Source organism: Tinamus guttatus, unplaced genomic scaffold (genome assembly GCF_059628265.1).
Source record: "Tinamus guttatus ecotype Peru unplaced genomic scaffold, ASM5962826v1 Tinamus_guttatus_pri_ptg000330l, whole genome shotgun sequence".
Classification (NCBI taxonomy): Eukaryota; Metazoa; Chordata; class Aves; order Tinamiformes; family Tinamidae; genus Tinamus; species Tinamus guttatus.
In genome coordinates, this window is record NW_028288864.1 from 2,187,873 (window position 1) to 2,450,000 (window position 262,128).

The 262,128-nt window shown below is 43.8% G+C and overlaps 10 protein-coding genes across 14 annotated transcripts; 5 read left to right on the top strand and 5 right to left on the bottom strand.

Moving 5' to 3' along the window:
• Positions 1–3,149: 3,149 nt before the first annotated feature.
• ADAP1 (ArfGAP with dual PH domains 1) lies at positions 3,150–57,984 on the bottom strand. Of its 2 annotated transcripts, XM_088529451.1 has the most exons (12): positions 57,756–57,984; positions 48,709–48,839; positions 46,016–46,107; positions 37,488–37,570; positions 12,996–13,108; positions 9,935–10,081; positions 6,477–6,560; positions 4,908–4,970; positions 4,023–4,094; positions 3,880–3,933; positions 3,705–3,805; positions 3,150–3,364 (listed from the first exon to the last, which is right to left on the bottom strand). In XM_088529451.1, exons 1-12 carry the CDS (start codon positions 57,838–57,840, stop codon positions 3,343–3,345), a joined length of 1,047 nt encoding a protein of 348 aa, XP_088385577.1. In that variant the 5' UTR covers positions 57,841–57,984; the 3' UTR covers positions 3,150–3,342. The 2 variants fall into 2 exon arrangements, with proteins under 2 accessions (XP_088385577.1, XP_088385576.1); XM_088529450.1 differs by having other exon boundaries at positions 3,705–3,933.
• A 12,856-nt stretch (positions 57,985–70,840) lies between these two features.
• On the bottom strand, positions 70,841–72,025 carry COX19 (cytochrome c oxidase assembly factor COX19). The gene is made up of 3 exons (XM_088529452.1): positions 71,889–72,025; positions 71,659–71,770; positions 70,841–71,020 (listed from the first exon to the last, which is right to left on the bottom strand). The coding sequence occupies exons 1-3, from the start codon at positions 71,968–71,970 to the stop codon at positions 70,933–70,935; spliced, it is 282 nt and encodes a 93-aa protein (XP_088385578.1). The 5' UTR covers positions 71,971–72,025; the 3' UTR covers positions 70,841–70,932.
• Positions 72,026–77,314: 5,289 nt separating this feature from the next.
• Positions 77,315–83,927, top strand: LOC104578052 (cytochrome P450 2K4). Its single transcript, XM_010225584.2, has 9 exons — positions 77,315–77,512; positions 79,677–79,839; positions 80,035–80,184; positions 80,581–80,741; positions 80,924–81,097; positions 81,641–81,782; positions 82,358–82,545; positions 83,060–83,201; positions 83,631–83,927. Exons 1-9 carry the CDS (start codon positions 77,315–77,317, stop codon positions 83,816–83,818), a joined length of 1,506 nt encoding a protein of 501 aa, XP_010223886.2. The 3' UTR covers positions 83,819–83,927.
• A 4,604-nt stretch (positions 83,928–88,531) lies between these two features.
• Positions 88,532–97,023, top strand: LOC104578049 (cytochrome P450 2W1). Its single transcript, XM_010225582.2, has 9 exons — positions 88,532–88,744; positions 90,356–90,518; positions 92,320–92,469; positions 92,553–92,710; positions 93,246–93,419; positions 94,255–94,396; positions 94,782–94,966; positions 95,616–95,757; positions 96,833–97,023. Exons 1-9 carry the CDS (start codon positions 88,547–88,549, stop codon positions 97,021–97,023), a joined length of 1,503 nt encoding a protein of 500 aa, XP_010223884.2. The 5' UTR covers positions 88,532–88,546.
• Positions 97,024–100,671: 3,648 nt separating this feature from the next.
• On the bottom strand, positions 100,672–110,893 carry LOC104578051 (cytochrome P450 2W1). The gene is made up of 9 exons (XM_088529453.1): positions 110,674–110,893; positions 107,745–107,907; positions 106,322–106,471; positions 106,045–106,202; positions 104,064–104,237; positions 103,057–103,198; positions 102,650–102,834; positions 101,879–102,020; positions 100,672–100,898 (listed from the first exon to the last, which is right to left on the bottom strand). The coding sequence occupies exons 1-9, from the start codon at positions 110,854–110,856 to the stop codon at positions 100,711–100,713; spliced, it is 1,485 nt and encodes a 494-aa protein (XP_088385579.1). The 5' UTR covers positions 110,857–110,893; the 3' UTR covers positions 100,672–100,710.
• A 17,773-nt stretch (positions 110,894–128,666) lies between these two features.
• CHLSN (cholesin) lies at positions 128,667–239,649 on the bottom strand. 3 transcript variants are annotated; one of them, XM_088529455.1, is made up of 5 exons: positions 239,489–239,649; positions 238,427–238,575; positions 150,671–150,833; positions 133,362–133,443; positions 128,667–128,950 (listed from the first exon to the last, which is right to left on the bottom strand). In XM_088529455.1, exons 1-5 carry the CDS (start codon positions 239,512–239,514, stop codon positions 128,768–128,770), a joined length of 603 nt encoding a protein of 200 aa, XP_088385581.1. In that variant the 5' UTR covers positions 239,515–239,649; the 3' UTR covers positions 128,667–128,767. The 3 variants fall into 3 exon arrangements, with proteins under 3 accessions (XP_088385581.1, XP_088385580.1, XP_088385582.1); XM_088529454.1 differs by having other exon boundaries at positions 150,671–150,864; positions 238,440–238,575; positions 239,489–239,648; XM_088529456.1 differs by having other exon boundaries at positions 150,671–150,864; positions 238,440–238,586; positions 239,489–239,641.
• GPR146 (G protein-coupled receptor 146) lies at positions 158,403–198,055 on the top strand. Its single transcript, XM_010217202.2, has 3 exons — positions 158,403–158,421; positions 177,188–177,229; positions 196,741–198,055. Exon 3 carries the CDS (start codon positions 196,784–196,786, stop codon positions 197,783–197,785), a length of 1,002 nt encoding a protein of 333 aa, XP_010215504.1. The 5' UTR covers positions 158,403–158,421; positions 177,188–177,229; positions 196,741–196,783; the 3' UTR covers positions 197,786–198,055.
• LOC148593819 (uncharacterized) lies at positions 213,031–214,528 on the top strand. The gene has a single exon (XM_088529402.1). The coding sequence runs from the start codon at positions 213,059–213,061 to the stop codon at positions 214,064–214,066; it is 1,008 nt and encodes a 335-aa protein (XP_088385528.1). The 5' UTR covers positions 213,031–213,058; the 3' UTR covers positions 214,067–214,528.
• Positions 220,843–224,721, top strand: GPER1 (G protein-coupled estrogen receptor 1). Its single transcript, XM_010217201.2, has 3 exons — positions 220,843–221,048; positions 221,588–221,734; positions 223,056–224,721. The coding sequence occupies exon 3, from the start codon at positions 223,417–223,419 to the stop codon at positions 224,488–224,490; it is 1,074 nt and encodes a 357-aa protein (XP_010215503.1). The 5' UTR covers positions 220,843–221,048; positions 221,588–221,734; positions 223,056–223,416; the 3' UTR covers positions 224,491–224,721.
• Positions 239,650–242,557: 2,908 nt separating the features above from the next.
• On the bottom strand, positions 242,558–245,174 carry ZFAND2A (zinc finger AN1-type containing 2A). Of its 2 annotated transcripts, XM_010217200.2 has the most exons (5): positions 245,094–245,174; positions 244,504–244,598; positions 243,757–243,885; positions 243,398–243,549; positions 242,558–242,838 (listed from the first exon to the last, which is right to left on the bottom strand). In XM_010217200.2, exons 1-5 carry the CDS (start codon positions 245,146–245,148, stop codon positions 242,691–242,693), a joined length of 579 nt encoding a protein of 192 aa, XP_010215502.2. In that variant the 5' UTR covers positions 245,149–245,174; the 3' UTR covers positions 242,558–242,690. The 2 variants fall into 2 exon arrangements, with proteins under 2 accessions (XP_010215502.2, XP_088385529.1); XM_088529403.1 differs by lacking the exon at positions 242,558–242,838 and having other exon boundaries at positions 243,394–243,549.
• Between the last annotated feature and the right edge of the window lie 16,954 nt (positions 245,175–262,128).

Genomic DNA, 262,128 nt, shown 5'->3' on the forward strand with positions numbered 1-262,128 from the left:
ATGAGATGCTAATTACTGTTGCTGTCCTGGGTGCAATGTGCAGCCGATACAAAGCGAGCGGAAAGCAGCCCTGTCCCGTGTCACCAGAGCGGCCGCTGGGTTTGTGCCAGGCTGCAGCCTGCCCCACACGGACCCTCCCTGAGCCCCTTCCAACCCCAGAAACCCCCTCGTGCTCCCCGGACTCAGTCTTACACTTCCACGGCTCGGATGTAATAATTTATTTGATCGAATGACATTTAGTACCACGGTTTTCTTACCAGTGACAGAACAAATGTACACAGCTGATACGGTGGCTTTCATTTACAAACACCAACTTAAGAAATGCAGCGGACAGGTCAGTGTCTTGTTCTCTTGTTACCTACTGGACACAGTATTTTTTTCAGGTAAAAATTCAGCACGTTCAGTACAGTTCTTGGACTGATGGACTAAGAACTTCCTTTGACTGCAGGAATTACAGCGGTCAAAACATGGTTGAAATGTCACTTTAAGCAGCTTTTTTTTTTTTTTTTCTTTGCAAAAAAAAAATAACAAGAAAAAAAAATTAAGAGAATTATTTAAAAAGTGCAACAACCTCTTTTTGTAGAAGCAATATAGCATTGGCCAGAGGGGAAGGAGATGTGACACGGGAGGGGCTTGGAGGTGGCTGTATGGGGGGGCCTGTTGGCAGAAGCCACCCCCAAACCCCGCCAGCCAGGCCGGGCTTTGCTCTCCCCAACCAGTCCCACTTTCCAGCCGATGCGACGAAGCAAAACGGCTACAAAAGCCCCCGCGGTGCTCCCGGCCCTCGGGCTGGGGTAACGACACTGTCATGCCGGGTAAGCTGGCAGCATCATCGTTATCATCACCATCATCATCATCACGGGCAGCACTTGGCCTTCAAGCCCTGTCCCCTCTGTGCCCAGGGACACCCGCGGTGGCTGCGCCACGACGGTGACGGCAGCGCCGCAGCCAGGGCCCTCCCCGGCCCCCGTGAGCACCCGAGGGCCAGGGGGCTCTCCCGTCCCTGCAGGCGACCGCCACTTCATACCGGCCTCGCACCTGGGAGCAGGAACCATCACGTTAACCCACCTTGGTGCCGCAGCCTCTTCCCAGGGCGCCTGGGCTGCGCGGAGCTCCCGGCTCGGCCCTTCCCGCAGCCGCTGCCCCAGCTCTGCCGGGGAGGCCGGAGCCGCCCGTCCCATTGCGCTGGGCCCGGCTCTGCTCCCCGACCGCTGCACGGGCACCGCGGCTGCCCCCCGTGGGCTGTCGAGCTCGTCTCGCTCCTCCAGGCAGAGCAAGTGTCTCCTCAGGCTCCAGGATGCTCCTCCCAGGGTCCAGCGCAGGACGCCAAGCCCAGCACCACTGCCCATGTAGCAGCACCCGGCATCGCGCTGGGGCCAGCAGCAGCGGCCACCGCCAGTGTGGGGAATCAGCAGCTCAACGGGTACACGAAAGGGCAAAACCACCTGCCCCGAGGCCTGCAGGTCCCTCCACAACAACTCCGGCTGCACAAGACACCCCGACGCCGCAGCAAAGCCCTGCTCCTCCCGGCTCAGCCGCTCCGGCTTCCCCGCGGGGACACCCGTCGGTGACGGCCACAGGCCCCCGCGCAAGGTGGTCGGGTACCCGCCAGCAGGTTCCTTTCCATGCTCGGGAGTCACTTCTGCCCAAGTGCTGGATCCTCCCCTTCCCCTCGGCGCAGGGGAGGGCGGCCAAGCGCCGGGGTCGCCCTGCTCAGCAGCCAGGCCGGCTTCCCGCTCCGCTTGAATCCGCGCGCGAAGCCGGGGATTCCTCGGAGGCGCCGTCTCGCTTGGGCACCACTTGGATGTGCACTTCGGTAAGCAGATAATGAGGCCAACGACACAAGTTTCTGTTACTTTTAAATCTTGTTTGAAACTAGCCTATATATAGCATTACCATCACTTACGAGGTATGACGTTCACCCACATTAATTTATTTATAATTTATCTCTAGGACATCTGGAGGGTTTAGCAACATTTACACATCATGAGACCATGTAAGCCGAACTGCCCCGGCTTGCCGGCGCGACGCTCCTGCCATGCGCACCGCGCGAGCCCTGGCCGCCCGCAGCGACCCCGACACGCGGGGGCTGCTCGTGCGCGAGGCCCCGCTGCCCCCAGCCCCTCCACGCCGCGCGGGAGGCACCAGCGACGCAGCCCGTCTGCCCCAGCACCGCACACAGGCCAGCAGGGACCCCTGTGAAAGCTCCTGCGCAACCGCGACCGCCGCGAGGCCGGGCAGCCCCAGCCAGCAGAGCCAGCAGCACCGCCATGCGCCCCTGCCGCAAGGCAGAACACGTCACCTGGCCACCAACTGGGACGAGAGGACAGAAGCGCCTGTGGTGGCACAGAAAATGCTGTCCACAAACTTCCCATCAGGCTCCCTGTCTGAAGCTACACTTCTTCCTTGCTTTTCGAGGAGTCTGAACCACGTGGGCCACCAGAGCACATAGCGCTGCCTTCTGACACCTCTCGCTCCGCCTCACAGCTGGGACTCCCTGGGTTTAGGGACAATATTTATTTCCTTGGGGGTTTTAGGGTCGCGCTCTGCACCCCGCTAGGATGTCGCCATCCCGAGCAACGGGTCTCCCATGAGAAGACGCTAGTGGAGCGCTGAACCAGCCTGACCTAGCGGAAGAGCCGGGGGCACCGGCCCAGGTCCGGGCTGGCGTCGCCTCCTCACGCTGCCCCCAGCCCCGTGGCTCGGAGCTCTGGGGAGCTCAGGGGCGAAGCCTGAACCAGATCACAGCCATCCCTGACCCAAAGCAACCGAAGACTGCAGAGAAGGCAAAGCAGGCTACCAAACCCGCTCACCATCCAACTAACCGGCTGCTCAAATGTTCTGCAAAGGGTGTTCACACGGAACAGAGGGCGAGTTCTCCTTCCCTCCAGAAGTTCCCGCTTTCCACAGGAAACCCTTGAGGTTTGCAGCAGCCAAGGAGCCTTCGCGCGGGCTCGGAGCCGTCCTCCCCGCGGCACCGCGGCGCTGCGGGAGGGCAGCGCGGCCCGCGGGCCGGGCCGGGGCGACGCCGCGACGAGCCGGGCTCTCTGCGGGGGCACCTGGAGCGCTGGGACACACAAACCGGCTGCGCGTGGAAACGAGGCCTCCGGAGGAGCCTGGGCACCGCCGGGAACAGCGCAGCACAGGAAGGGGGGTGATCAGCATCTTCTCTGGCCTGTCGCGGTTGTCTTGGCTTCCAACACGATCAAGTCAATGATGAGGGGAAAGGGGACTATTATTGTTATTATTATTATTATTAATTTTTTTTAGCATTTCAAATAAAACCATGTTGTGTTGTAAACAGAAGCTCGTTCCTCCGGTGTGCCCAGTCCCTTCTAAGGTTTATGCTTGAAGTGGGCTTCCACTGCAACACAGACCAGAAAGAGCAGAGTTAGAACAGGCACCACGACAACGCAGCTGGCATCGATCACCCTCATCCCAGCGCTGTGGACATCACCCCACGTGCAGGAAGGCTTCACATTAAGGAGGCAACTGTGAGACACCGTCCTCCTCTTCCAAATATGAACCCATCTGTAGGGACGGGCTTGGCCTCATCCCAAGGCAGGGAAAGAACTTCCTCACTCAGAGTGAACTGAAGGGAGAAAGAGGAGTTTTTCCACCCCCATCCCCCTTCCCATCCATCCTGCTCTCTGATGGGAAGTAAAATGGGACGAGTTTGTACTCCAGGCCCAGGGAGAACCCACCTGCATATTCCTGAGGCAGCATCGGCCGGCTTATCACCTTCTGAAAGGTCGTGATCCACTCCAGCTGGTCGTCCTCCGTCTCGCAGGCAAAGAGGAATTTCCTGTCGGGGGTGACGATGGTTATCCCGTGCTGCCAGTGATTCCCCTGCGTGGACGGCGGGAGCCCTTCCAGGACCTTGTAGCTGTTCTCCTTGCTCCCGATGAAGACCTCCCCCCTGGCGAAGGCGTCCTGGAGCAGAGCACAGCGAGGGGCAGCGCGCGCGGGCGCTCTCGGCACGGGGCCGCCCTCCTGCCCGGCCCCTGGCCCTTCTCCCTTACCAGGGGGTCTTTGAAGTACATGAGCCTCCGGTCGTCCATGGTGAACCACCGCTTCTTGAATCCCTCTGTTTGCTGCGGAGCCAACAAGCGAGACGTCACGCGCCGCAGCACGGCGGCTCCTTTCTCTCTAGACCCCACGCAGGAGTCCCGGGGTGCTGGGCTTGTTTCAGGGCCACGTGGAGACCCTGCTGGGCTGGGGGCGGTCACTGAAGGTGATTTTGGGTCTCCCTGCGGGGCTGGGATGGCTGGACAAACCTGTGGGAGCCGCCAGTGCCCTGGGGAACGGGGAGGTCTGTCTGCAGGATGTGTTAAGGTCACTTAGACACCCTAAATATTGGCTTGTGCCTCATCCCCACTCACTGCTGCTCCGCAGCTTGGCCTCAGCAACATCCTCGATTCCGGAGCTCTATATACAGAGTTTGCCTTATTTTTGTGTGTGCAAAGAATACCAAGAGAACAGCAACACCTCTTTCTTACAAACGTGGAGGTGCAAAAACCCCATGGTGAGTAATTGCAAACACTTGTATCTGGCCAGGACTTCCTAAATGAGCCTCTTCTAACCATGACCATTCTCTCTTCCTTCCCCCTTTCCCTTTTAAAAGGAGGAAAGAACTAAGAGGTCAATTTAGACACTGGCTCTGGCATTGGTAGAAACATTTACTCGAGTCTGAAGTGATGGCTTCAGCTATAAAGAAAAACAGAGAGAAGGAAAATCCCCAGACTGGGCCCTTATTAGGAGCTGCTCCATGAATCGGAAGCCAGGAGGTAACACGGAGCAGCTGGGAGCGGAGCGGCTGCCAGGGAACCCGGACTCACAGATGGGAATCACGTAAGAGTTGCACCATGTACAGGGAAACAGGGACTGCAGAAGGTCTCGTGTCCTACCTTTGGCCCCGTCTTCTCCATGTACCCTTCCTTCAGGTAGTTTCTGGAAAGCTTTGGCACCAGCTGGAGCAACCGCAGAGGAAAGAAGAGCACAGAGTGAGCGGGACGGAGCTGCGGGGCAGGCAGCAAAGAGCAGGTGGGAGCAATGGGAAGGGCCCCAGAGCAGCCCTCTCTAAACGCTCTTCTCAGCAGCAGCCGGGCAGCAAAGCCAAGAGCCCTGCGGGATCAAATCCCGCTTCGCTGATCTGTTCTGGTGACAAACCTGCCCCAAATCCCCTGGGAAAGAGCTGTGATCACCTGGCGAGGCTGTGATTTGCCTCAGGTAGGGCTGGAAAAAATGGAGCCCTTTCTGCAGGATCCTGCCGAGAGGGTTTCAGACCTGCTCCCACCACGTCCTGGCTCTGGTTCTTCTCCCAGTCCTTCAAACAGGACCCCTTCCACCAGCCCCAATGCATCTTTTGCTTTGAAACTTTATTAACACATGATGCCTGTGAACTCCCCCTTCCTGGAGATATTCCCGAGAATAATTACCAGTGCCTGGGATATTTTTAACGCTGCTGAGGGAAGATGAACCAGGAGCTGTGAGATCTTTGCAGATGCCTTTGAAAGTCTCTTGAAAAGAGACGAGGAGCTTCATGGACAAGCGGAGCTGACGGGGCTGCTGCAACACTCCTCTGCCTCCCCCGCCCGGGCCGCCTGCCTTTTACTTAAACAAGTTTTTAATGGCTCAGCTTTCGAAATCGAGCTCCTGCAACATGTATCGCTGTCCAAGAGAAGGCTCTGATCAGGCAGATATGTGCTTGAACAGAGAAGAAAAAAGCCCCAGAATACAAGGGAGAATCACAGAGCTGCTTTGTACCACGCCGGAGGATCCGCGTCTCCGGCTGGCAGGCAGCGCGCGGGGAGGCCCCTTGGCTCTATTTCCCCCATCTAACAACCAAAGAGATGGGGAAGATAAAAATATCAACAGCTCATCTCCCACCAGCGCAAGCGGGTGAACCAACCTACCTTCTCATTAACTGCTGGACAAAACAGGGTATTTTAAGTGGGTTTTCCTGGTGATTCTGTGCAGATGAGCCAACCCGTCCTCACAACATTAGAGGCTACGGAAACGGGGGGAAATGGTTCAAGGAAGGAGCGCATGGCCAGGGACTGCTGCAACAGGGGCTGCCGAGGCTCTTGTTGTGGTTTCTAGTGTTTACCTGCTTGCACAAAACGGTCTGCATCCTTCACGGGGCTGCCAGGCTGTGGGACCCTGCTCCTCCTCCCCTCGCTCTTGCCTTGGGCAAGGGCAAAACTTGCAATATTGCAATTTTGCACAGACACGGGTGGCTTCTGTCACCATTGCTCACACGCACGTGTCTTATTTTGAGCATGCAGGGCCGTGCACGGGGGAGCACACACGTTGCTGGCAGCTGCTGCACGCGGGCTCCACGTCCCATCGCAGCCCCTGCAGCCCTGCAGTTACAGATGCTGAAGAGCAGAGCCCTCTGCGAGCTTTCCAGCTTGTCAGATGGGTGCTAAAAATGAGTGTGTGTGTGTGGGGGGAAATAATGAAGGAAAACTCACGTCGGCATCGCTGGCTCCCGGGAATGCCACTTGTAAGTAATGAAACCGCGCTGCGCGAATGGCATTGAACCAATCCACGATCTCCTAGGAACGGGAAAGAAAAACCAGAGTGAGGACCGCGGAGCTGGCGCCCGCAAAACGAGGCGACGCCGCCGCGTTTCATCTCGCCCAGGGAGAACCAAACCGCAGGAGGCTCCGGCTGGACAACACGAGTTGTGGGAAGGGGAAGGTGCCCGGGAAGAGCATCCGAAAGCTCCACATCCTGCTCCACTCACCCAGCAGCTCCTGGCCACGCACAGGAGGCAAGATAGATGTTTCAGCACCTGATTCCCATTCAAACGCTGAGGCCTTTCCAACATATTCCAGTGTTTTCCTAAAACAGGCACCAATCCTTTCTTTCTGGTGCTTTATACCATACATCTGAGAGCATTCTGTGCAAAACTGATAACAATATTGAAGTCCTCACTGAATTTTGCAGATGTTCTGGCACTTCTTCCTTTTCTTGGCAAGAATTTCTTAGGCTGTGACTTTTTTTTTGCCCCCAGAATAGTGGGGATTTACTTGTTTGTTAGAAACTCATCCACTGATTCAGCTCTGGTGAGAATCGCAGAGCGCAACATCTTTTTGAGGGTTTCGCTAGGAAACGTCGTATTAACTTTGAGTAAGTGATCTGCACAGGGAGCTTTCAAATGCTGCGCTACGTTGAAGAGGAATGGGCAAATTCAACATACTTTGGCAGGAAGATGTTCCAGCTGCAGCTGGATGCTCAGCTGCTCCTTGGGCTGTTCTTAGCACACGTGAAGCACCTACTCCTCACACTAGGGACACCTCCAGCGAGCCAGGCTTGGTCTAAAATCAACACTCACATCCCTTTCAGGTGAGGCTGCTGCAGCACAGGAAAGGCCATATCAAAGCAGAAGTCAGGCTCCAGTAAGATTCACATTTTTACCTGGTTTAAAATGGTTGGAAAATAAAATTGGAGATCTCGGTTTTACAGAGTCGAATTTGAAATTCCTCAAAAATGGTCCGATGGGGCAAACACCCCTCAATTAAAGGATCAGGTGCTTTGCTTTGGTTTGTTAATGTAGGTCACTGACTTACCCTGTGCTCTGGGTGTCCCTGCTGGAGCAGGGGGGTTGGACTAGACGATCTCTAGAGGTCCCTTCCAATCTCAGCCCTTCTGTGATTCTGCGACTTCAAGTTGTGGGGGGGAAAAAAGCTATAAACAAGGACCTGTTTCAGCAAACGCTGACCCGCGTGTCGGAGGTTTGATCACCACTTGCTTCTCTACCTGAGCAGCTGAGCAGAGCCCGGAGAGCAGCAGGAGGAACAGGGCTCTAAAATTAACACCACTGCTTAAGGGAAGGGGCACTTTGCAACTTTCTTTCCACAAACCTGTGCTTGCGGACGTATTCCCAGAAGGCTCACTTGCTAAAAATGTCCCAAATTTCCTGTGCGCGTAACTATGAGCCATACTGCAGTGAGGAGACTGCAGCTGATGTATTAAACAGCAGAGAACTGCTCAGTGGTTTTAGACAGGCCGATAACTTCTCATTAGCAGATTCCTTTCACTGCTCAATGTCTCAGAGCGAGCAGAGGGAAAGAATGACTGGAAGCAGCTTCACAAGGGCTCTTCTAGGCTCCCAACCTCTTCTTAATGCAAGTGCTGGCTCCCTGCCCACCCAGTCCCTGCCCTGGTCGGAAGCCTCTCACATTGCAAAGAGCAGATGAACAACCCTGCACCAATACGCAGCTTCTCGCTGTACCTGCTGCCTCCAACTGCTCCAGATCCCGGGAGCTGCAGCCCTGGACCCCACGACAGCAGGAAACGCAGGCAGGGATGGAGGGCAGGGTCCCACTGCAGCTCTCCACGCGGCTCCGGAGGCGGCTGGAGACCGGAGTCCTGTAGAGGGAGCTTCAGCCTCGGACAGGATCTCGGCGCGGTGGCTGCGAGGGCTTCCCGACTGCACATCCCGCAGCCCGTTCACGCATCCAGGCGGTTTGGCCGCACAGCCCCTAGGACACATCCCTTTCCAGCCTCACGGCTCTCCTCGCCTCCCAGCCATGCTCTGGTCATCTTGCAAACAGCTCAACTCCGTTACTTCTGCATTTGGGGTAATTTCTATAGCCATTTTCAATGTAAAAAGGGTCGTGATTGTGCATCACCATCTCCCAGTGTCTAGATGGAGACCTGGGGGCAGGTGCAGGAACTCCGTCTCCAAAGGCTTTTGGTGACACACAGCCCCCAGCTCCCCCCGGCTGCGGGAACCTCCCTGCCCCACGCTTGGCCACGGCCCCATGGCCGTTTCAGCGAGGGTTATGGCTCCACTCACAGGTTCCTGGTGGCAACAGGGGTCTTCCTGCCGCTGCTGCCAACACGAGGCCAGAGCAACTCCGCTGGGGCCCGCGGGGTTTGAGCGGGAGTTCAGACCAGCGAGTCCTCCCTGGGCTGGACTTCGCAGACCACAGGGGCTGCTGGCAGAGAGGTCATTGTCCTAAATCCAAACGTAAATGACAGCGAACTGCTGATCCCACTGCTGGCCCGGCCTTCCTGCACGCACCTCTCGGCACCGGGGCCAAGGACGTCTCTCTTCTGGGCCGGGCGGCTTCTCAGAGGGACGTGTCCTGCACGGGAACCAGCGCCTCCTCCTCCTCTTTAATTTAAATTGTGTCCAAGGAGGGAGCTGATGGCAAATCGAGCTATTGCTGTGTTACACCAGCACCTGGCAACGGGGGCTGCCTGCTCCACGGGACCTGCACACCTCCTCGCTCAGAGAGCAGGGAGGGAGAGCAAATCCAAGATGGGAATAAAGCCAGGTGATGTAGGTCAGTACAAACATGTATATTTGCCTTTTGGAAAGCACAAGATGAGCACAGAAACAGCCAATCCCTCACTTCTCTTTCAATCCAAGTTGTTCCCCGTTTGCAAGCCCTTAGATCAAACCTGCTCAGCTCTCCTTCCTCCGTTCACCCTGTCTCTGCTGGATGCAGAGGGGCTTGTCTCAGAAAAGCCTCTTTCCCCTAAGTCTTGCAGCGAGCGGAGAAACAGCAATTCCTTTTCCAGGGGGAGAAGAAGGGAGCACCTGCCCCTCCTTCCAAAGGGGCAGTGCCAAAAGCCACTCAAATCCCTGCCTCCTGCTGTCTGCTGCCAAGCAGCACCCACGACCCAGCTCCACCTTGGCCAGGTTTCCGAACAGAACCAAATCCCCTGCTCTGCTCAAACCCTCCCAGAAAGTTGTTTCTCTTCCTTTCCACTTGCTTCCTATTATTTTGAAGACCAAGTCTGCAGCCTTTGTGCTTGGAAGCCCAGAGGCCAGGGCATGACAGCTATGGGTGAAGCTGGTTGTGCAGCCCTGCGCGGCTGGAGCAAAGTTTGGTGCGACGTGGCCAGGGGCTCTGCGGAGCATCAATCCCGCAGGACCTCACCCAAACCCTCCTCATTACCTCCACACTCTCACCTTGCCATCTTCATGATAGACAAAGATGTTCCTTGTGCTGTTGTCTTTCAAGTAAGTGATCTGCAGTCCATGCGGGTTCCCTATTTTTGCAGGCTGGAAAGTCGCATTTAAGTGTTCAATCTTCATAATCGCTTTGGGTTCTTTTGCCTGGAAAACACAGTTCAGTGAGCAAACACCTGAAAATCAGCTTTCAAACAAGTAAGCAGTTCACTCTGGCAAAAAAAGGAAAAAAAAAGATTGAGGCCATTAGTTAAAAAATGACCAGCCCCCTAACCTGCCTGATGTTAGCATAACAGATTTTTTCAGAGCCAATGACAACTGGTTTCTGACAGCCTAGGAAACACTTTTTCCATTTTGGAAATTCAGCAGAGTTGATATAATGTTCAGAAAAGGGAGAACAATTCCAGCCTAGAAGCAGGATGGATGGACGTGTTCTTAAAGGCAGCATTTTGTGCTGTACACACAGTTATTTCCGCAAGCCTCCTCTTTTCAATTGTCTCCCAACTCCTACATCTCCTCCAGCCTTTTTGTCTCATGCTAAATGGCAATATTTACACCTGGATGACCCCCATTAAAGGAGAACTAAAAATGCTCAGCCAGACAAAAAGATAGCAGATTTCTAACTAACAGGCCAGGACACTCTGCATCTCAAGCACCCGCTGTCATTTTGTCCTTGTCTTAGAAGGGCCAAACATTTTGCTGCCATTCTGGGTGTTAGGCTGGACACCCCATGCCCATTTCCACGCCAGCCCCATCCTCTCACACCAGCTATTGGCCTCGGACCTGGCTCTGCAGTTTGCATCCAGGCTGGGTACTCTCCTGAGAGAGAAACCACATGCACCCTGCAGGGAGGCTGAGCCCATCCGTGAGTCTGGATCGAGCCCTTGAGAGCACCAGTCCCACCTGCAGCTCTCAAACTTCTGCAGTGCACTTTGCCTCCCTACAAAATACGTCTAAAAATTTAGTACCCTTCTAAGACTGCACAGAGAAGTGAAGTGCCAAACGTGAGTAAAACGTCTCGAGCAATAAAGATTATGCTCTTGACAACACCAGTTTTAGGCCACCCTGAGCCTCCTGATTTATTCCTGAAATTAAGGAGATGAAGCCATCCCTGAAAACCAATTCCTGCCCGCTGAGAGGCCATGAATCAACCCGGACACGAAGGCAGCAGTCCCCAGACAGCAGCACTTGAGGTATGAGTGGGAAAGGCTCTAACTTCCTGCAAGCCAGGTGGCATCTGGACATGTTTATAACTCTTTATTCTACTTTAATAGAGACACAACCTTATGGATCTTTTTAAAGGGACTTAACCAGCTTTATGGTTTTGGGATCTGACTAGGTTCGAAGCTCTGCTCCTTGGGTGCTTGGGCAGTTGGTCCTTCTTGGCTGGAGGAGGCCAGGACCAGCGCAGGGAGCCGCTCCGAGCGGGCAGTTGTCCCAGCAGGGCTGGTTATCGCAGTCAAGGCTGCAGCTGGAAAGCTGCGTTACCCGCAGCCTGACGTGGCACCTGCAGCATCAAGAAACACGACCACGAGCACCAAGAAGCAGAAGATGACTCCTAACTAGAACCACTTGTGCCGCTGCACGAGCTCCTGCACCGCTGGGGAAGGCTGGTGGCAGAGGGGACCAGGGCCCCCCACGGATGGATCCCCCGTGGCACAGTCCCACGATGGCCCCTGCATCCCGCAAGGCAAGGCAGCGACAGCAGCTGTCTTTCTGGGTGACTGTTCTCGAGCTTTTGCTGTGATTGGGGTGCTACACAAACACCTCTCACTGTCACTGCCATGAGCCTGACCCGCACCATGGCCCGAGGTCTTGCAGCAAAGATGGTCACACGGACAGACTGCGGCACCGAGCGCCCAGCAGAAGTCCCTGCCCTAGAGAAGATGCAAGAGCAACTTCAGGAACCTGGGGACTTGACGTGGGATGAAAGCTGCCGTGGGTGACCAGGGTGGGGAAATCCCAGAAAAGAGGATGTGTCCGGACAGTGCAGTTCCCATTGCGGCTCTGGCTGACAACAAGGTAGAGCAGCTTCAAACTGCTCAAGCAGTTAATAGCAACTGGATCAGGGCTGCTGGGACTTTCACTTCTCCCTCGGTAATGACTGTCTCTCCTGCCCACAACACACAACGGCACCACACACACGAAACGGGACAGGATGACAGTGCTGTCCGTTTAGGCTGGTGGCTGGGACTGCAGAAGTGTGGTGGATATTTCCCGCCTGGTGTGGCCAAAGACTCCCCGAAACAACGCAATGATTGTGCAAAGTACTTTAGAACACTTGCGGGTGGTTTGGTCTGGGCCACTGCCACTGTTTTATTGGAGCCTGTGGCTTGTCACAGGAAGCTTCTACCCCTAACATGGCCCTTGCACAAAATGGTGTCAAATCTGGAAAATGGCACAAGAGATTTAGCAGAAGACAGTGGATGGAGGGAGGGAGGACAGACAACAGTCCTGGTACTGATGGTCCATCCTGACTCACCTTCTGTCCCAGCAGGGCCTCCACACCCCACTGCTGACACCACAAACCAAGAGGGCCAACAGTCCAGTGTACCTACACCGTGCAGAGCTGCACTTCTACCACCCCACACAGGCCTGGGGAGCCAGCAAGGCTGGGGTTGATCAACTTTCTACCTTAAGAAAAAGCTTGTCAGAAAAAGGGCAAGTGCAATTTTCATATCTCACTTACAATAGATGAAATCTGCTCTGGGAAAAAGGCAAAATGCTTCCATAGCTGACCCTGGAATGGAAGAACTCAGAGCCAGCGCTGGGAAAAACCCCTTCACCAATGTTTTAAAAAAACTGCCTTTTTCACTTTAAAAGGTAACAGAGCAGGAATGTGTAAAGTGGTCACTGAGGGTGTCTCACCACGATTGCAGAGCAAGAGCAGCTGCAGGGCCACATCCTATTAAAGAGACTGGCCCCTCACCCTAGAGCAAGCAGCGACCTGGCCATTAGGAAATCTCTGTGACTCTGTATAATGGTGGCCTGGAATGGTCTGTTCAAAAATGCCCATTCAGGTGTGATCCCCTGAACCCATACAGCAACCCCAGGAACTCACGTCGTTTTTGTTGAAGTACTTCAGGGCACCTTCCCTCTCCGATAACACGAATTTTCGGCTCAAGAACTGTCCGTTGTCACGTCCTCTCTTCCACAGAAATCCTTCTCGGTATCCTGCAGCAGAAAGGAATTGCTGAGAATCAGGAATAAAATATCACAGAGCTGCCTTCAGTGTCCTTTGGCTGGGGAATGGGCTGAGTCCAGCTCAGAGCTCCCATTGGAGCCATCCCAAGGACCCGCTCCATTTCCCTGGATATCGGTGCTGCAGAGGGACTGGCTGCTCCTGAGGAATGCTATTTAGAGTAAGCGTGCCTTCCTTAAAAGTCAAAACAGCCAGAGGAAGAGAAGGAAAAGGAAAGAACCTAAGCTCTAAGATGTGAACCCTTCAAAGAAGAAACTCAGTTACAACTTGTTACTGCCGGCATCTACAACACGCAACAGGCAGAACGCACAAAGTATCTTGCAACAAGCTTAACTGACATCCCTGTTTTAATATGCTCCAAAAATAAAGACATCCCAGGAACTCTCCACTACAAGCTTTGCGATTAACACAGTGATTAACACAGCACAGCACTTCCACTTTCTTCCATCTATTTAAAACATAATTATATATAAACCCCACTGAAAAAGCGTAGCCTTTCTCTCAGTTTCACTCGTTTTAGGCTTTTGTTATTGGTTCTGAGAACTAGGATTTGAAAGTTTTATAATGTCTTGCAGCTAAGTAACTAAACCCTTCTTAACACCAAAAGCGGCTCTGGAATCAGCACCTCTGTGTGCACGTGCAGGATGCACCAAGGAGGTACAGAAATTCCTTGTTCAACCCATTTTCCAGACAGTTGTCCATCCTCATGCAGGATTTATTTAAACCACAGGAAAAAAAAAAAAGAAAAAAAGAAAAAGAGATGTGCAAAACCCCCTCAACACTGACTCTGTTGGTACGGGCTGCATAAAATATTTCCATGTGACAAAAACCTAAAGCCAAATATAAAAATAAAATAATAAAAAGCACAAACGCACATGCATTTAAAAATTAGAAAAGACAGAAAGGAGTGACACAGACAACTGCTGCAACTGCTAACGAAACCAAAGGTGCCCATCTAGCTAAACGTGTCTTTGCTGATTGACAAAATACCTGCTGCTTCTGCCTATGGTGAGGAAGCCCAACGTTTTCTGCAGATCCCCCAAGAGGCCTTTCCTGGCCATTAGACAAAGCTGCTAGTGTCTGGCATAAATAAACACCCTGCTAAAGGCTGTTGCTAATGGTGGCTGCTGACTGGAGGACATCGTACATCCAAGGCGCACACGAGGCTGCTGGAAGGCAGCGCTGCTCTTAACATGCTGCAGATGTGAGCGGCGGGAGGGCTTGAAGCTGCTGGCAGCTTCTCCCTTGCTGTTTTCTTCTGCGTGGGCCCTGTGTTGCAGCAGAGCTTTGTTATAAACGTGGGGCCGCCCCGCTCTGCTCCCTCCTGCCCCATAACCCTGCAAACGCCACCACAAACGTCAGCTCGGGGTGCTCCGCTCCCACCGGCTTCAGGGAGACTTCACCAGAACTTAGAGCAGAACTTACCGATCCAGTCAACTGAATGATGAATTCAAGTCCATACAAACCCAAGCTACAGGTTTGTTATATAGTTTTCTTTCTGCTGAGAAGACACAACTCACTTGCAGGAGACACTTGTAATATTAGGAAGAGGAGTCCACAGCAAGAATTATCCAAATTACCCCACTCCAAAATTCAAGCAAGGGGAAGCAGCCATTCGAGCAGCCAGGAAAGCCACTAACCCAAACCAAGGGGCAGCAGCATTTCACAAGGGAGCCCAAAAGGCACCAAGTGATGCCCCAGGACCATCATCACCTCCACGGTGTGAATTAATGCTCTTTCTGGGGATGTGAAGCCCTGGGAGATCCGCACCCCTCTCCTTGTGGCCGCAGACCTGCGGGCCGGACGCGATGCCTGGCCCAGACGTTTACGAAACACGAGTTTTGCTTAACATGAGGCAGCCGCTTCCTGGCTCCCGAGGGCCGCTCTGCCGAGGGGCAGAACGTGAAGCAGCTCATGCCCAAAGCCGCGCTGTGCGGTGCAGAAAGCAGGGGTGATTCCTGCAGGGCGCCAGTCCCCAGCGCGCAGCCCCGCGGAGCAGAGCGCTCCAGCAGCCCCTTCCATTCGCTGCGGCACGCCGGAGAGGCGGCTTCGGAGCTGTCGGCAGCCGCGTGCGGAGACTCCAGCACCGCCGGGAGACCGGGCCAGGCTGGGCTTGGAGCCGAGTAAGAGACCCGCACGTAGGACAGCGACAGCTCCAAATGTGAGGTGAAATGGAGGGAAAGCCCGTGGTTTTCCTTCCAAAATCCCCACCTAGGGCCCATCCAGTTGGGCAGTGAGTGTCCCCGCAGGGGCTCAGCACCACCCGCTCGGGCTGTTGGTCTCATTCACTCGTGGGTCTCGAGTGTTTCATCACAGACATCTCACTGGCATCAGGTCTACCAGGTGGATGCTTCAGTCACTTGATATTAATTTGCCCCCTTCTCCACTCCCTCTTTGGTGATTTTTCTTAATATTAAGGGTTAAAGAGTGAAACCATTCCGCATTTTCCCAAACAAGATCTTGAATAATGTCAAATTTGCAAATTTCACCTAGCTTCTCCCACTGGCAGGTGGGTTTCACACGAAGCTCAGGGAGGCTGGTGACCTGCCCAGGACAAAACCATGCACCAGTGTCAAAGTCAGATTGCAAACCTCAGCTTCCCTGCCCTCCCATATAGGGACATTTTTATCATTTTCACCTCCTCTCTCCAACTCCTTGTGGCAAAACACAGGATGTGAATTCCATTCCCCAGGAGAAACAGAGGAGAAAACCCTAAGTGCTATCCCTTTCCTTAGTTCACACACCAGCTCTCTCCAGAACATCTCTGCAAAAGAGCTCCTGGCTGCTCTGACGAAGCCAGCTGCTAATTTTGCCCTACTTGGCTATGGATCTTCATGAACCTTTGCTTGCTTCTTTTCTTCCTTCCTTCCTTCAGGGCTGTGTACTCAGGAGCTGCTCTGCTCTGCCCAAGTCTGCTGTCTGCACTCCTGTCAACACTGCTGGCCCTAACCGTGATGGATTGGACTTGAACTGAACGTGAACTCACCCAGGCTCCCCAGGCAAAGAGCTTGTCGGCAAGACACGTCCTCAACGTCTGGACCTAAAAAACTTGAAAATAGCTAGAGAAGAGTTGCAGAGATGATCCCCAGTGTCTACCTAAACCAGCTCTCCTCATCCCTGTGGGCTGCGCTGCCTTAGCTTTGTATTCAGAGACATTTGGACAAATTCTGACCTTGCCTTGACGACGGCTGCTCTGCTTCACGGTCCCCAGCTCAGTCCTGCCCACCTGTCCCCAGGTGCAGGGCTTGACCACGAGCACCCTCCGATGCAGAGCTGCGGGTCCCGGCCCACGGGCTCTCCTTAAAGGAATTGCTCCTGGGTTAAGGCAATGGCTCTGCAGGCACTGAGTTTTCTTCAGCCCTTAAGCTGTCTGCTAAGGAGAAAAATTGATCGCTTGCTCTTGTGGGTAGCTCTGGCACAAACCTGTGACATTTATATATATATAAAAAAACACTGCATAGTTGTGACGAAGTTGGCCAATAAAAGGCATGTAGCATCACCTGAAACCATCCAGCCAGAATGGGTATTTTTGAGCCATTACTTAGTTTCCAAGGTCAAATAGCAGATAAAATTCTACTGGGGAAAGAAAACTGGGTCACTAAACTGCTTCACCAAAAAGAAGCTGCGAGAGAGCCCTGGGTTAGCTCAGGATTGTTATGTCTGAACCCCAGGTAGGGATTTTTGAAGGAATAAAGGGCTTTTCCTCCATTGTGCCCGACTTCTCCAAGCCAAATGCCTACGAACAGCAGCAGCCAAGGGGAGCTCCCCTCCGCGCCGGCCGTCCCACCGTGCAGGAGCCACGAGGAAGCCCCGTCAAGGACGGTCGGGCCAGCGCAGACACCTTCCCATCCGACTTCCCCAGAGCTTTGCTCAGATTCCCTCTCTAAAACCTTGGGCATTGCTACCTCCCCACCTCAGAAAGCCACTATGGTGTTCAGTTAATGATGCCTTCCCTTTTTCTTTTTCTGGGAATTTGGAACACAAGAAGGACAAGTATTTTGTTTCAAGCTTTTGTTCTTGGAGAAAAAAAAAGTTGTGAGAGAGGGACAACCAGATTCAGTGGCTTGAAAGAACATTTATGCATGGACTTTTCTTTCTCTCATGTGTAGGAAAGCATTATAAACCTGGGATTAAACTGCATCTGCTCAGTCCCTTTGGCACATTTGTTCTGCAAACAGGTATCAGAACTGCTTGTTCCCATGAAGTTCCAGCCTCAGCAGTAAAACCAAGCCTGATGCAAGGCTTTTAGGAGCAGCACATTAATACACGCAATATACATAGAGCACAGCACAAAGCCAGAGAGCACTCTGATTCTTTCCTTCTGGTTTCACTGCAAGACAACACACTGAAGGCTGAAATAGAGGAAAAAAGAAGGTATTGGTACATGTAATCACATATTTATGGGGTTTGAGCTGGCCACCTCCACCTACAGAAATAGATTTGCTTTCCTCAGAGCAGTCAGGCAAAGTGCGGTGACCCCAATCCACAGCTTTGGAGATGAACAGGAAGATTTAAGCGCAACAACATCACTTCACTGCTAAAATTACAGAGTATATATTGCTGCTTCTGCTGTGTGTCAGAAGCCTAGCAGTCTGCTAATATTATCATAAGATGTTAATTAAACTAGAGCAGTAGGTAGGTAGTGACTGCAGATGATGTGTCTGCTTTTTCTGTGAGGTTGAGGAATTGCATAATTATGTGAAGCAGTTGACTGGAGAATCCCTGACATATCAGACTACAAGTGACACTGAACGTCGCATCCTCGTTTTAGCAGAAAGGGACTGCAGAATAATTCCATCAGGAAAAGCCATGCTGCCCACAAAGCAGTATGCTGGACCAAGAGGAAGGCACATGCTAAGTGCAGATGCTGTTGCAAAAAGCTGTAAATTTCCTGTCCTGCTGCATCAGTTTAAATCATTGGGTTTAATTGCTCTATGCTGTAAATGTAATTTCTTTCCACAGCATTGAGCCACCAGCAACACAAAATATTTCAGTGGCTTCAATTTGATTTTTTTTAAAGTGTTTGCATTCCAATCAAAAACTAAAACATTTAATGAGAAATCTTCTTATCGAGTGAGAATGCCACCGTTTGTCCAGAGACAAAGTCATCCACCCAACAAACAGGGACAGTCCTCTGAAGGAGCAAGGCTCTCAGTCAACTGAGTCTGCAGGGTCAGCTGGACCACTGCTCTCCTGCATGATACCAACTTATTCTTCCCTGGCTGTAGCTCATAATGTCCCTGCAAATACTGTATACTCACCTCTGGGTAAACATACACACCGTTTACTCCAAGTTCCCCAGTGCACATATTGTGCGTATCTGCATCCAAGTGTACCAGAGATGTCAGCATTCACGAGGAGAGAAGAGGGCACCTCAGAGGTTTGCTAGCAAGATACGAATCTTTTCCTGCTAGTCAAGCTGCACGGTCCAGGCGAGAAGCAACCAGGAACTGCCACTGCTCTCGCGCGGCTCAGGGCTTTGCAAACTGAAGTCTCCGCACGGCACCGATGAGCGATGCCGAGTGATGCTGCAGCCAGCTGGTCTCTTTGCCCGGGAAGCAGAGGTGGGAGCAGCTGGAGACGCACCGGAGCCCGGGGGGTGCCTGGTGGCTCTCGCACTCTCCATCCGCCGGCTGCCGCCCGGGCAGGCTCTGCAGCCCTCGCGTCGCTCCAGGCTCAGCGAACGCAGCCCAGGGCTGCCCGTTTGCCCAGGCACCGGCACCAGCCATTTTCTTACGCACGCACCATTTTCAAGAAGTGAATTTCCCAGCTCTTAATCAATCGGTCCTCTCCTAATGAGCATTTAACATGCAAATTACCTTTCCTAAAGGCCATTTTGCAGAAAAGGGTTTCCTGTTGCCATGCAGTCTGCCTCCGCCGCCTTCCAGGAGCTCATAAAACAATTACTGTCCTGCTGCATTGCAGCTATGGATGCAAGCAGCTGATTAGATTGATAGCTTCCACGATACCCGATTAACCCACTCCCTCCACAAATGATTGACTTAATCAAAGGCAATTAGTGCTTGAAGAGCTACATCACACCAAGAGCCAGGCTCCCGAACATGGTAGAAATACCACATTACAGACTTCTCCTCGGCCTTCTGGGGGAAGGCATCGTTATTAATGTTCAGTTCAGTGCTGGAAATACCTGAAACCTCACAATGGTGGTTTTAGATGGCAGAAAAACCACAACGGAGTAGCCTTTCCCTTTACTAATAAAGAGAACAAAGCCACATGCTGCTTCTAATAGGAACTTGAAAAATGCCTACGTTCCTCTTTTCCCTGCCATCTACCTACTGCTGCAGGACAGGGAGCACCAAGCATTGGCACCAGCCTCATCCAGCAAATGTGAGGAAACGGTGACTTCTCTGATTGGGAAATTTAGCTCGAGCCGACCGGGAGCTGAGGAACGAGCTTGTCTCCCATCACCAATCCTCACTGCAAAAGCCAGACGCATTTTACAAAGCCCTCCTCATCGCTGCCGTCACAGTGATGGTCGTGGACAGCAACGCGAACCCCGGGGAGTTCCATAGAGAAACCCAACACCTCAAAAAGGAAGGGCAGAGCCATTTCAGATCACACTTTGGATAACTTTGAGGTTGAAGCCAAGCGTGAAAAACAAACCAACCAACTTGACAGACCACTGCAAGAGTGTGTTATCATTTTGCTTCATCTGGAGCAACAACAACAGGTTTGAAATGGAAAATATCTGTTCAGCTACTCATCTGCAGGGGATCGATGTGTAAAACAGAGCTGTACACCCTGTCTCTGTGGAAAAGACATGGAGCAGAGCCCAACACCACATCTGGGTTTGGAGTTTGGTGTGAAGACGACTAGCTCTGTCCCCATACATAGGCATGCGGCATTTAAATGCAAGGTCAGTCCCTGGGATTCCAGTTGCTTTTAATGTCATCGCGAACACACTTGCATTGCTGGCTCACAGCTGAAAATCCAAATTGCTTCGAAGTAAAGCTCCAATAATAAAGCTGAAATCCATTAAGCCTGTGATGTTTGCCACCATTTAAATCTGATTAACATCGTTCATGACACCACTAAGCCTAACAGTCAGAAAACACTCCTGTCAATTCTGATGTTTCCTGGTGTAATCCGGACCCCCCTTCTTTCACCGAGTTGTCAGCTATAAGGAAACATAATAAGAGATCATGTATCTAATCCAGCTTCCTAAGCTGTTTTTAACTGGTTTCTTTAATCACATGTTAAGATTCCCTGCAGAGAAGCTCTCAGGTGACAAAGAAATTAATATAGCCATTAGCTCTCCCAGAAGGTAGGATGGGAGGTGTCACATCATGCTGCTGCTGGGCAGCGCAGAGGGGACAACACGCACAAGGAGCCACCGCGCGGGGGACAGGGGCTCCCGGGAGCAGGAAGGGGACGTCTCCGGACGCGGGGCCACAAGTAAGGGGGTGCAAATGCCAGATGCCACCACCGCGGCATATTTGAATTCTCAAAACTGCCTTTTAAAAGCGACTCCTGGAAAAGCTGGTCACCTCCCCTGGAAACGCCACGTGAGACCGAGTGTTGGAAGCTCCCGACATGAAGTTCCCGGGTCTCGGACCGTCGCAGACATTGTCAGGTTGGGTTTGCAGGGAAGCGAGCAGAGCCAGAGCCACATCCTCCCTTTTATCAGCTCATCTTGTAATGGATCATTGATACACTGCAATTTCCACAATAACTTAATTACTGAGCACGTGTTTACATACGAGAGATGAGACAACAGTTAGCGGCTGCAGTGCTATTAGATTGTATCTGCTGGGAGGATGTTCAAATCTTCTGCCAAAGAAAATGTCTTTACTGGAAGACTCACGCTTGCATTACTGAAAATTGAACATGGGATCTAATTTTACGTAGAAATCAAATACTTCCTCTTGGAGTGGCAGCTGTATGTGCCCATTAGGGAGATCCTGGCTGCTCCGAGAAAAATCCCAGTTGCAGGTAGAGGCCTTCAGGTTTTGATCTTTTGATTCCAATCTTTTGTTAGAAAAATGAAAGCTGATGGAGCCTGAGAGGTTCACAACATGAAGCTTTTCCCATTCACCGGCAATGAATGCACTCGATACAGCTGGGAAGCCAGGAGAGAAGGGGCGGAACGCTCGGCACTAACAGCACCCGCACAACCGCAGCGCTCCGCACTTTACCTCAGGAAAGAGGCAACCGAAAACGAAGCGGCCTGAGAGAAAACAAAGCGATTTCCCCCGTTGTCCCTACAGAAGGTTTCTGTGTGGAAACTTAGACCCCGGAAGCCCTGAGGAGCCTCCGAGGCAGGCGGATCCTCCCCGGGCGGCAGGTAAAGGGGAGCTCACGCTCGCGGTATCGCAGCGCTTGCGCCGCGTTCCCTGCAGTTCCCCTCCCTGCTGCTCTAGGCCGATGCACCCGGCAGCACCGCCGGCTCCCGGCGCCGGGGCAGACACGGGGACGGAGCGGCTCGAGCGCTGCCGAGCGGTGAGCGCTGCGCGCGGACGGCAGCGCCTCGGCCTCCTGCCACGGAGCCCCGGGCACTCGCTCCCCTGTAGGTGCCTCCAGCATCAGCCTCATCTTCCCTCTCTTTTCCCCCTTAGCTTGTCTGTACACCAAGATGGGGCCTCTGGGGTGTGAAGACAAATCCACGCCCAGCCTCATGCACAACGATGTTGGCTTTTATGCAGAAGGCACCAAAAAGCTCAACAGATGCACGGAAGCCTTGATCGTTGAATCATTATGGTTGGAAAAGACCTTCAAGATCATCAAGTCCAACCGCAAGCCCTTCAACACCATTCCTGCTAAACTGTGTCCCCACGCGCCTCATCTACACGTTTCTTGAGCACTGCTAAGGGACATTTCTTGGACACTTCAGCATCCATATGTACCGCGGATGGGCTAAGCCAACCTATACGGTACCGCGGTCTCACTCAAACCGACTGCAAGGCTCTGGGGAGCCTGGGTTCAAAGCCCAGCCCACTGAAACACAATATCCAAACAGCCCAGAATACCCTCGCAGCCACAAATAGTTTGGGATGGATTGTCTCGTACCCATACTAGCAAATAAAACCTCAGCCTGGACAGCTGCTCACACAGATCAATCCTAGAAAGGATTAGAAGGATTTAATCACCGAGCACAGCTTTTCTGAATTCAGCAGAGAAGTTCACGACTGACTTCAAATGGGCTCAGGGCCCTCCCTCCAGGACATGCTGGAGTAAAGCATTCCCCCCACGTAAGCAGCACTAGAGCCCCATAATAAATCACAGAACTGCATCTCCACGGCGGCCGCAAGCACACAGCATTCCTCTGCGTTGGCTTTGAAGAGGAATCCAAGGGGCTCGGAGCACATCTGCTGCGGTGCTAATGGCTCCCAACCATCCATTATGGAGCGCCTGACGCATTTGCAGGCAGAGCCATAACTTTATGAAGGGAACAGACACTTTTTAAATTTAGGACTCATTCCTCTCCCGGCTGCCAGCTCTGCAGCTGTCCCAGAAATCGGCTCACGCTGGATGCTCCTCTGGCTGCGGCGTGGACAGAGGCAGGTCCAGGGCTCAGCAGCAACAGCCTCCAGGCTGCAGGAGGAGTTCACCCACCTGCCTTTTTTTCGAAGCTACTGTCCCCTGTAGCACTGAAATCCTGCCTTATAAACTCTTACAATTGTACAAATTAAGGCTAAGTTCTGGCCTGGATAAATCAATGAACAAAACTCCCACTAACTTTGCTGAAGCTAAAATTTCATCTTCCAGCCTCTGCAATGTGTGGAAGTTTGAAATTCTCTCCCTGCTGAGCAGCTTTCTGGCCTTTCAGATATTTTGGGGATATCCTGTTTGCTACCGATGTGTCACATAATCACTTCCTTCAAGGGCTGCTCTCGCAGAGCTGGTTATGAAAATGAATCTAGCTCATCTAGGTTACTGCTGTGCATGCTCCTCGACTGCAGCAACATTTTTTAAAACAGTCATATTTAGATTGCTGATGAGGCACCTTCCAACCCAGTGCTGACCAGGACTTCTTAAATAATGCAAATACTTCTCTACAAGCACGCAAAAGGCCAGGGGTGGCGGATGGATAACAGACTTATCTGCTGCATCAGAGGTTTCAAGGTGAAAGCGCAGAGAACGCGCTTGCTACACAGGGAGAGGGCAGCGCACACCGCTCCCTCTACCAAGAAGTGACAGGGTTTGAGCTCCGCTCAACAGTTTGCTTGGCAAACTCCAGAAAAACGCACAACCACATTCAGAAAAATGTTCGTTATCTACCAAGGGACAGAAACTGCTGGCCCTGCACTAGTCTCCAATATAGAAATGGATCTTTACATAACGGAGACTTAATTAAGCTGGGAAGAGTTGCCATGAAATCAGCTTTTTTGCCACCATGGATGTTGCTACAGTTTTGCTCCCTCATCGCTCCCTTCTCATTATCAGAGGGCTCTTTGGCACCAACCAGTTGACCCAGTGACACTGCACAGGGACCACGGACATGCCTGGCCTATAAACACTGAGCAACACGGAGGAGATCCTGCAAGAGGGCTGCTTCCCCTGCTCTTTTTCAAGATGTTTATTAGCCAAAACATGTGGCACCAGTCTTGCTTTTATTTTTATTTTATTTCATTTTTTTTAAAGCTCTCTCCCTTTGGAAATAGATTCATTTACTGACTACAGGTTTACAGGAACAGGCAGTCTGGGCAACATCTAAGTCTATATTTTCAAGCTGAGCAATAAGCTTGAATAAACAGAGAAGGCACAAGGACAGCAAGTTATAATTGGGGTATTTTGTGCACCTATTGATTCTATAGAGTACTTATGCTGGCAACCCAGGCCATGAACTCGGCCCTTCGGGGAAGACGGGGCTGCAGGGTCTCACGCCAGCTCTCCCACGAGAGAGTCTGTGCAGCAAACGCAACCGGCGCCGACGTGACCACAAATGAATCAGGCTTAATTTGAGTCGACAAATGTAAATATTTCTCCTAAAGATGATGCAGAATGAAACAAGACTTCTTGTTTGCGCTGTTTTGGGGAAAAGAAAAAATAACCGAAAGTTTTGCACAAAGCAGTGCTTCGGTGGAAAAAAAAAAAGCACCCAAACCCCGACCACCTGCAAGGTTATTGGCCAGCCACTGCCTCTTCGGGCCCAGCTCGCTCCCCTCAGCTCCACTTCCCCTGCAGCAAACCAGCAGCTTCAGTTCTGCAAGCAAGCAGCTGCTGCTTGGCTAATTACAGGAGCCTTGGACTGGAGCTATAGCAAAGGCAGCTTGACGGAAACAGCTGTTTAAATCACAGCTGGATCCTAGGCCAGCTGTGAAAATCCAGCCTCGGCTCCCCGCTGCGCTCCCCGGAACGGCGCTGCCAGCGGCCGGCTCGGCGGCTGCTCCTCCGCCTGCTCCTGCGCCGACCCGGGCGCCCTCCGGCTGGCGAAACGCTCCCAAGCTTCGGGTTACCTGAGACACCAGCCCCTCTCTCTTTCCTGCGTGACCCTCCCTGTGTGTCTTTCTGTGCAGTATCGATTTGTCTGCACTCACATGCACCATCACTGCGTTAACTGGGACACCTGTGAATTTCCTGGAGAGCCAGCGTTGCTAGAGCAGGCTCTGTCCTTTTAACCACTGCTCAGACAATGTAAAAGTGAACCTGAGGTGTTTTTTTTTTTAAAAAAAATGCATTTAGAGCCTATTCTTTGGTCTTCTGGTGATTAGCTGGTGCAGTATCTCTTTAGGCAAGGCAAATCACCTACCTTTGATTTTACTGTCTCCCCTTTAGGTGGCATTTCGAGGGACTGCATTGCATGTGGCCACAGCAACTGAATCAGCACTTCCACATGTCACTGGGAGGCACCGCAAGGCCGGGCTGGTCCCTAGGCCGTGCACTACCTGCCCCGTTGAGGCACCAAGCCCCATGCTCACAGGCAGCGAGACGCCGGCGCGGGCCCCAGCGCGGGCTCCTCTCCTCGCGGGGACGCAGGCAAAGCGCTGCGATGTCGCCCCGCGCCCATCTCCCTGGCTTGCTTTGCTGCACAGCTGGGCCAGGAACCCCTCGTTAACGCAGTAAGGTCACTGCCTGATGTTCAAATCACTCACACTGCAATACAGGGAGCTGCTCCTCTGTTTGCTTGAGCCTTTCCGAGGACCTGTTGCTGCCCGTTACCTTGTCTGGAACACTTGATGCAGCGAGTGTGTTAGTTTGGCTGGGCTACACAGGCTATTTTCTTTAGAGCATTTTCTTAACGGATACCTTTCCTTTTTCCCTCTCTCTGCCTTTCAGAAAGGATTCAGCTTATTTGGCTACTCACTCCCCAGGTCTTCTCAGGACAGGCTGTTTCATGGGTTTGTTCTGCTCTGGAGGCAGTTGGAGAGAGCAGCAGAAGTAACTCCCACCGCAGCACACCCTAATTCTGCTTCTAGTGGGAGCATTAACAGAGGACAGTGAGGAAGAAGAAGTCATTTGTTTCGAAGTAATGACTATGTTTTCCTCAAACCTCCAGGGAAAGGCTGAGGGAAGGTAACTTGCAGAAAGTCCTGGCAGGGAGTTGTGCAGTGTTACAGTTTATGTGCAGGATTAAACTGGGAAGGCATAAAAAGCAGACAGAGCACCAGCAAATGGAAGAACTGCCTGTTCCACCTGTCCCCACTTCACTGTGGAGTTTCTCCTGCCTCCTCCAATTCGATTTTCCCTGAGCCTTCTGGTTTCAATTATACTCCCTCATTAAATAAAGATCTAGGAAGCGGGATGACTCCAACCCTTACCCTCCGCTCTCCAGCCTCGCTCAGCCTCACGTGGCTCCCGGCACCCGCCAGCCCAGGGCTGTGAACCCCGAGCTGCCGCGGGTGCTGGGTGGCCCCCGCGCTCAGCCCCACGGCCCCCGCGCTCAGCCCCACGGCCCTGGTGCTCAGCCCCACGGCCCTGGTGCTCAGCCCCACGGCTCAGCCCCACACGGAGCACAGGACGGACGTCGGTCTCACCCTTGCGGCTGCATCCCAGCCGTCAGCGGGATGCTCCCTGCATCAGCACGCGAGCAGGACGGCTGCTACCTTTGCCTGTTCTGCTGGAGAGAGAAGGCTCCCGAAGCACGTGCTTTTCCTGCAAGCTACAGAACGCTGCCTTTGGGACCAGCCCCTGCAAAATCAGATAACTGCCCACTGGGCTGGAGCCTTTCCAGGCCAACCGGACAAGCTGCACAGCAGAGGGACACTAAATCTGTGTGCCAACGTCCTCGCGTCCACACACCACAAGGCAGAGGGGCTTCGAGCGCGACGAAGCCGCCCGAGTGCCGGGAGCAGCCGCGGAGCTGCGCGTCCCCGCGCTCCGGCTCATGGCAATCCCGCGGGAAGCACCGGCGCAGGCAGCCACACCAGGGCACGAGTCACATCCCCTGCTCGGCCAGGTGACACAGCCGCCTGCACAACCCCAGGACAGGGCCCACTTGGTGGCTGGGAGCGAGGGAGGCTGCTGTGCGGGCAGCAAGCGCGGCACCGGAGAGGTGCTGGAGCTTCCCCTGGCGCTCCCGACCTCGGCACGCCGGCATTGCCCTCTCAGGGCAATAAATAGCTCATGGTTTCAGCTGGTGCTAGTGAAAAGGTACCCAAATTCCAGGGCTGGGTAGCCAAAAATCTGAGAGACAAAAGCAAGATGGAGCAAATTTGGCTGAAATCATTTTAGAGTTGAACCTGCTGCTTCGGTTCAGCCAGACATGGGAGGCAGCTGGCCAATTTTTACTGGAAACCGTGATTTAGCAGCAGTGATGCAATGTCAGCATGCACATGAAGCCCCGACAAACACTGCAGGGAACTAGGGCCACGACTTCCTACCACAGGACATCTCTTTTTCACAGCCAGATCCCAGCAGTGCAGAAGCCTACACGAGGTCTCAAAACAGTGTCACAGCACCACGACTCTACTGCTCTCTAGCAGTACTGGCCGTTTTATTTCTATCTCTGGGACTACGAGGGATCTATTTATAAGGAGGGGAGAGAGGAGACCGCACATCGCGGTCCTGTCTGGGGCTGTGTTGCAGAAACAAGGACTTCCCATCGCACGAGGGCACCCGCACAAAACTCAGAGCACAGCGATAATTCTGGAGCCTTTCACGCATCAGAAGAGAATTTAATCCATTCTACAGCTAACATCAGGTAAGAGTGACATTAAAAAGCAGTCCGAGCAAAGCAGACACTCCTCTTTGTGGCTAATAAGTAGAAATAAATTAACTGTTTTCTTTGTATCAAAAATTCTCCTCTATGGACTAAGATCAAGGCCTGCAAAAGCTTTTGATGGCTCTATTTGCCCCTCAGTCATATGTGCATTGAGGTTCAATAGAGACTTGCATTCAGAGAAACTCCCAAAAAATTCAGATCTTTGAATCAAGATTAAGGATATAGTGAGTATTTTCTGAAGTTGACCTCCAAAAAATAAAGGGGGAAAAAAAAAAATCAGAAGAGCCAGTTCTAACTAGGCTATTTCTAATTTCTACATCTGGCATAAATCAAGAATCAATTCACTGCCCCAAAGGGAAACTAGCCAACGTAAAACCCAGAATGAGGTGGAAAGAAACCTTTACCTGTCTTGTACTTCTCAGTTTTCAGAGAAACAAGAACAAGGTTGTCCTTGGGGCAGAGAACCAGAGCAGATGGGGTCAGCTCTTCCCGGGGAGGAGACACGCCGAGGGATTCACCAGGCCACACACGAGAGGCTCCGCACGGGAGCTGAAGCGGCTCATTTCAGACAGAGGCAGAGCAGAACAGCAGCAACCAAACCTGACAGCGACCGCCCGTCCCCGACGAGGGCGGCCAGGCCCCTCCTGCCCCGCTGCGTGCCCAGGCGCTCGCTGTGCCCCACGGCCTGCGCCCGCTCCTCTCCAACCCCGGCAAGACATTAGGAAGGGACTTCGGAGCCGTTCCTTTTCTTGGGTGGTTTCTCTTATCTTTCTCAGAAGTTTGGTTTCCTACAGAGCCAACACTTCGGCAAGCGTTATCGATCTGCACATCTTTACCTCTTGCAAAATAACCCCAATCTTTGTGCTGCTCTGCGTGCCAGAGTCTGAGATTGCGCTCGTGCAAGGACAAGCGTCTCGGAGCACCCGGCATCTGGCACCCTCAACACAGAGCCACGTCCTATGGGGGACAAGTCCCCCCACACCAAGACCTACAGAGAGCAAGAATGAGCCTGAGCTGCAGAGCAAGGCAGGTTCATCCTGTCCAAGAACTCAGCCCTCACCTCATCTGATTTTGGGCAGCGCTGAAAAGAAAAAAAAAGGAAACAAAAAGAAAAACAAGGCCTGTTTGCACAGAGCACCCGCCTCCTCCTGATATTGAAAACACTTGCATGAAAAAGCTCTATTTGTCATTAAAATGTTCATTTTCCAAAGCACATTGCTTAGATTAGGCAGGAGGAAAAGGGGAAGGAGGAGGAGGGAAATCTTCAACTAAAGAGCAGAAGCCAGAGCGTATATTCCCACAACACCTGGAGAATCATTTCCTTCAATTTAATGTTATTTTTTTCCCTGAATAGCTTCCCGCAAGCTGGCCATCACACAACACCATCCGCAAGGCCTTGCCCTTCTCTGGTGTCTCACAAAGCCACAGTATTTTGCAAATCTATTCCATGTGCTCAGAGCCCTGCAAGGAGAACTCTTATTTTCCAGAGGTCTAAAGCGACTCCCGGCAGGGCAGTGTCCTCCTCAAGGCCACCCTCTGGATGGTGCATGTAGAAGCAGGGGTGGCAGTCCTCAGCACCAGACCCCAGGCCGAGCTCCTCGTCGTTTAAAGCACATTTCCCCAGCACTGTGGCTTCACAACGGCTGCATCCGACGGGCTCGTGGTGGTGCCTTTCCCCCAGGGCTGGAGCGAGTTACTAGAAATCAGGGAGAGACAACTCGCCTCCCTCGCACCTCTCTCAGAAACCGGAGCCTCTTGGCAAACTGCTTCCTGACCCTGATGCTGCTCCAGGGCCCTGGACGAGGACTTTGCTGCTGGTTCACGTGCCTTTTTGTGAGCACCCATCTCTGGCGACGGCTCCGGGAACTAATCTTTAGGGTGCTCCATGCAGCTATACAACCCTGTCCTCCCCAGGATTCAGCCCTCCTTCTCTGCAAAAACTCCTTCTGCATTTGATGCACAGCAAGACCTGCATCTTTTTCAGTTATCGCTGGACCAGTTTGCTCCCTGGGTGCTGCTCAGCCCCGCAATTCAGCGGGGTGCAGCTGGAAAAGCCAGCGGGAAAGGGCAGCTTTGCATCTGAGCTTACGCAAAAGCAGCGGGCTGAAGCGCGGCGGCGGCTCCGTCACGCTGACACTCACAGCCCCAGCCAGCTGAAGCCAGGCGAGAGACACCGGAGCACCGAGTCCGCCGGCTGAAAGAACCAGGCGCAGCCACGACGCTGCTTTGTCTGAGCAGGCCCAAAATAACCTGCATTACATCATCGCAGGTCGCTCTGCACTAAGATCTTCTGCACAGTGAGAAGGAAAATATTTACGCCCTGTGCATCCTCTCTGGTCCTTTGCAGACAGAGCTCCTTCCAAATTTGCAAGCGCAGGGGAAAAAAATCAGTTCAGACTGTTTCCCAAATTACGTGAGCCACATGGAATAGAAAGTGCATATTAGCAGATTTTACTATTTTATGGCGTTCTTTCACATCTCATGATTTATTTTCCTTCGATATTTGTAGACAAATACAAAATGATGTATAAACAAGCAGTCTTTAGGGCGTTCAGAGACACAGCACAAGGGAACAGACACAGATCCCTCCCTTTGTCACTGCCTTTGTAAATGGCCTCAGCCCACCCTTCTCAGAGCTGCATGCTGAATACTGAAACTAAAATGCAGTCCATACTATAAATATCCATGCATAATCCCACAGAGGCTAAAGCCCTGATGCTCTCTGACTTGCTAACACATCTCTCTGCTCTGCAAATGCTAGCCACCTTTTTTGTAAAGTTTCCTGAATGATTAACACAACCAAAGCAAACTCTTTCCAACCTCAGCTGTTGGGTTTCCAACATGCAGGAAGCCTTGCATGCCCTGACCCTTGCCTACTCCTTCCAGTTTTCCAGTTTTTTTCCTCTTTGGCCATGTAAGGCTGCAGCTACAGCCACTTTTTGCATAACCTGCAGTGCAACAGGCTGCCCCCAGCAGCTATGTAACTGCTGATCAAATAATCGTCTCCAAATTGCATCCCAAAGAGAGGGCTTAAATCTTTAGCTGAGGCAAAACTGGATTCTCCCATTGTTTTTATGGGAGCTCCAGCATTTGACATCAGCTGAGGGGCTCCAGCGAAAGAACAAGGGCAACGATGCTTGATAGTGTTTGCATCCTGCTCCCTTACGCATGAGGCATTCCCACGCAGACTTCCTTTGGGAACCAGATGTCTCCACGTGAAAAATGTGGAGCAGCATCTGCTGCGAGGAAGGAAAACCTGCTGTTCTCCCGCTCTCCTGAAATGGGAATCCCTGAGCCCATGCGGCAGCTGCAGCCCTGCAGCCCTCTCATCCACTGCGCCCTGCAGGGCCCCTGTCCGTATATCGAGAGCTCTGCTGCGGTCTGAGGAAGGGTTCAAGGAAGTTAACGGCAAGGGGTTTCACAGGCTAGTTTTGGGGAATGCAGGGAAGCAGTATGACACCCAATTCCCCTGCAAGGGTGCAGAAAGCTGCAGTTCTCCCTTGGTGGAGGTGCTGTTTGCACAGAGCTGACCCTGGGCCTCCCTGTCACTTTGCACCGCATTGGAAAGCGCCTACACCCTGGTCTAAGAGCCTGTCAGTCATTCTTGAACTATCTTGAGGACCTTATTAACCAACAATATGTGACATAATGAACCTCTTAGGGGCGCATGCTGCTCATGTCTGTGGCTCAGCAGTGGGACCCTGCTTGCCTGCACTCAGACTCTTTAAGAACAAGTCAGAACCTCTCTGGCACAGTGAGATTACTCTGCATCTCCATTAGCATAAATCACATCGAGTATTTAGTCCAAAGATTTTTTTAGGACCTTGGCTACTACTATAGTTAGTAGCATTCAAAGCGGCGCCTTTCTCTTGTTGTCCCTTGTATCCATGGCACTCATCTGGTTCCCATCGCAGCACCTCAGTCGCTGCAGGATAATGAGTTTCACAGGACACTCTGGGGGTGCTAAGAGCACCCTTGCTGCAGAGAAGGCATGTGATGGGCAGCCTGGAACAGCAGCCGCCCTCGGGATGTTTCCATCCAGCCAACGCTTGTTGTTTTTTTAATTTTGAGGAAACAGAGGGTGGCTGTACGCCAGCACACGCAGCCCAACAGCACAGCCGCTCCTCCCGGGCCTGCAGCGCTCTGCTCTCACACGCGTGGCTCCAGGAGGATCAGGAGAAGGTCCAGGGCAGGTTGCTGGCCAGGACTTGCTGCAGCCTGGTGCTAGAAAGCAGAATTCCTTCCCGCATGCTCTGGGCTCCCTGCCTGAGGGGTGCTCTGCGAGCTCGCTTGCTCCCTGCAGCTTCAAGGATCCCTGCAGCAACACGCTGGGGAGCGGCGCTATCCCCACGTGCAGCGACGGCAAGGAGCCCCAGCCCCACAGCAAAGCTCTCTCTGAACCAAATCGTTGCCTCATGCGAGGCAGGTTCTGCCTCGCCATCCAGCTCCGGGTTATCTTAAACCTCCTCAAACCACCGCAGAGCTCTTGATTGCCGGTTCCCACCTGCCCCGCAGCAGAACATCCCTGCGGCAGATACTGCAGAGGGGAGCAGGAGCGCCCAATTCCTGCACAGAAAGCCCAGAGGGAGAGAGGGTGCAGGAAGCAAAGAAGGAAGTAAAGAGCTTCTCCCAAAAGACAAGGAATGTTATAATCTGCTAAGCGGTCTGAATACAGTCACCTGGCCTTACCTGGACACCTCAACTACACCACATTTGAGACCAAAACAGCTATAACAAGAAAACGAAACAGCTCCTGTTTCCGAGCTGCTGGGCCTTGGCCTCTTCTGGGCAACAGAGATTTGCCACTCTGGGCCTGTAATGAGACACTGCTCACGGAACGAGGCTGATGCTGCTTGCCCAAAGCAAGCCAAAAGTCCATAAAAGGCCAAAGGTCCATAAAAGCATCAGGAAATGAGTCTGCAGTGATCATCCTCCTTCTGCATCTCCTGCCATCCCCACTGAGCATCGTCCGGAGCAGAGCCCGGAGGCAGCAAGGGCAAGGACGGGCAGGAACTCATTTCACACTGCATTGGGGAAGATGTTTTAAATGTATCCTATTTGCCTCTCATCACTTGTGCAGATACTAAGCAAAAATGGTTGGACTGCTGCTGTTTGTAGGGCTGGCAAAGCCCCTGGATCCAGTGAACATCCCTGCTTACCCACAATTAATACCTAGTAACTTGCAGGCACGGGCAGCACTTCAGGGAAAGGTGACCAGCTGTTTCCCAGACGGCCACCTCCATCCATTCCTGCAGGCACCGGGTAGCCCTCCTCTCCAACAGCAGCTTTATCCATGTTCAGTCTGCGGACAGACACTTCCAAGACCATAACTACACAGTTAAGCCATTTTTCCTGACAAGCATTAAGAGATTTAGCACCCAGTATAAAGCAGCTCATCAGCTCTTCATTTGCTAATGTCAAATCAAAGCCCAAAGATGCACGTGATGCCGATGGTGCTCTCAGCTCACCTGAGGGCTTGGTGCACATGGAACTAACACCGATTTCTCCTGGCATCCCAACAGCAACCAGAAGGTCCGTGACAAGACAAAGATGTGTTTTTAGGAGAATAATGAGCCCCTTTTGCATTTTCTTGGCTACATACACATCGCCTTCTTTCGTTTGTGACTGAGATGCATTGCAGCAGCTGCACCTTTACCAATTCCAAATACCATGTTTCATGAAGTGTTCTGCTTTGCTTCCTCCACAACTCCCTTCGCTAGCATAAATTCATGCGATTAAAAGAGGACTCAAAGGTACCCAAACAAACTAACTCTCAGCAGGACTTACGGAAAGCATTAGCGTAACTGCTGCCTATCAACAGCAGGACAAAATGTTCACACTTTTTCAAAATGATCACACACACCTTTCATTTGCCTGAAGTTCCAGATTTGGACTTTAACTGCAATTCCTGCTATTCTTCATTTCCAGGAGAATTCAGTACTTGTGCCCCATTAAACTCTGTTAAAGGGGATAATTAGCTGGAGACTGACAGTAATTTAAGCAGTTCATTTATCAGAAGGGATAAAGCCAGCCCGAAACATGTTAATATGAGGTTCTTAAAATTGGTATTATTCTACACCACTGTGCAACTAATGTTATCGATAGTGTGAGGAACGCAGACCGTGGTGTTAAGCAGAATTACTGGGGTCTAAATAATGTTTTGCCTTATAAAGTCTGGCTAGGGCAAACAAATTAGTTGGCTCTAATACTTCAGCTGATTTAACAGCCCGAATGTATAAAAGGGTGTATCTAAGAATTGATAGTGGATCACCGAAGCATTTAATCACTGTTTTACTAATCTTCTGCACTATCTGAACTCAAACCGACTCCTCACACTAAAAATCAATGGGGCTAATATACTCATTAATGATGGCTCTTTTGGAGGAGTGGAATCATCAGAGTTTGAAAAACTAATTCAGGGTATAAGAGCTAAAAGCTGTGGCTGTGAATAGGGCATGGGCTTGTGCTCAAAGGCTTCTTGTAGAAACAAGCAGCTCTGGAAAAGTTCCCTTGAAATCTTCCACTGAGGGCAAACACTGTGACTTCCGAGTACAACCATGTGTCTGATTGGGGACATTGGAGCAGGGACTGAAGCAGGACCATTTTCCCAAGCAGGATTTTCTTGACTGCTGCCTCACAGGAGATCTGTCCCCAGCGCTGGCTGCAGCCTGGCTCTCAAGCCACTTGCACATGATCCTTATGGAGAGCTCGGCTTCAGATACCCGGGAGGGCACGAGGTTGTTCCTTGTTCAGACGAGGCTAGGGAATAAAGTGATAAACACAGGGAAACTCCAATTCCATGTCACTTCCCTACTGGCACATTCATCCTACAGAGGGGTTGCCTGAATACGCTACACACATGGATTTTAGAGATGACAGAGAAGCCTCTTCCTTACTGGAAAAAGACATGGGGAAAAGGACATGGGAGGAGCGAAGTGTCAGACTACACTGAGGCAGGAGATGGGAGCTGCAAAACGAGTGCCCAGGATACTCTGTGGTCAAAAAACACTGCCCCAAACTGAGCACATCCTGGTTCTGGAAAGACACAAGGTCAGTCCTGTCCTAGCTCTGTTTCCACCCTCTTGCATGCGCTCTACACCTGGACAGAAGTTTCCAGCTCTTTCAAGTGCTCTACAAAGCCTTTTGGAGGAGCAGAGCCAGGGCTGCTCCTTCCCTACTCCTGCCACACTTCTTTTGCTTAATTAAACACTTTGCTAGCAGTTGAGCAGTTTGCTGCATCCTCCCGCCAGGCTTCTCCACATGACTCTGTATCTCAGCTCTCACTTGCACATCTGACACTTGTCCCAAGACTCATTTCTCCAAGGTCTGTCAGTTCAGCTGCGAGAGCTTCTGTTTGGCATCTGCAGGCTCCAGACAGTCTCTCCCCAAAGGCTTTTCCGAAAGTGAAGACACCGGATTTCTGACCAGGGTTGGAAAAGGATATTGCTCAAAAATATTCAGAGAGCGTTTTTCTAGTTTTATGCATTTTTTGAACAAATATCAGAGTGCAAAACTGCCTCTGGGATTGGAAAATGGAATTAAATCTTCCAACAAATACCAGAAAATGGATCCTGACATCTCTATTAGCAATAAATGTTTCATGCTTCGAAACTGGTAATCTAACATTCCTCCAGGGAATTCAGAATAGTGAGAAAAATGGTCCAACACAACAATAAAAGGAAAGAAAAATATCTACATACATTCAAATGAGATACAAATTGGTGGGCAAGGGAAAAGCCTCTGGGCTGGTCCCACCTCAGCATGTTTACGTGCAGTTCAGGAGGTCATTAGACGAAAAGCAGTGGCCCAGATCCAGTGCCTGTATCCTCCTGTGCCCAGCAGCGCTAAGCCCGGTAAAACCAGGGGCAAAAGGATGACCCCTTGCAGAGTAGATCCTCCAAAACACTGTTGTGCCTGGAAACAGTCTAAACCCCTGCGAGCAGCGAGAAGGGCATAGCTGGGACACGTAACGTGGCTCCGTTTCCCCTGCATGTGCCAACTCCAGCTGGTCTTGGAGGGGTCGCAGACAACGCGCCTCAGAGCAGCTCTCTGGTTCACACCAGCTAGCCAAGCTGCTCTTCCTGGACCACATACGTCATGGAGTGACCAGGCATCCTCATTTGACCTGAGCAATACAAAGACTGTCCCAGCACACAGGTGAAAACCTCCAGGTGCTACTTTTTGCAGGACAAGGGATTTTCCCTCAGCTCCCATGTCCCAGCGCCCAGCTCAGCCTCACAGCAGAAGAGGTGAAAATGCAGCTCCCAACGGAGCCGTGCCACATTGCTCAGAGCAAGGAACGGGCCTTGGCGCAGGGTGAGGTAGGGCCACGTACCCATACCTGGCTGTTTGTGTCAGCACATGGGAAGAGTCCACAGGGCAAGTTTGGTGTCCCCTCCCCAGCTGTGTTTGACTGTAACACAAATGTGGACACCCCAAGGAACAGTTACCAGATCTGCCTTGAAGCTGCATTAGGCATTTGCTGGCCCAAAGAATGAGCAAACGAAGACCTGGCCGGTATTTCACAGGTAATTTACCCAACTCCTATGTTGTTTTTCAATGACAATATAATTCTCAAGGAAAATATACAACCTGAAAGCATTAATACACAACCTAGAAGATGCCCACCAGTTTGCCTCCCTTTCCCCTTCTCCTTTTAAGAGTGCTGTTCTTTAAAATGGCTTAAAACCATCTATTTTATTCTGTCTTTAAAGGTTTTAGAACTTCAAAGAGAAGAGAAAAAACCTACCACTTCACCATGAAGTTAAACATTATGCGGTGACATTATATAGAAAGTCATCAAAAATATGTTGCTAAAATAAACTCCTGCTTGAACTCTGCCTATAATATTTTTCAGAAAGCTCAGCACACACTGCCCTTCTCACACAGCACTGAAGCACATACTTAACTTTAAGCAGGTACACGCTCTTCTTGGAGTCAACAGATCTAATCACATCCTTAAAATTATTCATTTGTCTGAAGTACCTCATTGAACCAAGGGTTTTACACCTAGAAGTTGCACAGTGTAAATTGGAAACATTATTTCTGAGCGAGCATTATACACATGTTGGCAGATATATTCCAAAGCTATCTAAGAAATTCAACTATTTTTAAGAGCACATGCTGCGTTCCAGCACCCTACTTTGAAAAACTAAAATTAACTTGCACACAGTACACTGCATATGGATACTGCACACACACTCATGCACGTTTCATATACACAAAATAGCACAGAAAAATTGCTCTAAGCATAAATTGAAGCCATATGATACCAGATTTTAACTGCAGTTTTAACAGCAGCAAACTGCTGACACTACCTGCTTATTATCAACCTCAAAAAGCATCATAACCATATTTTAACCTTTCATCTGTAACATGCTCTTTGCTAATAAAATCATCCCAGAGCCATCCATGCACACAGCTATAGTGTTGACTACTTAAAATGCAAAATAAATGCCACTTCCACACAGCAAAGGAACACCCAGCTAATCTCATACAGTCTTTAATGCCAGTTATTTTGCTGGTGCAGCCTCACAACAAACCTAGCTGGACCCTGTGCTTCCTCTTCACATTCTGCCCTTCCAAAAAGAGGTCACCTGATCCACCTGCTCTTCGTACAATCCCAGTAAAAGGACCTCCATCCTGCTGGTTGTTGTGCTGTGAGTGCTGAAATGCCACAAGCACTTTGTCTCTACAACTGCAAAACACCACGTGCATTTACTATACCACACGGAGACCATGTTCCAGCGAAGAAAGACACTGCAATTCCGTGGAAAGACAGCTGTGAAATAGAAATTTGGGAAGGGCAGGGCACCTTGCACACTTACCTACCATTAACCAGTGTTAATAATCCTACTTACCTTTCTAAAGGAAGAGTCACCTTGATGGGATAAACACCCTTATCTCCATTTTAATTTGCATTTGTGCCTCCTGCCACCAGGAAGCAGCTCGCTGACTTTACTTTAGCTGACTTACTGTTGGGGCACATCCCACTGAAGTCAATAGAAGCACTCGTGAATTACTTAATTTTTGTATCAGGCATTGATTTTTTTTCCAGTCAAATACAGAGAGTGCCAGGAGACATCTTTCCCAAAGAATCATACTTTCCCCTCCCATTTTACAAAGTATAAGCATTGATCAACATAAAGCTAGTTTATCAGAAAAAAAGAAAAAAACAAGGAAGATGCTGGACATTGAAACACTTTTCTGACAAAACTTTCTGTCACTACCTGCAGAATAGGGTTCTTGCTTCTCACTGTGAATGAATTCTTTTCTTTCATATTTGGCTCTGATCCACTGTTCCCGCAGCAGTCTGCAAAGAAACAAACAACAACAATAAAGTAGGAAAAAAAACACAGGAAAGATGCTGTCCAAGATATGAATTCTTCCTTGGCTTATCATTATCTCTTCAATAGAGAATACAAGGGTGACCTGAAAGTCTTTCAAAAATTAAATTCTGCAGTCTGGAGTTGTGGGTCTCCTCCCGTTTGCTCTAAGACAACAATAAATTGTTTCCTTGTACATCCAATTTAGTGGAAACTTCTACAATAAAATTTCCAGCATTAGCAGAATATAATAAAATTTCCAGCATTAGCAGAATATCCCATTCACATCCACCAACCTCTGTGCAAAATTCTTTTAACATAGGAGTTATTCTAAATATAAGCTTCCTCACATTGGACAGGGCATGACAGGGTAACAAGTAGCCTTATGGAAAATACTGCCCAAACAAAACAAATGAACAGAAAAACCACCACAGAGCAAAGATTTCAAGTACTTCTGTATTATTTTATTTCAGCACAACTCCTAGAATTAATGAAGGGCATAAGCAGTTTTGATCTGGAATATGTTAGGAACTGTTCCAAGCAATTTTTAATTGTACTAAGTTATCTTAAATAGCCCATAAACAGGTAAAGAACATACTCAGACAGGAAGCTGTTTGTCTTTCCACCTTCATGTTTAGAAGTGGCCTTTTTAGAAGTGGCCTACATGAGGACAGTTAAAGATTCCCCAGCAGTTGGCCATGCTCTGTAAAACCCACCACACTTGAATATACCAATTTCTGCACTAAGGAAAACTCTTGATATGATTGAAAAATCTTTTTTTTTTTTTTTTGAGCTCACAATACAAATTAAGCACTATTACTTCAGCAGAAGTGTTCCAGAAATGTTCAAAGATGACAAGTGTTCTACTATTACTTATGAAAATTCTTCTGGCAGGACAGCTAACAACTTCATCGAATTTGCAAGATGCTCTTCAAACAGAACCACGGGTGATATCAATTTCCTGGTGGTAAAACAGCAGATAATTACACATATTTTCTCCCACCCGTTGTTCCATCTCCTCAATTGGGGCACCAGCCTTCTCCTGCAACGCACACGAAACACCACAGTGTCACTGTGCCCAAAACTCAAACATGAGCCACCTGCACACCTGTAATAGAAATAATCTGCTGAATCTGCCTTTCCCGCTTCTGTTCATGCTCTCACAACTTTCTTCGGCTGTCACACACAGACATATCATGTCTGATACTTAGAGTTGTTCGTTGTTTCCAGCCTGGCTGCTGCACACAGCTTGCAATCACCAGAGCCAAGCTTGGACCTTTTCAACAAGGACTCAACTGTAAGAGAGACAATTCACGCTGCCCTCGGTGCCAGCTGAACGCTCCCCATAACCTCGGCCAGCTTTTGGCTGGATCTTGAGGAGCTCCGATGGCAATTCCAAAGGACCACAAGACTCCAGCCATGCAACTTGCCCAGCCCCTACCACCTTCTGACAGCTCGGACCTTCCTCCACACTCCCCATCATCGCATCTCCAGCATCCTTCAGCAGTAGCTCCTCCAAAACCGAGAGCCAACAGAGGAGCCCATCATTATGGCACTTCAGTGCAAGGCCAGGGGCTGCTGTCTCTGCTCCGAAGATTATTTAGATAAAGTAGAAATGCAGTAGAAGAAATGGAAAGAGAGACCCAAGCTGCACAGCCAGGAGTCTGCATCTCTGTGTGGTGGCTCTACTTCAGACCTGATCTCCATTTCACTTTAAGTATGTTTTCAGGGGTCTTTTAGGCATTGCTGCTGACAGAATGCTGTGCTTTGTGTGAAGTGCACGTTTCTGCAGGTGAACGTGCACACGGGCACCCAGGGCAAGCATCACACACCTGGATCCCCTCTGCGCAGAACCACCAGCGATTTCCACAGCGTTCTGTGAACAGAAGTGACTCTAGCAATAGCCTTATGGTATTTTATTGAATTTCTGGTGAAGGGACATGTAGCAAATACACAGTTCACATTTGCTAGAAAAAAATATAACTGTATAATTCCTAAACTGAGGAGAAGCACAGCTTTTGGGATCTAATCCAAAAGCTTTAACAGCCCACCTAAAATCTGGCGGGTTGCTGGTTGCAGGGAATATGTCATTTTTTGGCAATTAGAACAGAGAGGTCTTTGTAATTAACAAGATGAAAACCTGGGAGCAGGGAACAAACTAAAAAATTAATGAAAGACCACACTTCCCGCAGAATAAGCAAGAAGTCATCCTCAGAGCACCACAGGAGCCGGCTGCTCCGGGGCAAGAGCAGAACGAGAGGCTGACGAAGCTCTGCCAGCACCAACCCCAAACCTCACTTAAAAATACTTGTTTGCTTGGCTGGCCACCCACACGAAATGCAGGGCTCTGTCAGAGGCGCAGTGCAGCGCTGCGATCCCGGACCCCACAAACAGCGACGTGGGATCAGGAGACGCTCAGGAGAAATCACGCTGGGAAAACTGTTCTCACACCCAAGCAGCTGAATATGACATTGCTGCTGAGGGGCTTCCTTGTGTTGCATGTAGGAAATGTGGTCAGCAAAATTAATAGCCTGCAGTTTGTTGTTGCACAAGACCCTGCAGCTGGGTTATTTTTCCCGGGATGCCAAATGGTTTCCCTGTTCCTAACCTACCTCGTGCAGCACGTGGCTGCAGCGGCTCCTTGACACGGAGCCCAGGCAAGAAGCCCCAGCCAGGAGTGAAAGGGGCCCCATCACCACCAAACGTCATGGCCCTCTGCATTTCATCCTTGCGAGCCAAGAAAAGGCAGAACAGAAGCATGTGATCCAGAAATGCCTTTTCCAAAAAAAAAAAAAAAAAAAAAAAAGATTTTTTTTTTAAATAAATAAATAATACACACAGAGCTTGCCATGGGCAGCTTCAGCTTGCAGATACAGCTTTGCCAAGTTGCTGTCAAGCAACACTTCTAATGAAATATTAAGTCCGAGTCCAAATTCTTCCTCAGACAGTATGAGAAAAAACACTGCAACTTAAAGTGCATCTAGCTTCCACACCCTTTCCTCTCTGTTCTGTGCTTGCTGAGTCTTTGCTAGCAGGACTCGCTTTCAAGTGGCTTTGTGGAGAGCTGGGATGGCCCAGGGGCTTGATCCAGGCACTGCCGAACCCTGGGAATGACATGTCACCTGTCCCCAAAGCCCTGGCCATCAGCAAACACCTGGAGGGGAGCACAGGGATGGAATTTTTGGCTATCCAAGCATAAAGCCTCCAATTGTGGATGTCAGGAAGCTAAAGCTGAATATGAGTAGGAAGAATTATAATATGCCTAAATAAAAATAAAATGCATGGTCCAGGTTACCACAAAACTTATTTTTCAGAATGGTGGAACATTTAGATTAAGAACACATATGAAACTTGGTACCATTTTAACCTAGTAGCAATTCCCTTTGGAAGCTAAAGGGATCCATATGAATTAAGAGGCCTTCGAGCTGGTGACAAAGAGAAAATAAACCACAAGTGGGGAGGACACTGCCAGCCAGGACCGAGCCGGGGGACCAGGCAGGTTACAGGCACTCATGATCGCAGAGCCACGCGCAGGCAGAGGCTCTGGGAGGCTGAGTGTGCAATTTGGGCTGTCACAAAGTGATTTATTGCTCAGGAACTGACAAGCAGCCTCTCTTGGGGAGGCTCAAGCTGCAGCTCGAGCTTTACACCCAGGACGGAGGCACTTGCGAGAGCCTCCGAGGCAAAATCTGACAACGACCCTTCCTAATGAATGGGAGCCAGAGCCTTGTGCTCAACCCCAAGGTTCAATGGCCAGAGGCCTGAGGATGTCCCTCAGGACCAGTGTCAGCACCAGGCGTTGCTACCATCAATGTTGCACCTATTCCCCGCACTCATCTTTCCTAGCTCAGCCCTGGGACATGACTGATGGGATCTACAGCTTGGGAAGGGCATCGTCCCCCTTCAATATCCACGGTAGCCTGCAGGGAACGGGGCTGCAGAGACAAAGGCGGACACCAATTCTGGGATCTTGTTAAAATGCTGCTTCTGCTCCAAATCAAGCAAGGAGGATGCAACAGCCTAAGAAGACCTGTCCCAAGGAAGATGGACCATCCCTGTCAATAACCATGTGAACCTCCCAATGCTGCTCTGCCCAGATGTGCTGTTCTGTGCACGCTCCCCTGCTTCCAGACGTGCAGGGCCTCAGTCCCGAGCAGCGGCAGGTTGATGCAGGTAGCAAATGCGTGGCCTGAATTTCCACAGACAGCCAAATACAGAGTCCCTCATCCCAACCCATCTCTGCCTTTTGCAGGACAATCACTGCGTCACCTGCAATTCAGCCTCTTGTCACTAGCAGGCTGTACCTGCCCCAGAACAGGCTGCCCAACGCTCCCAACCTGCTGCCACGGGACAGAGCTGGGACCCGGCCACACACGATCATCCCAAGAGGGCTTTTGTGGTTTAGGGTCCTCACCCAACAGTCTCTGTGCCAATGACGTGGCGCGGTAGGAGCAGAGTCTGATGCTAATTTCAGCCTCAGGGACTCCCCTGTGGCACAAAAGTTGGTTGTTCTGCTCACTGCTCCTCGGGAATGGGCTAAGTTGTTGGAGACAGGAAAGAAGAGGAGATAAAGGGATAGCTGTTGTTGATTTAGGTTTTGGGTTTTTTTGTTTGTTTTTGCCTATTCACAACCGCAGATTTTCCCTGGGCAATTCCAGAGCACTCCAACTTCTCTAACCTTTGCCAAGTTTCTGACAGAGCCAGAAAGCCACAGTGGGGCTTCTGGAGGAGGCAGAAACCAGATGCAGCAGGCAAACAGCACGTATTTTCTAGGGAATCCAACATAATGCTGTAGGCAAGACAACGAAAGGACAAGCTGGCTCTGGAGCACTTCTTCCATCTTATTGCATGAATTTAGCAAATCTGCAAGAAACCAAGACAAGCGGATGCCAGAGGAAGCATTATACAGCCAAGGAGCTTAAAGACGTGGGCATCCTGCAGGGATGGCAGTTCTCACAAAGGGTGCCCAGCACTTCCAACACGAGTCGTCGTAAATACAAGTGTCAAAAGCCCCAGGTGCTGCAGAACACGGGTCGGCACAAGGCAGCACAGAGCTGGAGGCACCTTCCTGACTGGCTGTTGGCAGTGCCATACGGAGCTGTGACCTGAGCACTAGCAATGCTGCTACAGTGATGGGACTCAGCATGAAGCAAGGGGAAAGCTAAAGAGATACCAAACCTCTTTAAAAAGCAGCGATCCCCTGCTCTTGCTGAGCACACATCCATCTCCTGGCACAGAAGTGTAAGGAAAGAAAAACTCCACCAGCACATCAGCCTGAAACACTCCCAGCCAGGACTGACCGTGGCTGCTTGTAGCGCAGCACGTGTCAGCACGAGGGGTCACTGCACATGCACTGCACGACACGCGGCAGCGCGAGCACCCGCGTAGACAGCTCTACGTGAGCTCCAGGCAGCCTCTGCAGCTCAGGAATCAGGGCAGCCCGGCTGAAACACGGCCCACTGCAAAACACCCGCACACCAGGGAGCACGAAACAGCCAGGGCTTGGCCCAGGAGCAGCGGCTTGCAGGAGGGTCAGCCTGGCCTCCTCTTCCTTGCTGAGCAAAAAAGGCGGCCGGACAAGCAAGCAAAGGAAGCCTAAGCACCCGCTGCCTCTTGTGAGCTAAGAGCGGCCGCATGTGTCTCCACCAGGCATCAAAGGGCTGTGGAGAGGGGCGGCCGCCCGCCCGGGCCCAGCACGGCCTGCCCGCGTGTGGGGAGAGCGGGCTGGGAGGCAGCCGCGGCGGCGCAGCGGGACACAGGCCGCGCTGCATCACCAAAGGAAGCCCGAGTGAAGCAGATATTTCCTGCCAGCCCCAAAGCAGAAGGAGCAGAAGCGGCTGAGGCCACGAAGCTGCCTGAGCAGCAAGGGGAGAGCTGGCTGCCTGTCAGTCTGACCTGTGCAAGGAGATGAGTGGGGTTTGTACCCGGATCCCCCGAGCTCCAGAGGGCCCTTCCAAGCAGACAGCCGTGCCTGAGCTCAGCACCCCGTCAGGCAGCGCTGGAGCATCGAGAGGCGACAGGACGGTGCTCCCGGCAAAGATACAAACAACCCAGACACCAAGAGGGCCCTGTCCTGCAATAGCAAAAACAGCAGCTCAGGCTGGAGTGCAATGGCTAATTAAGCCTAACTGAGACTTAAGACAAAACAACCTGAGCAAAAAGCCTTCAGTATGATGTGCATGTGGATTTTACTCCCATTACACTGAACTACAGCAGTTTCCCTTTAGTTCAGAGGAAAGATATTAAAATCACGCCACTGAATGTAGGGCAAGGAATTACAGTTAGCTAGATCTGTATGAGCCTCCTCCCTTTCTGACTCTTGACTGCTTAGTAGCTGTCCTCTGATGTGGGAATGTCAAGGTTGCCTCGGACATGCACTAAAATCTGCTGATCCACAACTTCCAGGGGAGCAATCAGGATGCATCTCTGTCCAAACACAGAGCTTGCAAATTGTTTTGAGAGCCTCAGAGACAAAAACTCACCTAGAACTTTGTTTCTCCTAGCAAAGACTACAGCAGCAACACTGCTGGAGCTAGGTCAAAATCTTCCTTTTCCATCCACAAATCTTCAAACAGCACGGCTGACTGTTGGGATTTTGGGTCCCAGCAATATAAATATGGCACTGGATCCTCTCAGGACCAAACAGTTCAAGAGAGCTGCCTGTCTATCACAAAACAGCATTCACCTTGGAGTTGCTGTTGGCACAACTACCACCTCTCTCTGCAATCTGGGCCTTATGAGTATTTTGCAGCTCACTTTCTTCCTGGTATCAAAGAGACTCCAAGGAGAAGGTAAGGGAAAAAAAAAGCATGAATAACTCTCTGCCAATAGACTTCCAAAAACCTGTAGATTTTTGGTCTCAACCCAAAGCCAGGGAGAAGCAGGGGAGAAATTAGCAGCAATTTCTTTTAGTAGATGCACCATTTTAGGAAGTGGAATCTTCCTACACAGCAAGATGCAAGAAGCACTTGATGCACAAGGATGAAAAAGGATGCTAGAGCTAACACTTTAGGACCACAAAACACACATCCCACCTGGATAAACACGATGCACTCAAAGTGCGTACACAGCAGCTTTGCCAATCCTCAAATAATTTCTCTAATTGTAGGAACTGTGGAGGCTGCTGCCAGAAGCCATTTTAGATCAAACCCAAGATCTGCTAAAGTTGTGAGAATGAGTGACTTATCATCAGGCCAGGCAGTGCTGTTCACACCTGGGCTTTCCCAAATTTAACATTTTAGCATTATCAAATAGCAGGTAATGGATGAATCACAGAGATGTTTCATAGGGATGACAGACGCCCTCTTTTTTCTTCTCTGTAAAAGGCTTTTTGCATGACATATTCAGGAGAATTACTGCCTTCCTAGCTATTACAACAGAGTGAAAGTGCAGATAAAATCACCTTGAGGATGAGTGTAGGCACTCATGAGTGGAGCCCTTTAACTACCTTCAGTCTGATTTCAGATTTGGTGCATAAAGCAGAGCCTGGTGCATAAGCACCCTAGTTATGGGCTTCTCATACAAGGAATCCTACAATTCCTTCAGTACTTCTGCTCTGGGCAGCTCTTGTGATGTTTGAACACATCAAAAGGCTGCTCAGAGACTCACAACTGGACTGGGCATTTTCATACCCACTGCCACACTGCCCAACCTCTCTTTTCAACCAGTGACACCCATTTAAATGATATCGGGTTGAACATCAGGTACTTCTACACTCGTGGACTGGCTAATACTAAAACACTGGCTCTGGAAATTATGTCTGCAGACACCAAATCCTGTGAAGCACTGATTTTACAAGGATGCACCCACAGCATTCTGCAAGATTGGACTCTAGGACAGAATCTTGCTGAACAAACAATTTCAGTTTATCTCCTTGCTCCCTAAGCAGCACAAGTTCTGGCTGCTCAACCATTCTGGTCCACAAAAGCTGGGCTCCTGGTTTACTCTACACTGGATAGGATAAAACGTCCTTTCACCTGTCCTAGCTTAGGATGTTCTTTCTCACTTAGGAAAAAAAATATCCCCCACGACTATTTGGCACTAATAGAAACAATATTTTGGCAGTACAAGCAACCTAGCACCTCGTCCATCAGATAAGCAAGTTACATCTTAATACAAAAGGGCTATTTGAGAAGGAAGAGGAAATCAATGGGTAGAAATTGACTTTTTTCATAGCCTCAGAAACTTGGAAGGGTCTAGGGAATAGACAAACTATTGGCTTCCCTGCATCACGCAATTATGTTTATTAAATAAGATCCCATGCGTAGTATAAACTCTATCATATGCATTCAAAAGAACAAACATTTTTCAGGGACTTCTGTAATGCAATCCCCACTGTGATAAAAAAAACAGGTATCACACTAAAACAAAAATAATACAGAGGCTTCAGCTGCACAAATAAATGTGGTTTAGCAGCAAAGGTATTTACTTACTGACAGTCAAGAAATGTTGGCTTGTAATAAAACGGTGGCATCTTGGACTCATATTTTGCTTTTGCTACATTGTTTCCATTTGCAGCCATAAACTGTAAAAAGGGGAGAAAAACAGACAGAATTAAGAAATGTTAATGGCCCTTATCCTCCCCTCATTCTACATAGCAATAAAATACCTGGGACAAGGCCTTTCTGCAAAGCTTCCCTGGGACTGTGCACAGGAGCAGTGCTGCAAGGGCTATTCCTGGGGGCCAGGGCTCAGGAATTAACCTTGGCACTTCCCAGAGATTGCATCCAGGCTGCATCATTTTGGAGACAAGGCACAGAGAACTCCTGCTGTTCAGTGCCCCAGAGCAGTTTGCTTAAAACACATAGAGCAAATGCTATCAAATCATTTCGAGTTGGCTGCCAGTCACTGGAGCCACTGTCCCTTCCAGGGGCTGTGTCATCCACCAGGCAGGGACCGTAGGGCTACCAGAGCCATGAGAATCAACATCATCCCCTAGACCAGACCCTTCACCTGCTTAATATCCCTAGGGACAGGTCCTGGCCCGGTCCCACGCGTGCAGTTCCCACAGGAGCAGAAGGCAGTGACAGGTCACAGTTTGGTCTCACACATTTCCACTTCCAGGCTGGGGAATGCACTGGCTCCCAGGGCACAGGAATTAGGCAAACCCGAGGGCAGAACCTGACACTAACTTTAAGTCTCCATATGTTAAGACTCCAGCAAGGTAACAGTCTCTGACAATAAGCCCCCATGCTATTTGCTTTGATGAGGATCACATCTAATCCTTCAAAATGATTCAGTTTTTTCAAGTGCTGGTTTCCTTCATGCTGTAGTTCCTTGGTGATGATTCACTCCTGTTCCCATGCACATCAACCATCCACTTGGGTTTTACCACCAGCTACCAATGAAGTGGCCTACGGCACTCGCCATCTTTTATAAAGTAATCCAACAGTGCAGTCACCAAAGGTTTTATGGCAGGATAAACCTCACTTATTCTATTTTACCTTGAAATAAGAAGGGACTTTGATTACTTCCCAAATTTAACTTTGTTTAAGTTAAACAATTAAAAGGTGCTATAACAGTGTTTCATGTCACAGTGGAGATATTAAAAGAAGAAATCTTTTCTAAAAGGAGAACAAGGGACAGAAAAAAAAAGTCTATATTAGCTACTGGTGTAGCATAAAGCAGCATGAAGCACTTTCCTAACTTTTTATTCTCAGGCAAAGCTTTGAGACAAAGACTGGGTCTAGAGTGAGCCCAGAGACCTCCGGATTTAAGCCTGGATTCTTAGCAGTGTAACAACAATCTGCATCCAGCAGCCCAAGCGCTATCACGAGTCCTGCTGCACACTCCGGAATGGGGATGTTCATGGGGATTAACTCAGAGGGGAAACAGCCTAGCCCAGAGTTTTCCTCTGATAGAGGTCAATGCCCGCTTAGAAAACTTGTACTTGAACACTTTTCTGCAAGGCCACCTCCAACTCACTCCTGCAGATCACCTCCTAAGGCAGAAGCTGACACCTGGCACTTGAGATCTGCAGCTAAAGGGTCTCAAGCCAATATATTATAGTTTCAATGGCAGTAACACTTATTTTGGACGTTTGCCATCTTCAGACACAACTAAAATAGGTAGGAACCCTACCTGCTGTGACAGCCCACCTTTCCTTTTGATGTCTCATGCAAATGGCTAGCTGAAAAGAGTGCAAACATGCCACGTATTTCCTTATTCATAAATTTTGTTCAAATTTAATGAAAGGGACTTCATAGCTGTAAGAAAAACACCCTTTTCCAGGCAGCCCATGCTCTTTTTTTCATTTTATATTGCATGCCAAGTATGCAAGCAAAATGAGTGGTTAAATGTTGTTGTTTTGAAACGAGGGGGTTTGTTATTTTCCTGTTTTTGAGCTTCTTGAGTTTACAAATTCAATTTATGTTCAACAATCAAGGAAGAGAAGAAAGGGAGAGGAAAAAAAAAAAGAGAGAGAGAGAGACATGTAAACAAAGGCCCTTTTTCTTCCTAAGTCACATGATTCCATGAACTGCAGCTTTCAGAAAACCAGAAAACCCCCAAAGCTACAACATACGAGATAAAAATCAATGACTGGTAGCATTCTTCATGGCTTTAAAGAAAACAATAGTCAAAGCCTATGGATTTCCTGGTACATTTGCTAATATCATGCAGATCCTGGCAGGTGTGTGCATAAATTGAGAGAAGTTGTATAGCAGTTCAGTTCTTCAAGATGTGATGCAAGTTTAAAAGTTTTTAGTGCCAAGTAGAAAAAGCCATAAGCACCCAGGCTGGGGAGGGGTGATGGAGAAGAGCTGGGGGAAGATGTCAGTAACAGCAGAGATGATGATTTTGCAACTAATTATTAATAAATGGACTCTGTTCAAAAATTGTTCCCACTTTGTGGTGGTGGTGGTGGGGTACGTATGCAGCTTCTTTGTGACAGTGTTCCTCCATTTTTTCAAGCGGATTTAGCAAGTAGAGACAGCTGGACCTTGTTCCCACACTCGACATTTATTTAGGCATGTTTTCCGAGATCACGCTTGCTGTGACATCTTTAGAAAGGACTGTGTTTTACAGCTTTTCTGGTAAGAAAGCAGAGCGTGGGTGGCATTTGTGCCAGTGATGTGAAACACCATGACCCCAGCTAGCTGGTATTTCAAGTCCCAGACACACATACCTCAACTTGAGCATCATCCCAGTCATCTAAACGGACCGACTTCACTTTGCTGACTTGGGGAATATTGCGATGGATTCCTGAACAGTTTAAACAGATGAAGATTCCCAGGCTGTGGGAGGCCCAGTCTGGATCTGAAAGAAAAAGGAAAGAAAACGGCACTTGGGGAGGGTATCAAATTTAGCACAGGAAGAGGAAGGAAAAATGGGTCAGGAGCTGAATTCGGAAGTCACCTGAGTCCAAGTGCTGTGACTCTAAAGGCATCAGATATACACACAAGCGTAGGCAGGTGTTCATTTATATTAATAATTACACTAACTGTTATATAGAGATTCTTATAAGTGCACACAAAATAAATTAAAAAAAAATCAAATTTGCCACCTTAGAAGCAGCAGTTATTTGGAGAAAGCCAACACGAGGACAACTGCAAGGTGGATGCAAAACCCGGCACTTCCACCTCTCGCCCACGGCCATCTCCACATATCCCGTCCTTCCCCAAAATCCGAGAGGCCCCGCAGCTCCCTGGTCAGCAAGGACAGCTCTGCTCTTCTCGCAAACTGCTGTAATTTGTTTATTCCCCCGCAGTAATTATGCCAAACGCTCTACGCAGCAATTATTTATCAAAAGGGAACGGCGGCGCTTCCTGCTCCTTGTGTGCGTCCAGCGGCGCGGGCGGAGAGCGAGGACGCGGCCGGGCTCCTCGTCCGGACCTGCCACCCACCTCCCTCCCTCTGCAGGGGACTGGGGCTCCCCACAGGCGTCGTTATCCGGGTATCAACCCCCACGTACAACCCACCCGCAGGCCTGGCAAACCCAATTCCACCCGAGTCCGTCTCAGCATCTCATGCGGCAACCAGACACCCCATTTCTTCCATTGCAAGCATTGCTGCCAGTTATTGGTTTACTGTACACCCAGCTGGCAACAAGGAGGAAGAATTTTACATATTCATGCACATTTCCTTGCTTTAATCCCTCGCACTTTCCTCTCCCACCTCAGAAAGCTCCCGCCATGCTGGTGGCGGCAAGCTTTCCTCTGTGGGACCTGCCAAACTCAGGTGCTTCAAGCAGCAGAAACCCCCGGGAGTGCAAAACTCCTGCGGCAGCTGGACTGGGGCACATGAAAGCATCATCCTCCCCTTCTGGACACCTTCTGCCACCTCCACCAGTGACCTGCAGCATAGAGGACCTGCTGGTTGCTCCCACCACTGCCCAGGGGACCTGTGACACCCCGGAGAGGGGTAAAGTGGTCGTGTGTCTGGCAGACAGGGCAGCAGCAGCAGAGGGAGGCAGAGGAGGCAGCCGCAGCAGGATTTGCTTCCAGGAAGGTCAGGAGCCATGGGCTGAGCGTGCTCGATGGCACCACGTCCTCGGTGAAGCTGTTCCGACAACAGCCATTCCCAATGCCACCAATATTGTCTTTAAACCAGACTCTTAAATGTGCATCTCCCCGACTCCACACAGAGCCAGGCAGTGCCTAAGGAGCCAAAAACTGGGCTACATGCAGGAGCGTAACTGCACGTTCTGCAGGAGATGACAGCACATACGTGCTTCAGAAAAGCAATACAGCATCAGTGGGGTCAAGACTCAGCCTTTGGAAAGGCTGCTCTCAGCTTGGCCTCAGCTACCTGCCACCTCTTGCAGGTCCCCTTTCCTTCATTGCATCCTCTCCCACCGAGGTCCCAGCTCCACTTCCATCAGGCAACAGCATCAAACACAGCAAACCTAGTGGAGCACCCTGAAGGACTGCACTTTTTGTCCTACTTACCAGGCACTTGGATACCGGGCAGCTACACATCATGTGGCCGCTACACATCAATAACAGCTTCCTGTTCATTGCTGTTCTGGTTTTAAAAATACGGATCTCGGACCCCAGAATCACGTGGCAAGGGGGGATGCGAGCCGCACACGTTGGCTCTTTGTGCACTGCTCTGCCGTGACAGCTGCAGCCCAGAACCGCACAATTTGGCGATTGTTCAAGATGCCAAAGGGAACACGAGGAAGAAGAAGAGTTCAAGATGTCTTGGGGCTTGAATCTGTGTCCTCCAAACTAGAGGGGATAAAAATCACTAAGCAGCGAAACCCTTCAGCACTGCCTGGCCAGGGGGACTCTCTTTGCAATGTCACTGTTAAAATAATTGATCAGCGATTTCTCAGTGTTCTCACTATCCTGGCTGAGGACATCTGACCAGGAAAGTAAGCGAGACCTTGCCTTCCCCAGACTCATAGAAAGCCAGGAGGGATTTCTCAGCACCACGTGACCGGGTTGGAGGGATATGGGCACACACCAGTCCGGCCCTGCGAGCCGGTGGCACCACACACCAAGGAGCAGTGCAATCCTCCATCTCCGGAGTCTCAGCCCATCCGACTGGCCCTTCCCGGGCTCTGTGCAGCCTCATGACACCGTCTCCAGAGGAACCTTCCTACGAAGCCCCAATGCCCACAGAGTTTCTAGCAGAGCTGCCCACAGGCACCAAGCAGGTGGCTGCAGACTTGGCTTCCTACCCAGCTCCGCAGAGAAGCTTTTTGAAGCCTGTTGTGACACTTACCGTGTCAGCAGCTACAGCCGTCCCAAAGCCAACGGCAGTCCTGGTCTTCACTTGTGCTCCTCAACATGAGGCACATGAATGAGCCTCAGCTCATGGATGTGGCAGATAAGGACAGACATCTCTGACCTTGGCACATTCGGATTCAAACCCTTCAAAAACCGCCTAGCCCAGGCTTCAAGATAAGACAACACTTTATCAAGCACGTGATTAAATTCACGAAAGTGTCTTTACACAACCAGACAAGGAAGCTCTGGGGCACTCCCACTGACACCTTTTAGGTTAGTGAACTAGTTTCCCTGGGCTCTGCAGCCAGTGCAGAAGGAGGGTTCTCCAGAGCTCATGTCTCTGCACTGGCCACGGATGGTTTAGCCAGAACGCCGGCAGCCACAGCAACCTGGACGGTGCAAAGGCCTCTCTGCCGCGAGCTCGAGTTCACCTTGTTGCTAAATGCTTAAACTGCCAGCACGGATTCTCCATCCTGAACATCTGGGGATTTCAGTAGTTTTATTTAAGCTGTTTTATCTGTTTTGATCCAGCAAACGCAGTCACTAGCATGCATTCCTCTAAACTATGCTACGTTGCCATTTGGGGCACTGCTCACTACTTGGGCCCTGCTCAGAATAGATCTTTTTTCTTCTAAGCCTCCAAAGTTTTAAGTGTTTTTGCAAACAGCAGTAAAGCCTAATGAAAACTCTCTGGCATTCCTAAGTTCCAAGCAAATGACTTTATTCCATTATACCAAGCCAAAAAGAATAAAGACTACCAGGGAGCAGGGAAAATATTAAACAGAACACACTGTCACGAGTGCAGAAAGTCACTAATCCTCAGGCATCGCCGCCCCAGAACAACGGCACAGGGCGGAGAGCGTCTTCGCTGCAGAACGCGGTAGAGACTTCTGTTGAGCACAATTATAATGACTTTCAGAATAAAAACCTGATGCAATTTCGTTTAAAAGCAAATATCAAAGCTAAACTAGACTCAGAAAAAGGACATTGGGGGTTCTATTTTTACATCTGGTTCATCTGAGAAGGAAGACACAGACGGAGATTAGAGAACCATCCAAACCAAAACTGAAACACTTGAGCAACTCGAAATTGAATTTGGAAACTAAGTTCCCCAGCCCTTTGCTAACACAGGCCCAAGGACAATCCAGCACACAGAACGATCGACCCGGCAGCTTGAATCCAGCATTACTGAGCACGGCCCGTAGAGGGGGGAACAGCCCATAGAGGGGGGGAAAAAAGTCTAAAAACAGAACAATAATAAATGAGAAGAACCTACACTAAAGTATACAAAACAAAAGGTGAGTAGAAAAGACCTGGAGGTGGGATGGTGCTGGAATACAGCGCTTTACAACTCTTTCCAGCACTCAAACGCAGGGTTCCCATCCCCAGAAGTCATTACCCAAGTAAAATCACACAGAATAGAGCAATATCAGAACCAGAGCACCTACAAGACAAGACACAGAGTCACTCAACTTACTCACATGCCCCTGTCCACCTCTGTGGTAAGCAGAGGGGAGAGGAGGCCCTGCCCAAGCAGGCAAAGCCTCTTTTACCCTGTGCTAGGAAGGTAATACACGTCCTACACGCACTTAGACATGAGAATTTCTGCACAGCAACATTATTAAACCAACAGCAGCTGAGTTGAAGAAAAGGATTTACTTAATGCCACAGTCAGGAGATCCTCATGCTCAGCACTAAACTTCTGCCACCACTTCTCTGGGGGAGTGATTAGGAGGTTAACGAACAGGCCCTGGTCATGCACGTTCAAAAATAACAGCAAAAGACATTAAAACTAAAGCCAAACACTCCCACCAACACTTCACTAAGTAGGAAAATTTCTCAGTGAAGGCACCAGCCAAGCCAAGGTCTTTGTATCGAGCTGCCAGGCCTCAGCAGCCCCCTCTGCTTGTGCCTGCAGCCCGCAGCAGTGCAGGGAGCCCGGACGGAGCATCCTGGAGAGCAGGGCCCGCTCAGCGCTGCTTTCGGAACGACCTTTTTCCTGCAGGACCTGGAACCAAGAGCAATACAACTTTTATAGGAATTTTTCCCCTCTCTCCCTTGTGTACGCCAAGGAGCAGAGCTGGTAAATTCCAGGGAACTATTTAAGTTAGAGGACAATGGAGGTGTGGGAACAAGTTTCCACATTTAGCTTGAGAATGAGAAGAGTGTTTCACGCCATTAGAGCAGCGAAGCTCTGGAACAGCTTTCCAGTAGGAGGTAGTGGGGGCAAAAGAGAGAAGGAGCCACAAGACAGAGCCCATCACTTCGGGGGGGGGATTAGAAGATGTCATTGCACATGACAGCGAGAGAAGGACCCGGTGACTCAGTCGGTTCTCTTCCAAATCTGTGTTTTTTGGACTAGTGATTAGATAGCGGATGGAGAGGTTTAAGGTCAAATCCTTTCAATGTTCTTCTTAATCCAGAGCAAACCAGGCAATCCCCTGCCTACATGTATTTTTCTCTAATCGCCACCCCTGTTTCATGAAGTTGCCAGGGTGAAACAGTTTCACCTCCTTTAAAAATAAGATGCTGCTGGGCCTGTAGGAAAGGTGTTGGGAACGATCTCAGCTGTGCACCTCCTCACAGGCTTTTATATATACAGTGTTCAACCACTCTCCTTGGAGGGTCTGTGCCCCAGAAATCCCCACAAATAAAGACAAAAGCGATAAAAACAACACGCAATGTACAATGATTCCCACTCAATGGAAACACAACCCTAAGTCATGGAAAAAAGGAGCAGAGAAAAAGGCAAGGTCTCGTTCTGCCCCGAGATAACCATCTGTTTCATGATGCGAGAAAAGACTGCCTAGGATACAGAATTGTTAAATAAAAATAAATAAAAAATTAAAAAGGACTGTCACATTAGTCTTGAAAAAAAAAAGAGTTATTAAATACATTGAGAGCCATTACACACCAGCAATTCAGAGGGATTGCTCAGTTTGCAGTTAGAACTGCATTTAACATGCTGCCTTCCTCAGTGAAGGCACATCTTTAACCCGCCAAACAAGGACACTGCAAACCAAAAGGTAGGTCCTGGATCCAGCACAGAAATGTGTAATGATAGAGTGCCGGATGCCCCAAATAACGACTTTATTGTATGGCTTCTACCTCATAATTCAGGCTCAAAGGTGCAGCTAATGCAGTCTCATTATGCATCACAGAAGGATAGCGTTTTTGCAACTATTTTTAATTTAAAAACAGCCTTCCACTGCAAAATAAAGTTTAGTAATGACACAGTTAATAAAAAATAACTAGAAGCTCTTTCAAAAAAACAACAAACCCTGCAAATGAGAAACTTATCCTCTTAGATCTTTTTCCCCATTTTGATTTTCAGTCTCTATTTCCACGTCATTCTGCATTCCCAGGTATCCTGGTCAGGTCTCCTGCAAGTCTTTTTGTTATTCCCAAAATATGCCCTCAAAATCTATGGGATTTTTGCCATATTCCTTGCAGATACGAGCACATATATCCTGCGGACAAACCAAGGCAAAGGAAATCTCAAATATGGTAGCCCTAGTCATGGGACTTGTCAGGGCTTGTAGCCCTCAGTTAGGATTATTTAGATTCTGGTCCCATCCAGACAACAAATAAATTTTGCTTAAAATCTCAGCAGGGACCCAGCTATATGATGTTTTCCACAATCTTGGGAGAAACAAAGTAACCCACATAGTCTGAGAGCAGAAGCACTCGCTCTCCCACTGCTCCCCCTCCACCCTGGGCCCCGTTTTTTGCATGGTCACAGCTCAGTCACAGCAATGCCAACCTGTGGGTCTTTTTGAAGCAAAATCCTACGTTTTTCTTACATGACCGTGCAACACCCAAGAAATTCATTCTTTGAGGGCTGTGGCTACTGAGCTACTACAGCAATTCCCTCATTATATTTCTGACCCATCCTATTCTTTGTTATCAGTATCCTTCAGCTAGATGCCTATCTCTTACCACTGCTCCTCAATTGGGTGTGGGATTTCTAGCAAAACAACACACCCATTTCCGAAGCAATAACAGTAAATCAAGGCTCCTGACCCCAGCCTTAGCCCAGCAAGGACACACACACACAGGAGAGGACGAGCGGCACCTGCTTCCCAGCCTCTGCTCGTTATTCTGCCACCCTGCTCTTTCCTCAGTCTCACTTTGTTTTCTCTGCCTCGGCACTTTCCCTGTTTCTAGCCGTCCAGCCAGTTCCAGCTCTCAGTCGAAACTTTACATCCCATTTCTTCACTAAGGGCAGATTTACGCCCCATTCCGGAGCTCTCAGGACAGCAGTGAGCACGGGGCTGAGGTCCCCATGGCCAGGCCTGCCCATGCCATGGGAAGGAGCCCGGGCACCCCTCATCTCCATGGACATAAGGACGTTTGCAGAAGGAAGATAGAGCAGCCAAGGGCCATGCTGCTATTCCCACCCTCTATTCTGCGCCCACGCCAGAAGCAGCTGCAACAACCGCTGTTCTTGCTCGCACCGGGATGAATAACAGAATCCAGAAGGAATATTTTATGCATCACCAACAGGCACAAGGTACGTGTCTGTTTTTCAGCTGGGTATCAAGTAACCCAGGGAATAAAGCTGGGGGAGGCATTTCAGGGCTCTTGTCACTCCCAGGCAGACGAGCACATCACAGCACCACGAGCAGCATCCGCCAAAGGAACCGATCGCTAAGGAAATGCCCTTTAAGAACAGAGCTCCAGTGCCAGGGAAATGGCCCTGTGACAGTTCAGAAGAGAGGCTGCATGACATTAACAAAGCACATCTTGTGTTGCAAAAGACACTGGACCAAATTCTCCTCTTCGAGTCCCAAATTTACCGAGGACATTCGCATGCAAGCGTCACCAAAAGCAGAACACGGTGTTTTTTTGCTTTACAACTCATCCTGTGTCTCTAATAACAACCATCTTTCCCCAGCACGTGCTACGTCACCGACATGCAGCTCCATCCTGGTCCTGCCGATGCTGAGAAACTTCCCGGTTTGCAGAGGGGCTTTCCATTGCAAACAGGGTCTTATTTGGAGCACTGGGATAACTCCCCCTTGGGCTATGGGAGGTCTCCCCCCAGCAGGAGCAATTTAAGGGACCCCTATTGAGCAGGGCGAGGGCTGGTGCAGCCGCGCGGCGGCAGCGCGGGGCTGGGCGCAGGCAGGGCCGCGCTGCAAACGCTGCCCTGCGGAAAGCGCTTTGTCCTCCCCGCACGGTGCCGGGGGACACGGCGCATCCCAGGAGCGGCAGCGCTTCCCTGAAATGCAGAACAACGGGATAAACCCCTTGGTAATCACGCAGGATGCATGGTGGCAGCTGACAAACACTGAAATCCTGAAGAAATCCATGCCACAAACAGAAATGTTATAGGGCTCTGCTAGAGTCTTTTAAAAAAAAAAAAAAAAAAAAAAAAACTATAGAACAAGATGGAAAAGGACATCCCTTCTCCGCACCTCTTTCAGAACCATTCTGCTCACGCAAATACAAATTTTTAGTGTCTTTAGTACAATGATTAAAGAAAAAAAAAAGGTAGGGGAAGGTTACTTGCTCTGCAAATGTGCTTTTCTGGAAGGTAAGTCCACTAACACTACACAGGCCTGAGACCTTGCCCTGCAAGACGCAGGATTTCCCCCAGTCACACCCGGCCCCCACAGCTCCCCCACACAAAGGGCAAGGGGGATGCGTCCCGCTCGGATTTCCCTCTCCCTCCAAACTCTGCACACGAGCAGCTCTATGCACATTTTAGCCCCATCATCTCTGCTGCATGGAAGCGCAGGTGGCCGGGCAGGAAGCGCCGCTGCCCTCCCCGTGTTTGCTAGGGAGGGCAGGAGCGGCGACAGGGGCCAGGCTCGCGGCCGCGGCGAGGAGCGGCGCCTGGGCCGCCCTGCGAGGCGGCGACGCGCCGGTGTCACCCGCGCGGAGGGCTCGGGCTGCAGCGCAGAGCGCAGGAGCCGCCGGAGTCGCCGGGGATGACATCAGCGCTGCCACAGCTGGGAGCGGGGCTGGGCTGCGGCGGGGATGCCCTCCCCGCGCCTGCCGGGGGCTCAGCCCGCCGGCCCCGGCGTCGCCAACTGCCCGCTGTGCCCTCCCCTGCCCCGCGGCACCCTCCGCACTGCCCCCCTTCCTTGCAACCTGTCCCCGGGCACTCTCCCCACTGCATCCTCCCCACTGCACCCTTTCCTTGCCTCCCTTCCAACTGCAATCCCACCCCACTGCAACCCTGCATTGCCTCCTGCCCCGGTGCATCCTCCCCATTGCACCCGCTGCCCCTGGGCGTCCCACCCCGTCGCACCCCTTCCTTGCATCCCTTCCCATTGCATCCCCCTCGCCGCCCCAGTGCACCCCCGAGCGCCGCTCCAGCCCCGCGATACCGCCCGCGGGAGGCAGCGCAGCCTCCCCTCGCCCTCCCGGGAGCAGCCGCCCTCGACACCCCCAGCCCGTGCGGCGGCTCCCCCGGCCCGGGCAGCCCCGGCCGGGCGGGCGCAGGACGGGCCGGGCCGGCAGGTGCAGCCGCCGCCCGCGCAGCCCTTACCCGGGGCGGCGCAGTCGGCGCACGCCGCGTTGCCCGCCCGCTGCAGCAGCTCCACGAGCGCCTTCCTGCTCCTCTCCTTCGCCATGAGGGCAGCGCACAGCTCCCCGCGTCCTCGCTCGCCTCCGCCGCGCCTAAATGCGCCTCATGGCGGGGGGCGCTGGCGAGGCGGCTCCATGCGGCCCGCGGCTCGCCCCGCGCAAGGTGAACGCCTCCGGCGGGCCGCGCCGCCGCCGCCGAGCGGGGACGCGCCGGGGCGGTTTCTCCGCAGGGCGCCTCCTCGCCGCGGAACCGGCCACGGCGCCGGTTCCGCCTTCCGCCGGGCCAGCGCCGCCGGGCCCCGGCGGCTCCGTGCGCCGCTCGCCCGCGACGCCCAGCGGCCGCCGGGGGCTGCCCCGGGGCTCCCTCACACGCGCCCGGCCCCGCGGGGGCGCTGCGGCGGCGCGGGAGCCGCCCCGGCGCTGAGGCGAGGGGAGGCGACGCCCGCGGGCGCCTCGGAGCTTGGAGACTCTCCGGCACCTCGGTGCCCTTTGGGGGCCTCCGGAGCGTTGGCTGCCAGCCACGCACCTCCTCACGGTGCCACCTTGGCCCCTCGGAGCGCACCCGGCCACCGCCGTCCCCTCATCACCCTTGTGGGGACGCGGTGGGTGCACCGGTGCCACAGGGAAATGGCCACTGTCCCTGCTCATCGGCCTGTGGCGTCAGGCTCAGGGCTGCACCTTGAGGCCTTCTTCTTCTGTGCAGGTCCTGGCCACTCGCGACGCTATCATGACTGAGTTGTTCCCACGTGGTCACAGAAGCATCTGGGGTTTCCTCGGGCCAGCGTCCCCTTCGAGTAGTCCATTTCCGTTTCCTCACACAACGCCCTCCGGCAGAGCCTTAATGCTCCTCATCAGGGTCTGGGCTCACACCAGCTTTGGTGGGAGGAAGATCCACCGCATTCCTGGGGAGCTTCCCATGGCCATATCACAGCTGGGATCCTGCAGCGTACACCAGTGTGACCAGTGGTCCCAGGGGGGCATTTTATGCGATGAAATGAAAATGCTGTTCATTATAAAATGGATATAGAATCATGGCCTGATACGGTTTAAATCCTGTCCTCATCTGGAAGATGTTTTCCTAAATGACCTTGCCATTTGTCCTGCCAGGCCATCAACTTTAACTGAATACATTTCTCATTGGTTTCGAGTGACACTAGACCCTGCCTTGCCAAACTGCTGTGAATCGCAGCGTTAGGCAGTGCTTTGGGAGTTCTGGTTTTCTGCTTTTCCACGCCTAGGCTAAGGGCAGCTGGAAACGTGTTCCCATGCTAACCAAAGGCTGAAAGCTGGAGCCTCAGTTCCTCCCGGTTACTCTGAATTTCTGCACCCAGGCCCTCGGCTTTTGTGTTGAAAAGGTGACTTTAGCTGCTTAAGTCTCCAAATCGCTAGTACTAACCCGAGGCAAAGCTACTCAGACTCCTGCTGAGGGAATGCTTAGACTCAAGCACGCGAGTAAAACTGGCTCCTGCACAGAGTCTTAGCCGTGACCCTCCTAAAACACTTTACATTCAAGCTCGTCGGTGGAAAGCTTGGAGGATCAGAGCTTTACCTAAGTCCAAATTAGGAGGTTCAGTCACCTCACGGCCCTGGTCCTTTGGCTTTTCCAGCTCCTGTGTGTGCACTTGCCGACTCCTCCAGGCAATAGCAGTGATGCTGCAAGTCACTGTGAACTTCCCAGGGGCAGAGGGAGGGAGGGAGATTGGCTTTAAAGTCTCTGTTTAGCTTTCCATTAAGTCTTATTGATTCTCTTTAATTTTTTTGTCCTCCTGGTTGCTAGGCAATCCCTCTCTCCTCTCCGCATGCTGGAAACCAGGGCTGCAGACGGAAATTTATATCTTATAATAAAATCAAATCTAACAGAGCCTGTTGCCAATGATGAGAAGGGAGCATTTCATAAAGGACAGGCTGAGCAGGAGGGGTGGAAAACGGGCCAGAAAGGATCAATCAACAGCAATCCTCATCATTTAAGTCCCATCACAATTACGGAGTTCCCCACAACACCAATACAGCCGTGCACATCCTACTCCAACTTCAAATCAGGAAACACAGAGCACATGTGAGGACAGGGGCATGAAGAGCAAGAAAGAAAGATTAAGGCAAGACCAAATCAGCCACAATTGAAAATAATTTCTTGTTTAGTTGAGAATCAAAGGCTCATTTCAGTCTTAGGAATGCAGCAAGGGTATCACCACAGACTTATTCCTGGTTTAACACATTGGGTGGTAACACAGGTTTCTGAGGATTTCAATTCCCGACATTTGTGCAAGGAAGAGGAAGGGCATCTTCAAAATCAACTGTCCTGAGTCACATAGAGGAGGAAAGTTGACCTGAGAGGGCTTGTGGAGGCTCCTGAAAGGCTTGGGAGACTCTTTTAGTCTAACACAATTCTTTTTACATACGTATATAAACACGTTTATATGTATGTGCAAAATATTTGCATGTAAACACACACATTTTTTCACTCAGCCTTTTCTAAATCTTGTTGTCTTAGAAACGGACATTATTAATGCAGTCTCCCAAAGTGCTGAGCACGGTGGTAGCCAAGATTGGCTGATGCCTTGGGAAGGCAGGTCTGTGAGGTCAGGGCAAAGAATGCTTAAAAACTCCCAGAAATCTTTACATCATCTTTGTGGTGACCCCAGGAAAACATGCAGAGAACTGTCCCTCAGGTTACCCTCTCCTTGGCTCTCCATCTTGTCTGTTTTCAGTCTGGGTCTGTTTTGTTAGGAAAGAGCTGTTTCCTCTGTCATTTAGTTAAATTTGCAGCCCCGATCCTGAAATAGTTAAGTCAGTGTCACAATCACACAAGTAAAAAGGTGTTAAGCTCAGCCCCATATGTGACCCCAGAGCGCGTTCACAGTACAACACGGAGAAACATTGCAAATTCCTGTGTGTGCAGCAAACCCTAACAGAAATATCAATAATTCATGGCACTGTGACCGCACACGAGCAAAGCTCCCTGCAGGAGGAGAGGCACCAGATCGGATCCCTCACGCTTTGCTCTGCGCTATAGGGAAGGCAGCTCTACAGTGGGAGGGTTGTGCGAAAAGCTGTAGCACTAACCACCCGCACCCGTGTGAATGCAGCTAATTTCAGTCGCAGTGTGGTTTTCTGTTCAAAGGAAAGGAAAATAAATTGAAGTGATGGAGGTTTTTCTTTTAAAAATGTATACGTGTATGTATACATATATATATATATTTTGTCCAGTTAAATCCAGACACTGCGTACATGTAGGAGAGGAATGCCAAGGAGCAGAGGCAGATCAGACCATGGTGGTCATAAATGAACCAAAAATTTGCCATTGACACTAATTTTCCCTGTGGTTTTAAGCAAGTTGTTTTACAGTCCCTGTGTGAGTTTCTCCTTCTCCGGAGCAGGGAAGAGCACGCCTGGTTATCATGTGCTGAGTGCCATCAAATTGAAGAGAATGATGCAAAGGAAAATGAGGCAAGGGGGCCAAAATAACAGGCTCAAGCCCTGCACGTGCCGAGCTGCTCTGCACCTGCACCAGACCCCAAAGAGCAAAGGCTCTGTGCAGCTCTGGACGTGCAGCACTGCAGAGCAATCTGCACGTCAGGGTGTCACTGCGTTGGCACAGCGGCTGCTCCAAAGCCCAATCTCAGCTGCATTGAAGAAGGGTTTGCTGCTCCCATCATCTAACAGTCTTGCATGGGGCACAACAGACCCCCAGATTCCTCCTCGTGGGAGAGAAACAGGGAGAGCAAGGGTAGGAAGGAGGTGTGTTGGGATTTCCCAGCAATGCTGCCTGCTGGGGCTGAGGCGACTGCGGCCAGGGAATGGAAAGTGGCCCCAGCCACTCTTTGGAGTCTGCCTGTCCCATACTCAGCAGATCCTCTCTGTTCTTCTCCCAGCCTGAGAGTGCTCTGCCCACTGCCTGTGCTCTGGACGATCCCACTGCAGAAACCGATGGATTTGGGAAACAGTCCAGGGAAGGGCAAGACCTTCTGCATAGATCACACAGGCTGCTTGGTCGCTCTGGCAGAGTAGCTGGAGCCAAGAGACATTGCAAAGAGCATCCAGGTAATTGAGAGCTTCGGGATGTTGGGTATTTGCATTTGCCAGCTTCACAGCACACAGGGAAATCTCAACACACAAAAAGACTCACTGGGACTGTCCTGTTGCTGTTCTCCTGAACCATCTCATAAGCTGTAGATACAACACAGAAGAGGCAGCCGGGGAACTCGTGTGTCCCCACAGTGGTTCCCATCCACAAGACTGGTGCTGCGTTGTTTGACACTGCCTGAAAAAACATCCTAATAATGGGCCCTTTTCTGATGTCAGAAAAAAATGACAAAATTAGACAAATGAAGTCAGTAATTGACGTACATCAGGGTTATGCCACTGCTTTTAGCATAATTTCTGATTTATGATAATGAAAAGAGTCAGGGTGTGGAAGCTCCATATGGAGAAAGCCAACACAGGTGTGAAAAGATCCACACGTCAGAGGGTGTCAGCTTGTCCGAGGAGAGTCAGAGCGATTATTCAGAGGTGACTGTCGTGAATCCGGTCTGAGTCAGAGACAGCACCAGGACAGGTTCGACGTGCGAGCCACAGGACAAGCACTTATCAGGAAAATTGCTTTTGCTCAGCTCCAATAACGCAATCTCTTCGTGTTCGAATGCCTCATTCTTCCAGGAACAGCTTGGAGACACTTGGAGGCTGCGCTGCAAATGTCCCAGGGCAGAGACTGAGCACCTTCAGCAGGACCTGTTCCAGCCAGGGACCTGCTGCAAAGAGGATGGGTGACAGAGGAGGCTGCTGGCAAGACTGGGGGGCAGAGAGAAAGGAGCTAAAGCCCAACAGATCATTCTGGGTCTGGAAACCTCTGCAGAATTGCTGAAGCTCCTCGGAAAGACAGAGCCTTTTAAAGGGGCACGGCGGAAAAAGGAAAACTTGCTGCGACTCTAGGGCCAGTCCGGTATCCCAGACTGCTGCCTTCAGCTCCCTGTCCAGTCCAGACGTTGGAGACCACATCACTTTCTGTAATGTCGCTCAGCTGTGATTTCAGTAACACTCTGAGAGGAACCAAAACTGTGGTTTTACTCTAGAAAGAGATTAGAAATGATGGTCTGAAGGCTGAAGGCAAATGGTCTGAAGGCTGAAGGCTGGAAATGGCAATTCAGCCTTCCCCCAACTAATTTTGTCCATAGAGAGTTGAGGACCGTGCCTTGCCCTTTCTCTGCTGCAGATGTGTTTGCTGAGAGGTCACCACAGACCTCGTAAAAGCTCCCACAACCCTGGGATACAGAGCAGATCGTTCACTTATTTGCTTATTTCCATATGCTTTGCCAAAGAAAGATCAGCAAAGAATTAATTAACGACAATTATTTCTCACAACAACAGAGCAGCCCTGCTCCAGAAACCATGAAAACAGCATCACGAGACCCCTGTGGCCAAAAAGCCTTTACAAACAGGTGCACAAATGAACAATTTTATTGCAGGCTATAAAAACAGCCCAAGCCAGGCTGGGAGCGGCAGGGGAGAGACAAGAGCCATCTCGATGGCTGTCTGAGTCGAAGCAGCAGCCCAGCGATGCTGGCAAAGAGCTTTAATAAACTAACCAGCCCTGAGCAGGGGCTCCAACCCCATTCAAAGAACCAGCAGAGCCCAGTTATTGCTGTAACAGCAGGTTTACTACACCAGTCACTCCGTGCTATTAGTGCTGCTAAAGTGATTTACAGTCTCAGGCAGTCCAACCTACCTGGGCTGTGATCTAAAGTACTAACCAGCTCCAGTTTCAATGATAAACATCAGCCCCCTGCTTATTATTTGCTAAAATAAGCCTAGATGAAGCCCTCAATTGAGACATCTCTGTGCTGCGGTGAGTCCTCCTGGCTGGCGCCCACGTGCGGCTCTCCTGGTCTCCAAGTGCTGGAAGGCCCTGGTGGATGTGCCCAGCACACGCTCGTGTTTCACCCGGTTCTTCCCGGGAGACAGTGGTGAACTCAGCGATTCCCTCCCTTCCGCTTGTGCATCTCGTAGCCACCTAACTCTGGTCCTCTCTGTGCTCCACACGCGCACGCTGATCTCCTCCCCGTGCGAGGAGGCCAGAAGAGGCGTCTTCCCAGAGACCGCAGCTCCATCTCCTTGCTGGGTCATAGCGAGTGGCCTTGGACACTCACTGGGCTCTGCAGCACAGGCAGGAGGAGGAGACCGAACAAACCCGCTCATCACCTACATTCATGCTCATGTGCACACAGGCTGTTAACACTGCCCTCACTTGTGCCATCCCAGCTTCGTCCCGGGACCCAGTGTGTGTTTAGCTGCAAATTGCACACGAATCACGGGAGGAGAGGGAGCAGGACGGAGCGGCGCTGCCGGCGCACGGATGCTGCCTTAGCAACCACGGCGGCACACGCAGGAGAAGCCGGAGCGGACGGGCTGCGAGAGGGCCAATTATTTATGTTGTTTTTTCCTTGTTTGGCCCAGCATCCCCAGTTACTAACAATTTTTTCAGCACTGACCTGATCTGCACCTTCTGCATCATTCCTAGAGTATAAAGGCAAAAAAAAAAAAAAAAATCACCATCTGGAAATGCCTGCCTGTGAACTGAGTGACATCCTGGGCTTCCTGTGACTCTCCGGCAAGCTCCATGTTATGGAGTTGTGCAAGGAACCCAGAGGGAAAAGCCATCTGAACATTGACAGCAGGATGTTCCCTCAAGCTCAAGAGCGTTTGCTGTTGGCCCCACATCTGCACCATCCTCTGGCAACAAAGGATTTGGAAACACAGACTGGACCAAAGGGGATAATCCAGGCAGGAGCCTGAATAGCTCTGCAGCTTCTGTAATAAACCCGGCTCTTCTCGAGTAAGCTGGGATTCGATGTTAGATGCTGCTGAGCGCAAGATCATTATGTCAAATCCTCAGGGCTGCCCTGGCATCCCAAATTCCGTAGGGCTTGTGTTTTCCTGCCTCGTCCGCTAAGAAGGGAGTCAGTGCCTGCAAAGAAACCCAGGATGGAGTTTGACGACAGAAAAATGCAGAAGGAGCAATCAAAGCTGGACCTGGTGTCCTTCCAGGGCAGCTCCTCTCCCGTGGCTGCCTTCCCCAGGCCACCCTTGATCAGCAGCTTGGCAAGGAGACCAGATCCAGGTGTATGAGCAGGTTCCTGGCATTGGGGAAACCACAAGTCCATCAGGAATTGGAGCTGCCAACTCCAAGAATGTTACTAGAACAAAAGCCTCAGGTGCCCAAAGGGGCTGCAGAGGCAGCCCCCACTGCTGGTTTTAAAAGAATCAAGATAAAATTAAAGGCCTGACTCACTCCAAGTGGTTTCCTTAGTTATTTCAGCATCACCCTGCTCTCTTCTTGCAAGGCTGATTTCCACCCCTGCTGCAACTGGAGCTTGTTGCAAGGTGCAACCCCAGGGGAGCATCTGCAAGAGCCCGGGGTTTACGTGACCGGCCACTGCCCGCCCGCAGGACACGCAGATGGGGCCTGTCCCTCCCCTGCACTGGGAACTGCCCTGCCGGGCCTGGAAACACAAACCTGCCACCGGAGCCAGGGAACAGCAAGGCCCAGAGTCAGCCCGCACTGAAGGCATCTGAACTATTTTACACCCACAGAGCTGGCTGTGGCCTCTGCTAGGGTGTTTGGTGAATGCCAGGCTTGTCTGGGGTGTCCCTTTTCCCAGCCAGGGAAACCAGGCAGGAATCAGCAAGGGCAAGAGATTGAAACACGTGATAATAAAAGTCCCCAAATCTCCCAGAGTGGTATAAAGAACCCTGTAGTGAATCAGCACCATGTTACAGAGAGCACGAGCATCAGCATCCCTAGAAAGAGAAATAAAAACCTTTCCTTTTGTCAGTACTGCTCTCAGGAAATGAAAATGCACCGAGATTAACCAAGACCTCTGCAAACACGTATTGTAGTTGTAGGTGACTTTGTATGGAACTGTTTTTTCCAGCAGTGATCAGTTGTGCGTTTGAGGCCATATGGCATCATCTTTCCAGAAGGAAAGCATTTTGTCTTGAAATCTGCAAACTAGAAAATCTGTTGCATCCTGATGGAAATGCAGCCCTGCCAGTTATTCACAGAAGCAGAATCATTAAAAGAAAGAAACAAAATAAATCTGGGAGAAGCTTAATCAGACATCAAATTTCTACTGAGACGCTGGAAGGGAAATTGCACCTCACAGGTGCACATTGCTTTCCAAAGAATCTTTCATTTTGTAATCCAAGCTAAAGAGCTATGATTTTTGTGGGAAACCTGGCTCGAAATACCCTACTCCCACTTTAGCAGTAGATACTTTGGAAGGGATGTTCCCCAGGCAGAAAAGCACCTGAAATCTGCTGAGGTCACCAGACATGGTAGCAGAGGTGACAGTGCTCTTTTGTCTCAGCAAGAGCATCATTCCCTTCCCCGGGATCGCAGGTGAGAAACACAGGACCTCCTGCTCTCCTCACGGCCAGGACACCCCTCAGAGCACATTCAGAGCCAGAAGTGATGCCACAGCTGCTTTCCTGGGGGAGGGCAGGCTGCTCCTTTCCTCGCAGCCTGCCTACAGCATTGCCTCATCCACAGCTGTTCCAGGTTTAGTTCCAGCAGCTGAGACAAGAACAGCCGTTTGCTGGAAGCAGCAGCACCTTGCAGTGCTCTCTGGGTCCACCCAGAGCAGGGTGAGATGAGAAATGGGTGATACTGCAAGCACTGCCCTAGCTGGCCTGGTTTCCTGCCACTTTTAGCACTGATTGAGCTAGAGCTACAAAAGCAGCAGTAAATGAGAGGATATTTTGATTGCTGCCACAAAGGGCAATGAATCCTCAATGGGCAACTCTGCAGCATCCACGTGAAACCAGGTGGGTTTCACTCAGCACCAGTGTTATACCCATTTGCAAGGACTTTTGTGGCCCTGAAACAGGTGGACAAAGGGGAGAGAAAACTTTATATGTAATCTGCTAAGAGGCAAAGCAGCTTAGTACATTTAGACTCATTTTAAGACATTTCTTTTAAACACATAATGAAGTGTGTGCTGAGGAATTATAAGCATACCAGAGCTAAAGGCATGAGACAGCAAGGTCTGCACAATCTTAACTGGCTTTTCCGGGGGATCCTTCTACAGGCACTGCTTTGGCCAAGTGAAGGATGCAGCCCAAATGCGTTTTAAAATAATTTTCACTAGGAAATTGTTTCCAAGAAGCTGAAGTTGTGACACAAAGTTCTTAAAACAACAGCAAAAAAGGAACAAAAAATATCCCTGCAATTTATCTTCTTGTTGCTTTTTTCTTTGGAATAGAACTGCAATTTTTATGTCAGAAATAAAAATAAGTCATTATGCTTACTAGCCTACATACCTTCTCTGGACAGAAAGGCATAAATGCAAAGCTATTTGTAGTTTTTCTTGTCCTTCAGATTTCCAGGAAATCTCTTTTTTCGTTCAAGAACATCATTTGTTTTCTCTCTCAATAGTTCTTTATTGTTAAAAACATGAGTTCTGGCCATCATCATCAATAATCCTCTATGTACACTAGCTACCAATTGCTTAAATTGCAGTCCTGGTGAGGCCGAACCTCGAACACTGTGTTCAGTTCTGGGCCCCTCGCCCCAAGAAGGACATTGAGACGCTGGAACGTGTCCTGAGAAGGGCAACGGAGCTGGAGCAGGGGCTGGAGCACAGAGCTGAGGAGGAGCAGCGGAGCGAGATGGGGTTATTTAGTCTGGAGGAGGCTCGGGGGGACCTTATTGCTCTCTACACCTACCTGAAAGGAGCTTGTACTGAGGCAGGGGTTGGTCTCCAAAGTAATTACCAATAGGACAAGAGGAAATGACCTCAAATGGCACCAGGAAGGGTTCAGGGTGGATATTAGGAAAAATTTCTACACGGAAAGAGCAGTCAAGCGTTGGAGCAGGCTGCCCAGGGAAGTGGTGGAGTCACCGTCCCTGGCAGTGCTCCAGAAACACAGACGAGGCGCTTGGGGACGTGGCTTCGCAGGCATGGCGGGGATGGGTTTGCAGTTGGACATGAAGGTCTTTTCCAACCATAATGATTCTGTGATTCTACCAGACACAACGAGTGCTGGCTTGCAGCAATGTTCCTTCTGTAAATAGCTGCAAGGATCAAGGTTACGTTCTCTAGTTAACTCTAATGGGAATAAAGGGGGCACGCGTGAGCACGGCGCTCCGAGGGCCACCACGCGAGGTGACACTGACCTCGGGGGACTCTCTGGGGCAGGAGCCCAAGCAGCAGAGCACCGACACTACCCCAGGAACGACGCCGGGCTGAAACAAGGTTGCAGGAGAGATTACAGCCCCTTCCCTTACTGATTTCTACTACTGCGTTAACAGCCTGCACAGCCCCTCATTCCAACAGGCAGCGCTTCGTCCTGCTTCGCGCGCTCCCTTGCACAGCCGCGCGGTGACGCCGGGCCGAGCGCGGCCATCGCTGCGGCTGCACCGCGGCTGCACCCGCTCCCGTCCCTCCCGCTCCCGAGCCTGTCGGCAGGTGGTGCTTCACGGCAGCCTTTGGAGCGGGATTCCCACACGGAGCTTCGTGGCAGCCTTTGGAGCGGGATTCCCACACGGAGCTCCGTGGCAGCCTTTGGAAAGGGATTCCCACACGGAGCTCCGTGGCAGCCTTTGGAGCGGGATTCCCACACGGAGCTCCGTGGCAGCCTTTGGAAAGGGATTCCCACACGGAGCTTCGTGGCAGCCTTTGGAGCGGGATTCCCACACAGAGCTTCGTGGCAGCTTTTGGAGCGGGATTCCCACATGGAGCTTCGCGCACTCAGGTGGGATCCGCGGTGCTCCCGGTGCCGCATGCAGCGGAGCAGCTCATCAAGCCCAAACAGCTACATGAAGGAATCGGTAACCGTGACAAGGCGCCTGTCCCCGCACTGCGCGTGCCCCAAGCCTCAGCTTGGCTTTTCCAGAGCTCACGCTTATTCCAAGATCCTGGAGATCTTCCTCCTCGCTAAGGGAATGGGGAAGAGCAGCTATGAATTAGAAGTTTCCTTTGGCTTATACACTGCTCTTATTGTACAGAAGCACAAACATGAATAAAAATATGCTTTTTTCACTGAAATAAAAGTTCTATATGCTAAAGTAAAATCATTTTAAATTGAAAGGTTTTAAATAATGGACTCTATTTCCACAGAGATAAAATTGAGAGCATTCCAGGACCTTGTTCTTCCGAATGACTCCAGCATTGCAGGGGCTTGTCCCAGAGGGCAAGTCAGGAAGCCCAGGCTCTTGTACGGACTCATGGCCTGTTTTCCCACCACTTCTCAGCTGCATTAGCAGCTTTCATTCAAGATCAACTGATGGCCCCCACCAGCTTTGAGCTCATCTTACAGCTCCTCTGAAAACACCATCTTCTCCAGCCAGTACCTTCCAGGCAGGAAAGTGGAGCCTCTGCCAAGCCCCCTGTCTCCAACTATGGACTCAGCCTGTGGTCCTGTCTCGACATGAAAGGGATGGCGCTGCTGAGGTGGGAGGAAAGGTCCGTGTGGATCCCAGGCGGGATGATGAACTGGCTTCCACGGTTAGTGCAACATTCCCAGCGCAGCATCCCTGTTTGGGCAGTGCTTCTTACTGCTGCAGGCAGCGGGATGAGGAGCTCTGTCCCCTTCGGTGCTCCCGCAGCCCTGCTGCTCTGTGCTGCGCAGGTGCCGCTGGCTCCGTCAGCAGAAATCCTACGGGAGGGCTCCAGGCCTACGTGGAGCAGAGCACTGGATTGGGAGCACAGCACCAAGGTTCTGGGGCTGATTTTGTGCCCACTGTCCCTCCTGCAACCAGTCCAGAATTGGAGCTCAGCCCTGTGAGCAGAGTCGCTGGTGTCTAGCTCAGCAGCCACAGTGCGACCACCTCAGACTCCAAAAATGTTATTTCTTTTGCTTTAGAATAACCTGGATGACATAGGTGGCATCAATTGTGTTAAGAAAAACATGCCCCTAAAACACGAAGCCTCTGGTCTAATTACCAAGATCCGAGAGGCATAACTATTACTGAGAACGGCCTGGATTATTCCACCACCACCACCACTGGTGGCTTCTTTTATAAGGTGAAGTGAATCCCATGTGGCCATAATATTCAGGGAGCATGGAAGCATGAAATTTGATTTCTTTCTTCTGAAGATATAGGAGATGATTTTAATAATTCTTATTCAGTAATACCAAAAAATAAGATCTTGTTCATTGGTTTAATATAAAGTCTTTTAATATCTGTTTCAGCAATAAAATCTCTGCTTTCTTTTCTATAAATGTATTAATCTCGCCTAAGGATTTAATTTAAGCAGTAAAATGAAGTGGAATAAAAATATGCAGTGGCAAGTGAACACTCTTTTCAAACAGAAACTCGCTCAGAACTATCTGCAGTCTGTTCAATCAGATTAGACCTGAGCAACAATTTAAGTTCCAATTTTACCCATCACCATTAAGAGTGGAAAACTCTTATACCCACTCCTGGATCTGTGTATGAACAGAGCAATTCATATGGGAAGGGAGCAAACAAAAGCAGTAGCAGATAGCACTATTAAAGAGAGAACACTAATTAAAGAGAAGACTGGCATACTGGTTGGTAAAAACAAATTTATCCACATCTGCAGGCCTGGCTGCACGAAGCTTGCAGTTTAAGAGACAGATACAGAGAAATGATCCAACATAATAAATAAACAATTAAAAGGGAATGGGGGAAGAGGGAAAAGATACAGTGAAAAACACAAGTAGAAGATCTTCAGATTGCCTATTCAAAATGTATTTCCAGAGGGCTATCTAAGAGGCAAATTAATTAATACCAAGTTCAGGCCAAAATAAAGAAAAAGCTTCATTTGCATGAGAAGGGAACACTGCTGCCTCTGCTTGTTCACAGTAAATTTTACAAACACCTGTCACAGATCTTAAAGACACGCGTTATTTTGTTGAAGAACACTGCAAGCAGTAACAGTTTTCTTATGTGCAAATTAATCTTCTTAATCTTTAAGGCCAGCATACAGAAATTAAGAAAAGTGTGGAATACTTCAATTTCAGCAGTTTTGCTTATTTCAAAAATCTTATTTTTTGAAAGAGAATTGTGGAAAAATAGTTCATTTGGGAAACACTTTCTATTCCCTAATGCACAGAGTGTACAATATGTACTACATAACAGTTATGCTTTCCACAAAAGAGAAGTTTTCTGGTCTTCTTTATAGCTTTTCAGGTTTTGCTTCTGCTTTCTCATCTATCAGGTCTTTAAATCCCAGTTTTTCCAGTGGTTCGTTAGCCATAAGTTGCCTGAGATAGAAACAACAAAAAATGCATTTAACAGATCACAGTCCATGACAAAGAGCACAGAACCCTTTTCCAATTCACCTCTTACTGTGAAGAAATCATAGAATCATAGAATGCTTAGGGTTGGAAGGGACCTCTAGAGATCATCTAGTCCAACCCCCCTGCATACGCAGGGACACCTAGAGCACGTGGCACAGACTGCAAGACTGTCAAATGAAGTACCTGCTACTTAGCAAAGCTCAAAAACTTTGACTTTGCAAAAGCTCCATTTGGGGATTTTCTTCCCTTACCAAGTGGCTTGGCAGCCAAGTGTGTTATATCCTAGTTTTAATATTTATCAACAATTTTCTCAAGGAAAACTGATCGTTTTGATTAATTACTGGAGGATGCAGGAGCTTCCCAAAAGCTGGTGTGCAAGGTGTGCACATGTGCAAGGTAACAGGCCTGACACCACCAGGCACCCGGCTTTACTTCCCTAAGCGACTTCCAAACCCCTTAGGATCTACCCATCCATCACAGACTGCTCCTGTACTTGCACCCCCAGCATTTCCCTACGGAATTCCCAGAGGGCCTGCGGGACGGCAGCGGGATCAGCCCTGGGGAGGCGGCGCTCGGTGCCCGCGGCGGCCCCGCACACTCGCCTCTCCATGCGGCACTGCAGGTAGGCCATGGCGCGGGGCCGGCACGCGCTGCTCTCGGAGCCGCTCTGGCGCAGACACTCCAGGAACTGCTCCTTGAAGGCGGCGCATTCCCCTGCGGGGAGACACGGGAGCTCAACGGCCGGGCCGCGCCGCCATGACGGCCCCGGAGGGGGGACGGGGGCGGAGGGAGAGGGCCCGGGCGGCGGCGGGGGCCGCCGTTACAGCCGCACCGAAGTGATCCAGCGGGAAGGCGCCCTTGTCCGGCGGCCGCGCCTTGAAGCTCTTGGCGCTGAAGTTCATGGCCGTGGACATGATGGCGGCGCCTCCTCCTCGCGGCTGCGCGCGCGCGCCGAGCGCCACCGCGGCCCCGCCCGCCGCGCGGCCACGTGACCGCCGACGCCCCGAGAGAGGCGGGGCCCGTAGAAACGGCGTCGCCGTTGCCACGGCAACCGGCGGCGCGGAGCGGCCGCTAGGGGGCGTGGCGTCTCCACGGCAACCCGCCGGGGCCGGGGGCAAGAGTGACGTCACTGCCCGCGCGGTCACCCCGGCGACGCGGGGTCGCCATGGAAACCCCCACCTGGGCCGCCATGTTGGCGCTCCCCGCAGACGCCCCGTGGGGTCTTTCCAAGCTCCTGGGAAGACCAAATCCCGCCGGGAAGAGCGGGGTGCGCTGGGCACTGCCCTGGGCCGTGCCCCCTGCGTCCCCTGCTTCCCTAGCTGCAACTAATCCCCGCGAAATAAAACATCCTCTGCTCACAGAACCGGTTATTTCCCTGGCTGGCCTCTGGAGTCTCCTACAACAGGTCCAGGGGATGCAGGCAATTTTCAAGGATAATCTGCTTTGAGAAGGGAAAGAAAACGGAAATTGGCCTTTCCTCACATAGTTGACTGCTGAAATATATTTGCTTGGGTGTCTTGCAAAAATGAGAGACCAGTGTCAGCAAATCAATTTATATAGCAACCAACGTCATCCAAATTCTCCTGTTTCTTCCGAAACTGCCACCTCCATTAGGAGACCTTGGTGGGACCAGAGCTCCTTGTTTCCCAAAGGCTTTAAGAAGTCATTTCGCACTCCCCACTGCTCAGGACAGGGGCCCTACTTACAAATATATATATATATTTTGGACCTAGTATCACTGATGGTGTGATGGGGTACAAGGGGGTTCATTTAACCCACTCCAGTTTTCACTATGTATCACACCGCTACTGTCTTTCTCCTTTGCCTCAAGCTGCAATTGGCTTAAGGAGGTTTTTCATCTCTTTTAAGTTGATTTAATTTTAATGAAATAAGTATAAAGAATGCCAGGCTAGGGAAGAATAAAAATAAAAATCTGCAGTTGTTGAGGACAGCCGTTATAGAAATATTACCTGAAGCCCCACTTAAAGCGCTTTATTTTCTGTGTGTGCTTCAATTGCTTTCTTACTACTGTATTTAAAATTGTAAATGGAAAATTACCCCATTTCCTATTACATAAGGTTTACACAGCCTGAAATACGAGATTTTATTATTATTATTAATTTGTTTTCGGAGCTCTGAACAATAGGTGTTTTTAGTAGATGGTAAATAGCGCTTTTCCACTTGACTTAATTATAACACTGGGCAGTAAAAGGGAGACCATCCTCTTTCGTAAGTGTAGGAAACAGACCGTCTGCCAGGTCTCCAAGGAGTCGGCAGCGCAAAAGCTGCTTGGTTTGTCTGAAAAGCTTTAGCCGAAGTATCAAAACAACCGATTTTAGCGCTTTTCCTGAATTATGCCTCAGTTTCTGGTGCCAGGGTTGACCTGCTAGCTCCCTGCGTGCTGCAGGGAGATATTCAGGGATCCCAGGACAGGATTATTCCCAAACAGGCCAACTCGGTCCTATGCAAGGACTGTATCGACTTGCTGTCTTTTATTACATCCAAATGTTTTGATTATCTACTGATTAGCTCAGCATCTTTCACTGGAATCTTAAGTTTTGTGGTTGCCCGAATTCACCTCAGGTAGAGTAGCAGGTATTTCGTTATGTTTATTTAACGTTCTTACTGCAAGTATCAGTTGTATCTTCTAGGGTTTCCTGTAAAGGCAGAGTTTGTCGTAAAAGCTAGTACATGTGCTTTAGCAGTTTAGTATGTATTTTTCCCAAGGAGATCAAATGAAATCTCTATTAGATAATCAGTGCTAAGAAGAATCTCATTTGCAGATTAAGCCAACTAGTTCCAAAAGAATTCAGCAAAAACAGTGCCACAAAGAACGGTGTCACTCACAAAGAAATTAATGCTTTTCACTTATTTTCTTCTAAAGACGTGAGACTCTCACTGCATAACAAAAATCTGAATTGTACAAGATACAAATGTGCTGTCAGATGGGTTTTTAACCTGCTTAGCATTGCTTTTAAAAGTGCCAAAATGAAGTACAACATCACACCAGGAACCAGAATCCATTTCCCTTGCAGTGAGCCAGGTAGAGTCCGGGGCTCTCATTATTTCTCTCTCTCACTACACCACGTCTTTAAGAGCCTCCAGATGCAAATTATTAAGTAGGTAATTTGAAAATAATTTATCGACAAGCTGTGAAAGGCTTTGACTGAGTACAGTTCTTGGGGATTTTGCAGCCTGGCTCGGGATAGCTGTAAGAAATGAATCAGCTGAACAAGACCAAGCACATTCAAACGCTGGAATTTGTGCCCTTGAGACTGCTGTTCCCAGGTAAGGTGCAGAACACACCTCAGAGAAACATCCCTCCGGGATCACTCACTCAGCCTCACCCTTGCGCTGCGAGCACCCAGGCAGCTCTTACATAAGGTGTCTTGCTCCATCACTGCCCGGGGCTCTTGTAAACCATTTTTCTCCCCTTTAATTCAGGTTCCTAGACAAGCAAAAATGCAGAATATTGCCAGAAGAGTCTGGGGAATGGGGATTTCTGCTACGGATGATTAATTAAATTTTACTGTTTTGCACTTAGAGGGAAACCATAGTTTCATGCCAGTGAGGTCAGGGCCTTAATATGCTATGTGCGCTACAAAGCTGTACAGAATGGTAGTTAATTTCTGATATGATTCAACCAAAGCCTCATCAGGATAAAGAGGAGCACAGTAAAAATAGTCACACTGTGCTGCAAGTCAAAGCCATCTCTTTTATTACCTCGCTAGCTGCAGCTCTGGTGTAACTAAATCCACCTCTTACCTGCACCACCAAGGCAGGGGCTCGAAAGGAAGACGCTGGGACTCTGGTACCTACCAGCCAAGCTCTGTCCATAATGCTCTGAGTTTCTCTTGGCTCAGTATCATTTCTGCTATACCATGGCGAGGTGAACTGAAGCTAGAGACCCAGAGGAGAAAGATCTTCAGAGCTGTGTTGAGGCTGTTGATCTGTTCAGCCCCATATTGAAAATAAACTCTTGATAAGCTGAGTTCCTCAATACTAATCTCCCAGGTTGGGCTGCTTTGGCTTCTTGACATTAGGTCTGAAAACCCATATATTCGCATTAAAAATGATTTTGAAAAGTATTTGCAAAAAAAACCCCTTTTCATTCCACAGCAGTTGTACACCACAGACTGATTTCACAGATAAATGAATAAGAAACCCTGTATTTGTACAAGTTATTTGTATCAAAATTAACACAGACAACACCCAAGATATTGATCACTATCCTGTGGTAGATCCTATGAAAACACTGAGCTGCAGGACTGCGGAAGAAGTAGGTGGAATCCCATAAAACACCGCAATAATCATGAAAGATGTGGAGAGGTCAAAGTCTGAGAGCTATTGATTTCCTTTTGTACCAGCATTTGTCAAGGTGAGGAAAATCCATTGGCAAAGAGCAGCCCGAGTTTTAACACATGAGAGTCTTTCAAAAATGTTAATGTTTAATAGGGTGTTCTCATGCTGTATATATCCCTGATAACAATGCTCGGGCTGATAGGCATCTCCGGAGGTTGTAATTCAGGTATACAGGCACTTGGTGTTCACTCGTGTGGTTTATTATGTTATCAGAACTCATTGACTGAATTATGGCCTTATAATAGCTCTCTCTGTCTGCATTACCCGCTGTAACCATAGCATTATTAACCTGCCTCCCATTAGAAGATTATGTGTCCTTCTCCAGATGAGCACGCAGAAGGTAAATAACTCTGTCTCTTCAATGCACAGGCTCATTTTCTAGCAGAAACTGATTATTTCCCCCGAGTTATGTCCACAAAGTGAAGTCTGGCTGCCTGAAGATGATTTTGATTCTGGCTCGTGGTAGCAGAAAGAGGAAGATAGTGTGAGCAGGGAGCAAAGTTCACTGCCCAGTCCTGCGTGGGGGCCTCACCTGCAAGGCAGCACCGTGGACGGGCAGCACCTCCAGTGCTGCGTTCGGGATCGCACACGGGAAGCCAAGGCTTGCGAGGAAGAAATCGAGGTGATGAAATAGCATTCGTGGTATTTTAAACCTGCAGCGATTCCTCACTGGAGCTCTCATCCATCATTTCCCACAATGAATGCATCAGCCTAGCAGGCCGGCACGTCCACGGGCTCATTGCCCGAGAACAAACTTCACTCAGTCTTATCCCCAGGTACAACTTGCCTTTAAACAGGCTGGAAATCCTCGAGAAGGGAGAAGGCTCCTGCTTTCTGGGGCAGCAGCACAGAGGTAGCCCTGTGCAGCCAGTGAACTCTCTCCATGGGTACCCACGATGCTCATGGAGGGTTTTTTCCTCCCTCTTCCTACTGCTGCATATAAGCTCTCAGGAGCACAAGGATCACATCTTTAGCTCAGTGAGGAGTCTGGCAGAACAGGATGTTCTTGGAAATGCCTGGGAGAGGAGGATTCAGCCCAAAACTTGCAGTTTCCAGCAGATCTTGAGGATGACGTGCCCATGCACAGACCTCCTTTCTTTGCCCACTCTGCCTAGTCCTCTTCTGCCCAGGCCAATTCATCCTTATAATAAAATCCCTTCTATCCCAATAACAAACCTTGAAGAAGAGGCAAACACTTTTTTTTTTTTAATGGCAATCTTGTCAGAGTTTATTGCTCCTCCCTGCCTTCAGCTAATGCACTTTTATTATTATTAATAAATAATAATTTTTCTATCAGTGGAGCTCACACCCAGGAGAGGATTTTATTGGGGTGGCAGAAAAGCAGTGATAAGGTTTGCTGCTGCCTGTAAATGGACAAACTCCCGTCTGCAAGCCCCAGTCAGCACAAATTTGTGCCTTTGCTCCAGGTCCTCCCTGGTCAGTCTTGTCTGCCCTGGGCCCAACCTGCCCGCCACCCCAGGCTAAGCAATACTGAGGGCTTTCCCTCCTGCTTCCAGCTTTTTTCATTGCATTCTCAGTGTCCTATGGCCTTATGCTATGGGCAGCTATGGGGGGAAACCTAACACAGGCTCTGGTCCTTAATTCTGCCCTTGAGATCGCTGAGACCACAACACATCCACAGCAAAGGTTTTCACCAGAAAGCAAACACCTTGTCCCAGTGTTGTGGATGAAACAAGAGCTCCAGATTAAGATAATCTGTCTTCTGGATTTCTGGTTTCTGAAAAAAACAAAGAAAAAAGGTGTAAATGTGAGTAAACAAGACCTGGGAGCCCTTTTCTCTCTGCAAAGCTGCTTCCCCAGAAGGTGGGTTCAAGCATGGAAAGAAGGGCTATAAAGGAGGCTCCAAGGTGTTCGTGCCTCCATTTTGATGCAGCCATGGCCATAAGGAGCCTGCTGCAATATATGGGCTTTAGCTCGCTGCTCTATTTGGCAGCAGGGCTGGTAGCTCTCGTCTACTTTCTTACCAGCAGGAAGAAATCAGTTTGCAATTTGCCTCCTGGGCCACGACCTCTTCCTCTGATCGGGAACTTGAACGTGGTGGACCTGAAAAAGCCATTCCAGTCGCTGACAGAGGTAGGGTCTTGAGTGAGCAGGCAGGAAAACCGGCTGTGTGCAGTGCCTGATGAGAGAAATGCAGCGGGGTGAGGGAGATGGGATAGTGTTTGCATGGGGTGCGAGGTAGAAATGAGCTATTTGCGTTAAGGGCAAACTGGCAGACACCTTCCTAGATATATATGTCTATATGTACTGATATGTACCTGCTTGGTTTCTACACATGCAAGCAGAAGCCCCCTTGCAGCCAGGTCCACACCGGGGGTACCTCGAGCCCTAGTTGTGGCCCCAGACTCTGCAGCTAGAAGGCCCGAGCTGGACCAGTCTGCTGAAGGGTGGGGACCATTCGCTATCAACAACCCTGTCCTGACAACCACCTCGCACAGGAGCAGGGAAGGAGGGCAGGGAAGAAAGTTATTGTTCCCCCAGCAGAGGAAACTGCCTCATGTGTACATTTATTTCCAAAGTTAGTTACGTCCTCGTGATGCAAAGCTCAACTCTGCCTCCTCTCTCTCCCCTTGCACACATGCTGGCTAGGGTTATTTAAGACTTGGTGCATGGGTACTAGGGTAGCTTTTGTGCCTCTAGGTAAACAAATTCCTTTTTCTTATGCAGCTCCATGGATACCTTTATTTCTCAAGGGGGAAAAAAAAAGACTTAAATATTTTAAAGGCAGCTGTGATGTTTGTTTCAGAAGGCAGCTGCGATGTTCCCATAGGGAGGTGAGGACAATTCAACATGAATTTGGGTTTCTTCAGGTGGCTGTAGAGACCTCCGAGGGACTGTGGCTGGTCGGCCACGTTCCCCAAGCCCGTGCTTGCCAGGCACGGCAGCAGCAGGGTCCCCAGTGACCCCCAGCAGGATGGCAGTGCAGACGCTGCAATTCTCCCGTTAGTCATAGAAGAGGCACATCCTGGGCCGCAAGAGTTCAGATTTCCTATAGCAGCCACACAGCATCCATCTGTCTGGACTTTGGGAGCCGCTAGGCTTGGGCAGAGCACAACTTTCATGGTCCTGCAGTCCTGAGCTCCCACTTGATCAGATGTGTGTTTGAGGAGGGTTGAAGGAAGGGCAACTATTTTGGGGGATTTTATGATACATATGTCATTTGCAGGCACCAGATTCATTTCCTATAAGATGCCAAGCAACTTTTTTGGGGCTTTCAGGCCTGCCACATCCAAAATTCATATTGCTGAGAAAAGCCAGGACTGATGCCAAGATGTACTAATGCAAAGAAATGACCAAACAAAGAGTGAGACTCAGATGTGTGTAACTATCCCTGGATCTGCCTGGCACCCTGTGATCTGCCAGAGAGGAAGAAACCAGTGTTAATGTTATCTCCCAAGCTGTCAAACCACCATTTGATGAAAACAAATTCAATTTGTCTGCTGTAATAACAGGAGCTGCTTCTAATCTGAAATTCAATTTTCTGTATGTATCTAATGCATAGCAAATGGTAACCCAGGCACATCGGAAACAAGACATTTGGAGCGGATGGCTCACAGTATGTTTAAATGAAGTCTAAACTACTGAGTGAATGATTAGATTGTCAAAGCCACCCTTCTCTGTAACAGATGATTCATACTTAATTTGCTGTAAAAGCCTTGAGCTCCTGTGACATTATCTACAAGAATATGCTTCCTGATTGGATTCAAATTTCTGGTGGCCAGCAAATAACTTTGCTATGACTGCAGCACTACCCACCTTGCAATAACTTGAGACAAGTGCTGTCCTGAAAGAAAGAGTTATTGTAGCTTTGTTCTTGCAGTGTTTGTGGCTTCAGCCCCGAAGGTGTGTGCACACCCCCTTGCCTCAGGTCAATGGTATTAAAATAAACAGGCCCTCACACTGGGCCTGCCTGCTACGGCATTTTTCTAATGAGCTCCCAAATGGGAGTTTCGCTGTTTTGGCCTGTTACTGCAAAGAACTGTAGGAATGCAGTGACATTTTATCAGCTGCTCATCTCATAGGAGCAATGATAGCAGACACCTTGTTGTGCAAACAGGGTGCAAGCAGAGATGATGGCTGGTGATAGCTGAACTTTATTATTTGCACTACAGCAGCTCCTGGAAATTTCAGGCAGGGCTGGGAAGGTCCTTTCATGCTAGAAACCAACTAGGGTAGCTAATGTTACCCTATGGCTCCCGATCAGCTTTTGAATGACCATATTTATTTACCTTTGAAGCTCTCCAAGATATATGGCAACATCTTCACTGTGCATTTTGGACCCAGGAAAGCTGTGGTACTGGCGGGATATGAAACTGTCAAGGATGCCCTTTTAAATCATTCTGAAGAATTTGGAGAAAGAGCAGAAATACCTATATTTATGAAAATAGCACAAGGAAATGGTAAGCTTTTTGTTAGTTACTTTTCTTTTTCAGTTTGTCTGTACCGATTTCATTCCTTTGGCAGAAAATATTGTCCTCCTTCGGTTTGCTTTTTGTCTTTTTAACAGTACACTGAGTAGCTTTTGTATCAGTGTTTAAGTAAGCCTTAAAATTATTAATTGCAAGTAACACAAGGATCTTGTACCTTTATTTTAGGCCTAGGATTCAGCCATGGAGAGATATGGAAAACTATGAGAAGATTCACCTTGACCACACTGCGAGATTTTGGAATGGGAAAAAGAACAATTGAGAATCGAATTCTTGAGGAAGTAACTTCCCTCATTAAGTATTTTGCATCTTATCAGGGTGAGTGTCAAGAATTTCATCCAGAGACAGATCACATTTCTAGCTGAACCACAAAGATAAATGAGCAGGTAACTTCAAGCAAATGGTATCTTGTGCTTAAAGTTTAGTACATATTTAAGTGGGTTATTGAACTGAGGCCTTAAAACAGTGAAACTGAGTTCCCTGTGGTGCAGTCTGTGTAGTGAATGAGGCATTTTCCAAAGGAAATGTAATGTAGTCAATATATCTTTTCTCATTTATTGAATGTGGCCTTTTCCACAGTGTTACTCCACCATGTTCAAAGTCAGTCAGTGACCCCAGAGAAAACCAAATCTAGCCATACTCACCCCAGCAGGACACTTCCTTGTTGCAGGGCAGAATCACATCACCGTTTGTTTTCTCTGCTTGGATTAACAGGGAAGCCTTTTGATACAAAGATGATACTCAACAGTGCTGTATCCAATGTCATCTGCTCCATACTGTTTGGAGAGAGGTTTGAATATGACGATCCTGCATTTCTAACTTTACTGAAGCTGTTAAATGAAAATACCAAGCTGTTGGGTTCCCCTATGGTACTGGTAAGGTTTTAGGTTTTAGCTTTTTCTGGGATATCTAGTTGCCTATGTTTGTTTTCCTGACCTCCCACATTTGCTTATCAAGGTGAGGTTGAGGAGAACATTACCCAGTACAGACCAGCTGTCTGTTATGTCTGGGATTCTGTGTCTGATTCCAAGATTAACAGCATGTTATTGCTCCACAGCTTTATAATTTCTACCCATCTCTTGGATTTCTCTTTGGCGCTCCCAAGACTGTGCAACAAAATGTCGATGAGCTGTCTGCTTTTCTCCAGAAGCTCTTTCAGGAGCACAAAGATGAGCTTGATGAAAATAACTTGACAGGCTTTGTTGATGCCTTTCTTATGAAGCAACAACAGGTACTTTAAAGCTAAATCTCAGAGTCTTTCTGTTCTCTTAGCTCTGACATATTGTGAAGAGTGATCATCTGTCAGGGACTGGAAGTGAATGAAAACACAAAAACTACAGTTTTTAGAATATATTAAAGCTAATGCTCACAGTGAGCAGTGCTGTCCTTGCTCCATAGTTCCCCTGAAACTGCTGATTAAAGGGATCTAGTTGTCAGGACATCCCCTGTGGGTGACGTCTGCTCAGCACATAAAGGGGGTGTCATCCCAAACCTTCCTGCAAGAATTGTACAGTGATCAACTTCATTGCAGTAACTGAATTCCTACTTACATAATACTTGGATTTAGGCACTGTATGCACACTGAAGATTGGACAAATTCTATATATTCCATGCACTATAGGTTCAGATCCTAAAATGTTGAGATCCCTTTAGCTTATGAAGTCACAAAAAGCTAAAATGCAGATAAAAAACACACAATGGCAACACATTCATTTATTTGTATCATTTGCTATAAAGCTAATGACATAAAGAACATTATTTTTACATTTTGAAGGAGACAAAGAAATCCAACACTTACTTCCACAATGGCAATCTGCTGTTTTCAACCTTGGACCTCTTTGCTGCTGGGACTGAGACTACTTCTACAACTATGCGCTGGGGTCTTCTTCTTATGATGAAATACCCAGAAATTCAGAGTAAGGCTAAGAAGTCTTCTTGTACAATACTCTGTTGCATACTCAAGGCTTTGATTAGAGAAGGGAGGGAAGGGACTCATTCAGTGTTGTCTAGAGTAATTACTTTAAGGACTGTGAGACAGTAACAACCACGGACTTACAGAGATATTTTATTTAGCTGTTTGCAAAGAAACAGCACAGCCAAGTGGGAGAGGCTACAGGCCAGCCTTGGGCAGCTGCAGTAAAGCTCCCCCATCGCTGTTCTCCTGCAGGCTGTCAGCCTACCCCACTGCAACGAGCCCTCTTCGCTCTCCCGTCTTCTCAAGGACTGATTTTGATCTGGTTGCTTTCGAAGGCCGTGGCATGAGATCAGAATCGGGCATGGCGTGTCCTGTAGCAATGCCATTCACGCTCCCTTGCCCCTACGGAAAGGGGAAAGATGTGGAAAGAACCATATCACACATTGACTTACCTGCCTCTATTTCTGCTCTTGCCAAATACCTCTCACTATTTTCCCAGTTATTGACCTTGCCTAAGTCATTTTGGTTGCAAGATAAGAGGGGATTACAATTTCTTCATCCTTTCTTCCTCACAAGGAAAAATTCAGGAAGAAATGAATCACGTCATTGAACCAGGACAGCTGCCCAAGTTGGAGGACCGGAAAAAAATGCCGTATACAGATGCAGTGATACATGAAATACAAAGATTTGCCAATATACTCCCAATGAGTGTATCACGATCAACTCCTACCGATGTGGATTTCCAAGGTTATGTGATTCCTAAGGTGAGTTTTGAGGTTGTCAGCTTACATTTCACAGAATTCTTAGTTTCTTTTAAAGCAGGCAAAAAAAGTCAGAAAACCTATAGATGCCCCAATATTTGGTTTAATCTATTATGTGATTTTTGGTCTTGGATCCAGGACGGCTGTTACAACTAAGGGCTGGATTGAGCTCGTAGTTACAGCTTTTTGAACCCAGACTAACCACAGACTTTAATTAAATCACACTGGTTTGAATCTCTTTTGCCAAATGTGAAACCTCTAATTGAGCTTCTTGCTTGAAAGGTATTTCTGAATATGTAAGAAGGGAATGCCCCAAAAGAGAGCAGCAACTACTGCTAAGAGGTGAGGCATGGCAGGGAAGCATCTGCTAGTTCTGTTTGCCATGGTTCAGTCTTACTGACCTCTTCACACTGGAAAGAAAACAAAACAAGCAAAAAACTCAGCCAAAATAGCCTAACTGGACTGTGGAAGTGATCTGTTCCTACCAACTACCACGAGTTTCTTTGATTCCTTTCAGGGGACAGAGGTTATTCCGTTGCTGACTTCTGTTCTGAATGATGAGCTGCACTGGAAAACCCCTGATCAGTTCAATCCTTCTCACTTCCTGGATGCTGCTGGGAACTTCATTAGAAGAGAGGCATTTATTCCATTTTCCATAGGTGAGAGGAGTATTTTGTGCACCACCTGCACTTAGGCTAATTGCTTAGACTAATTTCACAGCACCCAGTGAATCCAGAAGTAGTTTTGGATGTTGGAAATTATGAAAGTCAGAAACACAGAACATAGGATAAAGGAATTCTGGTCATTCATCCAGTTCACTGTGCTGTAAATTTCCATCTCTTACCTGGGAGAGCTGGGCTGGAATGTGGGAGGCACTGATTTACTCACAGGCACTGAATGATCTCACACATGTACAGGCCTCTGCATGGTCTGAGACCCTTTCAGCACCTCTTGTAAACAGAGAGAGGGAAGGAAACTTTTCCTGTCTCAACAGCCAGTTGTTACAGGCTGTATGTGCAGTTTAGAAGGCCTCCAACTCCAACCATATTACGGTGCTGATCTTTTACTTCTCTTCTGGTTATTTTTAGGACGAAGGGCTTGCATTGGAGAAGGCCTGGCCAAAATGGAGCTGTTCCTCTTCTTCGCAGGCTTGCTCCGCAAATTTGTTTTCCAGACCCCTCCAGGAGTAGACAAGTCAGATCTAGATCTCACTGCTGATGTTGGCTTTACCTTGAACCCCATGCCTCACCTGGTCTGTGCGGTGCCCTGCGAATGATCCAGCCACATGCCGTAAACGTAGTGAGCACTTTAGGCTTGAAATTAAGTCCGCTTACAGGGGTTACAAAAGCTGTCTATTCCTGAGCTTTAGGAGAAGGAAGACAATGAGCACTGCTGTTTTTCTCTCTTTCATATCATCCTTTTTAAGAGCTCTCCTGATGCTAGTATAACACAAATCCTTCAGACACCCTAAGTGCAGCACTGAGACACAGTGCAATCCATTCCTGGAACAGCACGTCAGAAAAGCAGCTTTCAGGGCTGCTGAAGGAAGGAAATGGTTTCTGGCCTCCCCTATGGATATAACCCATCAGAGGCTCTAGCCTCTGCCCTAAGAGCCTCCCTCCACTGGGTATTTCCCAGCCCAAAGTGCAAGCAGTGTAGCAGACCCGACTGATGGCCCAGCTGGAGCCAGCAGACACAGAGTGTAAATACTTAATGGGTCTAGAAACCTCCCAGGGACAGTTGTTCGGCTAAGCCTCATTCTGAGTTTCCATTGCACAATGCAACCTGTCTTATCTTCCTCACAGAGCCCCAGACACTGGGGTGTAACATGGGTCTATGCCAGGAGACAGACGTAGGGGCAGATATCAGAAAACATCTATGTGGTTTGGGAAGTAGGTTCATTCCGACTCCCACCAGGAACTTTGTGCTAAAGAGCCTATTTATGACAGGGCCAAACCAGCAGTTTTCTGCTTCGGCTCAGAAGGGCATTTTCTGCTCTTCCCTGACTCTCCTGACTTCAACTCCTGTTAAATCCTTGGCTAGGCCAATTCAGATCCTTAAGCTAGCTGAAAATAACCATCCCCAGAAAGTGAATAGCTTCTGAGTCAGCTCACTAAAGACTGGGCCCATTCCAGAAGCAGTTCCAGGAACATGCAGTTTGGAGCCAGGGTGCACAACTCCCAGTCTCCCAGCTCCTCTCGACTTCTTTAGCTGCAGCTCAGAGCCTAGTTAATCTCAGGATCTCCTTTATCATCCACAGACAGAAAGAGGCTGTGGGTGATTCAACTGCCATAAGGTCTGAATTCTGAATTGCTCCCTCTTTTCATTGACTGCAGAGTGAGCCACTACCCCCAGGCTTCTAATTAAAATTTCTCAATCATCTGATATGTGAAGTTTGGTGGGATGAGTAGGGCAATACTTTATTTTCATCTTGACTGAAAATAGGACTTCAACACTTTAGAAATGTTATCCTCTGTCCATAGCATTATGGGAGATGCACAGCCCCTGGCATTTTAACCTGCCTCCCTCTCCAGACATTCCTGGTGTCAGGAATAAACAGCAAGGTCTCCAGGCAGACTAACAGACTCAGCCTGAAGCCCCAAGCAGTGATGAGCAAATGACACTGTCATGGGTGCCCACAAAAGTGATATGTGCTCAGAGCACAGCAAGACCAGGGTCAGAGTATGAATTGCAAGGCAAATTTTCATCCATGTCAAAAGTGCTTTGGCTGCTTACAGAAGAACCTACATAATGTTACAAATGCAGAGCTGATAATACATTGCCTACCTGAGACCCTGCATCACTGCCAAAGTTTAATAGGCTTTTGTATCTCGTGACTGTGAAAACAGATATTGTAAAACTGGTAATAGAGCCTGCAAGGAGTAGGTTGGACCTTGCACTTTGTCACCAAGCCTCTCACCTATACCATTAATGTGCGATATGGGGTCTCTGCAGAAAGCTGCATTGTACTTTTACTGGAATTGCACTTTTACTTGCACTGTACCTTGGAGCCTGCCCCAGCTGCTGGATCCGCCTCGGGAGAACTGCCTAACAAATTAAGGAACAAGAAAGCCTTCGCTGTGGAGCTTGTGCACGTGTTTGCTGCTGCTCCGCTCGCGGGCTAGCTACCACAAGCCTGACCTTAGCTCCTACTGAGTATGTAAATATTTCCCTCTCTTGCTGTAGATCTATCTGGGGTTGCTGGAAAAGGTGGGTTTAGGGTCAAGCTGATAAAGTTGGGCCGCGCCACCTTTAATAAACCCATGCTGGAGTGGTATGGCCAGGGATCTGCAGGGAACATGCAGCAGGGGCATGTTTAACAGTGCAAAAGGTGAGGAATACTCGTAGCTGGGAACAGCACAGAGAAAATCATTGAAATCAGCGCCACAAAATCACAGCTGAAAAGGCAATGTGACAGAAATGTGGAATAGTTTAATGATTTTCCCCTCCAAATGTATCTCCTATCAAAAGCAGGCGCACAGCCCACAGGTAGGATGCACAGATGGAGAAGGGACATGGGAAGGAGAGGCCACAGAGTGTCCCACTGCAGGCAGGATGCGTCCCCTGCTTCCTCAACCCTTTCTCATTACAGAGGCAAAATGGAAAATTAAAGTGAATGGCAGCAAATATAAACCAGTAGAAGAAAACAGACTTTCTTGTGCACAGTTAGGCTGCAGTTTACTGTTACAGACTTAACACTGGGACAAAGGATGCCACTCCATCCACTTAAAAGCAAAAGATAGGCTTTTAAGCCAAATAAGGTTACGATGAAATATTTTCTTATCTTACAGTACCTCTAGGGAGTTTCTGTAGTACTTGGGTCTGGCTTGTGTCTGACAGGATATTGCTCTAGCCGGCTCTCTGATGTGGCCTCTTACGGTGATTCCCACGTTCCTGTGGCTCCTGCACTTGCTCAAAAGGAACTTGCTACGATAAAGCCAAGAGCATCTGAGGCTGCCGTCTTGCCAGGCTGCAGTGCCAGCCAAGAAGTAGGCTGGCAAAGGAGGCACAGGCATCGCAGGGGATTTAGGTTAATTTAAGGGCCGCAGGGGTGGAGGTATCTCCCGGGGGTCGGTGCCGGTGATGCTGAGCGGTGCTCTCAGGGCTCGGTCTCACCAGTGCCACCCGTGCTGCTCCCCGAGGCTGGAGATCACCACGGGGACATACGGGACTGAAGAGAACCCAGCTGGGAGCACCCCGAGGGGCCCGGCTGCCCCAGGAATGCACCCGGAGCGGTGTCAGCGTCGGGCAGTTGTTTCGTGCTCGGCTCCATGCGTGCGGTAGGGGAGCACGTAGCAACGCGGCTCCCCAACGAGACACGCAGCAGGAGCGTTACCGAGACAGGAATTTCTTGTCATCGCAAGACAAGATTGTCATTTTTGTCATTGTCATTTTAATGCATTGCACTTGGAGCCTGGCTTAGAAAAACGCAGCAACCTCCCCTCCGCCGCCCCCAGCTTTTTGGACATAATTTAAGTCTGTTTCTGAAAGGCTTTTTTATGATTTCAGCAGCTCCCAAGGCAAGGCTGAAATACCAAGATAGAGGCAGCCGCACGTAACTCTTGCAGCGCAGGGTGCTGCAGTCACAGTTGCCATCGCAGCGCCCTGGGTTTGCACCCTGTGTCAGCCCTGACCCTTCGTGCTGCCTCCTCACTCCCTTCAGCAAGGAGTGAGTCATTTCTTGGGGAAACTATTGTCTCCAGCCCATTTCTTGGAAACTAATAAAAAAAAAAAGCCACAATGCACTTGTCTGTTTCGCTTCTGAGCGACACTTACCCTGTAACATCTCCCCGCCTCTCAGACAGCCCCGACCTGCAGCCATTTGTTTGGGGACCATGTGGGACTAGTTTTAATCACAGCCATGGCAGCCTTTACATGAGGCCCACCCCATCCCTCCCCTCTGCATTTGCAAAGCTGAGGACATTTATCTGCTAAGTAACAGCTTTTATATGATCTAAACTGCCAACTCTGGGTAAATCTACCCTTAGCCTTGTGCTTCCTGAGCATGTAAGACATCTTTTTTTCCTAAACTTCTATATTCACTTTGCCAGCTGTTTATTCCCTTTATCCCTCTGAAAACCAAGATTCAGCCACACAGATCTCAATTCTGTCTCTATGAGATTTGAACCTGTATGAAGGATGTGAGCACTAGGTGTTATATATCTTAATAGTAATTCCATACTCAAGTTTTGCTCAAGGTCTGAAGCCCACCAGTCCAGCTAACTTCATAGTTTCTTCCCTCTGTCTCTTAAAAGCTACTCCTTCAAAATGAGGAATCTTCACTGAAATTTCAAGTCCAGTTTTGTCTTCCCATTTAATTGCAACTGAATCCACTCATGATCACTCCATTTTTCCATGGCTAGCTGTTACATGTCCTCTACTTCAGACACAAAGTCTGCAATCACATCCCTTCTGGGCAGATCAGAGCCTATTTTATGAGGAAGTTTATGACCTATAACACCCAGAGATACACAGGCTTTACCATTATTATGCTTTCGATTTCTACCTGATATCAAGCAAGCTGAATTTGTCCCCAAAATACTATTTTTCTGACCAGTAACATGAAGGGGATCTCAGATCCTGTCCAAATCTGATTCTGGAGGTTTCTAATAGGATTCAAGAAACCTATTTAGTTCCCCGTGTCAGTTGAGTGTTTGGAAGGTCATGGTATTGCTGATAAAGGACTTGGAGGTCTCTGGGAGGAGGAGGCTATAGAGGAATGCCAGGCACCTTTTCCCATGTATATGTTCTTGCACACACATGCATGGGTTTGTAATTTGAAACTCTCTTTTCTTCTGGACAGGCTTTGCAAACTGCTTAGACCACATTCTCTGAGGTGTTTAAAGAGGGTGGAGTATGCAGTATTTATTTAGGTACTCTACAAACCTTAGTAAGAATCGAGTGCTTGTAGCAATCGCAGAGAACAAACAGAAAGCTGGCAGAAACGGAACAGTGCCACTGCACTTCTATTGCTTCAACCTCTCTAACCAGATTATTACTAAAAATGGCTTTTTTAATTTCATTCATCTCTGATCCTGCATTAATTTGTCTGCTGTGTGCAGCAGTATTATTAGCTGTACTCTATTTTTCAACTGGCTCTAAAAAATCTGCTTTTAAATTGCCTCCTGGTCCAACTCCTCTTCCGATCATTGGTAACCTGCATTTGGTGGATATTAGAAGGCAAGATAAATCACTAATGAAGGTAGGACAAGAAACCTCCCCCAAACCCAGATTCTAATGCATTGAGTTGTATCTAATCTAGTTGAGATTCTAATACTGAGTTGTATCAGCTAAACTTTTTTGTCTTTTTTTTTTTTCTTTGAACTGTAAAGGTGTGAAAATTGCATTATAATATTTTTCTGAGCTTCTTCTAGCAATGCCTGTGTTGATGCACTGTCATTTATGAGTGAACAAGCGTTTAAAAAAAGACCACTGTGTAATATGGCATTTCTTCATTTGAATGTCATGAGGAACATGAAGTATATAATGCTTGTGGAATTCTAATTATTAATCTGACAGCTCTGGTAGTCAGGAATCATTAAAGCATCAGGAAATAACTAACACGAAATGCAATTTCTTTCTTCCCTGCCACCCTGGCGAACTGGCAAGAGGAATTCCTCTCTGTAGTGTCCCCATAGCTGCTTTGGAGAGGGTCAAATCCAGGTGCCTCTCTGCAAATTTTACTTCCCTCCTAACGAATCGGATTCACGTGACAATCTAGATGGCAGTGCAGGAGCAGGATGGAAAATTTGCACTAAGGAAACCAAACAAATAGCCTGCAAAGCCTTCTCTTACCTGCTAATTAAAACGGCTTACCCTGTTTATGGAGATAAACGACTCCCGCGGCCAAGGCAGGGCTGGCACCCGGCCCGCGGCGCTGGCGTCAGCCCTCGGCACCCTCCAGGCTCGACCTGCGTGGGGACAGAGAGCCTGAGCAAACAGAGCGGAGCCGTTCGCCAGCAGCGTTCACGGGGCTCCCATAATCCCGGCGCTAAGCAAACACCGGCGGCTCCCCGGGAGGGAGAAGCCGTGGCCCGCGGGAGGCTCCCGGCCCCGGTGTCGTGCCGCGGGCAATGCTGGGGTTAGGGTCAGTTTACCCAGCAGGGCTGGGCGCACATTGCTCCTGTGTCACCGCATTCTTCTCTCCCTTCCGTCTGCGTGCTCTCCTCACCTGATAGATATGCGGTATTGCCTATGTTTGCCTTTGATTTGGGATCCATCCAGAGCGGTTATCTCCCCATCTCCCCTCATGGGTAGCAGGAATTACTGCACTGAGCGACATGCAACAGCACTTGCAATACGGGAAACCCAACAGGGAATTTGCAGGGCAAGCGGGGATGGATCCCTCCCTTTGGGATCAGCGTGATACCGCTGCTGGAGCAGCGGGCGAGGACTGAGGCTGCCTGTGTCCCATGTCCTCGCTGTGGCAGTGGCTCCTGACTGCCTGGCCCTGTCTCCAGGCCCCTCCGGAGTCATACCTGCCTCCATCATGATCCCCCGGGCCATAACGAACGCCTCATGCAGGCTCAAGGCCGCTCCTTGGATCGTGTGGCACGGACACAGGAGCGCTGAGGTACCGCAGGGCTGTGGGGAGCGCATGCTTCCCTCGGCGACCGCGTCACCACTGCTGTTCTCAGCAGGTGAACCAGACTAGTAACGTACTGACTTGGGCACGGGGCGGTTCTTGTGGCAATCAGTTTAAAGACCCAGACGAGCATCCTCCTCCGTGCGTTGGTTTTGGTGGCCATCAGCTCGCGGGAGCTGCCCGCGCACTCCTGGCCTCGCTAACCATCACAGCTTGCCTCTCTTTCAGCTCGCAGAAGAATACGGCCCGGTCTTCACCCTCCATTTCGGGTTCCAGAAAGTTGTGGTCCTGACTGGGTACGAAGTTGTGCGGGAGGCGCTTGTGAACTACACAGAGGAGTTTGTAGACAGACCATCCATCCCAATATTTGACCAAATTCAGAACGGAAACGGTACTAGAGAAAGGAGGGGGGGGCGGGCGGGATGACACCGGCGCTTAGCGTCAGCCTCACTGTGCTTCCCCCAAACCCTGCACAGGGCTCCTAAAACCCGCTCTGGCCCTCCTGCAGCCAAGCATCTGGCTTTCCTACTTTTCCAACAAACCTCATGGCACCCTTGCTACTGTATTTGCGACCAGGATGAGGAGGGGGGTTTCTAGCAGCCCTGCAGAAATTTGGGGGTTCACTTCTGCAAAGACGGGCAATGGGAACAGAGCAGCTCACTGCCACCAACGCGTCTTCCAGTCGCCCCTGGGGTCTCACAGGAGCTCGGGCTGAGGCATTCGGCTGTTGCGAGCCGTCGGGTTTTCCCTTTCTCCCGCTGCCAGGTGCCACACGTTTGGACATAATCTTTCCACAGAATCTCGGCTCCACACTCGCTCTGGGGTTGGAACGATGTGAAACAGGTTTGGGCAAAGGCAAGGGGCCGAAGCTGTAAATTCTTCCCACAAACAGTCCCAAACAGTTTTTCCAAGGCAACCCTCCATCCTCATGACCTCCTTCAAAGAACATTTTATCTTGTTTTTTGACCTTTTGCTTGAGCCGAGGCTTTAGCTTTGGGCGTCTCAAGAAAGAGCTTTACATGATAGTCACAGGGGATGTTGAGATTGCAAACAGTAATTAAATTACCCAGCCATCATGACAATAAATGAATTTATCGTTATGTAAAAACAAGGAATTGATGGGGAGCATTTTTGGAGTCAATTTATATGTAGCATATCCCTGTGGGAGACTGTCAGTATTTCAGGATAAGTCCTTTCACACTTACCTTATCAGTCCAAGTGTAAGCCATCTAGAGGTCACACAATTTCTGACAAAAAAATTTTTCTTCGGAAAATGCCGATTTGTTGATTCCAACATGTTTGCAGAAAGGACTGTTCCAAATGAAATTACCTGAATTAAAGCAGATAAAAAAAAAAGAATGAAAGAAATTGCTTTGACATATTTAAAACAGAAAGTTTTGCTTTCCAAATTAAAACTATGCTGCATAAAAATTGTGTTCAGTCAAGGATGTTCAAAAATCCTGCAGCTGAATGTGATGGAATGCAAAATAACATAATCCATCTTTTCAGTTAACACAATCTGGAATATTCTTTGCATTACTGACACACATTTTCATTTCACTGCATCCAGCACCATGACAGGATGAACTATCCATCTCTGCTTGGTGTCATTATTAATCATCATGACATGAGCTCAAGGACTCCATAAAAGGACAGTCTTTTTCATCACTGCTGAGAAAAACGGTGCTGTTAGGAATTTCAGCAAATCCCAGCATGGATAGGGTTGTGTGGAGCAGATATATCCCATGCCACTTAGAGAGAAGCCTTTATGATTGAAACATGATAAAGGCGGAAGCTGCCAAAGTGGCTGCTTGGGGCCCTAGACTTGCAAACAGAGACAGAAAGGTTGTGTGATTGGCTTAGACAACCTCTCTGCCCTCTCCAAAGCCACATGGGGCTGGTCTGAAAAGCCTGACCTACTTACCTTGTACAGAAGAGAGGGCTGGGTCAGACTGGGGTGCGTGAGAGCTGCTCTTTCACCAACTAGAGACCCAGTGAGACTGCGGAGAACTGAGCAGAGAGGAACCAGGGATGGGCACACAAAAATGGGAGACTTATTCTCCAAATCCATGGGAAACCGGGCAACAGAAGGACTATTGGAGATCCCAGGGAGTCCAGTCCCCTATCTTGCTTTGTGTGGTGGAGCTCCTCCATGTATGTTCCCAGTGGCGATATCTTAATGGCCTCCTCAGGTATCTTCTTTTCTATTGGGGAGCTCTGGAGAACAACTCGAAGGTTCACTGTATCCAGCATGCGCAACCTTGGCATGGGGAAAAAAATGATGGAAATGAAAGTTTTCGAAGAGCTTCACTTCCTTATAGAGATGATCAAATCCTTCAAAGGTGAGCTCGGGACCATCATAGTGCCACCCAGCCCATTGCTGCTGCAACATCCCATTGACGTTTCCAACCTCCTTTCATTGCAGGGGAACCTTTTAGCCTGAGGTCCTTCAACAATGCTCCAACCAACATCACCTTCCTCATGCTGTTTGGGGACAGGTTTGACTACAAGGACCCAACCTTTCTCACACTCCTAAGACTCATAGATGAAGTTATGACTCTTCTGGGATCTCCATATTTGAATGTATGTAACCTATCCCCTAGATTAACTTTTTGTTTTTTTTCAACTGTATATTGACAAATTATGGTGAGCCGCACAAATCGCAGGATTTAGTTCAACAGTTCTCAAATATTCAGAACCAGCCATTACACTTAAAATGCGATGGTTGTCCACATGTCATCCTGTCACCCCAAATATCCAGCAGAATTCGAAGCAGCCCCTGAAGTGGGTGTCAACAGCAGTGGTGCAGGGAATGTGGGAACTGGGTAATACCAGGAGCCCTCTTCCGAGTCTGACCACTCTGCAGCTGGTAGGGGAGCTAAGCCCACATAGTATTTCAAATGCTAGAAATCAGGCAGTACTAATTCAAAGCTGAAAAGCTTTGCAAAGCCCTCCTTCTTCATGCAAAAAATCTATCTGTGACCCATCTAAGAGTTCCTAGGATGTTACTGCTATACTGGACTCACCTGATACGTTATCCCTTAGGAAGAAGTTATTTCAGCTTGTTGATACTATAGCAGACTAAATGCCTTTTTTTTTTTTTTTAATTCCTCACTAGTATTTCAATTTCTACCCATTCCTTGGATTTCTTTTCAAAACCCACAAGATTTTGCTTGAGAAAATAGAAGATGTACGGGTCATCTTGAGGCAATACATGAAGACAAGCAGGGAAGACATCAATGAGAACAGTGTGAGGAGCTACATTGATGCACTGATATTCAAGCAACAAGAGGTATTTGACTGCTTAGCCTTGCTGACTGCACTCTTTTTGGGGGGTTTTCTAGCTAAATTTCTAGCTTCTAGCTAGATTTTCTACCTAAAATGACTATTCAAGTCAATGCTGTTATCCCAGTAGCACTGAAAATGCATGAACTCACATGACAGCTTTTTTTTCTTATGGCAGTGAAATCAATCAATCACTAATACTGTTTCTCCAAGATCAAAAATAAGCTCAAAGTATTAAATGATAGTTCATAACTACCACTCCTGTCTTTGCCTTGCATCTCACCTTAGTAAAAATCCAGTGCAGTCTCTCATGTCTGTTGATTTCAATGAACACAAAATATTTCTGAATTTCTTCTATTCAACTGGACATGGGCCAGCCATCAGCATTACATCTTCTACCCACCTATATGGAGGAAGATTCAGTAGAGTCTTAAAGCCCAGTGGAAAAGATTTGAAAAGCAATTTTGAACATCCTAGAGCAATCCAGCCCTCCCTCCCATCCTGGGCAGGAGGCATTTCTTGAAGCTGGAATTAGTTCAACGTCCTTCTGTGCAGAGGAGAGACTGGGCTCCTTCCAGACCTGCCAGGTGGAGTCAGTAAACAACATCTGGCAGTGGGGCTCAGCCTGCTTCTGGCTGGAGATGGATACCAAACCTAAATCTCCCTCCAAATTTCCCATCTTTGATGCTGTGCCTGCAAAATCAGGCCTATTTTATCACTCATTTCACAAACGCTGTTCACACCCAACCGTGTGTCGCGTTATGGGGTATTTCCCAAGTTCCCTGAATATTAACACAGGTTCAAGAGCTTTCTTACGAGTCAGTATGCTTGTGTGTTTCAAGGAGAAAAACAAAAAAGACAGTCTCTTCCACGATGACAACTTAATGGCATCCATCCTTGACCTTGTGATGGCGGGAACAGAGACCACAGCCACGACCCTACAATGGGCCATTCTGCTGATGATGAAGTACCCAGAGATTCAAAGTGAGCTGCCTTTACTTACACTCCATCTGCGATATGGTTGATGAGGAGGGGAGAGGCCTGGCCTACACAGAAGCTCTTTTTCCCCCAAGAGCTGAACCCTGTCTCTGTCATTATGAACTCCCGATGCAATTAGGAGCTAAACGAAGTCACAGCAAATAGTCTTTGTGCCTTACAGGGGGACAGTATGAGCAGGATGCAAAGTACGATGCGAGGGGAGCTATCCATGCACATGCTTGAACTAAAAATAGAGGTGGGAAACTCATGACCCGTGTTTTAGAAACCATTTCCCTCCAGAACCTGGGAAAAAAAAATGTTTTTATCAAAACAAAATCCAAAGAAGCTGGTGTCTTTGCCAGGATATGTTCACTTTGTTTGTTCCTTCCAGAAAAGGTGCAGGAGGAGATCGGGAGGACTGTCAAAGCTGGAAGCTGGGCCACATACGAGGACCGAAAGAGCATGCCGTTTACAAACGCGGTGATACACGAGGTGCAGAGGTTCATCACGCTCCTGCCCCATGTTCCCCGCTGCACTGCTGTTGACACCCACTTCAGGGGCTACTTCCTTCCCAAGGTACATAATTGCTCAAACACACCATCCTTCCTGTTTTTTTTTTTTTTTTTTTTTTCCCCTCCATTGGCACTAGTTAGCTCTTAGATTCAGGCTTCTAAAGAGAGTTACAGGACAGAAGTCCAAAGCAAGTGAGGCTTGGGAGAGTTTCTTCTTCCTCTCCAAAGACCACACTGAGCCCAGAGAGACTGGTACCTTAGGACTCAATCCCATCCCTGTCATGCTCACTCCTTCCTCACTCCAAAAGTGATCCAGTTTTACTGCCTTGATGCCATCTGCAGAGGCAGGTGTCTTCCAGGGGCCTTATAGGATCTGACCCTTTGGTCTGGCGTTCCCACAGCACCATGTGCTGCTTGGCTTTGATTCTTGGCACTGCTGGGAGAATTTAAAGGGACTTACCTCTCAGCTGGCTAATAGAATAAAACCCTCAGCATCTTCACCTATCCCAGGTAGAGCAAAACTGCTGGAGACAGAGTGAGACATTTGGTACCTTCACTCTGGACAGCACTCATTTCTGGAGTTCCTTCTGGTCCCTGGCGCATTCCCCACATCACAGCAACTTCACTGCTGCCTTAAGTCTTCGTGTATGACAAGTCCAGGTAAAACTTGACTCTTGCTAAATTCTGTACCTTAATGTACGCTTTTCCTTCAGGGTATAATTGTAATCCCATCGCTCACTTCAGTATTGCTGGATAAGACACAATGGGAGACACCATATCAGTTCAACCCCAACCACTTCCTCGATGCTGAAGGGAACTTTGTAAAGAGAGAGGCTTTCCTGCCCTTCTCCACAGGTAACTAATGGCCTGACCTGCACAGAACTGAAGGGATGGCAGGGCCATTTTATTACAATAAACACAAACAAGGTCTTGATGACAAAGGCCCCACTCTCAGTCAATAAGCAACCAGGCAACTGAGCAGAGCCGATTATCTGTGCCCAGGCAGACTGCTCTCATAAACCCAAACTAGGGATTCAAACAGCTAATGGCAAGAACACTTGCTAGGTAACAGAAAGTCTTCCCTCAGAAAGGAGGATCACCTATACAGTGTCTTCATGACAGCCATAAATGCTTCCAAAGGTTACGGATTTCCAGAAACACCTGCTGCCAGCCTGTACACTCTATTACTCCAGCAATGTGCCTCAGGAGAGGGCCCAGCAGCATGGAGGGGTCTTGCTGGGAGTTTAAAAAATCCCAGGGCTGCAGGAGCCTGTAAGTACTGTAAAGGGAGATCTGCAGAATGCTACAAATCCTCCAGTAACCTTATACTTTCCTACTGTTCCTCTTAAATGATGACTTTCATGGATTCCAGCATGTGTTACAACAACAGAGTTTCACCAGTGATTTCTGATATGGGGAAGTCATTTCTCACTGTCCAAGCGTTTCATTCCTATAGATACTTATACAAGGGCACGGAATCTAGCACAAAAAGGAGGAAGGAAAGAATAAACAATCTTTTCTAAAAGTGAAGCAGATTAGGATAAAATTCCACAAGAAAAGTGAGCTGTCAAACCATCCCCACCATAGGAGTCAACAAGATTTTTCTATCAGCCTGATTTTTAAAGAGGAAGGGTTTAGCTAAAGATGCTGAGAGGTTTGGAAGATTCATAAGTCCACATGAATCGGGTAAAGGGAAGGATCTGTTCTCAATAATGTAATGCATGCAAAAACTGTAACCCCAATCCACAACCCTGTTGTGCTAAACACCAATATATGCAGCATGAGCCCATCTGCAGCAGACAGCTGACGAGCTGAACGGGCAGTCTTGGAAGGAATGGGTCCTTGGGCGGAAAGAAATCAGAGGGCCAGAGCAGAAAGTGATTTTAGCTTGATATTTTCATCACGTAAACACAATTCTTCCTATCTGCAGGGCGAAGGAACTGCATCGGAGAAAGCCTTGCCAAGATGGAGCTGTTCATCTTCTTCGTAGGGCTGCTGCAGACATTTACCTTTCAACCCCAGCCAGGAGTTTCAGAGGCCGACTTGGACCTTACCGTCCCCCAGACGACCTTCACATTAAGGCCTCAGCCTCAGGCCACCTGTGCTGTCCTGCGTGAATAACCACAAGCTTGGTAAAGAGCGACTCAGGTGAGCGGGGAAGCCACTCGGACCCAACGTAGCTCAGCTAGGACTCAGCACCCCCAACCCTGCCACGTCATTCGCTTTCATATCCCACTGTCTCCATCCACTTCCACTCAGCCGCTCTCCACCTCCACATCTCCCCATAGGTTGTTGACCCCTCTTTGCTCCTGAGCTGTGAGAGGGTATATGTGAGCAATTACAATCCTTCTGGCTGGTCGATAAATATCCTGTGAATGGTGGCCTGGCCAGTGTGCCAGAAGGCAGTGACGTGCACATACGTCTTCTCAAGAGAAGGATGCTGTGCATGGAGCAACTGGAAGGCCCACGAAAGTTGTCTGGTGAAGGGCAAGCAGCACATGAGCCACATAGATCTGACATGCAGGCTCCTATGGCAAAGCAGGGAGGCTCTGAGTGTTGCAAAAATCTCCTCAAAACCACTGTGAAGAGAGATACACTGCCACTTACTGGGACTCCTGCATGGAGTTGTTTCTTCCTTGGAACAGTGTCCTGAGAGATACAGCAAAGTGTGCAAACCTATTTAGATAGGCAAGTAGCCACCAGGTTCGACGCTGCCTCACAGTCTGAACAAAGAGAGTCTACATTTCTAATTTTGCAGTCTAAATCATAATGCTACACAAGAATTGTATCAGAAACTGATCATAAAATGCTAATGACATGAAAAATAAAGCAGACTCATTTTTATAGATCTCTACCTTTTCTGACTTTGTTAAATACAACTCTCCATCTCTTAGGAACGCATGGGTAATCAGTCTGGTATTTGGGATAGCCTGGCCATTGGAACCAAACGTGTGATTTTTCCTTGCAAATAGAGTGTAATTTCATGCTGCTTGTATTACACATATACAGATACGCACCGAATTATGGATCAGAAGAAATCAGATTGTGTTGTTTCCTCCACTCCTTAGCTTTGTCTGGCTGTCTCCGTGTCTGTAGCGCTTTTATTTGCCACCATATTCCTCAGCCTTATTCCAGTTCACACCTCAGGCATTTTTCCATTCTCATATCTGCCTGTGAGTTGCTGTTTCTCCATATTCATTACCTTATCATGTGCAATATCACAATGTTTATGTTTCCTTCTTCACGGAAGCCCAATAAAGTTTTAAGTCGCCAGTGTCTTCACTATACCTCAATGTGCCTGCCACCCAACCGGGCATTACACAGAAATGCAAATGCCCTGAGATGCTGATTCTGAGCCCAGAGTGACAATGAATATTATCAGCTTGACCGGTAATTGATGGGCAAAAGCTCTACTAAAAACAGTTCAGTTGGAGACCCTTCACATCTGGAGAGTGGTGTCTCCTTCTCTATATGAACTTAAAAGGCAGATGTGACAACAACCTGCTGGGAATGGGAGGAACAGAACCAGAAAGCAAGGGGCTGGGTTCAAATCTGAACTAATTCCCTTGGGCAGCTTCAGACCTCACTCATTGTCACCAGCTTCTGGGGGTTTGGGCTTCAGAGGAGAGAAATGACTTTCCTACCCTGCAGAGCACCCTCCAGCACCTGCACTTTCCACGCTTCTCTTTCCACACTGGTGCTCTGGCAGCCAGGCCAAAGCCTGCAGTGTCACTGGGCCCATACAGAAATCTAGCAAGACTGAGCAATACGAATGCGTCAGGGAACATCAACAAGAGATAGCAACTACCAGATGCAAATGGGCACAAGCAACCAGTTCCTTGATTCCTTTAAAAATATATCATATTTGTGCTTGCATTAGCAGACAGATAGAAGTGATCACTCCCAAGCTCACAGACAGCTGAGTGTATCTCTGCAAGGGAAAGAGCCTCCTCCCATTTACTTGTTCAGCCAAATGATGGCAGAACATTGATTATGACTCAGCTACAGATTTATCTCGCAGAAAACATTGGCTCTTGGGGCTTAAAAATGGGTGGAAATATCATCTCACATTCCTTAGTGGCCCTGAGGGTCTTCTTTCTAGCTGCAAAACATGTTTGTGCCCTGCAACACATCGGCCTGAGGAGAAGGCAGAGGTCCCGGGGCAGAACAGGTGGGTTGGTTTCTGCAGATGTGAACTACCCCGTCCCACAGCGTTGCCAGCACAGCTGGGCCGTGTGCCCTGGGATCAGCACCCTTCTGCAGGCCAGCCTGGCACCCGAGGGCTGCACAACCAGCAGCTGGGGCTCTCAGAGGGGCAGTGCTCGACTGCAAGGATTGCAGCAGCTGTAGAGATCCATAAATTGAGGGCTATCTTATATTTGAAACCCCTCTGCACGTTAACCATCATGCAGAATTATTGCTTCTATTTTCCTTTTGCCACGAGATGGCACCACAGCCCCTTTGAGCACCAGACAGCCCAGCCCTGCAGTCCTTACTGGGGTAAAACGCCCTGCCACCCAGGCTGAGGAGAGCAGAGTTAAGCCTTGAGGCTCTATGCACCCCTCACTCAAACAGGGTCACCTGTGAGCGAGGCTGGGCACTCACATATACATTATAATTTACCATATGCATACACATTTATCATATATCATTTACAGACATTTAACATTAACCTGGAAGAGTCGGGTGATGTGCTGGGAACAGGAAAAGTCTTCTCTTTCCCATTCTGGAGCATATGGGAATTTCTTTCCACCTCGTTCTCTCCCATGGATTTACAAGATCAAATAACGTGGGACAACAGTTCAACTCAGCTCTCATTGCAGACTTAGGAGATCCTTGTGGCCTCCAGTCAGCGTTTCAGACCAAGCTGCTGTGAAGAAGTGTCCTATTGCCTGCATTGATGAGAGGATGAGGTGAAGTTCCAGCTCTAGTACTTCCAGGAGAAGAGATAACAACGTAAGGGAGGATCCCAACAAATTTCACAGAGGAAAAGAAAGGGGAGATGAGTTTTCTGTTACTTTGCCTGGATTTGCCCCTTAAGGAAAGAGCATTTTAGAAGCATCTTTGCAATGTTTGCACACCTGTTTGTCCAAACCTAGTAGTTTGAAAAGCGGTTGTGCTTATGTATCTGGAAAGAGGTAGAAAACGGGGCTTTGGACATCTCAGAGATTTGTTAAGTCCTATTATCAGTGCCAGAGTAGCAGAACCAGCGCTCAGAAAGCACCAGAGAGTCCCAAAAAACTTTGTTGAGATCCCTCAGAGCAAGAGGGGCCTAAAAAGTGCAATATTCAGTACCTGGAAGCCTGCAAGGTAGTAGAGGAACATCCACAGCACATAGAAAGAAGAGGAATCTGGAAAGAGTCTGTCAGCTGGGAATCCCCATCAGGCAATGGGAAAAGAGCTAGGATATGCGGTTAAGATACATACAGATATTTGAGAAAAGATGTATCTCATACTGCTCCCCAAATGCAGAAGTAACACACTGCCGAGAAACATTCTCTCCCAGACACTCAGACCTGGCGTAAGTTCTTACGTCATGTATTTAATCTGTAAAAGGAAGCAGTGACTGTCCTGCTATTTTCAGTCACATATGGCTGAAATTTTCCAGGTAATTTTACGCACTGGCTCTCCTCAGTTTCTTAGAAAAATATTTGTTCAACAAATATTTTAAGCATTTGCAAGTCTCTGAGTAAGAAGACACTAATTGTTTCTACTGCATAGAGATCTGGTTTCTGCTTTGTGCATCTGTTGGACTCTGTGCTTTGCATGGATTAATTACATGGATTTTTCTTGGTTTAGAGCCTTGGTTTATTCTCGAAGCACAGCACAAGCACACTGTGGATGAGGTCTCATGGTGAATCCAGCCTCTGCAGTTGTGTCCAGCTCAGATTCTTTGACTCCAGGTGGGGGTTTAAAAGTAAATTTCTGCATCAAGCCTGTGAAGAAGATGAAGAGCTCCACCGTGGCAAGACTTTCTCCAATGCAGTTTCTCCTCCCTGCAATGCCAAAAGTATGGCCATTTGTAGTGTGAAATGCTGGCTCAGCCTAACAGCTCTGCTCTGCTACTTGGAAAGAGTAGGCTCTGCCTATCTGGGAAGTGAACCTGGAAATTTGCCTTCCCAAGGAAAAGCAGACTCTTGCTTGAAGGCATTAAGAAGAGCATCTCTAGCAGGTCGAGGGAGGTGATCCTGCCCCTCTACTCAGCCCTGGTGAGGCCGCATCTGGAGTACTGTGTCCAGTTCTGGGCTCCACAGTACAAGAGGGATGTGGAGCTGCTGGAGAGAGTCCAGCGCAGGGCTACAAGGATGATCAGGGGCCTGGAACATCTGCCCTATGAGGAGAGGCTGAGTGAGCTGGGCCTGTTCAGCCTGGAGAAGAGAAGGCTGAGAGGGGACCTGATCAGTGTATATAAATACCTCAAGGGAGGGAGTGCAGAGGACGGGGATGGTCTCTTTTCAGTGGTGGCCACTGATAGGACTAGAGGAAATGGCCAGAAACTGAAACATCAAAAATTCCATAGGAACTTAAGGAAAAATTTCTTAACAGTGAGGGTGACAGAGCACTGGAACAGGCTGCCCAGAGAGGTTGTGGAGTCTCCTTCTCTGGAGATCTTCAAAACCCGCTTGGATGCAGTCCTGTGCCACGTGCTTTAGGTGTCCCTGCGTATTCCGGGGGTTTGGACTAGATGATCTCTAGAGGTCCCTTCCAACCCTAAGCATTCTATGATTCTATGATTGAATCTTTTGTAGTTCCCAGTGGTGTCTTTAAACAATAGCCCAGGGCCCAGCGTGCCTCTGAGTGTGGGCTGAGAGGCTGTTTGCAACTCTCCAGAACCCAGGGCAGATATTTCTGAGATATCACCACAACTAGCCTGGGTGCTGTTCCTAGCAGAGACTCTTATCCTGTCCCTTGACTACTGTCTTCTGAGTGGCACTGATGATGCTGAACTCTGTGCAGGATCAAACACCATCATTACCTGTGGAGAAGGGCAGGAAAGCTTTCTTCTTCACAAAGTTCCCATCCACATCAAGGAAATGGTTAGGGTTGAATTCATCTGGTGTCTCCCATTGCGTTTTATCCAGCAGCACCGAGGTGAGCAGAGGAATCACTGTTGTTCCCTGCAGCAAAACCACTTTCAGCTTTAGCCAGTAGATGCATCAAACATCTGGCTTTGCCCATTCAACCTCATAAATCTCACCTCTCTTTCAGCTATGGCTGCAAGAAAACCTCTACCACTGAAAAACTAATTTCTAAACTTCTGTGTGACCAGAAGACTGTTAATAGGGATACCCAGTGCGCTAGATTTACTACCTAGTATGCAATTAATAACAATGCTTATCAGCGTGCCCAAGTTATGAAGCAAAAGGGAAAGGCGAGCTAGGCTTCCTTCCTGGTCGAGTTCTCTGCTAGCCTCAATCAATGAGACAATGCTGAGATACTCCAAAGTCAACGTGATTTTATAGGGCCATGAATACCAAGGGAGGGAATTAAAAGAATAAGGAAGATTCCAAGTTATGAGCACTGGACGAGAAAAGAAACGTTACAGGAAATGGGAAGCTGGGTGTATAACCATGAGGTGATCTTGCCTGGACAAGAGCAGATGGGGAAGTCGGGCTCTGCTGCCTTCCCATCAAGAGCCCTGCAACTCAGCTCCTCCTCTTGCGGGGACATTTCCTGCTGTAGGTCACCATATGCTGCATGGGAACCACCCCACTCTGAGTCCTTAGAGCAGCACCTAAGCACATACCTTAGGGATGAAGTAGCCTTTAAAGTAAGTGTCAGCAGAGGTGCACCGTGGAACATGTGGCAGGAGGGTGACAAATCTCTGCACTTCATGGATCACTGCGTTGGTAAATGGCATGTTTTTCCGGTCCTCAAAGGTAGGCAGGCAACCAGGGCCAAGAACTTGCTCAATCTCTGCATGCACCTTTCCTACACGGAAAAAACACAATCTGAGTTCTCCTCGGTGGCAAAGCACCTTCCAAACCCCAACCCATGCTGACTAGGGCAATGACGAGTGGCAGGGCAGGAGGTTGCACAGTCCCTGGAAGGAGAGATGAGAATAACCCAGTGGATCCTTTGATCCTCAATGGCAGCATAAATTGCTCAGACTGCACTCTCTATATGAAAAGCGAGGCCATAAAGGTGTCTTACTTTGAATCTCAGGGTACTTCATCATCAGCAGGATGGCCCATTGCAACGTTGTGGATGTTGTCTCAGTGCCAGCCATGAGCAGATCAAGTGCAGAGGCCAGTACATTTGCATCATAAAATGAGGTATTGCTTTTATCTTTCTCCTTTTGAGAAATAAAAGAAAAAAGGTAGAACTATAATAAGGTTTCTGTGATGCTCCAAAAAACCCAGAGTTATACGATGTAGAAGAGTGCTGGAAATCCATATTTTCTCTGGGAAACCCCTTCAACATTCATTCTTATACATGTAAATACTTCTGCAAACAGTCCAAGACACATCTACTTATTACTTTTTGATGCTTATTTTTAGTGATGATTGTTATAATAAAATGCCTCTCATCCATAAGGGATGCACCCTGCAAAGCATCATAGGAAATACCATCCAAGGGGGTAACTTAGCCTTCAGAGGTGCTGGAGTGAGAAGAAAGTGAATTACACATTGCACTGCATTAATATTTCAGCATATAAATACTTCAGTTTTCAGTAGAGATATTTTGACACTCAAGAGTTTGCCAAAAAAAAAAAAAAGATAAACTCTTTGCCCTAATACACTCAGCATTTCCAGTCTGTGTCTGTGGACCCTGAGAAGCTTGACAAGACATGAGGTGTTCCTCACTTGGTGCCACAGGGGCAGTGTCATGCGAGGGAGGCAGAGGGCAGAGAACGATTCACGCGACACCGACGTGGTGTTTGTGAGTGTGATGCCTTCCCCAGTAAGAAAGGGAACATAGCTGACACCTGAGGAAATGCCTCACATTTCCATGCTGTATGATCTAGTGAGTTCTTTCCTGTCTTTCCTGCAGTACCCAGTATTTAACAAGGATTAAAAATCTGTGTTACGATAACAGAATGTTTACCCCAAACATAAACATCTCCATGCAGACCTTAGCAGAGCATGGTCATTAGGCAAGCGACCTTGAGCGTCTCTGCATATGATATCACACTAGGAGTCAATATATTGTTGAAATACCTCTTGCTGTTTGAATACTAATGCATCGATGTAGCTCGTCAAGTTGTTTCCATTCATGTTTTTTTTGCTCTCCTTGATGTGTTTGTTTAAGATCACACACACCTCTTCCACTTTTTTCAGTATCATCTTGTGAGGCTTGAAGAGAAATCCAAGGAATGGGTAGAAATTAAATAACTGAAAAGAAAAAAAAACCAGCATAACAAGATTAAACCAAAAATAAACACTCATTATGTTGTAAAACTTAAGTATCATAATGGAGAAACTATTTATGTGCATAACCAAATGACATGTTATTGGAGTCTCTCGTTTTTTGGTAACTAAAAAAATTTAGTGTATAAATGTCTCCTTTTATTAAAAAATCTCTACAGAAATAAATGAGCCTATCAGACTTGTCTAGACATAGCCTATAAACACGAATTAAAAAATACAATTAAGGGAAAGTGATAGTAAACTGGTGAAACAATGAAATTACATTTTTAAAGAGGTAATAAAGCAAAAAGATAAAGCATTACACTTTATCCTCAAAATCCCAAACATTCAGTAAGCCAAAATACTTATGTTTTAAAGTTGTTAGATCATCATTTTTAACATTCACATGAATTATAAATCAATTACACTCAGTTCTCAGCACCATTAAATTTCACAGCACAATAAACAGTTTCGCTTTATGTGCAGGGGGGTTACCTACACCATTTCTCAGTGTTATAAATAAACCAGCTGCAGAATCAAAATGACAAGTCTCATGCTTTACCTTGCACTAATTGTTTATATTTTTTGCCATTTGCTGCAAAATCTAAGCCTGCTTAAAAAAAAAAAAAAAAAAAAAGGATGTTATGCATTTTTTTTGTTGTAAGTAATTCTCATACTGGTACTAAATTCACCAGCATCTTTAAAAAAATGATTTTTTTGAAATTATCTTAAGGAACTAATAGTCTAGTCCTTGTGATGAAGGATTAAGCTTAAGAGCTGTTTGCTCAGGTTGGGATACATTTCTTGTGCCGCTCTGTTTAGCGAGTATGGCCTCACTTTGCAGTTGATTTAATGCCATGGTGACAGCCACCAGTGCCATCATGTCTACAGTCCTTCCTCTATAACGTCACTAGCTTCTTGAAAAGGATCAAGAGACCAAAATATCAAACCTTTCTAACTCCTAAATACACATAGACTTGTCCCAACAACAAGCAGTGCAGTTAATTTTGGGGCAGTCACGCAGCATTCAGCAGATATTAGGCCAGGTTATTTCCAGCGGTATGTGCACACAGAAAGACAATATTTCGATAGTCTTATCACTAGGGTGCTTTCAAAGAAAGAAACCCTGCTCATTCTCTCCAAGAGATGACCCTGTCCTTTCCATCTGAAAGCTTTTGGACTGCAAATATTAGGGAGTGGGAGTTGCTGTGTTTTGGGTGGTTGTTCTGTGTACCAGCAGTACTTTGTCAACAGCAGGAAAAACATTGATCCCAACAATGATAAAACATAAGCAGAATTCCTCTAAATTCTCTGGAAAAATGTGACAAATGTTTTTGAGACACACACCAGGATTTTTTTCCTGCAGTTACTGTGAAATGTTGAAGAAGGAAGGTCGCCCAAATTCCAGAGCTGTCCTGCATTAGGGTCTGTTAAGTTACCTTAAACTGCGAAGTTTGTTAGATAATGTCACTGAAAATGGATCTATAGAGGTCAGAGTCTATAGTGTGGAATTTTGCTGATGCTCTTGGGCTTTCTCCCGCCCTGCACAGCACCTGCTTTCTGCTGGCAAGGTCATATTCATACGTTCATTCTAGCGCTACCGTGTCATGCTGGACTTTCTTTGCCACTGTAGTTTATGCAACGGGATCTCATAAAGGAGGAAAAACACAGAGCAAAGGACCTTAAGTTTCAATGCCCTCAAGATTCTCAAAAACTGTCCAGCAATAGAAATCTGCTTGATCAACGAACTCAGACAAGATACTGGAGCATTTCAGCACAGAGGGCAACTTACATGCAAGAACGGAGAGCCAAGAAGGAGCATGACTTCATCTATGAGTCTCAAGAGAGTGACAAATGTTGGATCTTTATAATCAAACCTTCTCCCAAAGAGTATAGCAAAAGTGATGTTGGTGGGGGCTGTATTCAAAAATCGTAACCTGAAAGGTTCACCTAAAATTGAACAAAATCTTAGCTGTATTTGTTATTTCTGGAGCAACCAGAGGTCTTTATGGTGGCTCTGTAAAGCAACATAAAAGAACCGATGCTTCATCTCCCAATCTCCAGCTCACCTTTGAAGGACTGGATCAGGTCGACGAGAAAGTGAAGCTCTTCCCGAATCCTTTCCTCTGCCAGTCGTTTTCCCATGCCAAGATCCCGCATGGTTGCCATGGTGAACCTGCGTGTTGTTTTCCAAAGCTCTTGAGAAGAAAAGAACACACCTAGGGAGGAATCGCATGTTGCGTTTGCCAAGGCCGCATGGGATTTTCAAAGAAACACTGAAAACACAGCTGGGAAGTGCAGATATTTTCCAGACAATTCTCCCTGGAAAAGCCTGCTTGGGAGAGGACTGGAGCGCTCGCTGCAGGGCTGAGTGAGGCAGGTACATCCCCAGGTAGGCTCAAAAGCCGACTGTTTTAAAGATCAATCACTGCTCACACCAAAGCTCTGTTTTGCATGTTTCTAGATAAGCCTTCTCACAGCCATACACAGTGAAATGCACTTTAGATGGTATTTGTCCCAGAGTTGCTTTTTCCCCTAAAAAACAACAACCCAGCTGTTTCAGAGGCTGGAAGCAGATGATACTGTTTTGTCTATATCACAAACATAAGGTACTTCACTTAACAGCTGGTCTTTTAGAGGATGAACTTTTTGCTGTGCAGGAAGACAAGGATTAGGCCATGGGGAGGCACCTTTCCTCCCACAGAGGAGCTATGAGAAGCTGAAAGGTGGTGAGGACTTTCAAATATTACTTTTTAGTGCTATACTACGCTGGTTCCCAATAGCACAGTTGGAAACGCTCAGCCAGGAGGACACAGAGTTGTTTGGGTTTAATTCAGAAGTCCTCCTTTCCCAGGAAGGCTTCAAGGACTGAACATAGGCCATGTCTTCATACACTACTTAGAAAAGTGACTCACTATTATAAAATGAGAAGAAAAAGACCAACGTGCTGTACACATTCTATACGTATTAGGTCATCAGATCTCTTCTTTTCAGCCTTGGATTAGTCCCCTCATTGTTTTTCAATGTCTAGTCTTGGGCAATATATTACTTTTAACATGGAGTTCAGAATCATGCCAAAAATCTGTTTACAGAAGTAATTGTTTGAGGTATGAACAGCCCATGCTATTGCACTCTTGCCAGTTCTTGCAGTCTTTATCATGACTCATGCATGATCCTGTCTTTGTCTGAACTCCCAGTTACTGCAGCAAAGAGATTGCATAAGAATCACAGCTTTCATGTGAAAAAAATAACTTTCATCGTCTGCATTGCAAAAAATCCTCAGAATGTGACCTCTAAAACAACAACAACAACAACAACGACAAAACGCCAGGGCCTTTCTCTTAAAAACAATCAACCCCCTCCCATGCTTCCCGAAATGCAGGTCTTGACTGTAAGGGCCTGGCTCAAGACCTGCAAGTACTGTTGCAATTCCAAGAAAGCACTTGAGAACAGCATAGTAAACACGTCCTCATCTTCCCAAACTGCTCATACCGTTTCCATGCTGGATGTGATAGAATATGGGTATAGCTGGTCTGTCTGAAAACACATCAGCAGTGTTTAGAAGAGCTTCTTTTACTGCTTCATAGCCAGTCAGCACCACGGTCCGCTGGAACCCCAAATGCACAGTGAACACAGGGCCATATTTTTCTGAAATCTGGGGAGAAATAAAAAGCACAACAAGGAATTCCTCAGTGGAAGCAGTGCATCCTGCTGCGGCGGTTAAAGAATTGCCTTCACTCCTTGTTCTGCGGTCAGGAGGGCTGGAGGGCTGCCAAAGTTTAAGCCTCGAGCCACTCGAAACAGAAATCAGAGCAGTGAACTCTGGTCTACTTAGCCCAATAGTTTCAATACTCACACTCCTAGGCCGAGTCGTTGTACTCGCAGAGTTTGGTCCAGGAGATTAAAACAGACAGAACATAACATGACCCTTACGATACTAATGATTGCACAAAAGCATCAAGAAGAGCAACCAGACAGCAGTGGATCAAGTGCTGACCTGTCAGGTTGCAATGCTACAGAGGACCACAAGAGGATGAAAGAACCGAGGCATCATTACTTATTACAGCAATTAATGCAAAGATGTATAATGTGACTCACCTAGAATAGATATGTCAAAGCAGAGAAAAACCTTATGAAGTTCCAAAAAGGCAAGTGCAAAGTCCCGCATCTTGCGAGGAATAACCCCATGCACCAGCACAGGCTGGGGACTGACCTGCTGGAAAGCAGCTCTGTGGAGAACGACCCGTGTGTCCGAGTGGATGGCAAGTTGAACATGAGCCTGGAAAGGGGCATGGGTCTTACAGATGCATATAAATATATGAAGGGAGAGCATAAAAGAGACAGAGCCTGTTTCTTTTTAGAGGTGCCCAGTGACGGGATGAGAGGCAACACGCACAAACTGAAACACTGAAAGTTCCACCTGAACAGAAAGAAAAACATTTTTACTGCAAGGGTGACTGAGCACTGACCCAGATTGCCTAGAAAGATTGTGGAGTCTCCTTCTTTGGAGATATTCAAAAGCCCTCTGAACACAATCCTGCTCTGGGAAGCCTGCTCTAGGTGACCTGCTTGAGCAGGGAGGTTGGACTAGGTCAGCTCTAAAGTTCCCTTCCAACCTCAACCATTCTCTGCTTCTGTAACTATGTCTTCAGTCATGTGCTCAAAATAATGTTTCAGTTGCTGCAACAAGTACTATGCAACTTTCATAATGAAATCCTTTAAGGATTCTCCTTTTAGGGAGGATTTCCTATTTCATGTCATTCATTCGCTAATACCTTAAAAGCCTTCTGGCAAGTCAGCTGTCAAGTCATTACCACAATTGCACAAGGCCAATACAAAATGTATTACATGGACCTGCCTGCAAGGGGAATGCCTGCCCGTGAGCACGGGAAGGGCAGGTACAGCACAGCACTGGGACAGCAATGGAAGAACAGGAGCTAACAAAGCACCCAGCAACGCAACCATTCCCCAAGGAACAGCCCTTGGCCCAGGAGCTGCGCACGTTTCCAGGGTGCTGCTTGTACAAGGTCAGCAACTGCTGAAGACTTTGCTTTACCAACTCAGAAATTGCTTTCCTCCGCAGACAACCCCAGTGCTACCAGCTTGTCTGTCATGTTCTTAGCCTCTGTCATCACCTCAGTTGCTCCTCTACCCCGGCTGCAATGTCCTGTTACACATCTCTGCTTGCCCATTCCAGCATCTTCACATCAAACTTGTCCTCATCCTGCCCATCGCTGCAGCCCAGGTGAGCCCTGTCCTCTGCCCCTTGCAGTTGTTTGTCAGTACCAGTCGGGGCAGAGCAGTCATGACCATGTCTGCTTGGCAGCAGGCTCCTTTCCCAGTTGGCTGATTCGCTGGGAAAGCCTTGCACAGGCGATGCCCAATCATTCTGCCTAATACCTCCACCTTTCCCTATGTCCGTATTCCTCTAGGCTGCCACTGCCACGCTCCTGGGTCCTCATATCCCCTCCTTTCCAACCTCTCTTTGCTCACTCTTCCCAGCTCTTCCATGCACCAACTCAATCCCGATTCTATCCTCCTCTGCAGGAGATTACCTGGACTCAGCTGAAAGGAGCCATAGTCCAGCCACTGCTTCCCTGTTCCCAAGGGCTGGATGGCGGAACAAGACCTGGGAGGAGGACACATCCACATAGACATTCTGGATGCCTCTCACATGCCATGTGATGACAACAGGACAGGAAGCCAACTCCTTTTACAAGAAATAGTGTCAAGAGGTTGGAAGTCTGCTGCCAACCTGGAATATGATAGTATCGAGGCTTGGAGTTAGGTGATCAATCCTGATCAATCACACCCTGTTGTCCTGACATGTGGAACACCCACTGTCCCATGTTTCAGCTCTGAAAGAATAAATTGTTGAAATTTTACCCTTTTTCTGGATTGCAGACACAAGATACTTGTAATTCCTATGTAGAAACTTGTCTTACATAACTTCAAACCATTTGCCATTTCAAATGATTTGTCTTGCCTCTCGTCTGAAGTGTGCTACATTAAAGAGTGTTCTCATGAAAAAAATGGCACATGAACAACAAATATGAGATTTTTTGGCAAGCATAATTAAGCATCCATCTTTCAATTCAGTTACATAGACACGTAAATATATTCAAGTATTTCACAACACAAGAGATGACAGATTTTAGGTTCACAGGGCTGAAGTAATGCGAACAAATAGTTTTCAATGTGCACACAGCTCTTCTCACACAAGGACTACTTATGCTTAATATCAATCTTTCCAAAGTTGGGACTTAGCAGTTTCCTTAGACAGTTTAAACCTTTAAACCTTACTGCATTTTTTTTCAAGTGCATTTGGCACTGAACAATTAGAACAGCTCCTGGTGACAGAGTTTTAAACTGCAAGTGCTAATCCTGAACACACTGATAACACGGGATACTTGTTCCTTACCTTCATCAATGACTTATCTTGCCTTCGGATATCCAGCAAATGCAGATTACCAATCACTGGAAGAGGAAATGGTCCAGGAGGCAAATTCAAAGATGATTGTTTCAAACCCTTTGAAACATAGAGTGCAGCTAATAAAAGCAATATGCACAACCCACAAATAAAGAGGGACAGGAAGGCAGACATATTTTGGTAGAGCCTGCCTTTCAGTCAAACTACTGAGACGTGTTTTGGAAAACTCATGCTATATTTACTCAGAGTAACTGATATGAGGGCTTTTGCTCAGCTTTGCACAATCCTTCCCTCCTCCCCCAGCTCTCCAGAAAATTTGGACATTACATGTGCAGAAGGCAAAGTCCAAACATTGCTAGTGGTGGTAGAGTCTCGCCAGCTCCCCCCATCGTGGGACAAGACAGATTTCCCATATTCCCAAAGCTGAGCTCAGATTCTTCTGTCTGCAGTAATTTACTCAGCACCTCTGAATCCCATATCTGCTTTGTTATTAGACACTGATCATGAAATCTCTCTTAACATTTCTTCTTCATCCCTCACGTCCATTCATTTCTGTCTAACTATTCATTTTACCCTGAATTTACAAATACCAACCCCAAAACAACCCTTCACGCATTAGTCATCCCTTGTTTAGCATGGAAGCAGCAGGTCTGGCCAATGCAGATCGCTGCAGGTCAATCTGAGAAGACAGCCTCTTCCACACTCTTGAGTCCCTGCATGCTCTCTCAGTGAAAGGCCACAGAGCTGTTCAATTTCACAAACAAAATGATTGAGGACACATATGTTGCCTCTGCAACAGTGCCCTGTTGTTACCTCTATGCTCTTCCAATGTATTGACTATTACTATCAGAAATGCAAACTCCTTGAGCGGCCAGGCTTGAATGATTTGCCAGTCTGGTGGAAAACATCTAAGAGGAAACTTTTACACTTCTTACTCTTCCTTACTGCTGGCTACATTACGGGCAGCTTGTATAAATGCAGACTTGCTGATATCCCTGTGTTTTTTCCCCATCAGAGGTGGGTAAAAAGCTAATTCTCTGCTGCAGACTCCAGAGCCACAATTCAGTTTTGTGCCTTACTTTTTTTTTTTTATCATTGAGTCTTACAGTGAGGTGTAGTTCCTCCTGCTTGCAGCATTGTGCTAGCTGGTTCCACTTTCGCTCTTCACATGACAGAAGCAATAAGAAATATTGTGCCTTAGAGATGTATACTATTAAATCAATATATATGTGGAAGGCCTTGTAAAACACCTGCTGTCCAACTGCTTACTGGCAGCTTCTAACAGAGTGAGACCTGTCAGAACTATTACAAGAAACACACATTACGTTTGTAAAACTACTCCAATCTCACAAGCTGTGCAACAGTCCTGTAGGTGGGAGAAGAGCATATAACGTGTCTTTTAAGCCCTTCTATATCACAAGGATTTTGAAGTCCTTGTTGCAATATAAGATAGGCCTTCAGGACGCTTTGGGACTGTTCTAAGGCACAGCAAGCTCTGTGTTTACAAGAGCTGCAACTTGCATTCAAATCAGGAGCCTCTCCCACACAGCAGGCAGGACGGTGACTGGGCACAACAGCATCTCAGTTCACACCCATTCCTGCTTCAAACCTTGGAGAAACTGCCATGGAACACTCTCTCTGATACAAACCCCCTTGTGTTGCAAACAGCATTTTCTTGTGGTGAGGGCAGGAGCCTGGCAGTCTGGCTATCTGCGCTGCTGTCCTTGCTGGGACAATGACTTTCTATGTGGCTTTGAGCAATCATCTCAAGGACCCTGCGGAGCACCGCTCTGCCCGGCATGGGCAGCGCTGTGAATGTGGCCCTTGTTGGCGCGTTCAGGGGCTGTCCCACACCGAGGGAGCCAGCCTGGCTCCTGCCCTTTCCCTGCAGTCATTTCAGAAAGGTGTTTTAGGCCGCAGGCAGAAAGGAGGCCCAGCAGGAAACTGCTAGATCTGCATCTTTTCACACTTAAAACCACCCGGATACAAACCCTCTCCCTGCACTCTGTGTAGGGGGAAAAGTTACTTATTACCTGCTGGGTGAAGCAACTTGTGAAAGAGGTCAATCTGAGCAAAGATCAGAGCATCTCCCTAGACGGTGCGAAAAAAAAAAAACATTTTCACATAATGATTTAAGTTAAATATTAAAATGAAAATTAATCTTTATCCAGGAATCAATGATCCTCTTGAAAAATGAAACCTTTTCAGTCACTTGATGGCAGGGTGATTCCCCAAATCTCAGGAGAATTACAGAAAGAGAAGCACAGACAGAGATGCTCTTAAACAGTATGTTGGCCCCAAAACAGTCACAGATTTTGTAGCTGAGAAAGAAAGTCCCTGTCACTTGCAGCTGCACCCTAGTCTCTCCTGCAGGTATGAAGCTTTGCTTCATTAAGGTCTTTTCTGACCCTTTGATGGTTTTGAGCAATAATTAACACAGGATTTAATTTTTGCTCTCAGTTTTTTTTTGTTCGTTCTTCAGGCTTCAGGAGTCCCTCAAGGACAGAGCTGAGCTCCTCCTTTTCCCCCATCCAAACACAGCTGCAGGGTATTTTGAAGCAGGATTTGCTGTGCTGCTTAAATTCTCGTTTCCTGGCATTCTCATCCCATCTACCAGGCCTTTAGTCCACAGAGCTTCAATCCCATGTTTTAGGTGGTGCTTATATCTGCACAAACACTACATAGTTAAAATAAATACCTTTGTTTTTTTTTTCCTTCTCTGTTTCTCAATAAAGATTTCAGCTTCTACTCTTCCTTTTTTCCCCTCTTGGTAAAAAAAAAAAAAAAAAAAGAAACTTTGCTTTCCCTCTATGTCTGCTCTCTGGGGCATCCGTGGCCAACTCTGTCCTGATGCAGGGCCTGTCCCTCCGCAGAGGCCGCACTGCCACCCCCAGACCTGCAGGAACGGCCTCACTCACAGCCCACATCACCCCGGCCTCTTGGTGGCATCTCCAGCACCACTGCCATCTTGCTGGCATCAAGGGAGAGGTTGAGCCTGACCATTCTTCCAAAGTAAACCTGGATCACAGGCAAAGTCCTACCTCCGAATGCTGTGTTGCTCCATGGCGAACAAAAGCCAACCTTGCTAGATTAAAAAAAAAAAAAAAAACGTATTCCAGGCTGGGTTCTTCAAGGTGCAATCTGGAAACACCATTTTATCCCTTCTGGCTGCCGGGCTCGTGCGAGGGGAGAGCAGTGAGGAAGGAGCTGGCAGGACCCGCGGTGCCTGGGTGGTCTCGGCCGTGCGCTTGGCTCTGCGCTGCTGAGGCTGGGCAGCCCCGGGAAGCAACCACAGGCTTCCAGAGGAAAAAGTCCTTTTCCATTTATTTTTCTTTCAAACTGTGTTTCAAATGTTACTCGGCACAGATCTTTGAGGCAGCACGAGCTCCCTTGGACCTTTATCTTCAGTTCATTAACACGCAGTGACAGCTGTGAGGCAAGTTCTAGCAGCCAAAGTGCAGCCACACTGTTGCTGACTGTGAAACCAGCCTTTAAGACATGAGTCTTTAGGAAAGCCTGTCCTCTACAACAGAGCTTCCCACCACAAACTCATATACCTCCCCTGTGAAAGAATTTTAGGGATTTGCAAATTGTGGAGTTTGGCAACTGCCAGTGAAGCACTTCACTGCATCATTGTCTTGAATGGCCAAACCACATGGCAAAGGATCACACCCAATCATCAAAAGGAGCATGATGCTCCTTTTTAGGTCATAGACTAATTTTTAATGAGACAAGTAACTTGAAGTTAAAATGTAGCAGTTTTATCTGATTTTGTTATCAGCATGGATAGTTACCGGTTTGGAGCAAGTGAATGAGCTGCTTGCCTGTTTCAAAATAAGGATTATAGCACTGGCCAACTTTATTGATCTGCTATTGTGATTCTTCAGGAACCAGGCAATAAATCTTTAGAGATTTGCTCTGTAAGTCATTAGCCAGTAAAAATCTAATCAGGTCACAGACAGAAGGTCTTGAACCAGCAAAAAAAGAAAACCAACATCAGTAGCTACAGTGTTACTAACCTCACAAAATCTGGACATGTTTCAGAAGCTGCCAGCTGAATACTGAAAACCACATCACCTCCTGCCTTCACCAGTGAATCTCTTGCCCTGCTATGCCAGCAATAAAGGGAAAAGGCAAAAATTTTGCTAGAGAAAAACTAGCATAATTTCAAGTATGAACATTGTACAATGAAGATTGCAAAATCTTTACAAAAGATTTTCCTAAACAGGTTTTCCCAGTCATTGGAAGAATCTGAGAGCACCAAAGCCTTAGTAAAACAGAAGATGCTAGCAGGCAGAGACAGAAATAGTCAGTATACGTTATGTGTCGCAATTTTATGGCTATGAGAACGTAAATTGAGTTGTTAGAATAAAATATTTGAAACCACAGTGTAAATATTAATAAGTATTCTCCTTTCTATAAAGGAAAGCCCATTATAAACTCAAAATATATTCTAGAAAGAAATTCCTGGGTCCCTCTTCTCCCATCACTCTTTGATGAGCTTCATTCATGACCAAAGCTGCATCTGTGCAGATGAGCCTGGGTACTACCCAGATCTGTGAACCACCAGGTGTCACTCCCACATCACCGTCACAGCATTGCTCTGAAGCCAGGTAAGTGACCTGCAAAAAGCACAACCTCCTCTGAGATCTCATCAGATCAACGAGCTTCCTAACGCTTGAGAACAGGGCATCTCCTTATCTTCCTACCACAGTTCACAAGTCCATCTCCTCTCATTTCATTTACCTAAGCTCTGGCTGAATGAGAAGGATTCAGCAGGAGCTGAACTCTGAGAAGATTTAGCGAAGATGCATCAGCTCCAAGCTTAGCACTCCTCCCCTCTGACATCAGCTGGGTTTTCCCATTAGTTTATGTAAGAGCCTGAAATTAACTTCAGCAGGAATTAACTTCAACAGGAGCCATCATCCTTTCTTTTCAGCTAAGGACTTGGCCAGGCAAGGAAACACCATCCTCTCCATTCTAGTGAGAACATCATTGCAGAGATCCATACATCACCTTCAGGTTGCTAAGAAACCTCTCTCCTTCCAGCCTGAAGAAAACCTGGCCACAGGAACCCACATAGGATCACCTCAGGGATAATAATAAATACATAAATACATAAATAAATCCAGGGCCAAAGGGATGTCAAGACAACATGTCTGGTTCAGCAGTACAGCTGCCCACCTTCTCCCTGGCTCAGAAACCTCCCTAACCTCAGCATCCTTAACTTAAGAATTCTTAAATGTCTCTATCATTTCCAGCATCAGCTGTTACTGCCTTAAGTCAAAATGTTTAAACTATTCCCTGGCAGATACCTCCTTTGATAGGCTGGAATAACTGAGATTAAACAGATCATGAGGCCTAGGATCAAAGGGTGTGAAAGGTGGATGCCAAAAGTGTTCAGAGACGGCATTGAGCAGGAGGACCTCCTCATTGTTTACTACTGTCTGAATTTGCTGAACCAGAGCTATTTTAGAGGATCCTGTTCTGTCTAAAAACCGGGGAAAAATGGGGGGAGTAGCTCTGAGACCGAACAGGGCGAGTAGGCCTGAGGAATAGGCCCAAGGGCAAACAGGGCGAGCAGGGCTGAGGACTAGGCCTGAGGCTAAACAGGGGGAGTAGGCCCAAGGGTAAACAAGGGTAGTAGGCCTGAAGATAAATGGAGGTTAAAAAGGCAGGTTAGAAGTGATGAAATTAACAGAATTTCATAGATTTTTGAAAGTCTTAGACTTTACAAAGAAATGCTATTAATTTGCTTTTCATTTTCCCAAGGCTTTTTCAATATTTTTCTGAAATATTTTTGAAAGGAGGTATTGCTACTGTGACTTACGGAATCGATAGGAACACATGGTCCTCGTTTTGGACATCTCCAGTATTTGAGAGCTGTTGCTGTCCGTACTTTGTAGCAAGGTCATTTCTGTCAATACCATGCAGACGTCTGTCCTCAGGGTCTGCCTAAACATGCTTTTCCCTGCGAGCAGGGCCCTACCCTGGTGCCTTCAACTCGCTATTTATTCCCTCTTGTTCTCCTCCCACTGCTCTTCAGCGTTCCTCCCCCTGATTCAACTCTGTCATTCCATCAGTTTATGGAATTCCATCAGTTTATCTCAGTAAGGAAACAAAGTGTACGGGCCCACTCCAAAGTACTACTGTTTGATTTTTCTTGTTTTCATTGTTTGATTTTTTTTAGGAATTCGTAGTATTTCTCTTAAGCAGTATTTTGATATGTAGAAGGCACACAAACTCTAAGTGACCTTACTGTGTATTCCCCTGGATATCTACTGAGCTGGAGTAGGGTGAGGGTGATCTTCCAAATTTGGTGATCTTCCAAACCTGCCTGGATACGACCCTGTGCCATGTGCTCCAGGCGCCCCCAGCTTGAGCAGGGGGGTTGGATAGATGATCTCTACAGGTCCCTTCCAACCTCAAAGATTTTGGGGTGCTGTAATTTGGGACACACCACAGGGGCTCAATCCCTTCACAGGCTGCAGTAATGTTGCCTTTCATTTTCAGAGGTCCAGATGACAATGTGTTGATCCCTCTGTTTCTGGATGCAGTGCTGAATTATGTACTGATGTCACCAGCTCCGCAGGGGTTTCTGAGCAAGTACAGTGACATCTCAAACCCTATTCATATGAAGACATATGCAGCAGAGATTTTGCCAAGATTTAGCCCTAATTCACAGCATTATGGTCCTGTAATGATCACACTGAAGATGATTAGCTGTCTTGCCCTTAAAAGGAGACTGCTTTCTAATTGATTCTTTAAAAAGTGTTAAACATGGACTCTATTTGGCATAACTCATTGCATCACTTCCAAATTCAGTTTTGCTTGTGAAGTTTATTCTGGCTGCTTGGCTGGGGTGCATCCACACGCTATTTTTATTTCCTGATCATCAAGCCTGTTTACAGAGCAAAAGAACAATATGGGAACAGAAATAAAGCTGGGACAAACCCAAAGGAATGCGACCATTAATGGCATTGCCAGCATCTCTGGCTTGAAAGACCAAGAGGCCCTGCAGCTCTGCAGTTCCTTTGTGAAAGTCATCCTGGTTAAGCATTTCAAACTTCAGTTGTGTTCGATTTACCCATCATCTGCACATTTAATACCAAACAACTAAGTGCCAGCATGTTCTTAAACTGCCAACTTCATATCTGTGGCACATTAAAAGAGAAATATTTTCTAGAATATAAAGGTTGACTTGCTGACTATCACAACAGTATCACTTTTGGCTTCCTTAAATACAGTAATCAAAATATTTTGTACAGTAGCCTGAAGCTACTGAATACTTTTCTGTCTCAAAATAGAGACACAAACCTCCTCCCACCTTCTGCCATGGACTTTCTGGTCACTGTGAGGCTTTGGTGGTTCTTCCCTGCTTCCTTCCCTCCACTCAGTAAGTACAGCCCATCTGGTTACTGAGCCTTTGATTCGAGTGCCAGGCTACCAGCTTATTCTGTGAGGCAAAGAGTTAAAAGGATAATATATTAGTGGGGAAGGTTTGAGAAGGACTTATTTTCTATATTTGCATTTACATTTTCAATATAGTAGTGTTGTCCAGAGGCCAGATTTGGGAAATGGAAACCAGGAGCCTGGTTTCTATTTTCAGCACAGCCACTGATTGTTCTATGTTGCTGGCAAATCTTTTAATCTCTTTCCCTCTGTTTTTCCCTTCTGTAATAAAGGGATGATCAGGCCTTCCCATTTTGTGGCAGGATCCTCGGATGAAACATGTCAAGGACAAAGTATTAATAATCGTTCTATATGGAAAAGCCAGGGAAGCACAGGTATTTAACTACAATTTAGCTATTCAGTGCTCCTTTATGCATGCACCATGCCTTGATGTTAACAGAGTTACATATTAATATATAATGGAAAAGAAAGCCCTTCAGGGTACAGAACTAACCATATCCAGAGCATCATTCAATAAATACAATATGAGGATGAAATCACTCCACATACTGAACAAATTGAAAGGCATGGATATATTAAAAAGGAAAGTCATCAAGCCCTCTTTGCACTAGGCATTCTGTCTTCAGCAGAAAGATACGGATGAAGAGCAGTATCGGGTATCAAGAGGGGGCATTCAAAGTGTCACATAAAAGGGTTAAATATAACCTATCATTCATTACTTCCCCTGCCTGGCATCCTCCTGAGGACAAGTTAAGAAACTAGGTAAAGAAATGGCTCCCTCGGTGCAACATGGCAACATTCGTACTGAACCTCACCTGCAATCCCTCCCATCCGTCCATGCATCTCTGGCACCTGGAGGTTCTGCTCCATGTCCTTTCCTCCCACAATACCACACACTTTTTGTGTGCTCCCTTGCATGGGGCCCTCCTGCACTACCAGGCATCAAAACCCCTATTGATGGCCTATTCCTTGAATGGGCCATGGCCCTGCAGCGCCTGCAGGACAGACCTTCTCAGCCCAACACCTGCCCATGCCAGCTGCCCATCTCCTGCAGGAAAGCTCTCTAGCCTGAATCAGGAGATGAGCAAAGTTCTGCTGGTTACATCGCTCAAACCACCTTTGCTCATGCTAGTTACACAAGCCTCGGCACAGACACATCTCGGGGAGGATTTTGGAAACCTTGGTGATAGACTATCTGCAGCAGAGATCTCTCCACAGGAACACTGCATGTTCAAAGCCTTTTGCAAACTGCCTATCCCTTCAATCTAGTTATTAAAATATTTTAAAAATAAAACTCTGTTGCATCATGTTGTGTGAGAGTCAAGCTGCTTGCATGTCCTCTGATATCATACTGAAACAAAGTGCATAGGGTTCAGGGACAAAAAAAAACAGTATTTTTTAAAGAGATACTTTAGGATTAAAACAGTCACCATGAGCACTTCACATTTATGGTTCAGGATTATTTGAAGCAAGTGACCTTTCAGATTCTTAAGACTTAGATTACGAAGGGCTTTATACACTAAGCCTAATGACTTGAATTATAGCCTTAGCATCCTGACAATCAGAACATGACTACAAGCATTTTACTTTCTTGGATCCATAAAAAGGACTGAGCTGGATTTTGAATCCATTTCAAGGGAAGTAGATGCCCTTTATAATGATCTAGTTGGCTTGCAAGAAAGATAAGATGACCTAGGTAAAGGTCATGTCTGAGAAAAATGGCAGGATTTTCTAGATAAAACATTTGACATATATGTCCTCCTTTGAGAGCCTTATTTTATCATTTTCAAATATTCAGAAAAATCACCTGGAAATGTTACAACACATTTTCATTCATAGGGCAGCAGGTGCAGAACTTGGTAACTTATTTTTGAGTCTTTGCAGCAGGAAGTTCCATGGGCAAATGAGTGACTTGGAAATAGTTCCAGTGCTCTGAGAAAAAAAAAATAGTACAAGCATTAGCATTTACTTGACTTCAGATATAAAGGAATGAATATTGCAGTTGCTATTTTCAATCATCATTCACGCAGTTCAACATCATAGTGAAATTTCCTTTGTGCGTAAAACATCTGAAGTACAAGCTCGTGTTCTCTATTGTCTGCATTCAGTTGCCTAAATCAGAAGTAACGCTAGATTCCTCAGAATATCGTTCAAAGCCTCCTGCTGAAGATTCAGAACACCAGTGGCTTGCAGCTGTACAGCAGGTCAAAAGTTTAATTTGACTATTAAGCAGTTTTATGAGGTATACAAGACCCACTGCCACAGCAATGATGCAAATCAAGGCTGATAGACATATTCTATTGTATGCAATACAGTTCTACTAAAAGGAAAGGAGAGTATCACAAGTAGAGCAGAAAGGTATGCAAGACATACTGTTTGTAAAAGAACCGTATTTGTCACATTCCCTTCATTCCTGTCTTTGAGTAGCAATCATCTGTAACACTCGAGCAAGAAAGAGCATAAACCATCACTCACCTGCCACGTTTCAGACATGCATCTTCTACAGAGACCAAGACTTAAAATGTAAAACAGAACTCAGAGTCTCTGCCTGCTCTGTGTTAAACTGGGTAATTCAACAAAAGACAGTATTTTCTCATTAAACGATGTCAAGATGTACTTTGGATCTCTCTGCGGCCACTTTTTTTTCTTCCATTGTCCAAGACAGCTGAAATAATATCAAAAAGGATTTAGAAAAGAGAGGAGGAATCCCTGGATTTTTTAGAGATCCAATGAATATTTTCTAAGATTGAGCCAATCTCTGGAAATAATTGTCAACTTGACTGTAGTTTTTCTTACACAAACTATATTCTCTTTTTTACCCTCTTGGCTGTTGAAAAGTAACATACTACAACAACTACAAGCAGAGAGCTCTTCAATTGTTAGACAGCTGATTGGATTCTGAATCTGTTGTATTTATACCAAACTCATTCAAAAACAAAAAGCTGGTCTACTTTGAAAAAAAAGCAAGCTTTAGCACTAATTTTGACGAGCTGTTTTCCTCTTTACCATCTTTGCTAGTTCAGTCAGCTGAGTTCTTCCACATATAAGCATGTAGGCTTATTTCAGGCATCTACAATACCCTCACAAGAGGCAGATGCTCACAAGTTTTATCAGAGCGTTTTTTTTTCAGATGTTTCTTTTTATTTATCTAAGGCAGTTTAAAGATTTAAATAATCTCTTTGCCCTCTCCCCTTATTTCCAAAAGCCACATGCTGTCTGCAATGAGGCCTGGATTGGCATAATCTGTTTTAACTAAAAGGTCACTATATATCTAGAACATAAGGTCTGAATTTGCTTGATGGGACATCTCCTTGGGAAAGAGCCAGGGCCATTCAGATGGAAATCCTTCCTTGGGAAGGGAGCTGGAATGAGTTGTAAAGATATTTCGGTTCTTATGGAATATTACATATACAGGACTTGAAGACCCCCAAATGCCTTCTACTATCCTAGCTGCATCGGTAAGCACCAGAAGAGAGTTTTTTACCAAAGGGTTGGTAGCAGATTGTCTCAGGTACACAGGAGATGGTGAGAGTAAACTACAGCATTGAGAATAGAACTGTGAGGACCTCCACTGAAGAATATTCCTGCTTACAGCAAATATTGGAAGCTTCAAAAACAAGTTCATAATGGTTTCTAAGTAAAGGTTGTACTGACCTAGAAGACATCACAGCTACATGGTCTACAAGGCGATGACAAGCACAAGGACAGCTGTACTTTCTAGCTGCAGTTAGATTTTCACTTACATTGTCCTCACTCAGGCACAGCTTCTGTAGAGGCATGAGAATTTGGCTTGAACATCAACTGTAGTTTCATCACTAAGTGTCTCATGTTGAATGCAATCAGAACAAGGAGAAGGTGATCTGCAGGTCTCAAAAGAAAAATGCACTGTTCTGGAGTACTTGTCTTTTCTATGAGTCCCAGCTTCAGCTTCAGAAATTGAGACAGCTCCAAACAAGTAACTCGTCCTTCTCGTGTAATCCTTCTTGCTCTGCACCAAGTGCCTTCCTCTGACCAGAATAAAGGTTGAAAACTGCCAATTCAACTGAAAAGGAGGCAGCAGTTTCCTTCTGGTAAGGGTCTGCAGGCTTCACAGGCATGCAGGTGACGTGAGTGAATACAGTCTGCACTTCTGGGATAAACTGCTAAGTTTCAATATAACTTGCCTCATCAGAGCTGCTCCGCTCTCCTGTTATAAGTGGTGGAACTTGACTGAAGGATTGCAGCCATCCACAGGGTTTACTAATTGCTTGGAATAGGCAGATACTTTGAAGGTTTTTATAAGCAACAAAGGAGGCCTAGACCCCTTCTCTTGGGTCTGAGGTGTCACCAGTATGAAGAACTGGTTTTATGCTACCAGAAGCATGCTTAGACATTAGCCTTTTACACAGACTTCATCTGTTTAATACCAGTAGTTTGTATACAAGGCTCCATTTAGAAGCAGCTGTGGTATTTTTAGTTGTTTTGGCCCTAAGCAGTAGCCACAAGTAAGAGTTCAGAGAAGCTACATATTTATTCTCTTCTGTGTATCATAGTGCCCAATTAAACAAAGACAAAGGATTTCCTTATGTAATGGGGATACTATTTGTTATTTTTAACCTTATGGCAGCCAGGATTTGTGCCAGGTGGCACTTTGCCTTAACCAAAAGCACGTGACTTCAGGAGGTTACATTCCCTGCTGTCATTCTTGCCCTCTGTTTGATGCCCATACAAGGTTTCTTGGCTCTCTGCAGTCACTAGTCTATCTGCTAACGCGTATTTCTGACAGCTCATGGAAAGACTGATTTTATTTAACAAGGTAAATCAAGGTGCTGTCCAGTCATCCCCAGGATCCTGCAAGTATAAACAGCACCATCTTTGAGAAGTCCATAAAACCTATTTATATGTAGCTATACTATCGGAGAAACACCATGGCTGTGGCCTAAGCTTTGAATATGCTCAAATAGCTCATAAATCAGGTTGATTAGCCACATTCAACCCACAAAAAGTGCATACATACATCAGTATACACGTATATGTGACAAATACACCAGCTGCAGCCCTGAGCAGCCCAACATGGAAGACGGGCACCAAGGTGTTGAGCCACGTGCCGAGTATCCCGAGCACCTGCGACCCTGCAGCCCCACGGCTCCAAATGCCACCGCTCTCCTGGCCAACTCCGCAAGCAGCCCCACAGCGCTGGACTCGGCCAGGAAAGCTGGGCAGATCCAAAGGAAGCTGCCAAAGCCTGGAGAGGGAAATGCAACAACTTAGAGGAGGACAGGGGAGCATTCAAAGCCCTTCCATGAGCCCGAAGCAGCCCAAGAGCAAACGATTATTTCCACCGTGCCACAGCTAGGACTAGCTATAAGCAAACGAGTGACAGATTGTGTGTCCAGAGGCTTTCAGCCTGAGCTAGACAACACAACACAGGACAACAACGAGAACAGATGACTGTTGGAACAGCAAAAGGGCTATGTGATAGTTCAATTATCTATCCCATTTCTTTTAAAATTTTGGAATATTTAAAGCTATATGAAACTAAATTTCACCTTCATCTGCAAACAAGGCTGAGTGAAAATAGTCTTTAATTATGTGACCACGTACTTTTGTTTGTTTTTGTTTAACACAATCCTCCTTCATTCAGTATCCAGGTTGGAAGCATAAAGAGGTAGAGTTAAAATTCTTCTGGCAACTTATATATGTGTGGCATTTCTTGACCTTTAATTATTTGATTTTGAAACCTATTTAACTTTGTGATGTAGGTGTTTTTGTGGGTTTCATAGTGGAATGCCAGACATTTTATGCATGTAAGGAAAAAAAAAATCAGTAAGTGCAACTGTATGACTATTCTTCTGATTTTGTCCAAAGGTCCCTCCCTCTGTAACGCCAGCCAAACTCTCCTAGTAGCACAAGCATCTTATTCAGCTTTGTTTTGACATAGAAAGACAAACCACTGTGTGCTTTGGCCTCCCCCACCTTTTATTCATTAGTTTCATTGAATTTACTATTCCCCTTTCTTTGTAGGAAAAAAGTACTTTAAAAATATATTTTTGACCCTCTTAAACTTGTTATTATGTATATTCTTATGAAGAATTTTAAATAGCATGTAATTATAAAACACTGCTAAAACAGGCTTGCCATGCAACAACAAAAATACTTAATTATGTCCCTGTATGACTGGAAACACTGTAAACAACTAATATCCCTATTTGCAGAGACAGAAATAACTAGCTCATTCAGCTATACAGAAAAGAAGACATAAAAGGAAACCCAAGGCTAAACCAGAATAAACCACTGAAGATTTTATGTCAACAAAACTGTATTTAAATTAAGTAACATCAATTCACTATTTTGACTATAAATGAATCAGAACGTTGAAAAATGTTTAAGGGAACATTTGCCATCAAATATCTGTGACCAGATCCCATGCCAAATTAAGTCAATAGGAAAGTTCCCACCTATTTCATCCTTGCATGATCAAATCCACACAGTAAAGTTGCTTCTATAGCTTTAATAATACTTCGTAGACTTAGATTTTCATAATGAGAATAGAGTGTTACAAGAAAAACACTGAATAAATGTCTTATCAGTAAGACACTATGAAAATACAGCATGTGATGACATAATTAAAGGTTGCATCATACTACATATGCACGAAGGAGCAAAATTAAGATTACACAGATAATTTCCATTCTTATGTTTTATAATTTTCTGAATGATTGACTTCACAAGTTTTGTTTATCATTGTTTTTCCATTTGCAGAAATGTGATTTTAATGTGTCTTCATTTTATTCAGTGCCAAGAGTAAAAACAAACAAACAAAAACCACTCAAAAATCTCAAAGAAGTGAATTTCTAAGCTAGTTGAATGATGGGAGATGCGCCAAGAGTCACCTTGTTTATAAATTAAGAGAAATGAAGCAGAGCTGTTCTGCAGTGGGAGTGGAAAAGGAAATAAACTACACATTCAGCAACTACAATATATTTTCCAAATACGGACAGAGAATTCACTTACTCAGTAATTTTACAATGGCGATAGCAAATTAAAATTGTGGGCAGACAGCAGAGAACCTAGAAGACATACAATCCATAGCAAAGATCAGCAAAACTAGGGAGAGCTTTTTTTTTTTTTTTTTTTTTTTTCATTGTCAGATTTTGAGTAATTAGTACTGCCATTAGAGGCACAGCTCCAGCTTTAAGCAATTTTGAGTAATTAATGCTTATTTATTTTGCCGGGAAGTCCTGACTTCAGCATTCTCTTAGGATATGAATTTTCCTAGTCAAAGCTCTACAATACAGATTAACCCAGCTAGAAGACAATTAGAGTAGGCAGATGAAGATGTAATTTGTTGGTCTACGCACTATTTCTTCTAGCCATGAATCTAATTTTTATCAGCACATCAGACTGATTTAAGTGGATGAATAGCCGTGATTTTGTCATTTCTTTATCCATAGAATTGCCTATGCTGCACATGCCTTGAGATTTGAAAATTCTGAGTGACCAAATACAAACCAAGATGAATGATGTAACAGGTTACATCTTTCTGCATAGCTCAGACCAGCTACAGGAATCCAATAAAGGTAATGACATACTTAAAATAAATCATGGAGGAAATCTTGCTATCTTTACTCATTATGCAATGTAAATTCCTAGATTATAATGCTGAGCTGAGTGGGAAGCAGAAGCTGCCCAGGTGACTAGTATGTGGAAGAGACTGAATCTGATTGCCAGAGGTGCTATCACATTTGCACATCGTGTTGGGTAAACCACCTGCGTCCTCACAATCTCATCTGTACAATGGGCCTAACGATCCATACCTCCCCAAAATGGACTTTCGTGTTTCATGGGTGTTGTGAAGACGACTTCTTTGCCAGCCAAAAAAAAGATTTTTCGGAAGTAAAAGATCAAAATGCCATTAAGTGTCCTTTTCTGCTTACATTATGCCATCAAGTATAAGACTATACTTAAAATATTTCTTATGAAGCTTTGAAACCCAAGAAATATATAGTGGTAATATAAAGCAGAAGTTTTACAAGCCTATTAGCCACTTTGTAGACATCAGTGACATCTGAACAGCACCATACACTGACAAACATGTGACAGATGACATACCTTGCTGATAGTTTCTACAGGTGAGTTTATTACCTTTTAAGCTTTTAGCTTCCAAATTTTCCAGAGTTGGAAGGCTGACAACTGTTCCTTTCACCCAGGAACTGGCAGTGCTGAAGTGAAGGTTGGAACTGCAGCTGAGGAAGAGAGCAAAATCTTGCATGAAGGGCTATAACTGCACTTGTGAGAGACTCTACTTGTTCTCCAAATATTATTAAGATAAATTAAGATATAAATTAACTATTAAGATAAATTGTTGTAAAAGAAATATTAATGATCTAGAACTTAATTCATCTAGAAAGTCTGTTTTTACAGTTTTTGGTCAACATTTGCACATGAACTAAAGTACAAAAAATGCAAAGCATGACAAATATGTCAAACTCGCCAATAAAGGTTCACATCTTTTCTGCCTGGATATTGCTTTTACAATCCTTATTACAAGGCTTTTCCAAAAAATGTTTGCAATGTGTTCGTGTTTTTGATCTACAATGCCTATTGAGTGCACAATGGAGTGCATTCTGAGCAACAGAGAGATGAAAAATAGTAATTTCCAAATACCTAAGAGATAATACAAAGATATCTATGGAGGAATCTTCTATGACTGCTCAAATGAAATCATTAAGTCACAGAAAGAAACTGTGAAAACTTCATCTCTTAGAAAATCCTTCTTCCTGAGCTGGAGAGAAAAAAAAGGATCAGCTTCTCCTTAGTGTGACAGTAATTCTTAAGTACATGTTCTCAGACATAAAATACAAGATCAAAGATCTTTCACTAGTTAACATCAGTATCACGTCCTTTTATTACAGATCCTTTTATCCAGCTTTTGCGTTGGGAGCCATTTTATATGGCTTTGGGTCTCAGAAAGATCCCTCCAACTAGTAACCTTATTAGTGGTAGAAAAAGGGAAGGAAAAGGGGATGGGGGAAGAAACATCCTTGGAGCATAAATTGGTGGCCATGATATTAAGGTGGCCCCTTCACCTACAGGCACTCAAGCTTTGTGACAGTCTGCATTTCCAGCCCAGGCTTCCTACCTTTCCACCATCGGTTCTCCTCACTTTTCCCAGATAAATCTCCACTCATAGCACCCTCTCACCCAACACTCCTCTTCACGCTCCTCTGCCAAACCTTTTGGCATGTTGTGTCTTCTTTGCTCCTGCATCATGCCTGTTCCACCATCCCTTCCACCTCTTTGGAAAACACTGTTCCAACACTGTATTCACCCTCTGAGAGAAGGGGTTCTGCAGCCCACATCAATTGTTTCTCCCTGAGCAGATCCAGTGGCAGCTCCGTGGCCACAGACCAGCCCCTTCTCCATTGCAGTAACTGCTTTAGAGTAGGGCATGCGGGATCCTTCACCGTTTTTGGCTGAAAACACAATCTTAAAGAAGTCAAAATGTGTAAGTGTTACTAGGAATACTGTTTCTACTTGTGGCACTTCATGGCTGCGAAGACTGTCACATTCACTCAAATGCTTCTTATTTAAAATTTGGCTGTATATTATAGACCCTTCCCTCCAGCACCCTTCCAAATTAAAGTCATAATTCCCATGGACAGTCACTCTTAAAACACACATTTCATATACTTATTTAAAAAGTATGTTTTTATCTTTTTCTTTTTCTTTTTTTCTTTTTTTTTTTTTTCCCAGAAACACTAAAGAGTAAGGTCAAGAATGCTGTCCAAACACAAGTCTTATTTAATAAAGTCAGTCATCCAACTTGAGTAATTAATGTTCTTGGTCTTGAAAGTCTCATTCTGAACACGTTCATTGGAAACAAGTGTCCCATGTCAAAGAAAATGAACAAAAATGAACTTTTCTGGATAATAATTACAAGAGAGACAAAAATAAAGTATTGGCAGACTATATGCAAGTGGTTGCAGCACAGCACTTCTCATCACAGTGTAAGTTTAGGTACAATCACATGATTTTAATACATACTTCCAAAAGATTTCATCTGTTCTCAGCTGTTCATTATCTGAATATCTAAACAATTGCCAGAAAGCATTTGAAAATTTTAAAATATAAAAGGAAATCTTACAAAGTTGACGGTATCTCCTCACCACTTAAAGTACTAATAAGCAACTGCGTTATACAACCAGTGTTCAACAGACTGAAAATGATCTTTCCCAAATCCAAACGACATGCTTCTAAAGCTGAAAGTGATGGATTACAGCTGGCTGAGCTAGCCCTGCACTGTGCTCACTGCAAAAGCTGCCATTCCTAAAGAACCTCTCAGCTTTCGGTTGGTTTCTGTAGTCTTATTAAAAACTGCAAAGCTCCTCTCATTTAACAGTAATAGCGTGGAGAAATGGACAAAAAATAAAAACAACAAGGAAAAACAGCTAATTGACAGACACATAATAAGATTACTCTTAATCAAAATGGCACGTCTATGACCCAGAGATGAGGTTCTGTTTTGACGTCACTGTAACACATGATAAAAAATTGTAATTGGGAAAAAAACCATAAGAGTACAAAGCCTGAAAGTTTAGTATTAAGATTCTTTATGAAAATCCATCTTTGCAATTAATGTTCAGTATCTGCATGTGACGTTCTATCCTTGTCTCCACCAGGAAGGGCACGTTCAGGACAGCAGTTGCAGAACTTGGCGTATGCGCTCACTCTTCTCCACTAGGCTTGCGTCTTCTGCATCCGAATCGTCAAGTTCTTTCATTAGGGCTTCAGCTTTCTGCACGGTCACATCTCGCGCGCTGCCTTTAAGTCCCTGCAGATAATCCAGTAGAATGGTGAAATAGTCATCTGGAACCTTCGGGGGGGCGGGGGGAGAAAAAGAAAAATAATATGTTTTACTTTCTTCTCTCAATGCTCCTTCACAGTCCTGCCAAATGATCACCTGAGACTACCATGGAACAGCAGAGGTTTTTGCCTGTGTCAGCGCCCACCACTGAGCACAGGGTTTCTTGCCAGCGTGGAAGCTGCTGGGAGGGCCAGGCCATCAGGACAGGACTGTCATGTGCTTCGACGGGCAACGATTCTGACAGCAAATTCTAAACAGATGTGGAAACATTGAGCAGCAAATGCAAACACTCCCTGCATATGATCTCAAACCTTCAAGGGTTGTTGGAAGAAAAAAAAAAAATAAAAAAGCACTAACCAAACCCTACTTTTGGATATGTGTACGCAAACCATGCTGAATTCAAGTGACAACAGAATGCACATGTCTGAGTTAAGAATTTGGCTGGAAGTATCTGAGAAAGCCTGAGATTCTCCTCCTCATCCCTGCCCAAAATTATTTGCTTGCTAAGATGAGATATCACCAGCAAACAATAACTGGGGATTCTGACAAAATCCTTGTATGAGAGGACAGCAGCGAATTTGAAAATCAAATTAAATTCAGGCATATGGAAATCATTTTTAAATCACATTAACTTGATAGGCCCTCCTAACCAAACATGTCTCATGTCTCTCTGCATTATCCCCCACCTTTCTCTTCCTTTCTAATTACCTAGTAAGAGGTTAAATTTTAGCTTAACTGGTCCAATGTACAATTTAGATAATCATTACATTGAATTAATCTTGGCAATAATCTAGCAAAGATTTATTTATCACCTAGCAATGATTTATTTCCTACTTTAAACCATAAGCCAGTGTATTTTCAATAGCGTTAAGCTAACGGATCTACAATGAAGCCTATCTTAACTTTACACTGGGTATCTGGGGAACAAACTTCCCTCAAAAAAGAGGATATTTCTTCAGTCAATCAGGAGATGTTAAAATCACCTCAGCTGGCAAATATTGTCCTCCATGCTTCATTTCACATACACATAATTTTAAAGGCCTGGTCAACAGGAGTCAAGCCAAGCACATACACAAGTATTCAAAGGACTGGAGGCTAACTGAGGGCTGTTTCAACTCTGCAAACTATCAACATTTCAGAGAGGGCAGAACTTCAACAGATAGTTAATTTACAACTTATTTCTGCGTCAACATTTGGCAGTATAACTTTGATCACCAAAACTTTTATCATTCCCAAGGCAGAGGAAGAAAGAACATTCCAATGCTGCCAAAATCTATCAGAGATATTACAAAGTAGTAAATCACAAATGAACTTACATGCTATGGAAAACCTCCTAATTCTTCCAACAAATGCTCTCATGTAACACAGATATTAAAAATAAGAATTGTACAGTAATAATGAAGTTGATTATACATGAAATGTTGTTATAATACACCAAACACATTGGAACATAATGAAAATGGCTATATTTTTGAAATCCTTCCTGCTCATAGTAAACTGGTACCAATAACACAAAAATGCTCAAACACATACAACTTCAACACGACAGTGCCCGTTTACTCAAAAACTCAGTCCTGGATTTTTAAAGCTTAATAACACTTCTGTATTAAATACCCCAGCCAAATTATCTACCTAATTTGTGCTTCTTTTTCTCAGACCTCATGATATAGTCATATCTCATTGTGTAGTTTGCAGTTATTATTGTATCATTTAAGGAAAGTGCTTAAAGGGGCAATTAAAAGCCTACTCTACACTCAGAAAGATTACATTTAGAAGCAGACATGTGGCTGCCTGAGGCCTACAGGCATTTAGTGTTCATCCCCAAGCACAAGTGCTTAAAAAGTCTGTTTTTTTTTTTCTCTCTCTATTGCAACAATTTAGTTTATTTCAACAAGAGCACACAAAAAGTAGACAAGGGAGGATTATATTTTCTCCTCCTAACTTACATACACTATAGGGCCATAGCAGGGGCTGGGCTCTTGTCTCCTTCCAAATGTCAGCAAAAACTTAATAGAATCAAAATTTTAATTCTTAAAATACAGTACTGCAAGAGCTGAAGTTTCAAGGATGCTTGGTGAGATTTTCCATAAAGGAATGCAACCCTTCTCTAAGATGAGGTTTTAGGGAGGGCTTGGAATTACATATGAAGACCTCTAACCACTGCTCTGGAAAGGAGAAGTGATGCTTACTGGATTCTTTTTTTAAAAAAAAAAAAAAAAAATGATATTTTTCTCTTCTCTTTCTCTTTTCTTTCTTGTTTCTTTTTCTCCCTTGCATCCTAACTAGCTAATAGTTCACCTTGGACCTGACTGAAATGGAAGCATTGAAAAGAGAAATGGCTGCTGACAGCTTCTGAATGCTCAGTAGCTAAGTGCCACCATGAAGGAAGAAAATCCAAGAAATAGCAGGAAAAGAGACACCTATCTCTTAAAAATTATATTGTGTAACTCAAAGTATTTTCACATTGGCGGAGACCCACATATTTTGCAAAGCAAATACAGTTATTGGCACAGAACAAGCTGCTTTGCAGGTACCAATCTGTGAAGCTTTGGGGGATGCAGTCCGGAAGCTGAAGAAACCGACACAGTTATTTCCTACAGACGCTGTGCCAAACGACTCCAGATCAACAAATCATCCAGGGTTTATTTTATATAGGATCCTGAAGAAGTATACACACTGTAGGTAGACAGGCTTGGCTCTGTAGCTGTCAGCCAATTAGCAGATGGATTTTAAAGAGGCTCAAAAAAAAAAAAAAGTTGTAAAAATCTCAACGTATTTCTTACAGAAAGTGGCATATCAGTTTAGGAAACTTAATATACCTCTAAGCATGGCCTTTCATTAGGCATGCAGGTGACATCAAGAGATCAAAGATGGGGCTTAGGAAGGAAAGAAACTCATGTTTCCTTTTGTATTGTAGTCACGCTTGCATATCCGACAGATTTTACTCGGTAATGGACAGGAAGCTGGATCTGGATATGAAAATGTATTCAAAGAAGCTGGTCTGTCCTCACCACAGTCCTCATCAAGGAAGAGATTTTTTATCACATACTTAACTATAAGCACTTGGGTAGCTCTGCTAACTTTACTGAATCTAAATGCAGATGTTAATCATTATTTATGCTTCATATTCAATGTATCTCAGTTTATTGAGCAGAAAAAATATTGGAATATAAATAAATCACCACACTCTCAGATTTAAAAAAAATATCTAGAAAGGAAGGTATCCATTTCAATGCTGAGAAACACAAATTTAAGTCATGCATGATGTACAGATCCACTGCAAATGAATGCTAGCTACAGTTAATTATTTTCCAGGATACTTTAATACAACCACCCAAAGTAAACAGGTAAAAAGGGCAACACAATCATTTTGGTTGTGAACCAATATCTAGGTGGCTTTGAAGAGTGTATGTAAATTCTTAAAGGCTGATACAGACTTTAAGAAAATAAATAAATAAAGGACCGAGCAATCTACATACCTGCAATCAGATTTGTATTCTGTGACTAGTCTTTCAAAGTATTACACTGTGTGAATATTTTAGAGCTTCATGAAGCTCTGTTTTTAATTATATGGTTCTCTAAACATATTTCTAATCGTAAAGGTAACACTGTATGTCAGATAGTCGGATTAAGAAATGCTTAATTACTTGGGTCGGAAAGATGGTTACGCTTAAATGTTTAGATGCAAAAAAATAATGAGCAAAAGCTGACTGAATGTCAAATAAATGCATCAATAAATGAGTCACGGTGCAAAAGGCTAGATGGTTTGTTCTATCATGTAGCAAAATGAATGATCTGAAACCCTCCACTCAATACCATGAAGGTCAGACATTTGAAGGAAATTAAGCCTATGCTGTTTTCCAAGTTATGAAATCAATGGTTTTCAGTAACAATGCCAGTCTAGCTCCTGATTTTCCTCTCTGCATTTAACATTGATATATAGTTTCACTTAGACTCACTCATATTTTAATGAGAAAATTATTTTACCATCTCGACAATATGGCACTATTTTGCACATAGTCAGTGGTATCTGAAGCAATACCAGCTACCAAGGACTCTCAGGTTCACAGCTGACAGCACTGGGTTACAAAATCAGAAATTCAAACTAAGGACAACTCAGATATAAATCTGGAGCTTCCTGAGAATATATTAAATATGAGTTGTCTCTATTTATATTTGACATACAGCAAGTATAAATATCTATGTTATACAGAAGAAAGATCAGCCTTCAAAATTAAAAGACTAATTTTCAACAGTTAAAATGACTGATCCTTTTAGTTAAAAAATATAGCAACTGATTTATAAATTATTGAAAAATTAGAAAAGTGTAAGGCAACTTTTGGTTAATAAAGGGCAGCTATAACTAATGCATAAAACTTTATATAGCCAGGTATTAAGAAAAATGAGAGTTAATACAAACCTTCTCCTTGTCATACATGTGCAAAAGCAGCCACGTTTGTCTTGTCTTTTGAAATTTCCATTCTTCCGGTTTCTCAGACCAGCTGCAATAAATAAAAGAAGAAAAAACATGGCCTAAATAGCCTGATGAAAATATTCATTCTTCGTTACTCATTTCGCATAATTCCTCCAGCAGCTCTGGATGTACAGTACTGACCTTCCTAACACCTCATTAAACAGGTATGAGCACATGTATTGTGCAGCAGCAAAAAAAAAAAAGAAGGTGGCTGCCCAGCTTTCACACGAAATGGAAGTTAATATTTACCAATTATTTTAAATTCATAAGAAATCCAAAGGACTGGAGAGACTCATGGCAGAACATGCATCTCACACCAATGGTTAAAACACATCTTGGGACACAGGAAATAAAGTGTGAGGGCTCAGATTTATCTCAAGGTGCAACATAAAAGTTTACTGGAGTGCCTCACTCTTCCCTGGAATTGTGATTCCAATATTCAGCTCCAAACTTCCGGCTGCTTCAATACTATACAAGTGAATACAGAAAACAAATGACTAACATCTGCAAACGTTCTTTGGCTGTTCATGAAACACGTTTCAAGTATGCAAAATTGTAACTGGCTTAAAATGGCAAGTTTACATATAGCATGAGGATTAGTTGAAAGCAGGTGTATTTTGTTTTAAGTGAAGAGACAAACATATTTAGTTCCATAAATGAAAGAGCAAACTAACAAATCTCACCATAAAATACAACTTCCCCCCTCCCCACCCTCGAGGGTATATGCATAAAAAAATAGTACCTTACGATGTACAAAAGCCTGTCAAAACACTGAAATATTATTTAAATACCCAGCAGAAAGTATGAGAGAAAAACAAACAAACCCACAGATTGTAGTACTTATTTGATTTTCCTCTAAAGGAAAACAAGTCTCCAGAGGGTGGGATGCCAAGATGTCTGTAACGTTCCAGCGTGTTTTATACAGCAACAGAGAGGTCAGAAATCAATTGAAAAGCCAGCTGGGTGTGAGAATTAGTATTGTTTAAACATTGTCAAGTCTAATAAAGCACAAGAGTGCCCATATTCAGTGAAGGCTACACCAGCAAATATATTGTTCAGTCAATTAAAGGAAATAGGAAGAACATGACCGCACATTTATACAGAAGGGAAAAAAGCAGCCTCTGCAGAAAGCCTAAAGGAAAAAAAAATAAACAAACAAAATAATGTCTTCTTAACAAAGCCGGGTAAGAAAAAGCCTGCCTAGCAGCCTACCTAGTAGCATCTGCACTAAGCAAAAATCAATTAAAAACCTCTGTGACCAAAAAACAAGGTAAAGTTAGACAAATAATGTTAAACCAGGGAAGACAGACCATAATCAAAATATGTAAAATTTCACGTGATCAAGGATAAATCCATGAAGTGATTTGTAAGTCTCTTGTGTGGCAATTACAATAAATAGGCAAAAGACTGGGGGGGCAGGAACTTGCACAAAAGCAAGAGTTCCAAAGCCAAATGCCAAAAGTTATAGAATCAAATAAAAAAATAAACATCTCTCCCACTGCCACCACCAATCTGTAAATAGAAGTATTTGCAGGGAAACACGATTCAGCCATTGGCGCCCACTGCACTACAGTGACTGCCTGCAGTACAGAAGTTGCAATGTGAGGAACCCACAGCAAACACGGTGAAAAAAGGGCCTTTCTTGCAGGTACTTTGTGGGCAAGGCGCTTGCTCGTCTGTACGCAATTTCTCTGCATAGCAGACATTTGGCTCTCAAAATCGAGAGGCTGGAGTTTCTGCAGGAAAAGCCTTCTATTAGTTTTAAAAAATAGGATGGGTGCCGTTAAAGGAAGCCTATCAGATTCACTTTTCTAAACAGGTGCGCGAAAGCTATTATAGGAAATGCCATACATTTGCACAGCAGGAGCAAGAAGGTAAGTCTAAAATTCTAAATAAGCACGGCAACAATTTGTATTACAACTTGTGCAAAATAAAAAGCACAAGCCAAATGACAGATCTGAGACTTTGCCCTGTGAAGTGTTCCTCTTCTTGTGAAAATCTTTCAAATGTGGCTCTGTTTCTGTAAGCTACACTACTTATTTATACATTTGCTAGTTATATCCATTCCACGCATTAAACTAATCCTACACAAATTTCTTACATAAATTTATTCCCAAAACATGGTTGACAACTCCTCAACACAAGCGTAATACGTCCTTAAAAGGCTTAACCATGTCTCCCTTATCAATATATTGACAGAAGTCTTTTTTTGAGACGTTTTAGCATAAGCAGATGTGCGAAGATGACTGTCAGCATGCAGGGCAGGGCATTCCCCAAAATATTCCAGAAGAAAGAGAGCAGGAAGGGAAAGCAGTCAAATTGGTTCCAGAAACACAGTACGCGAAAAACATTATCATTACAAATTAGATTCAGAAAGACAATAATGTATCTGTTTAGACTACTGCCCAGAAGAAAACGCCATAAAGCTGCCATAATTATTAAATAATATCCTATGTGTAGACAAGAACTATGCTGACAAACCGCCATTTAACTCTTACAAATTAACTGAAAAGATTATTAGGTAAGAGACAAGTTTTACGAAAGCAAAAAAGACAGACAAGTGACTGCTAATGACTAAGAATATTTCTGAGAGCACTATTTCCTGCTAAATGCAAACAATTTTAGCCAGAATATTGCACTTCATCCAATTCTGTGCCCTTTACAGTCCAGCACAGCTTCTGATGCATCTTCCACACTGGATATCTGCCGAAGGTAAAGCAGACCCTGGAACAGAGCGTTGACTTCTCCAGCCATGATTAGTACCCAGGACACCTTTGAAGGGTTTCTTTAGCCCTAAGGACCAGGTCACATCAGAACTTCCACTCCTGTGATTTAGCCAGAAAGACCCTCATGTCTTTCTTACAAGCTGCCCTGAATCCTACAAGGAGGAATGGACCAAAGGATCTGTTCATTACACTGCATTAAGAGCTGCATCGCAAGGACATAATAGAACTGCTAAAAATCAGTGTTCTGTAACACTCTGCAAAGATTATTACATTCTTCACACCCCATTTACCCAGATACCTTTCCATTTTTATACACTTAGTTATTAATTCTAGTGAAACTCATCTTTAATCACCTACGTGTTCTCCTAAGTGTCCTACATAGGAGGGTAAGCAGAAGGGAAGGCCCTTGGCTAAGGCTCATAGGAATCAGGTTAAGCACTTTGCTCCCTCACAGCTCTGCAAACCAGCCAGATCATTTCTGTGCTCAGAGCCCTATCAGAAAAATGTGGATAACAGGTGTTTCCTCAATAAAGTACAACCATACTTTAAACAATTCCCTTAAAGGTATTTAAAAGCTTGATTTAACACTGACGGAAATTTTATACAAGCCCTGTAATGCAGATAATGCTTTAGGAATAATAATTTTTTGTCCAGTTATAACAACACAAAATTATTTAAAGGGGAATGTACAAGTGTTTGTTTTTTATGGAGGATATTCAGTCTTTCTTCTATTGCTTTCAGGGCATTTAAAATCCATTTCTTTTAGAAAGATAATTATTTTCTTTGCCAACAACAGATATCCACAATGACCAAAAGCAGCTTTGCCAGAAACTAATCTTGGGGACCTGACAGGAACATGGGAACGTCAGCGTGCCGAGAAAGCCGGCTTACCCTGTGCCCTAAAACTGTATTAGAGATAAGACAGAATCTCATTGCAAGCATGCGTGATGCTGAATTTCCCACTTGGAAAAAATATGCAAAATTAATATTCTATCTAGATTTCTAAAGGAATTATTAGAACAGTTGTAATTGAAATCAGACTCACTAACTTTGGATGATAATCAAGACAGATGTAAGAGTCATATCTTTTACTTTTGATTTTCTCCCATTATGGATGATTCTGTTCATCAGCTTCGATTCCTGGGAAAGTATACGCCAACACTCTCAAATCCAGTGCAGAAGCTATTAAATCACAATTTATTTTTTCCTAAGGTTTTCCTTATCTGCCTGGATGAGGAAGTATTGATTAAGATATTTTACCAGGAACAAAACAAACAAAAAACTTTACAAAATTGTCAACAGATTTTAGAATCAGTGCCACAGTTTTGGTAGAACAGCTATCCTGGAACCAATTTTGAATCTGTGGTTTAAAAACAATTTTCAATTTATTCTTTCATCTGGTTTAGACATAGGATAATGACTGAAGACTTGTGAAAAGACAGGAAGAAAAACACCTTTTTCCCCCCGCCCCCCTCCAGTTTAAGGAACAACCACAAAGGAAGAAACATGCTAATTTTTAGTATCTAATTTTGTCCTGATGTCTGATGTGAGGACAGAACGTATGTCTACAGGAAAACAAAAGGGCCACAGAATTTTCTTATAAAGTATTTACACAGCAAAAAGAAAAGACCTCTGTGCCTTAAAGCAATAGTATGATTACATCTACATAAAATGTTCATCACAGCATATCTTCTCTAATGTGTACTTTTATCACTTGCCATTATTTGTAACATCTTATATTATGTTTGCATCCTGAAGCTTCAGCCAAGATAGAAACTCCCCCTCCTCCTTCACTGTTCAAAAGCAACATGAGACAGATCCTTGAAGCACTCAGAGTATAAACAGATGAGACGGATTAAGTGGAGAGTTGACCCAGAAAACTGTAACAATGGCTCAAAATCATACACAGAAGATCATCAATAGAGCTTATATCTCTTACCTGTGGTATAATGCATGTAGCACATCTCAAAACCAATCTGTAAATGCCACCAGCATTCCACTGGGAAAAAAAATCTATTTTTTAAAAATTCCTTTTCTAGCACAGTTATTTAATCATGGGTATCTGTAATGGTCTGTCAGCAACAAAACTTATTTTGATCTGAAAATATTTTTAGCATTAATAATGCTGTTTTTACAGCAGCAATAGAGAGGTCATTAGTAGGCTTGAAAGCGCAAGGCTAATACATACTATGTTAAATATGGCTTTTATTTCACATAGCCTTATAAAAAGAAGGAAGAGAGTTTAATTATTATAGAAGAAAAAAAAAGAAATGCAAGCACTTCAGAGCCAATCTGCTCTGCTCCTGCAGTGGATATACTGCAGCCCAACGCCGTGTTGAAGCCCATCTCCTCTCCAGATGTCCATCTTTCCCTGCACTCAATTCTCATCAGACCAATGGCTAGACCAGAAGGGAAAGTAAAACTGAAAACAACTGTTCGGCCTCCCTCCCATGAAGAACATCCTGGGGGGTATGAGGAGGTAGAGAGGGCCCCATTGCCTGTATGAAAATCCAGTAACAAGCCAGCTGCAGCCAAATCATTTACAAACGTTGGCAGCAATCCATTTATATAAACACTTTCTGATGATCAGATGAGGGATATGCTACCAGACCTAGGAAAAGCAAACAGGATCATTTCTCCTCTGCCTCACCATTATACCACACAATGTCCAACTGTGGTACAGAATACTCCTGCCAGCACAAGGATGCAGCTTAGGGGCAACCACTAGCTTATTTTCACCCTCTTTTTTACTTTTTAAAGCAGTTTAAAACTCTTGAAGACTTTCCCTGACCAAAGAAGCAAAAAATAAAATAAAAATAAAAGATTAAACAATTAAGAGCAAAGGACAATAGTTTATTTTAAAAACTATTTGCTTACTCTGATCCCAAGCATTCAAACATCATATTGTTTGTCCTCTTTTAGTTGCCTATTCAGTTGCTATTTCAAGAATTTTAATCTACATAACCTTCCTCGATAGCTCTTTAGCATCTTCCCATAGCATCTTTACACGCTTGCGTGAGAGAATTACACAGCATTTTCTGAAGGACAGATTAAAATATCTACCAACTTGATGGAAGGAAGGATTTTAGGAGCACACAGCTTGTAATCAGATTGAAAGTGCTCCTTGTGAGGCTGTAGCTCCATATTGCTGAAAGAAGATTAGGTGCTGTGGCGGTTTCAGCTCGAGCAAATAATCACTGGGCTTTACTGCTCACCAGGATGAGCAACGCAAGTCCTCTCAAGCCAGATCTAGAAGACTCAATTTTATTGCTCAGGGCTGCAAATCTACCACAGGAACACAGAGTCATGTGTATCCTGTCCAGCCAGAGGTGCTTCATCCTGAAACTGTTCTGCTGGCAGGGTGAAAAAAGTCTTATAGCTTTCGGCAGTGCTGGGTTAGCCCTGTAATAGCTATACTTAGCTATATGACTTAACAAGGTCAATAAAAGGAGAATTAGACAAGGTAAAAAAGCTGCTACGAGAAGCCATATATTTGATAACATAACATAATAATAAAAGTTCATATAATTAAGGCCTATCTTTGTAGCAGAAAAGCTAGCAACAATTAAAAATATATTACTTTTCTGGTATTTTCTTATTAAAACCCCAAACATAATGGTTTTCAGAACAGTCATGCTAAAGGAAAATGCTAGAAGAGAAAGCAACTTCCTATGAAAATCTACCAGTAAGTTTTTGAGATGGGGTGAAGAATTGAACATTGGGAAAAAGATTTGAAAAGTGAAGCTCTTGGTTGACTTGCTTTGAGGTAGTCAGGATGCCAAAGTGCAAATTTATTGCTCGCTATATGGAGTGGAAAGGAGGTATTATATGGTTATTATGCATGTGCTATTTTAAGAAGCCCTGGAGTCTCCAAGTGAGGCAGGCACTCTGTGAAGGTGTCTAGTCCAGCTGGGCCTCCGAGCAGCAACAAAAATATCAGCATAGCTGCAGAGCAGTAAATGCCCTCAGATTTTCTCAATTTAGCTGCTATTTTTTCAGGTACCACTCGCTCCACAGTGAAATCCACTCTTCAATGATGGCATTCAGGATGGGATCAGATTTTAATTCCTGATGTCCTGTGATGTGTATTGTGTTACTGAGACGGAGTAACCTGTGCACAGAGAAACTGATCTGCTAATTACTGCTTCCTGCAGATGGCTCCCATTCCAACTTAATCTTATTCATATAAAAGTAATTAGTGATACCTTTTCGGGCATCACCATATTCATAAATGTGCAAAGTAAGAGACAAGTTTTATTAAGGATCCAGTTTTATTACTTCAAAAATATGGCTTGTTACTCTAACTTTGCTTGGGAAGCCTTGACAGCTCCCTGGAGCTAACTGATTAATAATCATTGCCAACTGCATTTTATTTTAATTTTGGCTTTGGCTGACTAACCTAAATGATTCCCTAGAGCTACAAAACTACTCTCCACTGTATTTTGAATATTTGGGCTTTGGATGAATAGTTTGAATGTGTTAGAGGAAGTGAGCAGGCATGTTAATTCTTCTAGATTTAAATGTTATGACAAAGAAAAAACATGAAACTGTCTGCCTGCATTTCTGCCATCTCGGGAGTATAGTCTGAATAGAGGAAGATGTGCGAGTAGAGAATGTCTTTTCCAAAATCCACAGGACGAGTTAAGCATGAAATGCCCGGGCTCTGAGCCAAGCACTAGGCAAGAGGTTGAGAGAGGTGGTGGTGAAGAGACTTCAGAGAATGGGATCCAGAGCTGTGTTTCATACTCCGTGAAGATAAACATTCACTGCTAATGCTATTTTATTTCTATGAAATAAATAATCTCCGCAATCTGCTGATAGTTTAAGAGTACCAACAGGTAGTTTGTTATAGTAAGGCTATCTTACATGCGAAGTGAGTCATTTTAATTCTTCTTTGCAACCCGCATAAAGGGTCATGCACAAGTTTCCCCACAAGACAAATGGAAAAGATCAAAGCGACAGAAGCATTAAGCTCTCGTTTCCCATTGCAGTGGTGATGCACCCAGTTACTGTCAGGATTAGGTCCTGAAGGAGATTGGCCACTTACTAAAGACTTCTGCTTCCAACTCTCTAATAGATCTCACAAGGCTGCTAGAAGTCATTTTAGGTGAAAAATATTAGACCTGCTTAATCATTTAATTAGACATAACCCCTTTTGTATAATATAAAAGGATGAAAGCTGGATATCAACGTGAACTATCTAATGTCTACATGTTAAGAAAATTAATTTATATTAATTTTATTTTGCTGGAAATGAGAGTCATTAAGAAAGGATGCATTAAATTTTCTTAATTAGGTTTACAAATAAAGAAGTTATTTTACAGGAAAGAAAATCAGTCAGAGAAACCTGAACTTTTTTTACCTCTACACTCATGGGTTTAACACCTGTAAGTCTGTTTTCCCCATCTGAGGAAGCACTTTGCAGCACAATGGTTAGTTACTGCTAATATAATCTGTAGTTCTGACAACTTACTCAAGTAGATAAGAGGAGCCTTAAAATCCTACTGAAATATTAATAAAAGCTAAGGTCTGAAAAATCCCTCATTTATCCAGGGTAAATGGAACGCCTTCTCAGGCATATGAGAACAAGAGATCCTAAAACCATCAATCCTATTTGACACATAGCTATGTGTCCAAGACATACAGAAGTGAGAAATTTATATAAGAGGAAAATCATATATATGTGACTGAGAATAAAAGCCCTGTCATTAACCTGCAGCTGGCCAACTTTGGAATTTCTGTTCCTAGTTTTATCAAGCAGCAAACTAGAATAAAGCTACTCTGGCCATTTAATACTCCTGAGGACCACTGCTAATGTGAGCAACAATAAATCTTTAAGATTAGGTTAATTTTACAATGTTGTTGCTGTGAAAAGTAAGGGGAAATAATGGATATAAAATCCAGACCACTGGAGACAAAGTTCTAGATAGCCTAAGGGTTTGGAATATTAATCCACAGATTGCTTGCTGACCCCAAAATTAGTATAGAAGCTCATGGCCTCTAAGAATGTCTTGAGACAGCACCAAAAGAAAAATCTATGCAAGCTCTCAATTCCTAATTCTGGAAGAGGAAAGTCCTACACGTCTGTTAAAATCAGGCTTTGATACAGGGTCAAAGAAAATGGCCTATGTTCAGAAAAAAGGAAATCTGTCTAGCTCCCCCCATGGCACTAGGTTGACAGGACCTCTGGATACTGCAGGGGCACCGGTGGATCACACACTCAGCTGTTGTTCAATTTATCCATCTGAAAAATGACACAATACAATGTCTCACTATTGTTATGATAATATGAATTAGTGTATTTTTTTTGTTGCTTTGTCAAAATACACTATATACTCTCCTTAAGAGTACTATAAAAAAGCAATATTCCATTACTATGACCTGGAAAAGACAGGGAAGATATTTTAAAAGGAAAATAAAAATACTTACATGGATGGGCATGGTTAGTTGATTTTTTTTTTCAGCTGATACTGTAAATGATAGATGCTATGTCAAAATCATTTGAGAATTCATGTTAATTATACTATTAAATATAGCATTTCCCCCTGAGACTGTTTGATCCAAATGCCCAAGTAAATATTTTGACAGCTTTGCTTCACACTGAAAAAGCAGGGAAAAGAGACAGAAGGTTTCAAAGTAAATCACTCTTCAGCTTTTACTGAGACATGCTTTGAGATGTGTACTTGTGACCTTCCATAAAATTAATTCAAAGATTTGGAAAGACAAATAATTTGATTTGGAGCTGCAAAGCAGGATTAGACTTTCTGATTCTGAATCTCCCTTTTTGTAAGATTTAGTGACCATTTATGGTTATCCAAATGACAAGAAGAAATCTCTTTACCATAAGCTGAATAGTACAATGAGCAGATGTAATAAGATGCAATGACTATCAATTCTGATTGACAACAACTTTGCACGGACACCCTTGCTTTCTCCTCTAAGCCATGCATTAGTGCTAAGTAAATGGATCAGAAAGGTACTCCAAAACTACTCCATATAAGAGATTGAAAGGTTTTCATCTAGAATAATATTTATTGCTAAACCCTACAAGGCTTCTTTCAGGGAAAGTCTTATGAGTTTGGTTGCTTTTCCCTAGCTTAGCTGAATCATGAACATTTACTAATTTGATGGGAATATCATGCATTGGTGATGTTCCCTACTTCTGAATGACTTGAAAATAGCACCAGAAGTATTTGCAATATATAAGAACATCTACTTATAAGTAAGCTCAAAACCCAGCTCTTCAAATTCTTTAAAACAATCCTGTGTTTTGTCTCTAGAGATCAGAGTCGCTTACACAACAAGCTAGAAATGGCAGAATACATGCAAAAATACTTACAAGCATATAGTTCTTCAAAATACCAGCACTTGATATATGGGTATGGAGAGAACTTACTAGAAATGACTGAAATTTAAAAAAAAAAAAAAAAAAAAAAAAAAAAAAAAAAGTGTCTATCTGGAAGCGTTTCCAGGATAGTATTCTAGATATTCATATCTACTTTTCACCAGTACTTTTAGCATTAAGCAGCAATTTCTAATATACAACAAACTTATCAACAAACTTATCTTCAGTTGCAGCAAGAAGCCTCAGAGAAAAAGAGCTGCCCCATCAAGAAGTTATTAATGCTTTAAAATAACTCCTGAACAATAACCCCATGGATGTCATTCTGAGATTAGAAAAACACTATCACGGATCCAAAACAGTTTCTATGAGTTGTCACCAAAAATACAAAACTAAAAGCGTATCCAGAAGTCAATGAGTATCACAGGGCCTGAAAATCATCAGGCCGGACGGCAGTGACACATCTGATTAAACAGGCAAGAGCCCTGCGTTGCTATTACTGGAGTGTAACGTGACATCCACAGCACCCTGAACGCACAGTTTGACTAATCAGATGATAACGAGGCCGCTCACATTTGGCAACGCACATTACAAACCAACTGCGACAGGGTCGTGTGTCACTGCTGCAGCCAGGCTGACGTGAGGTGAAATGTGGCAGTAAGGGAAGACTTTATGACAGTTACAGCCAGCATATTCCTGCCAACACTGAAATTGTCACAAATCTCAGTAATGGTTTTCAAAAAAAGGGGGCTGGGGGGGCTTAGCAGGCAGCAAAACAAACACAAAGTCCCAACATGATACAGCTGAAAGACCAACTCCATTGGCTTGCTGAGTTTTTGGGTACTACCAGGGTTGTTGGGGGACTATAATCAAACTGATGAGGCTTCTTTAGCTGCCAAGAGCTACTGAAATTATTCAGGACCATGGGATGATGATAACCTAACTCACTGTTACTGTTATGATAAAACTTTCTCTGCCACAGAGATTTCCTTTAGAATGCGGAAGAACTGAAGGGCTTTTAATACCAGTCTGTCAACATTCAGTTTTTCCACACTGATTTAGGTCAATGAGAGGAATTCCACCTAAAGGCATGTTAGGCCCTGGTAGAAATTAAAAATCAAGGCAATAGAGAAAGTTGGAATGAAAATTAAAATCTCAGATCTCTATAGTCTTAGAAAAGGCTCAAGAAATCAGATAGCAGAAAGTGCCTGCCCAGTTCATAGAAATCCAGCACAGAACAGCACCAAATGCGATTTTTCTCCTCTCTGATTCTTTGGATTCATAATGTTTGCCATATAATTAATGAATGTGACAGAAATCACCAAAAGCATGCATGAATAAATTAATTACATCCATAGTTAATGCTTGCTCCCAAACTTTTAAAAAATAGCCCTTCAATTATTAAAACAAAACTATTCTCCATCACTAGTTCCCTAATCTTCCTAAGCAGGAAAAGCTGTTCTTTCAAGACACCTTAAAGCCCCAGTTCTTAAAAGAAGTTCAGCAACAATTTCCTTTCTGATTACAATAGCTTTTCTCAAGTTCACAGAGTATTTTTGCTATTGGCTAATTGAGATTAACAATTTGATCAGTTCTCTGATAGTCTGTGAAATTCAAGATAAGTGATGAGCTTTTGCAAATGTTGCATCTCCCTTTCATAAAGGGAACCCGTTCATTAGCTTTGGCCTTCGATGTGTAGAGAGAGTTTGTAATGAGACTTTTGCTTTCTGTGCTACAGTCTATATCAGTACAGCAGCTCATGAAAGCCCTTCTTGCAGACATCACATACGCTAGTAATTGCATTCAGGGGACAATGGCAAAGTCACATTGAAGTGCAAAAGAAATCTAGATAGAGATACTTCTAAATTTGCTAAAGTCTTGTGGAAACTGATGAAGAGCAGTTTAACATTCAGGGATTTATAGAATGATATACAGGCATTAAGGCTACTAACGATTTAGATGATTTATGTTGTACATATTTATATGAGTTACACTGTAAATTAAGAAGCACCTTTTTAATTTGCTTAAATGTGATAGAATCTCCACATAATATGAAAAAAAGTCAGAGCAATATATTTTTTTTTCAGAGCAATATATATCTGCTTCCAGACAAGAAGTGTTCTTTCTTTTATATAAGTGGTCCTATGTATCCCCAGAGGTAGGGTCTCAAAGACACATCATTTGTGGCTCCCTCCCAGAATCCATGATATCTTCCCTGAAGGAAAGGGCAGTCTTTTCAGGAGGTGGAAGGAAAAGGACACTAAATGTTAACTGCCGTCAAACTCAAGTACCAGATGTACCAAAGTACCAAAAGTATTAAACTCAGTTACCAGATGGAAAGTAAAAAAAATATATATATATACACACACACACGCTTACATTTCTAGTGAATCTGTTACTCTTAGTATCTGAAGGTTAAGCCACTGATGGTGAAACACGAACACCAGAGCCACGTTTGAAACAAGGAGAGATTAAGGCTGGTACCACTGAAACAGCTTACCCTGCTCTTCTGAATTTGGAATCAGACCTCAGAAATCGTAGCTGACTAGTTCAGACTAAAAGCAACAGTTAAACTATGAGAAGAAAAACATCTTTAAAATGTTATGGACCAATAAGGTATACACTAAACCTGACAAGCCTACTCAATTTAAGTTTAGAAACTGTTTTCCAGCATTAATGAGTTGGGGTTTATTCACCTGGAAGCTCTCTCAGCAGAGTTACCAGGTCCCAAGCATGGGACCCCGCACAAGCTCCTGCAGGGCCATTTTCTCCCCTCATCCGTTTGCTCACAATTCTTGAATATTTCTGTCCCTTTAGCATCCAGCACAGGCCTCCACTCCAGTTTACAGGTCACTTCCAAAATCAGGGATGTCCCAGATGCTATCACTGAGCTAACACTAAGCTACTTATTAATGCCCTTTTCTAGCTGGCTTCTCCTCCTGCAGGAACCATGGCATAAATATCGACTTTAGATACAACAGTTCAGAGCAGTGTCCCCATATTTATATGTTCTCTGAAAAGAAGCCTCATTCCCAGCTTGAAAATTCCCCGTGGTGTGCAGTACCATTTGATCTGGGATCTTTTTTCATTCCTTCAGGACAGAAAATAAACAGATATCACAGGTTCAACATTGTTTCAACGGTATCAGAACTTAGTTGCAGCATTCGATTAAAAAAATATTCTGTTAACCGAGCTAGACTACTTCCCCACTCAAGAGGAAATTTTGGGAAACATTCTCATAATATAATTACTAGTGTAATATAGATCATTACAGAGATAAGAATGTGCTCCAGAGATTAATTTTTGAAACGTTAACAAGTGATCAGTAATACTCAGAGGCTTACGTAATTCACAGCAATACCCAGAGAGAGAGATTAGCTGTTCTGTGTACTTCAGATGGTAACACATCGTCAGCCTTTCACATACTTTTAGTGACATTAATTCAGATACCTGCCTATTACTTTGATGGGTGACAGGGGAAACCATATGTGCGGATCCATAAAGCAATGAACTTCCTAAGCCAAATATAAGAATAGAAACATTTCTAGGAGTGAGAGATTTGCCAAGACAAACATGTTCTGCCAACGTTTTAGCACCATGGAAGGTTAGGTTATAATTAAGTCTAATTAACATTCCCATGAATTGTAACATCTTTTTTTTTTTTTTTTCACTTGAAGGCACTCAATGCTCAGCAAAGTGTGAATTTCTATTCTATGTTTTGAAAGAAGCAAGGAAATGAGAGAATTTCTCATGTCACCTTTAAAGCTGAATTGTCACTTATCATAAAAGTGGCATATCATCATCAAAAGGAAAAGGTTTGTGCAATTTGTTTAACCATTTCCTCACCTTTGCTTTTCCCAATTCCTCTCCAGTGATTTTATACCTTTTCCTTTTCTGTTCAGTACCACTCAATTTTAATTATTCATTCCACATTTTCTCCTCCTTCTTCTCAGTTACAACTTCTTTTTTGTTTTAGTGCCCTTATTTTAATTCTATCTTCAGATCCTTCTCTCTGCCCTCCCCAGAAAGCTAGAGAACGTGGTGTTGGTAGAGCTTCCTTTTTGCTATTTCCCTTGGCACGCTGTGATTTCTAAGACAGAACTGTGCTGGGAAACTGCCAAATCTTATCTCATTGTGGAGAAAGATGAGAGAAAAAAACACGTAAAGCAGAGACCTTTTTTCCTTTCTCTTACCACAGGTCAACACAAGGGGAGAGAGAAAGAAACATGAGCCATGAGATGAAGAATGCCAAAACTTCAGCATGTGCCACTTTTGGTGCGTCCCTCCTGGTCTCATTTTGATGAGAAAGGTCTGGGCTATCAATGTCATCCAGCTCACAGGGCAAAGCCTTCAGCATCATGAAAGACTAGCTTGGGACAGCAGCTTGCCAACTGATACCAGCTTCTTTTACAAAAGGAGTTGCAGGAAAACCCTTAATTGTTAGGATGGTCCTCCAATAAAACGATAATTTGAGCCTGGGAGGCTGGTAAAGCAATTGGGTGCTATTCAGTTGTTGGGTTTTAGATGTCATTTTTCACTAGTAAGAAATCTTGAGAAATGGAAGAACTGGTGGGTTTACAGCACAAAAAATCATGAAGTCCCCTAGGAGTCTCTGGTCCATGGAGCCCACAGCAGCATCTCTGCTGTGTTCAGCCTCATGACTTGCACTGCTCCTCCTTGTTAAGCATTAGTGTGAACTGAACCCTCTTTGCAGCTCTGTTTGTAGCAAAGGCAGCAGGAAGCAAAACGCCCAGTTAGCAGCACAGCCCCCCTGTATTCTGTGTGCCCTGCTGCTGCTCTCCTCATTAACCCTGTGCAGCTAAAAGGATGGGACAGGTCTTTGTGAAAGTCACCCAGGGCCTCACCCACTTCCATTCTGCCTTTATTTTTCAATAAAACAAAGCTATTGCAGAAGCAGGGCTTTAAGTACAGCATCCCCCACAAAACAAAACCCCGAACAACTTGCTTTTATTTGTTTTCTCCAATTAGATTTCTGCTATTTCTTCCTGACATCCCACTTGAAAGAGATGGCCCTGCTTAAATTCTAGTGAGGAATTGCTCCTTATTTCACACCACGCATCAGAAAAGAGGATGTCACCTCTTATAATAGGTATTACCTACAAAATAATTACTTTTTGTGCATCTCAAAACTCTAAGTGTGCAAGGAAAATCTTCCACTGAATGCTTTTTAACATTTTAAAACTTATCAGAAGACATTTCATCAAAACAAAATTTCTCTCCCAAGCTAAAGCCTCATACAGTTGTGCTCCAATGGCGTGAATAGCATCCTAATAAATGACAGTTTTAATTATCCTACAGTATTTCACGTTCCACCTGTCCTACAGGAGATTCACACATAGCCAGGGAATTAAGATTCCACTTCACTTAGCAATCCTTATTTAATGTAAGGCTTTTTATTGTAGGTGGGGCAGAACATAAATCCACAGCACCATTTTGTTTACTTCCAATTATTCTGAGTTCCTGCATATCCAAGATTACCTCATCCTCCCACCTATTATTCATCCCTGTAGCAAAACGCATAGACTGTACAAAAACGCATAGACTGAAATCCCTGATCCACTAAAGTTGCTGGGATTCTTGCAATGGAGCTCAAGAGTAGAGATTTTAGCTTCCTTTCCCCACACAACATATTACCTCCCTGATTGCTTTAAATCCAGGTGTTGTTCCTTCTTCCAATCTTGCCAAATTGGAAAAAAAATAACTTCTGAAGAGGATTATGCTATTTTTAAGTCATTTACAATAGTACAAGATGGTCAAATGACATTTGTGGTTAGAATAGTGTCTATGGTTACATTTGCACCATCTTATGGCTCTCCCTGTTAACTTTACAAAATTTAAACGAGTTATTGATGAAATAATTCCTGATAACCATTCCATACACAGCTATTGGACTTTCAAGGCAAGTACCACTGTTTGAAGATAATTTGGAAAGGGTTAAGTGAAACTAGTTCAAACACAGTAGGTTTCATATTCTCTCACTTAACAAGGTGAGACTCCATAAAGATAATTGTGGATTTTAAACCAAAAACCCACAGCTTACTCCTTTGCTTTCCAAACCTGAGAACCGTTCTCTCTATATCCACCACTAACACACATACCAGAGTAGTTTGCACAGATGGCAGTTCACCACCACCAAGTCATTTGCAGTTCAAACCAGTGCTAAACTCCTCCAGCTGTTTTCCAGATCAAAATATTATTGTCATTTTGCTATCACTGCAGCATGCTGAAGGTTATATAACAAAAATGCACATGTCCCTCTGCCTGGAACGCAATTTCCTCCCTCCCCACTGAAAGTTGTAAGTAACAATTCATGCGGTCTGAATACTTCAATTTTAAGCTTGGCCAGAGATGCAGCACTGGAATTACTCCAAGTGTTAACCTACTATTTGTAACATGACAGTGTTCTGTAGTTTTTAGGGGCAGTGAATATGTTGCAGTTTAGAAAAAATAATCCATCATGTATTAACAGGAAAATAATGTTTATTATTTGCTCTATACTGTGAATGTCTTATTTTAATCCTTTTTATTTGGACCTTAATATTTGCCTTATGGTAGAATTTTAGATATTCTTAGGAAGTAGATTAACTAGATTAAGTAGTTACTTCCAATCCAAAAATCACTCACTGTCCTTGCTAAACACTTTGCAATACAAAGCGTTAACTTTGAAATAGTGGCATAATCCCATCTTAATTTACAAATATCAGAAGTTTCCTTTAAATTAGGACACCATAATTATTAACCATTTCATGAAATTTGCTTATATAAGTAAAACAAATGAATAAAACAATGCAGTAAATGAAACTAATTTATCCAGTGCAATCCTTTCTGTAATAAGCCCCTGAACTTCGTAAAAATATCACTGGATTACTGCATCAAATAACATCTTCTTGATAGGAGCTAACTTTTTATAAAATATTTGTACCATACTTAGAATCCTTCAGTTGCAACTGAGATATAAATATAAATATTTAAATATTTAAATTTAAATATATAAATAGTGAGAACACTATATGGAAGGGTGTTAACTGAGATGAAACATTAACTTCGTACTTAATTACAGGAATTTCCTTTAATGTCTTATTACTGGGTTCAGCTTGCTCTAATTTCTGACACAGTTTACAGCTCACTTCTTTAGGGACCATCTCTACCGGTTTCAGTATTCTTACCTAGTTAAATAGGCCAGAGCCAGCTCAGATCCTGATGGCTTTTTGGGCTCCTCCTTTTTAGCAGAGATCCCAGCTTCTCTCATCAGCTTTTTTTCTTCTTTCTTTCGCTCCTTCTTTAATTTTCTTTCCAGTTTCCGTCTTTCCTCCTCAGTAAGATCTTCTTCTGCAGTAAGATCTTCCTCTTCATTTGTTGCCTGAAATAATAATTAGAGAAAATATTTATATTGCTATAGGAACACAAACTAATATGCAGAAATGCAACCAAAAAGCACAATAAATATTTTGAACTAGATGTTGAGCTGTACACGCTTACATCAACTTTCTGTTCTGCCCAATTTATGGAATTGTAAACACTGCTAATGCAGAAATTTGCAGAAACTGTGTTTTCCCCCCTCTACAGATGATTTTACTGTTTTCAGCAATACAGTAATCTGAACATGTTCTAGGTAAATTAAACACGATACCTAATATTTGTTGTGCTGATTGCTCTCATAGCAGAAGGAGAAATGTGAGCAGCAGGGGCTGTTCGCAGTGGAGGAAGGGTGTGGAGGTTTAATTTCAACATGAACACACTGATGTCAGAAGTAGAGTTTCCCAAGGTTCCCCGTGACCAAGAGGTTGAAGCCATTTATTCTGTAACCTCACATTTCCCCGGACTGAGAAAATCCATCTTCCACACAGGTGCTGTATCTTTATTGTAGGCTGAACAGTTAGCAATTCATATTGACAACGCGAACGCATAAGGATTTCCAAAATGAAAATATTTAAAATACAGATGAACATCATTACATAGTTTTACTGAGAACCCAGTGTTCCCTCAGTATGCAAATACAAACCTGCTCCATAACAAGTTAGGACACATTTCAATGGCTCTCAGAACATCATTAATTGTTGACCTGTGACTTTTCCAGGCAATGATCCCACTGAATTGTCAGCATCAGTGGCTAGGTATCAACTGGAAGCATATGAAACTCCAGCTAGTGTAACACTAGATGGCTGTTTACTCATTCCCCTTCCCAATTCACACTGCAGAAGGACAAAGACCATTCTTATCATGTCTTCTTGAGAAACTTAGCCTTTTCAGAACCCTAATTACTTTGCAGTGGAATTTGGGCACCGTGAAACCACCTCCTACATGCGGCTTCCCCATAACAAGTGAGCAATGAGAAATATGACATCCTGAAATGGACTCCTGGACTATTTTGACTGAACTGTCTCAGCTAATTCTTCAGTTATCTCAGAGTTATGAACTTGACACAATCCTGAATAAAACTCTGACACCTTCACCTGGAACTGTTGCTTCTCTGCTGCTTCCACGGTTCAGGCACTGCAATATAAAGGATGCTAAAGGTGTGCATGCTGAAGAGCACTTACATGTCATCTCTTCCTACAAGTTAAAAAGAGAAACCCAGTAACACAAATACTGTTAATATTAGCCTCTAGAATGAGCACTGGGGATTTTTGCTCCTATTTGCTGTGTTATATCTCTACTATCAACCGCAGTCAACTTAAAACTGCAAATACTGAGACACTTCTCAGTTACGAGCTTAGATTTGAATTGGGCTGTCTGGCTTCCATTTTATACCCGGCCATATTTAGCATTTTCTCTCAAGACAATTTAAGCTTCCTGCTCATAGCTTTTAACAAGATTAGGAGAGGCTGTGTGTGATACTGGAGGAAACACCACAAAATACATAAATTCAAAGTGTCAGTGATGCCTACCAACCCGTAACGACTTCCAACAACTCCATCAACTAACCCACTTCCTCGGAAACAGTTGTACTGGATTCATTAACGCAAGAAGAGCGAGCAAGAGTCTCCTACAGGGGCAAGCTAAATTTGGAACAAGGCAAGATGAGGTGAAATTATCTCCATCAGAGCAGAGGACCCTCGGGAGGGTAAATGAAAGGCAGAAGCAAAGCTCTTCTATTCCCTCTTATCCAGTTAGGGGAACTCGTAACTGAAATCTGAATTGCACAGACCCATCACTCTGTAAAAAGTGGTTTCAGCCAACATCTTTGTTACGTGCCAGATCCTTCGTACTACATCAGCTGGGGTTTGCCAAGTGCTCTGAAAAGAAACTCCTGACACGGTGCTAACTATCATTATTACTGCTGACATGCAAACCAAGGACAGTCACACCAGGCATCACCTGCTCGTAATCTTTTTCGCCAAAACCACCTGCTGAGGACTAAATACTCATTCAGGGCCAGTTCATGTGGCATCTAAGTCCACTCCCGACTCCTCTTTTCAACCTCCTGTTTTCAAAGACTGAAAAAGGGCAAGAAAACAGACATTAGAGTTAGAGAGAGTAGGACAACATAGAAGACATGCTTTTCTTGTTTGAAATATTTATTTTTACAGAAAAGCCAGCCTTCATGTGCAAACATGGATGCACACACACACAAAAGCAACATATGTTGCATTTGTATAGAAGATATTTTATAACTTGTGCTGGGAAGAAATAATATTTAGGGTGAAAGCAGGTATGTCATTATTTTACAGGACACAACGTTTTTCTTTCGAAAAGCCACGCTGGTACTTACTAAAATAACAAGGCAGCCACAGAAAACCCAGGAAGACACCGAGGGTGGTCATTTATAAAGTGTTTGTAAAAGATTACTGCAGCAGCTGTCCAACAGACAACAGACTACACTTAATCTTCTTTTAAAAATAATGTAATGAATTTGTTTACTTTTCTGCGAGCCATGAAGCTTTCAAATAAAGTGACCGCCGCACATCATTAGAGCCGGCCCGATAACGAGGCCGCGGCCGCCTCGGCCGTACAGTAAGCGCCTATCTCCTACCTCCCCCTCCGCATTCCGCACGTTATCAAAAAACCTTTTATCCCTCGCTCCGACACAGCTCTGTTAAAAACGAAACAAGTTGCTGCCTCCCTATGAGTAGGGCCCACCATAAATACCGAGCCCTGACAACATTTGTTGCCAGCACAACCCTTCCTGCACCGCGGCCCTCGGAAACCAGAGCTTTGTTTCCCTGTGGGGCCTGGAGCTCTTCCAGGGTTCAGGGAGTCGGGATTTATGGCCTGAAGTACCCGGTGGATGGGGCATGTCCAACAAAAATAGGATTCATTAGACTTCCGCTTGGAATTGCCCACATGGTTGCTGTGAAAATGCTTGGAATTTTATAACTCAAATAATTTTGTTTGTTTTTTCCAGTTACAATTATACGTTGAGCCCTACCTGCCAGCTTTATTAGCCTAGTGGTATGTACTAGCCTGTGCTTAACTGCTTTTTTAATTTGAAGGCCTCAGCATTTATGTTTTTCTTCATATATGTGCATTTTGGGGGCATACTCTCCACTGAGGCTGACAGTAGCTTTGTCAATAACTTAAAAAACACAATCCCAACACTGCTCTCCCTCCAGGCCAGGACTCAAAAGAAAACAAACCCAAACCTTTCAGGGCAATATAATGCCTAACTTTATTTAACTTGGTCTCCGTTATGATACTCTACTGATGCATCTGTCCTATTTTAAATCAACACTAGTAGTTTTTAATCTTACTTTCCCTGCCCCATTAATATGGGTCTTTATCTGACAGATGTGCCCAGAATTTGCAGGCCATTCAGATTAAGCATTTTAGTATTATATCATCTGCATTTAAATTCAAAAACAATTAGGGCTTCATTGTTTCACAATCATAAATATTGCATGCTGTCCCCTCCTGAATTTATAAAGTGACACGGCAATTTGCAGTTCTACAATTTATTCCTCACTACAACATTGTAAAGTCCATACCTGAGCGTGCAATACACTTGTTTATTGAGGTAATAAATTTAACACACATGCATGCAGGAAAAAAAAAAAAAACACACAAGATTTGCTTATTTGCAAAGCTTGCTACCACGCCACCTCGGGCCACGAGCTCATTAGATCCCAATCTAAACAAGGTCAGGCCAGGTCAGCACACACGAATGAATGACATTCAGAGCAGAGTGCTAGGGCTTTTTTTCCTTCCCGTGATTAAGGAGGTGGAAGTCTTCCACTTGGAAGCTTTCCAGAAGGCCTGAAAAGGTACTAAGACAGATGCTGCCACTGGATGCTGAGTTAGAGAAAGTCACTCAAATCTTTAATGCATATAGTCATTAAAGATCCATGTTGCGTTTGCAAAGGGTAAGGAGACATGCGCTGAGCCATCCCATCCCTGAGCAAACTCCCAAACTTTGTGCTATCCTGGGTCAATATGTATGGGAGGACTGTGACAGCCCATAGGGTGCCCTTCATCACTGCCAGTCTTTAAATTCATGCAAGTGTAGTAATACAGTGCAAATAGCCTGAGACATCTGACTCAAAATAGCCGATAGCTCGAGCCACAGCACTTTTACACACCAATTGAAGCTTTCCATTTTCATTTGTAACTTGGAAATATTGCCCAAGTTTAAAAAGCTTTTATAAGTGGGAGTTAGGAATGAGGTTGCCCATCACCAAAAGGCAGTCATCTCCAAGAGGGGTGAGTAGAGCACCTAACAGCAAGAAGCAGACCCGCTCTGCAAGTCAGAACAGAAAAGAAACAGCTGTAGCTGCAAGGCAGCCTGGAATAGGCAAAAGATTTTACCCCAGACAGGATTTCCTGAAGACATCAGAACCTTTTTAAGGCAGCAAGAAGCACAAAGAAAAAACAGATATAGTTAATTTTGTTGCATTTCAGCAGACTAGTAAGTCAATTTTTGAATGTTTCCAGTTTTAGACTTAACCAAGGGCTTTGCTGCCTCATACCTGAGTGGAATTTAATATCTCTCCCAAAGGCTTCTGTTCCTTCCTCTTGCTTATCAGTGTTTTAGAAAACCTACACTTGCATTACCAGCTGTTTTTAGCCAGCATACTGAAAGGTTGAACACAGTCAGAAACTTTGAAAACAGCCACCAAGAACCTAATTTTCACACAATACAGGTTTGCTGTTGGGGTTTGCCTCTGCAGGGCTGAACGTCTGCCTCTTTGGTGGTTCAGCCCTGCCTCCCGACCCACAGCACTAAGTGCAAACAGGCAAAACCACAACGCACCCGTTGGCTCTGCTGGGGCCGAGCGCGCGGCTGCAACCGGCAGCGCAAAGGGGCTCTGCAAGCAACGTGACAAACTCTGGGTGACCCGGGCTGTAATCTACCCTGATAAATAGAGATAAATGCAAAGAATCTGTTGGAAAGCGGATGGGAAAATAACTGGAAAACACGGGGGGAAAAAGGAACTGAATTTACCACTGCCACCAGCAAACTGAACTCCTCCAACAGGCAGTGGACTTCTATAGTTTTCTACCAGCACAACAGCTGAGGTCTGTAGAACAGCAAAAGAAAACATCAGAAATTTAGAAGAATAAATTAACGTGATTAGGAGTGACAAATGTATAAAGAAGCCTTCAAATTTTTGAATGCCAAAGAGAATGTTGAGGAAATGGATGACCACATTTTTCATAGTAGGAGCATTGTATTGCCTTGTTTCTTCATTAAGCTCATGCTATTCCATTATTTTTAATATAGGGCAATATCAAAGGGGGCTTTGTTCACTGGCCAAGGACTAAATAGAAGTTACCAACCAGTCACACAATGAATTTTGCTTACAAGTAGCCTTTTGCCCCATTATTTTAGCATACAAAATGTTCTGTTTCTTTCTTGCACAATATGTATGAACCCAGATAAATAACTGGCCATCTGCCAGCTTAAAAAAAAAAGTCTATAAATACAGTTCAAAAACTGCAAAGAAGAAAGGCTGACAAATCCTTAGATGCAAGATGCACAAAAGAAAGATTGACAAATGATTTACTGTTTGAGGTTTGAGAACTACGAGAAAGAACTACAACTACAGCTATAGTATTCACTGAGTATTGAGTATTTTCTATTAGTTAGCACCTTATAAATTGAAGTATAACCAGAGAGGGCATATGATTTTTCATTATGCAGAAAGCAAACTCTGAATCAAAACCAAGATTTGTATGAATATGCTTCCTTATATCAAGGAGTGCAGAATTACATAAGTTTTGTTCTCTAGTTATATAGTGCATAAAGAAATAATTTTAAAAACTTCATAAAACTAAGCTGCTTTTATAATGTCAATTCCTGGCAACAGAAACATCAGGAATAAATTATATTATGTTGATTTGGAAAGGTTTCTGAAAAGGCAGAAAAACCTCAAACAAGTTCTGCAAGAAGCCAGATTTAAATAAGAACAAGATTTTATATCTTTCTGATCCCAGAAAGGATTCTTCAAGAATCTGGATAAATGTAAAAAGAAAAAAAAATAACCACTAATGCCCTTACACAGAGACCTAAAGTATCTTCTCAGTACAAGTGATCAGATAGCATCCTAAAGTTGCAATTGTAATTTAGGATGAACACAGCTTTATTAGCTTGGAACTTGATTTAATTTAAACCTACGTGATCCTCACACATCTCACATAGGTGCATCCAGTCATGAAGGGTTTGGGAAGCACTCACAGGAGGAACTGCTGAATAAGAAATTGAACAATTGAACTAAATCAAATGGAAGCATTTACAGGCACAGAACAACAAAATTTACAGAAAACTAGCTGGTCGAGTCCCACTTCGCAGATTATTTCTTCCTACAAAATACATATTTTAACAAATTAAGTCCTAAAGCACAAGTTAACACCTTTTTTCTCCCCTAGCAGTATCAGTCCTGCTGATAGGGCAGGATGACTGACAGGATCATTCATGACAACATCATCAATGCTGTCACAGGGAGTGTAGTTTTGCTTCACTTGCAGCTGCAACACTGCCAGGAAGGCTCACATATTTGTTGAAATATCTCACTTACGCTCTTAGCCTTAATTAAACCACATTAGCCACTCGAGGAAGACAGGAATTGCAAAGAAAAAGAGAGCACCCCTTAGCAGCCATGTGCATCCACTGCTCCCTTCATTCCCTTCCCAAGAGGGGAGACTTTTAGTAAAACAAGCATGAGTGTCACAGCATCCGTCCCCTTGCTCATCACCAAAGCTGGTGACAAGCTTTGACAGGCACCAATAACTTCAGTTTGGAATGGCTTTGGGCTCCGAGGAGGCGGGAGTGCTCGGAAAGCCTTGCTGGAGCCGGGCGCTCGCGCCGCCTCAGGGAGAGGTACCACAGCGCGCGGGCAGCTTGCCAGGCGCGCTCGGCAGCGTGACCGCACGGCATTGAGCTCCTCTAATGAGAGCCAGGAAAGAACACATTACACAGTGTTTCTCCGGCGAGCTAGCTGGCCTCCACTGAGTGAAATCAATAAAAACAGTCAGCAAGGGACCCAGCGGGGGAAGCGAGAAAGCTCCTCTCCAGCGCTCGGCTTGCTTTCCACTTTCTCCCTCCCCCCGGAAAGTTAGGCTCTGAAGATCACCATGTCGAGCCGCGCTGCTTTCAGCGCTCGGCAGATCCTGACAGGGATTTAAAGGCAGCAAGCGCTTCAAGTCTCCCTGCTCCTTTCACTCTCGACGTCGGTGAGGAAACGCACTGGTTGTTTTTCCCCTTTGAATCCCGCCTGGAAAAAGCCTCCATCAGACAAGTGCATCGCTCTGCATTGCAGGAGGGGGATGGACGTGACAGCAGAAGAATGTTAAACGGCGAGGGAAGGGAGCACCGGCGGGACCGCGCTCAGCGAAAGCCCCCATCCGGGATGGACTGTCCCCCCTGGCTGGGGAGGCTCCCACAGGCACTGCAAACACTGCAGGCAAACGACTGAAACTGGCGTTACCCACACCTGAGAGCAGCTGGAATGCTAGGAAGCACGTGAGCAGAGCCACGACCTAGGTGAGTACAGTGCTCAGAACCATTCCTGGGATCGGGTGTGATACGGGACACGCACCGGACTCTCGAGTTTTCCACAGGCTGCCTCACCCCCCTCCTTGCTAACTCTGAGGCAAGTTAACATTAAGATTTTACATTTCCAAATTCTGTCCAGACACTAATCTTCAAGGAACTATAAGACATTTATAAAAGCCCTTTGTTTATCACTTTTGTGCTTATTTTGCTTATTGACAAGGTAGAATCAGGCCATTACGTAACTCCTCCTCTCCAGAAAGACTTTGTGTTCCCTGCCCCAGGAGGTCCCTTTTGCTATGCGGGATTATGAAACACTCCTGACACCGCAAGCCGAAACAGCCTGCGATCTGAAAGGCTGCCAGTAATGAATTTCTAGTATGGCGCATATTTATCTGCTTTATTTTTGTGTTTTAATCACCATAGCAGCCACATACAGTACATACTTGCCCTGAGCTCAGTGTGCTGTTTTATACCATAAATTATAGCAACTTGTGTGCAACATGGGCTAACCTCATTCATTTTCAATGCTTACAAATCGGATTATGTTGTTTGAAAGAACTTTACAATTACTTGTTACTGCAGCCAAGGGGCAGTTCTGGCACACTGCTGAAGAACGAGCAATTTAGTGTTACTTGGTACTTCCATTTTCTGTCCTTACCCTAATGCATATGTTGTTTAAACAGATACTCCCTTAAAAACAGTGAAGATACAGGTGATTAACACAGATCCATCAAGAAATCCTTCACAGGTTTTTAACTAACTTTAAAAAAAAATGATCCAATGAGGTATTACGGGGGAGATCAAATCCTGCCTTTTGCAAGGCAGGCAAAAATGATGCCGCATACAACTCTTTTCCAGCAATGGCAGGAATACACTGGGAAAGACCATAAATAGGTACCTGCTAGGCAAAAGCCACCTTGCTTGCCCCTTCTGCGCTGGTCACATCGGATGCTGATGGCCAAGGGAGGCACTGGATGCCTCCACCTCCTCTCTGGAGCCCAAGGGGATGCTTCATGCAAGCTGCCACAGTAGCTGTACTTTGTCAACCCAAGCCTCCAAGGCACAAACACGGTCTGAATGACTCTTGCGGTAGGGAGAAGGGTCTTAGCACCTCCTCTATGTCCCTACCACCAAACCAAGCATCTCTTCCAAAGCAATCAACAAATTACTTTTCATTGCTCAGAGTTAAATTCATCCTTTTCCAGGGGAGAACTCATTCCCTTTCTGAAATTGTAAATGAAGACTTAAGCATTGCACATCACTGGTACTGTCACTCTCAAGTTCAAATGATATTCCTCCCCATTACTCTCAGCAGAAAATACATATAACTTCAAAGCACAACACAGTATATATATATTTTTTTTGACAGTGATGCACTTTTCAGAAGCTAACTGGAATAAGTTTCAACCAAATTTACTATTAACAGAACATGTTTCTTACAAATACACAACATTAAAAAAAAGTATCATTTATCTTTTTGTTAAGAAGAGTTTTAACCAAATAGATATTCCAGACGTCATACAACAAGGCAAGACATATTCAAGTTGCAAACGGTATTAAAGCGGATTCACTGACCAGTCAGTCATTCCTTCAGGTTATTACTTTAGACCAGGGCCATCTGCAAGGTCACGGGTGGCTTTGTTTCCTTAGATTCAAAATATAACCAATGGGTATCTGTTTTCTCACATTTCTACTACCCTTGATATCCTCATATCATCAAGAGTATTCTGTCCTCAACAACAAATTGCACTTCCCCATAGCCTAGACTTCACCAGTCATACTGACTGTCCTTCCAGCAATTTGCCTTGGCAAAAGAGCAGTAGGTCAAGTTTCATAGCAAACACTATGAAGCATTCTTCAAGGTGGAAGGACATCACCACTTGGCTTTAATCTCGCCTATCTAAAGTTTTGTTATGAGGAAAATCTCTATGATTTGCAAGAAGCCTCTGAACACCTGCGCACAGAATTTGCAACTGTTAAAAGGAGCAAGTTCCATAATGCTCCACTGGTACCTAACTTCCCCCTTCCCCCCAAGAGATTTTGTCTTAAGGAAAAGTGTAACGGAACACTATTTCTAAGAATTTGTACAAATTACATTATCTAGCTTTCCTCTAAGTCTGTTGTTCATCCAATCAAAATGATGAAGTCCAAACAGTTTCGTCTCACTAAAAATGATTTCTGGAAAGCAAGAAGTTGAATATGTTAGTTGCCAGTTCCAGGGTCTCCTGGAAGTTAAGAAAATTATATCCATATTTTCAGGCTCAGAAATTAAGCTGCAAGCTATTCCCAAATATTATTTAAATAGCATGTCTTACATACTTTGTTGAGCTTCCTGATAGCTATCTATGTATTATACTAACTCATAGGACTTCCAGGCTTATCACACAGTCCTGGAACACTAAAATGACATCTGTTTTTTTTATAGCATCAGGTGTGCCCTCATTATGCTTGAGAGGCAGAGCAAAAAATTGAAAAACAATTATGATTTAAGACCCTAAATTAAAACCTGTCGACTGTTTAGTAAAAATACTCCATAACACCTGTTCATATTTCCGCAGACCTCACTGAAGAATATCATTGTAACGGCCAAGTGTTCTTTTTTTTTTTTTTTTTTTTTTTTTAAATAAACACTGTGATTTACGTGGATGGAATTTATAACACTTCAGTTAAACTATCCCTATAAAGTTTGCGTTAAATTTTACATCTTTGTTGAGGAGGCAAATCACATTTTTATCTTTTAATCTGCAAGTCATTTAGGCTATTATTCAGTGAAGTTCCTGAAACAGGAGGAAACATTTTACGGTTTGAATAGAGTATTTGCATATTGAGATACCTGCCATTTAGTAATTGCTCATTTTTACTATGAAAGTATGCTTTATAATTATACTGAATACTTTATAATGATAAAACAAACATATACACACAACAGAAGACAGCTGTTGCCCAAATAATTTTCAAATTAAATATATATACTGGATAATTATAGACAGAATAACATGTGGAATACAATAAAGCACAGACCAACCCACCAAGAGGAAGATTAAATGTATCACATACCTGTTTTCCTATCACATCATTTTGCAGGCCTCAAGAAAAAGGAATTTTAAGCAAGGACTTGTAAAGGGACAATAAGGTGGCCCAGCTGAGGGTCACACAGATCTTGTCCAATGCACATGGGGTTTTGCAGGAAAGAGCACTGAAGATGGTCAATAGAAAACGCAGTGCAAAGTAAATGTTTAAATTGTTAGCGGAGAAAAGTCAATATCTCCACAGCACATAGGATAACAGCTAGAGTGGAGATAGGTTGCAGATAGCTTTGAAAGAGTAGTTTGTGCTTGCTGGAAGAAAAGCACAGCAGGAAAAGAGAGAGAATAAGAGATGCTACACGGAGTCCTGCATGCACAACCTGTGGGAGTCGCCTAGTGATGAATCACGTGCAGAATCAGAGTGGATCAGACCACAGATACTCCACATAGTGTCAAGGTGAGCTCAGTCACCAAAGGAATCTGCAGAAGGGGAACTCAGCAAACCACATTCCATACAACAGACAATACTGTTTTCATAATGGTTTTCAGTTACTAAGCTTTTTATTATTTGAGGGATCTGAGAATCGATAGGCACCCTATTCTCTTTCAACTCTTGTAATCAACAATGATCAGTTCTGGCCATTCCTTTTTTGTGTTTAGACCTATGAGTCAGTTCTAGTTTCAGCCATTCCTGCTAATTTTCAAGTGTTTAAGCAGCACTTGAAAATGTTTAAGCAGAGCCTTCCCCTACTGATAGATTGATAGACAAGATTTGGCAAGGGTGGGACACTACAGTTGAGATCTACCTTCTTTTATCTAATGACTAACCTCAGACACAATTTCTAGCAACTTTGAAGATTCTTCCTACTTTAAAGGAGGCTACATGGCTTACAAGAACACTCATATTTGAAAGACTAGTTCAAAGAAGAATGCGATAAACTGGAGAATTCAAATGGAATGCAAAACAGAGGGAACACCACCAACGCTACATGAACCCTCACTCGCAAAGCATATAGATGTTCTTAAGTTGACAGCTTTATAACTCTAAATGGTTTTGCAAATGAAATCCAAACAAAAGAGCAGAAATGCACTCTAAATCACTCAGCAATTGCTGCTTAGAAAGGCAGCAACCACCAACTCCAGCAAACAAAGAGTTGCTTTAAGTAAGCTTAATAAATGCAAAAAAAGACCTTTTTCGTTCTTTCAGCTTGATTTTTCTATATTCTTAAATCCAGACCCAGAATGATTCAGCTCATTCTGACAAATATTGTATAACTGAGTATCAATCACATCAACTTTTTGTATGTGGAGAGAAGTCAGATATCAAGTGATAAAAATGAGTTCAGGCAGAGGGCATATGTTAAGCAGCTGTGAGCCCATTTAAGCTATCTATATGCCCAAAAGCTTAATATCATTACACAGAACTCCGATTTCTCCCTTTCACGCCTTGCGCTAAAACATCCACATTATTTCCTCTAGCAAGTTAATCATTCCTATTATGTGTGGAGTCACAGAGTGACTGCAGCAGTACAAATAATATGCCTCTAAACTAGACGTAGTGTATTTTGCTTACAGTAACAAAAGCCAATACAAACAAATCATTCTGCCCAGGCTCTAAATAAAGCTTTATTTCTGAATAAAAGAATCTCTAGTAATAGTCTGATGAACAATTTAAACCAGCATAAATCAATACTGCTGCCAAAATACACAGTTTCCATTTTCTCCCCCCTCTTCCTAGGGTCGGCACAAGTGTTTGTGCAGTCTTGTAAACTCATTTGGGCTAAAATTACCTCTCTATCCCCCAGAAGGCTACTTTAGAAAAATTCATTGTGAATGTTCCTGCCAGCAAAAAGAGGTGATATAAAGGTGGGAGCAAGTGACTGTGCAGCATGTGGAATCATGGTTTTGGCAGCCTCTCTGGCTTCAGACCCTGTTCCTCAGAACAAAGGCAAGAGGAATATATGTAATCCCACCTTCGAAGTACCCAGAGAGGATGGCTTTTCAGCTTGCCAGCCCTCATATTATCACAGATCTTCCAACATTTGGTGCTTTTGAGGAGTGCCATGGATTAGGACTTTGGATCATCAATGTCTACTTTCAGTGTGACAGATTGCCTTAGCACAGGCAGAAAACACAATTTTACTTCACAGTACCCAAATCAGGCTAAACACAATGGCCCATCAGTCATCAAGAGCCTGATTATGTTGCCAAAACCAGTAACGCTCCTTCCAGGGAGTTCAGTCAGGGAATAAGAGCAGGACAAAGGAGGCGCAGGGAATAGGAAGCGTTTCAGTCAAAAGGAACCAGAAACTCAGGAAAGTCAGAAGCAGCAATGTTTATACGTAGGAGGGAACAGAATACGAGCTGAAAGTACAAAGTGCAGGAGTATCTGATAAGAGCACACAGACGTGGTGGGGCAGGAAGGGGGCCCAAGGGAATATGGAGTTGTACATGGAGGGAGGGGGGGAAAAAAGAAAGAGAAAATAAAACATTGAAGGATGTGCTAAACCACATGAAATGCACCAGGAGTACAGGGGAAGAAAGAATCAAAGGCAAAAGTAAACACATGAAGAAAGTGGAGAACCTACAACCTTTCACCATATGCCTAGTACGACTGAAATAGCTGCTTTTCCAAGTGTAGAGACATTGGCAGAGGGACAACCAAGAGCAAACACAACCACCAAAGCACTGCCTGGGACAGGGCAGGTAAACACCTTGGAATAGGTCAAGGTTAGCAAAACAGCAAGTTAAAAACGATGCAGTATTTAAGTGTATGACTGGGAGCGTGACCTGTAATTTAACTCAAGACTGACAACATTGTATGTTTTGAATAATAAAAAGGAGAAGTATAACAAGGCACCAGTCAGTCTATCAGGAACACAAAAGAACCATTTGCTCTAAAAACGTAACAATGTGAACCAAATATTTTCACCACAGCAATATTTTGGAAAAAAGTTTTTTTTTCCTTGCAGATGCAAACAAACAATTTCAAAAAGCTTAATACAACTAATATGCAATTAAAACAACAACAACAACAAAACCCTAAGTGCCCAATTCTCAGAATACATAAAACATCGGTGTAAGTCCTTCTCTGTTTTCTGAACTCTTAGACGAGCTATTTTTCCAAATATTTTCTCCCTTCAGATGATGTTCTCTGGCTGTTATAGCTACTATTCCTTGAATAGCAGTGTTTAGCTGTACGACATATACACTGACTTCCTGACTACCAAAAAAATACAAAAAAACAAACAAGAAAAAAACGCTATGAAGCACATCCAGAAACAAACAGCATGGGAAACAGACTTCAGCTGGAGCCGTCAGATTTTGTAGCCATGTTAATTTGTACCTGCGGCAGCAAGATGCTGGTTAGACTAAAGCGTAGAAGCTAAAACTGAGCAAATCTCCAACTTTGCTTTGCTTTCTAGTATACAAATACAGGACAAGATGTGGTCACAGTAGTTAAAGACAGAGCAGACAACCCATGTTGCCGTCCTTTGTCCTTCCCCTTGAGCTGCGTCTTAGTTGAGTTATCCCTGAAGAAGTTATTCAGATCATTCAAATAATAATACAGTAATAATAAAAAACACAAAACAAGGAAAAACACAACCAAATCTGCCCCCCCAAACGGGAAACAAGCTGGCTTAGTAGTTTAACTTTGATCTATAATTTATCCAACTTACAGCTTAATTCATTTAAATATTGCATATAAACATATGATTTCATCCAGCACTGGCAGGCTGGCATAATACTATAAGTCTAACTAATCTTCACACTTTCAGTTTCTTCAGAAAACAAACAAAACAAACCCACCTTTCTAACATTAAAGCACTGTAATTTCACATGCCGTTCCATATGGCAATGACTAAAATACAAACATAGAAAGGTATTATTTTAATGCAAATGCAAGCAACGGTAAAACTTAGTCACAAGAATATGTACACCTACCTAAGTTTTGTAAGAAAGACCTGTTACTTTGGTCAAAGTACTTACTGTCATTGACACAGATATAATGACACAGAAAAGCGTTCAGGTACAAAATGTCTCATTTTTCAAACACTAAGTTAATTTGTTTTCTAAACCTAAACCAATATTTGAGGAGTTGAGCAAATACTTGCAAATACATTTAGTTAGTTACTTATTTGGAAAGAGAAGAAATTCATTTAAAAGGACTTTTTCTCCCCTCTCAGACACCACAGCACAAAATGTAGACTAGCTCACAAGATTCTTGGAGCTTTACTAGTCTTAAACTAGAATTACCCAACAGACTTTTGATATAAAAATCAGTGTAAAAGACTTTAAGAAGAAAGCACACATATGCTGCAGGAACCAATATGGCAAAAGACATTCCCTTTACATCAAGGAAAAAAAAAAAAAAAAATCGCTATCAGAAAAGAAAAAAGAGTTGGCATAAACCAAAGAATCATCTAGCCCAGCCTCTCAATTCCAACCCAGACCCAACTGGCTGCCTGGCCTTGGTCCTGGTGGGAACTGACACTTCCAAGATTGGAGGTTCCATAGGCTCCCACACAACGCGCTCCAAGGCTCCCAGAACCTGCCCCGCTTCCCTCGATGCCGCTATCTCTCACCAGGCACCTCAGGAAGGTGCCGGGCTCCATGTTCCTTGTGACCTCCTTGCAGGGCCTGGCTCTCCAGCCAAGCAAGCCCAGTTCCCTCAGCTGGTCCACACGGAACCTACTCCAGCCCCTTTGGCCTTTTGGTAGCTCTGCTGCAGTCACTCAAGTTAATTGGCATCTTTCATTCCTAGGAGGGGCCAAAATCTCAGGCTTTTTAAACAAAATTCTAACCACAATGATCAAATATTTTGAAGAAAAAAGCTAATGATTCATTGGGCTTTGACCCAAGTAGAAAGAGAGTTATACACATAAGTTACTATCCTATTAGATATTCTACTCTACTCCTATTCTATTAGAAAAATATTAGGAATAAAAAAAATGTATCAAGTATTTTGATCGAGTCCTACAAGCCCTACAGTGTTTCCACACAGGTTAAGGTTAATGGCGCAATTAATGACAGGCAGCTCAGGTACACCACAAGCTTTGTTAATATCTAGGTATACACTCATGCTAAGTTTTGAATCAAACAGTCAATATGTCACTGTAGTTTTTAGGTGAAAGAAATAAACTTCTGATGGTAAAAAACATTCATATCAATGCAAAACTTTGGCAGAAAAAGACAAAGTAGTGAAATACGTAATCTTAAAGTAAACTGAAAGTGTGGTTGAAAGAGTGGAAAACAGTTCTTAACTCCAAATAAATTATTAACTTGGAAAGTCTCCTAAGCTTTTCAGCCTATGAATTTAGTAAAAGGGAAAAAGCAGCTTTCTAAGATAGTTCTCAGTTTCCTGTTACAAGGAATTATCAATTTTAAAATCTCTTAAAAGTAGATCAACCACCAACATACTGTTTAATCACATTTACTTACCAATCTTTTATATATAAGACATATTAATTTAAAAATCTCACATGAAGAGGTTTCAAAATTACAACCCATTTGCAAGTGCATGCAGGCCTGTAAAGACTTCTGAAATATTTATCTCCTAAGATCTCCTATTTTCTTAATTTTCCTTCTATTTTTTTTAGAATAAGGTTTATGTTCTATTTCACTCAAATTAGGCCTAATGTCCCCGGATATTACTAAAACAGTTTCACATATTATTTCCATAATCTCATCTCCAAATAGTCTGTTTTCCTTTACAAACAAAGCATTAGAATTGCATTCAAATTGCAGATTCTCCAAAATCTAAAAGATACTTTAATAGTTACACTGAGAGATGCCATTTATGTGCATGCATGTGTTAAGGATATAAAGCTAGTTAAAAGTTCTGTACAATAAGTAATACAGCAACATATCCCTTCAACACATTTGGAAATACAAGTCCAAGAACAGTTTTGTTTTTCCTCAAACTGCAAAATTTTACATGTAGCCAATGCTGTAAATGGGAAGCGTCAAGATCCACCACAATTCTACAAAGATGGAAAGTTACCGGGTGCTTTTGTGGCATTTCCTCTGATAAAAATTACAATTAAAATAAAAAACAGATGGTAAAATACCTGACTCTTATTTGTGATACTCTGAGGTAAGCGGCATGGACGAATCCCCATGGCCTTTTGCCGTGCGTGCTTCTCTGTACACCTCAGCCAGTGACGTGAGGCCTGCAAGCCACAGCAGCACTTCAGTATCTTCATTAACACATTTCATAATACTAAAGACCCCTTAATTAAATGGAAAGTGGATTCACAGGCAATACATTTTAAAGGGCTGTAGTTACTGCAGAGTAATTAACAACTTCTTGGGATAATTGCTTGGAGTGTTGGCTTGTGGTGACTTTCCAGTTGCATGGCAGGTACCACCAAGGGTCATATGTTCTCCAGGGTTGGTGCCAGGAACCCTACCCCTGGTAAATACTGTGGTCCAAGGCTTTTTGATGTCTCTTACCAAGAGCGCTATTGCTCTTCCTAGTAGCTCTGAGTATCTTAATACTGCATGGTTTGATGCTAGTATGTTGTTATTTTTATGGACCTTTTGGTGTGAAATGTTAGCAAGGTCACTTTTAGCCATTCAAATTTTGCCTATTGCAAAAGGAGATCTCTTTCCAGCCACCCAAGTCCAATACTCCTTTCTATTCCATGAACTGAAGTGGGAAAATTAAAACATGCACAGAAAAATGTGCCATGATAATTCAGTTCTGAATGCTTTGACAAGTTGGATGAGTAACACAAAAATCACTCATGGTTGTGAGTAACAAAAAAACTGTATGCCAGCAGACAAAAAAACACTTTGCAGGCAAAACAACAATCCCATCCAGCCTTGGGGTCTGTAAAACTGTCTGTAAAAAGTCAGAACTTCTACAGTTCCATGTGATTCCTGAAGACTTCTCAGTTCACATATTTTCCTTCTTATTTTCTGATTAAAGATAACATATGGAGCCAGTAAGAAATGAGTCTCTTTAGAGCTCCAGAACCATCTATATGTTTAACAATGAATCACCAGATAATGCTTTGTTTAAAAGGAATGTTGCTGAAATGCTCTATCTACTGCAGATACCAGAACAAAACTTGCCATGGTGCTGGGCCTGAAAGCTGTAGCAAATGCCACTAAAGAATTCATACATCCTACAGAGTGTCTCTCTCTGAAGGGCACTTCCACCCTTGGGGGTCAGCTTATCAAACACTGTTTCAGGCAACGAGTTAGGAAACGAGAAAAAACACTAGCAATTTTCCACACTAATAGAGATGGAATGAAAAGGAATCTTTGAATGCAACTCTCTCAGAAAAAGATTCATTACAAGGAGTTTCTCCATAAACTTGTATATTCCTGATTACTGGACTCTGGTCACTGAAAAAGGGAGACAACTAGCTATGCTGTTACTATGAAACAATGCAATAAATTTTAATTAAAAAAAAAAACTTGAATATATTTTGTTCCTTCTGCACTGATTTATGCTATAAAAATTTCAGAAATTATAAAAATAGATTTTCATTTGACTTTGATACTATATTTTTAGATTCCTTTAATCAAGCCCCAAATCCTAGCAACTTCCATGCACTGACTGAAAGATGAAAACTAAAATTATATTATATACACATATGAAAAGGACATTTGGTATTCAATCCTTCTCAATGCAAAATCAAATGCAGTTAATGCTACACCAGTGACATAATACACATGCAACAGGAAGCAACACAATACACATGCACTTCAAATGCACATTACACAAGTGATCAAAGGAAAAAAAAAAGGAAAAACCATCTGAAGTTCCTTACATAAAAGGCTGTATATAAACCATTAAGTCTTTGGAGTGAGATTAGGATGTTTCAAAATGGGCCACAACTCTGAGTTTTTAAATGATGCTAGAAAATGGTAAACAAAACATGTTAGAAAGAGACAATAAACTGTAAGGTCCAGTCTAACATTTGAAGGACTAAATAAACAAATACACATCTTTCTTTTCTTGCCAAAAGTGGATGTCACATGAATCATGTTGATCAATGCCGCAGAGCCAAATGTTGTCCCCGGTTCTGTACAATGTAATAAACACACAGAAACCAGCAAGACACGCAGCCAAGTTTAGAGACCATATTTGGGCATTATGTGCCTATAAATATAAAAGCAACATCTAAATAAGGGTAGATTTTAATTCCCTTGTGGATTTTTTTTTTTTGGTGCTACTGTCATAATATACTGCCTGCAATACTGAGAGTTTTCTCGCGGTAACACCAAAATGCAACTCCTCATCAAAGGCGATAACAACTCTCTGCTGTAGGTGCACAGAGAAGGTCAGTACCCGGCACACACGGAGCTCACGGCTTTTCCCCATCTCTTGGGAAGCCGCTTCCCACATGGGCTCCCACTGGGGAAGGAGCTGCCTGGAACGGCTCCTTGCATGAGCTCACCGTGTCCTGGGAGCGTGAGGCCATCAGAGAAGGGCTTCAAATGAAACCCGGCAACACGGATTCCAGTAATCTCGAAATAAGTCATTTATGAAACTGAGAGCTTTGTCCTCGTTTATGTCCCCAAGCGGGCAATGCACAAGATGCTATCACAAGAAAAGCATGTCACAGGAAAGCCTCTCCATCTCCTCTCATTTAAAGTGACAGAAGCAGGCCAATTTAATATACTATCTGCTTCATTTATCAACAAGTATCAGGCACAGCTACCTATAATTCAACTTTAGGAGTCTGTTATCTAGCAGCTTTATAATCAAGATCATTTTTTATGGAAGAGGATTACATTCTGCATTATCAAACGGGAAGCACCACCGTCATGACTTCTAGGCACAAGTGGTAATTGGACTGGAAGGCAAAGTTTAAGAAAACAGTACTGTCTTGTGTATTAACAGAAGGGCTGTTCTGCTCTGTAGTGCGTTACCCAAGACCATTTCCTTCCTTAAGATTAAAATTCTAATCAGCCTTCACTTTATCCACAGAAATTTATGACCTACACTCAATTCTGAGTATCGCTTTAAAAACAAACAGGCCTGAAATATGAGAACCGGAATATTCTAATTTCTTAATTCGGAAATAATAATCTGTGCATGCCCAAATGGAGATTATTTAAAACATGTCAAATTGTTTACTGGGTAACACAGTGAAGTATTGCTATAATTGTTCTATGCTTTAGTCTCTAAATGTAGCTATATTAACAGATTTGATGCTAAGATCCTAGATATTGAAAATTGAAGGAAACTGAGCCCACCGGAGATGAAGTGAAAAAACACTTACTTTGGGAGGTATAATCCACATAACAAAATTCCTTACAAGTTCATCTAAAGAACCACTTTCCAAACTATGGGACACTTTCCACAAAAAATACGTGCATTTTTACAAGTGGCTTGGAAGCTTTGCCAGAACACCTGAGCACACTCTCCTAAGCTGTTGCTGTTAAAGTTGGTGCCTTTGGCAGTACCTGCATTCAGGAACTGACAATTAGGCAGCTGTGTCTAAACAGAGAAAATAGAACAGCAACAAAAGAAAAAATGGCAGAAGATTTGAGGAGCTTTTTCCTCCTTTGTATTCTCCCAAACAAACACTTACCTCCGAGTGTAAGGTCACACAGATCAAAATTAAACCAACAGCCAAGAAAAGGAACTCCCCCCTTATTTTAAGGAAAGCTGAATGAAAGCATATTTATTCTGCAAGATAACTTCAGGGAAGTGGCTAGAAGGGCAGAATTATAAACCTAAACATTTAGATCTCCAAACAAAACATTAATACATAAAGCTCAAACTTCAAAGAGCAGCAATGAAGCCTGAAGATCACAAGCCTGGATGTATGTGTCCAGTCGTCAGACTGTTCATAGCTTGAGAGTAGAGCTATTTATGCCAAAACAAATGGGTGGGTCACTGAAAACTTTGATGCAGCAATATCAAACCACACCACTTCCTCCTCATTGCAAAATCCCACTCTTCTGTTGCAGCAACAAGTTGAAGCCCTCTCCATTCATGAGCATGGCAGTACTCACAATCCCTTCTTCTGCCTCCTCACACCAATCCTCACCTCCGGGAATGCTGCTTGCTGGCAGGGGAAGCTCCTCTTTCTCCTTCTCCTGATAAAAGGTTAGCTGAGAAAATATTCAGAGGCCACCTGGCAGTACCAGTAAGGGAGGTGCTGCAGATGGCCCAGCTGCAGCTTGTCGGGACGCAGCCGTGGGCACGAGGCCCGGCTGCCTGGAAGACAACGGGTGTCTTCAAACCAAGCCACAAGCCAGGAGGCACCTGGGGATCTGCTTGGCCAGCAGGATGTCCTGCCATTTAGCCCAACAGCACACGCTGCCTCTCAGCTGTGTCAAGTTGAAGTGTAAATAAGCTCAGATCAGCCTATGAGGTTGGGGCAGTAAATAAAGAATATAAAATTATACGGGCTAAATCTTACTGTGCATAAATGATTTTCAGCAAGTATGGTCAGAAAAGAATCCACAGTGAAGTGTGAGAAACTGGCCCAGCTGGTCACGTAACCAGTGCTGAGGAATTCAGCTCATGCCCTTCATGAATAGCACTGCTTTCAGCTACTAAAAATGGCTTTCAAATCTGGAATAGTTCCACTGTCTTATACCAAGCTCAGAACCAGCAGTTCTGAGCAGTATTATTTTGGGCAAGAGAGAGAGAGGAGAGGAAAGAAAGGTGAAAAAAACACCCACATGGTTCTTACAGTTTGGCAGCAAGCAGAATTAACTTAAATCAATCAAGTAAAATTGAATCTTCACTGCAATGTCATTTTCGGGATCTGAACGCAATTTTCTCAACAGTCCCACGGGGCAAGGTATTCTTGACAATTAGAAGCACCTCTGTAAACACCCTCCAACTGCCCAGGCCACACACTACATGAATAAAAATCAGATTTTAGATTTGCCAGACTTAACATTCTGTACGTGCTATACTAGCAGGTGCTGCTGTAGCTACTTGTATTTCAGACTGCAGAAGCAGAGCACGGATTGACCAACAGCCCAAATTATACTTGGGAAACTATCCCAGACCTCAAGGTTTCTGTTTAGCTTCTCTGAGTATTTATGAGTAAATAAATAAAAAAATTCACAAAGTAACACTACAAACTGGCAATTACAGAAAGTAAAAATAAAGATCTTAATTAAATCATTATGGTTAAAAGCTTAACGGTAAATTATCTTTATAAATCAGAGCTGTAAATACATCTTCAGTTATATGATACACATATGGACATGCATGTACAATCAACTCATTTTCCTTCTTTTCTGGTATATCTCAGTTTTGCCAAAAGGTTTTTTTATGTTTCTGCAAGATTACGTTTTTAAGCAGGTTGCAGTGCGATAATTCAAGAAAACATTTAAGAAAACACCACCACTAAAAAATTCCCTACCCAACTGAGAAAAACATAAATTTTAAGCTGGAGACAGAATGCCAGAACTGGAGGCTACCGAAAAAGATCCTGGAGTTAAGAGGCACTGACACGTACTGTACATGTTAACCCAGAACTGAAAAGCCAAGTGTCATATTGAAGTGGTCTATCAGAGATATAAAGATTTCTGTAATGCAACAAGTTACACTTTAAGGTGCTGAAACTCAATATTAATATTTGGGCTGATTTTATCTTTGGACAGCAGACACATATGGCTGCAATACCGTAGCAACAGCAGCAAGCATGAGCCAGTTGCAAATAGTGGCTGAGTAACTACAAACATATCATTTGTCCAGATCTATATAGAAGCTCTAATCTAGCATAAAAATATTAATTGAGAAGCATATCAAGTTAGCCCTGTCAGCCCTAATATTTTCTGGTGATTGAACAGAGCCAGAGCATAAGATAAGCATCATTACAAACCCTGTTAGCTTAACTTCAAACCCAAAACCTTGCACAAAGAACAGGAGCCCACATAAAATCTGATTTTGAATGTCAATAGCGCCACAACCATCTCAGTTACAGGCAACATTCTCCATTCTAAAACCTGTGGCAACGTTTTTGTAAGCCCTTTGTCCTTCACTGAAGCAGCATTTAGCAACTGACTGTTCTGGGGAGAATTTTCACATTAGAACTATACATTAGGGACAATATATCAATATTTATAAAATTCTATTCTTCTGTATTTAGTAAGTTTATGCTAACAAAGTATTTTCATTGGGATCGATCAGTTAAGTATTATTTCAGCTTGCTTAGCATAAGATATCTTTTCTCCCTATGCCAGTAAATATCCCCATTTATCAGTGTAGATTAACTTTGTTTGCTTAGCAGCTAAAACTTGAAGTGAACAGTGGTATTTTCAAAACAAATACATCAAGTTAAAATGCAGGCAGTTGTGGTTTATCTGAATCATATGGCTCCAGATTTGAAATCTAAACTAAGGAAACAGAGGTTGTGACACTCCACAGCTGGAAGAAGTGGTGTTCACAAAGCAGTGTTAAATCAAGGCCACTTGGCCGGTTCGGGCAGTTGCTTGTGTGGAAGTGACAGATCCCATGAGAGCATTAAAAAAGAGGAAGGTTTTGGTATTCAGGCCAACCCCCCTTCCCTTCACTGAACGCTACCATGGACTAAGTTTCTCCACTCAATGTTTGCGGAAAGTTGCTGTCAGGTAATTGCTACTGATTTATTTACACTCAATCGTACATAACAGGAATTAAACACATTGCAAAATACTCTGGCAAGCTAATTACAAAAGGTCTTATCATGCTGCACATAAATTCCAAGTGACTGAGGCTGCAGGTTGAGGTTAGTTTTCAGACACACCAGTTCAGCCATCTGATTCACTGGAAGACTATGCAAGTACTTAAAGCAACCAAAGATACAGTGACAGGAAGAAGCAGCGACGACCTTCAGAGATAGAAGTGTGTCTTATGCTGATAGCAGTGGCTGTGGTGGCATAAAGATCGGTAAAGTTTCCATTCACCTTGGGAAACCCAGGAGAGAAAAGAGCTCTGAAATTGTTATTTTTCAGTCCCTTATTCAAAAACATTTAAATATTTTTATTGATGCAATAAGCATTGATAGAATATTTTGTGGATCAACATTTTCATGTATTAACAGATGAAAAAGAAAAAAGTTTGTTTTCTAAATTTTGTGAGCCAACAGTGATGGCTGGGCAGGGGGACCATTCACTGCTTCCCAGGAATCATGCTTGGCACTTTTCCTTGGCATTTTTTTAAAGTGGAAGCACAAAACAGTAGAACTGCCTGGAGACTTGGACGGCACCAGGTGGAAGCCAGTGTCACACTGTGTAAACACGTGGATCCATTAGACAATTGTTGGAAGTGTGAATTCTAAGTTTGATCTAGTGATAAGACTCGTGCAGCTTGTAAAAAAAAAAAAAAAAAAAAAAACACGCACTTGTGAAACCACACAGCAAGGAAAATATTTCAGGCTTATTGAATAAAAAAGGGCACAAAGTGAGCGATGATGCATTGGGTGCCCTGCAGCCTTCAGCCTCTGGAGGCTCCTGACAGACAGAACAAAGACCTGAGCTCTTGGCTCTCAGACTGTTAGCTCAGTTTATAAAATATACTCTAACCTGTAAGGATAAAGACGTTTTCTTACAGAAATAACCACAGTCACATAGGCAGAATAAGGAAGAAGCTTTTCTCTGGTGTAAGGCAACTTGTAACAATGATTTATTTACAACGTCCATGGCTTTGGTGCATGCTATTACGCTACCCAGTGAATCAGTTGAAATGAAGCCGAAGCCCTGTGGCATCGCAGCTGGGTTTGCCTGGGGAAGGGAGGGTGGTTACTGCTTTCCTTTGCTTTGTGCTGGCAACACAACACTTGGACAACTTCACGGTCCGAAAGACATGTGGAAATCAACTCCATTAGCTATATGGTTGCTCCTCTTTATCTTTCTGTGGTTCCTTTATTACAACATTGCAAAGTTATATATTCAGATTCAGGACTATATGATATATGATTTATATTTGACTATAAAATGAAGGCCTCATGAATAAAAATTATACAATCCAAACGTAATGAAATACAATGAAATATTATTTCGGTTATCTAAACATATTATGCTCACACTATATGTGCTATAAGTTTATTTCAAACTGATTAAACTGCCTTTTGGCACATGAAAGTTGATTACACCAAGTCAACAGTGGGTTCACCTCCCAACAAAGCTTCTGCAACCCACGTTTCAAGTCTGTCACTACAAAACTTATTATTCATCTCCATTGGTTTAAAGTTGCGCAAAGCAGTGTGTAGCTCAGCATTCCAGTCATGATTCATGGCCTAATTTCATCATTTCTGAAACACTGTTTACTACATAAAGGGAACTGTATTTCCCCAACAAAAACAAAAGGACCAGAATGCAAGAAAATCAAATCATTCCAGAATGAGCTACTGAGTCGCTGAGGAAGGCAGTGGGATGAATCCAGCCTAGGTCAGCAGTAGCAAAGCGCCTCTTTGGTGACTACTCCACTATGGCCAGAACCTCACTCCATCCACATCTAGGAGCTCTATATGCACCCAGCCGTGGGTGAACGCGGACCTCAGCACGGCACCTTGCCACGTGCATCAATAAATCCCTGCGTGCACCTCATCAAGCTGATTGGCACCTAGGTGGCACATCACAAACACAATTTAGCTCTTGCAAATACAGGGCAATCCCATTCCCTCAGTTTGAGGCCTTGTAATAATAGCAGCTTGTGCTGCTTTCTGTTCTTCACCAAATTATAAAACTAAAATTGCAAGAAAAATATTGGTTACAGTGCTTATTTTTCTTGGGTCCTTAAATGTTAGCCACAATGTGTGAGAAATGAGGACAAAGAGTGGCCAAGCTGAACAGGGAAGCTCTGTAGTTCTGACTAAATCCCATGCAGCAAACTGTAAGGACCATAACCATTAAACAATAATAATAAAGATACTGGAAAGTTTCTAACCTGTAGCAGTAAGAGAGATATTTCACAGGCTTTATTATCTGTTCTTAAAGTTATCTTGCTTTCCAAATGCTACAGTTCAATCATATATTATAATATTTAAACTTATCATCAAAATATTAAACATTCATTTTACAGCAAGAAAAATGGAAATTAGTGCTATACTTCATTCTTCTCCCTTAAACTCATTAAATCTGGATACTGAATTACTGCTTGCAAATTTTGGCTGACTGGATACATAATGCCTTTTTTAAATAATATAAATTTACTAAAAAATATATTTTTTTCCACAGTACGCGAAGGGGTAGATACATACTCAGTAATCAAAATAAATTAGTGAAACAGAGTATGCCAAACCACTACTTTCTACAATAACAGAGAGTAAACAGATCACACTCGATGACAAATGCTTCATGCTGGGACTGTTAACATTTCTACATTTCAGTTTTAACCCACTCTGCAGGACATAAAGTTCAACGTGGAGAGCGAAGTGGTGTGAGATTCTATTTTTATATCTGCATAGAACTGAGATTCAAGAATCTCTGTTGACCTCACAAATATAAATAAAACCGTCACACCACCGTGACACAGTGATTTTCCTATCAGCTTTTCAGCCAAAGTCATGAGGTCACTAAGCACAATGTCATGCAGCATTTCAGTACCAAACATAGCAAAGTGATGTTTTGGGTTTTCTAATCACTGAACTAAAACAGTGTGTATAAGTACTTTACAAATCATGGTACAGTGATATATAAGATAAAAAAAAAAAAAACTGTGATCTGTATTTTTAATCAGAATTGATGATATTTTTGAATATTACCTTCATCCATCTATGAGCAATCTTTTCACCTTTCACTTTTTTTATTCCCTGCAGTGGGTCAACCTTGGACTGACATCCTGCTGGGCTGCGCCTCCAGTAAGTACCGCTATAGCAGTATAGTGTGACTGTTCCTGTGTATGGTGTTTTCATCAGTCTACAACAATGAAAAGTAATTGTCAAAATTGCATCTCCTGGGCCCACTACTTACTCTTCTGTACATGTACTGGAAATCCCAGCAGATCCTCACTGCAGAATTAGTTCAAGTGATCCATATTTGCTCCTAGACGATCCTCCTTCTCCAAGGTCACAAATGAGTCATCTAAGGAGCCTCATACCAAGAGGTATCCGAGTCCCTGCCTCTCCAGGATGTGGTACCCATCACACGTCGCGTGCGGCAGGTAGCTGCTCACCGTGGTCCCTTCACAGGTCAGGGAGCCAGGATTGGCCATCGTGGCCAGCAAGGGCACTGCCAGTACTGAGCAAGGCTCTGCTGACTTGGAAAATCACTCCATGAAGCGCCATGAACATGTTATTGTGCCCCTCTCCCTAGTGTTTAATTCCCGATTTAACATTCACATCACAATAATCCATCGCCTGCCATTTACTTTTATAAAGTAGAGTCAAGTATCAATTGGTAACACTTTCTAAAACTTCCTTCCAACTATTGCAAAAGAGGAGCTGAAAGTTTATGGAGTAGTTATTTTTTATGTCCGTTTACCATAGGGCCTCTCCAGCCACAAGCTTACAGCCGGAGGCCCCACGGCATTTTTGGGAATGGAAACTTTTTGAGTTCAGCTCTTAAGAAATTCCCAGCCTGCAGTATGTTTTTCATTAGTCTACATGGTGTTATAATAAATGATGCACTTCCTCTTTCATTTTAGGATTTTTTTTAAAAAACATGCAACCATTTTTCTGTGTCTGTTTTCTATTACTTTCAATATTTTGAACCACGCGGATCTTTGAGTCTACTTTGTGTACAGAGGCATAAAGGATATATTTAATAAGATGTCAACTGTAAAAAGACAAGTCTTTAAAGTCTCCACTGAGGGCCACATTACACATTCCATGCATGCAGCTCTAAGGACAGCCATCTTTTTAGGGGTACCACTATTAAATAAGTCTGAGACCCCCAAAACCTCAAGTTGGCCTAAAGAGAAGTCTCCTCTAAGGTACACACCTGCAAGACACTCTACTAAAAAAACATTTGATCTCATGGCCCAGGTGCGCATGTAACTCATGAAAACTTCTCTGGACGCCCACACATCTGAATTTATACAAGTCTTTTTTGCATGGAGACCAACCTGCATAAGAATTTTAGTGACAACAGCACGTAAAATGGCAAGAAAGAGAATATGAGAACTCTTTGGGTTAACAAAGTGTTGTCAGGTATTACATTAAGCTGTCTTAAGGTTTTAGCTGTTTTTCTTCTTTCACATATTGACTCTCTGGCACCAAAATCCAGTGTAAGCAATAACCTTAAATATAAATTAACTTAGTAAATGCAGCCAATGCTGAAGTTCACCTGTTTTGCATCCAACAAATTCACCAGCTTCTAAAATCTTGGCTGCAAGTTCAAATTTAGGCCATTTATCAAAATTAGGTATTTTGATAGATTTTTAAGAGCCAGAACATTCCTTATAGCACTTCTTGATGCAAGTTTCCCTCATATTGAAGAGCAGACAGAAGTGGCAATGGAAAAAGTGCAGCAAGGAACATGCCCACTACTCTCCAGGAAAATGAGAGGACTGATAAATACCCTAGCAGTGAGAGAGAGGACAAACTCCCTTGGAACAACTGACTCTGTTTTTAGATTAGGGAAGATCTCTGTTTTAGATTAGGATTTCTATTAGGGAAGACCTAATAGAAACTTCCCATTACCTACAGGGAGGTTATTGGGAGGACAGATCCTGACTCTTGACAGTGCAGCGTCTTGTCACTCCACCAGCTGACAAAAAATGGCAAGAATTAAATTGTAACCTAGTCATGTTCTAACTGATTACAAATATTTTTTTTCTTTTTAACATTTGCACAAACATTGGGCAGGTTACCCACAAAGGTGACACAGTCTTCACCCTCAAAAGTTTTCCAGATCTGATCTAATCTCAGAGCTGACCCTACTCTGAGCATGACTTTGGAGAAATTACCTCCTCCAGTCACCTTACAATTTGAATTAATGAGCTATGATTAATTTGGTCTTGTCAAAAATAGTTAAGATGTTAAATAACAGAAAACATTCAGAATTTATTCCGACTACTGTTTTGATTTTTCTGCTACCTATTATAATCATAGACATATTCATTTGCTAATATTGTGGGGAAATAAAATTTAACATAATCATAGAAGAACAGCTGTGGACAGCATAAAACCACAAACTCTCATTTTTTTATTTCAAATCTTAATTGAAATCTACTGTTGGCGACAGTTCTTTTAAACAAGGTTGAGACAGCAGAAAAGAGGGTATGTAAAGATTTACCTTAATGAGTTTGGACATGCATTGTCAACAGCTACCAGTGAAGTACCTGTGTCACAGTCTGAAGAGCAAGTTGATCTATGACCTCAGCTTTTCTCCCCTGAATGCAACCCCTAGAGATGCAAGGTTCAATCTTTCCCAGAGAAAAATACCACAATTCTCTGACTGTCATATCAGAATTGTTGTATCTCTACATTATTTGGCCCCAGCAAGGACAGATGCAATCCTGTCTTTCAGAGGTTTATAAACAGAAGATTACAATGACCCAAACAAAACGCAAAATATTTTACAACTATCAATAGAAACAAATGATAGCACAAGAGGAGAAAGAACCCTTAACCTTTGAGTATTTGGGTCTCCATCCTAAGAACACACAACTACTCACGTTTAAATCAAGCCAAGGTTCTTTGCACAGTCTTGTTCCTCTCACCCAAAACTTGTTTGGTGAGCTCTGGAGGAGGTCAAAGGCAAATCAAAACAAATGATTTTTACATTGTATTCCCAAACATTAGCTCTGAAATACTTTTCAGGAAACACTTACCTCCTTCCTGGGTGTATTTCCACATGTTTTTGCAATTAGTTTAATTCAGCATATACCTAACATGCATGTACATTACAGTAGTTCATTTAAGATACATAAGTTGAGTATGTCCAAAGGGTTACACACGTTGGAGGCTGTGTAAGCCGGGCTCACAGACCATCCCTGGGGTTCCTTGACGTTCCTCTGTACCACCCCGGTACACGCGGCACCTTCCATCTCTCTTCCATCCTCTTCCATTCCAAGAGAATATGAACTAACATTAACAAACATTAACTAAACTAAGAAAAATCCTTAGATTTAATTCTTGCTAACTCAGCAAAATCCATGCAGTTGTGAAGAATACAGGAAAGAATCTCTTTCTATGGGGCATGTTCATCTTGAAACACAACCAGTATCCCTCTGCAAACCCTTCCAAATGGCCCTTCCAAATCACACATATTCAGCGTCCTGTTTTGAGGAAAAGGTATCTCCCACTAACAGAAGAGAATTTAATTGGAGTTTTACACTGTCCTTTATGAAGTGAGAGGAAAGAGAAGGCTAAAAGCTGCCGTTAGTGGTACAGATCGATGGCCAAATTGGCAGCAAAAAATGTAGATTACCAGTAAATACAGTTTTCAGTACCAACTATTTGACTCTGCTGAAGCATTTTAAATTAAAGAACTGGTAAAAATACATGAGAGTTTTTGTATTTACATTGATTCAAAATAATAATATGTTAGGCAGTACCACTGCTTAATGGCAGACCATTAATCACAAAAGGGAGGAGCAATTCTCCATTTCATGTTCAACTACATTTGCCTATTTTAAGCATGTTATAAATATAGTTGATATATACACAGTTTTTAGCCTAATCTTCTTTTATCTTTTCCTCTTATATATGACTTTTAATAAGAATGTGTTCCCAGAGGCTGACAGCATCAAGAAAACTAGGCTATGCCAACAAAAAGGGATTCCAGGCAAACATCATAACGTCTAGCGCACCGTATTTCATTTACAAATCTTTGATTTTTAAATGAACGGCAGTTCAAAGTACACATTAAACACAGATACTTTCTGCTTATGTATGTGGAGATTCTTAGAGATTAAGTCACTTTTAATTAAAGACTTAAGCAGGTGTCGTTTTGTGATACTCTTTGAATTTGGTTTAAACAGATACATGCTCTTATGATGCACTTTAAATACAAAATCAAATCAAAAAGATCTTTCTAAACGAGGCAAAGGAAAGCTGTCTGATGGTTTGAAGTTTGGTTCTGCTCATCTGTCATGTATGGAATATCATATATTTAGTTGGAAAACATATTCTAAAGCACTTCAAAAATAAACAAAAGCACTGCTAACAGTTCTGGGAAGAGTGACCCCAGGCCACACAACATCTAGTAATTTCCGCAGTTAGTTCTGCCTCTACCTATCCAGGGTCTGTTTGCAATATTAATGCATAAAACAGATTATTTAAAAAGCATTCTAGATTCAAACAACCAGAGCAATACATATGGAAATGGCATTATTTATAACAATTTTTTTCTCTCAACACTGTGCTTTACAATTTTAGCTATATGAAGAATATTCTCTTTCTCTATTTTTTTTTCTATTTTAAAGGAAATACTGAGATTAATTTAAAGTCACCTGATCAAAATACCATAGTATTTTGCTGTGATAGATACTGAATTCAAGTGAAATGATTTCCCAAATTATCCTGGATACTTCTTATTTCAAAGTGTAAAATACTCACTCTTATCCGTTACACAACATCTGACAATATTTGCTGCTGTAGACTAGATGCACTGACTTTTAATACTTACCGAGGCAATGATAATAAAGCATTGTAAACAATGGCACAAGTGACATTTTAGAATTTCATGCTTACTACAGGTAAGAAAGAACAAAAAAATGGTAGAAAGCAAGAGCTGTTCTACTGCTTCAGCAATAAGGTCTACATCTGGAGCAACCACAATGACTTCAGTGTCAAAGTTGCAACCAAGAGCTGCAATTAGCCCCAGAATTTTTAATCAGTTACTTGTCTGAAGACTGTGTGTGAGGAATATCACTTAGCCACAAAGAGATTAAAATTAATAAGATTAAGACTATTAAAATTAGGTAGGATTCTTTTTGCATCAAGCTGTGTTAGGCATACATTTTTCTATGGAATTTTGTATGCTGCACCTTCGGTTTTCTTTGCTGGGAGTTGGCTCTGTAGCTCATACAAATCAGAATAACCAATTCTAGTCCTCGGATTTAGGGAGCTGCAAAGCAGCTTCGCTGCTGCTGCTCTTCAGGGTGTCCCCGTTTGAAGTGGCACCCTCGGTGGCTGCTCATTCCGCAGTTCTGCGGGTAAGCAATATTTCCAACCTGCAAACTCAAGTAGAGAAGCATACAACCAATTAAAGCACGTTAGTGGGAAACTACTCCAGCCTTTTATTTCTACATGGTGTCAAACTCTCAAGACAGAGCTTAACAAATACAAATAAACCCCCCTTAGTATTAGGACACTCTTGAGAAAATCCTGAAGGTGGACGGAGCCCATCCAGTTCAGATAACTCGTGAACAGTCTGTGCCTGAGAAAACCTCTTAGCTATAGCTTGTATTAAGGAAAAACTCTTTGAATTTAGGAACAAGGAATCAGACTCCACAATGGTCCCAGTTAGTTTGCAGGGCTATTGTGTTGTATTGATTGATGTTTTAGCACCTTTGTTCTGGCACATTTTTTACAACCACATTTTTCTTTGAAGAGTAAGCCTAAGAGTAAAATTTATATGGAATGATTCAAAATTAGACTGGCTAGAAAATCTGCTCTTGTTAAAAGGCAGAAGGAAAACCTACCTGCCAGACCGCTGTAATGCAACATTAAGAAATGCACCTTGTGGTGCTTATAGCAGTAACCACATTATTGGTTTTCAAATGTTTTCCTGGTGTGCAGTGCTTGCAAAATAGGCCCTTTTATTATGCACAGCTTTCAAACTCTGCGGACACCCTCAGCAGTTTTAGTCATTAACAAACAAACAAACACCCTAAATTGTTGAAAATTTCTTTAAAAGTTTCTTTATTATCCTCTAAAAGTCATAATCCTTCAACAACTATAACCTCATCTTGCTGTACAAGTTTTCTTCAAAGTCTGGAAGTCTTCAAGAAGTAATGTTCAGTTAACAGATTTTGGAAGCTAGGAGGGAGTATTTCATGGTCAAGTGCCTATGGAATCCTGCTAGCTAACTACACTCTGGAGTGTGCAATCTTGTTGCTTTAAATCTAAGAGTCTTAATTGAGATTTGGGGTGGGGAAACTGCACTTCTGCATTTATTAGAAATGGCAGCAAGGGCCTAGACTTGCTTCTTTCTGCTTCTCAGACACCTCTTCTCCCATTTCTGCTGGTTCTCACTGTGAAGTGAGCTATAGCATCTCAAGACTGTCCTGAAGTCTTTACAGAGATACACAGGGTTAAAGCCTTATCCCAACACTTGAGGTCTGCAAAAGAGAGGACTTCTGAATCCTGCTGACAGAAAAGGGTTTGGAGCAATGTATTATATTCTGCATGTTTAGATTACTGTACAATAGCTAAATAAACTGACTTAATGTCTAATGACATTTTCAAACAATAGCTAATAAAATTATCCAAAGTACGCAGAAACAGAAGATGCCCACGGAGGCCCCACCATGGACTCTAATGGCATCCACACACACAGGGCCCTCAAAGGCAATTTCAGGCTATGGACATCCAGGTTAAAACTCAACATAAATGTGCCCAAGTGAAAATTTCCTGAATGGAAAAGGAAGAAATATCCCTGTCTAGCCTATTAATACCACTTGTATGTAACCACACGGTTTTGTCATCTTCCCTCCAGCACAACGAGAAAATTCAAACCTCCTGTGTTCTAATGTAGAAACATGTCTTTTGCAAAAGAATACTGGAATGTGGGTTTTTTGGTTTAGATTTTTTTTTTTGGGGGGGGGGAGGGAATCATGTTCCTGTTATGAATCAGATAAACTCCCCTCTCCTTTAGGGAACCTCTGAACCAGCTGGGTTAGCCACTTTGAGGAATTTTTTACTTCTACACTTAAAACAACTGCACTGAAAATTATGGGCAAAAAGTATCAGCCAAAGATTGGGAGCATTCAGGACTATAAAATCGGAAGCACTTGACAAATAAGATCTCTGCCCACTAATCCAGCTGGAGTTCCAACTCTACCTGCATCTATGTTACTGTATTAAGCACTCCTGAAAGATTAAGCTTTCAAATTCATTGTGTTGCTGAACAAAACTAAATATACCTTATTAGTCTTTTTATTATTTAGCTTCTGTTAATGAAAGCATTATCAGAGTTGTCTATCAACCTTATATCAGATGCAGCACAACATCAGAAACATCTGCATCTCACACACTTTATGATTTCATCATTTGAACCACTACAAAGTTATTAGGCAAACAGAAACCTGCACTACTCACATAAGACTTTCATATTAACAAAGTTTCTTCTAACTACAAACTCTCTGACTGTGCATTAACTTCATGAAACCATCAGCAACAAGACTGTCTTTCAAATAGTGGTGGTGGTTCATAATTAATTCTGCACATTAATCAAGCCAAAATCAGGAATATGATGTACCTGAAATTTAAGCACGTGAGGAGAACCCTAAGGTGCCTGTGATTCCTTCTGCTAGGTGGAAATAAAGGAAAACTACTTATGCCTCTGAGATTTAAAAAATCTCATTTATTATTTATTTAACTTATTTATTTATTATTTATTATTTCTCTCTCATTTTTCTCTCATTTATTATTTATTAACTTATTTAACGAATAGAACCCCCCTAACAACAGCATATACAATGAAAAAGACTAACAGTGGGACCTAAAAGCAGAGCTATGTTAAAAAGACTGTAAATGAAAACAGAATTTTTTACTTTAATATGAATGATAGAAGATTAGCCACAATGAACAACAAAATAATTGAACTAGGCAAATGCCTACCTTGTAAATAACAACCAAAAAGTCTTCAGATGTTACTTTAAAATCTATATTTTATCTTACAAGGTACTGTAAGAAAAAGAAAAAAGCAACTAATGGCCTGGAATTAAAAAAATAAGCATGTATACTATATTTACTAAGTAAAGCATACATGCCAAATTATTCATTCATTTTAGGGGCCAACCCCTTTTTGGTTAATGAGTAAAGCATCTACTGAGCTTCACTGCTTTGGCAAGGAGGGAGGAAAGCATAAATTAATTCAGTACAGTTTAGAAAGGCAAATTATTTAAAGGGCTATTTGTATTCAAGTTAAGTAAACAGAATCATGAGTTTTTATTCAAATGAAAAGAATTTACATTTACCTAAAATCTTATTATGGCAAGAATGCTACAGCAGTAGAAAATATTTTCCTTACAGGTGTTTTTTTATTAAAATGTTCTTCTTGATGGCTTAAAATAATCCTGAGGTTTATAGTGCCGTACATTTCAAGGCATACACTGGCTCTTCTTCAGCTGTAATGTAGATGGGATCGAAGCGCCACAGAGGACAAGGGGGTGTTGCAAGTTCCTGGTAAATAATATTGCTTCTCTAAGGTGAGAAGGGGTATCCTGACTAGGACAGCTGTGAGAGCAGAAGCATCAAAGAAAATAGAATTTTTGTCTTTTTTTTTCTTTCGACAATATTTTTGCCAGTTTGGCTGATTTTGTCGGGAGTTTGCTTTATTACTGTGTGAATGTGGGTAACTTTGCAGAAGAGCTACTTGTGTGGTAAAAATTGTCTCCTCGTGCCAAAAGAGCTCTTGCAACTCGATGCCGTCTTTATTTGTCTCCAGTCACACAACCGTACTGAAGGCCAAGCTTTTATCAAAGAGCGATTATGTCTTTTCAGCTTGTGTTTAAATAGATAATAATAATAACGGCTGTCGCGCTGGGGAGCAAGGGGCAGCGAGCAGGCGTTGTGGCCGGCGCAGGCCCGGCGCGCTGCCGTCCTAACCGCTCCGCGATATCCCTGCGGCCGCCGTGTTTCCGCGGCGGAGCCCTCCGCCAATGGAAGCGCGTGGCTCAAGCTGAGAGGATTAAGCACATGTGCGAGGGGAAGGCCCGCGGAGGCGCGGGCAGGGTCGGCCTTCCTCCCCCCGGCTTCCCGTGCTCTGCCTCGGAGACGGGAGCTCCCGGAGCGGAGCTCGCTCCAGAGACGGGCAGACTTGCCGGGCAGGATGGTCCCGCGGGCCCTCAGGACGCGCGGTCGCAACCACGGAGGCCGAAGCTGCCAGGTGAGATTTTGGGCAGTTCACCTTGTGGGTTGCTTTGGGGTTTTAAGAGCCTGCAAGCAATTCGGGCAAGCAGGTATGGTCCTTGGATCAGTGGAGATGATCCACTCCATAAATTAGAAACGGATATTCAGTTTTAGATGACAGAAAAAGAAAACTTTGCTGTGTGAATCTGGCATGCTGCTGCTTTAACTGGTGGCATCAAATCAATGTACAGTAGGTTTTCTCTTAGGCTTATCAGTTCTCTTTTACAACATAAGGCTGTATTTCTCATTCACTGTTTGTTGTATGTAGCAGGTGCTTTTAATTTTTCTATTGCTGTGAATTTATGAGATCTGAATTTTTCTGTCTATATTAACTCTGGAAGTATATTACTAGAGGAATTGGTTAAAAGTTAATCTATTACTAAAGACTTATCTCTTTAATAAAACAAATATATCTCAGTGTAAGTCAGAAAGTGAGACACTTAGGACCCTTCTGCTGCATAGTAGTAAAACACACAGCAAAGTACATGTGAAATATTACTGCAGAGCCACTAGAAGACACTGCAGTAACTAATTAACTAATTAATCACAATTAAGCTGCATTTTCATTTATATTATAAAGAAAGGCAAGCCAAAGGCATACTTCAAAGCACCAAAAGTTTCCAAACTGCTTTCAGCAGAAACTTTGAATAAGCAGAATGACTGTTGTCATTTTTAGCCTGCATAAGCATTTTTAACTCTGTTCATCACCATGATATTTGCACTTCTGTTTTCTACTGTACTTAGCAGAAGATCTCCTTTGCTTTAGGCCTCCTGTCTGTTGAACTTTTATTCCTTTTTACATAAATGCTAAAGCAGCATAAAAAGACAGCACTGTTTCCCACACCATCATCCCATTCTTTATGCACTTGATTGGCCCTGTTCAATCAGCATTTGGGTCAGAGAAGTATCCCATAGTTTTCAACAGAAGTTGGACTCACACTGAAATTAATAATAAAGAAAAATGTTAATGAAATGTTCTAGACAAAATGATTCATTTAAATGTCTGTGTCTGTAATCTGCACATCAGAATGATTCATCTGCACTTCTGTGTTTGGGATCCGAACAACAGATAGAGTCGATCAGCAGATTCTGCCTGTTTCCACAGCAGCTAAAACATGCAATGCTTATTTAAATGCTGTAGTAGCCTCTAGTGACCTCCCTGCAAACTGTGGTTTAGCACTGCCCTGCACCCTCTGTCTGTGGGCTACGTCAAAGCAACCATTTATCAAGCATTACTGAAAAACTGGTTCTGGGACAAACTGCTCCTTGTGCTTCCACCCATCAGCGAAAGAGGAAGCAAATATTCAAAATAAACTTATAATCAAGGCTCTGTACACCTCCTGAATGACAAAATCTGCTACAAAATTCATGTGTTCTTCCTGTGGTGTAAGAGATTTTTTAAATGGTTTCAGCTATCAAAGACCGCAAGAAAACACATTTGTGCACCCTCATAGCAACATGGAAAGAACTGAAAATAAACGTCCAACTTTTGCAGAAGCCCAGCTAGGGGGTCAAATCGCTGGAGGCCAGGCACTTACATGGGACAAACGCTTCGAGGGTGCCCTAACACAGCAAACGCTGCAGGTTGTTCTCGGCTTTTTGAAGTTTGATGTACATTCCCTACTCACAGGTGTTAACAAGGAGCCTTGAGAGAAAGTGAGATTATTGGTAGAAAAACATGATGAAAAAGCAGTAGAAATCCTGACACCCAAAGCACAGCAGGAGCTGCAAGTAGAAGGGGCCAAAATAGCAGCCCATCCATGGCAGTAAGAAGCCCTTGCTTCATTTCAGTCCTCTGGTGAATGGAAACTCCTACTCCAAACTTCACAGCTAATAGCAGCCCTTTTTATGCACATGATAACTTTCAATGAATACTTCTTTATCTTTTTACATCATAAATGGAATCATGAAGTGAAATAAAATATGTGAGCTTGGCTCACAGGTGCAGCTGGGAAACGCTATTTCCTACACCAAGCGAGAGAAATTAAAACGAGTAGGAGTGCCAAGCACCAGCTATCTCAGGGTTTTGCTGACATTTTTCAGGAAGATATCTGTTTATCGCCAACGGATGTGACAAGTTTTGAAGTCATTTCAGCTTCAGCACAGCCCTGCTGAGAGCTGATTTTTCCCTTCAAACTCTCAGCTCAGCCCAAGCCAGTTTCCTACCCATTCTTCTGAATGTTATCAGAGAAAGAGCTATGTCAATATTTCTGCATTTACTGGAAACGTGGGGTTGCTGCCGCCTGCGCCTGTTGCACAAGAGTTTCCTACCCGCTCAGCGCTCTTGGGCACCAGGTCGGCTTTCACTTGGGGCTGGTAGGAAGTGCCCTGTGCTGGTGTTTCCAGGAAAACTGCCATCGGTGCCTCCTGTCTGCCCTGGCAACCGGCAGCACAGGATCCGCGGGAATGTCCTGCACGCTGCCAGCTTTGAGCAGCGGTCCCGGACACAGCGGCAGAGGACAGGAGAAGATCATCGAGACCACAGGAAGATAAGGGCGACTGTTCCCAGCTCCCTGCCAGCTCCCGGCGCCAGCTCATTTACAGGGTAATTCCAGGCGAGTCACCGCGCCTGCCACTCGCTCTCCTTCAGATAAAGTCAGCCCGCAGTATCTAGAGAAGGGACAATTTGCACTAATTTTGACTAGTGAGAGTTGGGCCTTCGGGTGGAGCACCGTTGGTTTAGATGGATCGGAAGTGTATTGCTTACTTTACATGTATTCCTTACTATGGGAAATCTGGATACATCCAAAAATGGTGGGAATTGAGATACAGAGGCACCTGCTAGTCTGTCAAAGGCTAACGACCTATGTTATAAACAGGCAGATCATTTCAGAGGCTTTACCATAAGACTAGTTTGTAATTTTCTGTTTTCCTCAAATCCCAGAAAAGCTCAATACTATAAATTATTGGAAATGAATTTGAAGACCAGCAACAAAGTTACAAGTTCTGTACTTTGGATAAAGCTCCTGTTTAAAGAAAACTAGTACCCTGTAGATATTTCTGCATCTGAAAATGGTATCTCCATTCAAGACACTCAGAGAACTAAAGCTTATAGAAGAAATACAGCTAAGTGCTTCACAAGATCTGATTCACTTTAACATATATTGATTTTGCCTCATGGTTTATCTTTCCTTTAGCACAGAAAAAAAAAAAAAAAAGAGATTTCACATTTTGCAGTAATGAAATTTTAAGCCACAACAAATTCCTGATGTATGAAAAGCTGCACTGTTCACTTTATGGTGAATCTTCTCTCTCTTTGCACAAAGAGAAAAAAAAGCCAGTATGTCAGGTTTTCCGTATAGAGGCTCTTGTGGACTTCAGCGATAAAGCGAAGTCAGGAAGAGGTGGAGCAGGAGACCAGCCACACTCATCTGATACTCGGACCCTGAGATAAGTTAACAAAACAACCTCGTTGCAGGGAGTTAACCCATGCAGAGCCCCCAGCGCAGCCAGCAGAGCCACCGGCCACATAAACCGCTGCAGAGGCCCTGGCACAAAGAAATAAAAGCATTAAAAAAAAAGGAGATTTATTTGGAATATCAGATGTGCCCAGCAGATTCATCTGTCTCCAAATTCAGGACTCCTCCCACACAAGGAGTGACCATCTTGAGAGACCTTAATGTGGGACTGTTTCCCCCCATAAAACCGAGTTCCTCATTTTGCAGTAATTTCAATAGGTACCTGGTAACTTTTATCTAGGAAAAATAGAAAACACGAACGTGTCTCTTAGTCCCATAGTATTCCGTTGTTACAGCTTTCCATATTGCTACCACAATGCCCCCTACTAACAGATCTAACAGTTTGTCTCTTAAAAATACCCCTTAGCACTTTCTATTATGTTTTCCAGAATTATTGATCTTTTTGACTTTGTGGGGTTTTTTTTGAGGATCTTATCTGCCCTTGAAAGCTTTAAGTTTCTTAGAAAACGAGAGGGGGGTAGAAAGGGAGAGAAAAGGAAGCAAATCCACATTGTTACCCACTTATGCCTTAAGACAATACACATTGCTTAGAGTAATATTCTACAAATTTTTAAAACAGAAGAAAGTTATTCAGATCTAATGTAATATACATAAGATGCACATATGAAAAAACTCTTGCCATAATCTAAATTTCAGTTTTCCTCTCTTCCAAGCCATAGGCCCATCCAAGCTCATTTGTTAAAGTTTATTGATTATATGAAAGCAATTTACAGAGATCAGTTCTGACATTGCCTTAGATGAACCTGGATTCCCAAAGAGCTGAACAATCTCAATAGAAACAAAACGTGCACAGTGCAAGTGAGGAATTGTTAATAATTTATATAAATAAGAAAAAATGTTAAAACTAAAGCAAAAAGCCTACGTGCATGTATTTATTAGGTGACTACCAGGCCAAATAAGTAGGCATGGCAGATCATGCTAAAAGTGGGATCTGAATAACAAGGTAGCTGCAAAGCAGTGATATACTACAGAGATAGTATAAAAAACAGAATGAAGAAGCGAAAGGGCTGCTAACATCTGTGGAACAACAAGAAGGATCAGGTAGCTAGTGTGAGAGCAGGACCCATGGGATAGAGCTAAGTTCTGAGGTGCCCTGAGGACAGAGGATATTGAGAAGTTCAAGAAAAGCAGTTTTGAGCAACCTCAAAGGGTGACCAGAGCAGCAAGAGCATTTCAGATGCATGAGGATCTCTGTCCTCATTCATCGTGTCCCAGAAATACACCTTAGTTTTTGGGAATTCATTTTTATTGTTGGCTGACCATGCCTAAGAATGTATCCAAGGCAGACTGAGAGGTTTTGCCGAAGAGCAACAGGGAAAAAAAATGAGAAGAGTATCATACCAGGGAAACTCGGTGATGCGTCCCATACGATGCTATATATGTGTCATATAGCCAAATGATGGAGAGATGCAGTGTTAATGGTAATGGAGCCACCAGGGAGAGATAAAGAACACAAAGGGCAGGCACATGTGAAAACCAAGATTTCTGAAAAAACGGGGGAAAACGTATAGAAGCATTTAGGTCTGTCCATAAGGCACTCCTAAGGAATAATGGTAGACAGAGAAGGGAGGTAATAAGCTATAAAGCTGGAAATGGGCTCACAGCACTTGTAAATTGTGCATAATTAAGTGGGAGGAGGCAAAAGCTGGACAGATAGAGTCAAAGGTGAGGGCTTTGTTTTGTTTTGTTTTTGTGGGAGCTTCTATTAAAGCAGATTTGTATGGCAAGGGGAATGCATTTTAAAAGAAAGAAAATGAGTCTAATGAAGAAGGTGAAATGTTTGGGACGAAGGAGGCCAGAAGGTGCTGTGAATTAGCTTGCTGGGGTTGCAAGCCCTTTGCTCCATGCTCGCTCTTCCTCTCTCACATCGGACCAGGGGCAAAAAGTGTCAGCCCTGTAGAAGGAATGAAACTATCCCTCTTCCCACTGACTTACTCTTGCTTTTTTATTTTTAAGCATGCAAGATGGGTTTCGATTCCATGCTAATTTATACATTAATTATTCCTGTAATTTAGTCATAGCTCCTTTCATAGCGTACTGCACTACATTAACTACATTATAAAATGGAATCGATATCAATTACAAACATCCCGCCCGTCAAACTGGTCAATGATTGCACCATAAAGACGTAAATGATAGGCTTGGAAGAGGCCTGTTTTTCAGCCCAGCACCCAGCATCAAGCAGGATTTTCTTCTACACTAATGTTAAAAGCATTTTATCTGTGCTGTATCATTATACTATAAACAAAGGCAACTCGGCAACTGCATAAAGCAAGCGCAGCCCGAAACCTACTCGCCTGCACTACGGCATTTTCCTCCCTCACATCTAACCTGCACAATTTATTTTCTTTATACCTGGCCAACAACTCTACTGTGAATCCCTATGGCATGTATATAAACTAATAAGCCTAAAAAAATGCCATGTTACCCAGACTCCAAGATAACAGCAGTGTGGCACTTTCCGACTTGAGAGTTCAAAGGCTGATATTCCCCTGGAGGTGCAACTAATGATGGGAATGCTGCTATGCAGAAATACCATTCATCTTTTTTTTTTTAAGATTAATCAATAAATAATAATTTTTAGCATGTACCTTTCTAAACGCACCTTAAAAACACTGATGAGTAACTAAGTCATGGTTAATGCCTATATGTGACATTTCTGGCAAAGCTTTGCAGTTTCTCAGTCGTGATTTGAAGCAAGTTGTGTAGCCCAAAGCCCTACAGAGCTTTCAGCCTTTACTGTGCTTTGCTTTCAGTCTTAACAGATACTGTGGGACCTTTACAAGAGCCAATGAAGGCATGAATCTTGTGCCTGTTTAGAGACTTAGTTTACATGCAACTACTTTATTAGCTACATATGGTTTATACTGATATGACAACTTGTGAAAACACATATTCAGTAATTAGACAATCTAGATAAGAGCTATTTCACATAGATGATAACTGAACAAAGCAAGCAGACTAATCATTCACTTCTTAAACAAAAGTATATATATATCTGCACAGCAAGAGATACTGCTTCGGATGGATTTTGTTTAAGTCAAAGAAAATAATCAGCTTGGAATGACCATGCGTGACATTGCTAACCGTCCTGCTCTACAATTTAATCATGCATTAGAAATCTGGAAAACAATTCCAAGTGCAGCTATGGACTCTACAGTAGAACTAAGCATATTGCATTTTTTCGCCTTCATTAATTTAAAAGTTTTTCCTGTGCATCTTTTCTAAAATAATTTCGCCACCAAGAGCTCTCAATTTTTGTGTTTTAAGATTTTTTCCTTAAGCATAGTCACCTTTAATTTTTATGATATTTAAAAAACCCTGGCGTTCCATTAAGTATCAGAGCTCTATAAGTATGTGCTAACTAGTATTTTTCCTACTTCACTGCCTCCCCTCTAAACTTAGGCAATGACACTGTGATGCTCCTTCCTGAAGTTTTGAGGCACTGAAGACTTGATGGCACTGTTTGTTACAAAGTTATTCATAGTGCACATGCAATTCTGTCCATCTACTATTTATCAAATAGAAACGTTGAATTTCTCTGCCATTTGGGAGTTGCGGGGGTTTTATAAGAGTCAGAGTGCAGTGCTGGGTACAGAATCAAGAAGTGCTGGCATTGCCTATATAAACAACCTGCACTGAAAAAGGGTAACTTGATAGAAATTGAGTAACCGTTTTCAGTGTTTCTCTGGCAGTTAGCCAATAAATACCTCCTTAATTTAATTTTTAATTTCAGTGATGTTTCCACTGCTGTTTATTTATTACAGAATAATATTACAAAATCTCTAAGCGTAAGACCAGCGATAGGAAAGAAGTAAGGCAGCTCTAGGCTTTGTTTGCTGCCGTCAATGAAAACACCCTTTGAAGAAGGCAGTAGCTTCGCTTCCTTAGCCCAAGCAGTTTCCACATAAACAAGAGAACCTCCTCAGTGCAAAATTCCATACGAAATAAAAATCAGCCTAGAGTTCAGAACTCTTTCAAGCACGAGTGACCCATTTCAAGGGCACAGCAAACACACACTCTCACTTCCACTACTGAGCTATGCAAATAGCTTGAGAACAGTCACTTCTTTAATTTTGTTGTTTTTTTTAAAAAAAGGGAAGCAATGATACCATCACGAAGTGAGTCTGATAGCATATCTTAATGCCTTTTTAAAACAACAACAATAACAAAATTCAAGTAAATCACAACTTTTCTTTGTAGCTTGTATTACAAGCGAGCTCCCCTTTGTAAGCAGCACTAGCACTTGTGCCCCCTGAAGCTCAATATCCCCGAATACAGACTGCTCGGGACGTGTGCCGTACAAAACAAAACCTCAGAGTCGTATTTGATCAGGTTAAAAGCAAAAGCAGCGCTCCGGGGCCACGGCTGTGCGCGGGCAGGAGGAACCCCGCTCTGCGGGGTCAGGCAGGAGCAAACAGGCGCCGGTGCCAACACCGTCACAAAGCTGTTGGCCCCGGGACCGCGTAGAGCGCGAGTGGCACAGCCGAAACCCAAGCACGGGGCTGGGCTGGATCCAGCCGCGCGCTCCCCTCTGCGCGCAGCCTCTCGCCGCCTGTAAACAGAGCCAGGGAGGGGCGGCCCGGAGCCGCCCCGCTGCCAAGCCAAGCAGAGACTCGTGAGTAAGTTACTAGGGGAAAAACAAGTGCAGCGCGCGCGGCCGCACGCACGGGCCGCCGCGATGCCTCCCCGGCGCAGCGGGAGCCTCCCGCCTGCCCTCCTCGGCAACGCTGCCCATGGAAGCGGCGCGGCGCGGAGGAACGCGCGGCGAGAGTTAAAGGTAGGAGGCTCCAACGCGGGGCGGTCAGGGCCACGACGGAGGAGGCTGCTTTGCCCCGACTCTGCGCTGGAAATGGTTTGAGGGGATGAAAGTGCAGAAAGGGCAGAGGCAGAAGGAGGCGTTAGGGAAGGCTGAGGCAGGGGTGAGCAAACAGGAGGGCTGCGGGAGTCGCTTGCGCAATGCAGCGACCTGCGCTCGAACACGGCGCCCGGGCAGGGAGGCTCGTGCTTGGGATTTACCGGGTTGAACGGCCAAGTCTGTGGCGCCCTCAGGACTCGCCCACACGGATCTGCGAGGCCAAAAGGGGCGTAAAATGACAAAAGGCATTTCTGGGGAAGAAGGGGTGAGCAGGACCTGTGGAGCTGAGAAAACAGGTAGAGGGGCTCTGCAAAAGCAGGTAAGCAGCCTGCAAAAGCGGGCAACGATCGCGCCGAGGCAGAAATACTTCAGGCATCATTAGCGATGTGTTTCTTTAGAGAACGTGGGCTTATTGGGGGCTGTATCTAGGCTCATTGCTGAGGTAAGCTCTGCCATTTCGTAATTAACACAGTACATCCCTTAGTATTTCTGTCATTAGAAGAGTCCTATTTAGCCCCACTTTCAGGGTAACTCTCAGGAGCGGCTGTGGGAGCAGACGTGCCCCTCCGGAGCTGCGCTCAGCGCCGATGCGGGCAGGTACCTGCGGCTGATGTAACGTGGCCGGAGCAACCAAAGCGGCTTCGGGACAGAGCTGCCTAATGGGAGGACGTGATCGTCCCCGTGCCTGGGCTTAGTCACCCGCGCGCTCACCGCAACGCAGATACTTGCAAGATCTAACTCCTGGCTGCTGCTTGGGTTGAATGAAGCCCTAACAGTTCAACGAGGTGCAATTTTGGTTGCCTTCTGCTGTGCAAAACAGCTTTTTTCTTTCATGCTTACAAAATGCACACTGTGTAATTTAGGCTGTATGGTTCATTAAATGTAGCAAAGTTTCTAGTAGCATTCAGTTTAATTGCACAGTCTTTACTGGGGATTTGATTAAATCTCATCTTTGCTCTTTTTTTTTTGGAAGGAATTGTATGGGTACTGTTGTTTTCTACACATACTAAGAGGAGTGAACACAGAATAACGCAAGGTATCTGACACCACCAGAATACACTTGACTTTGGAAATCACCTGCTGCGTAAATCCCACACTGTCCCAGAAATGGCCTAGCAGGAATAATAACGATATTTTTAAGGCTGTAAATGTTTGCAGTTGTACTTCAGACAGCATTTACTGCAGCATTTTGAAAAGACACTTTTCATGACTGCATTGAGAACTTTACTGATTTCAGTTGAAATGTTACCTCTTTACTGATAAAAGGCAGCTGGACACCATCTATTCAAATTAGCATATTTTAAAAAGAAGTCAGCCTCTTTTGAGAGGGAAAAGGTAATTCTTGCCTTTTCACAAAGTCAGACTGCCCTGATATTAGGTTCCCTGGACTACAGAGGTCCATTGTTTTTTCAGAGCTAAACAGTTATAGGTTTGAAATCAGAATAGGTCTAGACCCATAAAAAAAAATCATTACATTCCCCGATTTCCTCTATCTTTGTCAGCCTTATCACTGACCCAGTATATATCCAGTCCCCTCATAGCTCCTTGGTTGTCTCCCCTAAATTTTCATCTGAAGAGATAGTTTCATACTTATCTTTACCACAGAACATGATAGGCAAATATATTCTTCAGTTTGTTGCTAAGATGTGTGGCTCATCTTTAATCCTTCAGTTCTTCAGCTATTGCTGTGTTACATGATTATTAGATGTACTAAAGATACTGTTTAGTAATTATAAGAACATCGTAGAAATATTAAAATACCAATGTAATATATGTATAGATGTGATTAACTGTTGAGTGTCCTGTAATTAATCCCTTGCTACTTTTGTTTTAAAAAATGAAATGTCAGTTCATTTACTAATCTCATGAAATTGTGAGCTACAGATGGGATGACTTTCTTCTAGACTAACTTACCTTGAAAACATCCTTCTATATTTTCTTCATACTATGTTGCATTTCATTTAGAATGTAATATTTGACCAATTCCCTTACTATTTCTCTCTCTACAGAAAAGCTGGTAACCAGCGGAGAAGATCAAAAGCCAAAATCACTATGTGGAGCTGTGAAACATTAAATAGTACCGAGAACAGCGAGGACCAGCATCTCTGCCATGACTTCCACCTCGTGCTTTCCATCTTTTCCCTTCTCTACCTCATTATATGTTTTCCGATTGGCCTTTGTTACAATGGCTTGCTGGTCCTAGTGAACATCTATAACAAAGCAACTATGACTATGCCAGATGTTTACTTTGTCAATATTGCCATTGCTGGGCTCATCATCAACGCTCTGGCACCAATGTACCTTCTAGGTCTCGCCAACACAAAATGGGCCATCTGGAATTCTAACAATGAAGTTTATATTACCCTCCTTATTTTATTCAACGTTTCATCCTTAGTTACCATGTACTCTACTACGCTGCTCAGTCTGGACTACTACATTGAACGTGCTCTACCTAGAACTTACATGTCAAGTGTGTACAACACGAAACATGTCTGTGGATTCATATGGGGCGGAGCTATGCTTACGAGTTTCTCCTCTCTGCTATTCTACGTCTGCAATCACGTATCCACTAAAATAATCGAGTGTTCCAAGATGCAGAACAAAGAGGCAGCAGATGCCATCATGGTCTTTATCGGATATGTTGTCCCAGCTATTGCTGTACTGTATGCACTTGTATTAATTTTGCGAATACGCAAAGAGGCTACACCACTGGATCAAGACACTGGACGATTGGATCCCTCAGTGCACAGGCTTTTGATCGCCACAGTCTGTACACAGTTCACGTTATGGACACCCTATTATGTAACTCTTTTGGTAAGCACATTTTCTAATGCACAAGGAAGACGAGCGGATGACAATTACAGTCGAATATTACACTTTACCAAGATATTATCGAAATTTTTGGCTTTCTCAAGCAGCTTTGTAATGCCTCTGCTCTACAGATACATTAACAAAAACTTTCCCAACAAATTACGACGTCTGCTTAAAAAAATGCATTGTGGGAATCAAGGGTGTTCTCACGAACGCACAGTAGTACAGCAAGTTATGACGTAGGGATGGAAAAATCTCCGGTGCTCAGTTACTACAGTCCTTCACACACCAGGACTCAGGCTGTGATACTGCTGTGTTGGCTCTCAAAATCACTGCTGTGAGGGTCCCAACCAGGGGGCCAGAAGGAGCCTTCAATTACGGTTTAATGAGACACAGTCTTAATTTTCAAATAGTGAAGTGCAGAAATCCTGTAAGGCCCTGGCCTATGTGCTGTAATACCTGTGACATCTAGTATATGCAGTGCACTGATCTGGTTACAAAGCGTAAGCTCTGTCTTCATAGTTCTGATATTTCTGCCTGAAGAAATATCTAAGCAGTTAATTGAAGTGTTGACTGAAGACACAGCACTTTGTGTCTTGTACAGAAAAAGGAATTACCTTATTTTCTGTGCAAAGAAATAACTAACAGTGCTATCTTTGATGAAGTAAATAGTATTTTTCAATGAAGATGATGTAGGTGATCTTTACTGAAGATCATATTACTCAATTATGTAAGTCCAAATAGTAATATGTTAATTATAAATTACATTATTTAATTTCTTTCTCCACCACTGAATTCCCTCTAAAATGCCTAATTTACGATTTTCAGAAATTATATTCTCAGTCAAAACTAACCTAAGATTTAACACCTATTTTAAATCTTTTTTTTTTCTGGATCTAACATTTAACATTTTTTTCCAGTGCTTTATTTGCATCCTGAAACATTTCAACAATTCAGAAATATTTATTAACAAATTCTAGGGGAACTAAGAAACATTTTCTCTGCACATTAAAATGAAGGACACAGTGGTTTACGAAGTTAAATTAAAATTTAACTAGCAAAGAATGTCTGGCTAAGTGTTATGGTCCACATATGTTCATGTAACAAGAGTAATTATCTTAAAAATAAATATGTTTATGATTAACATTTTGTATTTTCAAGGGATATGTTTGCAACAAATAAACTAACTTCTCTTTAATCTAGGGCATCACCAGAGGTTTGGAAACCATACCAAAACCTTCAGTACGTACTAGATTTTAAAATGGGAGCAGGGTGTATTCCTTCCAGCCAGCATCAGCCGAGCACTACAGATGGAGTTCCTCCCTCTGTATTGCACAGAGGTGATAAAGAAACCCAGGGCAGAATTCAAATTTGAGCATTTGGGGAGTATTTGAAAGCTATGAGAAACACAGACAAGCTGCAGGAGCGTCACCTACCCCACACTCACAGATTAGGAAACGTCGACGCAAAGAACTGGCCCTAAGTGGAGCTGTGCTACGGATGGCAGAGGGAGCACAGGTCAGACCCGTGTCCCCTGCCCTCGCGCTGGGCAGCCTTGGCCCTGGCCCTGCTTCAACGTGACCCAGTCCATTCATCGACTCATCTGCCACAACTCCAAAAGCCCCCATGACTTCATCAACAAGTGCGGCCTTTCGAGCTTCTGGTAGAGCAAAACCGAGGTGTAAAAGCAGAATTAAACCTTCCCCATTGCTCATGGCCCAGTTTTACCTGATAATTTGTCCCAGTTTATCAGCAGACGCATAAATTTTAAGTGGGAAGTAGGTGAGGTCATGACCTTCTCAGATCTGCAGCATTTCATATTTTACAGAAGCTTTTTTTCTAACCTGCAAAACCCTATATATTAAAAAATATATATTTCTATGGTGTGTTTTCCTGCATGAAAACTATCCAGCACAATTATATTGATTTGCGTCATAGTTTTAGCCTGCTGATCAAGAACACGGTAAGGCAGGAAGCCTTTATCGTTGTGCCGCAGTGACGCTACGGCCCGTGGTGCCTCTGCGCTGACATGGTGCTGCCTTTTTTTTGTATTTTTGGTAAACCACTGCCTCTTCTTTCCCTTTTTGCCCACCCCCGCCCACCCAGCATAGGAGTTTTTCTAAGAACTGCAAGCTACATTCTAATTTCTAAGCATTCAAACTCACATTCCACAAAGTAGTGCACGAGTAGGAAATCTCTCCCTGCAACTGGCTAGCAAATAGGCTCCTCTTCTTCCTATGGGAGGAAAATCTGGTTTCCTAAAACCCCACATTAAACCTCTCATGTAGAAGCTGCTATAGAAATTCTGTCCTGCTATGCAGGGAAACAAACTCAAGCAGGGAAGAACTGGCTCATGTGATGTGAACCAGGCTTACAAAACTGGGCCACTGCCAGGCCTGTGTGGCTAGCACACAGATTAAGTGCAGTTTTAACTTCTAGATTGCTTTCCTACTTCTATTTCCTCCTCCCAACTCATCCTGCTTATTGTGTCTAATAGGACTGGATGATATATTGACTTATGTCCTTTTTTCTCTCCAGGTTAAGTTCCCTGTTCCAGAACACTGTTCTTTTATATTTTCTCTTTAGAATTTTCTTGTTTAATTTTGTACCTCTGATCCTTTCCCTACTTCATCTTTTACTTTATCCTTGATCCTGTTCAGCACTCATATTTCCTTCACTCGACTGACTCTTGAGTTCTTCTCACATCCTTTTTATTTTAGAAAGTATTTTTGCATATATCCTGGAGAATATACAAAATGTGATGGCAATCGTGTAGTCAAACAACTTTTATAATTTAATCAATTAGATTAATATAGACTCAACAAATATTTTAAGAGTTGGGTGAGAGAGAAGATACTGTGCCATGGGATGAGTGACTGTTGTTCTTTTAAGGAAGTTCTGAACTCTTGCAATACCCTGAGCTTGGTGTCTCTTAAAAAGCAAACTTCCAAAAACCAACAACTTTGCAATATTTATACAAAAAGCGGTAGATGCATTAAAATACTTCAACTAATACATGGTATCAAAAATACAGGGGAACTTTAATGGACAGATCTTTAATACGCAAAGTTCTGAAAGTGGAGCCTTCCCATTTCAATACCTGAAGTTTTTTGATGACTTTGTAAATACGGGCTTATCTATTTTACATTTAAATAAATATGAATAAAGTATTGTATATATGTGCAAGATAAAAATCAGTCTACTGATGTAAAAAGAATCTGCAAAGAATTTATTAAATTATTTCTTAAAGAATCATTTAAATGTAAACCTCTGAACAATGAAGTGTACTGTATGTTACTGTATGTATATAGTGTATATTAGAAAGCAAGCACAAGCTAAGTGCCATTATTAACAGTGTTATTTTCTCACAGAATTAATTTTAATATTTGAGTTGATCTACGGCTTGCAGCCCTCTTGCTGAAGAGCCAGTTAAGTCAAATCAATAAACTAACAAAAATGTTCATCTCTGTTTCTGCTGAAGTTATTAACACGGCTAGTTGCAGACAGGTTCCTGGTCCCTGAGCTGGTGCAGCTCCTCGTTTCACAAGTTTCTGTCTGGGACACAAACCGAGGTGGTCTCTGAAGAGCTCATGTTCAGCTCATGAAAGCAGGCAACCACTAGAAACTTTCTGTCTCTGTGTAAAATGAGGAGTCAGAATCTTCCATATCATGTCTTAAAACTACAGAAATGCAAAGCTTCATAACAGAACTAGTGACTCATACAATTTTCTTAATAAAATGCTGAAACATGAAAGTCTGTCTGGTTGGTAAGTGATTTTTTGCCTTTCTTGACAAAAATCCAAGTGTAGATAACGTTAAACCAATGTTGCTTCATTGCATTATGCCATCACAAACTACGTGACTTGAATGTCAAATCAGGGCGTACTGAATTATCATTTTTTTCCCGATCACAGTTCTGACATCATTCACATCTCACTATTTGTCAGCATGAAGTTGGCTGGGATGAAAGTAAATCCCCCAAACCAACATGAGAATATCACTCCTCCGCCCTCCTACCCTCTGAGCTACAACCTTTTCAGCATGAAGAATCTTTCAGCTAAAAGGATGGACTCACTACACCACAAAAATACAAGTCAGTGATGAATGCTTCCACTGCTCGTGTCCCCATCCCATCATCTCCCTGCGCTGCCACACGAGAGAATAGAAATCAACTCCCTGCAGAACTTCCCTTGGTTCCCCAACATCACAGATGTAATAATATATAGCTCTAACACCGCAAAGGCAATTTAGCTCTAAGTGTTTTAACATCTTTGATAATACATTCATTGTAGTAGTCACATATGATCAAAATTATCGGTCACCGTGGATCAGTTAGTTTACCCTGCATATATGAAAATTCCTATGTGGTTATACATTCAAAATTATTAATTTGTCCCCTGTAACGTCTAATTTGGAGAGTCAGCATTTCTAAACGAACACAGCGAGCAATAATTTCCTGATGCTTCGTTTCTCAATGTTCTGTGCTGTAGCCATTACATGTAAAAAGGCCATGTTTCTCATCTTGATAAGTAAAATCCTTTTTATGTAAAACAGACTTGGAAGATCTTAAGTGAAAATGCACTTCATTAATAAGTTGCCAGTGTACTGGTCTACAGTTTAGCAACGGCTGATCTTCGGCACAAATGCAAGTCAACTCAACTGATCAGATACCATCATTCAAGTCACCAGGTTTGTACTGGTTCAAAACAGGCCAATTAGGCATCAGAATCAGCCCTTTTCACAAATATTTCACTGAAGAAAACCAGGAAAATATGACACCTATGCCAAAGAACTCAAGGGAATGTAGCTTTGGTTGGAAATCAAGGCTCAATTACACTGGTTTCATGCTATGGGCAAGTACATAATTGAAAAAGTTACTTCTTGCTTATTAAAAATGAAAGCAGTACAGTGGTCAGGCTGGAAACCTTCTCCTTTTCACTAGCTTTATCACAGTTGCACAGCATCAGTAATAGAAAATAAAAGCAGAATTTGGCTCCCAAGTTCTCATGTAGTCTCCATTCTTCTCTTAACTAAAGACTTTGCAAAGCACTGACTTTTGAGTAAGTTTTTGCAGCTGTGAAGTCCTCAACACACTGATGAATCTGAAACATATGCACTAAAATCAACTTCGGCAGCTTTTTACTAAGCGAAACCTCATGTATTTCTGACTGTATCATATAATATTCTTCCTAAGTGAAAGCAACCTAAATGTGCAAAACCAGCTGTGCCGACTACCATGGCAACAAGTTTGAAGTGTGAAGTGTTGCTGGTTTTATTTCCTGTAACTTTCTGTTATATATCAGAATACTTTGACATATTCTGCATATATTACTTTTCCACCAAGAGAGAGGAAAAATTATTATCTATTTTGTTATTCGACTTGCTTTCCCACAAGCTTTCCATGTGATTTCTTCATATTCCTACCTTATAAAGAATTTTCACTTTTAATTAAATTCACAAATATGCTCAAAGCTATCTACACTCTACATCTTGCTGAGTTCTTGCAAAATTGCAAATCACGCCAGTAAGAGATTTGAAAAAGTATCAGATTCTTAGCAGAATATTTGATGATGCATTATATGGAAACATAAATGAGAAACAGCATATGAACTGTCAGCTGGGAGTCCTGGAGAGAGCACTAATAGGAGAAGAAAGAAAATAGAGATTTACAGTTAGAGACATCTTGCAAGAATATACCAATTTGGATCCCAAAAGGTTTGACAGGAGGTATAATTCTGCTATGAAAGCACAGACGAGATATTAGACTCTGGATAACTAAAGTTAACCTTCACAAATGCCTTATTAAACTCCTAAATTAACATGCCTTTATCACAAATCACACTAGCATCAAAAGGAGATTCTTCTATTGATCATTACTTGCATGTCTAACTTTATTTACCAACTGTAACATGACTTGAAAAGCCTGATTACAGCAGCTAGGCTTACAAGCTATAGCTCAAACTTCTCTTGGAGCTGGCAGAATTTCCATATTTGTTTCTTAACTCATCTTCAAAACTTTTTAGAGAAAATTTTGAATTTAAACCTGGTATTGGAAATACCACAGTACCATAGCCTTGACAGAAAACGTTTTAGACACTCCACCTGGTGGTCACTAGCTGAATACTCTTGCAGTTTATTACTAAAGCCCCAAGATTAGTAAAAACTAATTAAAGGGTTTAAGTTAATCATTAGGAAAAAAAAAATCAATCCCGGGTTCTGGTTAAACACATATACATACAAACTGGTCCTGTCTGCATGCAGTAGAGTATTGCTACCAGTATCTGTAAGAGGAAACAAATTTAACCATAACTTTTATCCACTCATAGGGTAGAATTTATTTTGTGATTGATAGGAGCATTACTTTATAGTAATACTATATATATTATCTAGTAAGAATAAAATAATGTTTATAAAACAATCACATTTCAAACAATGCCCGAAAAAGCCATTATAAAATTCCTAATGGTGAATCATGAGCAAGCAATTCTGAGATGGGAAGGCTGCAACCAGCTTTAAATCTCCAAGCACAGCCAGACTGTCAAATCTAAAAAATTCACACAGCCCCATGTACCTTATACTCAGTTTTTCTGTTTGCCAAGAAAGAAGTTGAATCAGCTTTCCAGTGAACTCGCATACGTAATCAAAGCATCTGCTACTGCTAAGACCCATAAATCCTCAGTTACCATGAAAACAGCGTAAGCATCTGAATTCCATTAAACAAATAAACCCACACCAAAACCAAACCAAATATGCAAGTAATATAATACAATGGAGGCATGAAAGTTCTTTTTTTTTTTAATAAAATGCAACCATAGTAAAATTCCTTTCATTTTTTTTTTCAGAGCTAGAGATTTCAGTTTCTGTGCACAAACTTCCCCAGTATTTTTATGTCAAAGACCAACAATTCCATGTTGTTTTAATCAAGGACATAAATTTGCTTGCCATCAAGTAGTAAAATACCAAACATATGTAAAATTAAAAGCAAAACCTCTCACAAGAACAATTTTACAGAGCTACTTTTAACTGTGCATGAAGGTAACAGAAGCCTCGGTGTTCAGTCCCTTCGCAAGCGTAAGGTAGGATTTTTTTCCATGAATCTTGAGTCACTGCATTAATAGCAAGTGGCCTTGAGGTGCTAAAATGCCACCAAGAAAGGTCTCTAAGATGTAGTCTCAGCTCTTGAAAAGACCATCAAAGCATCTTTAACTAGCCAAACTCTATGACTAATATCCTACACAGGTTGTTTGTTGTTACTTAATTAAACCCAAGGAAAACTGAGCTGGAAATGCATGGCAGTTCATGGAAAATATTTTTGAAAAAAAAAGTCTCCTAGTTAACAATTCAAAATTCTAATCACACAGCAATTGCTTTGCACCTTAACCATAGTACACTGAGGAATGGGCGGTAACAGCTATTGGATACTCCAAGCCAATCCTATGGCATGACACAGGCAAAGTTACCTTAATATTAACCTTACATCAAAGAGCCAAGAAAAGATGCAGGAGCAGGAAAAGACAGGGCCATCTAAAAGACACCTCAGACTTCTCATGCAATTGGAAATGTCAGTGGTTTCAGAGTCTCATGAGCTAGTAGCCCTCACCTGCACTTATTTTAGGAGAGAGATGAGTTTCTCATCTAGCACCTATCTTTATGAAAGAGGCATCACTTCAAAATCAAACCTAAGGCTAGGGATCTTAGTCTATTAAACACATCAGCAATACAGGACAATTAAGAAAACAGTAGCTTTCTATCAAAAGAAATAAGGTGTCTAACATCTGCTTTCTTTATAAGGATGTCAGCTGCCCTGCACTGGATATATGTATTTTGGCAGAGAAAGAATAGTGTGAGTTAAAAAATAAACAAGAGTTTTGCCAGCAGCAGCAGCACACTGTAGGTAGCTAGTGCAATGTCTGTTGTGAGCCAGTCCTAAAATACTGCCACAGAATATCACACATATTTAAGTTCAATAACTTCTGCCTTTACTGCCTCACCTTATCCAGAACAGTATTATCACATACTAACCTTGTCCATTGACAGTGTGCATGCTAGTCATGAACCATTAAGTCACTAATGAAAAACACTTAATTTATACATCATGCCACACATTTAATCCCCATGCTTTGAACAGCTGAATTTGCTCCTCACTGATGTAACTAAACACTGGTTTGTTTTGCCACTGTTTTCATATGACTTGTACCCTGTGATCATTCAAGCAGATCAGGCTGAACTGTGTTTTTGTTTGAGAAAAGGCAAAGCTGATCACAAACCCAGCAATATCTTGCTTCTCTTCTAATATTGCATTAACTTTGAAACAGGACAGTTAGTTGCTGTCAAAATTACACCACGTAAATGTTAAAATAATTCTGATTAAGTTTTGCCCATTTTCATGGGCAAGGCAGAACTGAAGCTATCGATGTGGAAATCAGCATGGTCTAAACAGAACCAAGTATATGCAGCTGGGAAACACGGATATTCTAACTGCTGGTTCTCCTGTGGCCTTCCATTTATTCCAGCAGCTTGGGAGGATATATATATATATATATATACACACACCTGTAAAGTGTACATACTTCCCTGTGTTATTCCCTGTATTAATGTAAGCCAAGCACTGAAACTATAGCACGCTGCTTTGCAGGCTCTCTGTCATTGCCCAGTTCAACATGAAGAATGATCAATGTTATTTCCCTTTAAATACAACTGAATAATGCAACTTTACACAGCCCCAGATCACCCCGTGCTGCTGCCGAGCAGAACTGATGTGACGGGTCACGTGCGAGCGGGCACTGCCTCGGTGGGGAGGAGGCCCCAACGGCCGCCGCGGCCGCTGAGCGCTGCCCCGTGCGTGCACGTGACCCAGGATGGAAGCTCGAAATTCAAGTTACATCCTCCAGTCGAGGGCCAAAGACTCTGAGGTTTCCAAAGACTCTCTGAAGTTTCCTTACAATTTCCTAAACAGTCACTCAATGTGCATAAGCAGTTTAAATGTGATCTCCGTACAGCCCTAAGTCCTAGGAAGAATAAGGTAGCACTTGAAATCACATATTTTATGAAAAATATGCTGAAGATAAAGAGGGATGATCAAACACTGGCTACAAATCCTACAGAAGCTATTGGAGATGTTCAAGAAGTTGCAACAACAAGGACGTTCTTTTCCGAGGTGTGCTGGTATGAGAAAGGAAGATGCGTCTGACACCTTCTGAACTGCAACCCCCTCCATCCCTCCTTGCTCATTTGTACCTGAGCGGCTCATTTATGCTGCTAAGAAGACTGATGCTGAAGTAGACTCAAAACATACTACAGGATCAAGATCCTGCCTTTTCACACTCCACAGTCATTGCAGAAAATCTTATCAAGTAGCTTATTCCATGTTTACATTACTTGGGTGCTCCAAAAGGGGAGTTATCTCACAGACCTAATGGGTAAGGGGGGAGCATCCTATTTTAAAGGAGAGATCTTAGCATTTTTGCCATACACAGGGTTTGCATCAAGCTTTTGTCTTGGAGTTCTGTTTGATATTTACTCAACTGGCCTTTTCATGACTTCTAAGTAGCACACTCATTAAAGAAAAAAAAATGTAATGCAAAGGCTGGTCTAGATGAGTACAGTTACTTCATGAGCAGGAGGAAAAATCCACTGGATGGCCTCACATACTTAGAAATAGCCGGGCCAAACACTACTTTACTGTTTTGAAATATCTCACTGCCGAGGATAATTTGAACTTTAAAGTCACATGATGAAACCATAGGTTTGCTAAACATGCAACGTGTATGGTTTGAATTGCTTAAACCGAGTTCCTGTTTCCTTTGCTGAACTGAATGTTTTCGTAGTCAGCGACTGTCTGGATTTTCCATCTTGATGCACAGCAGCTAAAGAAGGGACTGTAAAATATACTCTGCTTTCTGCATAAGTAAAAAAGGGCTGTTTTCTCCAGTCAATAGTTACATTTCATCTGACTTGTGACAGAGAAAGCCTCAGCCAGTTCTACCTGTGGAACATTTTCTTGAAGAGGTAAGTGTTTTATCTTATTTTGAATATGCAATGCTTTTTTCATCGTAACAGGATACAAATGTGATGTCAAGGTTATAATTTGCAGTTTTTAGTTCTCCCTTCATTAACACATGAAAACTGCACAAGATTAAATACTGCATCTGGGAAACATCCTCATAAGACTAAAATTAGTAATAAAGCTCAGCTTTAAGTAGAGTCAAACTAGAGGCTGTAAGTAATTAATTGCCATTGAACTGACGATAGTTAGCAAAATATTGATCAGTGGTCTTGGAAAAAGACCCTAAGAGTCGACCTTTAAAGGACGAACATTGTTCAATAAACCTAGCGACCCTGCAGGAACTGTATGGGGCAGGAAACACGTCAGCAGCGCAAATAGAAGATTATGCTCCGTTACTGTCAATTCATTTATATTTTTGAGAAATCAAAGCTTTCAGCTTCTCACAAACTGATCATTTCTCAGAAGTTAAAGTTAGGATTTCTTAAACCTCACGCATTTTCCAAAATGTGTACATTTTGTCGTGGTGAAATTGCAAGAAAAATGAGTGCAGTGTTTTGCATTTCAATCTTTAGCATACTGCAGTGTGCCACAACTTTTAACTTGGCAGACCTGGTAAAAGCAGTAAGGATAAATTCACATATCTCGTTAACCCCCAAAAATGATCTGCACTGTTCTCAATGGCTGAAACTGCTCACGGCCACAAAGGGCTGAGTGTCACAAGGAATGTTGTGCCTATTGCTTTATGGCTCAATGAAAGAGTATTTTTCTTCTAAAGGCTGGTGAGGAGCCGCAGAGACTGCCCTGCCAAACTGTGCACGTAGGAAGAGCTTTGGTTGCCAGGGAGAAATTCCCTGTTTTAGGAAAACTTTTTTGTAGACTAAATTAACTAAAGTTTCCTTGAAACCAAGACCTTCATCTAGAGTTAATCAGAGGGGGCAAAAAAAAGGAACAACGAAACCTTACGGACCAGGCTGTTCAATACTGAAAGTAATCTTTTCACAACTTGCTATTTTTAAACTGCCTCCTAAGCACTATACTCATTTGCTCAGCTCCATATGTTGGAGTTGAAGGATCGTGCGTTAGCTAGGCTCCAGAGGGGGAAAAAAATGCGTTCCCTTTGACTGCTACCAAAAAAGGCAAAGCGGGGAATAGTGGGAGAGCAGTGTCAGAAAGAGCCAAAACCCAAGACCAGAAAGGGAGGCGAGGTGAAGTTAAAGAATGATTAACGACATGAGAGTTAAGCTCTGCTCAAACGAAGCAAGGGGGACAGAGGTAACGCAGGGACAACGCGCTGCCGGCGCAAGGCAATGCAGAACGTACAGCAAACAGCAACCGGGAGCTTCCCTGGATCTGAGGGACGGGGCAGTGATCTTGGGATAAACACGACTAGGTCTGAGCTCTGCCACGGTTTCCACACACGTGAGCTGTGAGCAGCTGTTCTGAAGGCAGTCCCGGCTTCCCGTGATTCGAGAGGAGAGGTGAAGTCACTGTCTCAGATGGAGGAAAATCCAGTAGCAGCTCGTGGCGCTGACACTGGAGCACGGCAGATGCCACAAGAACCACAGGACACGGGCCCTCCTCGGGGTGTTTAACACCCTGACAGGAACTGAGGGATATTAATCACAGCAAGAAGAAAAAGAGGATAATGAACTCCTTATTACCCTGTTATGGAAACTCTGAAAGCATTTTGAGAGGAAAAAAAAAAAAGTATTCTGCTGTATAGACATAGTGAAATAAAAGATGTGGAAAATTAAGCGCCCTCCATTGCTCTGTAGCTCCCATACCAACACATCTTTTTACTTTAAATCACATTAACATGACCAAAAATCTACAAAAATTTGCAGAGATGTTCAGCTTACCACAGCAGAAGTTGTGAGCCTTATCCCATTATTATTATTGTAAGCATTCCAGTTTAGTGCAGGGATAAATTTCAGAGATGCTTGTAAAGGCTTAAGATATCTAAAGGTAGACCTGCAGGACAGATTATTGCCTTACAGTCAAAAGCCCCTCTAAAACTGCAGAATACATGATCATAAATGCCTTATAAATGTCTTCCTGCATCTTAAGATCACATTAGCATGGCATTCAAGAGTTCTCTAACACCAGATTCCCCAACTATCTTTAGTTTAAGTGAATGTCAAAATTAATATTTATATTACTTATAATTATATACATAAATTTGCACTGTTATTTCCAAGTGAATATTTTAAATCTAGTTTGAGTAGATTATTTTTGCTTAGTTTGAATCCCTCTCCAAATGACATAAGCTTAAAGAGACACACATAGAAAAACAATATCTAGATGAAGAAAAACAACAATCCTAACAACACTTTTTTGCCTTTTTTTGTTCAATAGTAATATTAAATAGAGGTCAGTGTCTATAAACAAGAGGTACTAGCTAGTTTAAGCTATTTCAGGTTTTCATTTGGACATTTGCAGCAAATGAGGCCTAGATACATTGATAGCCTCTCAGTAAGAAAATGCAGTTCCAGCATTAAAATATAACTTGAAAACAGGTGGATACAGGAAGAGGATCATGAAGACGCACTTAAACAAAAAAAAATACACAGGAAGTTGCAGTTACTGGAATCTGCTGCTTTATAGCTAAGTTTCCTTGTTTTTTGTTAAACACTCAAAGGATAGTTAAATAAAAGAATAAACCCATTGCTCTGGTCAGAGATATATCTAATATCAGTACCAAGGCCAGATCTTAACCTCCTGAAGCTGCTGTATGGAAGGACAATGCCTGGCCGAAGGGGCAAATCTTCTCCGCACGCTCATGGGCTTCCACATTTCCTTGCAACACCAGCAATGGGCTTCAGACCTCTCCTCCAACCCAAGGTCCAACTTTGACTTATTCCTGTTCCTTCACTCGTGAGATTTCTCCTGGGTATTTAAGGAGAGATTAATTGTGAAAATCAAGACTTCGGGGTCTTTGGGTTTCCAGGAAATAAAGAGAAATTGGAGCCGCGGGCAGAAGGCAGGAGAACCCAGCGCGTCGAGCCCTGCAGTCGCGGCTCCCTGGACAGCCGAGCACTTTTATGCTGGCCACCACAAAACAGCAGCTATGTGGGCAAATATGGGAAGGACAGAGCACTGCGGCTGCTTGGCTAATGAGAAATTTTCTAGATTTTCTTCCCAGCACTTCAGTATCTCACAGTTTATCAAACAGAAGTTAAAATAATTAGCCCTATGAATTTGGTTTTAGAGCTCTCAAAAAATGGAAGATAAACTTTGCTTTTCAAAGCTATAGGGACACAATCCAAATCTGTCTGAGCTTCCCTCACGAGCCACCAAAATCAAGCATCGAAGATGACTTAGAAGTCAGGCTAATCAGCCTTATTTCAAAGTGATACTTCAGAATTATAACTTATGAGGGAGAAGTCATTAGCATGAAAAAATACAAAAGGCCAATCAATTCACTAGAGTTTTTTTCTTCCCTTATTTTTCTTTCTTTTTAACATCCTTACTCTTCAGATTGAGCACTTCAACACAAACATGATTCTCTTCTTAGTGGCACATATTAAAAATTAGCTGAACAGAAATACAAGCTCTACTGCAAGCATTTAAGATCCATTTCCTTAATTACCAAGTCAACCATGTTTCCTCCCAACACCTCTCATCTTTGAAAAGATTTTCATTCCGTTTTTCTCTAAAACTTTATGCATTTAACAACCTGTTTTTTTAAGCTTCAATATTATACTGGCTCTTAATTATTAATTCACTTCAGACATTCCTGCCAGCTTTGCCTCTCGTTACTTTCCTATACGTTGCACCCAAACTGACAGCTTAGGATAGAGCAAGTCAGATCAGCTAACTTGAGCCTCCTGCTAGTGCACCTGGAACATGAACGCTCCCTGTGCGCATTAGTCCTCCCTGCAGTGGAATCTCTCCAAAAATAACCATCTTTGAGAAAGGAAGAAATCCCGTCTTTAAGGGGACAAAGGCCATTGCTGAATCAAAACATAACTCCATGGTTTTATATAAATGAAATTATAATTATGTAAGATTATATATACATTTAATCAAAGTCACTCTGATAAGTCAACTTTTCTAATTAAAGCCTGTATTAGAATTCCAATTTTGGGGAGAGATTAGAAATATCAGAAATGTGAAGTAGTGTCAGAGGTAACAACCATAAATGAACTGTCAAACAGAATTAAGAGGCTGACTTATCTATAATGAACACTGCTTAAAAACATTAATGTGTCTTTATGAACTTTTACCAATTTAAAATTACTTTAAGAGTTAACACAACTAGGATTTCTTTATAGAAAAATACATTATGTACAATTGTAATATATTGTTGTTGATTGCATAGAATCTTCTAATAAGCAGAATTTCCCTGTCCTATCTTTGCCTGACTTACTCTTCATACACTTTGCTTAAATAAATTCAGTTTATGCTTTGCATAAAACTCAATAAAGAAACTAGACTCTGATCTAACACAAAACTGCATTTTCACAGTAGCAGAAACATTAAGACAACATACCACAGTCATTATAGCTAACCACCTCTCTGTATTACTCTTAAGAGGCCTTATTCTCAGGAATTTGTAACTGTAACAAAATCTGTAACATAATTTTAAAAAGTTTTTTTGTATTTTATATAACTTTACATAGTTTTATCAATAAGCCTATAATGCATGGGTAAACATTTGCTCAAATTCAAACAAGCAGAAAATCATTATGTTTTGCAGCTCTGTGTAATAGCTGCATCTAAAGCAATAGTATTCTTAATGTATAAAGATGCTTCGGTGTGAAAGCACTGCTTGTTCACGGTCATTCTTAAACACTTGTATTAATTTTCACTGGGTTTCTCAGGACAGACTGAAGCTATGAAAATCTTTATTTTTCTACAACAGAAAGAAAGCAAAACTAAAACGAAAGAAGGAATGTGGTTCTTGCCTCATATTGGGATTATCTGGGCATTCTCCTCAATGTGCAATGTGAGCCCTGAGACTGTCATTTCCACTTGCCACAGAAGAGTGAAGCTATTTTGTGGCTGTAACTGCAACCCAAATACTAAGGTTACCTTCCATGCTGCCTTTTATCTTTTTTTTTTTTTTTGGCAAACAGTGAGGAAAAGGGGCTCCACCTAATCACAGATCCAACATTCTTCCTCATCTGAATTTCCAATTTACAGAACGGGAAACATGAACACAGTGAACCTGTACTGCTGTCTAAAAAGCTCTGCTGCAATGAATTTGTATCATCCTGAAGTGAGGAAAATGTAGAGGAAAGCGGAATCAGATAAAAAAGAGTAAACTTCCAGAATTATCTGGCTACAAATATTGTTATGTAACCTAGCTTGAAGTTAATATACAATATACTCCCCAAAATCCATTACAATTATACTGAAGAAGTAGCTCATAATCCTGATTACACATGCTATTTAATATACAAACTAGAAACAATGCAAAGTGTCCTTTAAAACCTTTTCTATCCTCCTTTTACGTTTCAGTTTCAGACGTCAGAAAAACAGGAAATAGACACTGCCCAGAAGAAAGGATGATTTCTCACAACATGACGTGGATCAGCTACCCAAGCAAGAACTTTGCTTTTATCTCCCCAGAAGATATTGAAGCATTCATAGCATCTCAAAACATCATATCAAGACTTATGCACTGTTACATTGCCTTTTTTGTACCCATAGGATTAATAGCTGGCATATGTATTTTGATCATTTTCATAAAGAATTATTTGCGGGTCAAAGCCATAGAAAACTTAGACTTACTTTTTCTACACTTCACCATCAGCAATATTATAATGATTTTTTTTTCATTCACTGTCATTCCCAGACCTGACTATATAAAAGCAACCCACTTCACATGCAAAATCCTATCTTTTTTTTTCAACTTAAGTTATTTCAGTTCTCAGCATCTTTTCATTTTGGTGCTTCTCATCGTTTTACTCAAGAGATTTCCACCAAGGACTGCTCTAAGCAAAGCAACCCAAAGTCCCATATTGGCTGTTGGATGTGTACTTACATATGCCTTCTGTTTGTCACTGTGTGAATCAGTGCTGCTTGGCACGGATAACTATCACTTGGAAACCGATTGCCAGTTAGATCCTTTATTTGCATGGCCTGAATATGAGATCATTAAATTCACCTTTGGATTTGCAATCCCATCATTTCTTCAGATAATCTGTTTTACTGTGCTCTTTGCTAAAGCAGCGCCCGCTCGGTCTCCACCCTTACAGCTGCACATTCGTACATACGTGGCTGTGGTACCTATAAGCATAATCATGTTTATATGCCGCCTGTTTTACAGCATTATGATTCTCCGCAGAACGACATTCAAATTACAGAAAAGCACTGGAACTCCAGAGAATGAGCTCGTGATGAACATTGCAGAAATAGTGTTGTTCTGTGAGAGCTGTACTAGTTTGGTATTTGTACTTTGTTTGCATGAACCCTGCAAAGATGCAGTCCTCAAAGTCATACAGAACTGCAAAAAGGAAAATAATACCAGCAATCATGAAGCATCTGTGAACCACGAAAGCACCTCTCAGTAACACTTGCTTTTTGAAAACTGTCATTTTTTCAACTCTTTGTCTTCAGAAAGGGTAATGGTTCCTTGTTTAGACCCCGAGCTTGGACTACCGTAGAGCTAGGAGTAGGGGAAGAAAAAATATATTTGGGTCTAGTATTTGCAGCGATTTATGAGAAAACATCTCGGCTTTTTGGTCTCCCATCTCCCCCCAAGAACTTTTTAATAAATCCCTACATTCTACAAATGTTACTTCTAAGCAAAGCAGAAATAAGAGCATGTTACCACAGAAGCATGCTTTTGCAATAAATACCAGTGCACTGGCAAAGATGAAGACAAAAACACAGCAAAAAGCAGCTCTGAATTGCAGGAAGAATCTGCAGCAAAAGCATTTTCTCAGCTCTGCTTTCACTTGGACTGGAATTTCTTCCCCTACACAATACTCCTATTTTTTATAATCTTGGTTAAACCCAGCAGCAACAGCAGTGAATTAGGAACAGCAGTGAATTAAGCTTAAGAGTCCACTATAATCCTAAAATTATACTGCAATGCTATAAGTTTGCTACACTGCTTTTATACATGTATCTAAACTTGCATAAAAGAATATGTAAATTCTATATATTTTATATATATATTTCTATATAATGAATAAAGAAAGCTTATCATTCTTTCTCCATTTTCCTGGTTTGGAATCATCAAAGTGTTAAGCTTTTTGTCTAAAATCTTGCAGCCAAGAAAAGAAGAAAGAAAGAAAGAATGAAAACCCTGAAATGGAAATGAATGGATGTAAACTCTGGTACATAAAGTTCTGAGGCTCTCCTATGGCACTGAACTGGAAAGACCAAAAGATAGCTAATTAGAACTTTTGCACAAGGATGAAGGCTTTTTGTTAAACTTCTCAGCTTCAACCTTACTTTAAGACTTAAACTAATTATAGAGTTAATTTGTTCTTGATAGGTTCATTCGAAAGTATGAAGTATTACACGTAGGAAGAATCGCACTGGATAATACCCTAAAGAGAAAACAAGATAAGTCAGGCTCAGAGGAGTATAACTGAGGTTTCCTTTTAAAAAACAAAAAGAAACCTGAGGCTCCATTTCCTGTTTAAATCAAGGCTCTCTTGAAACAAGATAGGGAATATTATACATGTAGCTAAGAATTCATGGATGAATGATGCAAGGTAGGAGAAGAAAACCCACCACCACCACCAACCTGAAATGAAGTGCAGAGCAGCAGCTGTGGTTTGCAAGTTCAGCTGTAGCCCTCTAGAATCAGTAGAATCAGTAGCTAATACAGGCTGAGATACAGTATGAGGTTCTGGGTGCTTGCTCTGAGCACTAAGTTATTGCTACTGAATTTGGGCACAGACTAACGTTTCCTGCCCACTGAGGGCAGGAGGCAGGGGAAGAGAATAGAAAAAACAGGGAAGTCACAAAATCATACTAAATTTTGGATAAAGATGTAGACTTGGATTACAAAGCTGTAAAAATATACTGATGTGATGGGGAGCGCTCAGAAATGACCTGAAGGTTTTCATAGAATCACAGGATGGTTGAGGTTGGAAGGGACCTCTAGAGACCATCTAGTCCGACCCCCTGCTCCAGCAGGGACCCCCATAGCACGTGGCACAGGGTGACATCCAGGCGGGTTTGAAGATCTCCAGAGAAGGAGCCTCCACAGGCCTGTCTGGGCAGCCTGTTCCAGGGCTCTGTCACCCTCACAGTAAAGAAGTTCTTCCTCACACGGAGGTGGAACTTCCTGTGTTTCAAGCGTGTTTTTGAGAAGAGCTGCTTTCATGCTTAATCGTGTACCTTTGCATGGCACTTACCAGGACAGGAATTCGCTGACTGAAACATGCTACCTGCATGTTAAAGGAACTGATCTATTTAATTGCATTTTTATGTTTGGAAAGTCTTCTTCACAGGGTCTAGATTTGGATGGATAGTTGGTACAAAGCAGCATGGGCTGGCGTCAATCTAGTCAGGAACACTTTCTGCAAAACAACAGCCAACTGGATAAATGGAAGAATCAAGAACATTTCTCCAATAATAATTCAGTATTTAGATCTAGTATTTAGACATATGGATCTAGTCTCAGATATCTACGTCCTGAAATTTATGGAACATGACTGTATCACACGCAAGTGCAGAGCAATAGGTAGTCTCACTAACTAGGACCATAAGGACCAAAGCTTCGGCAAACGTAAAAATCAACTGATGTCAGAACTGTATTCTGTCAGCTTGTTTTCCTGTTTAATTTTGTTCTGCTGCCAGCATGAACAGATGGATAATTAAAGGAATCTACATCAAAACAGACCATTATAGAATCTGGTCAGAAAGGAAATACGTAGAGAGGATTCATCTCTTCCAACAACAAGAACCTGTTTTCTAGCTGCAAGAGGATTTCTCAACTCCAAATCCAGCATCAGAGCTATTGTTTTGCACCTGAAAAGAGATTAAAAGATAGACTGAAGATCAGCTTGGACCAGAAAGAAGCTTGAAGAGATAAGTGGTAAGAGCTGCATGTCAGCGAAAAAAGCTGACAGACTGAGTGAAAGATGGCAAAAGACACAAGCTGTCTATCCCAGTTTAGACAGAGCATAGCATGGCTTCAGCTGCACCACAGATAAAAAGGTTATTTTTTAGTATAGGAATATGCACAAAGGATTCTACTTTATCCACTGCTTCCATATGTTTTATATTGGAGGATGAAAGAATAAATACTGTGGTTTCTAAATCACCTTAAGCTGAGTTACTCTTAAAGGTACCCAAAAGAAAAACCTACTCCAGAAATACATTGAGCTAGTTGGGTAACCTTGGGTGGGCTGTGGAAAGTGATGTGGTGGGGAGCAAAGCACAATCCTGCACCGGCAGTGAAGCTGGAAGCGCACTGGGGTGGAGCGCACTGAGGGATGCTCCGCATCAATACGGCTAAGCCAAACTCATACCCCGCTGTCTCACAGAAATAAAAGCTGAGAGGACCTACTGCCAGAGCCAAGATTTGGGAAGGGGAAGATTATGTACAAGTCTGTGAGTATCCATGGGTATAGCACTTGGCTGTCATCCATGAAATATATATGAATGAAATATATAAGAACATGCTCTCTTTCCTGACCAGGAATACTATCATGGGAAAAACAGAGTATTTTTTGGTGGCTGGTTATATGATCACAAAGAAATTTCTATAGACAGAAAGAAAACTGTCTGGACTAAACAGGAGAAAATAAACAGGAGAAGAGGTTGAATTTTTTTTCACTTTTATATGTCCTATAGCATTACAGGACTGTTTTGTTAAACAATTCTTAATAAACTTACTCTAAGATTCCATGAAGATTTAGGACAATGAACACATAGACCCTGAGAAGTAGTACATTGTTCCAATTGGAATATGAGGGCAGATATCCCCATAGGCAACAGGAAAGGAATAGAAGTTGCCCCAAAAGACATCCTAAATAGTCAAATTTGAAGGAGAAGAACAGAAAAACTACGACCAAAATTAAATGTATTCATTTTTAAGTGATTAGTATCTTGGAGTGCATTCCCTAGGAACAAAATGAAATTTTCCTGCTTATAGTTTTTTTTGTGTGTAAACAGCAATAACTTTTTAAACACTATTTCTTCCCAGCTTTACCTAGTTTTTGAACAGCATGTTCCAGATGAAATAGAGCATATATTTTTATAGGCATGGTGTCAAAATGAACTAACGGAATATAACGGAAAACTCAAAGAGGGATGTTTATTTCTATGCTGGTAATATTCATATTTGTCTAAGACTTCTGCTTGCTTTGGAAAAAAACAAAACAAAAACCCAAAAAACTCTGTTCAGAAAAATACAAGGGATGGACAGGCTCCTGATGTTTAAGCCTGAATTTCTGAGTTGATGATATGTTTTGTAAAAGTACATTTAGAAACCAAAGACTCCTCTTTACTGAACCCATTGGCTCAAATTTGATCTGATCCTATTGCAAAACACATTCTGAGCTAAAAAGAGATTGGATTTACACACTTGGATTGTAACTTGAGCTGCCACTCTCCGTTTTGTAGCATTAAACCTAGCCTCAGTAGCATTCCACTTTCAGACAGACCATAAAGCCTAAACGGCTTGCAACCTTAGTTAATTTGTTTTTGAGGCAGAAGTTTTAGTGTAGGGCAAAAGCTCAAGCAATATGGCTAAAATAAGTCCTCAGCATATAATGTTTACATCCTATACGTTCCACCACAAATTGATGCACTGACCACAGTGAAATAAGGTGTTTTGCTTCCTTGACTCTCTGATTCTTATATGGTCAACTGGGATCAATTAGTAACAACACTGAGGCTTTTACCTGTGTACCCTAAGAGGTGAATGAAATGGCCACCAAAGCCAGGATATGGCTGGTCAAGCCAGTTGGACCCAGCTACGATGATGAAAAAGGATTGCTGCTTTCTGGATTCTTTTAAAATATATTTAGATGAAGAGTGAAGTACTTGTGAATACACAAGTTTTTGTTCCCATTTAAACAAAACAGTTTTGCAAGTAAGGGCAGGTTACTGAGACTTACCAGGATAAAGTATAAGGGTGATGTAAAACAGGGGAGTGGGTCCAGGAAGAGTGTTATTAAGTGGCTGAAAGAGTTCAGAATAAGCATCCATACTTGGAGAAAGATGAGAAAGAATCTGGAGGATAAGAGATCAATATATTAAAAAAAAAAACCAAAAAAGTACACAAACATGACAACAGCATCTGTATTTCCTCTGAACATAAATTCAGTAGAGATACTGATAAAAATCTTTTCTGCGTATGGTTATAAGACACTGTAAAGCATTCGAACACAGTTTTGTACTTCCTTCCACTCTGATGCAGTACCTTGGATTTCTTCAATTTTTATACAGCCTGGCCCTGATCTAATTTCTCCATGGCTCAACAGCTTCATGATGCTTCCAATGCTCTTCAACACTTTGGAGTCAATTTAGCAGGTTTTAATCCTGCAGGACTTGTCCTGCTGGAAAAACTTCCATATTATGGTGGTTCAAGGGGTAAGACTGGCACTGGAACTTACTCTGTTCTCTGCTATATTCATGTCACCCACTTTTTGCAACCTAATAAGCCCACGTGTTTAACTTTGCTAAATTATGTAGAAAACCTTCTATTATATTCCACTTTAGGCATCCAAGTACAATTACGTATATCACAAGTGATTATTGATTTCAAGAAACATTTGTGCATAATTTTTAAACACTATACATATCATAATAAGAAGTAGACTACTACTAATTAATAATGGATGTTTGGGTTTTTTTTTTTTAATCCAGTGGAATAAGACAAATTGGAAGGGAAAAAGAAAGGATGCAATGTTCGACAGCTGCTAAAATTGATTTTAGGCATTTTATATCCCTTTTCAACATGGAAGGGCAGAAAAGTGTGACTAAAGCAAGACTAAAGTGACTAAATCGGTAACAATAATTTGCCTGGATAAACAAGAGTTTATATTCATGGCGGAAGATGTCATGTTTTTTTTGGAAAACAAGACTCAGAATTCACATGATCATCTCATCATTTTTCAGTGAACTACAGAACCCACGAATTACAATATAATACTACTAAGCCTGGCCACTGAGGCTTCATAGTTCTACTAGCATGAAAAGAGCTACTTTGTGCTCCTCCAAAAGGAAACCTCCCAGCCATTCTCGGGGTAGAGCAAAGTGACATATTGCATGTCATGAAGTAAAGCAAGAAAATTAGCACCCATAACAAAATTACACATTTTCATAGTTAATCAACTGATGTTCACAGCTGGAAAAAACAAGGGCAGAGAGAGCAGCTGATTATCTAACACAGGCCTCCATAATTGCAAACAGCTAACACCCAGAGCTAACATCAGACATCAAGGAAAGTAAAAATCCTTCTGGCCATTCTGAAAACTCTGAAGGTCAGAATTAAGAAGAGCAAAACCACATGATCAACAAACCACAATCAAGTCCCTTTATAATCCCGTTCTTAGGACGGCAACAAAACAGACATGTAAAGCTGATATCACAAGGTTTTCTAATATCACAATTCCTCCACTTCTATGAATCAATCAAATTTGTGTACTCCTTAAAGCCAAACACTATAGATACTGTCCTCGTAATCCCGTTTAGAAATGAAACCCACTCCAGAATGCTATTCCTCTAACAGGGGGCATCTTCTATTCAGTAAATCTTTGTCCTTACCGATTTGCACAAACTTTCTCTTGAGTAATAATTTACCCCAGAACATATTTATGAAGAGATACATAAGATAAATAAGAGATAAATAAGGAGACCTTATTTTTTTCATAATAACCCTACAAAAATCATGTGCTCCCATGAATAGCACATTACAACAAAATAATATTTTTGTATCAGAGTACTAAAAGGCAAAGTGCTTAATTTTCCTAAAATCCCTTGTGTGAGAATTTTTGCTTCATTTTTCTAGAGATCTTTTGTAACTTAATGTATATTACAGTAGCCAAATATTTTAATGCATACATTAAATGCCATGTTAATTGCTTATATCGCACTTGTGAAGCTGTAACATTGATTTCTTGAAATCCTAAATGCTGAGATCTGCCTCATCCTCTTTCAGTAGCAGCAGCATATTGCAATGCAGTCTAACATAGCCATTAATAGCACGTTGCATTACAAAAATCAATGTAATCATAAAAGTTCATTTACGCATATAAAATACTGCTCTTTTATGAGACAAATAAAGATTTAATACACTAATTTTTACTTAGACTTTTATTTCCATTTGGATTTGAAGAATTCCAGCCACCAGCAGGTGGTGTTTCGGAATATGTCAACTATTTTTCCCCCACCCCCCTGAGATGAAAGGCAAAACTCCACCTGCAGCACTGGTGTTTGCATGCAAGACTGAGGCTCCACATCCTCTGCAAAATCAACTTATTGACACATGTGGTTGTGAACTGAACAATTCTAAGACGGGTCAAGATGAGGATGTATTCCTGAAAAATTAAATACAGGCAGGAAAATTGGAGCAACTTGAAGGTAGGAAAACTGAAATCCATACTATCAGCTTAGTATATGATATTTGTCATCTCCTGTGTTTCTATCAATCTAATATTTCTAATATTTCTTTAGACTGTTAGGAGTCTGAAAAGAATTACATACATAACCATAACTGCTGTTTTATGTGTACGTACAATATGCTTAGTTGTAAATAAATCTCTTAATTATTGATCAGCAGAGTCGTATGTTCAAATGGGCTATCTAATGGAAAAAAATGCTAAAGGCAAAAAAGGGGAATAAAATGAAAGTTGAGAAGAACAGAATTGAAAATACAAGATAGAAGCTGCAATAAAATAAAGAAACCAGCAGAAACAGGGTTAATTCTAGCCTTAGAAGGCTCTCCAGCACCACTTCAGCCGAACACAAATTAGAAGGACCCTGGGAATCTATAAAGCTTGTTTTATTGCCAAGGACATGCAGCAAGATCTTCATTTTGCTCTTGTAAACTGTCATTCACTCAAGGTATTTTAAAACAGCATCAGCTTTTATTTGAATTTTTACTACTGAATTGTCAACAGGTGGCTTTCATTGCAGCTTTGCACACCTAAATACAAGTTTTTACTGACACTACAGCTGAAGTCGATGCATCCATTTAAGCGTTCTCTGAACAAGAACCAGCTTTCTGGCATCTGGAAGAAAATCAGCTCTGCAGAAATGGCATTAAGGTAAAATGAAGTATTTCACAGTACATAGTTACCTGTAATATTTGCTATTGCTTGGCTTTTGGTGGACTTTTATACATAATTGAAATGTGACTATAGACCTATCTTTTAAAAATCAATTTGTAAGACTATTAACTTATCCCTTATTGCATTTAAAGCAGTTTACTGCCTCAGTCAGAAATAAAAGGATGTTATATAAAAGACATAAAAGGTTCATGTCTGACCTTAACAGCTGCTTGAAACAAACACCAAGCCTTCCTCAAATAAGTGTAATTTCATAGGGATGTTCATGTGTATAAACATTTACATTATGAAATGCCGTATAATGCAGTAAACAAGTCTAATATACTGAAGCCTATTTTGCTAAGAAGCAAAAGCTCTGAAACTTCGCAGATACTGTTTTAGTTAAGTATCAGCTAAATACTGCTGAAAACCTGAAAACATTTTTTAAAAACCTTAGAGCTATATTGCTGAATAAAAATACTCTAACACTCGTATTTCATTGGTGGTCTGCTCTTTTGCCTCTCCCTGACTCTTGTCAACAACACTTAGAAACATTAAAATGTGGAAATGAGCATGTCTTTTACTAATAAACAGTTTAATATTTATATATGTTTTTAGTATAATTAAAATGAAAATTTAGGTAGTAAGGTAATGACTCAAAATAGTTAAAAAACAACTTTAGCATAAAATGCTTTAGGTTATCACTTTTTTTGCAATTCCATTTGCTTGAGGCATGTTTTCTTTTTAAATAAACTTCTGGTAATACTTCAAGTCTGTATCATTTTACACTTTAAAAAACACAAATAGGAAACACTTATGAATAAATAAATAGAAAAAAATGTTTTTCATTCCTTTCTGGAACTCAATGCAGTATAGTTAATCATAAATACAAGAAAACTAACTATAATAATATTGCGTTAATAAACACACTGCATGTATTACTTTCATTTCTAAACATTTCCCTTTTCCTCTGCTCTGCAAACGGATGGAATCAATTGCTTTTCCTCTGTGTTGTCTTGTCAGCCATTGACTCTGCTACTTAATAAGGTTACTTGCTAATGATAAAATAAAAATACATACCTATAAAGTTTGCTTCAGAAGCAGTAAGCAGAAAATCTTCTGATTTTCTATAATGTTTCCTGTTACTAAGGGTATGCAAAATTTGAACAAATCTATTTTTAACTGAACCCTTCTTTGCGTGTGTGTGCATTCAAACATGCTGTTTTCTACACCTCAGCTGCGTATGTTAAGTTAGGGAAAGCATACGGTACATGGCAATGCTGGGGTATTAGATTAATGGATTTCCATTTGCAAATTGCAGGTCCAAGGATGATCATTCATAATAAAAGAAAACAAATGGAGCTAAAATTCTACTATCTTCCCACCTGCAAGAAGAAACACTATTGATGCTGACTGATAAAAAGTTTTTATTATAGAAATCCAAGTATCATTATGGTAAAAAGATTTCTACGTGATCTTAAGGCATACAGGAACTTAAAGTACTCTCATTTGCAATGTATATACTGTTCTATAAAAAAAAATAATTAAGAAATTTGCTTCTTGCACTGTTTCAGCCATTCAAAATGATTACTACGAACTACTTTGGAAACATCAAAAATTTAAATTTTTGGCATCCCTAACCAAGTGTGAGTACTGATATCTTTTCTGCAGATATTTGAACCATGGAAACTTACTCAGCCTCCATATCACCTATTATATGTAACAGCACAACTTTTAACCTAAACGGATCATATTTGTGTAATGAAAGTATATCTTCTAGATTGGCTGATAAATCAGAACACCAACAATATGTTATCGGACTCTTCCTATCATGCCTTTATACAATATTTCTTTTTCCTATCGGTTTCGTAGGAAACATTCTGATCCTGGTTGTAAACATAAGCTTTCGTGAAAAAATGACCATTCCAGACCTTTACTTCATAAATCTTGCAGTAGCTGATCTCATTTTAGTTGCCGACTCCCTCATTGAGGTTTTTAATCTTGATGAGAAGTATTACGATATCACGATTATTTGTACCTTCATGTCTTTGTTTCTTCAGATCAACATGTACAGCAGCATTTTCTTTCTGACTTGGATGAGTTTTGACAGATACCTAGCTCTGGCAAAAGTAATGAGGTCCAACATATTTCGCACTATGCAGCACGCTAGATTAAGCTGCGGTCTCATATGGATGGCGTCTATTTCTGCAGCGCTAGTTCCATTTACAGCCGTGCATCTGCAACACACCGGAGAGGTCTATTTTTGTTTTGCAGATGTAAAAGAAATCCAGTGGCTAGAAATAACCTTGGGGTTTATCATTCCCTTTGTGATCATCGGTCTTTGTTACTCGCTAATTGTGCGCGTTCTCGTAAAAGCCCACAAGCACAGGAGTCTCCGGCTGCGGCGCCAAAAGGCGCTTCGAATGATTTTTGTTGTCGTCTTGGTTTTCTTTATCTGTTGGTTACCTGAAAACGTCTTCATTAGTGTTCAACTTCTTCAAAAGAAAAATGAGCCTGTCTCTTCCAGCAGCCCATCTTTCAGGCATGATTATCCTTTAACAGGACATATTGTGAACCTAGCAGCTTTTTCTAATAGCTGTTTGAACCCCTTAATTTACAGTTTTCTAGGTGAAACCTTCCGAGACAAACTGCGACTGTATATTGAACAGAAAACTAAAATGTCAACGTTACATCGCTTTTGTCAGGCTGCCTTAACGTCTGTCATTCCTGACAGTAACGAGCAATCAGAAGTCTGACTTGGTACTGGTTGTATAAAAAGTATGACTGAAACCGTGCAAATAATGAACAAAACGCTTGCTACTAACAGAAAAATGTGTGTTTGTGTGTATTATATTATATTGCCCTCCTGATACCGAAGGTTTATATTCCAAATGTTTTTATGACAAGACTTTAATGTAGAAGAATACGTTTTAGTCATATTTGTATTTAATTATGAACAAGATTATTAAAAGCTGAGCACTGATGGAGCTTTATTTTGTGTTATACATGTATGAATGATAATATAGCGAAAAATTTCATCAGGTTAGAAAGACCTGTAGTATAACTAGATTATCAAGATGATACTTTGCTGGCATATAAGGTACTTCCACATAAATAATGAAGCTGCCATAATAGTGGAAAAAATCATTATAAGGTATTGATGTGGAAAGGCAGAAAACATTGATTTTTTCATCCAAATATGTTTAGTTAATGACTTTTCCTAGAACTATACAGTAAATTCTATTCTCGCATGTCTTCCAGAATTAACTTTTTTTAAAATCTTAATATAATACAGAATGATGGTGAGCTTTCTCCTCATAAATGTAATCTAGTAGTACATGAGCATTTGATCAAAACTGAAATCATCATGTGTAACTCTACTGCTCCTCTCAGAGAACAGAAGCAGTATCTGATACTTCTTTTTGTTTTCTTAAGGACTGCTCAAGACAATCTTTCCCAGAACAGGCATAATCAGGCTCTTTGGTAAACATGCAAGCGCGCATACATGAACATTCACATTACTCTCCATACTGAAATGAAAGTGCATGAGGTATCTTTACATTTAGCATGTATTGTCAGAACAAAATATTGTGGCTTTAAATGAAATCATTTCCTGCATAAGACATGGTAAGAACTGTTTTTGAAAGTGTCCAAAGTGTCACTTGGGGGAATAACTGAACTTCTGTAAAGGGGAATGCGATTAGTTATTAGAGTTCCGCACTGTTCATGCCACGTCCCCAAACCACTGGACTTGCAAGATTTTAGATGCCTGCTCATCGCTTTGTTCATTTTGAAAGACAAGTTATACCAAGAAGTTTGGAGCACCACATATTTGAGAATAATAGTTCCAATTTCTACTAGAAAATAATAGGTTTTTAAATCACACACGTAACTGCTGAACTTGTTCATTGGATACTGGATAGAAACAGAGATCGGCATGTAAGACAACTAAAGTGTCCCTTAGGGTATCTCTGAAATGCACAAACTAATTTCACCTCTGTGCTCATTCGTTAATCACCAGATCTCTGCACAATAGATGTTTTGTCCTATTTTCAAATGTCCTATATGGCTTAATTAGTACATGAAAGAATGTTTAAAGATTTTTAAATCTTAGACACTTAAAAGAATTACTGAAATTGCTCTGCAATAGAGAAAAGAGTGATTTCACTCATATCTCTCATGAAACACTAAGCTTCTGAGTTTCTCATGAAACACTAAGCTTTAGCCACAAGAGAACTGACCACCAAACAGAAAGGCCACAAGAAAATGGGTTGATTTGAATGAATATCTAGATGTTCCCAAAACTGCCAGAAACAAGAAGCACAGAGTGGAGTTTGCTGCAAGTGCTGATTATTTGCAAGTGACCATTAAGTAATCATCTAAGAAAAAAAATAACTTAGTCACATTCCTGTAAAACACGGAGACATAGGGCTTACCTTCACTGTGTAGGACATGTTGATAAAGAACTGTTCTGCTATAATACATGTAGCCTTTTTTTTTTTTTTAATCTCCTTATTCTCATGTTTGGAATTAACCACAACTATTCACATCTTATCAACTGCCAGTGTACATTAATTTCACCTTGAAATACTGGTATTTCAGCCAACACAGACTGAAGGAAAGGGCAATTCTTTCAGTGATGCAGTCTCATGAAATAAGACATCTTCTGAGAATGCAAATGTATTTATTTGCCTGTGCAATATTGACACTTGCCATGAATAAAGTAATTGATTTGGGGGGTCACAGGAATACCATTTCCCAATTTTAGTTGTTGCCCACTTTGTTTTCGTAGGAATAAACTCTTCCCACCTGCTTCAAATATAAGAATATAATTTTTGATCCAAGAAAGTGCCTATGTCCAGAAACTGAACATAATAACCAGATATTAATAGGAAATATCTGCTCACGCGTAGAATACGTGGTGTTTTTCTGCATTACCATATTCAGTAATGCCCTGATATCATAGTGAAATCTAGGAAAGATCAGATTATTATAATATAAATAAAGCATTATTTAACTGCCCAACTTGAAACGACCTATTACATATTTAAAACAAAATTACAAATATGAGCTATTTTATGAGTTTCCTACTGCTAATATTTTGGTTTTATATCTAAGTACAGGCTTATGAACTGTACCTCAAATCATTAAATTTAAACATGCTACTTGCTTTACATAAATAAAAAGTCCTCTCCTGGTGAAGAAAGAGCACATTTATCCCCTGATTTTTTTTTAATGGCAACTATGTAAAAAGTAATATTTACAAAAATGCCATATGGCTTCTATATTTATATATGTATTATATGTTATATATATATTTCATAAATGCTAATCAATTTGCTTTCTCCAGGCCATAAGTTTAAAGTAAGTTGCTGCCAAGTCTCGCCCATGTACAAAAACCCCTTTCTTATGCAGTTTTCTACAAAATTAAAAAGTGTGGTTGACAGTAAAAAAAACCTTTCTGGGGTGTGCAGAGGAAATGGAAAACCAGAGTAAGAATTTTGACAAAATTTCTTCACTTAGCACTTCTCTCAAGTGACTCAGAAATTGTTTACTATAAAGATTTGATTCTGTACCCTTTTCTAAAATGCTGGACTGATAACAAACACAAAATGTAAAATCTGCTTATGACAGATGCTTATAGTCTTTGCTCTAATAATCTCTGTCAAATCTACAGACAATAGAAGTCTAGTAAAAAAAAAAAAAAAACTCTGAAACATTTAATTGCTTTTGAAAATAACACCTTAAAGCAAAAATATGCCTCAAATGCACGAAGTATTACCAAATGTCAAGAGCAGAAATAAACCCAAATAGCCTGAACTAGCAGTAGGCTGAATCTGATGTGACTGAGAGCAACTGTCCTCCCTCAGTGGTGTAGAAAGCTGTGAGAAAAACACAGTTGTCTGAGACCATATAAGCACGTTAGAGCTGCTAAATTTTTGCACCCTGTTAACAGTTTTAGGAGTTATGCCAAATACCAGCTGTGCAAGGACAGCACATGCACACGCAGGAAAAAGCAGAATTACTGTGTCTGAAGATGCAGTTTGATTAATTTATGAAAAGCATCACATAATGTGAGTGAATGTGAGAGGAAATGTGAATCAATGAGCCAGAAGATTCCAGATTCTAGGCAACGTGCAAGAAAATTCATCCCCTCGCTGCTGTTCCACACAGAATTTGGAAGACTAACACTCAGAATAGTTAATCCATCAATTCCAAAAGTGGACACAAACTACAAAATAAATATAGTTAGAATTCTTAAAACATTTTCCTTTGATTTGTTTTTACCAAGTGAAAAAAAAATCAGGCTCATCTTAAATTCCTCTTGTGTAATCTGACATATATTTTATTAACTGGAAACAGCTTATCTGGCATATAAAATCCATTCTACTAAAATTGCAAATAGGCAAGCTTAAAAATGTATGTTTTTTTTTTCTTTTTTAAGAAGAAAATACTTTTAAAGTTTCAGGTTCAGTATCTACCACTTAGCCAAAATTCACTGGCTGTGTAATGCGGGCTCTAATCTTTTTTCTGGCCATCAAATTATGTTAGAGGATAACAAATTGCTTTCCATGCGGGGATTTTGCTATAGTTTATCAGCTCTGCACATTGAGATTGCAAAAGAGAAAAAGTTGTCTGGAAAATTTTGAATGGTTAGGATTGTAACATGAGAAATGTGCTACAAAGTGGCTTACACTAAGAAAAAAACCCTGTTCGACCCTGATTATGATTTAACTCCACTTGAACTTATTTCTACATAAGTATAAAAATAAATCAGCATATGAAGAAGGCAGGTTTGAATTCTGATAGTTATTTGCAAAGGTGACAGAATTGAGTTGGTTTGACTTTGAAGGAAAACACTAAAGACAAGTATTTGATTTTAATTTGGAGAGAGCAAGTGTTTGAGGACAGCGGTTTAAAGTTTACAGCAATATTTATCCTGTAACTGGGGACAGTTTCCTCGTTTGATGCTTTAGATATTTCAAAGTAGCCTGAAGTCTTAATCAGGGGTAAATCCCGGTGATTTCTCACAGAAAGAAAATGAGACAAAGAACTATCTTTCCTATGAACTCCAAAAGTCTTACCTGACCCATTCAGGTCATCAGACACGTATTTAGGATTTCTGTCATAGCAACACATAGGGCTAAATTTACTGGTGTGAATATATTTTTGCAGTAGAAGTTCAACCTCACATTCCTACTTACATCCACAGCAGCTCACCACTACACAGTCAGACATAGCCACTCCTTGTTCAAACACTGTTTACTTCAAGAAATAATTATTTCATCGTTCTATTTAATAAAAGTCACCAATAAATGATTTCCATCTTGGGATTGTGCTTTATCTTTTTTATGCTTAATCTGCAACAACAGATGCTGTGAAGGTGTTATTTTAAAGACATATATACAGATTACCTTAGGTCACTCTTAGGTCTGTTGTCAGGGAGATAAACTACCATAAATGCCCCATATTATATTCTGAGGCCAAACACAACAGTTTCAAAAAAATGAACATTCTCCATTCATATTTATAATTTAGATGTCCTTTCTTCAGTCGTATTGTCCAAACTATTTATTCCACATTGACATACAGTTCACTAAACTTTTAGCCTTTGGCTTTTGGCTTCCTTTTAGACTTCCATTCCATCATATGGCAGTATGACACAGCCAGAAGCTAAGAATAAACAGCCCCATCCTGACCCAGCCACCCAAGATGACAACAGAAAAGCAATGCCTTCTCAGGACCCAAGATAGAGCAGAATCAGCCCATTACTTTCTACCCAGTCTCTACTAACACTTCAGTTACTTTATGCACATCCAGTGAATTCCACTAGAGCAGCTTTAAAGATCATGGTCTGAGTCTCACTGTTCGATGTACCTGGTTAGAACAGCCACTGAAGGGTGTCAGGAAAGTCAACTTCAGTGATAAAACCATATCCTAGTTTCCACACTGTTTTTTCTCAAGTTGTTCAGCCCTCTACAGGTATATACAGTAGTTTTCCTAAGTTTTAAATTTAGAAAGCTACTGAATTATTTATTATCAAAAAAAAATGTATCTATAGAAGTATATAATTACTGACAATGAACATTTAAAACCTTTTTAAATGGCACAGAATATGCTTTCTGGAAAGACTTCAGAAAAACTGGTGGGGAAAAAAAAGACATACTAGAGAAACAGGAGCATTACTGGAGTACTGTTAAATTATCCTTGAGATTGGAGCTAAGGCTATTCTGACAGAAAGAGCTCAATGGTAGAATTGCCTAATAGTGGTGGAGATAAATTTGTTTTCTGCCTCAGCGGCAAAAACCTTTCCTGGGTGTTCTCCCAATAGAGCCACTAATATAATGTCAAATCAGATTTTCTTCTTCGCTTTCTCCCTCCATTCACAATTACAAGAAGGAAATAGCCTTTACCTGTCTATAGAAAGCTTATAACTCTTGTGCTCCAGTGCTTAGTTGCAAGTGAAGTGCACACAACAATTTGAGAAAGAAACAAAGGAAAATGTTCACTCAAATGCTACTTACAATGTTTCAAACACTCGTCTGTTGATTGAGTAGCAAGGCAGAGATAGTGAATAATGATGCCTATGGGAACTGAGTTTATAAATTTTTCTAGCTTTCAAATACATAATGTCATAAGGATTACTTCTTAATTATGGTTTTAGCATGGGCATTTGACTGTAAACAGATCATACTCTTAGAACAGTGAAAAACATGATGTTCTATTTTCTTATTCTAATGTAAAGGCGACTGGTGATGACACTGTTTAAGCTGATACGTGATCAAAAGCACAAGCTTGCTGGCTGAGGAGCAGCTAAAGTAACACAGAATCTAAATTTATGTTCTGCCCATGAGGGTTGCACAAGGATCCATGGAAAACTCACCTTGTTCCCTGCTAGATTTCTGTTCTTCTTGACTCTCAGTGCCAGAGACCTTCTGGCTCTTGGCCAGAAGATTTTATTACAAGATCTGTAGGATCAGGACTACTCCTAGTCTATACCAGACTAAGCTTAATCTAGACAAATCTTTGTAAAGAAGATAAGGTGTCCAATGAAACTCACTAAATAGTTTTACCACAAACAAAACAAAACAAAGCAAGTTTATTAAAATAAAGCCTTCGGAAAATCAGGGAGCTACAAGCTTATATCCAAAACAGCTAGAGGTGCATTCATAGGCATAGCCATGAAAGATAGAGCTTTCATAATGAAACAGGAAAACCTCACCTATTTCAAAGGTAGCCAGAAAATACAACTGGGCAACAAGGTGTAACAAAGCTACAAAGCTACTCCAGGTTATAAAAAGGCCATGACTGATTTCCATGAGTTTTGTATTACAGTTCAGCATATGGATTCTGTAATTACCTAGTTACACACAGGCAAACATGAATAACTCCTATTTATTATTTGGTATAGAAACATGTAGACTTAGAATAGAATGCCAGTTATTAAAAACACATATTTTTCGCCCAAATGTTTAAGACTTTCTCTTTTGCATAGTCCCCTGCTCCTTTTTAAGTGATCCAGATCTAACTTTTTGGTACATTCTCCACGCAGCTCGAACATGTTTCAGATTGTAACATTGCAGAAGCAGAGCCCTGTCCCCGCTGTATGTATCTGCTGTTTGCAAAAGCCTAATTCACAGATGCAAATTAAGATAATGCTGAGAAATTTAATAAAACATTGGACACTGCTCTTCCGTTTGATGTCCTAGAGAACTCACATGGAATTCAATTAGAAACAGGTAAATGCATTCAAAGTTGGAGCCTGGTTCTATAAGTAAGAGGTTCCCCCATCACTATCCTCATGCTCATACCCTATAGGCTCCTTGTTTGAGGCAGCTTCTAAGAGGCCTAACACTAACTTTCCATTCTAATTGCTTGTTGGATGTAAAAGGCAAACATTTTGTAACTATGAATTCATTTGGCTTTGATCTAACGTCTAAGAACTATTTTAACTACTCCATAACTCAGTAATGTAAATGTTAAATATACACTAATCTTTCACAGGGTTCACAATGTTGTACCTACACATAAAAAGTTGTTTGGAGAAGGAAAATTCAAGTGAGAGTTTTACTTTCTTACACACACTACAAAAGCAGCCATCAGCCCTTCTCTTTCCTCCTCCAAAATGATTTTTGGTTTTAAACATAATTCCACCAATGCATTATAGTTTTTACTTTTAACAGAAGTCCTTATGCTAGGCTTCCATATCATTTTAAGATCAACGGTGTTTTGCCGGGGACATGGAAATCTATTGCTTTTCAAAATTAACATACTTTAAATATTGAAAACCATGCCTTTTTAGTCTTTCCACCAAATTATAATTAACACAGTTGTACCAACAGCAATAAAGAGGAAGCAACAAATCCACAAGTTTCAGGCTTGCACTTCTGTGCTGCAACATTCACACCTCCTAGTCACAAACCCTATCAATAGTAATCCTCTCTCCTCATTTCTTTGTTTTTTTATCATATATCAGAATGTAGCACACAACCTTTGGAGTATGCAACTTGATTTCTTGTCAAGTGGAACATGCTTTGAGAATTCGAACATGCAATGGGACTTTTTCCCCCTGAACTTTGACGTTTCATGCCCAATTTTCCATATTAAATAATTAGGGCTTTTTTCAGCAATTTCCATTTATGATGCCACTCTCTATTGTGAAATAAAAGATATTGACATAACTATGAAAACAAAAAGCAAACAAACCAAAACATAACTAAGATAATAGTCTTCTCCATTCACTGGAGCAGGGTGCCACGCAGTCGAGCAGACCTAGCCTCTACTCCTCGCTTCAGCAACAACTTGAGTCCTACCAGCTGGAATCCTGCATTAAGCTTTAGCTGCAAACATTTTCACCAAACTAAGTCATACAAGCAAGAATTTTATTGGAAACCGAACCGAACACTCAAGAAAAGTTTTCACCATTAAGTAAAGAATGGGAACTGAGAGGAAATGCTGAGTATGAAGAAAAGAAAGAAGAATTTTCTCTCTTTATAGCACAGAAGGGACTGTTGTGCTTCACCCAACTCCCTGTCATTTTACCATCCTGGTGATATTCATTAAAAAAAAAAAAAAAAAGGATTTCAATTTAAATATATACAGATTAAGGTAAATACCCAGAATGAGCGTGAAACTTTTGCTGGTTAATGTGTAATGAAGAACGCACAATTCCTTTAAACAAAAGTAAGAAATACGCCATATATTGTTTATACCAAACACAGTTGGGGACGTGAGCCTTTCGCCTGGGAAAACCATCTTCAAAGTAGCAACTGTTTTCCCAGCTGTGAATGCTCTTTCCTGGGAAATTTATTCCTACCATTACAAAAATAATTTTCAAAGGAATGTGAAATTATTCAGCCTAATCTATGCATATCCGTATTTCAGACACTATTTTGTACCTTCTTAGACATTCTGTTTACAAAAGGCCTAGTATTATCTGAAAGTATTATATGGTGTCACAATGAAGCCTACTAGTGCTAAAAAATAAATAAATATACGGCTAATTTAGTAAATAATTTTAAAAATGCTATAAATATTCTGAGAAAATGTGTTAGCAGGAAACATTTCGGTCCCATACACAGCTGCCCTCAAAGATTTTTATTTACTTCTTCCTAATTTGAAAAAGATTGCTGAGATATTAATAGAGGAGGAAAAAAAAATCCCACATATTAAGTCATAAGGGCCAATTCATAACATGCATTCCAAATCATTGTATTTCTTTTTCTAATTATTAGGAGACCATCTTGTAGAGAGGTGATCAGAAGCCAGTGGGTATCAGCAAACTAGTTTCTTGGTGTGAGTGGAAGAAAAGACAAATGGAATGAGGCTAAATATTCATTTGAAAGGTAACCCAAGGAAAAAAGTAGTAGACTCAGCACTTCAGTGCAAACTGACCAAAACAAGCAACATCCACACCAACATTTCACCTTCACCATTTTCACAAACAGCTGTCATTCCACCTCTATCACCAAAAGAGAGATCACTTAGCCAGAAGTATCTATTTCAACAAAATGTTATCAACTGTAGATAAAAATGGGATGAGGAAAAGATTGTGTCATCTCTTCATAAGAAAGGCAAAATTCAATTTGCATGTTAGAGATACAAAAAAAAAAAAAAAAAAAAAGGCTAAAATGCACTACAAGGTCAGATTCTTATCTTAGGAGGCCTAAGCTAAACAAGGGGAACTTTACAGCAATTTATTTTCCTTTCTTCAGCAAATAAGACTAGTTTTCTACACAATTTTAAAGGAAAAATATTAATAAAAACAAATAACATTAAAGCACACAACATTGGGTTAAGACAGTAATGCAGAAATAAACAAGTATGGGAAATCTGATAGCAGAGTTGCAATACAAGTACTTTCTGCAAAGTTTTTGTATGTGGGTAAAGACATAGATATATATTGCCAGCCTGAAACGAGAAGAAGATCCTGCAACAATACAGCCGAAGTTGTAACTCAGTAACATTTTTTCAAGAAAGGAAAAGAAAAAAAGCTTTTTAATGGCTATGAGAGAAGCCTCTTATTAATTAATAAGACAATAATAAATTAATGGAAAAATAAAAGACTTAACTATTGAGTTTGTCTGCAAACAATTAATTTTTGGCACCAGACTTTGATAATGATTTAGTGAGCTGTCGAAGAAATAAATATGTGTCCAAATGACAGCTTTATGGTGTTGGCTTGATAAGTTCTGTAGCGGTGCCTTGTTTGCGTTCATTCCAAATTACTCTCCCAGGTACCTGATTACAAGCAGCACTTTGGGTAGTATCAAGGTAACATTCTTAGCTATTCCACCAAGCTTGTGCTAAAATGTTTATCTTCACAGCTTAAACAGTGTAATTTTATGCGGTTTTCCACCACTACAATCAAAACAGTGATTTTAAAGGATCGTTTTTTGTGGTTTGCTTTGCTGTAGTACTAGTTTAATAAGTCATCGTTGGCCTTTGCAATAACCCTCAAAAGGCTCAGCAGAAGAATGCTTTCCCTACTGATTTTGCCATTTTCCATTTAGTAAACAGATCTTACTGTTTGGGCACCTGCATACTAGCCCTCTGATTAAAGAAACACTATGAACTACTTGTTTATTTGCCATTGTTTGTACTATTTGTATGGAATCTCAAAAATTAAATTCCTTTCCCACTGATTGTGCCTTTATCTCAGGAAAATGTTGATTCCTCCTCCTTCAACCACTTGCAATGCTGAAAATACTGCCTAGAAGCCTGCAAGAATACTCCTATTGATCGCATGACCATTATCTAAGATGACACAGTGTGTTTTCAACTGTGCATAGCAAGATTTGTGTTTATTGATTTCTATTCCTTGATTGATTGATCCTATTCATTTTTACTTAAGGTTGCAGTTTGTCAGACTAAATTGGGAAGTAAATAAATACTGTTTTGTAGGGGGTTATGAATTTTGAGTGTGTCATGCTTACTAGTTGTTCACTGTTTGGAAGCAAGTCCACAGATCTGAAAACATTACTGCAGAAACAGGGTCTATTCTGAAATGACAGGGTTAAAAGACCAGTAAGGTTATTTTCAAATAGCCTCACAAACAAGGCAACCACAACTTGTTGTTCCCTACCTACATTTTCTACATGTCAGTACTGCTCTTTCTATAAACTGGGTGGCACTGGAGCAGCTAAAAATTTGAAAGATGAAGAAATCCATAAACAAAGACTTGAGTAATTGCCAATGAACACTTCTAATGCTTCTGTTATTTCAAGATTATTCTATAGCAATACTGTCAGTATTCTTTTCAAAAGGTTTCATTTTAAGAAGCCACTAGTGTAGGACCACCAGTCTAGATTGTGCATTTTACATTTCTCTTCTTTATGTCCATACTGTGAGCCAAATCAAAGAATGATCTCCAAGAATAACAAGGTTTAAAATACGAGTAATGTTGACAAACTAGAAATCATAAAAAGCAAAATGAATATTCAAAAATTTTTTAAAAAACATGTTAAAAATATACAGCTTTGTTGCCAAGTACCTAAATAAAACAGTAATGCTAAGAATAACTGTCAATAAAGGTTCTTTGAACAAGGTTCAATAAGGTTCAATATCATTCAGCTCCACTACAGAAATCCCACTTAGAGCCGTGTGGTTCTAAGATCATTCATGAAAACATTTATATTGGACCTAAATTGCTCATTGCTATTTAATGTAAGCAGAAGAAAGTGAGCAGATGAAAAATCAATATAACATCAAGATAGGTCAAGTTGTTCCAAGGAATCATGCTTTAGTCTTAGGCTGCTGAGAATTTTTCAAACAAATTTCATGAAAGAACAATCAATGTAACACTAAATCCAGGCACTTAAAACACACTTTTACATCACCCTCCTGCAGTTCTACAACAAAATCAATTACAGATTTACATTTTTCACTTTAGAGACTAAAGGGGCTCTACTAAAATAGAAAAAAAAAAAAGAGTAAATCACAGGTAAGTACCAGTGACTTAATGAACTCAGAAAACCTCTTTCCAACCAAAAGCTATGTATTATATATGAAGTTCAGTGTTCTAGAGCTATCATTTGGCTTATTTCTATCACATACAAGATTCATCAGAGAGAAATGGATCCTATTCATTCTTGCTTCAAGAATGACCAAAAAAAATAGTTTTGTTTAATTCAGTTACTGCATTAAAAAGCAATCATGGCTCATGAGGATCCAGACAGCATGCTTCAGGCATTTCTGTAGATATACATATTAAAATGTGTCAAAGCTCCAACTTAGTTTAAAGTAGCAGAAGAAAAATTAAATTTAAAGAAAATAAGGTTCCAAAATAAACGCTCTCAGCAGTTGTCCAAATCTTTTGATTCGAATTTCTTCTTTGGAACTACTCTAACTAACTGAGCAGCCTCAGTGCTGCTTCTAATCTTCCTGTACAAACCTTCATGCAACGCACTTTCATGTTGTTTTCCGTGCTTCATTTCCATGCTGACATGGTTTGATGACCAAAAGCATTTTAAATTATAACTGCCATTGTGAATAAACTGAGTATTTTACATAAAGCTGGGAGTACATGTGCTGAGTAACAATTACAAACTGGCAAAACAACTAACAGTCAATAACCATTTCTGGAGTAAAATTGATTAACATCTGCCCAGCATTTTTCACTCGCAACAACCATTTCAAACAAAGAAAAAAAAATGTGTTCTATTAACTTACACTTTTCTACTATCAACAGTCATAGTTTATAAAGTTGATGCCAAAAAATAGCTTGTCACAGACCTTATATGGTATTCCACAAAAGCAGCAGTACACACATATTTAAGGCACCAAACGACACCAACTCCTACAGTTCTAAGGAGTGTTGTGCCTACTGATGTTCCATTATAGTGTTAAGGACTCCGCTTTCCATTAAGTATTTGCCTTTTCTTCCACTCTAACTGTATGTAAAATCAATAAAAACTAATTTTTGTATTCTTGTGCACTTACACAAGACATCAAGCGGTCCAAAGAGTCCCTACTTTCCAGGGATTTGAAATGTACTTGTTTGTTTTTCCACTTCTACATGAAATGCTACACATTGACACAGTAATAAAATTTTAGTTTTGCCATTTCAGTTTCATACGTGTTTTTCTTGTAAAACTGTTTTGCTGAAACAGAATTATATTCGTGTACCTAGCTATAATACCCACCGTACAAAGAAAGAATGAGAAACATGCCCCTTATAGAGCTATAAATACTAGCTGTTCCATTTTTGCTCTGCTACAGATGGACTCTTCCCTTACATTACCTAGGAACATTTCTGTTGACTTCAAAACAGCAATAACTTCCATAATTTGTAGACCTTTGAATAGCTACTACCAATAGCTTTTCTTCTAGCACACTTCACTGAAGGTAATAGAGACACACATGTGAATGAACTCTCAGAAAATTTTCTTGCAAATGAGCCTAATAATACCAAATCATAAAATAGGAAATACTTTTTTGTTGTTGTTATACGCTCTCCACTGAGTTTTACATCTCATGATAAATGAAAGTAACAAGTAACATTCAAATCTGCTTTATATTAGGCCAGGAAACATAAAAGTGTCTTGCAGGATTGTGCCTAGAATCACTCCAAGAAAAAAATACGTTTATTTTTCTTTTCCACTTCTCTACAGTACCAAACCACCTCATACTTCTTCGGTCCACCTTCTACATTAACCACTCAGAACAGCAGAATTCCTACCAGAACAAACTTAAGTGTCATTCTTTTCTCCCTAAAAAGGCACCTTGGTAAGCTAGCAGAAACATTTCAGTGAAATAAGTGAAGGACAGGGGATGGAAAGAAAGGAAATAAAGTTTCCACTTAAACAACATCTCTATGCTGCTAATTTCATTTCCATAAAATGAAGCAACACTAATTCATACTGTTCCATACTACAAAGAGACTGCTGACACCTTCTGGCCACTTGACATTCTTTCCAAAACCAACGGGCTTTTCATGGAAAAACCTTTCATGTTTTTCCAACCACTCAGGATCACATGAAGTCTTAAGCTACGCCTATACTGCCATATGACAGTTGCTCAAAGCCATTTGGGTTCCCTTTCATCCACATGCTCTCACCCATCCTCCGTCTCAAGCATTCAACAAGAATTCAACACAGACAGCACGTTCTCTGGCTGCTGCAACTTCATTCAAAATCAGACATACTTTGAGAACTTAGCTTAATTTATCTTATCGAATTAAACAGCCAAAACTAGGAGAACCTACCTTTGGATCTTGCTTCTCCTTCTTTTGTTCAGTTTCAGATTCTTGCTGTGCCTCTTTGGCCACTTGTCGCTTTCGCTTTTTTCTTTTTTCTTCCTTCATTCTTCCTTCTCTGTTTTTCATATTCATTTTTGCCATTCTAAAACAGAACTATTATCCAATTAGAAACATTATAGTCAAGCTAATGCCATTCTCCCATGAAAGACTCAAGGCCGAGCTAATTTCCCTCTCTTACATCCCATCACAGAAAATCCTTCACTAACCTCACCGCAGTAACAACCATAAGCGATGCTGCCCTCTTGTAGGTTACCATGCAGCACATTTAGCCACTGGGCCTGTTGCTAATACTGCCAATGCAGATTACACTAGTCAGATCCACCTCTGCTCAAAATACTTTAACAAAACTCTAATATACAGGTGTGTACACACCCACAGGCAAAAAGTAAATCTACCTTATTAATAAACCGATAGTTATAAACAGTCAGTTGTGTTTACACCACAAGCTTTTCTTTCTCATATTGCAAAAATAAAATAAAATAAAATAAAATAAAATAAAATAAAATAAAATAAAATAAAATAAAATAAAATAAAATAAAATAAAATAAAATGCTTAAAGAACTATGTCTCACTAATTCTGTCTTTCACTTTACATAAACCTAAGGGGGAAGGTGGACATGAGACACCCTGGTTGGAAGTGAGGTCTAGCTGTAAATGCAGGACAAGCACGGGCAGGAGACCCCACCTCAGGTCCGGGCACCGCTTGGGAAACCAACCACCGCAGAAGGCCCAGAGCTTTGAGCTCTCTTTTATTCAGCAACAGCCCCGAAGATAATGACCAGCGAACGTATCAGTTCTTTTTTATAAGGTTTTACAAGGTTTCCTTTTAGAAGGAAAAGCCACGTTGCCGTCTCCCATTTCGGCTCTGCCACGAGGTGCGGCCTCACGGCCCGGCGAGACCCGCTCCCCCCGCGCGGGGCCCTCGCGGCCGTTGGGCCCTAACGGTCCAAACGGAGCGCCGGGCCCGTGCCCCCCCCGCCGCGCCCAGCACGCACCTCTCAAACCCGCCTCCTCGGCACATTCAACCGAGCGCCACGCTTGGCGCCGCAGCCCGCCCCCTGCCTCCCATTGGCCCCGGGGAGCCGGCGGCGGAGCCCGGTTGGCGCCCGCCATGCCAATCACCGCAGCGGCCAATAGGAAGGCGCGCTCTGCCTGGAAGGTTCCCCGGGAGCTGCGCGTGCTTAGGGACGGCCCGGCCGGCTGGTGAATCCTGACGTCACTTCTGCGCGCCGAGGTCCCCCTCCCCGCGGAATACGTCACCCCTTGTGGGGCGGGGTCAGGGATCGCCCCGCCCTGCGGTTGCCCGGGTGATGACGCGGGCCCGGCCGGGCCTGGAGGGAGCGGCCCGGAGCACAGGGGACACCGGGGCCCGGCCGTGATCCCCGCCAGGAGCCTGCGCTGCGGGCCAGGCCACTGCCAGCGCGCCCTTACTCGTCTTAGCAGAAAGCACCTGGGCCTGAACCAGCACGGGCTCCATGGGCTCGTGTCCCTGGCACCGAGTCACACCCTGGAGGCAGACAGATGTTGTGGTTTGAGGGCGGGGGGAAACAGCTCTTAGGATGATGTTTCCAGGAAAATTATAAGTTTCCCTATTTTCCTTTCCTATAAATAGGTGCTACGCACACAAACATTTCCGCAGCCCCTCCCCTTGGCAAGTTTAAGGGTGAGAACATTTACAGAAAGCAAACATGCAGGTAGATGAAGCCCTTTCATTTTTTCCCCCCACACAGGGGTCTTCAGCAGCTGCTGGTGGTCACAATACCCCATATCAAATATCTATGCTTATAAGAAGACCTCCATGCCTATTCTTCCTTCTCTCATCCAAAGGAGGGCTCATCCCCTCCATCTCTCTTCCCCTCTCCTCCCTGCGTTATGAATTCTCCCAGGCACCCCCATGGCCCTCAAACCAGGCAGAAGGTCTCAGCTGAGGCCTGTGCCCTCACATGACAGTCAGGGGCTGGAGGGGCTAAAAGGGGACATGCAGCTGCTGGTATGATGCACCAAAACATAGATAATTCTCTAGCAATAACCTGGGGCTGAGTTAGGAGGGTAGAGCTCACTCCATAATCAGCAAGAAGCAATATCCAAAATTAGAGCTGTAATTTAAGCTTGTGTTCCAGTGTGAATAAGGAAAGCAATGTTTTCCATGTTTAGACAGCCAAGAATGATGATTCATTTATTACACATCCTATTGTGACATCCTGTGGTGAAGCACAGTATTACAGATACAGTCCAAGTTTGGGCTGTCTGAATGCATAGCATGATAGCTGGTAGAATTAGCAGTAGCATGCCATATCCCTCTAGTCCAACTATTGCCTTCTACATAGCTAGAAGAGGGCTCTCCAGCAATGCATAACCAACCAGAATGAATATGAATGAATATCAGAATTAACATCAAATGAATAGCCAACCAGCTCTTGAGAGCAGCATTAACCATCCTCTAGAAAACATATCATTAGACAAGGAGAAAGCACACTGGGCCAAAATTGAATGGAAGATGCCATACATTTTTTGTGCTTTGGTGACCCCAACTTACATCTTTATATCTGTCCTCTATTAAAAAAAAAAAAAGCCTTATTATGTGCTACTCTTATGAACAACCACAAATTCACATCTCTTTGGGCAACATTCTAAGGACTAAGACTCTTCAGTGAAGGAAAAAAAAAAAGGCAGCACAAACCTTTCCACAACAGTCAAGCTGTTAATACAAAGCATATACATTATGTCTGAGATGCAGACAATAGCAAACATTTTTTCCCCTGGTAAAAGGTAAAGAACATAGTACTGCTGCTAGCAAACTGCTGTTTCTTCCAGCTCAGCAGAATTGGGCTGGGAAGCTCATAGCTGCAGGTGATTCAAGGGATTGCAATTACCCTTCCATTGGTTCAAAACCAACACTCCAGCCTTCCAGCCCCAGTGTGCACCAAAGAATGTTTCCAATGACACATGAAATTGAGGTCTTGACCCTCTGACATCATCAGCAAGTCTTGGCATTTTTCTCACAATTAGTTAGGTGAGAGGTCTACTTAGATCCCAGGTGGGAAATTAGCATTGTTCATTAACAGCACACTCCCCTTTCATCAAGCCACAGCTTTCAGCCCCCAAGCTAAGCAGCTGCATGCAGTTCATGCAGTTTTAAATAGCTGATGAAGACAACAGATATGCTACATCTATTATGTCTTCACTTGTTTGAAGAAGCTTTTGGGGAAGACAGGGAGAGGAACCTGTATACACAATGCTGTTGCTCAGGCTCATCTTCACTGCTTGCAAGATAAGAGGTTAACAGCTATCTGGCTTTTGCCCCAGCTACAAAACTCTCCCAAGGTCTAGATTTCTATTTAAGGAGCAACAAACTACAGCAAATTACATACTCCACACCTGTGAGCACTGCCCTCAGTGAATTACTTAGGGAGAAAATAAGGAAAACTAGGTATGGATTTATAAAATAAGTATTCCCAATGACATCCAGAAGCTGTTTGTCAAGTAAAATGCAGTGTCATGTGCCAGATCATTTCTAAAAGGATTTGAGAATTGACAGTAAACTTTAAGACTTTCATCCTGGGAGACTTACAGTTCAGACTTAGTACAAGCTAAGCAAAGGTGACTAGGCTTTATCCTACTTCTAGTATTCTACCACAACCACCCCCCCTTTCTGTCAGTTTTTGTAGTATTATAGTTCTTATTCCAAGTATAGGAACAAGCAGAGTTGGCTTGAGAAAAGGCAGCATTTATTGAACATAAAACATTAAGGTACAAAAGTAACCCTTATTTCCATAGAAAATAGAACTTAGAAAAAATAGTTTAGTAGGCAGTTTTAATTCAGGATCATGAACAGCTTCTACTATCTGCATCTGAAAGACATAAGAATGCACTGTAAGGGTTAAACAGTTCAACACAAGGATCTACACCTTTGCAGAAAAGGGATTGGTCTATTTATGGTAACTGTTTTCCACCATATCCTGTTGAAATACTATTTTCCACATAGCTTGACCAGGCCTCATACCAAACAGGTGAGACACCAGCGAATTATTACAATAGACAATTCAGTGTCCTAATAGCTTGAGTCTATGTAGCCATTTTAATTGATAAAGTACAGAGAGGAAAGATCTCCAAGTGTCTTCCACTGCATTCCCAACACTAATCAGAGGCCAACTACCAACTCCAGAGCAGATGCAGCTATACACATAACAGTAGCACTCAGACATGCTGACACAATACTACAGTATTCTGGGTTCTCTCATCCCGCAGCTTATACCTGTTGTGCTGAAGATTCCCATGAGAGGGCATTCCAATTGCTCCTGGTGATTTGAAGGCAGTTTCAGAGGCTCTCATGAGAGCTGCATATCTACAGAGAAATACAACCAGGCTCAGCACCTCTTAATCATACCACCAGTAGCCTCAGTTTTCCATCCAGTTTTATTTGCATTGACAAGTCACACAATCTTATTGCACACAGCAAAGAAAGTACATCTGCCTAAAAAAGAAAGATGTTGTACTAAAGTTAAGTTTAAGCTTTGTTTGGCAAAATATTGTAGTGTCATGTTCTTGGCTATTCAGTCATTTGCTTCTGGGCAAAACTTCAGGATTTTAATATTTAGTCTGAGGCCTCAAAGGGTACTTTGAGTTAGACAGTGCCTATTCTTAGTCACAAAACACCTACCTCCTTTGAGTGGGTCAGGTAGGTTTAAAAGAGCTTTGGGAAGGTTTTAAAAACTTTTGTCTTAGTCCATAGATTTCTAGAAAGCAAACCTAAACTACTTCAGTAAAATAGTGACCATCTCTTAGCATTCTGGTGAAGCACCATCCTGTAGGCAATGGGAAATGTTGACAAAATCCTACCACCCACTGTGACTAGCTCAGAAACTTAAGCTACAGCTAAGCAAAATGACCCAAGTACAGCTTACCCAGCCTTGGAGAGGGGGTGGCTACTCCCTTTGCAGTCATGATCCAGAGGATGCCGATGTTTTATACAGAAGTTCCCACTGCACTGCTCACAAACCACCTTCATCAGCTCCTTCCTTTTGCAGCCAGGCTTTAAGCACCTGTTTGTGAAGATCTAAACAAAGGACATGAAGCTGTCAGTGTTTGCTGGCTTCCTGAAATCAGCTTCCCAATTAGCAACTAAGCCAACGATGAATGCTCAAGTGCCTTTAGAATTAACAGGAAAACACAAGCTCTATTTTGTTCTTTACAGTAGAGTGCACAGCCCTAAGACAACAAGCAATAGGCAGGCAGTTCAGATCCCAACAGCAAGTTTCCTTACCTTCTGTTTCTGAGCTGGATTGTATTTGCAGTTCTTATCCATGTGCACTCCAACCACAGCATCTGGTATTTCCCCTTTCCGCACTGGGATAGGGGCATTACAGAGTGGACACACCGGAACCTGCACATTCTGAGAACACACAACATTTCAGAAACACAACCCAATTCTTCGATCACCATGGGAAGGAGGGGGGAAAAAAAGAAAAAAAAAAAAAGCATGTTCACAAGTGTTTTGCATTCTAATCATTCACTGACTATTCTTAACTCTTCCCAGCAACAGATGTCCTTCATAAAGAAAGCTGCAAGTCATCAAAAAACACCTTGGTTTCCAAATATTCAGTAACTTCAGGTATAATTTGGGGCTCTGGAGTGTTTTAAAGTTCCTAACTCCAGGAAGCCCAGGCATAGGCCAGAGAACAGTCCACTATTCATTGCTTCTGTAGTTCAGTAGTTGCTGGCCTTTACCTTAAAGGACATAGGCTGGAAAATTTTAGACATACACTACATTACTAGTAGTGTTAAACACTCTTCTTTGGGGGAAGAAAAGCATAAGTGAAAGAAACTAGAATCTAACTGTACTGAACTTAGAGGGAATGTTTCTCTACAACTGAACTTCATCTGTATCAATAAGTTACACTTTGTCATTCTGCCATCTATTGCTACTGAAGCCAAAGGTCAATTAAAACCTTTATACAGAATTTAACAATTCTATAACATCAGTTAGTGATAGTCACATATAGAAACTTACTTTTTTGTAGGTCGAACTACACTTGTGGTCATCATATCGGATATGGTCTTTACAGAAGACTTCCCCACATGCATCACACTTCAAAGGAAGGAAGTCTGGGGAAAATAAAGAGAAAAAAATTCTCAGAGTGAAAATTAAAGGAGCTTGTGGTAGAACACTTACAAAGAAAACTCCACACACAAGTTGTAAAACTTTTTTTTTTTGCTAGCAATAATCCCATTATTATCAAAATTCATAGTCATTCCTCATGGATATCAAAAACAAACAAAAAATCCCCTTCTTCCTTTTCATGTATGAATGACAAACATTAGACTACTAATGCACGCTACTAATAGTTCCTAGCATAAAATTTTAGGAAGGCATTAGTCAAAAGCTACAAATCTAAGCCCAAATCCAAAACCTAAAGCCAAATTCATCTTTTTAAAGCCTTTTTTTCAAGCAACAGCCAGAACAGCACCACAGGCTCAGCTATTCCTCGGCTTATTTAGGAGGAGCTACAAACAAACAGATATCCGCGGAGATACCACCGGGAGCCCGGCGCCCCGGAGAGAACCTGAGCACCGACCGGCCCGACCCAGCCCGCCGCTTACCCAAGCGCCGGCAGGCGACCTCCGAGCAGTGCCTGCCCAAGTCCGGCAGCTCCATGGCGGCCGCGCTCCGCACCGGGCCCCACAACCGTCACCCCCGATACAGCCCGGTGCCCCCCACGCCGCCGCCGCCGCCGCTTTTATGCGCCCCGGTGCTGACTCACCCTCACGGCCCGCTCACCTGCCTGCTGAGTCACGCTCCGCCCCGCCGGCCGCTGCGGGTGACGTCACGGCGGGCCCAACCAATGGCGCTCGTCGGCCTCCGTCGACTGCTGTTGAGCCCGGCCAGGCACGCGGCCAATGGGCGGCCGTGCTGAGTCATGGGGGTGGAGCAAAGGAATCGTGACGGTGCAGGATAGGGATAGGGATAGGGATAGGGATAGGGATAGGGATAGGGATAGGGATAGGGATAGGGATAGGGATAGGGATAGGGATAGGGATAGGGATAGGGATAGGGATAGGGATAGGGATAGGGCTGAGGAAGGGTGTGGGAATGGGGTAGCAGTTGGGGATGGGGTGCGGCTGCCTGTGGGAAAAGGGGATGCCCCCTCCTGCCACCTGGGGCACAGTTTCCATGTGACATAAACAATCTATGGCCACTAGTTCCCTGTTGTGCTGGGGTGCAGCAGTGGGTCCCCCATGGGAAATGGCCGTCTTGGCAGAGTGCCACAAAAAGGCCACGTGGGACATGTCAGAGGACGCCAGAGCGTCTCAGCCCTTTGGCTTTTGCAGTTTCACTTCTAGATAATCTGTTCTCATCACAGCTTAGACTGTTGTACCAGCCCTCTAGAATGTAATGCTTGATCTTAGCTGCATCAAAACTTTAAAACAAATCCACTAGCTCAGCTGGTTGGGGCACCCTGAGATTCTGGCCCAGCTGTGGGATTTCCGCAAGTGGCTACTGATTTACTCAGACAAGCATCAGCTGTGACCGTGGTTTTGCACGAGACAATTAAATCAGAAGTTTCTCGATTGAGCTCTTAAGTGCTTAGCTCACTGTAATGGAAGCTGATCCAAGCGTTACAACAGGTCACCAAAGATCAAGGTGTACTTTAGAAACGTTGATCTTTTCGCCACCCTCTGAATGAATATAATAATATTTACCTTGTGCAAAGGCACTGAGGACTATTTGTTCAATTAGAGCGGGAAGTGACAAAGCGCTACCGTGGCTTGGCTCTCCCTGCTCGCACCCAGCTTCCTCGTGCGGTGCCCGGCTCAGGTGACATGAAACGGAGCTTCAGGAAGGTGTGTGGTGGCCTCGATAGAAAGACCAATTTATGCGGTTCATACAAGGCTAAAGAACTTGGGAAAGTGCAAAGAAAACCACCCACCCTCTTGCACTCACAGTCCCACTCTTGAGCACCTACCCAGGACCACGAGGACGGGACCCCCAGCAATCCCCCAGAGCCGACTTGCCAAAGAGCGAGAGGGAGAACGATGCCAGAGGAGGAGGCTGGCGCCTTTGCCAGCTGCTCTGTCAGGTTCCATGCTCTGCAGGCTGGAGAGCCGCTGAGATAGCGATGGTGGCTTGCGGTAGGGAAGGGAGGAGTTCGTGTGCGGATAACAATGGAAACGGTTCTGCACAGATTAGCCACTCTTAAGGAAGGCTGTAAATCCCAAGTCTAGAAGCCCATATGGTACAGGCAGGCTTTTTAATAGAAATGAGGATTAGAAATTAGCTGAGGTCTTTAGTGATATTTTTAGAAGTTTGCTCCTGACAGGTTAGGCGGCTGAGAACCAGAGGAAAGTGCCGAACCCCGTATTACTTAGGAAAGGATCACACGGTGCAGCGCGTGATTAGAGGCTGGCTAGCTTAGCGACAAGGGGGATAGGTGGGTTAGAACTGATTCAGGAGGAATTAGCAAGGGAAATTGCTTGAGAAGCAGAATTTGATTAGGGGCAGCCAACATGGATTTATGAAAGGAAAGCTATATGTAACTAACTTGCTGGAGTCTGGGGGTGATATCGCTCCACAGCAGCATGAGGCTATGTCTGGATTTTATATAATGTCTGCAAAGAGAAGCCTTGGGCTTTGCCATGGCAGAGGATCTGTTGAGTGGGATGGTGGGCTGACCCCATTCCCCAGCATCTGCATAGTCCCTCTGCCCCCTTCCTCCCTTTTACGCCTCCTTTTCGTGGTTGCTTGGTTTTGTTCTATTTATTTATTTATTTATTTATTGCATTGTTTTTCCCTTGGCTCTGCTCTGGCTTTGTCCTTCTCTTCCTCTTCTACAGAGACTGGGATGTCCTCTTGGTCATTCTGTGCCAGATTAAATGCCTCCAAGGCTGTCCCTGTCCCCCTATCAAGGTGATTGTCTGGAGATCTATAGGGCAGGTGAAAAAAGTCCTTGCTGCTTTTGAATGCCGTGATGGACACAATGCGAAAGGAAGAACTCCTTCTGCCACGAGGGTTTTGCCTAACCAACTTTCTGTTACACCAGGAGGGTTTGCAGCAGTTCTTCTCTCTCCAGCTGTCACCACCATAAGGGTCACACTGCAAGGAGCCAGGAGGCACCTGGGGCTGTTGTCCTCTCCAGACAAGGTCTATATCCTTCCCACCAAGCTGCATTACAGCTCCCCCGGAGATGCCCATGCCTCAAACAAGCTGAGTCCAGTTACCTTGTGCACCCTGAGTCCCTCCGAGTAACATTGGGCAGACACAAGTGGTTCCAAGTCCGTAGGGACCCATGGGGACAGTGGCCTTCCCATTGCCTGCCGGTTCTCATGGCCCCTGCCCAGGGAAGCAGCTGAGTTCTGTACCGCAGCAGTGGAGCCATCCCTGAAGCATTAACATGCAGTAGCACCAGCTCACATTTACCTCTTTCAGGTCTCTGAACTCCCATCCCATTGTCCTTCTTTTCGCCCATAATTTTGTACCAGCCTTTTAAAAGTGAGCTTTATTTTTATTGCAATAACCCTGTGGTGCTGCCAGATCCCTCTGTGGAGGAGATGTGACATCTCCATTACATAGCTTGGATAAGTGTCTTAAACAGACCACACACAAAGGAACCTAATGGTACCTATTTTTATTAGGTTTATTACAGGAGGGGAAGTCAAGCAGTCCAATCTCCCCACAGGATACTCCGTTAACTGCAGCAGACGGAGAAGAGAGATCTGTAGAGGCGGATCAGTTTTCCAAGAATATTAGCTACTGCTGCTCTAAAATTAGAGTCTAGGGAGAGCAGACAGGTTGACATAATTGAAAGGACTGTCTTATGGGATGACATAGTTAAACGAGCCCATGATCAGCTTTAGAGTGACAGCTCAGCGTCTTCTTCTAATCCCCAAAGGAGCACTGAGTTACGAGGCTGTGATTTAACTAGTCCTGGATCTTATCTTGTGATGATGTCAATATTATTAGAACCCATTTCTAAAGAGATGCATCCAAAAAAATCACTGTACATGAACCGACTGGTTTTGCAGGCACAATTCTCCTGCAGCTTCATCTTGCAGAGTTCTTGGTTAACATGTACCCTCCTCTGCTGCCCTTCTTGCATAGCCTATGCTATCGCCATAGGCTGGGCTACAGGACAGACCCAGAAACAGCATTAGGAACCTCATTTCAGGGTGAAGCTGAAAAATGTCCTTGAGTTGCACATTTTATTCAACATAATTTAATATAAAACACAAACTAACAAAGTTAGAGGTGAAATATAATAGCAGGGACCCCATAAAAAGTAACCTAATCTGTAAGATAGACAACGCTTTAGCCTGGGGGAATGCCAAATAAAAGAGAAATATGAGCCAAGCAGTTCTCAATTCATAAGTAACTTTAAAGAGAAATAATGAAGATGAGTTCTCCAACTTCAAATACCCTAAGATTCTTTCAAATAAAAGGGACATTTTTAATGTTTTCTTCATACACACTCACAGGGTAGATATCTCCAGTAAAGCAGACACAATCATTTCCATGCAAGTAGCCATGACTATGAGCAAACCACTGGTGGAGGACTTCAAGCCAAAATGGTTCAGAGGTCCACGCTGCAGTTAGGAAGGGGGCAGAAGACATTAGGGATGGAGCCCTCCTGGACCTGCACAGGGATGGACCCTCTCTGTTGCCTTTGGTGGCCACTCTCCATTGCTTTCCTTTAGGTGCAAAACAGTGGAGTGTTTGCCATCCTGGGAGCATTAACCTGGACCTGCAAGTGCCCTGAAAAAGACAGTCCAAATCTGGGATGCCCAAGATGTGTGGGGTTATTTTTAATATTTTGGATATTTTGAGCAGTATTTGGTTTGCATGAGTACTGCCTCTTCCAGAAGGTGTCTCTAGACAGCAGGAATGCAAGGAGGGCAGCATGGGACAAGGACACAAGTTAGAGCACGGCGGCGGATGGCCAGGTCCCCGGCGGGTGCAAGCTGGCCTAGCTCTGCTCCTTGAGCTGCCTGCGTTTGCTGCAGCCAAGGACAGGCGGGTTTTGTCAGTGCCTATTTTAACTTCAAAGGCTGGGATTTTCCAAGCAGCCTAATGCATTTAGGCACCTAAATCCCATTGAGTTTCAAGTGTATATCAGGCCTTAGGCTCCTTTGCAAATTCCTGCTAAATGCCTAAGGCCACCTCCTCGTGGAAAAGCATTAACTGTTACACTGACAGATTTGCAGCGATATCATTTTACCAGCACAGGCTCTTTTATTCTAGAGCAGAGCATCTTTAAAATCCTCTTCCTAAATAACATATTAAACTGCAAAAGGCTTCATCTTCTGGTTTATTTTCTGTGATATATACCTGTACAAGTATGTTAAATTCCCTCCCCGGGTTATACCAAGAAAGGCTTGCTTTGTAGGGTGAAACTTCTTCAGTTAAAGAGAACAAGTGCTCCTAATCCCCAGCTCTTAGCACTCCAGAGGAAACCTCAGGCCTACTAGGAAGAGCAGATTGGGTGTTTTAGAGCTCAAACCTACCATATCTCCCACTGCCTGCCTGATACCCGTTCTGCACCAAACTGCTTTCAGAGCATCCAAGCAGAGAGAGGGAAAAAAGAGTTTTTTCCTTCTTCAGTACTACTATATAGATAGAACAATAATCAGGAGGATCACGCCAATTCTTTTGCTCTTTCTTGAATTTAGAAGTAGCCAAAAGGAAGGAGCACTAACTGAAGCTAAGTCAGCTCCACTGTGACAGGCAGCAGCCTGGTGGCTCTGGAAAGTCACTGTTTCAAAAGGTGGGAAACACTGCGATAGCCATTCTAATAGCAGTGGAAAAATAAATCCCTTATCAGGTGTTTTCTGGTCACAGATCAAACCCTAACACCTTATAACCTCATCTGCAGGTTCTTGGCAGAAACCAGATTAGAAATCTCAGTTACAGGCTCCTCTGGACTTGTCTTGTTGTTGTTTGTGCTGTACACAGCACAAGAGGACCTGGGCCATGACTGTCCAGTCCTAGATTTCCTCAGCCCCACCACGATACCAATCAGTAATGAAAGTTAGATCCCAAATCCTGCTTATTCATTGTGCTGCTGGTGCTGAATTAAATCATTTCACTGAAAAAGGAGGCTCTCCAAGTACTGTGACCAATGCTAGCTTAACAGTAGTGCCAAGCCTCAGCATGGGTAACTTTCCCATAGGTACATGGAGCCATCCTTCCTCAACTCCACCACTGAGAAACAAACCTGAGCCCTCTTAAGTGGTGCTAGGTTTGTGTTATAGCTGCAGAATTGGAACAAATCCACCTCTAGTGTAAGTGACTGGGTCTCCTGGCAGAACAGCAGGGGCCATAGAATCATAGAATGCTTAGGGTTGGAAGGGACCTCTAGAGATCATCTAGTACAATGGGAGTCCTAGCAGTGCTAAAGAGCCAGATGGCTCCTGGAAGAGGATAGTGGAGCAGGGAAGGAGATCCATGGGGCACTACTATGGCCAAACGGCTTTAAGGAATTGGTTTCCGGAAGAGATGGCTCTGAGCCAAGAGGCTCTGGGGTTTGGGTCATACCCTCCTTTGCAGCTTGAGCTACAGGGTAGAGCTACAGCTCCCACTGTCTGGCGCTTTATAGGGAGCAGCTCCTTGTCTGTCATTCCCAACCACCCATTCCCATAGACTCCCGGCATAGACTCGGCTTTGTCATGGTCGTATCCTCCAAGGCACCATCCAGCCCTACGGAAGCAGGGTTACCTGCAGCGCAGTGGTCACCTTGGAGAGGTGCCCCCCAACAAGGACGCCGTGTGTGACGCTCGGAAGTGCGTGCCGCGAGGTGGCACCATGTCACTGCTAACCTGCTGCCCAGGGTCACTCTGCTGCGTCCATGTCTGCATTAACCATGCAGAGCTTGGGCCTCCAAAGGGGTTTTGGGGCAGGAGGTGAGGTGGGTCACCCAAAGCAACACCCAGGCCCCTTCACCCCAAGGAGATACTGGAAACAAGGGGCCTGACACCGCATCCTTCTTGGGTCATGCTGAGTTTTGTGGAGGTGATAACACCATGCACCAGGCACGTACAGCACTAAAATCTTTGTTCTTTTCTGGAATGAAGATGCGGGCTGAGCAGCCTCCCTTCTCTAAAATCTGGCCAGGGAAGGAAGCTGAGTGCCTCCCCAGCGTTACAGAGCATCCTCCCAGGCGAGGAGGAAGAGGATAATCTGTGCCAGAACTAGACTAACAACAGATCCATATCACAATGACAAAAAGGACCTCATGGACAGTCAAGCCTGGACCCTGCAGTGTCCCTCACCCAGAGATCTCATCCAACATCCAGTGTCTTGCTTAGGTCCCTGATCTCCCACAACCTAACCAAGGTCCCCAGGGTCCCAAGCAAGGTCCTGTGGCTGGACATCCTGCTCTGCTGAGGTAGTCCCAGAACCTGCATGGCCCCACCACATTGTCCTGACTGCACTGACACAGACCTAGTGTTGACCACAGAGTGATCCCACTGAAGCCAGGGAGACTGGTTTTGGATGCTCCAAGGAAAATAAGGTGACTGATGCACCCAGGCCTCGCCAAACGAAGGAAATAGGAGTAGGAGCAATAGGAACCTCTATCAGCAAAAAATTCCCCAACAAGGGAGAGCAACTGCACATGTTGAAGACATGGCCTGCTACAAGTTGTTCTGTCTGCTCTTGCTTTAGGGCATCAAGTAACTGGCCAAAAAACATGAACTTTTTTTCTGAAGAAGAAGAGAAGGAAAATGCTCAAAGTGAGCTCTCCTGAATCAGTTTGCCATCCCTGGCAGCACGTTCAATACTGTAATACACCAGTAATACCTACATTATTCCTGATACAACGCTGCACAGCTGAACAATACATCTGCCAATTCAATTTATTCAAGCAAGTTCCTTTGGAAGTGAGCAAAGCAAATCCAGGTGGCAATTATAGTATTCAGGCTCTGCCGTAGACTTGGGAAACAAAGGGGCAAGATACAAGCGAAATAGCAAGTTCCGGTGGAAGTCTCTCAACTGCAGAATCCTAAGAGCTTTTGATCATGCAGCTCCTGATATTCAGATGTAAAACCCTTGTGTCATTGGGTAAGGAGGCAGAGCAGCCCTGCAATTGCAGTTCCGTAGCATTTAGCACTCAGGAATATCTCTGCTAAAAAAAAAAAAAAAAAATGTATATATTAAGCCTGGCTGTGTCGCATACTGTCTAAGTATGCAGCCAGATAGGGTGAAGGTTGCCTACAAGACTCTTTAGCATCCAGTTCAAAACTTGCTTAGATCTCTCCAGTTGTGTGCAGGGTCTTACCACATCACAGACCCCATTTCCCAGGCACATTGGCATGGACAAATCTGCAGCTCAGCTCCAGGAACAGCCTTCCAGGTAGCTGGAAGAAGAGAAGGACCCTCTGGGAAGTCCTGCGTTGGCTCTGGGGGGTTCAGGACAGAAGCTTTCCCAGGCCTTGCTGAAGCACAGCCACGTATGATCTCCTCTTGCTAGAGCCTGCAGATCACACAGTGACTGCTGTTCTCTGCCTCATGCTTCCCAGCCCTTTCCTTGGTCACAGGGACCCCCAGCACCACTGCAGCTCTCCACTGCTCTGGCCGTTCTCACCACAGAGGAATTGCACCAAGGGGTGAACTTGACCCCAGATGTAGAAATAGGTTAAGCCAAAAGGTGGCAGCATCTTATTCAGTATCGATTTTGCAAGAATATTTCTCCTATTAGCCATTTTTCTTTCTAATCATAGAACGTAAGTTTGTAAATTACAGAGGTGGAGAGTAAATGCATTGCAACCTCTGGCAAATTGATATTTTAGCAGCTACAGTAAACTTTTTCTGATGGCAGATAATTGAAGGGAGCAAGCATCAGATAAAATTCATAAAGCTTTGGACCTACTGGAAGAAGATAAATGATATTTAATGGTCAGAGCTGTAAAGTAATTACCTCAGGCTCCTGGATAATAAATACATGCACAGCTAATGGGCTCTGGCTGACCAGGTGCCCAGATGCAACGCCACATGGGGCCCAGTGCTCTCTGCTCCTTGCAGAGGTCAGGGGGGATGCTCAGGGACAGCCAGCGGTGCCGTGGGCAGGAGCCAGGCCCAGAAGTGCGTAGGGCTCCTGGTACCACCCCATCCCTCTCCTCAGGGCTGAAGCTGCTTCCCCAGCACAACCCCTCCAAGCAGAAGGTACTGACCCCAGCCAGCTGCAGCTCCACTTCAACCAGCTGAGAAAGAGCAAGAACCAAGAGTCCACCTTGTCTCCCCTTTATAACCCTGCCTAGATCAGCCCTGTGATAGGCAGCAAACCAGTAACCCTTCATCTGCCAAACCAACTTCATTGCACCTTCCAGACACGTCCCTCACTGAGCACATGAGCTGGGCACTGCTTGGTGGGGCAGGAGATCAGCACAGGCTTCCTTGGCACCATGCATGCAGCACTAAAGTGCTTTTAATGCAAGTATCAAAAGTCAGGGGCTGTTGGGGAAGTGCATCCCTCGTGCTCCATGGTCAGGGAGAAAATACGTTCAGCCACATGAGGAGCTGGGAGGTTTCAATCTGGCCCATCCTTGGACCTCCTCCAGTGCCCTGTTCCATCTCTGAGCTGGTTTCAGGCAACCACAAGTCATCAGAATGCCTTATTCCCTCTCTGCCGCCAGCATCCCTACTGCTGACATGCCTCTGTCTCTTTGAAGAAGTTGCTTAGAAATTCATCAGCAATTATGCAAGCTTCAATATTCAAAAATGCACATGGATTTGAAAACAAATAGGAAGCCGCCGCAGTATCTCTAGCTTTGTGCTGTCTACAGTCCCTAGAAATTCTCAGTGGGATGTTTGAGAAGGATGTATATGTGTTGACAACATTAAATGATCCATGGCTCAAGGACAGAATTGAAACCATACATCTCCTTCATGCAGACACTGATCACGAGCAGAGTGTTTTTCTTAAGCTACCCGCAGAAGGCCAGGCACCATGTCCCCCTGCACAGCACGGGTGTCCCAGGCTCAGACAGCACACATGCCATGGCGTAGCAGATCATCAGTGATAGCGGGGAGACACATGGACACCATCATCAGGAAAAATGTTATTGTGGCTGCAGCACCTCGGAGTGCAATTGAGCATGTCCCTCCAGCATGTCACCCTCCAGCATGTCCCATCCCTAAGAGCAGCTCCACTCCTGCACAGCTGGCAACACCTGGCAAGGAGACAAGGAAGCCACAATCTGCCCTGTTGGGGCAATAAGTCGCCCCATTCTGCCTTTCCTGCCCTGCTGCGCAGTCATGGGTGACCTGTCCCCGCGGCGAGCGGCAGAAGCCGCCGTCAGCAAGCAACTCGCACTCAAAAACACTGCTGGAAAACTGCAGCCTGCTCTACACACGGAATTCCCAAGGACGAGGGGGAACTGGCAGACAACGCGGAGGATTAGGTGATTCCCGGGGGAACACAAGAAACGCCGCAGAAGGTTGTATCGTTGCCCATTTCAGTGGAGCGATTAGGCAGCAGTCGATGCTGGGAGGAGGATTTCTGCATGAGTTTTGGCCTGGCGGGTTGGCGAGGGTTCACCCAGCTATTAGTGGCATGAGGAGGGAAGACGCGTTTCCCGGATGCCCTCCAACTTTGCCTTACGGGGCCCTGATTTAGGATCTGGTTTCCATTGTTTTCCCCATTACTGAAGCAAAGGGTCTTTCTTTGCTCCCTTGTTTATGCTGGATGTTTATTTAATAGTCTGGCCAGCTTCAATTAGGTCCACGATTACTCACAGATGACAGCCCCGGCATAGCAATGTTTACTCTCAAACTCTAGCTCCAAGTGTGGCCAGTGATATATTTAAGGAGGAGGTATAAAACCATTAATTATGAAATAGTTCTACCTATGGGAGTGAAAATTCCTTTTAAACCCAAGCAGTTAGCAACTGGATAATAATGTAACAAGGACATCAGCACCTTTAACCGAGGGGCTTAATGGCCCCTCCAAAAGCCTCCTTTGGTCATGTTCTCCAGGCCTCTCTACTTGTCACAGAGATGTGGAACACCTTGCTGCAGGATCTGTGTTGTGTAAAAAAGAGTTTGTCACCTCTAAGTGCATTACGTGGTCTGGGCCTGGATAAACCCTTGGATGGTTTGTTGCTGACATGCCCTTTGGTGCCCATACGGGAGAGCTATTCTGCTCAGGGTTCCTTCGGAGGAGGAAGTATTGCAAAAGGAGCATCCAGAGTCACAGCCTTGACCAGGTTTTGCTTCTCCCAAAAAGTCAGTGGAAGTCCCTGGTCTTTTCGGCCTCCAGCAACAGAGCGTTTTTAGACCCCAGAGACTTCTGCCCTTATAGGAGCCAATGTGTCTGTCCCTACTAGCTTTGTACCCAAATATTACCCGGCCAAGAGTTGTAGCACTGGAAAGAGCTGAGGTGAGGTGGCTTTGGGGTGGCCAAGAGGAAAGGTGGCTCTCCATGTTCTTGCCACCCACCAGGGACCAGAGCTGGAGCTGCTGTGCAAGAGCATCCTGAGGAGAGAGCCCTTTCTCCCTGGCAGGGTGCTAGAGTGGGAACAGCTTCCGTACATCCCTACCGGTCAATCAGCTGTTTGGAGGTTTCCTCCTTTGGAGTTTAATTAGCGTTCAACACTCTTATTGAGAAGATACAGGTGGGATGCAAAGCCAGGCAGGTCAGTGACCCCATGCCCCAAATGTCGTGTCCAGCACCGCTCAGGATTGCGGCTGTGCCCCCAGCACCGCTACTGCTGTGGACAAGCAACACAGGCCAAGCCTCAGAACCGCCCAGAGGGAGAATCGACAGGGAAGCTTTAGGAAGGATAGAAACTCTCTGGCTTTAATTCACAGAACTCTTTTTTTTTAGACCACATTTAATATTTTAAAATTATGAGTCACAGGAACCTGGGTGAGCCGAAGGAGAAGGCGTGATCTGTGAGGCCAATTAAGAGGCCGATGGCACATCGTGAAACGGGAGCCCCTCCAGGGAGGCCAAGGTTACATAAATAAGTGTGTGAAAGAGCTGCACTGAATCTGCAGACACTCAGCCACCAGTGACGCCCCTTTGAGTTGGGGAAAATTAAATATAAATAATAAATGTTTAACCACACAGCAAATAAATACAATGAGGCACCTTTAAAAAATATACTAATATACAGCAAGCCGTGGTCCTTCTGCCCAGGGTGGCCGAGTGTCTTCTGGAGATGAGAGACAGCACAACGGAGGGGCTGCACTGGGGGTCCCTGCTCAGCTGGCATTGTCTTCACTCCAGCTCTGGCATTCTTGTAAGGAACCCCAGAACAGCATGTAATGAAAAAATAAACAGCAAAACTGAAATAAGTGCAAAGCTCAGCCAGGGAACATTGAGTCTTTCTGGGCTTGTCTAATCCCCAGAGCCGCATACCACCTACCTGGGTGCAGGATAAGGACTTGAGTCCTGGAGGAAAAGTCCAAAGCCTCCTTGTACCGATGCAAACACTCAGCAAGTGCTACGAGCTCCCCAGAATCGCTCTGTGTCGGTGCTTGCTTTGCAATAAGAGCTCTGCTTCTTGGCTGCCTTGTTTTACTGCTTCCTTGGAAGGAGAGAAAAGAAATGAAATGGAGATATAAAAAAATAAAGGGGTCATTTATAGTTAAGCACATTAGGATGGGGGAGAGAGAATAAAGCGGTGAAAATTGCTTACTTGGGGGTCTGCAGGGACTTGTTCTCTGGTACTGGCATGGTTGCTTGAACCTTTTGTGCTCTGCTGCAGCACTTGGACCTGGGCTATATATCACGAGGCTTGCCACGGTGTGCTGTGCATAAACTCCTAACAGTCCCTAATCCCAGACTTCTCCCACTTGTGCTGGGAGTTATAGTTTATAGGTGACTTTTATAGATGGCCAAAGCAACCGCTCCAAACTTGCGCAGAGCTGAGTGGAGAGCCAGAGAAACGTTCCGGTCCATCACTACTGCCGTCCAACCCTTCCCACAAAACTGCCACTGGACCTGGTGGCAATGAGATATTGAGGGCTTCATCAAATACATCACAGCTAGTAATTAAATGCCTATCAAGTCCCTTTCCTATGATGTAATTTCATTTCTCCCCAAATTCTGCAGGGAAGGAATAGGACAAAAGGGCTTCCTTGCTGTGATTATACATTCCCGGGCAGTTTAATTATATTCTTCAGCTTCTTAAACACTTAAACAATAACCCCACAGAGAGCTGCCATCCCACTATAGTTATTATTGGTTTCTTCCCAGCACCTGGGATTTGGTTCCACTTTTGCTGTATGCCACTGGCACCAAACTCTTCATGGGGCTAAGCTGGCTGTCACCAGGGAGTCAGGGATAAATTCACCCTCACATTTATGTGACACAGAGTAGCAGGTGACACTGGGATATGGTTTTATTTAGCTCTTTAGCATCTGACCACCTTTAGTTTCCAATGAAACATCTCAAACACCATCAGATTAACACAAATAAGTTGCTTCTCTTCTATGAAATGCTCTTAGTATGCCAGCACATACAGGAAACCCCTGGTTCTGCAGACAAATGTAGCACCCAGAACTCTTTGCTGGTTTTGACATTTGAATACAAACAGATATTCTCCAGCCTATACATTGTTTCTGTATTTCTCCTCATGGCTTCATCTGCCCTATGAGGAGAGGCTGAGGGAGCTGGGCCTGTTCAGCCTGGAGAAGAGAAGGCTGAGAGGGGATCTAATCAGTGTATATAAATACCTCAAGGGAGGGAGTGCAGAGGACGGTCATGGTCTCTTTTCAGTGGTGGCCACTGATAGGACTAGAGGAAATGGCCGGAAACTGAAACATCAAAAATTCCATAGGAACTTAAGGAAAAATTTCTTAACAGTGAGGGTGACAGAGCACTGGAACAGGCTGCCCAGAGAGGTTGTGGAGTCTCCTTCTCTGGAGATCTTCAAAACCCGCTTGGATGCAGTCCTGCGCCACGTGCTCTAGGTGTCCCTGCGTATGCAGGGGGGTTGGACTAGATGATCTCTGGAGGTCCCTTCCAACCCTAAGCATTCTATGATTCTATGATTCTATGATTAGACTAATTCGCTTCCAAGTTGGAGGATGAATAATGAGACTCAGCCTAAGGATGCATAATTAAGCTTTGATAGTGAGTGGTTTTATCTAACCTGGTTTTTCCTATCATTCCTCAATAGTTGAATTACATGCTGGGGACTAAAGGAGCCACCAGGCTTGCCTTTATATTAGGCACAAATTTACCTGCAAGAAGTGTGACTATGGCCCATTCTCCTGGGAAGAGGGTGATGCCCATAACTGACACCAAGGAGAGACACGAAAGGTGGGAGGATTTTGGGGGGTCATTTCAGTCAAATCTAGTCTGAATAATAATGTTAAGGAAAAGAGAGAGGACTAATAAAATATATATACATATGCGTCTCCTGCCATGGTCAGCGCAACCACCCCACACAGGCTCCCTAGATTATTTGAGATCTTGCATGTCAATAATTCCTTCTCCAGTGGGAGAACACCTATGACCTAACCAATATAACACCTAACCCTAACCCTAACAGGTTGTCCAGGGCATGCTGATGCATTCCATGGGACTTGCTGGATTTGGTAATGTGGGATCAAAATTCTTTTGGGCTTTCCTTTGGTCCTCTAAGATGCGCCTGGTTTGGTTTCTGCAATTATCATACTTGCCTGCAAATTCCCTGGCCTGTTCCCTATTCCCTCCATGTCCTGCAAGTGCCTCCTCGGCATTACTTGGCCGTTAAGGTCTCTCCGCTTTCCCAGAGATTTTCTTCAGCCTTCCTGTTGTTCTTTTCAGCTCTGCAGGGTTACTGTTAGACTTTTCTGCTGATCTTTTTTGGCCTCTAACTGCTCCTACCGCTGTCATGAGGATTTTCCATAATTCCCTGGTCGCAAAGGTGATTTTAGGGATAAGACACCAAGCAATTGCTTAGGGCCTAAAAGAGCCCCTCCAGGCCAAGGCATGGAGCAGAGCACATCTCTCACATGCAGCCAGCAATGAGCCAAGCCTCAGGCTCTGTCCTGGTCTCTCGGCTTCTCCAGCAGGAACAGGGCAACTTATGGGAGCAGTAGTGCTATGGACAGAGGCAAGGAGCCCTAGTAGGTACTTAGTACAAATGTTAATAGTGTCATTGTTTATACTGTAGGATTGGAAAAGGTCTCCTGGGTCATCTGGGGCATTGCCCTTCAGTAACTCAATCCGTGCTCAAACTATCCCAAGGGTATTTTTAGTCGATTCGCGAATCCTTTTAGGAATTCGGCCCAGTGATCTCGGTCAGCAAGCGATTATTTTGCCTAATTGACTTCCCTTTCTGCATTCCCAATTTTTATACTGCCTTTATAGTTTGAAACCTTGCCTTCCCCTTGCAGTATCATCCACTGATGATTTTAAGCAGCTCTTTTCCCTATGATTACTTCTTTTTTTGCATTACAGTTGCCTCTACTGCACTTGCTACCAAAGCCCCCTGGCCTGCAGGACTGGGGTTGCTCGATGCCAGGACAGGGAGGCTCCACCAAGAGATCACAGTCTGACTAGACCAAAAGGCAAGGAACAAGATCCAGATACACTGGACAACCCTTCAGAGTTGTAAGCCTTCAGTGGCAGACTTTGGAACAGAGTTGCAGGGACAGGTTACACCTCAGCTTTCCCGTCATGTTGACTGCAGTAGTCACCTGTGTGGAGGACCCACATTTCCTTGAAGTCTTCAACTTGAGCTACTATTAGAATACTGACAGAGAATGAAAGAAAAGAAAGGGAGTTAAAGTGGCCTCTGTTACTGCATTCTTTTTCTGTCATGTGTATTCTTCTGTTTTGATCCCCCGCTCTGTGCCATGTTGTCATTGCATTATTAATTGCAACAGATCCAATTTAGAGCCTGTTACAATGAAATTTGTTTTGGGACAAGGTTGTGGGAAAGGTGATAAAGACGTGAGTCAAGGGGCAGGCAAAACACATATCCTCCAGTTGAAGAGGTTTCCATGCCTGCATTGACCCTCACTGCCCTGGGGTCACTGTCCTTTCAGACCTACTGGCTGTGTGGCTTGTGTGGTTGCCCCTTACCTGCTTAGTCAGGATAAGATGAATTAACTCTGGGAAGTTGAACACACAACTTTTGCTAATCTGACTTGATCTGCTTGGTATAACTTATGGAATATCTTCAGCAGCATATCAGACAGAGGGGTAACCTCCAACATGGGGTGGTACTGGGCAGTCATGTCTTCTTCTTGCACAGGCCATTACTACTGGCCTGGTGCTCATGCATCTTCATTCTATCTTTTACAGTTTTGGCCTAATAGTAACCAGAAAAGGTGGTGAACATGAGGACTCGCCTCATGCACTGCAGCACTTTGAGCTAGCTGCAAACCCATCAGAGGATTGACGCTAAGAATTATTTCTTTTATGCAACTTTTCCATATCAAGAGACGAGGAAGGAAGAAGTCTGGTGCAGTGAACATAAGCTATTTAGTGAGGAAGAAGGACAAATCATCGCATGCATTCTGGGTAGGCCGTTACCTGTATTTGCACTCCCCTCCAGGTAAACAGATTGCAGCAAAGACCAACAGCTCCCCAAGCACTTGTGCAAGAAGTTCTTCAGACAACTGTTCTTCAAACTTGCTCACCTACTGAGCATTGAGGGATGTAAACATGCCCCAGCTCAGCCGATAAGCATGGGCATGACCAGCTTTAGCAAAAGTCACTGTGGCAGCCTTTCCCCTCCAAACACCAGCTGAGCTTCAAGCCTGGTACAAAATCCATGATTTGAGAATCTATAGACCCACCTGAGTGGTTTGTTAGATTGAAGGCTGAATGACCTAAATGAATCCATGGGTTTGGCCAGGCAGATTTTTTAAAAAATAACCTGTACAAAAATGCAAGCTCTAGAAGAAAATTTATTTTTCCTGGGAATGCTACATTTTAGAGAAAAAAAAAAAAAGCTGTTAGATGTAAACGAGCTGATTTGATGAAGTCAGCAGAGCTGTACACAGGATAAAGTCTATACTCTCCACAGCAGTCTCCAACACATCATCGGAGCCAGCTGGTAAATATTTACTTCTTCAAGTGATCTGCTGAAAGGTTCCTCCATTCCTGATACTGTTGTTTTTGCAAATTACTTTTATTCTACAGAAAAGCAAAAACTTAAATTCTAACTTTTTAATTGAAAAAAGGGCTTTAAAAATAATAAAAACATCTACTCTAGTTTATTCAGGTTTATATAATTACTATCTAATTTGTCCCCAAACAGTTCAATAGTTAAAAGAAACCCCATTAAAAGAACATTTTTGCATAATTTTGTCTGTCCTCTACCACGTCTTGTGATACCACCATGATTTGGGACATTTGTATGAGATTAGCTTTGCATGGCAAATCTGGCACTGGGAGGCAGGTTGGTATCTGGTGTCTGCAGGTTCTTGCACAGGTTAGCTGGTGTCCCAAGGCCTCAAGAGCTCACATCACTCTGTCCTTCACTCCACGTGAATGGGGCACACTGCAGGTTCTTGACAATTCCAAGTACACCTGGGAAATCAAACAAGGATGAGCATGTGGCACCTTCATCCTAGGGGACAGTCAGCTCTGATGAGTGAGGCCATGGACAACCTGACTTCATTCTGAAAGTAGCCCTGTTTGGAGTAGAGTTTTGACTACAGCTCTCTAGACATCCCTTCTTACCCAACTTTTGACATCTT

Excerpts from the sequence above, each read along its gene's own strand:
- LOC104578052 (XM_010225584.2), top strand. The coding sequence starts at position 77,315 with ATGGCCATAAGGAGCCTGCTGCAATATATGGGCTTTAGCTCGCTGCTC. Across the intron at positions 77,513-79,676 it reads CATTCCAGTCGCTGACAGAG|CTCTCCAAGATATATGGCAA; the intron begins GTAGGGTCTTGA and ends TTACCTTTGAAG. Across the intron at positions 83,202-83,630 it reads ATTTATTCCATTTTCCATAG|GACGAAGGGCTTGCATTGGA; the intron begins GTGAGAGGAGTA and ends GGTTATTTTTAG.
- LOC104578051 (XM_088529453.1), bottom strand. The coding sequence starts at position 110,856 with ATGTCTGCCTTCCTGTCCCTCTTTATTTGTGGGTTGTGCATATTGCTT. Across the intron at positions 107,908-110,673 it reads AAGATAAGTCATTGATGAAG|ATTTCAGAAAAATATGGCCC; the intron begins GTAAGGAACAAG and ends ATTTCTCCCCAG. Across the intron at positions 100,899-101,878 it reads TTTCCTGCCCTTCTCCACAG|GGAGGAGAAACTGCATTGGA; the intron begins GTAATGATGGTG and ends TTGGCATTGCAG.
- LOC104578049 (XM_010225582.2), top strand. The coding sequence starts at position 88,547 with ATGGCTTTTTTAATTTCATTCATCTCTGATCCTGCATTAATTTGTCTG. Across the intron at positions 88,745-90,355 it reads AAGATAAATCACTAATGAAG|CTCGCAGAAGAATACGGCCC; the intron begins GTAGGACAAGAA and ends CCTCTCTTTCAG. Across the intron at positions 94,967-95,615 it reads GGGGCTACTTCCTTCCCAAG|GGTATAATTGTAATCCCATC; the intron begins GTACATAATTGC and ends CTTTTCCTTCAG.
- COX19 (XM_088529452.1), bottom strand. The coding sequence starts at position 71,970 with ATGTCCACGGCCATGAACTTCAGCGCCAAGAGCTTCAAGGCGCGGCCG. Across the intron at positions 71,771-71,888 it reads CTTCCCGCTGGATCACTTCG|GGGAATGCGCCGCCTTCAAG; the intron begins GTGCGGCTGTAA and ends GTCTCCCCGCAG. Across the intron at positions 71,021-71,658 it reads CTGCAGTGCCGCATGGAGAG|GCAACTTATGGCTAACGAAC; the intron begins GCGAGTGTGCGG and ends TTTCTATCTCAG.
- GPER1 (XM_010217201.2), top strand. The coding sequence starts at position 223,417 with ATGGAAACTTACTCAGCCTCCATATCACCTATTATATGTAACAGCACA.
- LOC148593819 (XM_088529402.1), top strand. The coding sequence starts at position 213,059 with ATGATTTCTCACAACATGACGTGGATCAGCTACCCAAGCAAGAACTTT.
- GPR146 (XM_010217202.2), top strand. The coding sequence starts at position 196,784 with ATGTGGAGCTGTGAAACATTAAATAGTACCGAGAACAGCGAGGACCAG.
- CHLSN (XM_088529454.1), bottom strand. The coding sequence starts at position 239,514 with ATGTGCCGAGGAGGCGGGTTTGAGAG. Across the intron at positions 150,865-238,439 it reads AGGAGAAGCAAGATCCAAAG|GCAACAAATGAAGAGGAAGA; the intron begins GTAGGTTCTCCT and ends TTATTATTTCAG. Across the intron at positions 133,444-150,670 it reads GCTCTGGCCTATTTAACTAG|CTGGTCTGAGAAACCGGAAG; the intron begins GTAAGAATACTG and ends TATTTATTGCAG.
- ZFAND2A (XM_010217200.2), bottom strand. The coding sequence starts at position 245,148 with ATGGAGCTGCCGGACTTGGGCAGGCACTGCTCGGAGGTCGCCTGCCGG. Across the intron at positions 243,886-244,503 it reads GTAGTTCGACCTACAAAAAA|AATGTGCAGGTTCCGGTGTG; the intron begins GTAAGTTTCTAT and ends GTGTGTTCTCAG. Across the intron at positions 242,839-243,397 it reads CACCCCCTCTCCAAGGCTGG|ATATGCAGCTCTCATGAGAG; the intron begins GTAAGCTGTACT and ends ATTTCTCTGTAG.
- ADAP1 (XM_088529450.1), bottom strand. The coding sequence starts at position 57,840 with ATGGCGAAGGAGAGGAGCAGGAAGGCGCTCGTGGAGCTGCTGCAGCGG. Across the intron at positions 46,108-48,708 it reads GGGATGATGCTCAAGTTGAG|TTTATGGCTGCAAATGGAAA; the intron begins GTATGTGTGTCT and ends CCCTTTTTACAG. Across the intron at positions 37,571-46,015 it reads CCAACATTTCTTGACTGTCA|ACTGCTGCGGGAACAGTGGA; the intron begins GTAAGTAAATAC and ends GTTTCTTTGCAG.